The sequence below is a fragment of the Scomber scombrus genome, chromosome 11 (assembly GCF_963691925.1).
Source record: "Scomber scombrus chromosome 11, fScoSco1.1, whole genome shotgun sequence".
NCBI lineage: Eukaryota > Metazoa > Chordata > Actinopteri > Scombriformes > Scombridae > Scomber > Scomber scombrus.
In genome coordinates, this window is record NC_084980.1 from 21,765,862 (window position 1) to 22,054,219 (window position 288,358).

A 288,358-nucleotide genomic window follows, 5' to 3' on the forward strand; every position below is an offset into this window, starting at 1 on the left:
AACAGAAAGAAAAGGGATTGTGGATGATTTACAACAGTGGTTGCCAACCGTATTTGTTATCCCGTAAATTATACGTATGACCCTGTGTCACAGGGGAAAGTCTAGTGTGGATGCGAGTTGTGATCAGGTAACCAAATCATGTTTTTTTTCACGCTTAGATTGTTTTATTTAAAGGTTTTATTTATTTATTTTTAATATAAGGACAAGTACATACCATGGACCAATATCACATACCACAGCCCAAGCTATAATGCCTATCAGCAGGCTTTTATACAAATACACAGCTCAATAGAAACAATACAACCAAAAAAACAATACAATTACTATAAAAACGTTTTAAGCTTGAATTTAAAATGTTTTACTCTTGATCCAAATGTAATTTCTTTGGGTAAAGAGTTGCACGTATTGAACATTTCACCATTAACACACCCACAAGCTTGATGATTCAAAATTTGAATTGTGTGTTTGTATATCATCTTAAGAGGCAAAACATTGTTTGCAGTACTGATCAATGAAACATCTCTAACAAGTCTAAGTGTAAATTTCAAAACTGTACTGTACTTTCACTTTTTCAGCCTTGCTCACTACATGTTTTTTCAAATGTTAGAAGGGAATATTATATAATACCAATACGTTTGTACCTCTGAAACCAGTTCAATACATTGACCACTAACCTTAAATTGAACTTGATAAGACACCTAAATTTCACATTGATTATATTGGAATTGTAAGCACTGCGACAATTGGATGGGAACTGAAATAGTTATACCAGATAGATAAAAGAGGATCATCTGCTTTCATCTGAAACCTGCTTCATGACATAAATCTGGAAAATCATTAATACTGTATATAAACTGAAGTGGACCAAGAATGAAACCGTGTGGAACTACTGTTTCACTTTTTAAGAAAGATCATTTCTCATTGTTTAAGGAGAACTCCATGAATTTTGCACATCAAAGTCTATTTAGATGTCGTGGGGAGCACTACTGCTTATGTAAATGGTTGTAAACAGCCCTTTTGGTCCAAAGGGAGCTTCATGAAGTCTGATAATTACTACAAGTAGAAGGAAGTGAGTTTATGAGCCCACTCCTGATCTGTGCTTGAGGCTTGCTGTTCCAGGATACATTAGCTGCTACTAGTACAACACACCAAAATTAAGTGAATCAAGTCTAGGAGGAAGAATGAATGGACTGAGAAAGATATCTCTGAAACTGCTGCATTGATTTGATCCTCTTTTTTTTTTTAAACCACCCATCATGAGTCCAACAATGTTGAAGGAATTCTATACTGAATACTGTAGCACTAAATGAAGTTAAGAATTTTTTGTTGCAAACCCAATTTATCAAAAAAAATCACATTTTCTTTCTCGTGTTGAGGTTGAGAACCACTGATATACAGTAGCATAAACCATCTACAAGTTGCCTACTGCACCTCAAGCTGGTTGGCTGCTTGAGTAATCTGGGGACAGTGATGCATCACCATGGAGTTGCTTTTGCATTTGGTGAAGTCAGACTGTGAGTGCTGGTCTCGCCTCTAGCAGAGGCACACAACAAAGCTAGACCCTCACAAAGCACCAGGTCTCCCTCTGCACCCGTGGCCCATTCACCCCTGAAACTAGATTCCCTCTTCGATCATGCCTGAGAGAACAATTTAATTAAAGGCCAGCTCATAGCAAAGGACACCTATCACCCTTTTTCTTGATGCGTCTGCAGTCAACAAATATGGAGAGCAAATAAATCCCCCTGGGGACAATGTTGCGGCCTCGCAACACCAACTGTAAATACACACCAAGTGAACAGATTTAGGTGTAATGACAGTAATTTACTGGGCCACACCACAATCTGTTCACTTAGGGGAAGGCTTAAATATTGTTTGGGCCTCAAGTTATTTTCATGGAAATTGTCCTCACGATTGACTTTATTTCATTGAATCCAGCCCTGGAAAACGGTTTTCTAATCACCTGCAGTCCAACCTGAATGGGATTCATTTTTTCATCCCGTCTGGTAATACAATCCATTCATGTCCCACTAATGACCTGTCAGCTGTGGTTATCATGTTAACAATGTGTTCATCACAAAAAAAGCCAACCCAGCATTCCTGCAAAGAGGAAGGAGGTCAAACTTAAACTATATATTTCAGTTTCAATTTCCACAATAGACACTGGGTCCAACCTGATTAAAGGATCAAACCGTGTTTTGTTTTAGCTCATTAATGGAAAATTTTGATTTAATTAAAAAAAAATTGATGATTGATTAACAAATATCTCCATTTTCTCAAATGTGAGGTTTGTATCCTTTTATCTATTTTACATTACTGCAATCAGAATATTTTTGGATTTGGACAAAACGCCCAATCTAAACATGTTGTCTTGGGCTCTGGGACATGTTATGGACATTTTTCAAACATTTTGTAGTCTGGACAATCAATTACATTTCTTTTTTGACCTTGGTGTGTGAAAACAATCTGAACTCAAATGTCTACTTGCTGTTGGGGTCAGCCTCTTTTAAGTTTGGTCCCATTTTTCATGTTGCTATACTTATGTTGTCTTTTATTTTTCTCTTTTTTAAATGTATATTGGTTTCTGTTTCTGTTACCTGTGTTAGCTATTTGTATGTTTGTGTAAGCACACATTTTTTCTGTTTCTTCTTTCATTGTTTTTTTAAAGATTTACTGTAAGATGTGGTCTTGTGTAGCATTATTGTCTATATGTGAATTATTAATAAAATGCATTATATTGGGGTGGAGGCAGGAGGCAGTTATGTCAAAACCGATGTAAATAAAACCAGATTTCTGCATGGCTGGGTTTCACATACAGTACCAAGACTGCAAAATGAGGCTGAAAAAAGCTAGTGAGTAGACCCCTTCAAATTGAGATTATTTTATAGCAAAATCATCAGTGGTTACAGCCATAGAATGCTGTGTTTTACTGTTGATTATTTCTGTTTTTGTTTCTTATGATTTTATTTCATATTTGTAACAATTTGAAAATCAATTTGAAATAAACCTTAGGATTTGCTTTAGTTGAGTATTTTGTTACAGTGAATTATATTGTCTCCATTAACTGTGTTAAAGTTACATTATCAGCTCAGGGAGATATAGACAGACTGCAGATTGCACTGAACAGGGCAGCAAGATTGATCCTATGATGTTGGTTCAAAACAGGAGCGAGGGACTTGCAGAACATGATGAGATGGCCGACAGAAAAATGCAAGACAACATTCAGTGCACAAATTGGAAAAATGAAAATGTTCAAAAGATCAATAAGTATTCAGGACAAACTATTCTCGGTAAGAGATAAACACAAAGTCAATATAAGGAACAGAGATTAAAATTATATTATTGTATTTACAGGACAATCAAACGATATAACTCATTACAATAACATGCTAATATATGACTAATAATTGACGTATTGTGTACTCTGTTGTCAATATGCAGTACTTGTACCATTGCAATCAGAATTTGTGCATATTTTTAGATATATGCAGATATGTTATATATGAACTGTGTGTGTGTGTGTGTGTGTGTGTGTGTGTGTGTGTGTGTGTGTGTGTGTGTGTGTGTGTGTGTGTGTGTGTGTGTGTGTGTGTGTGTGCAAATTGTGTTTGTATGTATGATTAAGCTTAACTGGGTGTGTGAGAATGAGTGAGCGTATTATAATCATGCGTATACAGTATATGATATGAATGTATAAGTGAGCTGTAGTATTCTGAAAAATGTTTCATTGGGATTTTAAGATGGACTCTTGGGAGATTTGTGTTGCACTAAAACTTGATCCAAATACACAACAAGATTTCTGTTATTCATTAAACTTGTAATGACAGTTTGTTGAAGTTTTTTCTCCTTCTTTTGCATGACTTAATCCCCCTGTGCACCTGTCCACCAGGTGTGCATTGGACTATTTTCTGTTTGTTCAATAATAAATTAGCTAAAACATGCCAATTCCCCTCTGTGTGTTCAGCTCTCTGATGAAACATGCTGATATTTTCTAAGCGGATGGGGGAAAAAAGAAATCCCTGTTTGCATTTGTGTGATAATTGAACTACCTTGTGAATGTGTCTCCCATCTCCCATCCTCTTGTATGCACTGTTGCTCATTCACCCTGAATGGGACAGCCAGTGAGGCTGCATTAAAACAGGCCTCCTCGTCATTTGTCTCTGGGCCCAGGGGTAATGAACAGGGTGAATTGGATGTACTCTCTAATTATGGAAAGGACAAAAAGCCAGTCAGACTCTCTTGTCAAGGTCCCCCTCATGCACCACCACAGGGAGCAGCTCTCACTCATAAATCAGAGGCGAGATACAGATCTGCGGTGGATTAGAGAGAGCATAAAAAGGAGAAATATAGGCCTGTGCGGACCCTAGACAATCAACCATGTAACGGCCTACGACAGGCAATAAGGGGGTGCCCGAGCCCCTTGCGTGTTATAGGCATCATAAACACCTGCTGATCAGTTCCCACCACACTCCACGTGCTCAGCAGCAGCAGCAGCAGCAGCAACAGCAGCCATCTTTTACAGTAACCTTCCCATTATTATCATTACCATCGAACTGGCCCTGGCGATCACACATTGCTCTGTGAGAGCCATAACCTTAGTGTTACGAGCACCATTAACATCGATCAACATGCTCCTATAGTGCTGGTGGCATGTTAAGTTGCTTGCATGCTGATTGCATTTTAAATTTGCATCACAGCCTGATGGTGTGGAGAGTGTATAGTGCTGAGCTGCCCACACAGCAGCAACCTTCACTGCTATTTTCTAAAAACTTGTTTTAAAGGTCACTGCAACCAAAGTTATTTTGAGAAATATTCTGTGAACATTTACAGAATGTTTCTTCCTTGAGAATTTGCAGTTGAAAGGCAGCAGCATGAAAAATTGCTCAAGTGGAATTACAAGCACAGACTTTTAATAGGACAAAGAAAAGAAAAAGCAGAGTTACTTTAATTCAAGCAGCTGCTACTAAACCAACATTTCTGTCTCTGGCTTTATAGTAAAAAATAACAACTTTCATTTTAATCCTTTTTTTAAATATTTCATACCACAGTAAACCACATTAAACATTCAGATGTATGCAGTAAATCAGTGTCTGTGTGTGATCAGGTATAACTTCCTGTTCAGATTATACTGCAAATTTGGATTCTTTTCCACTGACTGTGAATCTGCACTTTTTTCCTATACCACTGTCAGGGGACTGCAGATAAAAATCAGCAACTCAGGGGGAGGTAAAGTAAAAGTGTCGCCACGTAGATGTTTTGTTTTCTACTAAGTGCTTGTTGAACTTTTGGTGCACTATGCTTCTGTATCCCAAGAGGAACGGTGAACATAAAAACTGAACTATCCTCTTTGAAGTCCTTTAACTTACACTGAATGCAATCGCAGAACCTATCAGCTCTCGGTCTGACGACAATTTAGCCTCTGGGGGCAATGACCAATATTTTGGGGGTTTCAGTGTCTCCAGATAACAGATATCTGGCCGAGACTTCCTCTTCAATGCACCGGTCATTGTTCACATTCTGGTAAATGTTCTTCTTATCTTATGGGTTGTATTGGATAGGCTACACAAAAAAAAAGATTGTGTGTATTTTATTTTGTGAAATGGATTGGTATAAACATGTACGATGATGTTACATGCCACAAATTGTTAATTTTTGTCCCTTATGATGTATGACTGAAATAAACTATTCATCCATTCATTCTTTCATTCGATTAGCAACTTTTTGAAGGCATTTTAGGTCCACACAACATTTTGCTTAATCTCTATAGACAGATATCTGTATAAACATGCAGATACATTTAAAAAAGCAACTAAAAAGCTTAATTGCCATCAGATAATAGTCGATGGGTTCCCAGATTGTATTTCAGCCAGTATGTTCTGCCTCTTTTGCTCTCTACATGGACTGTTTACCTGCGTGCAACCAAACATTACTCAAACTAAATTGGTCAATATTATTCAGGCTAATGGGAAACCAGATGCTGCAATTATATGCAGATATCTGTTTAGAGAGATTACACTGAATAGTCTGGTCATTGGATAGTTTTATGTTAAAGATATTTTCAGGGTTTTACTCATACATTTAAAATTCAAGACAAGTGCAGCTATAGTTTAAAATAGCCACAAAGTAAATGCATAAAAACATGAAGACTTGAGCAAGCGTTACCTCTGCAAATGCCTGTTATTGCGCATTTACCAAATTGCCCAATATCCTTGTCAAATAGAAAGGCTAGATTGATATTTATTAGTACTTTCAGTAATCGTCAGACAAACAGACGACTACGATGCCAACAAAAAACCACAACAACACACAAAAACCGGGCACCGCCACATAATTAAAGACCTACACACAACATATTACCAAAGTGCTCTACATATTACAAGGTGCAGCATCCTCAGACAAAGAGGTTCAGTTATTTTTGTAGCTCACATGCCTGCTGCCCTTTCACTGCCCTTCAATAACTGCACACTTCAAAGACGGCCTTTCTCTGAAACTGCTTTTCTGATGTGTTGCTGTTGTTGTTGTTATTGTTGTCGTTGAGCCTTCCAACCTTATCGTGTGTTATCTCACATTATTCTCCGGTGACTCCGATGGCGACGCTGGTGTGGATTATTGCTTCTGGGAAGCCTCTCTTGTGTTTCACATGAGTACTTGTTTCTTTTTTTATTCTGTTCTGTTTTTTGCTTTTTTTTTTCATAATCACATTATCAATTGGAGTGACACATGCAGCAGCTCCACTCTGGATTTAAATCATTGTTATATGTGGTTTATCTGCCCATTGTGTGGTGGATTGGTGCATGGACGCTGCAGTCATGGTGACCAGAGGAGAAATGGATGTTTAAAGGATAATCCTGCTGACATTCATATTGTCCTTTTTGTCAACAAATCCTATGAAAACACTAAAACCAACAATGAATTTATCCTAAAAACTAATATCGTCTGTGTATCCAAAGCCTGATATTGTTTATTCCTGTGTGCTATAGACCTCCAATATTGTCCACAACATGTCAACAAGACACCGGGTAACATGATCCTTCAGTACAAAGACAAGGGCTACTATAGTTTATTTTGAGGCACTAATACACCATAATGATACTGTAAATATGTCTCGTACATTTCCTCCCAAGAAAAGGGACAGCACCAGCATATGTTTCAGCATATGCTTAAAAACATCAACATATGTTCACAATCAGGTGACAAAGACCCCTGGCTAGTTTTACAGGATTGATAATATTGTTTACCTAAGACTCCTGAACTCCTGAAGCAGCTATAATCGATATATGTATATAATAATAACGTATCAAATGACACAGTATAATGTCAGAGGCATGGCTCATATTAATGAACCTACAGACAATAATCACTCAGCTCTGCAGCTCTCAGCGTTCAGCTTTAAGTCAGTTTTATCTCATTGTTTAGCTGGCCGACCACAACTTCACTGTGTTGGTTCACTCTCAGCGCTCTTATAGTGTCGTTTTTGACTCCGACAGTCAATTGTTTCCAGAGTTAAAGCTTTAAACGACTGCACTACCTGCACAGCTCTAAGCAGCAAACAGAAACAGTTAGGGACTAGGTCTAACAAGTTCAACATATCATCTTAAAAGGTGATGGTGTACCAACCTGTTTCTGCTGCCAGTGAGTGGCCAAAAAATCTGTTAGCGCAGGAAATGTTATCAACATTTCATTTCAAGTCCCCCTATTTATCATTTATAATAAGTATATGAAATGTTAATCCATTTAATAAGTATATAACACCCTATAGATGTAAGCAGATATTAGTGTTTATTAATGTATTTGTCACTAAACGTGGGTATAACTTCACCTGGACACCTGTATGCTGGTATTTAAACAGATAATGGATATAGTAAAACACAGTTGTAATAATAATTTGCTACAAACTACAGTACCAAGCTGTTTTGGAAAATTACTGGGTTTTTTAAAAGAAATTAAACAATATATCCATGCCCTGTTTTTAAACATTTACATCTTCGGTTGGAACAAATAGGCCTGGGAGCTACAGACAGGGAAGAAAAGTCAGAGAGCATAGAGAGATGGACATAATCGTTTTCTGGTCTTTTAATGTGATTTATTGAAAATGACAAAAAAAAGAACATTACGAGCCTTATCCTTTAATCTGCAATTTCTGCTTTTGGTCTACTCACTGTGTTCCAGCTATCAGCATCAGTGTTATCTTTTTCCTTCCTTTTTTAGTCCATTATTATTTCTTTCTTACTTATTTCTTTGTCTATCATCCTGAAACCATCTCCAAGATGCTGTCTTTTCATCTATTGCTGACCACATGGAGGTTAAACATGCTTTTATATCATCTCTTTAAAGAAAATGTAATTTTGTCTGAGTCAGATTCCCTCTCGTCTCTGCAGTTGTTAAAGCCTGTAGCAACAAAACTTGACTGTTTTCCTTCTGCTTTTAGCTTTACCACTCTGGTAAGTTTTTGATCCATCATTTTAAAACATTTTATTGATCATCTTTCAAGTCTGAACCAGCCAATAGCAAAGGTCTCTGACCTATTGATGACCTAAGATCCCAGCAGGAGATCTTCAGGCAGTAACAGATGCTGCTTTTTAGTTCATCCAGAGCTCAAACGAGGAGTGCTGACCTCCTCTGTGTGGATAAAACTGAGAGACTAGCTTCATCATTGTCTTGTTGTTTTATATCCCTACATTACACACACAGTTTGCTTTATGTTTATGTTACATTTGAATTCTTCTTCTGTCTTCTTATCAAGTAGTGTAACTTGTCTACATGGTTAAACTGTATATTTAAATGAACAACATGTATATATCTGAGTATATACATAGTATTAAAGGATAGTTTCACAATCTTTCAAGTTTGTCTTAAAACATATGAACCATATGTCCATATGAACACTCGGTGTAATCACCTGAACAGTCCACCTGTTCATACAGACTATTAAAAGATCTACTTAAGAACTGCTTTAATATAAGTGACGGGGGCCAAAATGCACAGTGTGTCTACACAGTCATTTTGTGCAAAAATGCATTTAAAGGTTTATCTGAGGCTTATATGAGACTTCAGCAGTCTGAGTGAGTCATATCAAGTGGATAGCTGCCACATTTACAGTCTTTTTAGTATCAAATTCCCTCTTTGTTTCCCTGTTTAGCTGTTGTGGAAGTATAGTAACAACAGAGGGACTAAAATGACTTTAACATTAAAAGCTATTTACTTAATTTGACTCATTTGGATGGCCAACGCTTAATATTAGCTTCAGATAAAATTTTAAATATATTTCTGCACAGGAGAATTGAGGATTTTGTCCCCCATCACTTACATTGTGCATTATGAGGGAATCTTCTAATGGTCATTATGAACAAGAGGAATGATTACGGCAAGAAAAACATGTTTCAGTGTTAATTTGGGCTCCTGACTGTTGTTTTAGGGCAGACTTGAAAGAAAGTCTACAGTACTATGAGCTTCTGTACGCCAAGAGTACCTCTTAATATTGTTTTCAGGGGCTTCACCGCTACACCCTCAATTGTACAAATTTGATTATGTGTTATGAAACCAGTCATCTTCTCAGTCTTGTGTCCACATGTGACCTTAAAAAGCCTCTGCACAGGCCTGTTTCTGATGCATTTTTCTAGTTTGCATGTTTCCTCCTCTCTGCTGCTCTGTGAAGCCCTTTGAACTTTGTTTTGAAAAATGTTCTGTATGAGAAGTTTGTTAATATTTATGCCAAAACGCTGTTGCTGCTGTGCGAAACATAAAATGCATCACTTCCAGGCCTCCACAGAGAGAGTTTAGAGCAGCATATTTAAAAGCTTTTTAAGAAGCGGCCATTTGATGTTTTACTGTGTCAACTCATTGTGCTGATGTGAATCTACCGTGCTATGTGTGCACACACAGACGTCAGGAGTTTATATAAAAAAGACCCAGGTGAACCGACAATGAAATAAGCCCAACACTGACTGACTCAACACCAGAGCTGCACCCTATAATTATTAAGGTACGATATGATACGATACGATACGATGCGATACAATAAAAAGGTCAGAACCTTATCCCAAATTATAGAGTGCATATACTATAAAATTCACAGAGAAACCATTTTAGGGGCATAAGATTAGGATTAATGTGACAGTTCTGCTGTGTTTTGAGATAAGATGCAGTAAGATAAGCTTTGTTTATCCCACTCAGGGAAATTGAAGTGTCACAGTAGCAGAAGTACAAGAACAACAGATGCATAAACTTTAAAAAACTGGAACACAGCTTCATGAATATCTACTAAATACAAGTGAAGCAGAAAAAAAATATATAAAAATATACTAAATACTTTATGCACTAAGATAAGAAAAGTAAAAAGTGTATTGAGACAAAAGAAAGTCAAATACAGTGGAGTGAAAATAAAGCTGGGAACAAAATTTTAAAAAATGGAGTAAAAGCAGCTGTTGTAGTGTATTAACTGTGACTCATTCACTGCATGACTTCTCTTGCATCCATAATCCACCTCATACTTTATGCACCAGACGTCAAAAGATGACGTGGCGTGGATTCAGTGTACTCCAGAGTAATCCTCGTAGAGATTTACATCAGATATTGCTCAGCAAGAAATAACCATTAAACAAAACGGCCTTATCACCCTCTTGCAGGTAGTCTCTTTAATTAACTGCGCTGCGCCTTCACTCTTCAGCCCCTGAAACTCGGGAGGCTTTAAGACCCAGCAGAGGTGTAATAGTGAACATCTGTCGCCTTGGTCTCCACTGTATGAATTGCGCCTGGGCTCTAGACTGGAGACACACCGGCAGAGGCAGGCGGGCAGGCAGGCAGGCACAGTGCGGACGGGCTGAAGTGGATCCGGGATGCGAGCAGATGCCGCTGGACCATGAGAGAAAGTGGAGTCAGACGCACTGAGCCGCAGCGATAAGACAGCGCGCCGCAAAATGAAGACACCTATGGTGAATATTTCTGCCATGTAGTTCATAGAGACAACTGTTTGTGCTCGCTTTTAAATCCAGCATTGTTATGTGAAGTGCGCTCCAATCGCCATAACGCTGCTGTGTGTACACTGTCGGATCAAAAGATTAGGATCTGAACAATGGACACCCAGCTGTGCGCTCCGTTTGGCACTAAGCTCCGGTTTTTCTTATAGGCTACTAGAGGTAGAGCATAACTCAGCGCACTAATGTGTTTTCCCCCTTTCCTGCTTTTAATGCAGATGCATACATAAAAAAAAGAGTGCAAAGAATTTATTGCTTGAATATTTCTTCTATAAATGCGCCAATTTTGTTCCACAGCTGCTCATTGATTCAATAATCCTTGAAAGGTGTGTCAACAAACACATCAGAAGTGTCATGAGCTGCTTATCTGGTGTAATTTAACGTGGATTTATTTATAAACTCAGACTGAGACTCCTCTTACGAGCTCAGGGTTTAAACTTTAAAGTTTTTTTTCTTTTTGTCACCAGCATAAACGTACTGTGCAGATGTGCTCCTGAACGCGCCTGGAACATTAAAATGCATGCAAACTAATTAAAGATGATCATTAACAGGCTGTCAGCTTTTCAATTACATTATTACGCCTGTGGCACTAAATGAAGATAAGGATAAGAGCTGATTTTTTTATGTTTTAGTCGCAGGCGATGTTAATTACAGGAAGTTGGGGGTTTGATTGGCAGGTAGAGCAGCCTGCGCTCTCATCCATGATGAAGCCTATAGGTGAGGAGACTAAACTCAGTCCAGTGCAACAGGACTAATTTGTCAGCATCTGCTTGTGTCTTTGTGTCAGCGCCATGGGGTAGCCGTGCTTCTCGTGCTCCTCCTGTGTGCCAGCTTGTTCCTTGTGTACAACGGCAACTTCAGCAGCGCTTCCAGGGACTCTAACGATACTCACATCCGACAGCATGAACAGCTGCGGCGGCCCACTGAAGCCTCCGTCAGGGTGGCCAAGCCTCACCCCCCGGTCCTCCAGGGATACAGTGGCATCATCGACCATAAGGTAAACAGATGTGGTTGCCAGCGTCTCCCATAACGGGCAGATGAACAGCTTCAAATGCTCAAATGTAAATCTAAATGCAGTGCCAACTAGACCAGAAACGCGTTTGAAGGTGAAGCCAGTTTTATTTTCATCCATTAGGAACCTATTTTTGCACTGCATCTTTACTTTATCCTCCTGAAACACTCACTCACACACACACACACACACACGCACACACACACACACACACACACACGCACACACACACACACACACACACACACACACACACACACACACACACACACACACACACACACACACACACACACACACACACACACACCTTTCTTCCCGTCTAATGACCAGCAGTCATCTATCTGCAGGGCTCTTTAGAGAGAGATAGCCTCCCCTCTGTCATTTATCACAATTTTCTCCAGCACAGTGTTGCGCCATACTCAATACCCACCTGTCGTTACTAATAACAGCTTAGGCAACAAATGAAATCCTTGGCTGCATTTTTGCTCTAATTGATAAGCCCAGTAGACCTGCAGCTAGGTGAACCCTGACGTCACCATAGGGGTGTATCGACTTCTATCTATTTACCAAGCCAGGAGAAAACAATCAATGTGAGTAGCAGGGGAGCAAAGGCCCTGCAAGTAAAGCAGACCTAATCACCTTGTAAAGGCTTTTTTAAGGCAACATACAAAACAGTGTGCTTCTCTGCAGGCAATTTGGTTGATAGACTGTTGCAGTAGCAGTTTTCACCACTGACCCAAACCATGGATGCAAGAGTTCTCCTATCTTTGATTTGAGATGTTGAAGATTAAGAGGAATGGGAAGTCGGGTTAATCAGTGCTGCCATCTCTCTTTCATGGAAAGTATCTGTTGGCTGCTGAAAATAAGCTTGAAGTCATCAGTTTATGTCATAAGTTAATTTGCATCAACCCAGTCTCACATCTAAATGTGTCATAGCTACACAGCGTTGACAGCATAAAACTATTAGTTTCACAGTAACAGCTCTAAAACTCTGAGGTGCTTGTATATACACACGCACACACACACACAAGCACACACACACAAGCACACCGACACATATATAGGCCAATTCTTTTCTATTGGCTTGCTTCCACGTCATGATTGTCAAGTTTCTGTCTTTGAAAACAATGTAGCTGATATTTCATTTATTCCCAGTTGAAAATGTAATATTTGAAGATAGTTTTGGCCAAAATAATGCCCCAAAATATTTTGCTAAAACTATCTATCCTATTGTTGAGTGATCAAGTACACTTTCATGTTTTTGTGTTGAAAATGAAAAGAAAACCTTAACATAGTGACATTGAGGACAATACTTCCGGGAAGGTCCTCCTGTCAGCTGATCCCAAAGCTTCAGATTCTGGATTTCAAATTCAATTAATTCCTGCGGCGCTCTGAAATCTACATTTTTTATTGAAAGAAAATCATCAAACTGTTACATAAAATAACACAACGGCTCAGATGACTACACAACTTAAAACACAATTATTCAAACCACATGTAATACGTGGCTTCAGCAAAGGCAGTGTCCATAGCAACCACCCTAGCGATGAAAGAAAGCCTGAAAAAGTCTTCGTAACAACTAAAAAAAACTAAACATCAAGTCAATACACTGAACAAAGAATAAAATGCACATTACTCGCGAAGAATGTTATCAAAACGCATGTTAATGCTGAAAATGAAAAAAATGTCCAAAGTAACTGTCACGTATTTTGATATAAGACTGGGTTTGTTTGCATATGAGTCATTTGAAAGCCGGTGTGATTGAGACAAATAAGCAGCAAGAACCTGTATAAGCTACCTACTTTTCAAAGTCTGAGACTGTGGGCCTCCCCCTCACCCCCCAGGTTACTTGCTTAGATTCGTTCAATTCCTGGAAGCCTATGAGATCATCATTATGTTATTTGATCCCATAAACACCCAACAACTGAGCCAAGATAGCCTGATATTGATGTTTGACATACTTCAGACTACGCCAAATGCATAAAAGATATCTGTCTGAAGGTATTTATTCGACTCTGATTCTGGAGAAAGTGGGGAAAACAGTAAATTCCCCAAAACTATCGTAAGCTATCTCTTGATTATCTTTTCAACCAAATCATACACATTTAGGCTATTCTATGTGATCTTTTGATGATGTATATGATAAATCACCCCCCTCAGGAAGGCCAGAGTCCCACTTTGAAAACCTCGACTCTAGACAGATTTGTGAGTCAACACATTGTTCCTAAATGTTTAAAAGCCTGGCTGGTGAATTCACTTTTGCCAAAATAAACACCAGAGGTTCTGAAGAGTCACTTAATCTTTTGTCAAAGTAATGCAGGTTTACAACAGAGGGTAAAACCATCATTTATTAAAAGAAATCTCATTGGTGCAGAAACCAACAAGTGTGGAAATCATAAATGTTCTCCACTGATGGCAGAAAAGTTCAGCTGCACCAGATGTTTTCTCAGCAGAAAAGCTGCTTGTCTGCTTGTTTCCCTTTTCAGTTTCTGCATGTTGGTGACCTTTTGTGTGAGAACAGTAAACGCACAACCATTCACACATGACAGGCTGTATTTAGCTGATGTATTCTGCTACATCTGTTAAGAAAAATCTGTCTTTTGCATTTCATGCAGGGCTGCAACAATTACTTGATTAATTGATTGATATTTTGATAATTGATTAATATGTTGAGTAATTTTTCAAACAAAAATCTAATTTTCTGGTTTCAGCATGTCTCGTTCAAGGATTTGCTGCTTATCTGTTTTTTATGTCATTGTAGCCTGAATATTTTGGGGTTTTTGCTGTTAGTTGGACAAAACCAGACATTCGAGGATGTCACCTTGGTCTCGAGGAAACTGTTTTCTGTCACTTTATAAACCAGACAGCTAATCGATTAATCCAGAAAATAATCAGCAGATGAATCAATAATGAAAGTAATTGCTCTAATTTTATATTTATCTTATATTTTACAGTTTGTTGCCCTCTTTTTATTAGTTATGATCATGTATGTATATCATAATGTTGAAGTGGCCATTAAGTGGGGATACAGTGATGACTTAAAAACAAACAAGAAACATTACAATTCTTACTGAAACTATCTGTTACCAACATTTATTCAGTATTCAGTTTTAGACTTTGAGCGTGAGGACATTTTTGAACAGTGGTTGATCGTCACTTCTTCTAAGGGATGTTGGAGGCTAAATACCTGGTTGTAGTAATAATGTTAAATTTAGGTTTACATGAATCAGACTGCAGTCTTTATAGATGATCACTGTGTCAGATTAGGCGATAAATTCTTCCATAGACCAATTATAGTTCTTCGTTTTTCATAAAGTGTATAACAACATACTGTAAGTGTATGTAATTATAGTTTTATGAATGAAAGCGAACCTTGGACTATTCATTGTCAGTCAGAAGGTGAGCTCTGTATTTTTCCTTCTCAGATGGTAGAAAGAGGAAGTTTGTGTGGGTGGGCTGCGAGTGGAGAGGCTGACGTCACACTCACAGGTGTGATTAATGCTCCTGACCTGAAGGTGACGGTCAAACATTTACAGGTTCACTGAAATTTAATAAGCATGAAAGAGCAAAAAACTTGGACATCATGAGGCGTCCTACATGCTGTCATGGTTGTTTTCTACTGTGACACACTACATGGGAAAACATGGCCAGACTCTCAACAACCGAGAGCTGCAAGGCAAAGGTCATGTGACTGACAGACAGGGCCGAAATCATCAGTAGGCTAGTTTTCCGCAGCCATGCTACCTTACTGTATTTGCTCTGTAGGAGAAGGTAAACAGTGAAGAAGAACACAGATTGTCCTGGCAAAATAAGTAAAACTCCTGAATGGGTTCATCAAAAGGAGGTTGTTACCCCCTCCCAATGAGCCCACTCTGTTGTGATTGGCAAGTTTTGGGAAGCTGCCCTTTAGCAGACTTCAGTCAGCTCTGGAGGCTAAATTAACAAACAGTAGTTATAGGATTTCACCTCTTTTTCTCATTCTCTACTGGAATCTGGAAATTTCTCAAATACATCCGTACAAGGCAGCATTTTCCATATGCTGACTTCAAGTTTTAGAACAATGTTTAACAATGTTTGACATCAAAACAGTATTTAAAACAACAACAAAAATCACTGGTTTAGATTTTTCCAGCTTATTTGTCACTCATTTAGTAATGGACTCCAATATAACGGCTGTAATCCCAAGATCTCAGTAATGTGGTATGATGTAGTGAGCAACACTTTTATCTTAACACTGAAACCAATAGCAATGATGCCCCCAAACTATTACAATAAATCCCAGGTTGTAAAACATTCAATTTTGCTTTAAATGTGTTAACCTTTAGTGTTTTGATTTTGTCTAAATCAGTGTGTGATGTGGACTGTGGAGCTGGTTTGCTTCAAAACATTAAAATTCAGTAATATTTGTCCAGAGGTTCGGTCAATATGCCCGAGGCTGTTTAGGTTTTGGTCTCTGAATGAGATTTATTGCACGGCAAAGTCATGCAGTTCGCTGAGATTTCAAGTGGCACACAAATAAATATGAAATATGAGTCTGAGTATTTTAAGACAGCAAGATGGCACACAGCAGCGTCTTTTGCCTCACTGCCTGAAATGCCAATATGCAGTGACCGTGTGCGTCCTGATTTGAAGAGGATTTGTCTGTAATGCGGCAGTAAACCCAACTATGGATTAGAAATGATTTTTTATTTTTTATTTATTTATTTTTTGACGACCAATAGAGCATCATAAGAAAACTACCAATTAATTTTTTTCTCTTGGCAATAAACTTATTGACATTTTGGCTATGAGGAACATCAATTAGGGGCCATGGCTCTACTGAACAGCATTTATGGCTCTTCAAACCTGCTATTGTTGTCACGCTTCACATTCTTCAACCACAAGCTGAAGTCAATGCTTTATGATTAAATGCACTTTGCTACTACAGCATGTGGCAGTGCATAATGCAGTGCAACCTTCAAATTCTTAGTATTCAGTTTTCCAAGCCATTGTGTCCTTCCTGCAGTTTGACAACATGGAGGATCTTTGAGTGTATATATATTGTATGTATTTGTTCTCCTGCGGTTCAGAATGATCTCTGTTTGGAAAAAAATACCCTTGACATGAACATTTGTCTTTTTCATCTTTACTCGCTGACCTCTCTGCCATATTGATCTTTTCGAGATGTCAGCTGACTTGCACACAGGGTGCAGTCCCAGTCAGCCTCTCACCATTTCACTTTATCTTCCCCGTTTTCCAGCGTATTCAACTCATCAGAACCCAGAAAACATTTTGTAGACTATAAGACTGATACAGGCTGTTGGCCAAGATGCTAAAACAGATCGTACCAGAACATTTAAAATGATTTTATCACCATCATCAGGTTATGAACTGAAATATTTTGATATTTTTTCAAATACAGAACGTATTTATGTGTCCTTCACACCAAGTACTTTCTTTGCAACATGTTTGATTTGGGTCAGAGTGAAGGGTAATTTATTTCTAGCTGTGCAGCAGCATTGGTTAGCCTGGACATGTGCTGTGCAGGCGAAGCACGAGATAAGGAAGCAAAGAAAGAAACTTTAGGAACGAGATGAAAAGGCAAAGAAACTCTGGTAGTGTAAGGGCAAAGAGAATGAGAGAAGAGGACAAAACTAGGAAAGGGTAAGGACTGAAAGAATGATAAAAGAGAATATAGGACCCAGGAAAAGTTCAGCCTGAGAGAATGAGATGAGAAAGTGAAGGAGGCAGAAACCGGCACGAGAGCAAAAGATAGAGAACCAAATCCCAGGGGCTTCCTTTCTTCTACTCTCTCCTCCGTTTTATTTTGTCAGTGAGGAGAAGGAGGTGGAGAAGGACAGGAAACTACTCTCGCCTGTTTCCCCTAGGAGATGGAAGGACGAGACAGCGTAACCGTCTCCTTCTGATTGCCTCTCTGACAGCAGAATCATGCAGATTGCTACCTGATATCCTGCAAGTCAGTTGGAGATGAGGCTATAGGGGAGATTTCAGAGCAAACGAGAACGAGGAGTCTTATCAAAGATGAGAGGCATCCAGATGTCATGCTGGAAAGGGATGAACAGAGCTGACTTTTTTCTGTCTAAGAAGACATGATAGATGTTTTTCATATAATTAATGTCCAACTTTTGGATTCTTAACAAAGGAGTATATAGTTATATTTATGAGGTAAATGGGGATGTCAGCACGTTAACATACTGTTATACTGTTTACCATCATTGCAACTTTAGTTTATTTAGTGTTTTAATATACTATCATTTGCTAATTGGCACTAAATTAAGTACAACTAAGGTTGATGGGAATGTTAATAGTTTTGCAGGTATTTGGTTGTACATTAAAACTAAGTATTGGACAAAGTAAAAAATTTGACCTGATGGTGGTGTTAGATGAAAAGTCAGAGGATCACCAAAGTTATTCAAATGCATCCTGAGGGGAACATGAATGTGTGTACCAAACTTAATAACAATCCATCCAGTTGTTGTTGATATTTCATTCAAAACCACAAATGTAAATCTCTTGATTGGAACTGGTTAGATTTAGCTGGAAAGGGAAATGTTTGCTCTAATGCTGCCACTTGATGATAAGTTAGATGATAAGTAGGATTCATCCTTTGGGGATCATGAATGTACCAAATTCAATGTCAATCCATTCAGGTGTTGTTGAGATATTTCAGTAAAGACAAAGCCACACAGCTATCGTGTCAAAACAAAAAGTTACCAGAAATTGTTGTGAAGCTGCAGACAGTCCCACTGAGATAGCACGATAAATTTACAAAGCAGTTTTTTCTTCACAAACTCTGCCCAGAGTCGGTTTTAGACATATATGGGCTGGAAATACTCTCTGACTAGGTACATTTTGCTTGAAGGCATAAACCAAGGAGAACGAAGCCATCTGTGCCAAGGAGACATGACAAGGCATCTCTCTCTCCCAACCACAGCTTTTGTGACAGCTGGAGAAGTGAGATATTTAATATTTCATCTCAGACAGCCACATCTTCTATGGTTTTCTCTGCGCACAAAGCCATTTTTCACCATTCATTAGGATTTTGCTATGCAATCAACCAGCTGGATAGCGAGACAGAAAACTCCCCAATTAGGCCGTTATGGCCAAGGACTCTGTAGTCATTTTATGTGAGCTAGCAGCCTTATGAAATCTGTAGCGCGGTGTGTATGTGCATACAGTTGTGCATGTGTGTGTGTGAGGTCTGTCTTTATGTTTTGTACCATTCAGAGTTTTAAATTACAACATGAACAGCACGAAACATTGGCAACAGATAACCACTATTTTTATGCAGAGACTTCGTTAGAATGCTAAAAATGAATTGTTTCGACTGAGGAGAATAGTGGTTTCGTTATGCCACAGCGGTCCCCATTGGGGCATAGTCTTGGATTTCAACTTATCTCCAGTGCATTCTGCTCCCGCCAAACATAACACAGCTTCAGGCTCTTTCCAATGCAGGCCTGTAAAGCAATTATGGATGAATGAGGGGTGGGGGGTGGGGGGCATGTTGCTTCTCGATAAGCATTCCCTCGACGGAGTAATCTCACACTTGGTACCTTTTGGCATTCTGTGGTGGGGGAATCACTGGAGAAGTCATACATTTTCAACATAAAGGAAGTTGAGGGAAAATTCTTGAGGCATGTGTTAGGAGCTGAATGGTGTTTTCATGCTTCTCCATGTTTTAACCTTTGGTGCTCGGTAAGCTGCAGCCTGTGGGGCGCTCTCCTTATTTGGCTCCTGAGAGACCTGTGAAGGATCTGAAAAGGTTAAACTATGATAAATGGATGATACCTTTTGGCACAACATCAGGAGATAGATGATGAGCTCCCGCTGCCTTTCACATCGTTGAGAGCAGATGCAACGAGACGGCTGGCAGAAAGCTTTTCAATAAAACCCAATTTCTTAGCTTTTCCTTCCTGTGGCTCCGCAGATACACGAGGCTGGCTACATTACTCAGCTCTTTAGGCAAGATTAATGAGTATGTCCTCCACGGTGGGTGAGAGGACTGATCAAACTGCTATTTGTATTTTGGCGTAATCTCTTTCTGTATGCCGTTAGCATTATTCTAACCCCCCAGATTAGAAGCGAATTAGATGCCAAGGTTATTAATTATGGAGACATGGACTGGCATAACAATGGAGTTGTTGGCTAAAATTAAAAACAAAAAATGACAAAGCAAAAGTCATAGAGGAAACCTTGACTGTGAGCATCAGAGAGCGAAGACGACAGAAACTGCCCGTTGTAGCATTCTAGTGTTTTGCTGATGTGACACGAACTCGTTGCCTCCACCACGACGTCAGCCTTCAGTCGAAACTGTCCCAATTACAGAGTGGACTTTGATGCATATCCCATCATCCACCCATTGAGGAGAATGTGTCATGGTTGCTCTTGGAGGGCTCTTTGGTCTCTTACACTCTCTGACAAGCCCACTGATTACAATTTCAGAGGCGTTGAGGAGTAAGCATTTTTCCTGCATGCACACAGAGCTGCTTCCACTTCCTTTGTCCCTCCTCTCCACTGGACGGGCTCCACATTAATTCAGGTTATATCAATAGCAGGGTCTGTTATGGGACGCCAGATCTCTGTAGTGTAAGGCAGATAGACAGTCCTTTCTCTCTCAGAACAATTTCAAATAATGCATCGTCCACTGCGCTGAAAAAGCCATGTTGTATACGGGCGACAAAGTAATGAAAAAACCTAAATAAACAATGCAAGCGCTTCCACACAGGGGGTCAGATTGCTTGTTTTGTCCAAGCAACAATTAAAAAAAAACAGAAACATGAGTTAATATAGTCTAAATTGTTGCCAAATAATTGTTTGTCAATTAACTAATCAATTAATCTTCTGGCTCTTTATGCTAATTTCATTTTAAAATATGGAGTGGAAGTAAATGGAGAGTCTGTCAGTTGGCAAAAATCTTAATGGTCAGAACTTGATGCAGGTGTCTTTTTCATTAATTTCTGCCAACACAAAGATGATGGCCCATTTTATCACCTGTGCTCACCACATCAGTCACTGTGTTGATATGTCTAAAAATTGTAGAAACTTTTGGCACATTCCTTCACATCAAAACTTCACAAAAGAGCATTTAACCACTGCCCTTTGAAATACTTTGGTCTTAAGGTGCAGCACTAGATAAAGTTTAGATAGATTTAACTTAACTGAGATCTTGGACATGCCTCGGCAGTGGCAAGTAGGTCATACTGCCATTAAGGTCATCACAGGAAGTTTCACGATGGTCAGTACGACTAAATTGATTTTCGGCAGGGAGGCACAGAGTGCAGTTGATGTGGTCAAACCCTCACTGGCTCAACACTGTCTCATCAAAATCCTTCTTTCCTCCTTTTATAAAAATACGAAACATTAACGTTCATTTTATATTTGATCAAAGCGTTCATGAAGACAGTGAAGGTCGTGTTAACTGTAGCTAAGTTTCATCAAAGCCAAGAGGAATCTATAATCTTGAAAATGCAGGTTGCATTGACAAAAAACAGTAAAATAAGAAAAATCTTACTTGTGCTTCTTTCCTAATGTGCTAAATAAAGATAATGAGACAAACTTGAACACTTGACACTGTGGCTGCACCGATTAACAGAAAAATAATCATCAACTACTTTGATAATCTTCTTATTGATTTAAGTAATTTCTTCTGTTTTCTTCTTAGACAGTAAACTGAATATCTTTGGGTTGTGGACTGTTGGTTGGGACAAAACAAGACATTTTAGGTTATATATTGGGCTTTGGGAAACAATGATTGACAATTTTCATCATTTTCTAACATTTAATTGAACAAACAACTAATCAATTAATCATGAAAATCATCAACATATTAATCGTCAATTAAAAATAATCATACGTTTCCGCCGTACTTTACACTGTCAGACAATAAGTTTGAGTCGGACCTTCAACAGGTATTTCTGACACAAATAACAGCTCAACTAAATCATAGCTTGAAAGCTTCCTTGTTGAATCAATGGCTGTTTAAGCTTTGAGATAATAAGATCAGAATCAGGTGGGATCCATGTTTAATATGAGCCAGAAGGCAGGTTTCTTTTAAAAGATTGCTCTCTCAGTTTTTGTAATCAAATAAATTAAATGCATTGTTTGCCAGTGAAACAAAAACAGTTCAATAAAAACTGAAATTATTTCCTCAGTAAACATTTGGAACAGCACTTGTGTATCTTTCTGATCATGCCAGCAGGGAATTAAATTCTTATTTATGAACTCAACTTGTTTCAGGATTGTTTGAAACTCCTGTTATTTGCAGTCAAGATAAACAAATGGAGCTTTGAGTGAAATTGGAAAGAAAAGAAAGAAGAAAAAAAAACTAGTTAGCTTTCAGTTGCTCTGCTTTGGTTTATAGAGCCTAGACATGTCCCCAAAATCCCCAAACTTCCCCCAAGATCACTGTTAATTCTCTAAAACTCAATTTAACACAAACAAAACATCATGGAGATCTGAGAAGAAAGTACTGGAAGTTTTTAACTGCAAACATGATTAATTGTAATTTTTACACAAAGAAGAAGAATGATTCAAAGACAGCTGGTTTCAGCAAATAACATTAACAGATGTAGAGGCTCATTTCAGTGACGCAGAAGACTATCTGCCTATTTATGAGCTGAAGATGAGTCAATTTGCAGTGTTAATTCCTCCTTCCATCATCGTCTCATTAATAATGCAAAAAAAGTCTTGATGATGATGATGATGATAGCATCAGACGCTCAGCTATAACTGTGAGGTACAGTATGGACTGCATCGGCATTAACATTAGACATCCATCAAACATTCAAAGTTACAAAGAGTTTGACCATAGAGCAAATAGCTGTGTAAAAAGTAACTAAGCACATTAGTTAAGTAATGTGTATTTTGAGACATATTTTGTGTTGCCTGTTTTATGTCCTTTGTCTATAAATAAAAATTGCTGTTGCTTTCTGTCTTGGCCAGGACTCTTAAAAAGTTACTTTTTTATCTCATTGAGGTTAAAAAACGAGTACTATTCTGAAATGTGACATTAAAAACATTGGATAATATATCCAACCACTGGTTCCTAACTAGTCGGTGTCCCTTACCAAATATTTTACAAGTCCATGAGCTGTTAGCAAAATGACACAATGAGTTGTTAACATGTAATGTTAAATTATTGTTGAGGCTTAAACAGTTCAAATCATCCAGTAATTCACAACAAAGCAAACATTTACAGTAACAAAAGTCTGAATAATTAATACAGATTTGTGTATAAGAACTTTGTTCTTTTCTTCTTTTTTCTTTCTTCTTTCACCGACTATATCAATCATCTGGAGGGGTCCCAACCATATGTTGGGAACCAGTAGATTAAACTACTATATATAGATAGATAGATAGATAGATAGATAGATAGATAGATAGATAGATAGATAGATAGATAGATAGATAGATAGATAGACAGACAGATAGATAGATAGATAGATAGATAGATAGATAGATAGATAGATAGATAGATAGATAGATAGATAGATAGATAGATAGATAGATAGATAGACTTAGAACCAGTACTTTTGCTTTTGATATTCTATGTCAATTTTGCTGATAATACTTATGTATTTTTATATGAGTAAAACTTTGAATGCAGGACTTGTTATGGAGTAAATTAACATTGTTTTATTGGTACTTTTACATAAGTGAATGATTTTAAAACTCTATGAATATTTGCGGCTGAATGATTCTTGCTTTTTCTTGTGTGTGATGTAACGAGAAAATGGCTGATCAGGGCTCATTACTGGATAAAACGGTGTGGGAGCACCTCCCCAACAGAAGGCTGTTAGCGTTCTTGTGCACATTGTTTGTGCCTTTATGAATTCCTGCTAGGCAGAATACACTGAGGATTAGACTAATGACCCCGATGTTTGTGGGGGAGGCTCATCACCTTGGTGAAAAACAGAAAAAAAGGCTCCAAACAGCCATTTACTGATCTGAGTCGGTTCCAGAACTGCTGGCATGAATTATTTCTGTCATTGTGAGGATCAACCTGCGTGAATGTAGCTCTCACTCACATGTTCCTAATCACCATTTTCGCTATTATCGTATCTCAGGTGCGTATCCATTAAGTAAATGAATAGGCATTACCGTGGCAATAAATATGAACGTTGTGATTCATTTCATTAGCATTTTTCCTATTAAAAGTCTGTGTCTCAGGGAATGCAGCTGAAAAAGCATAAACAAGCTTTAATTTCTTTCCTTCCTTTTGAGTTCCACTGGTTTGCACCAATGAATTTGAGTTTTTTCATGAAGAGGGGCTTATTCTTATTATTATAATCATTATAATGATGATGATGATGATGATGATGATGATGATGATGATGATGATGATGATGATGATCACTATTACTAGTAGTAGTACTAATTTCTGCTTTCACACTCACACATAGACCAGTGACGGAAGGGGTAAAAGTATCACAATACCACAGTGTAAAAATACTCCATTACAAGTGAGATTATTAAATTCAAAATATTACTTAAAGTCCCCTTCCACTGAAAAATTGAACAGTTATTTAAATGAAACCGTCGGAGAGTTTTACACAGTCGTTATCTCGTCAGTGAAATGCTACATCACCTCTACTGCAGTACACATGGCTATTTGAAAAAAACCAAAAGCCAAAATATTCAGAAACCACTGTAACATTATATTGTATTTTTTATTTTATTATTATAAAACTGTATATTCTTTTAATGTAAATTCATAGTTTGTAAAGAACTGTTTATAGCTGTATAATAAATATAGCTGCGTAAAAAGTACCATTTTTTCTCTAAACCGTTATGGAGTGGTAGAAGTATAAAGTAGCATTAAATGGAAATACTTAAGGATAGTATTTGAGTATATTTACTTAGTTAACAGCACAGAGAGACTGCGAAACACACTCACGTGTCCTGCTTGCTAATTCGAAATCTGTCACCTCCCAGGAGATTCTTCCTGCTTGACGAGTGTTGTCAATGACAGCTGGTGTTTCATACTCACGCGCTCACACACACACTAATGACACACACTCACACATACCCACGCACATCCTTTTTGGTTACTGTCTCTCATTATCCCCTGTTCCAGCACAAAATGGACACTCTCCAACTAGAATATTTAGCATTGACAATGTTTTCAGATGGAAGCAGAGCTTTTCCACACATTGGGACTGTCGTATTGGCGATGTATTATTGATGTCTCCTTTTTGTTTTTCTTGGGCTTGTTGTTATATTGCAAGAACACAACAGTAATTGCTCCTTTGGGATTTTGCTCGGCGGGATTTATTACACTTGCACTCCAAGATTTAAAAGCCAGGCTCCAGTCTGGAGGAAGAAGTTTTGCGTTGGTGTGAAAATTGCCTGTTTGCCCTTGTTCACAACAAACTTGTCATCTCGAGTTTGATGGTTAACAGTTCGCCTGAGTGCCATATTTAAATGTCCTCCCGCTGTCCCTACCCATGCATATATTCGGCTCCACGCTAGGATTATGCCGCACCTTTTATCTTTCAGTTTCATTTTCAACTCACTGTATTTTGTGTAGAAAAAGGGTCTTTTGCTGTGCAGGGGTGGACGTGATGTGAAAATGAAGCAGTGACATACACCTTGAGCTCAGACGTCTCCTCCAAGTCATTACTCTCACCAGACTTCTCTTAACAAGATCATCTTCTCGTTATCGATTCAGTTCATTGTTTACAACAGGGCGCTGGGAGATAACCATTCCTATCACTCAGAACAGCTGATCTGAGAGGATTATGGGAACATATCAGCTCGCTGCATCAATAAACCGTGTGATGATGAAGGCTGCCGTGAGCTCACTTGCAAATGTGAAATCTCCCCAAAACATGGAGTCATTGACTTCAGGTGTTTGGACACGCTCAGATACAAAGAGGAAACCCTGCAGATATTTTAATGGTGTTTGCGAGGCTGCCGCTTTGTGCTTGCATAATGACCTTATCAGACACTGTATCATTACGTCGGTGCAGCTGTAAAGCCAGTGTGCAAGTCTTTCTCATCAAAGGATGTCCCTGAAATTCTTCCATGTCTCTCTGAAGGCCCTGCCCTACATTTCTTGGTCTCCAAAGTGCTTCTTTCTCTGACAGACACTCCCTTTTCTTGCTCCTCTTTTTCATCTATCAGATTGCCTTTCATTTTCCTCCCCTCCTCAGCCCGCCTCTGTCTGTCACGGCTCCCCCCCTCTCACCCTCTCTCTCCCCCCGTCTTTTTCCCATCTTTTTTGCCTCCCTCTCTCTCTTCCTAATGTCCTTCTGTCATTTCTTCCTGGCTTTTTCCTCCTCTATCTTCTCCGCTCACCACCTCCTGCTGCAATTTCAGAGGAAAGGGGAGAGGGAGAGATTCTTTGACCTGGTAAATTGCACCTCATCTTTTGTATTCATGCCAAGGCAATCATTCCTATGGGGATGTGTCTGTGTGGTCCTCACAGCAGTAGCTTTCCTCTATCTGGGTGGAGGTTATGGGGACAAGCAATAGCTGCATCATTGTACAGTCTGCACCAGCGGCAACCCAGCTGATATGGAGCCAATTAAGGCAAAGGAGTGTGTTGTAACACGGTGCAACCTGATTTTCTCCACACACCAACTGGCTTGACACATTGGGCTGCCTGGATCTACTCCTTCCAGCAGAACATACTAATAGATACTCACAGCAAGAGGGGGCGTTTGTTCTCTTCTCCGGGTCACCCACACTGGATGAGGTGAGGAAGAAGATGGGGAGGAGGTTTGCTTTTTATCTGGGAGAGAAAAGAGACACAGAAACAAGGTGCAGAATTGTTCTTTTCACCTTTTGTGCAGGTGGTGAGGAGAGTTAAGGTTTAATGACAGAGTCCTACCTTCAGGGCAGAGCTGAGCCGCATACAAGTTGCAGAAGAGTTTGCAATACAAGGGCATTTTTGATTGGGGAAGCACTGCAGGGAGTAGAGTGTGAGACAGAATTGAAGCCTTTGGTTTAATGTTGGTGGACACATTAATAGAAACACCTGTATAGTCAAATTCAGTGCAGTGTAGTTATGCACTGTGTTCAGACTTTGTTCACAGAGATGATGCAACAACTTTGTGGTAACTTTTGAGGCCGTTGTTTATAGATGTTCTCGGTTTTTATCACATTCTATGTGTGGTTGTGTCAATCGCCTCTAGATATAATACACCACTGTTTGTTGTTGTTGTTTGTTGGGAATTTCAAGGAGACAAGGATTCTTGTCCTGAGTTGCATGTCTATAAACCTGGAGCAGTTCATTTGAAGAAAGATTTTCACTTCTTTCAATGTTTCGTAGGGGACTGAAGAAGCAAAATGACTATATTTTGCCATAAATAATTGAGAGAAAAGACTGTTTAGATTAATTAGAGAAAAAGACAGAAAAGTACACATAATTTTGTGTATCATAATTGATTTTTTTTCCAATTGCTTACCTAGAACAATCTCCCAAAAAGACTGTGATTCTCTTTAAAACACAGTGACTACAGTGCTTTATGTATAGAGACAGCCATTCCCTCTATGCTGAGATGGTGGTTGCCAATACAATCTCTATGATGGTAAAACAAAACCAATGTGGACTGCTGTTTGGGGACTCCACTCTGAGGATGTGAACCTTGAACATACTTTGTACTCCCCTCCACTCAGGCCTATGAACATTGCACTTTGCATGTTACACTTTACATGTAAATCATATGGCTCATTGGCATGTTTTTAATTGTGAAGATCTACAGCACAGAGGAATCATATATATCAGACTTTGCACAATACTTGTAAGTGGGATCAGTTTATTGTTGGTTTGGCTCTGCACATGAGATTTGTTGACATGAAGACTAATATGGAAAATTGCCAGCCAAATCCTTTTAGTTAGATTCAAAGGATAAAGTAGTTCTTGCTGTAATAACTTTCCAGATTTGTAAAATTTCATCATACTTTAAACTACCGTGATGTGTTTTGGGATTTGATTATCCATCCAACTCACAGATCTGCTCCTTAAATTGGCCCTCCTAAAACATATTTTATCTTCTCATTGGTACCTGAAGGCATGAAGTGTGGACCAGTACAGCCACTTGCATTGTTTTTTGGCATTTTGAACTTCCAAAAAACTTCTAACAACATCATGCTACATACTTATTTGCTAGTGAAGATAAAACATGTCAATCTATCAACCCCCCCCCCCCCCCCCCCCCCAAAAAAAAAGGGTTAGGGTAAAACAAACAAACCCCAAAGCCGTGCCATTTTTGGGAAGATAATCAATATTTGCATGACCATGGGAGGTCCCTCAACCTGGTGAGGACAGCTAACTGACTCTCCAGCTCTTCCTCCATATAATCCATTCTTTTAACTGCATTATAGTGGCATAAATTTCCATTCTGTAAACCAAAGTGATATATAATTAATTGCTCAGTTTTGCTCGCTGTGTCATTGTTTTTTTAAAAGATGAATCTCAAAACAATCAAAACTTTGTTCAGTTAATTTCAGACTTGTTAGCATTAATCAGTAGGAAATCTCCCTAGGTGCAGCTTTAGTCATTAATCAGTATATTAAACTCACTATGTGACCGACCATCATGTTTTTTGAGCCCCTATTGACTGCTATTACATCTAGTTTTTATCTTAATCAGTAGCTTTGTCTCCCACCAGAGCTACAACAGTCCTCTATTATCTGTTCTTTTATAAACAGCATGAAGTTCTGGTTGGCACTTGTCAAACCTCTGAACTGTTGCTTGAATTTGTGAATCAGTGTCTGAATTTTTCTAGTATTGAGTTTGATCATAGGATTCAGTTGTTGCTCAGAAATGAACAGGACTTACAACTCTGTCAGCTTTATTGCACCGTGCTTTGTTTTTGTCCTGTGTGTGTGTGTGTGTGTGTGTGTGTGTGTGTGTGTGTGTGTGTGTGTGTGTGTGTGTGTGTGTGTGTGTGTGTGTGAGAGAGAGAGAGCGAGAGAGAGAGAGAGAGAGAGAGAGACTCATTTTGATGTGCTTTAAACTGTTGCATTCCTCTCCAGTACCCATACTTGTTTACTTTGATCACAAACGTGCACAAAGTCACACATTAAATCTAACTGTCTGTAGCACTGTCTGTGTTGAATCTCTCTCTCTCTTCTCTCTCTCTCTCTCTCTCTCTCTCTCTCTCTCTCTCTCTCTCTCTCTCTCTCTCTCTCTCTCTCTCTCTCTCTCTCTCTCTCTCTCTCTTTATCTATCTCTCTGTCTCTCTCTCTGTGCCACACACACATACACACACAAGAAGTGAAGTTTAAACTCCTGCTTGCTTTGAAGATCACAGCTCCGCCGCCAATCTCTCCTCTTCTTCAAACACTGTGCATGATATCAGTTCTTGTTTCAACCGTGCCCCCCTAACAAGATAATCAGCCATGTCACTTATCCAAAAAACACTCTATCAATGAATTTTCATTAGTCTCTTTTTTTTTTTTTAGGTCAGACGCATTTATTTTTCTGAAGTAGATAATTGCCCTCCATCAAACATGTCTTCTTTTCAAGGTACTCACAGAAAACTCTGCCTTAATTAAGACCAGAGCGTCAGCACAGCATGAGCTGTCAACCTGGAGTATGACTGCTGACCACTGGAATCCCTAATTGCCCCTGTTTCGATATCCACTCTTCCCCCTCTATTCCTCCTCTCGTCAGTCCTCCTCCTCTCCTTGTCTTCATTAGTTCTCAGCAGTGTTTGCTTCCCACCTCAGCTCTCTCTAATGACTGGTCAAACGTGCATGCTGGACAAAACAGCTCCAAATAAGCCCTCCTCCATCAACTCTGGCCTGCAGCACTCAACCTGCCAGACTGTGTCTGTGTGCCAGCATTCATCAGCACAATAGGAGCAGGTTTGATTCTGGTCTAAATAGGACTTATATACAACCACGACTGAATTTTTCTCTCTCTGCCGTTGCCTCCAGCTGCTGGGAGATTTTACTTTAATTGGTAGCTAGACTCATGCCGCCCCTCCCGTCCACTCCTCCTTTGCTGCCATTGACTCTAATTGGTGTTTTGTTTCTCCGTTCGTTAACTCTATTCATTCAGTCGTTCACTCTCACTGTCCCTGTCCATTTCATTCTTTTATCCTTCCATTTCCCCCTCTCTTTCTCTTCTTTTAATCCTCTCATCTCATAAATTGCACACAGTTATTTTTGAGGGCATTTTATCCCTTAATCTGATTTTTTCATGATGTTTTTTTTTCTACTGAATGATGAAATAATACATTAGCATTGCAAATATACAATTCATCCCAGAGAGATTTGTTTTAACTTTACTCAATAGATAAAAAAAAAACAGCTGGCTTTACAGAAGATTGTGATGACATTTTTATTCCTAACCAGTCTGTCCTCCACTCTGCATTATTAATGTTTATTTTGTTTGAGGATATGTTTACAATATTGGTTGTTATTTGTAACTGTGTACATACAAGTGGCATGGCTAAAGGCAATGTCGGTCTGTTGATCCACCACTGGGGTCCAGGCTGAATATATCAACAACTGTTGGATTAATTGTCATAAGATTTGGTACAGACACTCAGAGGATGAATCCTAATGACTATAGTGATCCACAGACTTTACTTCTTTAGTTGAGTTAGAAAATTCAGTTTTTTAGTAAAATTTCTCAACTGTTGCACTGATTTTCATGAAATGTTGCACAGTTGTTCATCCCCCATAGTAATTAAACAGTAATAACTTTGGTGATCCTGACTAGCACCGTCATCAAATCATGTTTTCAACTGGTTCAGTACTTTGGTTTATTACCAAATATCTGCAAAACGAATTGTGTTAAGTGCTAATTGTTTGCAAGTTAACATACTTACCAAAGACTGGGACCATGATAAACATCAGCATTGCATTAATGTCATTGTGAGCATTTTGCTATGCTAGCGTTAGCATTTAGCACAAGGCAAAAGTGTTGCCAACTATTTTCACTGGGAAACAGCTAAAGCCTGCTTGAACAGTCGCTAGATGACGCCACACGCATATATGTGACAACATAATGTAGTATTTAAAAAAAAAAAATCTAAATAAAGAAAATTCACTTCAACTAGATCAATATGTTTCTAAGTCTACCTCTAATATTTACCTAAAATCTACTTCATGCAGGCTGTTGTATAGACTGTAAATGAACTGAATAGAGAAATTATCTAGACACTGAAATAAACTGACCATTTTGACAAAAAGTCAAGTTAATCCATTTAGAATTCAGACAATGGGGATCATCATGATTAGTCGTATGTAGGCACATTCACAAATCATACTCTGTCTGGCTGATGATGGGTCCACATAATGTGTTGCTGCTCTGTGTCCCACCCAATGAACACAGTCAGAGAGTCACAGCCACATTCACTGAGAAACACTGGCAACTCTATCCAAGTAAAGTATAAGGTCTGCCCAAAAAGTTGCTAGACTTGTCACTAAATGGGTCTAAAAGTCACCAAATCTATTGAGAAAGTTGCTTAGGTGTCAACACTGCAAAGCAGTCTTGTGTAAAAGTAGTGCTACAACCTCACAGAGATGCTAACATAACTGTACACTCGTGCTTTTTGGTACAAACTATTTGTACTGCCACAGGCTGAATGTTTGGTCGTTTTCTAATCAAAACCTGCTTTGTTTTACCATATGAAACTGGAAAATATGACCCATCAGTCGCCCACGGACAAACGCTGCATTCACAACCCACATGATCAACACATGAGCAGTGTGACATACAATAAAAGATACTTATATATCGAGGTCATAATTCCCCCCGTTTTTCTTTTTTAAGAACTTTTCAGAGCATTTTTGCTTTAGGCCACCATTAATTTCTGTCTGTGTGTAGAAGCCTTATCTCTGAGGAGACTGTAGAAAACAAAGACATCTTTGATGAGCCTAAAGGTCAGCCTGGAGGAGGTTGAAAATGCTCTGTTCTTTTGTTGCATCTCTAGGCGATACTAGACAGCCAGACAACATCCTGCTGGGCTGGATGATTGCTGCCTCTCAACCCTCACATTTACTGGCTATATCCTCCATTTCGCATCCTTGAAGACGTAGCATCCTCACTAAGCCCTCGCTCGATCCCCCTTCCCACTGCATTCACCCACACAAAATCAATAACAACACTCAAATGCTATTTCTTCGCTCAGAGGGGGTATGGCATACATCAAGCGTAAAGGTTCACTGCAGTGTAAGTATGTCTTTTCCCCAAGGGACTGAGCTACATTGGGGAAGTGAGGGGGGAGTCGGGTGAGGAATTAAATCTGATTTCACACACCCTTAAGACCCATGTGAGTTTTAACCACCAATTATTACCCATGTTACCCATGGGCAGCGAAGGGCTATGAGCGTTAACCACGAAACCAATCAGGCTGGGCTGAACTGCACAAACTACAATCACATAGTAATAATGTGTGATTATATGAGTCCTCTATGGATTTTATTTCTCCCCGTTGTTTAATTTCACACTCTCATACACAGTCTTCAACTGCCACTCAATAATACCAGACTGACACATGAACACTGAAACAGCCTCACTGAGTACAGCTGGAAACACATTTTGAAAACTAAGCTTCATGTTTATTCTGTAGTTGAATCAATACCCGAAAACTATCTAGTAACAAACCATCTGTATTTGGTCCCCAAAGGTCCACACCGTCTCCCTCAGCTCTGAAGCATACTGCCTCCCAAGGTGGTCTGGGACCGAGCTCCTTCTCCCTTTCATCCCCTCTACTATCTTCTCAAGGTTAATCCCTGCAGCTCTGACAGACATGTTTTCCTCCACACAGAGTGGGTCAGGATGTCAGACAGGGTGAGCGATGGGCAGGCAGTGATGGTTCATACAGCCCAGTGCCAGTGAAGGACAGGTGCTCTAGAGGCAGAGGAAGGTTCAGATGCCGACAGAATAAGGAAATAGAGGGGGGGCGGCCTGGGCTGTCTGGGTTGTCGCTCCAGCAGGTGAAGCAGAGTTGTGACAGGCCGTTGTCTGTCTGCATGTTGCTTCTGTACCTTTACTAGGACAGTGTGGATGGAGGAAAAAGCTTAATGAAACCAGGGCAAGCTCCTTCTGTGTGCCACAAGTGGGACAAGGTTACCCTTCATCTCTCTTTGGCTGAATATCCTATAATAAAATGAAGAATTATTTTTTTCATCCTGCGAGAGTACATTTTTAATGTAATATGCCTAATATACATACGCTGTTTAACAATATAGGGCAAAAAAAATCCCATCCACTTACACTAGAAAAAAAGCACATTTGTAGTGGTGTCTTCATGATGTTTTACATAAACAATACAACTATTTAGAGCTGAAATGATTAATCAGTTAATCAGTTGACAGATATAATTTGACACATTTTCAAGAAAAAATGGGGAGAAGCCACTTGGTCCAGTGGGAATTTCTCTGATTGCAAAAATGAATCTGCTGGATTTGGGTTGTTGTTTGGATGAAACAAAACTTCTGGGATACTGTGATTGACATTTTACACCATATTCTAATACTTTATAGAATCAATGAAAAAATGTAACGCCTGCACACTTATTCCAAGCCACAAAAGATGAATATGAAATTTTATAGACCAAATGATTACGGGATTACCAGAGATAATAATCAGCTTCATAAATTATTTGCCACTTTTCAGGCAAATAAAAGAGATAAAACTACCTTTCACTCCCTAAAGAATCACATAATTTGTTGTACTTTATAGACCATCAGTTATTTTTCATCAGTGACTCCTCCCTGCCTCTAAATCCTTTTCCATCTGTCAATTTATTGAAGAAATATAGACTGAGCATGTCGTGTAAGTTTGAAAAATATCCCTGAAATTGTTTTGTATAATGTTGTATAATGTAAGATTATCTCAAAAAATAAGGATGACTTCTGGGAAAAGTCAAAATGTATAAGGTTGTGTTTTTAAGAAAAAAAATCACTATAAGATGTGTTACAGACAGGGTTACCAGATGAATATGGGTGGAACAGGGGGATTTGGAGGTATGGCGGGGCCTTCAGTACATTACATTTAGTGTCAACAAATAGTAAAACACTTAAAAGTCAAAACGCAACACTAAGATATATTATGTTTGTTCATGAAGCCATTAGGAAAAAGAAACAGTGATTGTGTTGTATGTAACAGTGTGTAAATCATTATCCGTTACATCATATTCACTTTGTTAATTTCATCAAGATGGTTTAATTTCCTTTTTTACTATGCCTAGTTCATCAATTTGCGACACTACAGCTATAATTCGACTACGGTTACAGTGCCTGTCTGTGGCAACAACAAAATAAGGTTTCACAGCAATCCGTATTTAATGTTTTATTAGTCAATAACTAATCCAAACTTGGGTTTAGTTTCATTTTCGGGACAAAATTAAGGATTTGTGACAGCTGCTCGTAATTTGGGACTGGTACAGAAGAGAAATTAATGTTTACTTTGTGCAAACCTGAATAACATTACCTGAAGATAAATAACATAACTGGTGTCAAAATACAGTGTTTATTTTGGGTAATCCCTTTGGTTGCATCACTGATTACAACTTTCATCAGGTGATGTAACAAGATATTGGAGGAATACTTTAAAACACTTGCAGTAACTATGATCAAAGGTGTTTTGTTGAAGCGCAAAGAAAGTGATTTCAAATACATAAATGATAGATGTGTCTTGAATTATGAACAATTTATTGCATGAATTATTGAGCAGTAAACATTTTGTTGAGGATAAATTCAACATGAGTGAAATTTTCAGTTTTCAGCAGTCAGGAGACGCTCACGGCCAGCCCTTAATGCCACGGTCAGAAGTAAACTACAGTTTACTTCGACTCCATCACCTCAACCCAAACCACCATATTGGATGGGTCACGTAATTCCGGCTGAAATGTAGAGCCTTGTTCAGACCATCCAGCCTATTTCTCGGTAATAGCCTGACTGGGCTCCCTGAAGAGGCCAATTCTGGCCAGCAAGGCTCACTTAAATTCTCCCTGAGACAGAGGAAGAGAAAATAGGGTCTGTGGAGCCACTTAAAAGCCCCTGGGTGAAAATGGGATTTCTGACCTGCTCCACTGGTGTTGCAGCGCTACAGCCAGATTGGCTGTCAAGGTGCTGCCAGGTGGGAGAAGGAAGGACACGGGGAGATGGGAGGAGTGGATGGATGTTGCTGCTGGTATAGACCGCCAGGACCTCATTAGCTCAGCGTTTCATCAAACACTGGTACCAGTGTGGCTCTCACTGCCTCCATATATCTCTTTCTCTTTTGCCAGCTTTTCTTTTTCCCTTTTTTCTCCATCACTTTCTCACTCAGTTTTTTTCCATTATCCCTGTTTCTTCTCCCCCACCTCTTCTTTTCATCTCTCTTTCTCTCACTATCTTTGCTCCTTAAGGTCTCATTAACCAGATGAGCCAGTTCTGCCGGTAATCTTCCACTAAGTCAAAGTCAGCAGATGAGGATGATAATGACACATCTCCCACCACCCCCACACCCAGCAATAACCATTTGTTCTTGTTAATGCCACGAAAATGTAAATTTGTTATGGCTATAAGCATGTAAATAACTACCATATTTCTGCTGGGGAGATATTTCAGGGCACATTAGAGGGCTCTGCAGGACTGGTTTGCATATCATTGATTTTCATTGCAGGGGTCTGTACAGGGGTCTGTGTGGAAGCAAGAAAAAATCCTGGACACACCCACATGCACACATACTGTACATGTGCAGCAGCCTCACAACATGTAGAGCAGCTTAACATACACAAATAGGTCTGTTAATGATTTATGTGCATGCACATCCTGGAATGAATATGCTGATGACAAAAAGAGGCCACACACACAATCAACCACAGTGTGCATTTACAGATGCTCCCAATGTGGTCTCAAGTAGCGGCTGTGTTTCTAACAATAGCAAAGAAATATTTTTTGATTTTGTGAAGAAACTTATTAGCAGAACAAGCAAAAAGATGCTGAAAAAAATCATAGCAAAATTACCCCAAAATCACATGTTGCTTGTGCTAGAAAGAAGAAGATAAGAAGCACTGACATTCTTTAACAAATGTCTACTGCTTAGATTGCTGTGCCTGCTCCTGTGAAACAATATGTGACAGAGATTTCTTAATTATTAATTTTTGTGGATGTGACAGTCTTTGATTCATGAGTGGATGTTTTCTTTGCAATCATCAGAATGATAAGAATATTTTCTGGTATTGTAGCTTATGTTGCCAGTAGAAAAATCCCTTTTTTCATGAGGTAGTGAACTGATTATGTGTTGATTTCAGTTAAAGCTTTCATTAGTTATCTATATCAAAAATATTTTAGGGAAAATAATTGGAATAAAGTAAAGCTCCCTATTTAATAAGTATGCAATATGAATTGTATGCATCAGGTCTGGTTATGGAGGTAAACACACATTCCCCTGTTGTGTGCAAGTGGGAGAAAGATTTAAGGTGAATCCTTTGTACAACCCCCGGGTTTCTACCAATCACAAAGCAATATGACAAGCTACATATAACCAGGAGGCTCTGTCTCTATCCATTTGTCAACAAAGCATTTTCCACCTCAAACACACAGTGAAGCTTTTTATCAAAGTCCCCCTAGGTGTGCATTTCTGTCCGCTTTGCATCTGTTTAAACCAAGGGCTAAACACAACTCTCAGAACATGAAACACAACTTGAAAATACAGGGTGTGTTGACTTTATAATAAATATGGTGCAACATTAACATGTAAATTCTGCTGGTAGTGCTGTTATTACTTCCACAGTGGACAAGGAGGACACATATTTTGATGCACAAGATATTAGCAGAGACACCTTTTTTTAATGTTTATTTCATTCCTGTTTTTTTATGCTCTGCTTCCATTAATCAGCCTCTCAAGATGCACTGCCAGACCTGCGCCCTGGTGACCAGCTCAGGTCACCTCATTGGAGGCGGTCGGGGTGAAGAGATCGACAAGGCTGAATGTGTCATTCGCATGAACGACGCTCCCACCGCCAGGGGTTACGCCCATGATGTCGGCCGACGCACTTCCCTGCGCGTCATTGCTCACTCCAGCATGCAGCGGGTCCTGCGGAGTCGCCATGAGCTGCTCAATGCCAGCCAGGACACAGTATTCATCTTCTGGGGCCCCAGCAGCTACATGAGGCGTGACGGGAAGGGCCTGGTGTATAACAACCTGAGGCTGATGAACCAGGTGCTACCCAAACTCAAAGTCTACATCATTTCCTGGCAGAAGATGCTGCAGTTTGATGAGCTCTTCAAGAAGGAAACTGGCAAGGACAGGTGAGGGGAAGATGAATGTGCAAGAATACAATAAGGAGGGAGGTAATTTGGATTCTGACCATGAGGTGTATGGAGTACAGAATACGTATCAAATTTAATTACAGTGAAATCATTCTATTGTGATGATACTTTGGGGTTAAAAGAGCATTTCAGTCAGGTGGTTTTGCATTTTTAAGCTATAATTAAATTGGGCCAGTATTCACCAGTGCACAATAACGGCATGTTAAGATTTCTTTACAACGGCGTACCTTTACTTGTTTTTCAGTATCACCATGTTCTTATGATGGTAGATACTCATCTGTGTGAGAGAAGGTGTAAATGTGCAGCTGCATGAGATAGAACCTGGTTCAGTTCAGGCACAAATTGATGGATATGAGCAAAATTCTTTGTACTTAGCCTGGCAGGTATCAAAGGTACATTTTATTATTTGATGAATGAAATACTCCTTAGTGAGTCAAAAATAATTATAGCTTGTGGAAAAAGTCAGAAGATTTTTTTTTTTATCACTATACAGTGTGGCACAGAAGAGAAATAGTTCTTTTATCCTCCCTATATCTAAATACAGTAATTAAAATACATGCAAGTCTTCTAAAGCAAGACAGTAAAACTTGTTCTACATATAAAAAGTAAGAAAAGAGTTAGAACCAGTATATATATATATATTCCACCCACATGTTATAATTTCTACCACAGTTATCAGTATTTTATACTACAAATTAGTAATTTGTATACTAAAATTAATAATGCTTGTGCCCCAGAACAGTATCTGTATGCTATGCAGACTGCTGGGTCCAATTTGAGCTCAGACTAGAACAACAAAACACATATTTTACAATATTTTACCCTGCATTTTAAGATTAATTTCCTGTCCTCCAGGCTTCTGTCTCTATTTCTTCAGTACAATATGAAAATTAACTTGTAGAGAAATTAAATTAGCTTGAAATACAGTAGGTAATCCATCAACTTGAATGTGTGGTTGTAAGTGTATAGTTTATTTTTCTGTCAAGGTCATTACATTTGGTACTATAGTGCATTAAGTGCTTGCAGGAAGCCCCTGGAATCAAAGACATGTTGTTACTGAAAATCAAGTTTGAAAGACAGTTTAATTAACATGGACGTAAGGAAAGTGATAATGGTTTCTTGCCCACTATTTGGCAGCAGATTCTCATGTCATTGATGCTGTGAGTTTCCTGCAATCACCAAGTGAAAGTTGTTAATGCCCAACGTTAAATAGTGATGTCACTTAAAAAACCTCTGCTTTGCTTGTGTGTGATGTACAAATAACTGAGTTTCTCTTTCTGCAACACCTTCTCTCAAGCTGAGCAGTGTTAAAAGGACTCAAATTTAATGAAACCAAGCTGAGTTCTCAGTCCTGTGGCCATTAATGCTTAATGAAAACACTACCGTACACACCAATTTCTCTCTCTCTCTCTCTTTCTATCTCTCTCTCTCTCTCTCTCTCTCTCTCTCTCTCTCTCTCTCTCTCTCTCTCTCTCTCTCTCTCTCTCTCTCTCTCTCTCTCTCTCTCTCTCTCTCTCTCTCTCTCTCTCTCTCTCCTACCCTGTCTTTGTCTGAGCCTTTGTCCGAGTTGTCAGTGGAGACTGAATCTGACTTCAGCTTAAGATAGGTGTCAGGGGATGGAATTGCCAAGTAGAGGATTTAGTGAATAGCTGACACATCCATCCCTCAAAATCTGTGCCTCCAATCATGGTAAATGTTAACAGTGATCAAGCAGCTTCTGTTACTGTTCCTATTACCTGTTTCTCATCCTTTATAGCATTAGGCATTAACTTTTGTGATCTCAATTTCATTTGAGAGAAGTTTAAAAGAAGCCATCTGTATGCAAAATGTGCCATACCTTTATGAAATGACAACATTTTTTACCTCATTTATAAAATGAATGGTCTTTAAGGATTTAGAGCCTGTGCGAGTGGCATTAATAACAGAGTTTCTGGGTAATCAACTGTGCAATCTGCAACCCTGCAGCCTGTAACTGTAATTATGGGCTATGCCATTTAAATAAAGGTAATTAAGATGGTGTGGGATGTTGCCACATCCACCCATTTTAATAACACCACCGGAGGAGCAATGAAAAACAGGTGTCCCTTTGCATCCTCTGTGTTAAATTGGCAGGCCAGAATGAGCTTCAATTGGTGATTTAAGGCAAATTAGCTTTTGAAATAACTTTTTTTTCATTCCTTGTTTTATGTTCCTGTAATGCTTTATTGTAATCACTAAAAGCTTCACTTTGTTGCACTGTTAGGTTTCTACTGGACCCATTTGGGCTGAGTTGAGGTGTAGTTTGCTGAAACAAAATGTGTAGGTGGCAAGCCTAGTGGTGAGAGATCGCTCAATTACCAAAAGATCACAGGTTTGATGTTTTTAAAGGACCATCTACCCACTACTGGAGAGCTGACAAAATGGATGTTGATGTTAAATCTTCAAAAGGTCTACCATGCCAGCTAACGCCTGGCAATCCTGCAAAATCATTCTGTTGTGACTTATGAGAAAAGGTCAAAAACAGGAAAAGAGAAGAGCCTCAGCAGGCCAGCTGTGCAACACAGAATGACGCAACAGCTGCAGCAGCAGAGAATACACAGACCTGAGAGGAATAATTGGTTGCAATAAGAGCTTTACAGGATGAAATGGATCAAGAGCAAAGAGAATCAGACCTCCTCCATGACTATAGGTTTTTTCTGCTTGTTAGTCTTTGCTTTAGCGGGATAATTTTGCCCTCATTGGACAGTGACAGTGTAAGCAACAGGCAGGACTCATGAGGGGGGGACAAAGAGGGATATGCAACTAGAGGTCCCCTGCTGGAATATTTTGTGGTTCTATGCGTCATAACGCCTAGGCATCAGGGACCCCATCTTCAACTATTGTAAGTGCATGTTTCCAACACCTTAATATATATTTACCAAAGTTTTGAGAATAATACTTACACATTCTCTAAAGAATCAACATAGAAGGAAACATGTCTTAAATTAAAGTGAAAAATATGTCACACTGATCATCGACATTATATTGACATCACTTCATTGGGAAGGATCAGCATATCACCTGCATGCAAAATTGGACTTTGGCAGGTGCACTATACGTAATTTGAAAGTGTAAAGTTGTGTTATTTGAATGCAGATTGAAGAGACCCGGCTGGTTATGCTAATAGTGGCTAGTAGCCTCGAGCTCCTAGCCTCAAGAAGAGATCAGGAGTGGGCTACAGAGGTCTGGTAAACTCTCTTCTTTCTATCTCCAACAGTTTGGTCTGATAGAATTGATTCAATTTCACACAGCTCCCTCCCTCCCACAAACGTCCTTATACGACTTTTTCACATATTCATTTTAACAACTAGAAAAGTACAGGAAATTGGACAAAACAAAAACAAACTGAAGCAGAGGGAAGTCTGCTGCTGGTCAAGGAGGTACATCAAAGAAGATATATTTAAAAAGGAGGGGGGGTCTAATCCAAAAAGATGCATGGAAAGAGATAACAAACACAATAAATGCTGGCACAGTTTCCATTTCTCAGAAATGTAAAAACAGTGATGCAACAAAAATGGGAACTTTAATCAGACAGAACGAACCATGAAAGTCAAGTAGATACAGATGGCCTTGGAAAAAATGGTGCCTTTAATTAGTAATCAGCACCAAGCAACATATAATCACTGTAGTCACTGAGGTAGAGAGCATCAGGTACAACATTCATGGTGTATGTGCCTGCTGGTGTTTCTAGTGAGGGAAGCAAACCAGGAACTTCATTAAATAATGAATTATGATAAAAAGGTTTTTTTTAACTAATGTGGTTCATTTACATGTACTCATAAGAGTGTACTGATACTGATTGTTCAACAGGTGTTTCAGCTTTAACTAATTATGCCTAATCATACCTTCAGGTGACCTTACCCTCAGCAGTTGCATAACAACTACTTTAATAAACTCAGTGACAATACAGCTTCTCTTTAGAAATTAATACAATGCAGAAACAAAAAACACAGAGAGAAGCACGAAAAAGTCTCAACTAATTTGATCAAGTATTAAATTATTTTTCCCACATGGAATAAAACTGTGCCTGCAAAATCAACTTGTACTCTGATATCCAGGGTGATCCTCTTTAAACCAGTCATCTCTTTTGTTAGATACAAGTGTCGTTTGTAAGTACTCAGTTTTTACTAATTTTAATAGAAATAAGATTTTAAGACTCAAGGATCAACACACAGTTAAACTACACTTTAATTGCTAGATTTAAAATACCAAACTGTGCAAACATAGGGAGCCATACAGTTCTCCTTCACAGGGATAAATCTGTCTATCCCACTCACAGCTTGCTTCCAGTCCTTTTTAAGACAGCCATCGAGGCTTAGAGCTTGACATTTCACACCACATTATTCATCAGCATGTTCATAAACAAGGAAATGAGGAAGACTTCTTAAGTGAGATTAGCTGCATGCCTTCTGACTAAGACCTTCATGAATCCACCACAGAGTGCTTGATGACAAAATGTTGTGCTTTGAGCTATGAAAGTTTTCTCATTTTCCAAAGATGTGATTGATTCAGGGGGTTTAGGTTGTTTGGCAACAAAGTAAAACAGCAGGCTCTGTAGTAAAGGTCAGACTGTGAAGAAATAATGGAGGAATAAAGGAGGAGCATAACATGATTGTTTGCTTTAATGCATGTAAAAAAGGCCATCACTTTTTATGGGCTGAGCTGACTGTAGTAATATACCCTCTCTTTCTGTCAGTATTATCTTAGTCTACCTCAACTATTAACTTATCAGCATGCAGTAAGGTTATTTTGATATCTTGATAGTGGAGGATGCTATCCCAAAACAGAGGCACTCCTAAAGGTGTCTTCCCTTGATGGATTAAGTTTGTGGACATTACTGTTTGCGTACAAGTCTGAACTCTTGTGGGAATGGGAAGACCAGATGTAGGGCCTAAGATGGTTTGTTACCAGCAGTAATTTATGAGTGTGCTAGGTGACGTGACTTAATATTGTGCATTTATTCATGTACACTGTTAGAGTCAAGTTTTGGATTATTGAGTGCATTGCTTGGTGCAATACCATTATTAATATATTTTAACCCAAGTAATTATTGCGTGTGCAGAGTTATTACTGTTATCACTGATATTCAATATGTTAAAGATATTTATTTCTGTAATGCACTGTTGCAAAGGGCTGATATGCCACAGTAATTCTCTCTCTCTCTATGCCAGCAATTATTAAGGTTATTGATACAGATCATATATATATATACAGAATGCTGTTCATTTCATTTGGTATTTGGTATTTATGGTTTATTTGTAACCTAGTTATATACATAATTTATATACTTAGCGTTTGTTTTTTGTGTGGCAATAAATAGAAGATAACTGAGAAAGAAAGTCACTTTTGGTTTGTTGTCACTAACCATTCATAGCAAATAGTAATAAGGTAGGACCACCTGTTGCCCCCATTTTTACATGATCCTCCAGGCCAGATCCAGGCCAACTGTTGTCAACCATGTCAAATCATCCAGATAAGCTCACAGTGCAGGTGTGGAGGCAGACTATACTCTCCAGCCAACTTACCAACAAAGGGAGGAAGAGGAGTGTGAGAGGAGTAGAAGTCACACTCGCTCATCATCACCAATAAGTCAGGAGCATCAAAGCCCACCGTTATGGGAGATCCTGGACAGCTGGGAAGAGAGGACCATACGCTACAGCAGGAGAGCAGAAAGTATTCCTGGAGTCAATGGTTGTGTAATGAGGTTGGTTGTGTAATTAGGATCTACACCTTCAGTCAAGACAGACTGTGCACAAGCTAGAGCAGCTTAGGCACCACACTACCTTGGAGACTGAGCAGCTTTCTCAACAGATACAGCAACTACGAAATGTTTTCCAGCAGCTACAATCCACACATTTAACTGCAACACCTAAGCATCACAGTGATGAGGCCCGGGAGGGAAATATGGATATTCCTTATAGTCCTACACAGAGCCCCACACCAGGATATAATAAGCCTATGATTGAAGGCCAACACAATAGTGTAAATCCACAACACAATACAAGAGATGAATGTACAGAACACAGGCCCTCTACAGACTAAGAGCAGCTGGACAACAATTCAATGCCGACTCAAATGCACACACCCCCCATCCCAAATGGACCATTACTCCCTTGAGCGTCATAACACAGTGCCTGTTGTGTGATATTCACATTGCAGAATCATGTGTTGGATCACAGCCATGTGGGAGAGGATGTACGTGAGTCAGTCTTTCAGTCTTTTTACATGGACAACTGTGTGCAAAGCATTACAACAAAGGAAGTCCAAACCCTTGTGGATAAACTGTTAACCTTGCCTGCTAATGCGGGTTTTGAACTGTGACAGTGGGCAAACAAAACAGAAACTGTTATCAGCTACCTCTCAGCTGAAACCAGGTCAGATAGTACTGAGCTTTGGATAGCACAAGGCAAAGGTATCAGCACTGGGTCTTCACTGGTACTGACCCCAAAATACCCTATTCTTTAAGTTCCTCTTCTCAGTGTTTCCACAGGTCACCAAGTGAACCGATATAAGGTTCTGGCCAGCCAATATGAGCCTCTTGGGTTTACCATCCTTTACATGACGAGAGCCAAGGATATATTGAAGCACCAAGAAAGCAGCTGATCATCCCCAGACTAAAACTATATAGGGCACTTACAGAGCTATCACTGCCCATCCATCAAGTCATACTACAGACAAACTCCACCACTGTCTTGACTTGGCTGCAATCGATCAACAGAGAGGAAATAAAGCAGCCAATCACCTGTAACCTCACATTTACAAGCCCCATGACCGGACCCGAGCCAGTTCAAGACCATTGTGGATCAGATGGCTCTCTGTCTCTCTCCATGAGTATCTGAAGGCAGAGAACTCTTTGCTGCAACAAGTGTAACAAGACTGCTTCCCTGAAGACCTGTCTCTATTGTGCCAAACAGCAGTCAGCTTCTCACTCCTCATGCTCCTGACTTACATAGCAGCACACAGTTTATTCGGGTAGGTGGACGTCCGTGTCACAACACAGTATTTGGTCAAGCCATTTGTCCACCCTTACACAGCTCATCGTCAAGGACATAGATGGGAAACTACTAGCCTTGGTATACCCATGCTGTCATTCGAGCGAGATTCTATTTCACTCTGAAAGTTAGTATGGCCACCAAGACAAAATCTTTGCATGAGATAGGGAACCAATCACAGAACGGGGAGGCGGGCTCAAGACGATGACGACCGTAAAGCGACTCTGTTTAAATCCAGCATGGCGGCCACGGAGGTGAAGCAACTGTTTGAAGCAGCAGTAGATAGTGTGCTAAATAAATTGGAAGGCAAGTTCACTTTGAACAAAAACTTGCGCTACATGATTTCATTCATAAAAAGGATGTGTTCGCACTGCTCCCTACAGGCTCTGAATACGTCATTGTGTATCGTTGATATGATTGGCTGTAAGTTTGTCCAGTAGCGTACAGAAGCATTTGATCGACATTCGTTGATCCCGCCTCAAATACGAGAAAATGAACGGCTCCTCCCCAGACCCTACCTCAATCTCACATGAGGTTGAGGTAGGGTCTGGTGTTAACCAGGCTAGGAAACTACATCACCAAGGCCCAGAATGGTTCTGACTTCAAAAGGCGGTCCATCATATTTTTTCCATGTAGGAGATCAGAAATGTTCAAGTTCCAAGTTGTCTAGCACGCAGCAAAAGGTCTTGTTCAGGCCAACTGCATTTTTTAGTTCATTCTGAGCTCTAATTCAGTCCTGAAATAACTGAGAGTTTCTTCTTTTAAAAACGATGCACATTGGTTAGAGATTGGTTTTCCCCGGGTCCACTTGACATCAGGTAAAAAGAGAGAAAGAAAAGAAAATTGAACCAGTGACAAACTCTACAAAATTTCATTTGCTATTAGTTTCTGAGATATGTCACTCTGACACCGCACCTGGACACCAGCATGGTGTGGATATAAAGCTTTGGGAACTCAGGACAATAAAGTATATCTTCTTACACTCAAGGATCACATCTATGACATTTCTTTGTTCTTCTACAGCTTCCCAGGAAGTTGTTTTTCTTTCTCGCCATCCCCAACCAGGGGAAATGTTACAAATACAATGCTAAACAGGCCTTTCATTTCACAATTTTTCCCTGATGTGTATCCCCCCTACACTGTTCTCTGTGAGAAAAATAAGAGAAAGAAACACCTTTTCAAACAACCAAGTAAACCCTCCACTCCAAATGTGTCACCTTCATCAACCGGAGGCGAGCAGGGTGTCGAGATGCCTGCCTGGTTGTTCTTGTCAACATTTTTCTTATCAGGCTTTGTTTCTCTCTCTTGTGGAATGAAAAAAACAGCTGCTGTGGATTTGGTGTATATATGTGTGGGAGCAGACAAAAAGCAGCAACAAGCTTTCTGGAAGCAGCAAGGTGACGAAGTGGACGAGAGATCAGGAACGCATCCTGTCAAACTGCTCATAAGCTAGAGGTTAAACTTCTGCATGTGCAAAATCACATCATATAAGATGATAAATATGATGGCTTACCCTTAAAAAATAAATCAATAAAACAAACAGTCATGCATTTAATATCATGTTTGTAATGTTTTTAATGGTGTTGCTAGCAGTGTGGCCAGTCTGTCACTGACCACCACTTTGGTGTGTGCTAAAATTAGGTTGCCGTTTGATACAGATGTCCACAGTCCCCAGAATCGTAATGACTTTGCTGATCCCATTTAATCAAAATATTATTTTAAAATTGCGCACATTTATGTTTTACAGAGGAAATCCTAAGTGGATGTTTTTTGAATAGCCAATAAAAACAACTGCTGCACTGCATTTGGACATGGATAAATTATATTCTAGTATGTTTTATTACCATTTTATTACATTATCACACTACCAGACTACCAGTATACAGGCTACTGTAGCGCTGCTCTCAGAAACTGTTGAGGGTTTGTGATTGCTCTGATCAATATTTATTTATTACACGCATCATAAATGTGACATCACATTCTTTTTCATTGACGAGGGTGGGAACATTTCGTAAATGTAATGTGACTGTACCTATAGACATGGTATGACAAAAGTCTAACTTAACTAACATCAATACTCAATGCCACAGCTCTGATATTATTATTTAACAACATACAGCAAAAAGAACATACATTTATTTCCTGTATTTACAAACTGAAATGCCAATAACTTTCACTTCTTCTAGTTTAGTTTTGTCTGAGTATGAAGGTTTTGGCTCACACTTAACTGGCATTGTGCCATAAAACAATCTGTCTTTGTGTTTTCTGTCAAATTCAACCACGTTTCACTCAAAATAAAATGAAATATGTTGGATATCAATATGTATGATGTACCGATGGCAGAATACTAAAAGGTGGCCGTATTGCATCTCTATTTAATGAGGAAGTTCATGTAGTGTACAGTAATTGCTGTGCTGTGTATTATTGATTTTATGTTATTTCTTTATTGTTAATTTATTTTTTTTCGTAAATCTTCATATTGTGTTGTGCGTAATGCTGACAAACTGCTATTCTACAAGCACACTAGAAAATTACCCTGTTGGAATAATTATAATAAAGCTAGTAAAGGTTATTTCTATCCACCCAGTAACCTTTACATCCTGTTTAATATATCTAAAAGTTTCATCTCAGAATGCCCAATAATAACCGATGCACGAATACATCCACTGGTCACCAGTCACAATTCCAGTCAAGATGAGGTTCAGCTGTGCAGCAAGGGAGGCATGACGAGATGCACAGCTGTGCCTGATTCAGCCGAAGGAATCAAATATATCCTTGCTGAATTTTTCATTGTAAACCTGTTACATCAGCTCATACTTGTATGAATATTTTCATACTTTGTGTGAAAGAACAAGAACAAATATAAAGCAGAAACTAACTTATAAATTGATTTATGCTTCAGACCACATCAGTTAAAACCCCTGCATGACTGTGCTTGGCAGATTACAACCATGGCTACATGACAACAGCCAGGGATCAGCATCATGAAGTTTTCTGTCACTACTGCATAATGAAAACAAGACTATAGGGTCTAAACAGTAGCAGCTCTGTGAGGCTTAACTTAAGCAAAGAAGGTCTTTTAGCTGAATGCTAACATGCTCACATTAACTTGCTGATGTTAAGCAGGTAATATTTATAATTTCCCCATCTTAGTTAGTGTGTTACCGTGCAGATATTTACTAATTCACACCAAACACAATGCACTTATGAGGTTGTTACTCATTATTTTGGCAGGTATTTGGTCACAAACAAAAGTGTTGATGATGGTTAGATGAAAAGATGAAAAGACGATCAGAAAAGTAATTCAGATTTATCCTCCAGGGACCTTGAATATCTCACCGCAATCCATCAAATAGTTGTCAAGATATTTCCTATTTCTAAAACACTAATTGTATTTTAAGTCATTAAAATGTAATTTATTCTTAATCTTAAACATATGAAAGCATTTCAGGAATGTAAATAATTGAAAAAATCCTCTGAAAGGCATTTTGAAAGACATACTGTATTTCATTCTGCAAATTTAAATAATTTATTCTGATAAACATGTTATTATTTTATAATGTTTTCATTACAACATTTTTCATTATAGTGCATGTATTTTCTGTAAAAAAAATATATGCTAAATTATTTTCACTTTAACTACTCCTGCCTATCATGGATCAATTTTTGGGGGGTGACAGAAGATCTTTAGGGGGAGATAGCAGGTCAACAGTACTTGCCACATATAAGAAGTACATGTCATGTCATCTGAAAATTGGGAATCAGAGATTAATTTAATGTACAACTCAGCATTAAGTGGGCTTGTCTGTAAAGGGGAGACTTGTGGTTACCCATAGAACCAATTTTCATACAGATATCTTGAGATGAAGGTCAAGGGACCCCTTTGAAAATGAAATGGCCATGGCAGTTTTATCTATCTTTCCTTGCCTATATTTAGCCTTTTTTTAGCCTATTTCTGTAGCATTATGCAGCCCCCTTCTTTACAAGCTAGCATGACATGATTGTTACCAATTGATGCCTGCTATAGCCTCCGAAAGACAGTAATATCAGCCGAGAACTCCAGTATCCTCAGGGAGTGACGGTTTTCAAGGTCCCTCAGATGTGGTACAAATGTAATGACTAGAGTCCATTAAATCTATTAAAAACCAGCATTGAAGTCTTAAAAAAATGCCTGGTAAGCATTTTTAAACCCTTACATACTGTTCAAGATCAAATTTGACCCATTTTTGTATTAGAGAGCTGTAAAAATACTCAATACTCATTTTTTAAAGTGAACCAGAATATACAAAAATGGAAACAAAAAGTAGGAATTATTCTCTTTTTTTTGCAGCTAATGTACATATTGGTACATACAAATGTGCAAATTTACAAAACTTCACATTCCATAGAATGTTCTCCTAGACTATAAGAATATAATGAGAATGTGAATGTTATATCCCCCATAAATAGATAACAAACACTTTGTCTGCTCTCTGACAGCTTTATTAAGGATTAATCAAACATTTATAAATGACTGATGAGGTATTTATGAATGTAAAATAGATTTGTGTTTCAGAAGTTTGGTTTAGAGACTAATTATGAGTCAGAATATAAACAGTAGGGGTTAAATCTGACAGCGACTCTGAAAAAAGAACATTCTGATGTACATTTAGATTTACTGAGATTTTCTAATGCAAAGTAAAATAAGACTTTCATATTTCTTTCATTATAGCACATTTCAGAACACTGATTAGTGTTCATTTCTTTGTGGACATGACTTCAGAACTGCATACTTAAAAGCACACAGATCTTCCTACAGCTGAAGCTATGTGATTCCAGATATCTGCACTGCATGCAGACCAAGGCTACTTTCTGATTAAATGTTTGATTATTTGACAAGGTTCATTTGTATCAGTCGATATGTAGGATAGATCTGTATTTTAATGAGGCTGTGAAGGAACTTGAATGATCTTGCAGTCAGTGAAATCGACCCCTGGATTTAGATAAATCTATAATCTGCCATAATACACTGACATGAGATTTTCTGATTATCCATCCCAGTTAATCACGTTCAAAAAAAATTCAAATATGGTACAGTTTTCATGCTTGTGGTCTCCCACGCCTGAAATCCATCCAACTGTCTTCTTTCTCTCTCCATCTTCCCTTCACCCCTTCTCTCTCCTGCAGGAGGATATCAAACTCCTGGCTGAGCACCGGCTGGTTCACTATGACCATCGCCCTCGAGCTGTGTGATAGGATCAATGTCTACGGCATGGTTGCCCCCGACTTCTGCAGGTGAGACAGTGAAGCTGAATGTCAAACATCATCATCAGCTCGCTAACAAGTACTATCACTATCTACAAGTACCATCAGAGTTTTAAAGCTGAGCTGTATATGCAGTCGCTTCTAGTGTAAATAAATTCATAGCAGCACACACAGCTGCCTGATAAGAAGATTAAAACTGTAAATATATTCAGGCAGCTTATAAATAAAATGTCAGTATGGCTAGAGATGTTTTCAGAAGGCTGAAATTGCTTGAATATTAGCAAGATGGTGAACTGATTTAAATTTTTTGTGTGATCCAAGAGAGGGAGAAAAAGTTGAGTTCTCACTTTGCCCATTTTTCTGGCCACCATAAACATTATTGAAAGTAGTTGAATGTTTTCACAGTGATTCAGGGTCTGTTAACAGTCCAAAACGTTATAAATATGCTGTTGTATTACAGATATACATGTGTAAGTTTCTATACTGATCACATTATACATGATATTTTCTGTGAGGTCTGAATCTGTGGACAGGCTTCCTCTATAGTGCATATAATTCTCGCAGTGGCCTGGAGGGTTGAGTCAGGTCGTCAGAGAGATTCAGCTCATGTGGACTGATCCGACCCGCTGCTACACTACATAAGCTTGTGGCAGTTGGACAGTCTTCCTTTATTTCCCCCTGGATAGGTCCACTCTTTTCAGTTTGGTTATATTTGTTTTGTTTGCTGCACTGTAAAGAAACCAGACGGCACATTTTTCCTTCATTCTTTCCAGACACCACAAACATCCGGCCGAGAATACATCCGTTATGTCCTCTTAACATCAAGTAAAAGCAGCCTGCTTTTCTTTCTTGGCTGCATTTGAGATAAGACAGGTCTTACTGACCCTTACTTACGTATTCTGGTTCATTCAGTATTGAAATGCTGACTTGCAGATAATCTTTTTGGTCGATACTCCATCACTATATCACACACACTTCGTAGTCATGAAGAACATTTTCAGGGGCTTTAAAAGCTGCATGGGTTGTGGTGTGATTTTCCCTCCCTAGGTGGTACAATTAACACTTTTTTATCTCCAAAATGTCAGCTTTTAATGACAAAACAAACAAGTACTTTTAAACTCATAAAGAAACATTTAATCATTCTGCTTGTCTCAAAGAAATTAAAATCCCCACATTTTAAGGTCCTTGATTTTCACTCTTCATGTCCTCGTTATCAATGGTGATAAGAGTTTTGACATTAAAACCAACATGAAAAAATAATAATTATCACATCAGTGGCAAACGAATCTGTGGGTGCTTTGCCAATCTAGCATTAAACAGATGAATCACTACAGCTGTAACTATGGCACTGAAGTGTAACCACAACAAATATCAGATTGAATCCAGGTCAGAGGGAAAATGGGACTGACTGCAGGCTGCCATGGAGACACACTATTTGGCAAAAAAAGTGAAGACGTTAGGGTTTCTGTGTGTGTTTGTGTGTCTGTGTGTGCGCGTGTTCAGCTGCCTTAGAGCTCAGAACAAAGAAGTGTAGAGAATTATTTCCCTCTATATTCATCATGCTGTGCACACTTCAGGAAAGCACATTTTCCAGGTCAGTAGGATTTAGCCTCTTTTAATCAGAAACACACTGGATGTGTCAGAAAAACACCACAACAATAATGTTAGTCCTGTATAGTGGCCCTCTAATGTGTAAAGAACTACAGGATACATAACTATTGTCTTGCTTCGAGCAACTAACTCATCCAGCCTCATTAACAGTGTTTAATGTTTTGAATTACAGCTCACGTCTCTTCCACCTCAGCCAGCCCTTTAATTGGAGGATTTTATTGGACAAGGAACAAATCTTATTAGATTTCTCAATAAAAAGAACAAACTGTAAAATGTTCAGTATATCTTGGTTACTGGCCGTATTTGATAAGACAATTGTCATTTATTTTAGGTTTAGGCATACATTTAATCATGATGATAAATATATATAATTCTTATAGTTCTTATGACAAGTAAAGTGTACATTTTAGTGGACGTGATCCAAATAAGAATTCAAACCATGTTTTGTAACATCATGTTTAATACACCCTATTGACATGAAACGTTTATTTATGAAGTCAGAGCATTAATAAATAAAAAATAAATATAAACGATGCATCAACTGTAATAAAATTGCAAAAATACCAATAACATTTAATTGTTTTGATACTAATTTCTCATTTTTCTTTTGCCCACTTCCCCCCTGCTCCACTTTTGTTGCTGCAAAAGAATTGTTTTCTAGGTTAAGCTACTGATATTTGTTGATGTTAGTACTTTAAAGTGCTCCCCTTTCATCTATTTTCCTTAAGACCCTCATTAAGGAAATGCTGTTCTTACAGACAACTGAGTCACAATTTTTGACATATATGTCAAGTCTCAATGACAGTATTTGTAAAACTGTTCGAATGCAGATGAGAGATGCTTCTTTTCTTCCCTTTCAAGCTTATGTTTATGGCAGTTTCATTTATTTCACATTTAATTTGTGCAGAGCGAGCGTGGGGTGACATGAAACAAAGGTCTCCTGTCTGATTTGAACAGAGACATCATGTATTTCAATTGATTTGATTGTTCATTTAAGTGTCCTGCATCCTTCTGGTGCCTATATGTCCTTACAAGATAATAATAACCAGGGTGACCACATGACAAATCATGATGTTAAGGTCCACAGATTCAAAAAGGGAACATTTCTGATTCAGTTTATATGGCATAAATGTCCTCTTATGATGGATACAGTGTTGTCTTAGTCTCAGTCTCAACTGCCAAGTGTCTCCTATAAATCTTGCAAAAACAAAGATCTCCATATTAAAAAAACAACTCAAGATATCAGCTTTAGACAGCCAAATAAATCAGCATTTTTCAATTGGATCTTTCCAAACAAATACTTCCTCAAGTCACTGTAAAAAGGACAATGAAATAAAAAGTGAAATTCATCCTCAACAATGCCAAGATCACAAAAAACACAAACATTGCTCTATAGCAATACCTTTATATCTGCCAGTGGTAAAGTAGCATTTCTTAACTGAGCCCACAGGGACCTTTGCCTTCTCTGTAAATGTATTTTAATATATGGCTCTGTCCTCTGTATAGTAAACATATTTGATTTGGTTTTTTACAAATGTTCTCCCTCCATTGTGCCTCATAGATCTTTCATATTTTTTTGTTCATCCGTATTTAAAGTACACTCCAAGTTATTCATGAAGGGAAACATTCTAATCAGAAAGAAAAAATATTGCAGCGACCTCTCTGAACTCAGGATAAATGTGCGCTCGATCCCAGTTAAATATCTTTTTGGTCTGTTGTTCCTTTGGCAACTGAATGAGAAGAAAGCACCTCATGGCTTCATTCTGGATGGCATCACTGGCGGGGGCATTCTTAAAACTCCTGTAGCATTAAATGAAATTGGGCCTACCATTGAATCATAAAGTTTAGTGAAGGTTAAAAAACTAAGGTCAGGACACAGTTTCATTTTATTCATTACAGACCTATAGCACTATTCCTGCTGATTCTGGCAGTACTTTCACTCCCTTTATTAAGGACACATTTTCACTAAAAACTAAACCAAGACATGTACTTTAAAAATATGGTTGCTCTGCTGTTCACGATCCAATTTGTAATCTGTGTTTTGTCACTATTAATTGTCAGTCTCCATTAACTGCACAATAAACTCAAAGTATTTTGTTCTAAATTAATCTCTGTCTCTGCAACCAACACAGTATCATCAACATATAACAAAACACTTAATATTATCAATCACTATACTTAGATTGGCCTGCTTTCTTTCATTATAAATAATAGGAAAGTAAATATTCTTGCTTCACTCCAAATGGAGTAATAAAGCAGCCATTCCTGAAATTAATTAACTACAAAGTGGGACTTTGTGCAAGGCTTTGATGGCATTATACAATTTACCAGTGGTACCAGACCACATCAATTTATTCTCTACAAAGTCTCTATTGATCCAATCAAAGCCTTACTTGAAATCAATGAAACAAGCAAACATATTTTTCTCGCTATTTTTTCTTGCTCTCACCACTGAGGATATAACATTGATAATTGAACATTGAACATTAACAATGATTAAGTCTGTTATATAAAATCATACTATCAAAGAATTTAATACAATTTATGTACTTTACTGATCAAGCTCATTTTAAAGTATAATGGAATTCTGGGGTCAAGTTTTAAAAATGTAGGGATAGGTTTGATTATAGATTTATTTCACACAAATGAATCAGTGCCAATCAGCATGTTTGATACAGTTCATGTATTGGAGTTTTAAAGACCTTGTTCAGGAGTTTTTCTACACCCACAGCTTTATTTGCTTTAGCTTTATCTACCACTTTCGGCACTACTATTACTCATTCCATTTTCAAGCTCACATTTTACAAATTTAATTTAACAATTGACCATTAAATAATGAACTATTACATACATACAAATAGCTATAATCTCTTTTCCACTTCTTCAATATCCGGTCAGCCTCAAAAGAAGATTCAAAATTGTCCATCAAAATCTCTATTGGAATCAACTTGGTCTTTTGTGGCTCCAGCTTTTATATTTCCCTCTAAAATTGCTGTGGATTATTGAGCTGTAAATGTTCTAACTGGAGAGCTTGTCCTCTTTTAAAACGTCTCTTGAAAAAACTTAGCCTTCTATCAAGATGAGATAGAGTCCTTCTTTTACTCTGATCCTTACAGATCAGAACTTATTCCTCTGCTAAGCGCCAGTCAACCCATAACTTATTTAATTTGTCATTCCTGTATGGTTGGTTTAATCTATGATGCTTTTTTACCACAACCTTTTTATCCATTCACTTATTCATAAGGTCACAAAATTGGTTGTTTTTCCAGTTGATCTATGACATTGAGAAGCGCTTTATGGCATCTTTCAGATGTGGGAAAATTATCAGGAAAATTTCTACTTTGTCTTTTCACTTGTTGTTGAGAGCCTACAATATTACGGCTAGTAAATAATCCTAATGTTTGGAATCGTAGACACAGCACTGAATTATCAGGAAGTCTACTACCATCATCTATAATGGTCATAACTTCAGATCCAACCCTTTCTACAAGACATGTTTTAGGTCCAAGTGGTGTCCCAATGTAGTCTACAACAGCTTTGCCCCTTATAGAAATGGATGTAAAATGATCAATTTATATGTTAAGAACTGTTTGTCTAAGCTGGTTTTAAATGGAAACATATGTGAAAAAAGCATGCATGGATAAATAATGAAGTGAATGATGATGAGACGCATCATTATTTTACCAGCATTTGAGTTATTACTTATGGCAGATCAGTGTACTTTGTGAACAGTGTATCTTCTATTCTTCAGAAAAGATCAATTCAATTCAAGGACTTACATTCTTTGAAATACAGGTACAGAAGTTCTAGTTTTATCACCATGAAATGGATTCAAATGAAATATCTGAGCCTTATTATAATTTGCAGAATCATTAGCAGCATTGTTTGCAGCACCTTTCTACCATACAGGGCCTCTTCTGATGATCTTCTGATCATGGTTTACTCACGTCAGCGGCTTTACAAAACTCTATTTCTTTATTTGACTTTTTAAATCAGTGTTCAGCTGCAGGTGGCATTTAAAGGTTAATAAAACAAGTTATATTTAGCTGTGTGAGAAACAAATAAACGCAGATCAAACCATAGTTTCCCTGCCTTGCTATGTAATGAAAAACACTGCATGGTGTCACATGAAACTCAAGTGACTCATTAAAGCGTTTTCAAATGTCATCTGTCTCTCTTCCACTGCAGGGAGCCTCAGCACCACTCCGTGCCCTACCACTATTACGAGCCACGTGGCCCAGACGAGTGCGCCATGTACATATCTCATGAGCGCGGGCGGCGCGGCAGCCACCACCGCTTCATTACAGAGAAGCGGGTCTTCGCCAACTGGGCACGGACATTTGACATCCACTTCTACCAGCCGGACTGGAGCCCTCCACCACTTCCAGCCAACCGGACGCTGGAGGCTACAGTCACTGCAGCGCCCCTGGTACACCATAAGACGTGACTGGTGTTGTGGTGAAGAAAAAAATGCTTGAGAGATTCATCTCAGAAGGACTGAGTATGGAGGGTTACTGGACCCTTAACTGAAGAGGAGAAAAACATGAAGTAGATGAGCAAAATAGTGAACACAGAAGACTGAGTCTCGTTGATCCAGCTGGACATTTGTTACAAACATTTCTCCAGCTCCGCTACTGCAGCTCTAGCAGTGTGTTTTGTTTACGGAGTTCAAAGTTGTACATCCCTTTTGTGAAAACCTTGAGAAGGTACAAAGAGACAACATCATTACACACTCCACTTTCAGTGCATGCATGCAGTATCTTACTGTCAATCCTCCCGGTCTTTGTACATATGTGTGTGTGAGTGTATTTGTATGCATACAGTATGTTTACCAGAGGGATCACAGAGGATACAGACTTGAGTTTGGGCTCCCCACAAAGCTTCTGTTAGGGATCCATGCAGTATTCACTGTTTACAGTTCATCGAAAGAAACACAGCATTACAATACCCATAATCAAATAATGTAGTGCTCGAGACAGTGTAGGCTGAATACTAATAATGTAGGTTGAATTAAGTTTGGCTATTTGAGGAAGTATGAATATCACAGCAAAGAGGTTGAATTCTTTTGCAGTTTTCAAAGATTGAAGAGGCCAAGTTGGATGCAATTCTTCATTGCTGAGATTCTTCTTCCTGTGTCATGCAGCAGAGGCTAGAACTCCATCAAAGCATATTTATAAATCACTTCACAAACTTTCATTTATACCGCCTTTCAACTGTGTGCATCGTAAGCTCACCAGTGTCACCCACGTCAAACTTTCCTGGCTGAATGAAAAGTGTGGCACATTCACACTGAGGTTTTATCTCATGTGTGCACCTCCATGGCCCCGTACGTATGTATCATAAGGCTCTGTCGGCTCCTGTCACCAGTTAATAGTGCGATTTATATAGCTACAAGCTGTATTTCCATGTAAATGCACAGCCATGTCACACAAGACAAGTGGGAGATTAAGATCGAGAGCAGGGATGCAGCAGCAGCATCCATCCTACTATATTCATCTGCTGCCGCTTCTGTGAGCCTGAATAGCCTCGTAGGAGAATAACAGTTTGAAAGAACACTGGGTTTTCTTTTTTTGTTAAACTGATGAGTATGTGATCTGTCACTCTCTCAGTTGTATTTTATATGCACACTCTTCTCATTTGACGGAGTGTATGCTACATGTAGGCTGACCTGTTCTCTCCCCGAGATCCTTTATTTTCCACCTCCTTTCTCTCCTTGTCCATGAATAAGAATCAGGTGTCAGTCAGGAGAAAGTGATGAGACGTGTGGTTATCTTAATGATACATCCCGGTGCTAGGTCCCTATTGATTTTGCCCTCATCTCTGTAATGTGAGTAATGCATGGAGAGATGCTTTGGGTCAGATACATAGGTGCTCACGGCACAAGAACTTACACCACATTTCCTCAGTGGAGATGAGGAAACGATTGCCTCTCATACATCACCAATAGCTGCAGCTGTGCAGGAATGGTGATAATGCATGTCGCCTGGCTGTCCATGATGACTTTATACAGCAGTAAAGACCAAGGTATGTGTTTGTTTTTCAGAGACAGATGTGCAAACAGCTGTGTGCTATGGTACTGTATGCATAAGCAAAGTGATACGCACTTAAACATTTTAGGTTAGTGCCGAATTAAACCTGTACCGAGTCATAGTATGTTTTGTTTTTTAAAGCTATACTTCTGATTATTTTCATCATCAGTTCATTGTTAGGGCTATGAGATGTCAAGAAATTGTGAAAAACATTCATCAGAAGTTTCCAGAGACTATAAAGTGATATTTTCAGATTGTTTTTGTGCAAAAATCAGCCTAAAACCTGTGAAAGTCTTGGTATTCTTGATTAATCAATTATTAAAATCGTTTGCAGATTAATCTTCTGTTGCTTGACTGATACGACATCATCTCAGCACTAATGTTGGTCTGTTTTCTGTCCTTTTTGTTTTGCACATGATGATAATGTCATTACACTTATAAATAAAACTACTTTTTCTTAATGGTGTTGCATTGAACAGTTTCTAAATCAAACAGTAACAGAATGGTAAACATTTTAACAACTAAAATTGAAGAATTATTTCTGTTTTTGTATCTCAAAGCACCACAGAAATGAACCTGAAACATGGAGGTTTTATACAGGATGAGAGACCGGTACAAGTAGGTCTATCTGCTGACTCTCGGTAACTACACAACACACACACTTTACCACATGACCCTTCCACTAGGTTAGGTTTTGGCATGAGCAGTGAGATGGTTCGGGTCAGGGGTCATGGGTCAGGGGATGTGTGGTGTAGCATGTAGTTACGTTGACATCAAGGCATCGGGGGGGTTGTCATTTAGCATAGTGAGTGTGTCACGTGGGTCTGCCGGAGTGCAGATAGACCCTTCTCGGCCTGTGACTCACCTTCACCCTCCACTGACGGCACTTTTCAGTCTCTCTCTTCCTGTGTGGTTGTGACATCAGGCTGTGTCATACTGAAATAATAATGAAAGACAGAAAGAGCTACAAGGCCTTCTCATTACTCCCCAGAGGTACAAACACATCCCTGACTGTCTTCATAACTGAGTGTTGGAGCATTTTTTGGTATTTGAAAATATCACTGCTTATGTCATCTGAAGGTAAGGCACATAGATCAAGGAAACACTACATGATGAAGAAAGGAAACTAAACGTCCTGCAGAGATTTGCTCAGAATATAAACACTTCACTATAAGACAGTCACCATGTCAAAAAATGTACTTTATATGCATTAAAGTTAAGTGATTGCTCATTTTAAAAACAATGAACAGGGCTGATAACTGAATTTTATTTTCTCTTTAACAATCATATTTAAAAAAAAATAGAGTTCTGATACAAAGAGTGCAAACACTAATAACAGTATTTACATTTTCACCTAATCAGTCTATTCAATTGATTGTTTAGTCTATAAAATATGTGACAAAAATGATAGTTGCTTATCACAATTTCCCAGAAGTCATAATGACGTCTCTATACGGCTCATATCTTTATATAATTTCCATTTGCATAAAACAAAGGAAAGCAGCAAACTCTCACATTGAGAAGCTGGAACCAGTTTGCTATAACTGCTACTTTAATACATCGTTTTTTTTATCAATCAATGAATTTATTGTTTTAAACACTACAGGATAGATTTTACTGAATAAAAGCATAACATAATTTAATAGTTAAGAACTGAGCCTGAGAGTTCACTCTTGACCTTTTTAAAACAATCTTTCTAAATTTAAATCTGTCTTTTAGGATCCACTTACTAGCTTTTTCTAGTGCTTTAAACCACATTTCCTGGTCATCTACTGACCAGGAGTTTTTCTCTGTTGTCATGGGGATGGCTCAGTTCTCCTGCCAATATTAGATTATGGCAGTTTGGTTATGTGATAACAGGTGCATGAAGACCAAGAAAGCTCTGGAAAAAACTAGTGGGTCTTGAGTTGATTTTTTGGTTGGTAAAAGTAGGAACTGTGTTACATGATAGCTACATTATATAGGCGTATATTGTCATGCAATTAAATGTAATTAACACAAATTTACATTTTAATAGACAAGAGAAACTCATCATGAAGCCAATTTTAATCACTTTCAATCATCCTTAATAATTGGAGTTTGACCAGATGTCATGAAATTATAATTACATTTTTAACATTTCTCTGCCCACTTGAATTTTACATCTATGTTGGCTTTAAAATTTAGACTGACAGTTTACTGTTGATGTTAAAAGCAGTCTACTCACGCTTCTGACTGTTTCCAATGGCAAGAATGAACTTTCAAGCTCAAATCTATTTAAATATTGATCATGGAATCAAACATTCCAAAAATATTTCTGATTCGTACTATACCAATATTGTATGAAGCTTCATTAAAATTCTCTTTGCTTTCTTAGTTTATACTTTGTGTCAAATCTATTTTGCATAAATGAATGAATTTCAAACAACACAATTTAGACAGAGGAGGGAAAGCTATTCATAATTTTCTTTTTATCCTTGTTCTAAATTTAATAATACAGTAAGCAAGCACGACTGAGCAAGATTTATGCCTTGGCTATTGTCACAATTGAGAATGAAAATTTTGACTGCTCTAAAATTATTATGAAAATTCTGGTGAATGATTGACAATACAAAAGCTCACTGACAAGCAAGCAGTTAGAAATCCCAAGTTTCCATGGAAATTGGACAACCTGTCAGGCTCATACACAGTCTCTAAACTCTATGCATGTGACCGTTTGTGCGTTAATCATTAAATTTAGCAGGCTGTCACATGGGGCTGATGTCGACACTGTTACACTTCGTAAGACATGGAGCATATGTGCGCGCATTCACTGGTGAATACCGACGCAGCTCGTCGTTTGAACAACCTATGTGACATATTCAGAGCATCCTACCTGACTACTCAGCCTGAGATCTCTGTGCCTCTTTGGAGATGGCTTCTCTAATATTGTCCTGTCACTGTTTTTTTTTCACCACGAGTCAGGTGTGAAGGAACACAGACACTGATCTTTATTAGCATAGGGAAACCATTGTGAGAGAGGAGATGGGAGTGCATCACCATGCTGAAAGGCAGAGTATATTCAATTCCATCTGCAGGTGCTGAAGTAGGAATGCGAGGCACAGATGAGATGGAGTCATTTTTGAAGTGGGTTTAAGAACAAACAAATCCATCTGAGATAGGGCAGCTTTAATTTTTTACTGTGTCTGCTACCAGCCTGGTATACAATGATTGCATACGGAGGCTGCTCTGTCTTCTGTCTTTTGAAATACAACACTGGAACAGAAAAGAAAACTGCATTTAAAAAACCTCCCCGGACTGTTTGAAATGTTTCCAGTAAGAAAACAACAGAGCAGGTGTGCAAGTCAACTCAAGCAGCACAGATTTCAAGGATGTCCCAGTGGTATAAAATACGCTTAGACTATCAGCTCTGCCAGGCATAAAGTGCATTCAGAAAGTATTCAGACCCCTTCACTTCTTTTTCACATTTTGTTGTTGCAGCCTTATACTAAAATCATTTAAATTCATCTCTTTCCCCTCAGTCTACACCCAGTACACCACAAGGACAAAGCAAAAACACGATTTTAGACATTTTTGCAAATGTATTAAAAAAGAAAAACTGAAATATCACACTGACATAAGTATTCAGACCCTTAACTCACTGCATAGTTGAAGCACTTTCGGCAGCGATTACAGCCCCAAGTCTTCGTGGGTATGGCGTGACAAGCTGTGCAAACCTGGATTTGGGGATTTTCTGCCATACTTCTCTGTAGATCCTCTCAAGCTCTGTCAGGTTGGATGGGGACCATCATTGGAAAGCCACTTTCAGGTCTCTCCAGAAATGTCTGACAGGGGCTCTGGCTGGGCCACTCAAGAACATCCATAATTGATCCTATAAACCACTCCTGTGTTATCTTAACTGCATGTTTAGGGTCATTGTCCTGTTGGAATATGAATCTTTGGCCCAGTCTGATGTCCTGAGTGCTTTGGACCAGGTTTTCATTAAGGATAACAATTTCATAGTCCTTTTATTTGCAAATTCCAAGCAGACTTTTCTGTGTCTTTCACTGAGGAGAGGCTTCCGTCTGGTCACAATAAGAGTAGAAAAATGCACACCAACCCTTTGTATGGTGCTGGTACTAATACCAGAATGCAGATAGGATTTATAGGAAAAAGTACCACACACTCGGCTCCATTTCTAGTTCTTTTAATCGCCAATGTTTCCTATTTTTCCCTATTTATTCACTCTGCCATAAAGCCCAGATGGTTGCAGTGTTGCAGTCAAGGTTGTCCTTCTGAGAGTTTCTCCCTTCTCACTCAGGATCTCTGGAGCTCAGCCAGACTGACCGCTGGGTTCTTAGTCACCTCTCGTACCAAGGCCCTTCTCCCCTGATTGCTGTTAGGCTGGGCAGCTATCTCGAGGAAAAGTCCTGCAGTTCTAAACTTTGGAGGCCAAAGTGCTTTTACAGTAGGAACCTTTAACGAAGCCCTCGTGGCTTGGTTTTTGCTCCGATATGCATTGTTAGCTGCAAGACCTTACATAAAGAGGTGTGTGCCTTTCCAAATAATTTCCAAACTTACCACAGGTGGACTCCAATCAAGATGTAAAAATCAAGGTCTAGAAACATCCTAAAGATGATCAAGAGAGATCACTTTGTCATTATGGAATATTGAGTGTAGATTGATGAGGGGAAAAAGGAAAATAAGGAGTCCAAGTACTTTCTGAATGCACTGTACCTTCAAGGTTTTGTAACAATAAAACAGATCTGGTGTCTTCAAATAGTATTACAGAGGAATTAAGGAAGTTTAACATCTTCTTAAAAAGGATAAAACAGGCAATTAAAGACATACATTTATTCCTTTGATTCAGTGTTTCATCTTTAATCAGGGCATCAAAATCTCACCAATTGAGGAAATAAAATGTGCTAGCTCACACCGAAAGGGAAGCAGGAGGAATAAGATTACAGGAAATAAGGAGGAATCAGGAGGACGAAATAAGTGTTGCATAAATAATGTAAAAGAAAAGGTACACAGTGGCTGACACAGCAGCTGCTTTCTGATACATATGGTTTCATTTCCAACTCCATCTATTTTCCACATCAGCTGCCAGGCAGAGTGGCACTGGGCACCCCCGATGGGCGGGTCCACACGCCAAGGAGCAAAGATAAACTACCACCGGTTCAATCCATATGCCATGAGCATCAGTCATTCCCCCAACAATGACCCTAATGTAGAGTGGTTACATATGGAGAGAAAGAAAGAAAAAAAAAAGGAGGAAAACATGTCCCAGCAATGAGGAGATTCATTTGGGATTGCTGGCAGCTTACTAAGTTATCACTCACTTATCGCTGCTGTAGCATGAGATGTTGAATGGCCAGGAAATAGCTGTCCATCAGCCAGAATACAATCAGTGGAGTACACAGCTAGAGAGCTACGAGGGCAATTTGGTGAATGGTAAAGTAGATGGGTCCATCATCTGAGATGGTATTATGTAGGGTTGTTATCCTTCGTAAAGCATGATATGACGGTCAAGGGGTGTACTGTATATGGACTGGAGAGACATTAAATAGTAATCTCTCCACAGCTCACTTACAGCCAATCAGCCTGCTCTCGTGGCACAATTTCCTTTCTGACTGAGTAGATGTTCTGAGTAGCACTTAAAAAAAAGAGCTGCTGCTGAAATGTGCAGAGCTCTCAAAAATAAATTAAATTCTTATCGGAAGACTCGAATCAGTGCATTTTAGCCAAATCAGCGCAATCATGGAATGGCTTAACAAAACAGAACTTGACATCTAAAAATAATAATAATAAATATATTGAAGTTCTTGTCAGAGTGAATACATGAAACAGGTAAAAATGGCTGTTTTGCTGAAGGTATACGCATGCTAACGCTCATATCTTACGCATGGACTTTCAAGTATTTAACATTTCTCCTGAAACGTAAAAATTGTGTTAACCTTTCATCAGTATTGGGAGCAATCATAACAAAGTAAAAAAAGGCACCAGTAGCATTACAGCATATCTGGCCAGGCAGCTGTGGGGACATAGATCTTCGTTCCATGGAGGGGAAAAAACAAGCCTGTCACAAACTGCACCTTCCCTCTAATATCCCTTCAGTCCAGGCTCCTGGTCTCCCTCAGCTCCACATCCTCTGATATCCAGCGACGTAAACACGGAGGCCTCAGAAGATGTGTTTGAGGTGCTTGATGCCATAAGTCTTGAAAAACACCAGGAGGATTAGGGTCCACAGTCCCAGGATGAAGCCATCAGGAGGATGCCAGTCTTTCTGTTTGGGTTTCTGAGGGCAGGTGGGGGGCGGGGGGGGGAAGGAAAGTGGAGCAGAGCAAGGAAGGGTGGGGGGGAGATTGCAGGTTAGTAATAGTGTGTATATATCTCCTGTTGAGGCCACCGCTGATTGTTCTGTCATTCACACAGTCAGGCAGGCGCAGAAGCACACACACATACACGCACACACACACTCACTTTATCTCTACACACATTTTATGTACACTATCTGCCGTCTCACACACAAACACAAAGGTTCACACAAAAAGCGGGTGGTAAAGCTCATCAGTACCCCTCCCCTGTCTTGTGTTTGTCCCATTCACTGCCACATCATCACTTTGTGTATGATTATACTTTTAAATCTCCGCCGTATTAAACATGCATCTCACAAGGAGCACATTTATATGCTAATGCGGCGGTGATATTCTGCAGAGAGATCAGATTTAACCTCTAAAAAATCTTCCTAACTCCTCTGCTAGCGACAAAGCTATAGATAGGCTGTGAGGACGCACTTAAAAGATTTCTGTTATCCCTTGCTATACAAGCTGCCATTATTCCATCAGGAATTCACCAGTCAGAAAAGGTATCCCTCAAAGCCAAAACACCCAATACTTGGCAAGGAGGATGAACACACAGTAAGCACCCGGAGTCTGCCTGAGTTGCAAACTGTGCACATAACAGTCGGCCGACATACTGTAAAGTACTCGAGAAATCTGTCTCTCTGTCTCACTTGCTTCCCTGAGTGCCATTAAAGTATCCAGTGTACATTTACTTCGTTTTTTCCTTGCCACCATCGCCAAGTACTTGCTCATGCAGGAATTTTGGGTCTCTGTAAATGAAAGAGTACGGTCTTGACCTGCTCTGAAAAGTGCCATGAGATAACTTTTGTTGTGATTTGGCGATACATAAATAAAATTGACTTGACTCCTTCTGAAGTACATCCATATCTGAAATACACACATTCACGGACACACTGCGGTGGGAGTGGGAGCTGGAGCAAGCCTGACAGCAGCCTGACAAGCCCCGGAGGATTAAATGCTGGTGTGAAAACCCAGTCCAGGGTCGTTACTCCCTACAAAGTCACAATCGCATAAAACTTTCATACAAAAGTTATCTGTAACAGGACATGTGGTTCAAATTAAAGGTATTAATCAATAACTGTGATACTGAAATTGTGTAGAATTAAAATCAAACTCCACAGCTCCTCAGAGCTCTTTACCCACTTTTAGCTCATTGCTTTGCTTTACACATTAATTGTATAATTGACTCTGAGTAGCTTTCATCAACCCCCTGTAGGCAACCATTTTTCGCACAAAAAGCTCCAAAAATTACCTGCTGTATGCCACCTGCCCAGCACTTAAAGTTAGTGATTATCTATCAAATCTTCTCCCAGATTAGTATTTATAACCTCAGCACAATTCACAGTTGCATTTCAGAACAGCAAATAGGAAGAAAATGTTGGGCTTGTGAGGCGCTGATCAAACACCATCTTATAACCAGCGCATATATAATGTGTTAATTGTAATGAAGACAGAATCATATTTCTTCCCATCCTGATGACTGTTCGTACCTGGCTGTTTTGAAATGATCTATTTGCTCTGTAAAATGTTAGTAAATTGATTTGTGCATCCAACTGGTCACTATCAGAGGATGGTTGAATAGGTTTACGTACAGTGGTAAATCTGTCTTCATTTAAATCGGAAATCTTCTACAACACTGGGTGAGAACGTAGCATTTGAAGACCTCAGTTTCATTCAGTTCAACCTGTTCCTGAAACGTTCTCCCTGCTGATGAATGTACAACTCCGTTCATCAGCCATTCAACTCAAAAAAGGTTTATCTAATTGTGACTGAAAGGCTCTTTCTACACAAAGTGGCATTATCTCAGCTCATGAAGACTGGAGTTGATGATGAACATGAACACTGCATAATACAGTGAGTCTTAAAATAAAGCACTGCACCTGACTCTATTCATGAAATAGCATTTAGAGTGGGACTTATTACATGTTTCTTTGAATAATGAATATTAATTGCTTTAGCCAGTATAAATTATTTTAATTTCTTATTAGTTTAACAGCCCTTGGTAAGTGAGGCGAAAAGCTAATTTCAGGAACTGTGTGCGTCTGTGTACTCGTTCCTCCATGCAACTTCTGTGTGCAGGGTACTGTCTTCTCAAGGCTGTCTTTTCAATCCAAACTCCAGGTTACGTGACAACGCTGCCAATTTCCAATGTATAAAGACTGAAGACAGCAGTAAAATTGGATTACGTCTGACTCCAAATTTATTTAACAGCTCAATCAAGTCAAATCAATAGAGCTCCACAGCCATCCAGAATGCTAAAGCAGAGAGTGTGAGGCGTTTGCAACCCACATCAGCCCGAGCTCCAGGCTAAGCATTGTGTTGGACAGTCACGGCTGGAGTTACAAGGCAGGGCTTCTGATTTCAAGTTGCATTCCCACTGCAGATGTTACTTAACGCTATCTGCATAGGTTATTTTTAATGGCCTAACATGTCTGGCAATAACTACAGATGGCAAATGGAATCAAAAGGGGAAAAAAAGAAACAAATTCAAGCTTAGCGAGGAGCTTTGGCACTACAATCCAAACCTCCAGTCGGTTGCAGGCACATCGCCCACCTGCAGTGTATCTACAGTAGATAGTGTCTGACAGCACCCAGCTGCAGGTTATGCAGTAAGAGCTCAAAGCGGTTCAACAGAAAAGCAAGGACTTCAATGAACAACTGAAACAATGAAGCTCAAACTATAAAGAAATATTTTCAGTGTCTGATTCAGTGCTGTTTTTAAAAGAGAGGGAGTGAGAGAGAGAGAAAATAAAGAAAACATCTCTGAGAACACACAGAATTATGATCTTGTTTGTCTGGCGTCAGACGTCAAAGTTGGTGGTTTAAAAAAAAAAAAAAGGCCTGTGATACGTTCTGAGACTAGACAGGACTAACACAACAGACGGGCATATCTAACATTAACATCTGTTGAAACAGACTTCCATCCTGACATGACCGGCAAACTTATTAAATCACTCAAATTATGGTCAAATTCACTATAAAAAAGCACATTATGCAGTCATGGTAGCAGGTTGGCTTTGCAGCTTGATTTTTCGCGACAATGCAAGCAGAATCCACTCACAATTTTGAGTGCGATCCATTTTGACTTGACTGTTCTTGTTAAGCTGAAACCTCTGCAACCCCCCCACCACACACACACACACACACACACACACACACACACACACACACACACACACACACACACACACACACACACACACACACACACACACACACACACACACACACACACACACACACACACACACACACACACACACACACACACACACACACCATTTCCCAATTAAATTTGCCAGCATGCTTGAGTTGTCATCTTCTATGTTTTCTGGTTTAACGGACACAGGGCTATGACAACATCGATCTATCCCGTGGAGACTTGACATAATCACATGAATACTGATCCGACAGGTCAGACAGCCTTTGCACGGCCGCTGATTTCAAACTGCATAAATGTGGTCCAAATCATTAATTCAGAGCGTTTTTTCCCCCTGCTCTGACTACATCACAGGCATCAAATTTGCGTTACATAACAAAATCTGAGTTGGGACACTTTCAGCTTCAATCTTGGTGACAAAGTGGCCAGAGGGAACAGAGGAAGAGGAGCCGAGGGTTAATTACCAAGAGGAAAGCGGAAGAGGACAGCTGGGAATGTTCATAACAGACGACTGGGAGCATGTGGCCATCGGGGGCAGTTGACCTCCGTGACAATGGTTGGCAGAGTTGTGCAGGATTTCAAGAAATGCATTTGTCACATGCGTAATCGCTACAGCAGTGAAATGAAATTGCAACAACTACGATAACTGTGCAAATAACAAATGTAAAGCTATAAATAAATATAGAGCTACATACAGGGAGTAAAAGTAAACCCAATATAATGATAATATAAAGCGGAAGGTAAATATTAGATAGAAAGAAATAAGTGGCAAGTTATAAACAATTTGCAGCGTTAGCGAGAGTGAGTGAAAAGCAAATGCAAGTGTATTAAAGGTGCTGAGCTGTAAAAAGATGCAAAGTGCAAAATAGTTTCAAGATGTGTTGTTTAAGTTTTAGGTGTTCAAGGTCCATATGGCCTGGGGGAATAAACTCCATAGCCTCACAGTCTTTGGCTATGATGGAGCAGAGACTGTCCTTAATGATCCAGTTTGCCCTGGACCTGCACCACCTGGTGTAGATGTCCTGAAAGTAGGTCCTGTGCTGTCCTGGTGTTGCGTTCGGTGCACCGGATCACTCTGTGAAGGGCTTTCCTATCCTGAGAGCTATAACTGCCGTACTAGGCAGTGATGCTTCAAGAGCGTGACTGTGACTCAATGTGTGTGTGCATGAATATGTGTCTGTGTGTGTGTGTGTAAGCGCAAGACCCTTGGGTAAGGAAGAGCAGAGGGAGATGGATCGACTGTGACAGGAAGCCACGTCAGCATAGCCAGCAGAGAGAGGAGCATATGTCAAGAGCGAAGTTAGGGAGAAAAACATTAGAAGAGAAGTAAAGCAGTATGAAGTCAGTGCACAGCGAATGATACCTACACAGTCTCCACAAATGAAACAAAATTAGAGCTGCAACTAAAGATTATGTTCACTATTTGTCTCTTGTTTTCAAGTCATTTATTTAGTGTATAAAATGTAGCCTGATCTATAATCCATTTTTATGGCTGAGAGTTAAAAAAACAAAAAAACAAAAACATATATCTGTCGATAGTCTTTATGTAGAAAATAATAAAAAAAACATCACTGATAAAGACTGACTTACATTTGGTTCTTTAAGATCTGTGACCGAGAATGAATGAACATTTTACGGTTGAAAAACAAACATCTCAGTTTTCTCTAGTGGAATAACTGTGATAGACACTGTTCAAAAGACATCAGACATATCTTTCAAACAATTCTTGTTACCTACCGGCCGACATATACAACCGAAAACCCAAAAGGCTCATGCTGCCTTATGTATCATCTATCACTGAAATGAAGCTTAAATCTTGAAAAACTTGTGGAAAAAACCCCCCAACTAGTTTACATTGTCCAAGGTGCAATTCTTCAATTGGCTTGTTTTTGTTTGCTGAAGATGTGAAAATCCAAAGTTTTTACATTTTGAAAATCTTTACAATTACGGAGCTTGACAACAGATCAATCCTTCATCAAAACAGTTAATACGTTTTCTGTTGGCTGACTAATTGATTCAATGAATATTCGATAAGGTCACAAATTTATGAACTACTTTGAAAGTCAAATTTGAGTTGCCTTCAATAGAAATCAATGCTCTAATCTGCTCTCAGACATGTATGAGTTTTTGCCTTTTCCAAAGAAAAGAAAGCTCAATGAAAATCCTTCAGAAAAAGAAAAACGGACCGGAGGATGGCAGGAAAAAAATGTTAGGGATGGGAATGAGCGAGAGGAAAGAAAAAGCTGACGAAGAGAAACAGAAAAGAGGCGAGTGTTCGCTGACCTTCCATGGTGAAACCATTCACATCCCACAGCCAAGGACAGGGACCTACACTCCAGCAGCCTGCCTCCATTACACGCACTTTGTGTTGCTAGTCAATTCACCGGTAAAATCAATTAACGGCTACCCATCTGATTGATTGGAGCTAATTAACATAGCCATGCAGGATGCTAATGGCCATTGAGGGAGGTCTGAAACACCCTGCCAAACAGTAGCACTCCAAGGTCAAAACTGCAGCAATGTAAGTTATGCAGAGCTGGGAGACAGAGCAGTAGTCACTCTGCGCTGCCAGGACTCTCCACTGTATTGCCTTGACATTTAAGCCCTCCGCAAGTGCTGGACAGTGGAAGTAGAGGGTGTGTTTTTCTCTCATGAAGCATATTTTGCTTTTCTAAAGCACATCATTTGTAATTATTGAGCATGAGGAATGCAGTAACGCAAATTCCAATTGACGTTTGATTAAATCGAGGGAGCTTGTCAGAGTGAGTTTGGCCTGTGATCCACACAATCCCAACATCCACTTTTGAAAAAGCGTCACTGTTGCAGCCTGAGTGAGGATTTGGAGAGGGATGGGAGGGAGGCGAAGCATTAATTTTCACTGTTTTCATTTCCAATTCTCTGGAGCCATATGGTGTGGCGTCAAGCTGGCAAAAGAACAAATAACAATTTGACGCCAGAGACCAGGACTCACAGCAGCGAGAGAGAGAAAAAAAAGTAGAATACACGAGAGAGTGGAGGGGGGGGGGGGGGGGGGGGGGGAGAGTTCCTTCTAGTTATTTCCAGAACTGAACATATTGTGATCAGGCATTGGCAACATGATGAGATGTGTGAGGTTGGGAAGAGGAGGTGGCAGAAGAAGGGGACTCACCCTGTCACCACTAGCGTGACAACGGCCTACGGTGACAGGGCATTAATCAACTCCTCACATGCACACATCAGCATACAAGATTGTATACAGATGCCATATAGCACAGCCTTATACATCCACTGTCAGTCAATCTTATGTCTTTTCTATTTACAAGTTGACTACTGTACTGGCAAGTGGAAAAATAGTTTGTTTATAAGACAAACAGCGAGATTTGTTTTTGTTGGTGGCACAACTGAAATCAGCTACAAACCACTTGGGAATATTTCGGAGATCAAATCTTAGGAGATTCAATCTCATCTAGCTCTTCAGATGAGTGCATCTGATCAGTGACAACAAAGGGCGCTACCACACCTGCATGAAAACAAAGATATCTCCGAGATCGCAGCACACAATATGACAGCAAATCAAAAACAGAGGAGCTGTCAATAGGCTTGATGGACATTGGTCATTCTGCTGCAGTGCAGATGGACTATAGTGAGGAGGAGAGAGATGAGTCAGTCTGTCAGGACTCCCATCTTCAACCCAGCAGGAGTGCTAGCTGATAATCAAAATCTCTGGCAGGGGTCGTCGGGTTGACGAGCGTGTTTGTGTGTTGTACGTGTGGGTGCATTTAAAAAGAGGAGGGGGAGGAAAGAAACACAAAAAAGACAGAAAAAGATGTATGAAGATTAACTGGCAGAAGAGAAAAAAAGAGGCAAAAGAGAGTGTGAGTCAAGATATGAAGCCAAGTAGCAGACAGCAGAGGCTTAATGGGGTACGTTTGTGTGAGCGATCGTGCAATCTTTCAACAGTGTGATTGCCTCTATGTATTGAAAATTACATACACAGTTTACCGGGCACTCTTATGTGAGCAGCGGGAAGCACATCTAAAACCAGCCTGTGTTTGCCAGGCTTTAGAGGCAGTCCTCAGCTAATTTACCAGAGTGCCACTGGGTGTGGAGACCCCTCCAGTTTCCCATCACGACACTCAATAAGTCGTCTGACAGAGCTCAGGCCTGTGGTCAGCCTCATTTCTCTGGGCCAACTGACTGACACCTTTATTCACACCAACAATATTCCCAGCAGTGTAGTGTGTGTGTGTGAGAGGTACACAAGTCATCTGGATCTGACCTCTTCTATCAGCACCAACAGTTTAGTGTCTGCCTCGACAGAGGAGACAAATATCATTGTCAAATCAAACGTCAGCCACTCCAGTTTTACTGTAGTCACTGAATGACCTATGATCATTTCAATCATATGAGACGTCAACACATTACTAACCGTTTTCGACACAAAGTCTTGATGTCTTACAAATCAAAAACAGCTAAACAGTTTCTTTTGAGGGAGGTGGTGACCACTGAAACACAAAGCCAGGTTTGACACTTTTACAGCATTTAACATATGTTTAAGCATATAAAGTAAAAGAAATAGTGGAATATACGTAACTGTCATATTTTCCTCAACAAAAATATCATGTTAAATAGTCTGCCTTGCATTCGTTGGAATTTTTTAAACCCAAGCAGATACTGTAAGATGACCTTCCCTGAGGTTTAGACAGCATCACTATGGCTAATGGTCAGGTTATGCTAAAAAATAACTGATTAATATGATGGTTCAAAGCCAGCCATCATGAAAAGGGGGGTGAAATATTGTGATACTGTTTAAATACGGGGGTAACAGTGCAACTTTTCAGGCAGTCTCTCCTGGTACACTTTCACATTGTTGCACTATGTTGTACATATGAGAAGTGACAGAAATAGACGTGTAAGAATGAAAGAAGAAAGCTTAAGAAAGAAAGTCTAACTCTGACTGCTTTCTCACCTCCACACAGCTGACCAACTGCTGCATTAAGCAGGTGTGTATGTTACAGAAATGGTCTGACGCATACCCCCAACGGTGACGTCTGAAAGGTGTATGGGGAGCAGGTTTCTGAAGGTATTCAACCATCCAACAAACACTTTACTGGCACCTTATAGGAGATCTAACCCTAATTCTAACAAATTGCCTTATCTTTGTTAAAATGTATAACATTTTAATACAAATTTAGATTTTAATATGAACAGTAAATCTGGGGTTTGACACAGCTAATTATTGCATTGGATAATACTGTATAGATATGCCCCTTTTGTATTTTTTAGTATGGGCAGCTCAGTGGCAGCTGAAGCCTAAAAGTAATCACTAATAATGTCTGCTCTTGCCTGTGGCAAGGATTAATGTGATGTCTTTACTTTTCTGAGGCACAAGTTGAAGTGGGAGTATAGAAATAGTATTTTTAATAGGCTGATAATCCTGCAAAGAATGATACAGGACCCACAAGCTGCTATTTGAATGCAGAGCACATGTTCCAGAGGTGGAATGAGGAGAAATAGGTGTTCATTTGTGAAGGTCGGCTCGACTGAAAAGCCACAATCCATTTGGGAATGAGGTGAATGCACAATTCTCCGCCACGATCCTGCCTATCCATTCTGCTGGATTTCACGGTGGCCCCTCCACACCGAGACCAGGAGGCACTTGCATTTCACACTTAGAGCTGTCACCATGGACACGGCACAAAGACATCTGTTGGTGGATGTTGCACATAACTTTGTGTTCTGTGGCCAAATTAGGGACGAGGGTGGACACACTTCAAATAACAAAAACACAGGAGCCTGAACAAATGGCTTCCTACGCTGAAGCAGAAAGGATGACAAACTCAAAAACTCTTGTGTAGGTAATGTTAAAATGCCTTACATGGAGCTGGTGTTTGTGTCGGTGTCTTACCTGATGGATGATCTCAGACACTGGCAGCTGGTCCACGTATGAGTATGTAGCCTCTGTTTGCAGCTCTCCATTCACAGGGCTAAAAGACAAAACACACACAAAACAGCACTATTCTTTAGCATTTACCTTAAGTAAAAAAAATGCACTTTGGAAGCATTAAACTTTTGTTATATGGGCCACCATTGTTCAGTGATGAATAAAAAGCTGTCAGGAACAGGAACAGACTCCAGTGTTTCTGTTGACAGTGTGTCTAGACGAAGTGTGTGTCAGTGATATGCATTGCAAATGGATACAAATGAACTCATTTTTCCTCTCTTGATGAATGAAGAAAGTCATCCTGCGGAACCATAAGAGTGTCAAAATTAGCTTGATAATAATGGATGAGGTAAACATGAGGGGGGGAAACTACAAAATACCAGCAACTCAGTCACCTCCTTGTTAGAGCAGCGATTCTTGAGATGTCAGGAGAGCTCCCAACTTCCCAGGCTCCCTTAACTACCCACATTGCACTCTCCAGTTAGATTTGCTTTCCTAAAACCTGAGTGAACATTGTGGCATTTGAAACTTAAAGGGAGCGTCAGACTCAACTTCAACTCACTGACACAGGGCTGGCATTAGATTTGTTGAACAGGTAAACAACCTGTGATGCAGCTGCTGTTTGTTGATGCCAAACAGCAAACGTCTTTCCGCAGCATTTCATTTGCTAACATGTTACAATCACGCAGCAGTGCTCTCAATGAATGCTGTCCTCCTTGTTCTCTGCAAGTTTATACGTGACAGAAATAGAAATGATTATGGGGTTACATATATACTTTTTACGGAGTGGCATGAGCTCTGTTGCACCAAACAACATAGATCTGGGGGGAAAAGCCTCTCAAGTGGAAGTCAGTAATATCAAAAGAAAAAAGGAGGCAAGCTGTTGAATATAAAATGAATTCAATTGTGAGGATTTAATGTAATCAACAATATGTACTCTGGATTTGTTTCAAACTTAAAGCTCTTCCATAAACTGTCATGATTACCTGAGTCAGTCTATACTACAACGCTGTTATGACATGTAGTTTCTGGTCTCATCTCTTAAGTACTATGTATATCAGTTGGATAACTAAGGATAAGCCTGAAATTTGTAATAGGTTTTGCTAAAAATATAACAACAAAATCTGTAAAGGAAACAAAAATGTTAGGTTGTGAAGGATTTGCATTTGAGTTTTTTCAAATTTAATTTAATTTAATCCTTTATTTAAACAGGTAGTCTCATTGAGATTGAAAGTACAAGTGAAATATGAATCCAGCTTTAGATTTTTCTGAAGCTCATCCCATTTGTGTGCAGTAAAATAAAATAAGTATCTAAGGAGCCATTTCTTACTGATAATATCTGCCAAGGTTTATAACTTTCACTTACACAGATTTTCTAAGCAACACGAGGTAACTAACAGGCTTTCAAAAAGGTTATGAGAGCTCTGAAAAGCATAGGCATCATTTCAGGAAGAGCAATTAACACCTAATTAGAAAACCTTGCATCCTGCCTCCAAGGTTAAGTGTACAATCATGAGTAATTTGTTTTATGGACAGAAATCAATGCTGAAACACTTAGTTTCTAAAGTAAAAGATGGTCTTTCATCCATTTTGGCAACTAAAATACATGGAAATAAAACATTTACATTGCAAGCATTCAATTCTCGTAGCCTCAGCAAATTATATTAATGAAATGAGTTAAGGGTTCAGTGTCTTTGTCAAGGACACTGAAAAAGGTCACAGCATGGCGGTTGATGGATAGACATCCATTAATGTGATCCAAGATTAATAAAACCTGTGACCTTTCAGATATGCAACAGGTTATCCAGTCACGGGGCTTCCCTGCGTTCCAGTTATTTAACACTGCCACTGTTAAATAACACATTAAAAATACAATAATGAGCCACATTGTTGCACTGAGTGACATGTTCTTTATTACAATGAACATGGCCACTGTAATTAATTTCAAATAAAGCCTACATACACTATACTGCTGCTTGAAATGCATGAAATCCTCAGCATAAATGACAAAATAAATGTGCACATAAAAAGTACAATGCAGAAAAATGTCCCATTCTGTCTACTACTTGCAGATTTACTCTACTTGACCACTAAATAGACAATATATATTCAATCTTGAAAATCTTCTTCAACCAAGATGCTTAATTGCCAAGGGCAGTTTTAAATGTTTGTGTACTTCCATGTATTTTTCTGAGCAACCGTTTGACTCCAACATCCCACTCTTATACAGAGTCAAGAAGAAGCGTCTCAGCTAAAGGTCACAATCGAGTGGAGGTTTAACTGAGTGGCTGTCTCTGGCTAATCAAAGAAAGTTCAGGTCAGACAGCTGCTCACAAAGTGGGCCATGTCCCTTAGTGAGTCACTATGGCTCTCCTCCAACCACTTGCTCAGAAAGGCAACCTGCTCTCCTTTTTCTTTTTGTCTTTTTTCTTCCCTTACTTTTGGTGTTGGTCTCAGTCGCTCACTCAACATTTTTCCTCTGTGGTTTCTGCTCCTCTGCATTTCCTTCTGTATTTTCTCAGCCTTTATTCTTTTCTTTTTAACTGCATTTCTCTGCCCCGCTCTCTTCTCGACATGTCTGTGCGGTAGGGCAGAAGTTGCTCTGACAGACGAGAACAGAGACAGAAGAAAACAGGCCGAACTGGCAGGCAGGGAGACAATCTCCTGCTGAACTTTACAGTATATGTGCTCTGAGCTTTTTCTGCCGCTGGAAACATGTCACTAAGAGCACCGATGTCTCACCGCTGCCCGCCCCCCTTTTACTTAGCACAAGAGATGAGCTCTAATTCAATTCAAACCACTTTCCACTTTATTTTCCATAAAGAGATTTTTGGAGAGGATTTTTCAATCCACTTAGCTGATTCTAATGGATGTGGCTGCCCCTCCCCACCTCCAGCTCAGGTATCACTGCTGTCTCCAGCTGTCATCTTTAGGTCAAACAAATTTCCTTTTAACATCTGCTCTTCTAATGGCCCAAGTAGTTTTTGGGGACTCTCTCCGGCGCTCCAGGTCACAAATTACATTACATTTACTTAATAACTCAATGGGATATGAAATTCTGCTTTAATTTGATAGTTATCATTATTCTGGGAGCTGTGTGACCCACAAAAAGACGTGTTTTGGTCAACACCCACCTATGGCTGGAAGTGAGTAACTACACAATGTCATTACACTGTTAAGCCTATGTATAATGAAGAGGATTGAGGGGGTCCATTAAAACGTCCTCTCCATCAAGTGCAATTCACTTAATGAAAGAGCCTGTTCTGAGGAAAAACGGCCGTTTAGAAATGGTTGAGAGGAGAGAAAAATAGAGAGGGAAAGAGAGCTAGAGAATGAGTATGAGACAGGCACACACACTTGCACACACATGTACCCATCAAATATCCTCCTCCACTTGCCTGAGTGGCCGAATGAGCCGACAAAAGTGGATTAAAGCAGCACTATATTCAATAACAGCTTGTTTCAGAGGACATCTGTGATCTTTTCTCTGTGGGAACACAAAGGGTTCACTAAGACCCATTTTCAGGTCTTATGAAACACCATTATTCAACTTTACCAGTGCAGTCCGAACTAAGGTATAACCAAGTCCTTATTCTGTTGACAAAAACTGTGATTTTTTTCAAATGTGCTGGTAAGCAAGGCTGCAAGTACAAATTCATTATTGTTTAATATGCAAATTAGCTTCTAAATTAACCATATTTCAACCAAAAAAATGTCAGAAAATGGTAAAAAAAAATATATATATTTAATTCGCCAGAGCCTGAAGAAACATTCAAATTGCTTGTTCTGTCAAAGTAACAGTCTAAAAATACTGTAAGATAAAAAAAAAAATAACTCCTCAAATTTTAAAAACCTGAAAACAAACTGAGGATTTTTTTTCTTGAAAATTGACTTAAAGGATTAATTGATCCTCAAAACAGTTTTGAAATTAGTTTTTGGTCGACTGACTCATTGATTAAACAACTAATTGTCTTCTCTCTACTGATAAGTAATTTGAATCACTTCCAAAGCAAATATATGTAATGTTATTCACCCACTAGTTACAGCTTCAATGATCTACTATCTTTTGGCACACTCGCTGCTCCTTCCTTAATTTAAAGCCTCTATGATCAAAATAAACGATGAATGTATATGAAAGAGTTTGCTCGAGAATTATCACCCAACTCTACGGTTCCCCTCGGATTTACGAAGCTTTTATGGTGAATTTCAGCTCATTGTTTTGGTTTTGCCGCCGACAACTTTGTTTTGGTTCAGTTATACTGCTCTCATAAAGTAGTTTTCGGCCACGACAGGCAGCTATTTTCAGTGGAAAAAGCTCTAAAAATCCACTTTACTGCAGTGTAGAAACAAAACCTGTCCAAAATGTGAGGAGAGTTGTGGAGTGGTTTGCTTAAGCCACTCTCATTCAAGATTGAATCACACACACAAGTCCTTTGACTCCTTAAAGGTACCGTACAGTACGGCGGCTTTTATCTTTGATTGTACCGAAGAAACAGATCCAGGATTCGTAGTGACGACTACGTCTAAATTAGATTAGCTAATCATGGGAAATACAGGAAACAAGTTCAGACAGCCAGAGGGCCATCTGGTAGAGTACATGATAAGGTTCTATGGAAGAGATAGTGTTAGGTGGTTGTCCGTGTGGTCGAAAAAAAATTTGAATTTCTATGTTTTCACTATTATTGGGTTTCATTTTTATTTCTCAAATTGCATGTTTTTATGTTTTTTATTTCCAATTCTTACTGTTAAATGTTTGTTTTATGTAAAGCACATTGAGTTGCCATTGTGTATGAAATGCGCTATATAAATAAAGCTGCCTTGCCTTGCCTAATGCAGTGGATTAGTTTTAACTTTGTTTTTTTTCTAAAGAGTTTAAACTTTTTTTTTCTTCTAAACTTTAAATGTATTGCTTATTTAATAATGAATATTTAATGTTATAGTGAACTACTTAAGATTTGAAACTAAGATTTCAGGAGCTTTAATCAAATAACTTGATAAGCCCACTAATGATGAAGGCCATGGTTTTTCTGGCTGGAATAATGAACTCATTTACCAGAACAAAGAGCAAATATTTAACTACCCACCTACTCCTTAATCCTTTCCAAATGGGGGTAAAGAAACGCTAATGTGACATCCAAAATGATGGAAAATACCATTAGCTTCCCCAATATCTTCAATACTTTCTCAACAGTACTTTTTTTAATCACTTTTGGAAGTAGCAAGATACTAGTAGACCTCTGGTGCGTCAGTAAACTTAGCTCCATTAAAACATCAAATAAATCAGGGGATTGCTGGTTTCTTACATCAGAATTGGAGATAAAACATCTCTCTAGGACGGAATTAGGGCAACAGCCTGCTCAATAACAGCAGTGGTGTGTTTCTGTGTTGCATGCAGCAGACCTTATGTGTTGGACCTAATCAATAATAAAGTAATAGGGGAAGTTGTGTGCAGTGACTAACTAGCCTGAGGCCAAAACAGCCAATGACTAAAATCGGTATGGCAATTGCCTCTAATTACTAATTAGCAGCCAACTGCATTAGATTATTTGACTATAATACCTCCCAGTGGTTCAATTAAAGCCCCGCTTAATGAAATTAATAGAAGTGGAGGGAGCATGTAATCGCGAATAAAGTTTTAATTTCTATCAAATCTGTTTGCAGAACACATCAAACTGTTCTTCACCTGCAGTCATGAGTCAATATCTGAAGGACTGTTTGGATTTTGGCGTATTAGCTATGTGGTTCCTAAAACTCCTGATCACTGTCCTTATTATAGGATTAGTCTGTGTGGGAACAGGCTAATATGAGAAAGCAAACAATATGTCACCATGCATAGCGGGTGTTAAGCGGATGATGTTAAGGAGTGTGGCAGTTCTCTGCAGCCATCTAGTGGAAAAGCCCATTTATCACAACATGCATCGACCTAATGCAATGGCAGGGTGTTTTGAACGGGACTTGGGTGCATGCTGTCTAGCTCACCACATGGTAGCGCCAAACATTATGTATCAGAAACACTGCTACTCACTCCCCGCCATTTATTAAGAGTGACTGAATTAGAACCTGAGGACAGTCAGGGAAAATGTCCAATTATCACCTTCACTACGCAGTGAAATAGAGCATTAAGTGCTGGTGATGATTATATAAATCAGTAAATGCCATCAAAATGTGCCGTACTATCAGTCCCGACAATAATCCTATTGGACAGCCTGACAATAAAGTCTGCTATCACCTTGAGGGTGCCCATACTAAGATCCACTGTGTGCTTTACTCTCCCAAACACAGGCCACTTGACACTCAACATTAGTAGAGGAATCAATATCAGTAATGAGAGATGTTCTAAGCAGAAATCGAAGCCTAGTTAGTTGGATACGAAAGAAATTGAATTTGGCCAAAGGCGCATCAATTTAAACAAAAGGAGGATGACCTCAATTAAGGTATTACATTCATTTTGTCTCTAATCCTCAAAATCACTACACTATAGGTTTAAAAGTGATGCTTATTTTCCCCAATACTGTATTTTTTCTAATACAATGTAAGTAATATTTAAAAAATAATTATGATATAATATCTGTGACATACATCCATGATGATTTTTGTGCTTCACAGAGTATATTATATTTAGTCAATAAAATAAATTGTAAGATTAGATAGTTTATAAACCAAAGAAACCAGAAAAAAATGACATCACAGTTTCCTACAGCCCAATGTGACGTCATCAAATTTCTGGATTTTGGATCATTTGGTCGCTCAAAACAAAACTATGAATTCATTTTAATGCAAAACAAAGAAAAACAGCAATGTTTCACATTTAACAACCTGCAACTATCAAATGTTTAGCATTTTGCTTAAAAAAACAAACTAAGCAATTAATTAATTACTAAGGTCGATGCATGACAAAATGTATATGTTTTATATATAGTATTTATTTAACTTTCATTTTCTTGTTTTTATTTATTTATGTATGAATGATGCACTGACTGGTGAGCACTTTTAAATTTCGTTGTACAAGTGACAATGACAATAAAGATCTATCTATCTAAAATAGTTACCAATTAATTTTCTGTAGATCTAATAATCGATTAACTGACTAATCAGTGCATCTCTACTCGGCTCAGTGTATTTCCCTGTGACGTGTGCCATTAACTCATCACTACACGACAACAACTTTGTTTTTAAACGGTACGCTCTGAACCTCTAAGACAGCAACCGACAGTATTTGATATTTTTCTAAAGCTGCCTTTCATTTTATAATCACATTATTAAAATCAAGTCATATGAGAAAGTTAAAAATGAGTCAAAACATTTGAGCTTACTTTTCATCCAACGGCTCAATAGGGTTGGTCAAGTTGATGGTTTCCATTGTGATCTCAACTTTGCGGACACTACCAAAGAAATCTGTGATGAGGGCACTTCCTGGGTCTCTCAAGAATAGGTCAGTACGGTGGCCTGGAGTGGACACACACTGGCTTTTGGGACACACTTTGAACTGGGGAAACAAAGACAGAAGACAGAAAGACATTAGGGGCCACATTCACTCATTAAAACTTAAAAAAAAGTATTGTATTTATGTAGATAAATACTGTAAATATCCACTTGTGATGCTTTCAGGAACTTCAGCTGTGCAGTGATAAATAATGAGCATATCTTTCCTCTCATACTATACCACTGATAACTAACTGACCTGTAACTGGCCACATAAAACCTTGATAGAGCTGCAGTGAGAGTGTTAAAATATGTGACAGTGTGTGGAGAAGATTAGAGGCATGGAGCTTGACATTTGCACATGTCATCGTCAATTACAAAATCTTGCGGTTCCTGGTGTGTTACCACTTGTGAGTTAATCCTCTTATGCGTGCGATTCATCCGTGTGTTGTCCAAGTGGGCTCTTCATTTGAAAAGAATAATAAAATCTCGATCAGCCAAACAGGACTTGAAAACTACGACAGAGTATAAGGGCCAGAATAAGAGAAACATTTTATTTGTGGGGGGGAAATTACGAGAATAAAGTCGTAATATTAGGTCTACTAGAATAAAGTCGTAACATTACAAGAAAAAAGTCGTAATATTACGAGAATGAAGTCGTAATATTACGAGAATAAAGTAGTAAATTTATGAGAACTCTTACAAGAAAGAGCAGTCTTCCCCCTGCGTTAAAATGAGGAATGTTGAGCATCTTGTGAAGTTATACTTTGGTATGGGTTTCACAAATAAGGAAATACTTAATCTTTTGGCACATCAGCATCAAATTATTATCAGTATCAGGACTTTGAAACGATTGTGCAAACGACTGTGTCCATTTCAAAGAAAGAACCACACGGACTTGGATGAAATTGCTTCTTTTGTGGAAGAGGAGCTGTCTAGTAGGGGTGGACTGCAAGGCTATCGGTGGTTACATCTGCGTGCCATTCATACGACTTTATTCTCGTAACATTATGACTGTTTTTCTCGTAATATTACGACTTTATTCTCTTATCATTACGACTTTATTCTCGTAATTTCCAAAATTTTATTTATTTATTTTTCCTCTTTGTATGGCCCTAATACTCCGTCGTAGAAAACACATGATTGGTAAAGGATTTTGAAAAAGGAAGGTTGATGCTATTTCTGTGTCATCAAAAGGAAAGCCTTTGCGGTCCATAATATTGATCCTTAATTCTACAAAATTGCACAAGAACAAAGAGCGCATCTTCAGAGAGGGGAAAATTGGAAAGAATAATAAGGATTACTCAGAGCACATTGATTGTGCTTGGAGTCCCTGACTTAGGCTTTGAGATGTTTTGATAGTAACTCCTGGTGAGGTGGGGTAGGTGTTGGGGATGAGAACTCATCACTTGGGCCAGTGGATCTCTGCAGGTGTGGAGAAGATGAAAAGGGAGATGCTGCTAAGATTGAACCAAGCCCCAGAGCAGCATGTACTCACCATCTCCACCACCATGTGTCAAAGGCCGACAACCTTAACACAGTTTCAGACATTCTGTTTCAAGTGCAGAGTTCAGCGAGTCCTGTTTGACTTTCATCTCCTTTAGGATTACAAACCTTATAACACTAGACAGACAGGGAGGTGAACAATTCAAGAGTTACTGTCTACCTATTGTAGGGAACCAAACCCCGAAATTAGCTTTAACATTACTTTATTAACTGATTAGCCTATAAAATGTCAGAAATGTGTGAAATAATAATCACAATTTCTCAAAAGCCAGCAATGTCTGTAAATTATGTGTTTTCTGACCAAAAGCCCAAAGGCCAAAATGATACATGATTTACGATGATATAAAACTGTAAAGCAGCAAATTTTCACATTTCAGAAGTACAAACAAACAAATATGACTTTTTTTCTGAATAAATGACTTAAACAATCAATCTATTTTCAAAATTTCTGTTGGTAATCTTGTGTAAACCAACTAATTGATTAAGCACTACACTAAACTACTACTAGTCAGTTCTGTGCCTTTCTCACCAGAGGCACAGAGCTTTGAGTAAATACTCAAGAGAAAGATACATAAAGACAGACTTCTACTGTACGACTACATAGATGCACGCCTACATGACATATCAATTATCAGATTGCAAACACACATACAACTCATTGGTGTATATGTAGAGCTGACATCTTAAAAGTGTGCATAGCAAACTAGTGCTGAATCGATTAGTCAGTCAGATAATCATATGTCATTTGTCAAGTAAAAATGCCAAACTTGAGTTTTTCTTTGTTTATATCATTATTAAAAATGGGATACTTTTGGTTTAAAAAAAAAAAAGCGTCACTTTTAGTTCTAAGAAACTGTAATGGGTAATTTCACTCATATCTGAGACTTAACAAGTAGTCAAATAATAAATTAGTATATTTGATAACCTAAATGAATGTTAGTTGCAGCCCACATGCTCTCTCATATCCTCACCAGGTCGTTCATGTTGGCTTTGCTTGCAGGGTGGATGTCTTCCAGGAACTCCAGCAGGTAGAAAGTGTAACGGTCCATCAGGTGGACTCCGATGGCCAAATCTGGTTGATGCTAAAATGAGACAGATGGGCAAATAAGATTACCCAGTCTCCTGCATTATCAGTATTTCAGTCAGTATTAATTACAGTGAGTTGAGATGAGGTGTTTGCTGCCATCCAATTTTAGTTTTGTTTCAAAATACCTCTTTCCATGTGTCTTTAGACACTAGTTCAGATGGATGTTTCCTTTAAAATGAAATTGGGACCAACTGGGATAAGCTGCTTATCAAAACAAAAAAATCCCAAACATTGTATCTGCAATTCTTTTTGCTTCAGGAGGAATTAGATTGATGGCAGGTAAGAGCAGGGAGTTGTAATGAGTGGCGGCCAAACTACACAGCAGTTTTAATCTCTAGCATAAAATGTACTTTGCAGACATGGTTTCACAATATTTCTGTATTCCGAGATGGTGTCAGGATTAAATAAATAGAACATACTGAATTAATAAATAGCTGACACTAATAGCTGAGTAATGGCATCAAAAGAAAAAAATATTTGGATAACTTGTCTTTAAAGTATAACATTTTTTATCTCCAGTAATCAGTGAGGCAGAAGGTGTCATGACAATTAACATGGGTATCATTCTGTAATGTGTAGAAAGCAGATATCAAATGCATATCAGGTCTCAGCGTAAATGTGCTACGTGGAACTTGTGGACAGGTGTGCAACAGGTAAATAATTAATATTCAAATAATTAAACACAGGATTTTTAGCTGGCTACCACAGTAACAGTTTTACGGTCAATTGGAGTGATGAAAGCATCAGCTGGAAAGAATACAGTCTGTTCAAAGAAGCAGCTGCTGCCTACATGAAACCTCAGCAGCCGTGAGGAAAATAAATTAGTTTGAGGATTTAGTACTGGATGCAAGAACCAGACCTGTTTTCTAAGTCCATAGACAATATTAAACATAAATGCTACCATGTGATGTTTTGTCTCAGAGTTATCTTAAAGCTCATTTTCATCTGCAGTCGCCATGAAGGTCACAGTTAAAACATACACTCACTGACAACACGCCACTAAAAAAAACTAATTAAACAAGACAGGACACATAATACAAAATGATAACGGTGGCAGAGTTACCACCAGAAATTCTTACAAAAGCAACACATAGGCAGACTTTACATTTTTAGCTGGTGAGAGTAAATTTTGCCAGCTGTCACAGGCAGATATTATCAGCTGTAGCGAGCAGGCTAATTAAACAAATGTTTAGCTCTTTCAGTTGGTTGATAACACCATCTCCAGCCGACTTGTTTTAGGAATCCTTTAAAACGGGTCTTAAATACACACTTAATAGGTCAATGACAACGTGCTAAAAGATAGATGCTAATGCTGCATGTCACAGGCAAAATATCAGGTCAGCATATGACCATGTGGCTGCTTAGTTTGGACTTTTTGAGTTTGTATTTTCCAACAAACATTTTCTCAGGATTTGTTTGTATTTTTCTGTTACGAGTGAAAAGGGTTTTAGGATGAGGATTATCCAATGTACATAATTGGAATATATAATGCTTTTTTTTTAAATGCTTGGGTAATATGGCTGGGCTGCTAGAGTGAATTCCAAAAAAGAGCAGGTTAAGAAAACACTTGGATTATATTTCAGGCTGAATAAACTTGACTGACACTTCATGGAGGAAAACAATTTGTAACATGGGATGAGCAACTGTATATGAACATAGCACTCAAGCTTAACCTTCAGTCAGACTCTGGTATCAAACCTCACCACTCGTTAAAAAAAACTGTTTCATTCATCTCTTCCACACGAGGGATGGTAGCTTACCGACAGAGAGTCCTCTCCAACTTGACTGCTGGCCAGAGCCATGAGGTTTGGAGAGTAGAACCTCTCATACATTGAGGCGCCCTGACAGGTGTCAATGATGAAGAGCAGCTCGTTGTACCTGGAAACACACACACACAGATATACAATCTCAAACAGCAATTGATGTGAGAATACACAGCTGGCATAACAGTCATCCATTTGTTCTAATAACACATGGTATCACACACAACCTTCTAACCAATCTTTCATATTGCAGTTGCCATGGTGACCAAGAAAAACCCACAGCTCCATTCAGTTCCTGCTAACACACCCACGCATAGTTTCTACCCCTTTTCCTCAGTCGCATCCCTAATTGCTCCTTTCCTCATTTAAACGAGAAAAATTCACAACAACTTCTTTTCCATGTTTATACAAACATGATACATATTTTTTATATTGAGTTGACTGAAATAAAGCAGTTTGGGGACGATAACGGGAGGTGGAAAAGTCTCTATGGTGGCTGTAATTTGACAGTTGAAGCCTGCAATTATCACATCAGCATCAAAGCTGGCATCACTAAGCTTTTATCTAGCAGCCTGCGGCTTGACTGTAACCCAGACACTCTATATTGATAGGTTTGGAGGATAATAGAGACACCGGTTGCGGAAAGCCGTTTTAGCTCATTTAGTGTCTCACGATTCACAGATTAAACACCACAGCAGCTTTAAAAGCAGCAAAATTCCACTTATAAAAAGAGATAGTCTGTCACTCTCATATAAAGTTGTGCTAATATATGTATAGTATATGTATCACAGTAATTTCCTTGCTGTTATAGTTATTTATGTATATCATGTGTCGACAACAAAAGGTACATTCAACAAAGAGAATATTATAATATGCTTGAATATTACAATTCATGTTTTAGTTCACCCACCAACAAAGTGGAGCCAATTCATACTTCACTATGAACTTATACTAATGTATGAGAAAAGGGCTATCAGAGGCCTCTGCCACCAAAACAATATATTATCTTATTCCCTAAAGCACTTCATTACATAAGAACAAAGAAAACACAACATGGTCCGCATTTCTCACAGATAAACTCCACCAGAACATGTTACTAAGTTGCTAAGTTTCATGGCATTATATCCTTTCTGACATGCTGCACAGCTAATTGCCCCTCAGGGAAAAGGAAAGTCCAATTGAAGTGAACTTGCAATAGAATAAAGACAATATTTGGTGTTACTTTGCAAATCCCTTTACCATCTTATCTTCCAGTTTATTTACCTTCTTTTCTGCCACATCTGTTCAAAAGCGTCGGCCAGTTCCACATTACTGATCTCCTCTGAGTCCTGGAACTTCAGAAAGCCATTTCCACCATGGCCTGTTAAACAAATATATACACATATTGTCAATAATTAATTTCTTATTCATAATACAAAAATATGATATATAATGGAAAATAACAAGATCCATGAGAAAGGCTGGCAGCAATGTGCACTATCTAGAAGAAAAAAATGTAACTCTTTCACAACTGAGATCGAGGCAACATTCAGACACATAAATGAGATAAAATGAAGAGAAAAGAAAACTGAATCTTTCAAATAAATATCTTTACAATATATCACAGGAGTGTAAAACACACATGACCCTCTGACTAGACTATGATGTGAACTAGTTACTATTAGTGTTAGAAAATAGTCAGGTTTTTAGGTCATCTTAGTTTCCTCGTCAATTTTGCCAAAGTAGTGTGTCAAAAAATGTGCTGTAAAATACCAAAATTACCAACTAAAAACAATGAAATACTGTAATAGTCAACTCATCATTTTAAGTGGAATATTTTTCACTACTGTGCATGACTGCTCAAACAGGCGACCTTAAGTCTGTATTTTAATGCAGTTACAAGCAACAAAAACTGACAACTTTGTACCTTAAAAAAACACTTAAAGCCACAAAATACACATTTGTGTCTTATTTTTTTCTCAGCTGAAAATGTTCTTGCTTACTTCTCTCTTGCTCACTTCACCTAAATGTATAATATAAAACCATAAGAAGTACATTTGAGTCCTTTCTCTGTGAGTTGTTGAAAATAATTTTGTGAAATGCAACAAATTATGGACTAAACCACAGGTAGAGGAGACAGGGAAAGTGCGCACACAAAGAAAATAATTAACAAAGCTTCATCTCCAAATAAGCTCCAACACTGAACATCACACACTAATGAAATGTAGAGTTTAAACAGGATTTTAGAGGGTGGATTTGTCCTTTAATTACCTGTAAGATATATGAGGATGTTGCTTCGGTCATCAGAGAGGAGGCGTTTGGAGCGCGGAGTGCTGGGCGGCAGCCTTCCAGTTAAAACTCGCAGGAAGTTCTCCACCGTCACCTGACACGTGGACAGGATACAATTACAATGACTTTTCTAATCTAGTTTGAATGGGAAGAGATCATTTATGTAATGTGCATCTCCAAATTCAAAGCACATAGCGGTTTAATAACACAGTTAGCAAATTGGGACTATCAGAAAAAAGAATAAAAGAGGACTACAGGATTTTCACCAGTCAAAACATTTTCTCCATCAGTAAGGTCAGTATGAGATAACAGACCAATATGTTTCTCCTGCTCTACTTATCTTTTAATTAAAGTGTGAAAATCGATTACTTTCTGTGTTCTTTTCTCCTTTTTTCCTCTCTTCAATTGTATCAGCTTTTCTTGCACATGATTACAGTGTGACAGCAAACATGTATGGGCAGCGCAATGTCTTTATTCATATTTAAATAACCAACACAAAGCAGGGCATATAATCGAAAACAAACTGAGATAAAGAATGGAAAAGCCAGCAGGACTCTACCTTGGTCCATAACAAAACAAAGCACTTGGGTTCTCCTCTATTTAAGGATTCATATAATATCAAGTCATTTCCTGGTCAACAAACAGAGCAAACACGGGATAATCAGTGTTAACCGTTTTCCTTCGATCCCCTACAGCACCTGTTTATATTTATCTTTGTGAGTGTTGTTATATTAGACAGTCTTTAAAAGCAGGTGAAAGACCTGACATACCACCACCACTGTGCATCTGGCAAAATATTGCCAACTCAACATTTTAGTTTTTTCATTAAAAGTGAAGTGTGGCTTAGAAACTACTGAAGCCAGTGAAAAATGTTCTTAAATGAGGCTTTAAAAACAAATTCTGTTTAAAAAGAATTGAAATGAGTGAAATGTAAACTGACCTCATATCCTCGGTAGTCCACCTCCACATCGTCACCATACACATTCAGCTCCATGTTCTTGTGGCTAAACACTGTGGCCGGCTTCGGGTTTCTGTGGTTACAAGCCATGTCATCAGCTAGCATCAGGACTATGTGGCTGGAAAAAGAGAAAATATTATGAGATTCAAAAGTATAATATCAGAAAATATGATAGCATAAGTTCAGCACCCAGTTATGGAGTTTAATACCACTGGCCTGATAAGTTGTTTTTGTTTTTTTCTGGCATTCAGAGGGACCGTTTCTTGTGAAATATTATAACAATTCATGTGTTTAATGTTTTTTTCTATTTATGTCAAGCATAAAACTTTACATATGTGTAAATGATGTAAATAGGATTAGGTGTATATGCTTTATATGTTTTCTTGTGAACCAGAATGAACAATTAAAATGAAAAACAAAGTTAGATCACATTCATTTAGCAAATGTTTTGATCCAAAGTGACTAGAAGACATAATTTTGTCACGTTATGAATTATATCAAGAACCCAAATGATCATGATCTGTCTTAACATGTTTTAAAAACAGATAATAAGCAAAATATGAGTCCATTGCAATTTGTCACTGCAGAATTGGTGCATGCACTAATAAACAGCGTACACAGACATAAGACATTCTATATTAATTGTGTTTAATTCATAAAATGAACGACCGCTTAATTGAATTTAGCTGCTTCTATAATTAAATGCCAAATATATCACATACAATATATCATTTAAAACAAATATAGATAGATGAACACAGTAGTAAAATAGTAGTCTCAACATTACCTGTCAGGGATGCCCAGTCTCTTAACACTTCTGTAGACAGACAGAGTATTGGCCACATGACGGTAGTTGAACCAGAATCTGGATGTGCACACCTGTAATAAAAATATATATAAAAAGAGGCAGTTAATCAGACCCATACATGTTTCTACTGCTCCTATTATTCTTATGGAGTATTTGATATTAAGTTAATCAGACCCATACATGTTTCTACTGCCCCTATTATTCTTATATTGATATTAGCATGTTTGCAAAGATGAAACATTAATAAATACTCACCAGAACTGCCCAGTTATTGGTGTGACCACTGCTGAAGAATTGTCCTGCGCTATCCTGTGAAACAAATGAAAAACTATAAATAAATATACGTGTTTTTTAGGTTTAGGCTCATCACCAAAACAGCAGGTGACTGGCTAGCACGACAGCACCGGAGGCTAACACGAGAGCGACGTTTCTGGAAAAATGCGATGTAAAATCACACACATTAGTGGAAATGTCAGAGATAAATGCAAAAGCTTTACACTCACCTCGATGTTAACGCTGTTTGCTAATAAATATGTGGAAAATAAGCTCAATAAAGTGAGTATTTCCATTGTGCAGCACTGTCAGCTGTGCGCATCCAGGAAGTGAAAATGACAGGCTCCGCCTAGCAAAAACTTCCGGTTATGGTATTTCAAAATAAAAGCTGTGTCGTGTGGCAAGTAGAGAATAAATGATCAATAATCGAATTCTACTAAAGAAAGGGAGCTTATTAAACATTCAATAAGATATTGCACGTCAGGGTCATAGGCCAAGATATTTTATGGCTGAGCTGATAAATCATAAGTATTTCAAGATGTCACTGACATCAATTCTTTTGACTTTATTTTGTGTAGTTACAGTCTCTTTTCTGTATTGGTGCATCTGTCCATCTGGTTTAAGTGTGCCTGGTTTTATTTTATTATATATGCAAAACCACCATAAATATATGTATATGTTCCAAATAAACTGATTTATATCACACCTTTCAAAAAAATCTAATTTAAAGTGCCTTACACACAAGTGATTGACACAAAATAGGATGTTAAAAATTGATTTCGAGAGTAATGCACACCAAAGTTATTAAAAAAGCAAAAGACGTTATTTAAATAAGACAACAATAAAAGATGGGTAGTTAAGATAAATAAATATAAATGATAAAAGATAATGCAAGCAATACAATAACAAAACATAATAATATTGTGAAATAATACACAAAATAAAAGGATGAGTAACTAATGTTGGATTAGTGGTTCTCAAACTTGTTCATGTCAGAGATCCCAAACTGACACAAATTAGACCACAAACCCCCTTTTGATAAGATTTTTGATTTTAGATGTTTTACTACAGAAAGTGTATGAAACCAGTGACCAACATACTCACATATTCTGTCAGTGTCCCAAAAAACAGCAGGTCTGCAGTAACTCTCAGATCTTTTAAATCAACGCTGTTTGCAGCTGACTTTTATAAGATCAAATCACAGTGTAATGTTTATTTCAGTATTTTAGATGTCTTATTTTAGCTGTTTTTTGCTTTCTATTCTCTTGGCTATTTAATTGTACATGGTCGCCCATAAAGTTGGAATAATTTTGTTTTCAGACACATTCCTCTTTTTATTTTCTATTTATACACATCAGTAATCACCTTTGACCAGGTGCAATGAGATTGATCAATACAATGTTGAGAATATATACACTTATAAAACACTAAATAAATCACATTTTCACAAACATTTCATGGAAAGAGGTAAAAAATATTGTATTCCAACTTTATGGGCAACCATGTATTTAGGTGTCCATTTATTTGTGTTTCTTTTGCACTTGCACTTTCAATGTTTGCAATGTTTTATGTAAAACACCTTGAATTGCCTTGTTGCTGAAATGTTCTTTGCAAATGAACTTTCCTTATCATTGTGTTACTTATGAATTGAATTATAGTGAAATTAAATTAATCCTCTTTTTGCTTGGACCCTCGGAACCTCCTTAAGGACCTCTGGGGGTTCCCGTAGCCCACTTTGATAACCAATGTTTTAGATCATTAAACATTGTTCTGCTGAGAGGTCAATTATTTATTGACTTATAAAATAAAATGTATATTTTATGATATATCTCAATATATAACTTAAAAGGAAACACGGGTCAGTAGAATATTTCCTTTTGCTACACTGTGGTACATGGTCACAACAATAATGTGTCCTCTCCAACATGAACTTCAAATAGCAGCAGGAAATTAGTAAAAACATAAATCACACATACACATAAAAAACAAGTAAAAATACACTGTAGCCTATACATTGCAGTCAACTGTAAGTTAAAGAAAACCCAATCAGTAAATAATAAAAAAAAAAACATTTAACTGTGTTAAGCGCTTAAGAGGATTAAGAGGATTCAACCCTATTGGATTGGGATATGTGGCAGGGATTCCCAGAGCTAATGTCTAGCTGCCAACACCCTACACTAAAAGCCAGAGAGAGAAAGAAGAATGCACATATATCTTAAAGTTACATGAAATCAAGCAGAAACAGTGCTTGTTCTGCAGCAACCTTATATTATGAATATATTATTTGGTCTTCATGAGGCCAAATGGTCCAACTGTGTTGAAAGTATAAACTGAGAAGCCTCTGTGAAGCAGTGGGTTAACTATGCCACGCCTCTATGTAAACGCTCTCAAAACGCAAGAGTGTTTAATAGTGACCATGGGAGGTGCACAGCTGATATTATCTAGACATGGATCACTTCTGAGCATAGGCTGATATTTGAGGATAATTAGCTTTACTTCACCTGCTTATGGAGAATATTCAATGGAGACGGTAATCTTTGTGGACGTGTTTTCTAAAAGAGATTCCCTATCAGTGTGAAGGGCTCTCTAACCAGGAGCCAAAGAAATGCACGCTTGGAGGATTTTCTCTATATGCTGGAAATGTTATCCAATTTCAGCAGCTTAGGACTGAAACTTTATTGCAGTTTATGTGCAAACTTTTGCTGTGGTCACTGTGCACAATATTCAAGCTCTTCAAATATTATACACTTAAAACATCCACAGTGTGATAATAAAATATATAACATAATCTTTCATAAATTGCAGCAGCCCACATGTGGTCTACATACTGAAATGTCCTTGTGGTCTGATGTATATTGGAGAAACAGAAAAGCCTCTGGACATCTGTATTTATGAAAACGGGGTTGAATGAACACCTGACCTTGGTTGACCATATATGTGTATGTCTTTTGCCTTTGTCCGACTTTGGTTCTGATGAAGACAAAGCAATGTTGAAATGTTGGTCTCTTTACACTATTAAAAGCTGCAATTCAATCAGTGTGCTCCAGTCTTTTGCTGTCCTTGACCTGAGCAGCATCTGATTCATCTGCATATAACTAGAAGATGTGCAGAGAAAACTCTGTAGTTGTTTGTCCTTTTTGAAATAAGCCATTTCTGACACCCTCTTTGTACCCAATTTACAAGAATATCAGCTGAAAACAAAACCTCTGGTAGGCTTTTTTAAGACCTGAAATGTTGTTGGGTTGTGGAAAATGTGAGAAACTATGAAAGATTGTGTTTTAATCATTTTCATTTTGGTGAATCAATGCTGATAAGACTGCTGAGAGTGAGTAATAGCATCTGGCTTATCATTGCATTGGCAGATACAGAATTCTTAAAACAATTAAGAAATTGATTTTGAGGCTAAAATCCAGAAAACAAAGAGTATAATTAATTTCAGTATGTGTACATATGGGCTAAAGTAGTGTGTGGAATCAATGCTTCTAATTTGTATTGACAATGTAAAACAAAAACTGATAAGTTCAAAGAGAGTTTTAAAGAGAAACAAGATATTGTTTGTCCTGTACAATCTATTGTGATATTAAAATGTTTAGTTTAGTACTGTGATTTCTTTTAGTATTTTTTTAATGATGTGGTAAAAAAAAAACACACAAAAAAACCCTTAAATACCTCAGGGGTTAGAGCACAGACTTCACTACATGTTTATTTCAGCATACCCTCACATGGTCAGATATGCTCAATCCACTGATGGGAGAATAAAAACAGATTAGACATTAAATGATGCTGACAGCTTCATATTCAAATGTCCTCTCTGGCTAATTGGTAAGGGCATCGATAATGAGAAGTGACATGGATATCACAGCCAGCAGATGTCATAATGCATGTCATGTTAGTGCTAAAGTAGCCCAAGTGTCTAGGAGCCCTGTGGTAAGGCGAAGCGATGAAAACACATACAGTATCCTTCTTGTAATTCTAATATAACATCACAGTACAGACAGCAGACAGTCTGCTGGAAAAGCAGCAATGAAATTATTTTGACACACCACAGGGTGCCTTTACAGTTCTGCCAAGCACTCTAATCCTCTGGACGTCTCCTACTTCTGCTGCTTTTTGACCTGCAGCATCAACTCTCTTTTGCCCGCACAGCTCACCTTTTTCAAAATGCATCACATTAAAAAATTAAAAAGCCAGGACTGTGCTCCAACAAAACAGCTATCAGTCGCATAAATCTTATGATTATACCATTGTTAAACCATAAATTCAAATTTTACTGTCAGGCTTCTTCTTTTTTTTTTAAATCCTCAACTGTGACTGATTCTTGGCCAGACATTAAATTATATTCAGTTGGAGTGAGCCTCACTTTCTAATCTACCTTCTGATCTAATCTAATGTTACCTGTGATAAGAAGACTCAACCTGAGCAGTCCAGTTGTCAAGAGGATTAGTGGCCTATAAGGATCCAAGCCTATGGGATATACTGTACCAGGAAATCAAACGGGCCTATTCCTGGGTTGCCTAAGAAAGACTTGATCTTGTGACCAGTAGAATACAACTTTTGTTGACCTATATATTTTCACATATGACCCAAATTAGAGCATTATTGTGCAAGTTAGATGATGGCCTTCAGCCAATCACATGCAAAAAGCTGCATTTAGCTGAATGGCTTCATTTAACAACATTACTCACTATACAGTGAGCACTTAATCATACTGTATATTTGGAGGGCACTGGGCTGTATTTGTGGTATAAAGTGAATGTGATAAAGTGATTTACTTCGCAATAGTTTGTATCTATGATATACAAATTTACATTCAGTTTGTCTCAAAATATTGAGCTTTATATTTAATTTTGGCATTTGAAATGTGAGGAATAGAAAATACGCAGATATTAGGTTGAAAGCTCTGGGGGTTGTGATTCTTTAAGTGTCAGGGTGGTTAAGGCACCTTTTGAGGGATGTGAGTAAAACCAAAACTAACGTGTTTCTCTTTCCAGTTAACATCTTTTTTAACTGAGTGAGAGAGTGTGTGTGTGTGTGTGTGTGTGTGTGTGTGTGTGTGTGTGTGTGTGTGTGTGTGTGTGTGTGTGTGTGTGTGTGTGTGTGTGTTCATTACAACATACATATTTATCACTCTGTGAACAATGGCCGTCTTGTGTAAACTATTATCAACAAACCCCACAAGTTCCCAGGCGTACTGTGGACTTGTGACAAAACGCTGGACGGAGGCGGTGCGTGCGTTTTTTGGCACACCCAGCGCGCAACCTCTGTGCCAACGTCAAGGCACACACATGGTGCGTGCTGGAGGCAGCGCGCTGTAGGAGGGAAGACTGACGAGCCACGCATCCGCATCACAGAGGAGGGTGGCGCGGTGGCATCGCCTGCAGGAATCCAGTTGTAAAGTCCACACACAAGGCAAAAATGCGCTGAGGATAAATCAGCCTGGAGCTCGGTCGTTAACCAAAGATTATCCTACGGCGCTGAGACAATTCAAGAAAAAACGCTCCGGATAAGTTTTCATTTCAGAATAAATCCGACAGAAGATGAATACCAACGATGCCAAGGAGTATCTTGCACGGCGGGAGATACCTCAACTATTTGAGGTGAGAGATGGTGTGCGCTTTGTGGGAATGACCAGTCAGTACGATGTTATTCATCGATGCATTACAAAATGAATGTCAGAGTCATGGCAAAGACCTTTTTATGATATCCACATCTTGTTATGGTTGATGGAGGATGGAGAAAGTCAATTCTACTTCTTCATTAAAATAGTGGTTTCACACAGCTGATTCTTTACAAAGTGCTTCCTAAAATCATGTTTTGTAATATTATGCAGCTAAATGTATAATTACAGTAACACTGTAATTAAACCCTAAAGACTTTCCTCCCTTTCTTTGTATAATTTGCTTTCAATTGACGTGGGCCAGTCTAACGTTATATAGTCAGGATTCATTGCTGCAAGCTGCTTCATTTTATTACAAAAATATAAATTAAACACTTAAACACGGTGCAAAAAGATGCCTATGATATGTAATAGAAGCAAATATCCAATTGTAGCCTAATTATCACAGCGAAAATGTGATAATATGAAACCCATAAGAGAAGGAATATTAGCGATATATGAGTAGTTCACAGTTCACAGTACAATTAACTATCAATCAAGTTTACAGGAATGCTATGGGAATAATAAAGTGATAGATTATTATAGAAGGTAAACGCTATAAAGCACTATAAACTATTTTATTTAAATGCATAGACACAGTTTGATAACTTTGAAAAATATAGTAATGGAATATCATTCATTTTCCTGTGGGGATAGTAAATGGGCTCATCCACTTAATTAGACTTAATCCCAAGTGAAGAGCAGCTGATGTATGCAAGCAATCACTGCTTGTTTATTCACAGGCAGTTTAAATTACATTGAGCAGTGAAGTGACACATCATAATCATCATAACTGCACTGTAATTTTACAACTGCTGCTCATATAAAAGTGCATTCAGTATCAATCAGCTAAATAAAGCATGTCAAATTGTTTTCAGTGGCGGTGGGAGATGTTAGTGAGGAGAGTGGAGATGAGGTAGGAAGTCCCAGAGGAAGGAATTGTTTTAAAATATTCATGGTCGCACAAACACACACTTGACTTGTGTTTTGGTTTAAAGTTAGCTCTCACATTCATCACAGTTGCTGGCTTTCCTCTCTGACAGTATAATAATAACAGGTCATCGTGGTCCTGTGTTTGTTTACCAGGCTGAGTTCTATTTCATGGACTTCTGACAAAATGAGATGTTGTGTTTCCCTGGTGGAGCCGAGCCAAGGCAACCAGATCTGCACTTCAAAACTTCACCTCATTAAAGCGGGCTGCTCAACGCTGCCACAATGTCACCGAATACATTATAGCAAAGATGCAGCGAGCCAGCTAGAACAAACATCTCCTCCTTGTTTCTTATTCTACCTGCGCATCTCATCATGTCCTCCTGTTTACTACAGAGCCTGCTGACAGGTTTGATGTACTACCGACCCGATGACCCCATCGACTACCTGGAGGGCTGTCTGAAGAAAGTCAGGGACCTCGGAGGAACAGACAAGGTGCGGTGGGATACCTTTGTGGGCCAGGAGAAGAAGCCTCTTCCCCCTCTCAACGGTGGCCAATCACGCAGGTCCCTCTTCAGAAATGGTGAGAAGTGAATGCTGATTGATTGAAGCTGATCTTTTGGTCGAGCAGTTGTGACTATTTCGTTCAGTTGTTTAAGTTGTGTTTTCTGCAAGAAAGTTACAATATTTGCTATTTCCAGACTCTTAAATGTGAATATTTGCTGCTTTAGTTTAAGGTCAAAACAAGACGTTTAAAACATGTCATATTAGGCTCTAGAAACTTGTCATCTATTCTCTGACATTTTATTGACTAAACTATTAAACATGGCACTGTATTTTATCACATCATGTTTTTTTGCACAAATTCTAGGATTAGGGGTGAAATAAAAACTGTCTGCTACTGTGGGAGATAAAATATATATATATATATATATATATATTGGCACTAACCTACTTTCTAAGAATGCTGGCAGCCGTTCATCTTTCTCTCCTACGCAATCAGGCTCAAACAGCGTTTGCACAGGAAAAGGTGTTGACATTTATACTCTACCTCCAGCCCACTGTGGTACATAAATTGTTAAAACTGTTTATGCTACTGATGGAAATACTATAAACACTGTTAGAGCATGATAAGACAGGAAGATCTTTTTATTTAGCTCTACTATGAAGCACAGCTGTGTGTTTATTGACATTCTCAGATAGATTTCGGGTTTTTTTTAAAAGTGCCAGAGGCGATTACTGAGAAACCAAAGAAACACACCACATCTAAAACAAGAGCGAGAAAACTTTCAGGCTAACCCTGCTGCTGTAAAAACAAGTAAAAAACAACTTGTTCAAGGACAGCATTGCATGAGAAATTTACAGCCTTGAACATGCCTTTGCTGCCTTCAGTGAACTATGGATTTTTTTGGTAATCTGGCAATCTGTCACTATACAGCTCAGTAAAAGACAGATGAACATGGGGTGGTAGATTATTGATATAAGTTTGGATACTAAAAGGATCCTTATTCATTAGTTATTGATTCCAGCTGTGGCTTTGAGCACATGTAAACAATTCAGGAAATACCCCAGATGCAAAACTTTGTTACAATTTGCAAAGCAAAGTGGACCTCAAATACAGCTCCCATGTGATTATGACATTTTCCATTTCCATTATTTGATGATGTAAGTAAACATGTAGAGAGGAACTACCATGACATTAAATAACAACAGTTACTGTAGTTGTGTGAGAGTACAAATTTGCATTTTTTATGCCACACAAGCCATAGTAGCAGACATGAAGAGATCATTTTCATAAAAACTGAAGCCTTCACAGAGACATAGTTAAAGAAGCATTTGGAAATTTAGATTGGTGTCACTTCTCTTATTATTGTGGAAACGATATAAACTTTACCAGCTGCGGTGCTGAGCTACTGGGAACTGAAGCTTAATCAGGGATAGAGATTTTTCTGCCCTGTGGTTCAAAGCTGACATGTTTCAAAACATTTGCCAGAAGGAACCGCTGCTCTGGCATCTTGAATTTATTCTCATGTGCGGCCTGATTGACTGATTTATGTATTAGAAATGTTAAAAGAGCAGAAGTAACCCTGTAAATTCAAATGAGGGGCATCATTTGTACTAATTTACAACCTTCTGTGTGTTTTTCGGGCACTTGCTTGCTAAATTGTATAAAATAGCACCTCTTTTCTCCTCAGTTTCAACAAACCCTTCATTTCCATTTCTGGTGTATGTATTGTCATCGCTAAAATTGTATGATCAATACCATCCTCAGTTATATAATTGATAATACAGTGTAAAGGGATTATGTTTGGTTCTACATGTAAATTATAGCAGTTCTGCTCCCTTGGAATAGCATACAGTAATGATTTATATCTTTGGTAAATGTGTTATCATTGTTAAAGTTGCATAATCAATGGTTCCAGTGCCAGAAATGGCAGTACAATCACCAAACTGGATGAAGCAGCTTCATCTCTGTTGTATTCATCACACTAACTTTTTCATCTCTAATTTACTGTCCGATTGTTAAAACAGGCTCAATTTATTTTGGTTTTTGTTATAGGATTGGGGTTGAGATAATGTGACACCTGTGCCTATAAAGTAATTGACAGACAACATTACTGTTGACAACATCATACAACATGAATGATTAAATGATGATTGAGATGTTGAATGATGAATCTCAGGTTGTAATTTTCCCCCTGTATGTTGTAGAAAAAAAGAGCCATTCGTGGATACTTTGCTGAAAAGCAGGCAAATTGGTTCTCATTTGCACTTTGTCTGTGTGTGTCTGTGTTTGTGTGTGTGACAGTGTTGCCCGACAGTCCCAATTTCCCCTACAGACGGTATGACCGCCTCCCTCCCATCAGCCAGTTTTCCATCGAGAGCGACTCGGACCTGTCGGAGACGGCGGAGCTCATAGAGGAGTACGAGGTGTTTGACCCATCCAGACCGCGGCCCAAAGTCATCCTCGTTATCGGTAAAAGATCAGTAAAACAAACAAAAACACAACTAATAAATCTATAAAAATATACACACAACACAAGAATGAGGAAACTATGAGGCAAAAATGAAGGCCCATTTGTTTACTGTTTCCTTGTCTGATCTTTCTGATTTGCACTCATTTAGATTTCTGCTGACTCATGTTTTCCATTAGATAAGAGACAACAGTAAGATCCTTTTATGTATAAAAATAGAAAAACAAGCACTGTGACCAGTGTTCTTTATAGCTTCAAATGAGCACTTTAGCCATTTATATAAAAAGGTCAACACAAATAGAAAGTAGACGTTTATATTTGCCATACTGGTGATCTAAAAATACATGGCCTGGATGGGAATCTACGAGAGCATGTGTACACTACCAGTGTGTTTTCCTGGTATTTTGAACGTGGCCCCGCCTCTCTCTATTAGTATCAGCAGGACAGATCTTGTTGCATGTCACTCACTGTGTTAGACGTGCTCTCCTAATCTGATTTCCTTGATGGGCCTCCATTAACCTGTCACATACATTCATTAACTTTATAAATTAAACATGGCAGCTGTACAATAAGAGTAATTAGACTGAGCTGGGCTTAAAAATAGTGCTCTTTATGAAACCTTTTTAAAATAGTTTTGGGGTTTTGATAAAGCTCACTGTCTGTTAAAAAGCCTCAGCATGTTTTCATTTTTGGTGTGTGTACCTTGGACGTTCACGTCTATAGCGTGGATGATAGTTATTTGTCCTCGCAGCACAAAGCCAGTTCCTATCACGTCTTTGTGAGCACATCATGCCCTATTTTAAAGGGGAAAACAGGATGGCAGCAGCTGTCATCTCTTTGGAGGATTGTGGCAAATGTTTTGTCAGTCAGGTTTGCAGAGAGACAGGCAGACATGAGATGTTTGGTCAAAAAAGGTCAGAGGGGTCAAAAGTTAGAAAATAATCAGATGTGAGAAAGAGTGCACATTAACTAAATATATAATAAATAAACACATATTAGAGCATTTGTCTGATCCTCCCCAGTTCTCTAGCACAAAACTTTCTCTCTGTCGCTACATAAAAATCGCCTCTACATCTATTTCTAATTTACACTCAAGAATATTTTGCTAAATCTTAAGACCTGTTTTCCTGGCTGCTTACCATTTAGGTGTGTCTGTTTTAGGGTAAAACTAGTCACATGCTTACTATGGCACATACATCATTAACATTATTAGTTGCATCTGTGCTTTTTTTGCTATGTCAACTTGTCATGAATGAGTGTGTGCTAATTTGTGGTTACATTTAAATGGAATAGTTCTGCATTTTGGGAAAATATGCGTTTTTACTGTTTTACCCAGCGTTAAAGATTGGTAAGACAATACCACTCATATCAGTCCCTTAAAGTTTAAGATAGGCTTTGGTTAGCTTAGCTGAGCATATAGACTGGGAGCTGGGGGAAACAGCTAGCCTGACTCTTTCCAAAAGTGTAAAAAAAAAAACACTTGCTGCACCAGCATCTCTAAATATCACTGAATATTCAACTTTGGGCCTTTATGCCGAGCTAAGATAGCTGACTAACTCTTGGCCAGACAGCAAAGATGCCTATTGCACATGAGATTGAACTATTCCCTTAAAAGGGAAATATGTTTTCAGTCAGAGACATTCTCAATTCCCTTTTTAACATTTTCAGCAGTGGTACCAAATACAAACAGAAAACAGTTTATTTGGACTTCTTTGCTGATATTTATCAACTGACAGATATTCAACAGAGCGTTGTAATGAAAAAAAGCAAAAGTATCTATATCTGTTAGGAAGTCATGGTTGAAAAGTTTGCCCTCGTAAAGAGGAGCGAGACACAATGTATTGTATAAATGGGGATTATGGTTCCCACTATCAGACAGTCTCTCCTCAGAGGCATGTATGATGTTGCATTCAGGTGTACACACAACAAATGACAGAAATAGTTGAGTGAAAAATGAAGCAAAAAATTGAGAAAGAAGTTCAACCTCCCCATCACCATCCCCACCAACAACATCTTTAAATACTAAACCCAATCCATATATAACCTACTCCGTGTGAGATTAACCCAGACACTAAATACCTGTAGAACAGTGGTTACATGTGTAGTGACAAATTACAACAACTTCACTGAAACTTGACCATCACAAATAGACTATCTAACTTAAATCTGACCAAATGATATATTAGTGATTGTTGATCTGTCATAATTTTCTTCACTTGGGTGCACACTCTTCACCTCATCCCTTTTTAATCATTTCTGACAATGTTACCACGATGTAATAAATTACCAACACAGCTTGTTCTCCATCTAATTTCACTTCACTCCTGCCTGGATATCAGCCGGGAACAATTTTGGAGAGATTTCTATGGTAACGGAAGTACCTCTGCAATCCTGAAAATGAAACATAGTTATTTGACAGCGGAGCAGCACACAGGAACACATATACATAGACCTTTATAAACCCATTGCACATTTTATACATAGCTAATTATACAGATGGGAAATTTACTTTCACATTTTCAAGTGGTTCTAAGTGGTTTTGCAATTCTTACTTTTGGATGAAATATTGATTAGGAATCTATTGAAATGAATGTTACAGATGTTAAAACGTGCAAATAAGACATACCTTTTTGACCATATTAATATTTACCAAACTATGCAGCATCAAGCTGAAAGCTGTCTTCTCTTGTTGTTGCTCCTCTGCAAATCTTTTCATCTGTCAAAATATAAAATTTTAAAAAAGATGATTTTTTTTGCGAATACAGGAGGTTCACACATACCTGTTTCTCTCCCCCCTCCTAAAAGGCCCTTCTTTCCTGCATATACTTGCAAAGCACACATAACCAATTACACACAGTCACAAAAACCCTCTCACACATGTGCAACCACAAGCAGAGTTATACACACACACACACACACACACACACACACACACACACACACACTAAGTCTCACATCTCTCTGGTCTTCTACACATATGCGCCTACACAAATACACCCACACACATAATGTTTCACACTCAGACACATTTCACACATACAGACACACACACACACACACACACACACACGCACACACACACACACACACACACACACAACAAAATCTCTCCAAAAAACATCAACAGCTCTCCCTCTGTGCTTAGGTGGCCCTGGCAGCGGCAAAGGAACACAGAGCCTGAAGATTGCCGAGCGTTACGGCTTCCAGTATGTTTCCGTGGGCGAGCTTCTGAGGAAGAAGATGATCCACAATGCCACCAGCAACAGAAAGTGGAGCCTGATCGCTAAAATCATCACCAACGGAGAGCTGGCACCACAGGTAGCAAAGAAACATAGGAGGTGACGGGGGAAGGTCATGTGTGTTTGAAACAGAGAAGATATGAGAGCAAGAATGAGCACCAAGTGTGTCCAGTCACTCTCAGGTCATCATCACAGTGTGCATGTAACAAGGGGCTAATTAGCAGCATCCATATCGCAAGCATGCTGGTGAGAGGGATGCTTATCCATCTTATTAGCATCCTTCTTTGCAAGATAATGACTCCGTCTTGGAAGAAAATGGGCACAGACCCCCAGTGGTTGTTTGCTAACTCAGATGCTGAATCAAGAAGGTTGTACCCTTATGCTTCATGAAATTAAGATTGTTGCCTTGATTAATATTTAATATATGCAAGTACAGAGGAAGGAACAAACCATAACACAATCATATAAATAACCAAACAGGCTTTCATGTGTCATGTTTAAGCCCTTTAACTACAAACCACATAAAGTATGTATTACCGTCAACTATTTTCAAATCATACAATTTTCCTTTGCGTCCACACGTATATGCTTACAAATGATCCATTGCTTAGACCAGTATTATTATTATGTGACACCAAGATGGTAAACAGCAAGTTATATATCACATAAAAAGTACATGAAAAGTTCTTACTTATACTTTGATCAATCATTTCCATCTTATGCCACAGTACTTTATACTTCTACGCCACTACATTTATGTGACAAATATTCCACTTTTTACTTCTCTTCATTTATTTGACCGCTGTAGTTACTAGTTACTCTGAGGATAAAGGCTTTACAGTCAAAACTCAGGATCAGTTTATAAAATATGACACATGTAAAATAATCTATTAATATATGAAGTAGTTCGACCAGTTATACATTTCTGCATACTTATACTTTGATACAGTACTTTAAGCACATGTTGCTGCTGATACATCTGTGCTCACATAACATTTTGAATGCAGGACTACTGTATTACGTAATTAAGTATTCGGACATGATGTGTTTATTTCAGTTAAGATCTGAATTCTTCTTCCACCAGTGCATGTAACATTTTTAGCATCTGACTCTTAAATACAAATGCAGTGTCAAGTCTAGTCAAAGGAACTTATGTCAGGAAACAGCCATGTAAGATTTGGTAGGAAAGGCTCTGCTCATTTTAGTTGAATAAACAACATTTGAACCTGAGGAGCAGGTTGGGATGAAGAAGAGAGCTGCAGCAGCAAACTGCGTTGGTATGAGTGTGCCAGGTTATAATGGCTGCTGTAAAACTGCATTAATATGATTGGACGTTACTAGTCAGCAGGTAGACAGGCAGCTGAGGAATGAGCCAGTGATTGTGACTTTAGTGCTCTGAGATATCTTTACTGTCATCACTGGCACCATGATGCACTGATGAAGCAGCGAGATCCAAGGCTGTAACATGGACACCAAGGACCCCTCCTGCTTCGTGACCAGCAGTTCTTAGCATGTGTCCCCTCATGTACTATCCTCGAAAACTACCTACCTCATCATTTATCACCCCCTCCTCACATGCCTGGCACTACATCACATCTCCCCTCTAGCCATTTAGCAGTTGTCAATCCAAGAACCAGTGAGATAAAAAGCAAAGTAGGCCAAGCTGCAGATGTATTAGATATGATGTAGAGCCTTGTGGCTGTTAGGCATTTCATTTCCTGCCACGATTAGTTAAACAAAACAGATAAGAATTTGGTTTCATGAAGAGGTTGCAGTGGTTGGAGGAAAAGGGCAAAATACTCTTGGTATATGAGAAGGAGCCCTGGTGGCAGCATTATGTGTTGAGTGTCATATCACTGTATATTGGTATGAGTTGTGTCAGTATTTACTTTCAATAGTACAGTAACATTTAATAATAAGGGGACAGCTAATATAATTAATTAATAAAACTAAGACATGACCCATGATGATTTTAATGCACAAATTAAAGTATGATGTATCATTTCAATTCCTGTTGCTCCCTATTAACAACTAGGTCACTGTGACTTCATGTGATTAGTTTACACTTAATAGTAAATTAATTAATGTTGGTTCACAGTTACTTTATACATTAGGCTAATTATAACACCACCAAATTAGTAGAATTCCAGTCATAGTAAACAGCATTTTTAACCCATTATTCATTTGATCATTCTCTATGAAGCTGCCATTTTTTCTTCTTTTATCAAACTGATAGCTAGATGTAATTTACTGTATTTACTGCTGCATGACCTAATGGTTTTTATTCCACGTTTACAAGCTAGCAACACTAGACAGATTTAATCACAATCATGTTGTATCATGCTTTAATCTTATACACACATTTACTGTGGATAAAAAAATGTATGTTACTATATTAAATAACTGTGAATTAACATGTTTTAATTGAATTTAAGTGTAAACTGATCACATATTGAATTGATCATGATACGTCCTGCATAAATTCATGCATGAAATCATCATGATTCATGCTTTAGTTAAGCATTAGACCTACTTAAGTATAATATTTGCACCCTTATTATAAAGTGTTATTACTGATTCACAGATTTAGTGATGCAGGAAATGTTGCAAGTTATTCTTTTATACCTTATTTTACAAATAGCTTTGTCAATGATCAGTTTTAAAAGTTGCCTACAAAAGTAATTAGTAATCAGATCAGAATTGTTTATTAAGCAGACTAAAGGTTTAGTTGGATGTTTGTTGTTGGATGAGTATATTGATTCTACTCTCATATATGTTTGCTAGATATAAAGCTACAGACAGTAGACAGTTAGCATAGTTTAGCATAAAGGGTGGAAATATAAGGAAACTGCTAACCTGGCCTGAAGCCACTGCACCTGGCCAAGCAACCATCCAGCACCAAACCCCCAATAACACCACAACTTGTTCTCTTTTAAAGTTGCAACAATCCGTTGATTCCATTGACAGGACAAATTAATCAACAGTCATTTTTCAAGCCATAATGTAAAATTTCACTTCCAGGTTGTAGGTACTCAAATGTTAGATTTTGATGCGTCTTCTTCACTGTACACGATAGTAAACTGAATCTCTTTTGGTTTTGGACTATTGATCAGAGACATTTGAAGTCATAATTTTGTCTGAAAATAATTGTTAGTTTTGGCCCTGTATTTTTTGTATAAATGTAATGTGTTGATTAGTGAGCTTTGGAAGTGCTTTAAGGAGCCCTCCTGCCGCTCGTCAAAGGCAGACCCTCGTCCTCCACAATATGGCCTGCATGCTGTAGCCACCAATTATCGCTGTTGAAAGTTTTTTGCTTGTAGAGTTGTTCATGCGTCTCCGTTGCAAACTATCTAGTGTGGTCTGCCTTTGGTGAGCAGGAGGGCTCTCTGTATCAGCTGTATGCTTGGCCAGCAAGTGGTTTGTCATGTTATGCTTTCAGTAGATTGGATTGTTTAAATAATAATAAACATACATTTGCATAGAGCAAGCATATGTGCCCTATCCCATGATGATAAGAGTATTAAAAACTTGAAAAATATCTCTTTAAAATAAATTTAGAACAAATGAAAAATGTGCAAAATTAATTAGCAATTAATCGCTATTGATCGCAATTTAATATCTTAATCAATTGACAGCCCTAGTTACGACAGATCCAGCCTAGCTGCTCCCCCTTTTTCTGGTCTTTGTGCTAAGATAAGCAGCTGCTGACTCTAGCTTCATAATAAGTTAACAGATATCTATCTGTCTCAGCAAGAAAATGAGAAAGCATGTTTCCCAAAATGTGGGAAAAAAAATGCATTTAAATATATACAGTACCAGTCAAAACTTTTGACTTTCTCATTCAAAAGAATGGGAAGGTGTGTCCAAACTTTTGACTGGTACTGTTTTTCTAAAATTTAGATATTTCCGTCTGTAATAAGGGTGGAAAAATGTCACCCCTGGGTTTTTCTAAATAGCCTTGAGTACTGAACTGTGCTCAGCTGTGAAGCACTTTCAGTGCTGCAAATGATTAAAAATGCAGCAAGCATTCAGTATCACTTCACTTCACTGACTCTCAGACAGCCGCAAAGTCAACTTGAAAACTTGCTGTTTGTCTGTAATTCACTGCAAGGTCATGTGACTCAGAATATTTCTGAACCTCTGTTCCCTCGGAAATCCCGCAGGCTTTCTCATAAAAGACTCCTGGATGTCTGACAGTCTGGTCTAAAATTAAAGAGTGATGGCACTTTTGCTTTTATATCCTTAGACTGAGGACAAATCTTCATATAAAAATGGGTTAAGAAAGATCCAGCGGTTTTAAAAAAAAACCCACTAAAGAATGTCTTATACTGTTGTTGAGTTTCAGCACTTACTCACCATTTTTTGTCTACTTTTCTTTTTTTTCTTTAAGGATGAGTGCCATGTAACAGGAGCTGCGTACCAATTCCATACTACATACTTATAGTATATACTGTATTCTCTATACTATCATCATAGCAGTAAGAGTACCAGAAGTTAGTGGTAATGTACTTTACCGTTGCTATCCACACAAATGGGTGGCAATCCAGCAGTGATTTTGGAAATACACTGCCAGTTAGACTTCACATAGAGTTATGTTAAGTTATGTCTCACCCCCATCAGCAGCCAAAACTTTTTTTGCTTCTAGTAGCTCCTCAATTTCCTTTGTAATCACCAGCAGCATACTATAAAGATCACTTAAACCCTGAAACAGTGCATTATTGATCTTGGAAACAAAACAATGCCAACTCAAGGACTACTCACTTGTTCCAGCAATTTTGACTATATCACTCAGTCACTTGGTGTCTATTAACCAGATGGAGGTTTGCTTATTTGCTATCGACCTGCAAACCTGTTCAAACTGCATTATTCAATTAAACATTAAACTTTATTAAACATTATTATGAACAGCTCTAGGACTTTTCATCCATGACTATAGTAATAATTTATTTTATACTGCGTTCTTACTATTTTCCAAGCTCAATCTGGAGCTTTATCACCACCCTCAGTGATAAGGGAAAGTAAACATCAATACACACTGTCGAGAGAGGCTGAGTTTTAGATATTTACGGCAAACATAAACACGATCTTCTTATTTCTGGAACTGAACCCAAAAGTCACTTTGGCTCTTTGTCCACCATGTAATTAAGACTGAGCCACAAATGTGAAAATAGATTAAAAAAGAAATTCCCCCAGTTGAATGAAAAAAGTAAACAGCATACTTTCTGGTGGCAATCACAAAGCGCACCATATTTGATAGATGTGAAAATTACAACTGTGGGACACTAAACCTGTCAGATGTGACGCAAAATGATGATGATTCTTATGTCTGAAACCTCAATATACTGCTAAAAGTATTGCAATCTTTTGAGCATCTATCATGTAAAGAATTGTGAATGAATGAAAGATGGAGTGATTTTGGACCCCAGCTTCAGTGATGACGGTTTATAGATGTTATTGAGTTGTTGGTGGATTTTCTCTATGGGAGTCAGAGATGATTGTTTGAGCTTGGTATTCCTGTGAGAGCTCCGACACTGAGTCATGCGGTGGATCAGGGGGCTTTTCTTAGATTAGCTTTTCTCTCTTTATCTCACATGCATACATTAATCTGTTCGATGGAATTTAGATTAGGTTTAATCTCTGCATAGTCTGCTGGGCCACTGCTCACATTGTGTGGGTGGAGGGAAATGAAACTTCTCTGTTAGTCAATGTTGGGCACGGCAGCGGCTACAGCCACAGATGTTATTTTTAGATCAGAGCATTGCTCATGTATCTCTGCCATATCATATGATGCATTGTGCCTGGAGAAATACATTCGAACATGTTGACCTCTTCCAGCCATGAGGAAGTAAGTGACGCTAAAAGATGCTGGCACTTTCTGGCCGCAAGTACCCTCAAGACAGTCATTTTGCAGCATTCAGAGATATTAAAGTACAATTGGATAAATACATCAGTTGTACTGTGAATCCCCCAGTGTGCTGTCATAGTTTTCCATTGACCATATTTATGGCTCTGTATCATGTTCAAGTGGTTTTAACCAATTTACGTTCATGATGGAGCCATACTGAATTACAATATCATCAAAAGAACTAATCTCCTCCTTCATGCTAATCATGACAGTTATAAATAAATCATGCTGATGTTTGTTTTCCAGGAGACAACAATAACTGAGATCAAGCAGAAGATCATGAAGATCCCAGAGGCTAATGGTATCGTCATAGATGGGTTCCCTCGTGACGTCGGACAGGCCTTGTCCTTTGAAGACCAGGTGAGTTTCTATAAAGATTTGATTCTCCTGCAGAAATCTGTTGAAGATTAATTATGAAGGAAGTTCTACTCTTGATCCAGATGTTGGGAGTCCCTGCTTGAATGTGTATCTTCATTACTTCATGTTTGTTCCCACACATCCCTCTGTGACTAAAAACTAAGTCAACTGCATCACAGAGATGAGTTCTTGAAACATATAGAGCTATTTTCATTTGCCCACTCACATACATGAGTATTTCAGAGTTTTAAAGAGTTTTGACCTTTACTTACACCAAATTTCAAGTAGACAGTCTACAAACCACAACATCATCTCTTACCTGCAATAAGTACTGTGTGACTTGGATGATTATGTTGTTCAACAGCATATGGAGCAGTTGGCTTTCACATTTGGGACAACATGAGAGGTGGCCACCAATTTGTGCTGGAACTGAGTTAGATAACAACTTAAACACTTCATCTCAAATGTACCAAAAACTCATGGGCACCTGCCTCACTTACAGAAAACCTCTCCAATCGATCCAGGAGTGAAGCCGCTCCAAACAGAGGTCAAAGAAAAGACACAGTGATGTGAAAAAACACTCACAGGTCTTGTTTTGGCATCCAAACAAGTTTCAGAGTCACTGTGTTTATCTTATGATGTAGATGCAGCAAAAATTGAGCCAAACACAAAGAGCTTTTAAACTGAATTTGCTACAAGGCAAATATGTAAATGAGATGGGTAAACACCATATATTGGAGCTGATACCTCTTTGGTTTGATCTCCAGTAGCATCAGTGATGAGATCTGAGGATAGGTGGTGCCAGTTGCTTCAGGGTTTTGAGTCAAACCACCAGGGATTGGTATATCTGATATCAGCGTGCCCAACTTCTAGAGGTCACTGTCAGGACATTTGACAAGTTAAAATGTGTTTCTTTTCTTGTTCCTTCAGTTGAATGTTTGAGCTTCACTGTGCAGAATGATGTTAATGGTGAATGGTAAATGGACTGTACTTATATAGTGTGTTTCTAGCCTTCCAACGACTCAAAGCACTTTTACACTACATGTTACATTCACCCATTCACACACACATTCATACACTGGTGGCAGGGGTTACTATGCAGGGTGCCAACCTGCTCATCAGGAGCAATTTGGGGTAAAGTATCTTGGCCAAGGACATATCGACATGCGGACTGGAAAGGCCGGAAATCGAACCACTGATCTTGCGATTATTGGACGACCCGCTGTACGTCCTGAGGCACAGCCATATGTGCAGAATTTGTTTTCACACTCATCTGCTAAAGGTGGAAAGCTTCTCATAGCTTAAATCTCAGTTTCAGTCATTTAACCACAACCAACTAATTTGTTTGGAGCCAAGCCAAGTGTGATGTGGAAACTTGTGAATGAGAATGGACTTTTTAGTGAAGTAGTCAGCAGTTAAACTTTATAAATGAAAAATAATTTGTATTTCTATTTATTATTCTACACAGAGGATTTTAATTTGTGCAAAAACGTGTCTGGAGGGGATCTTTAAATATTAAATCAGATTACAATTTGATAATAAAAAGTGCAAATCATAACTAATTTAAATTTTAACTAATCAAAAAATTATTACATTATTTGCATTTGTGTTGCATCAGCACGTTGCATTTTTAAATAAAAAAAAACACTAAAACACTGGATATAATGAAAGGTTTGTATTAAACTGAAAGTATTCAAAGACAAAAAGGTCTTAAAAATTGCTGTATAAGTTTTTGACCATAACAAATATAATCTCCACACTTATAGACAGATATGTAGTTCAGCAACGTTCAGCAATTTTCTCCATATGGGTCCCTGAAGCAATATCTTTTCGGGTCAGTAACCTAAAGTGGGTCTCTGACATTAAAGTGCTTCCCAGATATTCCATTATATTTTTTCTCATTAATAGACTGTATGGTGTTTTGAACTAGATATTTTATTTGCATCTGAAATATGAGCTATGAACCATCCAGCCGATGTGCTTACAATGGCAGTTTGACTTATCATTTGATCATATATATCGTTCAGTCTTAAATTGCCTTAAATCAGTGTGTTTCAGCTGCTGAACAGCTATTAAACACACACTGACACTTTCAATTTCACTGCCCAGTCAATGCTCAATGTTCCTGAAAATGTGCAGATTGTGATACACTGAGCCAGGAATCTACCCTTTGACTGGCAGATCGATTCACAGGTTGTTGAGCATCTGTCCAAATAAAATGTCCTTGAGCATGACTTACCATGAAATCCCTGGCAGCTGTCGTCCTGGATTCTTTGACCTGTTTCCAAAGAATTACCTGCCAGTGTTGTCAGACAAAAACCTCTGTGGAGAGTTTTTCAATCCAAGAAGTCCACTGAAAACATCAACATCTTTGTAAGTTAGCAATGCATGGAGGATAAATGATAAACCAATAAATCTCCAAATGTTTTTTTTAACTACAGCTGTGACCTTTCACATATAGCAGCGCTTTTATCTAAGCAGGGGCACTCTGATGGAAATTTACTCAGTTGAGCAGCTAACTGTGACACAACGGTCAATTGCTTTTAGAAGAATTAATGCTCTTTAAACTCACTCAAATTTGTCATTTAAATGAGCACTCATTGACTTTTAGAGTGGTTGTGGAACAGGTCGGGATCTTTCTGTGAATAAAGACTAACCTTGTAATCTGGTAGTTTTAGCTGCCTCACAGGGAACAAATGGAAAGACATCAGGATTAATTCTCCAGGAGGTGTTTAGAATTCAAATATTTCCCTTTCTCCACAGTAACTAAACTCATTGTTCCAGATATTATTTAAGCTTTGTCCAAATGACAGGAGGTGGATCACTATAAACAAGAATATTTTGCAGGAAAAATATTATCATAAATAGATTTTTTTTAGTTTGCTTAATACCAAACTGTTTATACAGTACATTTGTGAAAAGCACATTGTCTTTGCAAGTTCAGGTTCAGTTAATCCAGGATTGTTTTTTTATTATTATTGTAGCCCAAAATGACTGAATTGGCAGTGGCATTTCTAAAAAAGTGTTGCTAAAATGTGCAACGTGTTATTTTGTAATAAATGTCTGTACTATTAAAGTAAGCCTAAAAATGTTGGATCATTTATGACATCAGGAAGATCTTGAACTAAGTTCTGAAGCATACAGGAAGCCAATGTAAATGGTTCAGGATGGAGGCAATATGCTCTCTTTGTTTAGTGTTTGTCACAAGTCTGGCTGCCATGTTCTGAACCATGTGAAGTCAAACAATTGCAGACTTGCTTAAACTGGAAAATATGGGTTTACAGAAATCTAGATGGGAGGAGATAAAAGCATGGATGATTTGATCTGTGATGTTCTTAGACAATGCTGAACTGACTGATTTGTAAAAAAAAAACAAGACTGAACCAATTTCTTAAAGTGAAGGTCAAAATTCAGTTTTTGAGCAAACACAACACCAAGATTTTTAGCAGATGGTTTTATATTATCTGCTAAATACCTACTGTATGAACCAATACTCTTTGAAACTTGGTCTGGGCCAATGAGCAAGATTTTAGTTTTGTTTCTAAACTCAGTGACATCTAGTCTTTGATACTAGTAAGCCAACAGTATAGAGTATCCAGATTTTTATGATCTAAATAATAATCAGTAGTCTAAAACTGATGGACATTAAACATTAAACTGATCAACCCAGTCATTTACATCATAAAACTCAGTTAAGCTTCTACACTGAGCAGAGATTGAGGCATCAAGGATGCAAGAGTGAACTGTAGAAGGAGCAGCTTGAAGGGCAGTTTTTAACAGTTTTGTGATCAGAGACAAAATCTTTCACACTGAATGGAGTAACAGATAAACCCACAGTAAGCAATACATCAGGAATGTGGCTTCTTTCATGTGTGGGATGTGATACATGCTGTTTCTGGTTAAAAACACAAATACTTGAATAATTCAGAGGCAAAACTATCAGTGGGGTAGTCTATGTGAATATTAGAATCTTTAACCAGTAATGTTTTATCATAGACACAAACAACAGAGGAAATAAAATCAGATAGATCAGACAAGAAGCTATTATTGGGTTTAGGTGGACCATAAATAACAATAGTGCAGACAGAGGTATGACACATCAACACTTCAAAGCTAAGAGGTTTCTCCACTGATACGGGGCTACAGCTTAAATTATTTTTAAAAAGCCGCAGCAAAGCCCCGTAAACCACCAGTTAGCCTGGGAGAATTAAAACTCATATAATCAGGGGGACATGCTCAGCGACAGCCAGGTCTTGTTGAAAACTGTTAAAAACACATAGGCTGTCATAAAACTGTATCGGATGAATGTCCTCCTCACCTGTTAGCACTTGTTATTTGACTTTGGCTTTTAAAAGTGACTCTAACTTTAATTAGGCGATTTCTAATACATTTTTGGGGGGGAAACTGGGAGGATTTGGAAGATTGTAAAGCTTGCAGACTATGAATTACTGTAGGGCCACATCCATGTATGAGTCCATGGATATGTCTGATGAAGTCTTACTGGGCTGCATCTTGTGCCACTGTGCCAAAGTTGTTTCACAGGGCTTGTTCGAACACCAGCAATGAGTTTATCCACCCACGGTCATGTTTTTTTTGACGTGTAACTTAAGGAAGCACTGAAGCAGAGCATGAATGTAAATTTCAAACAACATTACATTTTACAAACTGTAGCTCTGCGTCGGCCCACAGAGGTGATTAAATGTCTGCTTGTGGGATCCTGCAGAGGGAACCAGATGGGGCTCTTCTAGACGTACCATTTAGTGAAAGATTGTGGGGCGTTTTCTCTCGACATATTCCCAGACATAACATGTAAATGGCTTGTTAATGTGTGCGACCGAGGCCAATCAGCTGGCTGTATACAGTTAGCCTGCTTCAGTCAGTTAAGCTACCAAATAGCACAGCAGGAAGTCTCCCTTTCTAGGACTGTGTTTCTCATTTCTCATTTCACACCAATTAGTGAGAGTATCACGTAAGTCCATGCACATTCATGCAATGTACTTACATGCAGACGAATACACAACGTACACACATGCAGACACACACCAATACTTTAATAATAACATAACAAATTCTTGAAACTTTTCTAGGCTACCTCTCTGGTTTACATTCAATCACATTGATTTTAGTTACGTTCCCTGATATTTTAATAATGTACTTTTGCCACCGTTGATGTTTTGAAAATTTGCTGCTCACCCAATCTGCTCATTTATTTTATATTCACATGGTATTTGTAATGCAGGAGCTGCTTTCCAAAAATAAACATAGAATATATTATATTGAGCAGGGATTCTGTAAGCATACACATGCTGACAAATAAGACAATCACATTAAAATGCATATACATGCATAATAATCTAAAGAATACCTTTGATAATCGCATATATGCATAAACACATCATACACAGAACAAACAGCTGCATAAGTGAAATTCAACATGATCCGGTTTTCATATTTGCTATGGGAATGTTTTTTAATTGTCTTGTTGACTTTGCATATTGCATTTTATAAATATTTGTAGGAATTAATGCATAAAAATAAGTCACAAAGCAGTTTGAGTCTGAGTGCTTTGAACAGTCAGTGTCAAACCGCTCAGACAGACATGATCAAGATTAAAACTCTGTTACTCTTTCTTTGTGTATATTTATTTACTTTTTTCAGATATGTTTTCTGTAAATGTATCATAGAGGTTTCCTGCTATTGAATAGCTGAGGCGGGTTGACTTACATCAAAGGAGAAGGCTGGTCTAGTTATGTATTTTTATAGTGTCAACTAATCACATGACAAGACCAAAACCAACAACATTTGTCAGGGCAGAGGGGCTTAAAATAATTTAAAAAATTACGCCACCTAGTTTGTGGGGTCTGAAATCTCCAAAAGAAATGTATGTTCAGGGCATAACTATAACTTACTACAATAAACTAAAAATGAGATTGCAATACTCAAATGATAAAACCTAAAACAAATAGATACATTTCTGCCCTGTCTGTTTCTTGATACTTAGTAACTTCCCTCCTCTGTCATTCTTACTGAAGACAGAAAGCTTTAAAAACAGGTCACATATAGTTTCATTTTTTAAGAGGCTAAGTCATTTTTTAAAACAGCTGTGCTCTGTATGCTCACCTGTGTGCTCTGAATCTTCATCTGCAGATTCTTACACATTTGATGCTCCATAAGGAACACACTGTCGTAACCTCGAGCTGTAATTATTTGTTCATTAATTGATTAATCAATCAACGGAAAAACTAGAAAGGCATCCATTTTTATAATATAAAATATATGTATATCAGGCTTTGGCTAAACAGGATTTTAAGGAAATTATATTTTCTTGGAGCTTAAAAATGCCAAACCAGATTTTAAAGCTTTAAAACTATAAATTATTCTTTTGTTCCTCTGTTAAAATCACCTTTAGATCATAAATACTGCTCCCTTATTCCATGAACTGTATGTCTGAGTGAATAGAAATAGTCTTTAACCTAATCTTCCACTCATACCTGATCTATTGCACAGCAAATTGTTTCAGGCATCGTGTATAGATTCTTCCATCATAATATCCTGGTGAGGCTTACTCTCTCGCTCATGTCTTCGTTATATTCTCTCGTCTCTCCGGTAATTGTACATTCTCTCCCTCTTTTTGTGAAGAGGCCCAAGTCTCGGCATAATGAGAGCTCGTAATGCGGTTGTGGTTGTCTCCCAGTCCACCTCGTCTGGCAGGAGATTCCACTCAGTACATGTTCCCTGTCTGAAAGCTGCCTGAGGAAACAAAAGAAAGAAACAAAATGATGTATGTGGCTGGCTCATGTACAGAGAGAGGCGTTTCTAACTAGACAGTATCCGCACAAACCCTCCTCCTCCCCCACCTTTGATAGGGCTCACAAGTGAGCTATTACTATGGTTATTATCAACAATTCCAGCTGTTTCAAACATGGAGCTGATTGGATGTGATTAAACTACCTTCCCTCAGCATCTCCACATCAGTTCAGGCTCTAAATAGGGAGAAAAAATACTGTTGCTGAACATTTGAGAATCAACAGGCATTTCCACGTTCAACGAGCCTGGAAGTCTCATCATTAAAATGATGTCCTATCTTTTATCTTATAATTCAGTGAATAACATTCCATAATAGATAATCACAGAAATTTGATTCCGCTGAGAGGATTTTTCTGGTTATTGTTACAATATTAGTTAAATTGTTGCATCAAAGGGTTGCTAAAAGGCTTGATGACAGTGTGCAATGAGGCCTGGGGGTTAGATAAGGACTACAGGAAGTTGACTGGAGGCGAAATTGTGTAGATAACACATGTATACAGATGTGTTTATAACCGTGTCCCAGCAACCGCACAAAAACAGCTCATATAATCATTGGAGATTGGACGGGAGCTGATGACCTCTGAGACAATAATGCAAAGATGCAGCAGCCCTGGGATTTACAATTGAATTAAGTGACAACTGGTTATTAAAGGGCCTTTTGTGCAGCTGAGAGAAAACATCATTGGTATGCTTTCAAATGAGGTGCTGAGACCTTGTGGTCTCGTCAGAGATGAGCCCACTTAGCAAGTGTGAGTCCAGGTTTTGGTCAGCCTCCAGCTCATTGTTGATATAGAATAGTAGGTAATAAAAAAAGACATGAATAAGGCTGGTGATTCTTTATATTTCTCTTATAAATCCCATACAAAAACCAGATCAAACAATGGTTTGATCCTACTAAGACGTTTGGTCTCATATATCTTATTCCTCTGTGCCATTGTTTACCAAAAGCAATTAAAAACACATCAGTGAGTCACACTGTTACACTGGGTGACATATTTTTACATTATAATGAACATGGCACCTTTAGTTATTATTGAGTGAATCCCACATACATTATCCTGCTGCTGTAAATACTCACTAATATGTATTAATCTGCAGCTGAAAATATTCCCCAAGAATTGCACAGTTGAAAAAGGGAAGTGATAGTGTACTGTGTATTATGTACACGCTGATGTATTCGTCCTGTCTAAATGTTGTATAATTGTACATATACAGCAGAGTTGTATTAAACAGAGAAACTGGAAGTGAAGTTTCAGAAGCACAGGTTATATTTGGGTTGAATATTTATACTTGTAATGGTTTAAATAAACAGTTCATTTTTTTCATCATCAGTTAATCAGCCAAATGCTTCGTAGATTAATCAATTATTTAGTCTAAATAAGTCGCAAAAATGTGAAAAATGTTAAGTAATGGAAAATAAATCCACTGCAGTCCAAGATGATGTCTTGATACTCCTTCAGAATCGGAAAATATTAAGTACACTTACTGAAAACAAACAACGAAGGATATATTTACATTTGAGCAACCTTTCGGGCATTTTACATCGAAAAAAATACTTTCCGACAATTAACAGTTATTGTTGTTGTTGCGCTCCATCAACTAATCAACTAATCATTTAATTCTGAACTACAGAGCAAGGGCTGTGACTAATAATTTATTTTCATCATCGATTAATGTGTTGTTTATTTTCCACAACACAAAGATATTCAGTTAACTGTTAAATAAGACTTTAAAAAAACAGAAAATATTAGATGAATATTGGAAGCTGGACAAAAAAACAGTTGGACACTAATCCATTAAGACAGGTATTAATCACCTGGGCCTGAATATACTAAAAAGACTGCAAAGTCCTTTCAAGCACACCTATCTCACTGCCGTCACATGGCCCAGTGGGGTTGCTAAAAACAGGACTCAAAACTCTACTTCATTAGCAGCAGCACCACATGTGAGACTTGAACACGGGCCAAGAGAGCAGCTTTTAACACAGAAGAAGAAGAAGAAAAGTTTGTGTTGGTGATAGGGGGACCGCTGTGATTAAAGATGAAGGGCCGAGACAGATGGAGAGGAACAGAAAGTAACACACTGAGCTACAAAGTCACAGAAAGGCTGGAAACTTTATCCGAGTTCTGGAGGAACTACAATAGTGTGTTCCTGGGAGAAGGATTAGAGCTGAGAGATCCAGACGGTAGGCCAGATACCTGAGATTTAAGTTACTGAACTCTGAACATTTCTGACTATACATCTCTATTCATTTTCTGTTGATACAAAGAAACAACACAGACATCTTACATGACCAGCTAACCAGCAAATACACTAATATCAGTCCAAGAGATGTTTTGTATCAGCTGTGTAATCATATTTCAGGCTGTATTGTGTCATGTTGTTTTTATTGGATTGTATAATAATAACAAACACTTTCCATAATTTGCAAATCAAATTCTTTGGGGACGTTTTATACCTTTATTAGACTGCAATGGTAATAACAGGAAATGAGAGGAGAGACAGATGGGGAACAATGTGCAGCAGTATTGCGGTTATGTTGCATGCATCTTAGATGGTAGTCTACAGGTCGCACCATGCAAATCAGATAAAATAAAACAAAACACTGAGTTGAATCAACAACACTTTCTCAAAAACATTTCAAAATCTTAATTGAATTCTACACGTGTTAGTGTTATTGTGTTTCCACTCCATGGCTAATTTTTGACTTGTGTCATTCATGCGTATTCAACCACTGAACTGCGTGTGTTTATTTGCCCCAAACAGCCAAAGTACTAACTGTTCATTAGCTTTAAGCAAGAAGGTTATTTCCCTTCAGTCTTTCTTCTCTCCACTGAGTCTGTGCATTTATGAAGCACATTCATAAAGCCTTGGCATACACACAAATGCTTCGTGCAACATTTATTTTTATTTTCTTGACTTTTTTATTGGACTTTGCAGGACTATACAACATTTGTATCAAAGACAAATACAATTGTCTTGTTGCGTCAAGAAACAAAGATGTATTTTTGTATTTTTGTAAAGAAGTGGGCACAAAAACGCCGAACCTGGAATAGTAATACATATCAGCAGGGAAACAAGCAGCGGAAAACAACAAAAACACATAATAATGAGGATTTCCAATAGAACATTAATCTCTCTACTCATTAAAACAAAACAAATCAAACAAAAAAGAAAAAAAAAAGAAACCCACATTGCTGCACCTTACACCTCCACAATTCATTTATTAGGTAGGAAATATCTAAAAACGTATTATTCTTGATGTACTTGAGAAAGGCCCCAGATCTTGATAAATACATTGGACCTTCCTTAGAGAGAAAGTCTTATTTTCTCCAACTTAAAAAAGTATAGCATATCCTGAATCCAGTGTGTATGAGACGGCAGTGCAGGAGATTTCCACTTCATCAGGATCAGTCCCATAGCATAGTAAAGAGGTGAAGAACATTACATTGTATGGGATAAAGAGAAAGAGTGTAAAGAGGCTGACAATGACAGACAGCACTGACAGGGTTAAGGTCAAGCTTTCAGCCCAGTATTAAGATAGTAAGTATTAAAAATGATAGTCCACATATTAAACAAGGATGAACAGAGCCAAAGTATTTGTATAAGGCATGCAAAGCTAAGTAAGTAAGTATCTGAAAAAGTGTTCTTTAGGATCGTAAAAGTCCGATAGCTGCTGAAAGGGTCCAAAAACATTGTCAATGCATTAATCTTTTAAGGATTTAACACCTGCATCACACAACACAAAAATGCACCATCTATTAGGGAAGTAGAAAATACACAATAAGAAGCTAGTAGAGACTAAATGTAAACCAAATTAATGTCTAAACTGAAACCAAATCTTAAAGGAATACTTCACAATTGTATTTTTTGTGTATAAAGATACAGAGGAAGTAATTAGATCCTATAATTTCAATGGTACAATTTACATCGATGGTTAGGCAGGTAGGAAAATTATTAAAGCTATCATATTGTAGCCAGTAATTCAGGGATCTAATATTATCATACCAAAAAACAGAAGGTTTGGTAGAGACAGTCCTGCTAGTAACTTAGTTATCCGTATTCCAGTGGTTACTGAATCCAGCCGCCCTCTACGACAGCTGGCTTTTCATCCCACATTCAACATCCTGCTTCAGATTGTTTACAGCCTTACAGATCTGAATACAAACATTCTATTTCTGCCATGTTTTGATACTTTTTTGCATGAAAGTGGTCAAGCTTAGCTATGTTGAATATTTGTAGGAACCCTTCAGCCAAGAGAAAGGTTCATTTAATGGAGTTATCCTCTGACTGCCTAACAGACTTTGTCCTGTTTGTAGTAAATATTGTGGAAAATTCTATACTTTATTTTGGATTCCGTATCGCGCAGCGCAGTTTGAGCTCAGAGCCAACCGAGTGATCCTCTGAGGACAAGCAGCATCTATTTTCATTAGTCTCCCTCACCCCATGCTGCTGCTTTGCCCTTTCAACATCACAGCAGCCATTTATGGGCCTCCACAACAGTCCTGCTCCCCTTTTATAGCTATCCCTTCATCCTCCCCTCAAGCCTTTTTACCTCCACTCCCATCCACCATGGAGGTGTCAATCTTTCTATTCATCTCTGTCAATCTACCTGTGTGGCTGTCTAAATGTGAACCCACAACATGACGCACACATCTATCCAATCCATATCGATCATCGATTGATCTTCCAAAGTGATTTGTAAGGAAAAAATGCTGTTTCCATCTTTTCAAATCTGCTGATTTAGTCTATTTTAAACAATTGTAAGTGAGTTATAATTGTAATATTTGTGTTTTTTTCAGGTAAAAAAGTCTTTCTTTCTTCTTTTTTTTAACTATTACCTAACATTTTAAACACTGAAAGATTAAATAGAAAATGACACAAAAATGAATAGATAACAAATTTGATAATCAAGCCCAGTCTTAATGAACAAAACAACCCAACAGACCAGCAGCTACTTGATTGTATTGCTCTCTTTCAGTATCAAAGTCAAAGTCCACACTACTATACGGTTTCCTGTCAAACAAAAGAGAAAAATTAGCAAATCATTATGCTTTGAGAAGAATTAATTACTGCATACTGCAGCGCAAATGGTCTCATAAACCTCCTGGTGTGAGTGTTCTGGTGAAAGTATTATTTCTGGGAGCTCCAGGGGAAGTTAAATGATGATGGGCTTCAACAGGACACGAGCTTTCCTTCCTCACATTTATTCTTTGAAGTTGCACCTCGACATGTATCTACAGGGAATTAGGAGGAAAAGTGGGAACATTACATTCACAGAATCTATAAAGGTTAACAGTGAGATGCATCTATGAGTGGAGCAGAGATGAAAGTCTTGGTTTTCTGGTTTCTAGTCGCTTTTGGACAACATTCATAGATGTTTAACCACTGTGGTTGACGTAAAATTACTTTAATACAGGTCCTTTACTAATAAAAAAGGCAACTCTTGTTAAAGTATAAAGCAAAAAGGACTAATTGATTAAATAATTGATTAATTAAAAAACCTTATTGTAGCTATTCTACTCGCTCTCATTTTTTACTATTTTAAGACCAAATGATTATTATCATTATTTGAGAAAATGATCAGCAGATTAATTGAAAATGAATGTAATCATCAGCCTTACACTGAACAAAGCTGAGAGTATGTATGGTTAAATTTAGCTGATACATGTACGGCACTGATCTAACTCTATTTGCCTGGACAAGTAAGAACAAAGCCATTTGAACCTTCCTGAGAAGTGCTCAATGACGGATAAAGAGGAAACAATCCCAGGACATTCGGCTTTATGGAGACAGATGGAGACGTCTGATAGTTAGCAGCCCCACATGCTTAGAAAGGCTGAGCAGAACAAAATGAACCAAAGGCAAACAGTAGTCTGGACTGATGCCCATATTCAGACATTTCCTTATGTAGCCGTAATGGGTATAAACACCAGATAAGTTCAATTTCAGGAGGGACTCCATCCCATTAGGTAAAGTCTGACCAGGTGGAATTAAGTATCCCTCACTCAGATGGAAGGTAACTATAGCATTCAAAATCTGTACCTAGGCTTTTGTGTCTTTCACTAGACAAAATGCAAACTCTTCTAAACTCTTCTACTGCTTGTTTTGTGTGTCTGAGACAGTATCAGTATCATCTGGCTTTTTATATTTTGTTTCATAAAGGATGTTGACTTTTCTCTCCACATCACAACAGGAAGTCACATTTCAAATGCTTGATTTGCTGCCATTAGTTTATTTTTCATCTTCTATTTTTTTTTCTTTTCTTTTGATCGAGTGCATTTAGCAGAACATCGCTAAAAGGGTATTAGCTGCTGTGTTTGGCACAGTGGCCAGGTCAACATCTGTGTGCTTATGCACCTTATGTCTGGGTGTGGGTGTCTTTATGTATTTCTGTGTGTGTGTGTGTGTGTGTGTGTGTGTGTGTGTGTGTGTGTGTGTGTGTGTGTGTGTGTGTGTGTGTGTGTGTGTGTGTGTGTGTGTGTGTGTGTGTGTGTGTGTGTGTGTGTGTGTGTGTGTGTGTGTGTGAGGAAGCCTAGAAACCTACCTCATGCTTCCTGCCCTTTAAGCCAGAGATAGTATCGCTGAAGGAACTGACGGCATTAGAACAGTTTCTGAAAATAGATGGCTTTTTACTCTGATGTGATGTGATGATAATACATTTCTGGAGACATTTTAATGATGATAAAACTAATAACTGCTGTCATAAGAAGTGGTGCCTGATTCCTGCTCCACAGTACTGTACAGTATTGTTTTGAGTCCCGTTGCAGGAGTGGCGTGTGCCTCAATAAGTAACACTATTATATCTATTTTTTGACTCTGGCCCTGCACCAGATCAAATGCAGACTCTGGAGTGTTCATCATGTATTTCATCTAACTGAAACACTCACAAACGACAGAGTATGAATAGTATTAAAACACTTTGATGCTTTTTATAGATGAAAGTTCCCAATGGTGAGCAGTTGTCAGGCTCAAGATGAGGAGAGTGTTTAACAATCCGTCCAACACAAGGTGTCTCACCTAACGAGGTCAGAACCATAGAAACCAAGTTATTTTAGTTTGGCGCGTACAGACGGATAAAAGCTCAATTTATATTGTCTGATCTTTAAATACACAGCACACACGTCATCCCCTGTTATTTTACAGAGCCGGTGGTTACTGAGGAATGTCTTTGTGTGGTGGACTTTGTGAAAAGATAAGTGGTCAAGCTCATTGGCCTTTCATAAATGAAATCTCTATTACTCAGGCCTCAGTCAGTGCTATTGCTGTTATCTGACCTTTTCCTTTAAATTAGAGTAGTTAGTGTTCATTTTCCCACCATTATATCTTGGCAACAGGTACTGCATGCCAGTTGTAGTTACAGTTATTACATGAGGTCTTGATTGCAGTAAATTAGCTTCACAACATCACTTTGCTGTGTTTTAAGAGGATATCTTGATTATTTATGCGCTCAAGGCTGCTAAAACCACTTCCCTACAAGTTCCCACGCATACACACATACCAGGTATCATTTGTCACATTTGCTGTTGCTTAAAACATCCCCAAACCTCATGTGGCTTTGACAACACTTTTATATGCAGTTACATCAGATTTTGTCATAACATTTTATCTTGTGTAGTGAGGCATAAAAATGTTGAATTGCATATTATCTTTAGAGGAGAAATAAGTAATAACATTTTAACAAGTCATGGGCCCCAAAAGGTATGAGAACGATCATGCAGTAGCTCAGCTAATTAGAAAAACAAAAATCATTGAAAAACTATAATCAATTAATCTGCAAATATTATTAATTTCAAAAGTTTTACTGCTGGACACAAGATGTCTCCTACTTCACTGTAGAGTCCATTCTCACTGTTTGTGCACTGGAGACTTCAAGTTTCCATATCACTTGTGTAAGTTGCAACTTGGCCCACGATTGGCTCCCAAACTAGTTGTGACTTCACAAATCCTTCTCGTTGACCCGCCCATTGAAATGAGATTTAAATTAAGCTCAGAGAAACTTTGCTCCTTCAGCAGATGAATGTGACAACAGCCTTCTAATGTCAAACTCTGCACATATATCATTCTGTACAGTGACGTTGAAACATCCAATTGAAGAAAAACACATGTTAAAGTGTACTGTAGGGGGACTTTAAGAAAGCAGTGAAGTCAAAATAGATCATTTAAAGTAACGATAAGTGGTTGAAATGCTTCAGCCACAAGACAAAGAGACCAAGTCTGAACATCAACAGTATTATATAATAAAATATTGTAACAATATCCATTTTTATATGATTCAAAATAATTATCATAATAAACTTTTCTTGACAAAGTTACAAAGTCCTTCACAGAACAAGAAGAAAGAACTAAAGCAACAAATACAAACACCAAGAGCTAATAAAAACACTGGGGGATAAAATAGATACAAATAAAAGTGGGAATATAAAAACACAGCAACATATTAAATATTCATGAACACTTTCCTACAAAAGAATGTTTTAAGAGGATATTTAAAAGACTGCAAACACACTGCAGTGGTATGTCAGACCAAAAACCGCTGGACTATATGGTCTGTCTTGAACCACATATTAATTCTGTTAGTTCATAGTTTGACAAAAAATAGATTTTTAAAATCTAAACACTTGATACATTTTCAAAGATGGTATCAGATTAAATTTGCAAAGATAAACTCATAATTGTTTTTTCTTAAATGAACATTTGTAGCAGAACAGGTGAAAAAATGCACAAAAATAAGCAATAATTATGTATTAAGACTAATCATTAACAGGGCAGACAGACAGACAGACAGACAGTATGTGTGTTTTGAGAGTGTTTTCCTATCATTGATCATGAATGTCTTTATACTTCCACTCTTTCCATTAAAAAGGAGCTTCTTCTATTTCACCATTGACTCTGAGTTAAGGAAGAGGATTTAGATTGAACACTACCATATATATCCTCCATGTTTCCTGCGGATGGGATGTGATGGGATGGGATCGATACCGGGGAGACAATTTGGTAGACAAGCAATTCAACAAAGGCAGAGGAGATCACCCACTCCATCTCTGGAGGAGCCCTCTCTTGGAGTCATACCCACTGAGCTAAATGTCTGCTCCTACAGTCATAATGATAAAATAGCAGCTTAGGCAGCCTTACACCCTGTAAGTTCCTGTGAACTGGAAGTTGGAGCCTTCCCGAGTGCATTTCCCATTCCACATAAAATTATTAAATATTCTGTCTTTCTTCAACAGGGGCACCCAGCAGAGTCAATGTAATGACCCTGCTTGGAAGAAGGATTTGAGGCAGTAGGAAGTCAGAGGAAGTGCTTCAGATTTTGAGCAGTTTGCTTCTTATCCAGCAAGCTTCGAGAATAAGATGTTACATCTTGAGCTGTTGAATTAAACTTCATGACTAGTTGGTTCCTTTTCATACTTGATCTCTAAATAGAAAAAGTGCAGAAAAGGCTGAATGTGTGATAGCACCTATAATATAATTTACTGTTACTCATACTGTTCATCACAAGAAAGAAATTGACTTTCGAACACTTTCCTGTGATTGTCTGCGATCTGTTTCTGCTCGGGCAAACACAGCAGGTTGGCCAAAACAAAGAAAGGCCGACTGTGTGGCATGTTATAATGTTCTCATCTCCTGCTGGGAGCATATAGTATCATCCTGTTTGACTCATAATCCCACCTGTATTAAAACTGCATGATCAGTGGAACCATTTCAAGCTATTTTCAAAGTTACAATCTTGTTTCAATCCAGTGCAATTCAGATGGTGGCTGCCAAATTCAAATATCCAATCTATTCAGACCTAACTGAGAATGAAGTCTTTATTCTGTGTGAAAAGCAGTTTTGACATTTTGACCTGAATGGATTGGATTTAAAAAATGAGACTGACCTCACTTTCATTTGTCTGGTTTCTGGGAGCGCACAGCTCTAAGACTGAGCCTCCTCGACGTCATCACACACATAATGAATGAAGTCTTAGCTGAGCGACAGGACTGGCTGTAACGTTTCCACACATGCCTCGTCTCTCTCCTGGTAGATCTGCACTCCTGACCTGGTGGTGTTCCTGGCCTGCACCAACCACCGCTTGAAGGAGAGGCTGCAGAAGCGAGCCGAGCAGCAGGGACGACCAGATGACAACCCCAAGGCCATAGACCGCCGCCTGACCAACTTCAAACAAAACACCATTCCTCTGGTCAAGTATTTCCAGGAGAGGGGCCTCATTGTCACGGTAAGGCTGATTGAAAAGTTGGTTTGTTTGTGTTTATATTAGAAAGAAATACAGGAAAATATTATGTTAACAGGCCATTATCCCTATATGCGATGCTCGTGCTTCGTGCTAACACAAGAAGGAGTATGTAGCAGGAAAGGGTGTTTGTGTGTGTGGCACTTCTGATTTTTATGCCAAAGACAGCAGTTCCCATCCTATGACAGACCAATAAATATCATTCACATTATGTGGAATAGAAAGTAGAGATGGGAAAGACTCTTATGGGTACAATTCATGCTGTTGGTCACAATACCAACAAAAATGAAATGCGAAACACCAACACTAGCCACAATATTTACACAAAAGGAATATATTCTAGTTAACAAATGAGTGTGTAAAACAGACTATTAATGACTACTAATAACAAGTCTATTTTGAGCTGTGAATGAATAACAATAGTCATCAAAGGTTGAGTGATTGTATGATAACAGAGTCTGAGTCATTTGAGAATCAAAAAATACTATACATGGTCAATCGTCGTGCAGTGAGTGCAGAATACTCTCTTTTGCATGGGCGCCGTCTTCACACAGGAGAATAAAAACTGAAGCGTGACTAAGCGCAAAAACAAGGCAAGCAGTGACATTAACATAAGACAAGCAGTAAGATATGACCACAATTCTCTCAAATCTGACCACAGCAAGTACAGGTATAGTTAGTGGTGGACTCAATGAAAACTTAATCTAAAACTATAATCAGCTAAAGAAATCTGTTCCAGTTGCTGTCTGTTTCATTATTTACCAAGCTATGTTTTGTATTTCTAGGACAAGACACTCCTGAGATTTAGTGAAGTGGTGGATTTGCCTGTACCGCAGACGATATGTGAGATATATGGGCTGTTTTTCCAAAAGGGCTTTTATAAATAAATACTAAAGAGTGCAGGTCTCCTCTGACAGAGGGAAGGCCAGCCAACACTCTTATATAAGTCACAATGATGGGTCCTAAAGCTGTCACCTATTATGTATCTCAGAGCGCTGTGATAGAGAACGTCTAAACAGAACAAATGGCGGAGCATGCATATTAATAACACCATAGTGCAGTGAGATGAGAGGGAACAGAGACAGAGAGAAACAGTGTTTATGTCTGTACAGAGAGTTTAGCTCCTGTAAAATTTATTTTCCATGAATAATGAAATGCTGACATGTGGCATGACGGTTTGTTTGCAATTTCAGATGTTTTCACATTATTTAGTGCCAATACAGATGTTGGAAATTGTTATACAAAGTTTGTAAGTTAAAATCGGTTATTTTTTATATCTTTTAACCTGTGAAAGCTTAAAAAAAGCTTTTTAATGAGGTCACTTCTACAATACCTTTGACCAAACAGCACCAATATTAGGTCCACTGACAGTAGCTTTTTCCAGAGATTTCAACCATGGGAGCTTAGTCGCTGTTAAGATTTAATCCCCAGGACGTCTTGTCTAAGTTGGCTTAAAGGATAACATTTAAAGACACCCTGTAGAGTCTATGACCTCTTGTAGCACTATGGAGAAGTTTATTCATGAATGGACGGCTTCTTAGTTTTGTCATTGTTTCCTAATAAGTTATGGTCTAGTTTCAACTCTTCTTCAATACAGCGTGATGTTAATTTTTTTTAATTATTGTCCTATTTAGAGTAAAATAGACAATAAAGCAGGGTATGCTTTAGTGCATGGCTACCTTGTGATTGACAAGTCACTACCACAGCAACAACATTAATTACGTAACCATGGGGTAACCCCAGATTCACAGAGTACAGGCGTAGCGGACGCTTTTTTAGCGTGTTTCTAGTTTGGTTGTACTACAAACCCTCTAAAGGAGTCGGCTGTTCAGTTTTTCTGGTGGACACGTTTTGTTTTAATGGTTTTCAGCCAGTTTTTTACTAGTGAATTAACATTAGCATTATCATACCATAGACTGACTGCACCGTGCTAACCAGATTCGCAGCTAGAGGTCAAAATATTGTCACTTCTGTCTCCAAAAATCAAAGATGAAACTGTCAAATCACCATACAAGACTTCAAAACGGCACTCTAACAGCAACACCAGTGGTTGACGTCACGGTGACTATGTCCATATTTGTCCATATTTGTCTTTTGAACTGCGGGCAAAGGAAGTGCAAGTGTTTTATGAGGAAGGAAATGCATTCGATACAGTTGATAGACCTCAAGGACGAAGATTGTTACAGTGTAATGTTTGATGAGTAACGCTCAATGTTAAGTCATTAATTGGGGTCTAGAAGTCATGAATCTTTTCTAACTTTTTTTTTTAGCTACTGATTGCTTTGCAAAGTGAAAGGCATATTGTAGTTGCTGGAATAGAGGACTCTTTTAATTACAGACTACTGGGATCTTTCATTAGAGTGTGTGGTTTGGTGCAGACAGGCATAAAGTTTCCCTTGGTACATGTGCGCTGGGTGTTAATAGAGCTTTTGACTCCTGCAGTCAACAGGAAACGGCTTCCCACTCTTTTAGCAGGAGTCTTATTGATCTGTCTGAGTCTCAGCACAGCATTGTCCACCACACAGCAGAGGGATTACTGAATAACTATTCTACTGTATTACTGTGGGATTTTCTTTGTATGCTTTTAGGCTGTTGTCTCACGGCATTTTAAAATAAAACACTCAGGATAATCTCTGTTAGATCTTACATTAACATTCAAAAGAATGAAAATTAAACCAGATGCCCTCCAGAAGTCGGTGCCTGCGATTTATGTGTCAGTCAGATCTCTCTCTCTCTCTCTCTCTCTCTCTCTCTCTCTCTCTCTCTCTCTCTCTCTCTCTCTCTCTCTCTCTCTCTCTCTCTCTCTCTCTAGCTTTATGTGCTTAAAGCTTTAAGAGTATAACTGAAAATGCTGGTGAAGTGAACATTACTCTAGATACATTATAATTAAGCCTGTGTCTGTACTGTTATTGCAAAAACATGTTTTTCTGCTGTGTGATATCTTTTCCAATTACTTTATACTCTGCCTCTAATACTGTGCTTACTGCATCCTTGTCTGGCTCGCTCTTGCCTGCTGTCTCTTATTTCCCTACAGTTCCCAGTTTTTGAATCTTGCCTCTTGCAATAATTTTCAGCCATATATTCAATCTTTGGTCCATTTTCTGTCTCTGTGTATCTCTCTACTAAAGAAAGGAATCTCTGTCTGTATGTCCTTCACGTATCTCTTGAATCATTCATCCGAACGAATGGTTGGGGACCCAAGCGGGTCAAATAAAGTGGATACCTTTATATAGGTTATATAAGTTACAGTCTTTGATTTTAAAAAATCCCTCTTTGTGTTTTGATGAACAGTTTTGTCCTGTTCAACTGCAGTGGAAAGATTGTAGCAAAAAGAGAAAATTTGGCACAAAAAGATATTGACTTGAGACTTCAGATAGACTTTTAAGTACATTTTTTGCATGGATTTTGTTCCCATCACTCAAAGCGCATTTCAAAGGGAATTTTAAAATTGTTATTAAAACAGGAGTATTTATAACAGCAAGAAAAAGATGCTAAAGTTGTACAGTTGGGTCAAGGTCATTCATGGTATCTATTCGATGTGTCTTCTGTTGTAATTCAATGAACCCAGAAAGATGTGTCCTTGCAAGGAAAAGTAGGGTTGTCAAAAAAAAATATTGCTTTGGTATTGGTATCACAACGTGTGATTCATATAATATGGCCTTCACAGTTACCAGGTCTCAACCTAGTTGGCAGCACAGTGGTGCGTCTGTTGCCTAAGGCTGGACGGTATGACCAAAATCTCATATCCTGATATAGGTTGTTTCATATAGATCAGTTGTGAATGCATGGACGCTCAAGACTGTTTTTGATTGTTTTTTGCAAAGTGAGGGACATACTTGATAATGTCAGCTCGCACATCGTACCTGATGGAGTTGACGCTCATCGACCAAGACATGGTTCACTATTGTCATAGCAACAAGATTCTGGGTTCAAACCCTACTCTGGCTTCCTCTCACAGACCAAAAACATGCAGGTTAGGTTAATTGGTGACTCTAAATTGCCCGTAGATGTGAATGGTTGCCTGTCTCTATATATGTTTGCCCTGTGATTGACTGGTGTACCCAGCCTCTCACCCAATGTCAGCTGAAATTGGTTCCTGCTCTCCCGCTCCACCTCTAGAGGATAAGCAGTAAAGAAAAATAAATGAATGAATTCACATTGTACGGGCACTTGTATCTAAAAATGTTACCTAAACAACCTATCAAACTGAGAACCAAAGTTGTAAATTTCATACAGATGAGATATATCTTCACTTTTTTCCAGTGATGACTCTGTGAGATAACCATAACACTTCCAAACAATATAATTGGCCAGAAAAAAGTAGGTGATATGTTGGCAGGAATGTGCAAACTTTAAAATTGTTCTTTTCACAGCTTTTTGGTTGTTGGTAGGGCGTGCGTTGCGTCAGACACCTCACAGCCAGAGAAAAGCTGCATGCCTGAACTATCATAATGCTACATTCACACTCTAGTGTGCGGTAATCAATAGAGGTTATAATATTATTTAACTGTCTGTCTGCCTTTTTTTCCCAATAAAGTAATGAAAAATGTTGCTTCAGCTTTAAGCCACAGTAAAGCGCTCTAGATTCAAGATAAGTAAAGGTGGGACAAGACATGATTTTGTCCTCATTTTTTAATCAAAAGCCTGCAGAGTGTCTTCTCTAAGAAACACTCCAGATGGAAAACAATGACTATATATATAAAGCACTTGTATAAACCAGCATTTCAAAGCATTTAAGGTTAGAACAAGAGTGTAAAAAAAGCTTAAGTGCAAATTGCCTCTAAAATGCACAAACAAGTAGATTAAAGGAGGTGTAATGTTATCCCATCTCTTAATTGTACTGTGACGTGCAGCAGCAGCTGACTAAAGCTTTTTGCTTAAGACACAAGATCACTGCAGAAGTGACTAAATAAAAAGCACAGTAGTATCTGTAAAATTAAGGACAGGTCTAATCTCTGCAACCTTCCTGAGGTGCAATTTATGTTTGCTGTTGGCTTTATTGCAGGTTAAAGACTTGGTGCTACCTAATTAGAGAAATGCTGAGAGTTAAACTAGAAAAGGTGCCCATGATCCTCTGCACAGATAGGTCACATCGACAGCCACTGAAAGCAGAGTATGAACTACAAGGGACCCGGGGGGGTTGGTCCCTTTTAATAAGACATGAGCTCCCCTGAAAAATATTGACAATATGCTATTTCTGCCATGCATTTATATCTTTCTATGTCTTTTACATCATGTATCATGTGTAAAATTAGACTATTATTAATGTAAGATTCATGCATGAGGGTGATTTATCACTAATTCACTTTAATAAAGATAGCACCATGCATGCTATTCTAGCCATCACAATTGAAGCCTGACAGCAAAATATCATAAACTCACTTTTACTCAAAAAGTGAAAAACAATATTTTGGCTTCTGCTGCACTGATATTTAACATATTTGAATTGAAACTACAACTTCAAACATTAAGGAGAAACTTCAACACAGTTAAATATACATTAGAGTGTTCCCTTCTTAAAGATTTTGAGCCAACATGTATGTAGATGTTTCAACATGACCAGCTGAATTGTAAATGTAAAACTGGAGCTGAGATGAAATTGAAAAAGAGAAAAGCATCTCCAAGTCCTTCCTGTTGTCCCAGTGGAGCCAACTTAATTAAGACACAGTTACTTAACAAGTCTGAAGTTGTAAGTCTGCATATGCATATGTACGGTGTGAATCTGCAGTGTTTTATGTGGTGTAATTATCTCAAATAAAACCCTCCATGGATCCATGAGATTACTATAAGACTTTTGAAGCTAAATACCTATGGATAAGTGGATTCTGTAACTACATTCATGATCCTTAATACGATGGATGTTCTTCTTTTCATGTTACAGTTACATTTCAGTTCCTGTCCAGGATATTACACAGTAAAGTAACACGGTTCATACATTTCTTAGTGACTCTTGAAGATATGTAGAATATTGTAAACATTTTTGCACAAGTAATTTTATCCCATACAAATTAGTCATCCACAATTCCCTAATGCTCATTTAAAAGTGGATTAAACAGTTTCTGCATTTGTAATCGGAGCATTATATGGCGCTGAGCCAAACTTTTTATTGCTGACTCTAACAGTAAGTAACAGTGATTCAGGAATGATGAAGTTGCTCAGCTAATACCCATAATGTTAATATAATGTGCTTTAAATGTACAATAATGTCCATTTATAGACCTTTTGTTGGTTTAGTAGATATAAATCAACAATAATTAACATAGACATATAACTCATAGCTTAAGCAATTTCCAATTATATCAGTGAAGCAGTAACAACACTGAAAACATTTAAAACTTACAGGTACATTGTCCTTCTGCGATTTTGACATGTATTTTTGTAAAAACACCTGGGGAATAACAAATTTCCTCTCCTCACACTTGTGAATGAAAGAGGTCTGCAGCCGGAAGCCATGTGATTTGAACATTTCAAGAGTTTATTGATGGATTGTCCCTCCTGTGAATTGCTACTTTGAAACTCCACTTCCTTCATGCAGCGTTCTCGGACAAGCAGCATCACTCCCCCTTCACTCTCAGTGTGTCTCTTGCCTGTCAAATTGTCACTGCAATCACACACAAGCCCGACGCCTCGGAAATCAAAGGTTGGCACAGACTGAAGTGCTCTAAAGACAACTTCATGACAAATGATGTCCGTGCTGAACACTTGGGCGTTCTTTGTACTTCAGAAATAAAATCTTGACGAAAGAAGAAAAACAATATTTATATTTATTCATGTGTGGAGGATTGCTGCAAGCTACTGAACAACTACGTGTTGTTATATCCCACGTCACCTAACTGCATGTGTGTTTGTGGGTGTTAGTAAGTATGAAGAGCCCTTTATCTGAACATCCCTATTTATTCCTCCTTGTCTAAGTTTACAAGAGAAAACCTTCCAATCAGAGACCAACATCAGTTCTGAAAACATGAAGCCACAACAGGTGACAAAATATGATCTTTATCTGCATGAAACTGATGTGACCACATTTTTTAGTCTGCCTAATACTGGCACAGAATATTCCAATATGCCTGACATGGAACTGTGTGATTTTCTGAAATGAACGTGAATGTCTCTGCTTAGATTAAGACATAAAGGTCTTCTTGCAGACATTAACTCCTGAAGCAAAAGGAAAGATAAGTGCTGTGCTTGATTATACGATAAAGCCATGACTGTCTCTTATTATTATTACTGCCAATTTTACTGCTATCACTGCTGTGTAATGGATTACAAGTTATGAATCCCCTGTAAGCTCTGATGCCTCAGTTCTTGGCTGTTGGTCTCACATTTAATTAATTTTCTGTCCATTTGTAAACTGCAGCTGATACAGTATCCCTGTCAGTACTGTGTAGTGTTTTAATGTTCATGCCAAACCAAGTTCTCAAAAGGAAAGTATCTACTTTGGCTAAACTGCCCTCTAACAGTAACTATCTAGAACTATAATTAAATGACACTTATTAAACTATATTGCATTTATTGGAAATGTTGAACAAGTAAAAAAAGAAAGCTCAACTATATCATTATAATTAAAAACTCTGATGCTGAAGCCACTTTAAACAGGAAATTCTGAACCAAGTCCTTTATGAATTCATGCATGAGCTGTGATTATTCATACCTCATACTATGGAGGTAACCAAGTAGCCTTAACAGAGAGCTGGGGTTTGTGTGTAGCAGATAGTTAAATATGAAAATAAAAGTGATGTTTGTTTATGTACTATATTATTAGAGATAATTAAAAAGACTTTACTGTGAAAATAGAGTTTAACAAGTGGTAAAGCCATCCAGTCTCAAATACTTGAGGGGGCATGTGCTCATTATGTTGAATTGGCATGACACCTCTTCATGGGTTCATGGGTGGATTTATTAAAATAATCCCACATTTTCCCGTGGTAAATGGGTTTCTGCCTTCTTTCTTGTTTCACTACTGGATTCTCACTGCTTGACATGTAGTTGATTTCCTTACCATTAAAACAATGCTGATTACCTTGAGGGGAATCACCTGTGTGTCCTACTTAAAAGCAGCTGCACTGCATGAATGTGATGAGGGCCAGAAGGCCAAAAACATTTTGTCTTCTGTAATTAAGTAATGTGTCATTATTGAATGTGATCATCCTGTGTCATCATTAGTGAAAATAATAAGGACAACAAACCAATTCTTCTGAGCGCAGTAGAAGCTCTACATGTAGGTCCATTACGATGCCTCTTCATTCAAGCTTTGTCTCTGTTTTCTAAGTTTTTTCAGTATCTTTACATTAAAAGTCAATCTCAACATTTGTAGGTATGAATATTCACCTTTTTCCAACCTGCATCCAGTGGTGAAAGAAGTATTCATATCCTTTACTTAAGTAAAAGTACCAATACAGCAATGTCAAAATACTCCATTAAAGGTAAAAGTCATGCATGAAAAATCCTACTTAAGTAAAAGTACATAAGTATTATGAGCTTGATGTAGTTAAAGTATTGCAGTAAAAGTATTGTTTTCGTCCCTCTGAGTTTTAATGTCCTTAAAAACTGTAAAATGAGTGAAAAGTCTTTAGTTTCCGTCTTATCTGATCACTTCCTGATTGGATAAGTTTCTCCCTCCTCGTCAGTAATTATCCCAGGAGACGGACTCAATAGTTGCTTGACTAATGAATGCAATAACCTCTGGGGCTTAACTGCTTTCACTCAGTGAAAGGCTTCTGTGTGAAAGTAATCCTTTCATTTCAAATGCCACGTCCAATATGGGAAGGCATAGTTCTATAAAAGAACAATCACTGCTCTCCATTGTCAGCGCTGAATTTGAATGACTGAACTGTCAATACTCACGTCTGCGAGTCTATTAATACTCACTGTTTCATTGAATTAACTTCCAATTGCTGTCATATGTTTGGTTTAATTTTAGAGCTGCTGCCTGTTGGAAAAATGTGGGATTTATGACATTTATCCTGAACGTGACATTTGGATTTTCATGTATAAACGTGACAGTGACGAAGACGATATATGAATGACAGCCTCATTCTCGTGTAGGATGACTCAACTCACACGATGTAACCTTACAGGAAATTGAAGCACGGAGAGATAATTGTTTGTTTCGGCCCCGATACGAGCCGTTCGGTCATTCTAGGAAAAATGGGCGATCTAATGAAGTATTCCCTGAGCGAGTTCAGTTATAGCTTCGTTCCCACATGCTGCTACTGTAGATGTCACACAGATATACACAAACAAAAGAGATCTTGCTCCATCTTTCTGGGTCTGTTATCTCTCTGGGGATGGTTACAAGGTATTTGTTTATTATTCCTGAAATATAAATGAGATACCGGTGCTGAAACTTATCAGTACCAGATAAAGTAAAAGTATGAACATCTGTCTTCATGTTAAACAAAACAGAGCTGACTTGAATTTTAAGGTATATCTCGCTTTGATATAGACTGACTGGAATACTTAAAATTGGTATCTGATATTTGTATGAAGCTGCACCGTCTTTTATAACTTAACCACAAGAAGTCTGTTCATTTTTTATCTTTTTTTATAGTTATATTAATTTATATTCTCTTCTATTTTCTCTTCACAAGAAAGAGTGACAACACTGAGCTTTATATAAACATCAAAAATACTGGAGATGGACTTCCATGTGCTGCTAGAATCGATTCAAGGTTTTTGTCAGCTCCAACTCTTGAAAAACTTCATTCAAATGATCAAACAGATTATAATTAATGCACGAAACATCTTCCTGAAAAGAGTAGTGGCTTCTTTTCAAAAGGAGCTGCGGCTTTAAACTGTCTCAAGGCTTTAATACTCCTTCATTGAGTCATCAGCTTCCTTTAATCTGTCTTGATTCGTGCGATAATGGATGATGGCTTTTACCTCAACTCACCTCATACATTTAGTTTATTATAAAGAAATGTCTATTTATACTTTATATGCTGTATGTTCAGTGCATGAAACTAAAATGATATGTTAATGAAATGTTTGACAAAATATATTATGTATAGATAAAAATATTTATGTTCACTGTAGGGTTGTGCATATTAACTAATGTCAATTGACGAGGTGATCACTTATCCTCCTGCCAAGTCTTTTTTTTTTGGTGGTATGTGTCTGGTGGGAATTGTTTAAAAATACATACATTACTACTACTACAATACTACATCTATATCTTCGTACATTTGACAGAGTGCTCCTTTAATGCTTATCATTGTGCACCACTCTGCTTTTTAGATTACATCCAAGCTGTGGCTGCTTGAATTTCAAAACACTTCTTTTTCTCTACATTTTGGCCCTCTGTTCAAACCTAAACAAGTCATTTTCACACCCAAAAACTCAACTTTTCCAAACTATCCCAGAGTGAACAATTCAGAAAATGAACCGAACTGAGATGTGATCTGGAGCCGTGTAACAGAAAAGTAAAGGAGACACTTTTTCGTCACTTATGAAATAGTGATTTGATTCATGCTTCAGTGAAGCTCTGAAGTTACTGGGCAGTGTCAGTCCTGCTCCTCTTCAGATGTTGAACAGTTTTGTCCTTTACCAAACAATTTCCCCACAAGGTCCTTCTGCAGAGCTGTTCTGCAGCTTCAACAGCCGATTAAGTTTGCAGAGAGGTCATGAAATTGTTCTTCTTTGCTTTTTGTGCACTTAAAGGATTTCTTGTTCATGTTGGCTTAAAAATTGAAATTGAAAGTTAAATCTTGTGCTATCTTGCTAAGCACAAGATTTAGCTGTGGTGGAGCTTTTCATTGTATCACACCATCTTCCTCAGCAGAGATTACAAACTCAAAATTTAAGAGACAGATTTTGGTGTCTCAGTGTGAAAGAAAATCTTCACAAAAAAACAAAAAATCTAAGTGTAGACACATTTTATGTCACACATACAGTAAATGGCATTTTCAGATTCGTTGGACTTAATGTTAACAGTTTTATTAATTATTATTATTAACTATTGGAAAAATTGCACTATGCAATCTGTTATAAACACACTTTGTTCTTCCTGCCCACAAAAGCAATTATGTGCACTGTTAGGGAAGCTATGGACATATGGACATCCTCAAATTCACTCTATACATTATACCTTTATATATGTGCATTATGATTCTATTGTTTTTTCGAGTTTTCTGTTCCTTGTATTCTGCCTGTTGTAGAAACACTGTAATTACTTTGAATCAGCCAGACAACGTTTAAGCCTTACCCCAAAGAAGCTGAAGCCATTAATATGACACTTACCCTGAAGAGTCTCCGGCAGCCTCTTCTTATAAGCATAAATGAATTATAACAGAGCCTCTTTGCTGGATTAGGACCAACTTTTGGTTATAAACACACTCAGATCAGTCTATTTAGCTGCTCATGATGCCAAAAATGGAGCGTTCTGATGTGTTTTTCGAATGCCATGCTCTCTGGGGAATCCTCAGTTTGATCTCATCCTCCTCTTCTGCAGGTATAAACTCACAGGGCCCTCTGGGCTCAGGGGACTCTCCCACACAGTAGACATCAGATACTGGTCTCTCTATCTCTCTCTTTTTTTTTTTAGGCTGTTACCATGGAAACCCACAGAGGAAGCTGGGTGTTGGTTATGGACTATTCTTATCTTGCCTGACCTCCAGCAATCATTTATTTGATTTTTTTCTGTTTTCAAGTAAATATCCCTGATGGGATTCACACACTTGAAGTCAGCAGTAAACGCTGAGCGCAATATGCCATGTGTGTTTAAATTTGTACTTTTTTTGTATGCACGGTTGCCTCTCACCCTTCAGCTGTTTGTCATCTGCTCTGACGAGAGCAGAGGGACAGTCAAAAAGCAGATTAGGAAGGAAGAGAAGTCTGCTTCAGTCAGCTCTGAGTTCACTCACAAAGCAGATTTTTCATGGTCCATTTGCAAGCACTGTGCATGCAAAGAAAGGTACTCGGCCGCTAAATAATCCAAAAGAGACCACTTGGCACAGAAGGGGGAAGGAGGGGGGAGTAATTAATCTAGTGTTATTAAAGCTTTCGGTGTGTGTTGCATACAAAATAACCCAAGTGTGAAGCTCTCAGCGTCAGACCTCGTTTCTAATGTTTGATCTTATAATGAGCCTTATTCTGGATGTCACGGCAGTTTAGGAGACTGAGCATGTCCGTTCTGCTAGTGATGTTGTAAGTTCGGGTCATGACTTTTGCGTATGTCAGGCTCTACTAAAAGTTATCTTGACATTAATTCCAACGATAAAGTCACAATAAATTGAGTGTTAATAAATCATGTTTTTCTTCTTGTTTTAGCTGGATGCAGACCGAGATGAAGAGGAGGTCTTCTGTGACATCAGTATGACTTTGGACAACAAGCTGTTTCCCTCCAAAGAGCCTGCTGCAGGTGAGATTAACACTTCTAAATAAATGAGACAAAAACTGCTGAACTAGATCTCAGCTTCAGTAACATAATCTTGGGTAATATTTCAACCCAACAGGGATCCTAATTAAGTAAATTACATTCAATGGCAAAATTATACTAAATTGGTTTAATTACTCTTGTCTAATTAAGAGTGATATAATGGGACTTCACACAAATTTGGCTCACTGGGAGCAAAAGATAGCAGAAATTTTGTGTGCACAAATTGTTTTATTGCTGTATTAACATTTTAGGTGCGCTGTAGAATAACTCATTTATTTAAATTCCCCCTCCACTCAGAAATGTGTTTCTCTTCTTGTGGGTTCGGCTGCATGTTTGAGCTTCACTGTGCAGAATGATGAATGTGCAGACACTTGAAGGCTGTTTTCACATTCATCTGAAGTTTCTCTGAGCTCATTGAAAAGCTGAACTTAAGGCGTGCACCTACAAACATGATTTGTGACATCAAAACTAGTTTAGAGGCTAATCGTGATTCAGCATGCACCATACACAAGTGAGATGTGGAAACTTGAAGCCTCTAATGCATGCCAATTGTATGTAAATAGCTTCAGAAACAACTTGCTGGAGGACAAAGGGGAACCTGGGTTGTAAGGAAAGATCGATTTAGAGAAATCTAAACAACTATTGATGAATACAATGTAACAGATATGTTTAAAATAGACTCGATATTTATTAGAATGAGTAAAAAAAAGGCCATGATGCCAGATCTTTAAGTCAGAGATACTTCTGCCAAGAAATTGACCATTTATAGCCAGATAATTAGATTTGTTGGAAAGGTGTGAGGGAGCTCTAAAAGAATTGTAAGGATTCTGCTGGGAGAACTAATCCCCACTTCATAAACACATACATGACCCACAGACTGTATAAGAAGGATGTGGCGAGATGTGACATCATCCATTGGTTTTTATTGGAGCCAGTTAGAAGCCCAGAGTTGCTGCTTATGGTTGGCGCCATGTTTCCCGTTTGGAGCCAGGACCTTCCAAATGAGTAGGAAACACGCCCCGCTACCTCAGACCAAAGTCAACACTGAGCAGTGCACACTTTACTAACATTAGCTACCTTAGCTAAATTGTACTAACAAGGCAGGTATCACAATCAGGTAACATTATCTAAGGATCTATCTTATCTAAATCTAAAGAGAAAGGCACACACACACAATTTAAAGTAGGCTGTGAGTGGATCTGTTGTCTGCTGCTAATAGACTCAGATAGATGGGCCTGTCTAAATGGCTGAAAGCAACAACGACTAAGAGAAAGTCTCTCTCTTTGTCTCACTATAGAGGCGAGTTAAAATAACATATTAACAAAAGAGACATCTATCACTAAATAAATTATTAAATACAATCGTAAGTGTCTGGTGTTTTACATTCATATTTTTATACTACACATAATGTAAAATAATGGAAACTGTGAACTCTAACACATACCAATCGTAGATGAAAAAAAAAAAGTTAAATTTGACTGAATTATAAAAGCCAGAAGTAGTAATTAATGAAGAGCTGTTTGGGAGCCAAAAGAGCCTGCTCTTCTTGCTGAGCGGAGCCAAATGATCTTGCTCACTCAAAAGAGCCAGAATTCCCAATCACTACTTCCAGTCTAATTAACGGAGCAATAATTTCCAAAATGTCCCTGGACGGGTGCTGAGGGACTGTGCTGACGAGCTGGCTGGAGTCTTCATAAGGATTTTCAACCTGTCTCTGGAACAGTCCACTGTCCCACCCTGCCTAAAGTCCTCCACCATAGTCCCCCTGCCCAAAAAACCACACATTTCCAGCCTCAACGACTACCAGCCAGTAGCACTCACGCCAGTGGTGATGAAGTGTTTTGAAAAACTGGTCCGGAGTCACATCACAGCAACCCTGCCCCGAAGCCTTGACCCCCACCAGTTTGCCTACAGAGTGAACCGATCCACAGAGGACGCTGTGGCCACAGCACTCCATGCTGCACTGTCACACCTGGAGCAGCAGGGGAGCTATGTGCGGATGCTCTACGTGGACTGCAGTTCTGCGTTCAACACCATCCTCCCACACAAACTGGTGGTGAAACTGGGCGACCTGGGGCTTTCACATTCCACCTGCATGTGGATACATAGCTTCCTCTCGGGCCGCAGACAGAGGGTCAGAGTTGGCCATCATACATCCTCAGCCCTGAGCCTCAGTACTGGCTCCCCACAGGGCTGTGTACTGAGCCCCCTGCTCTACTCCCTCTACACACATCACTGTGCCCCGTCCACAATAGCAACACCATTGTGAAGTTCGCTGATGACACCACAGTGGTGGGGCTCATCTCTGGGGGGGGTGAGTCTGCCTACAGGGACAAGGTGGAGCGGCTGACAGCATGGTGCAGGGGCAACAACCTGCTCATTAACACTGCAAAGACCAAGGAGCTCATAATAGACTACAGGAGAAAGAAAACGGACACTCCACCACTAATCATCAGCGGGGACTGTGTGGAGAGGGTGGCAGACTTCCGCTTCTTGGGAGTCCACATTGGGGAGGGCCTGACCTGGAGCGCCAACACCTCTGAGCTGCTGAAAAAGGCCCAGCAGAGACTTTACTTCCTGAGAATACTAAGGAAGAACAACATCACACAGAAACTGCTGGTGTCCTTCTACCGAGCTTACATCGAAAGCAATCGTACATACTGCATCTGTGTGTGGTTCACCAGCTGCACAGTGGCACAGAGGAAAGCGCTCCAGAGGGTCATCAACACGGCCCAAAAGATCACTGGCTGCCCTCTCCCCACACTGGAAGAACTACACAGTTCCACATGTATTTCAATCAGGAGAGACAAGTAAATAGAAAGATATTTATTGTAAATATGTAATGAACAAAATCTTAGTAATGACAAAGTCCTTGGCGCTTGAACTCCATGAGGAATCATCTCTGAACGGCTGCATATATATGTAGATCCCCCATGAAGTCCAGACACTGGTGATGGTGATTGCTAATGAGACTGAAGAGAAGATGGCAGATGGGAATAGACTGCAGATCCTGTAGAGAATGGCGGAGATGGGGAGGTGGTGGGGCGCAGGAACAGCTGTATGACAGGACTGAAGCAAAGGGAGAGAGGCACATTTAAACGGACCGCTACAGGATGATAGGCTAAGGCTGAAGTGTGGCGATTTGCTATTGGTTGCTGAGATTGACAGGTGACTAGCAACAATTGAAATAACGCCCTAGACATAGAAATCTAGGTAATAGATGAGCATGCTTGAAGGAGGCAGAAGTTACCAGTTATGCCTGTATGTTTTAGAGTCTTCTGACTGAACTTTCGCTAAGCTTCATATGTTTTTATACATAGTATTTATTTAACTTTTATTTTCTTGTTTTGTTTTATTTAATTTAATTTATTTTATGAATGATTATGCACTGACTGGCGAGCACTTTTAAATTTCGTTGTACTGGTGACAATGACAATAAAGATCTATCTATCTATCTATCTATCTATTAGTTAAATCAAAACTTACAAAATCTTAGTACATGAGTTTGAGGCAGATGAGGTGAATGGAGCTGAAGCAAATGTGACCCTGGCATGAGTGTATATTGGACATGTTGTGCGCCTGCATGAATATGAATGGACATTACTCGTTAGCTGGTTGCTAGGCAGCTGGTGAATGAGCCAGTGATAGAGAGGCATGAATGAAACAGCTGATGCCAATCAGGTAACATCAGTGCAACTTCAGTGCTCTGCCTAAACTACACCACTATATATGCAGATCTACGTACAGGAGTACAGAGTGTTTGGTGCCTCTCGGGCTGCAAGATGTTCCTCTCACATAGAACACTTTACAGTACATTTTGAACTGTGTAAACATGTGTTTCCTGCACTCAAACTACTGATTTTTACTGTCTCTCGCAAGTTACATTTACAGTATATGGTTGAGATTTATTTTTTAGAAAAGGATTTTTTCTCCTCTGATATTTTTGAAGGGAAATTGAAGGTAATTTGTCACCAAGAAGTGAAATTGCCTGATATCACTAGTGTTAAAAAGAAATGTTCCTTCTTTAACCAAGTGCTCTGAGCTTTTCCGGCATTCGATCAAAGTTTTTTGAAAGCTATTTGCTATCATTGTGTGTGTACATATATAAGACGTAGAAGAGGGAATTCTTTACAGTAGCTGTGTGCCAAATGATGATGAAAAATATCAACAGTGAGAGTAAAGTAGACCCTGAGGAGATAAGGCCTTTTTAAACTGCTGCCAGTGCGTGTGTATGTGAGAAAAGCTCCAAAAAAGGCGAGAGCACAAGGGAAAACCAAAACCATCACCCACTAGCTCCCTAGTTACCACAGGAGTTGGCATAGCAACCAGTGTTGCAGGGTTAGCTACGCTTTGTGAGAAATACAGAATCAACAAGGTTAGGATCAGAGTTTGATCAGAGAGATGATATATAGAGACTGTCTGTGTTACATAAAAACCTGATAATTTACTGTGTTTAAAATGGGTTGAAGAGCCAGACAGATCAGATCCACATTCCTGAGTGCGGACCTGCTAAAAGCGTCTGATGTTGGTTTAAATTATATGATCAGTCAGTTCTCTGAATGTGTTTCTAACAGTCAGTGATTTCATTTGTGATAATTATCATAACTTTTTTATTAAAAGGAAGAGATGTTAACGTTGGCAAAGATAAAAGCTGGGGAAATATTCCTGGTTTTGATTGGAAAGCAGTGATTCATTTCGGTCAGTATAAAGTGAATGTGTAACTGTAACTGTACCCACACAGTACAGAAATCCAACAGCTTTAGTGCAAAAGCAGCTCACAGCAAATACTTTTCTGCTTTACTGTAACACACTGTGTAAAGACATGATGAATTAGAAATATTAATTATTTTCAGGGAGTTAATTAGAAGATTGTCTTTACTTTGTAGTTCTGTTATTTTGTGTGTAGTTCTTTCTGTTTCTCTGCATTGTGATTCAATATGTCTGCTTAATTGATCTGGTGCAGCTGTTCCCAAACATTGTTAAACCACTGTGAGGGTTTTTTCAAGGCATCTCTCTTTCAAATATTGTCTAGCACCTTTCGCACAGGTTAACTTCAAAGTGCTTTACAGATGTCTGGCAAGCCGATAAGACAGAACAAATGTAAACAGTAAAACTATTTGAGACTAATGCAAAAACAATGAAAATGTAAAGAAACTAATAAGTAAAATTAGATGAAGCACATAAAACAATGAAAATGTAGATTAGATGTTGCTGTGTAGATCTGGAGATAAGTAACTTGTTCGCACTTCATAGGTTTCAGTGACAAAAACACACAACATCAGGCTTTATTTTTCTCTCTTAGTTGCTTGAAAGGTTTCACATTATTTCCGGCTAAAGAGGTTTGTGTCAAAATGTCTCAACAGCTTGTTTGACAGTTTGTCCGTGCAGATGACATGCATGACACGCTCGGTGTGGGACAGTCAGCTTTCGCTCTCCAGGAAAGGTGGTTTTCGTTCGGCTTGCTCTGGTTTGGCACACTGTCTCAAGGGCCAAAATGCATCAGCATCTCTTGGAGCTCTACATTATTTGTGACAAACCTTTCCATCACTGCTCTGACAGTCATTATTTCTGACTGCTGTGCACCTGGAAAACTCATGTGCCAGGAAGCATGTTGCATAACTATGACAACAGGCAACCGTCAGTCTTACAGTAGTTGCTGTGTGACTGCATTTTCAACAGATTTTAATAGGGTGAGTTCAATGTTTATCGCTTAATTCTTCAGTTTGAAAACATAATATGAAAAAGTCACGCTGTTCTTGATGAGGTGAAATATTAAAACATTTGAATATATCTTTTCCTTCCACATCTGAATATAAGGACAGAGGTTGTTAAAGGCTTCGCAAAAAAAAAAAAAACTTCATAAATAAACCTGCCTCAAAAGACTTTTTTTTTTTTTTTTATGATTACGATTCATTATGTCGAGCCACACAGCTTGGGCACAGTTGCATCACAGCAGGAAGATGCATAGAAATTAGAGAAATACTTTATCAGCATTGGCTATTAGTGGCAACCAATAAAATGGCCTTTCTTTTAAAAGCAGTGCAATCTATTGCATAGTGCTTTGGTAAATTCATGATGAAGGAAACAGTTTGGAGCACATTTTCCACAACAGATTCACTCAGGAGGAAACTAAAGTTCGTGTCAGGAGGTGCAGAATCACCACGAGGGAACATATGGCACCTCAAAATAGTTCAGGAGGAGTAAACCTGTTTGGATACTGAGATCAGAGGAGTGCTGCCACCCAATCAAAATAATCCGCTCAATGATATAACAGATAATATTCACACTTTCCAGTCTGTATGTCATTGTTCAAGCAGACAGCTGCATCCAGGGTGACAATTATTCTGATTTCATATTAAAGTCAAATTGACCTACAGAACATGCACAAAGACATTTTTGTTTATAATCACACATCATGCGATAAAGGCCAAAGCCATACTGCGGAAAGCCTGAGGCTCACATTTCCAGTGATCCTTGACATCAAAATTGTCATGTACCACTTGACAGCTACCAGACACATTTCAAAAGCACCTCTCCTCTCTCCACACTCGAGAGCAGCCTACTACATGACAAGTCACCAACATACCAAACAGTGGATGAAAAAAAGAGAGGGGCCACTTGAGTAGCATATATCCTGCAAAAATCTTAAAAATAACCCTTGAATAAATGAGAAACATTCAAGCCCTCATGAAACAATAGAGAAACCTCAGTTAATTGTTCTTGAAATAATATATTAGTCTTGTGGAAAGCAAAAACCTTACAGGAAATAGATGTTTTCCTTATTTAGAGCATAATTGACTGACAGACGTTCCAACCGAGAGGCCACTTACACACGGCTTTTGTATAGCTGCACTTTTAGATGCATTTAAAAACAGCACTTCTACTGTACATATGTTGTTCCACATATATTTTCCATAATGGAGCCTCACGATAGGTGTTCCTAGGGATACAAAGGAATGTAGCACCTATTGAATGGACCACTTTGGTGCTGCATAACTCTAAACCGCACTTAAGAAATGTTTGAAATCTGGGTCATATTTATACAACCTCTAGCTTAAATCTTTTCATTGATCACATCTTCAAAATGAAACCTATAAGGAATAGCTGAGGGAAACACAAAGACCAAGTGAAATTTAAAAATAGGCAGCTTTGACGGCAAATCTTTAAGGGAAATTGCCTTTTAGTCCATTTGCTGTTTCTAGTGCCACATTTCCCCCAGGAAGAGAGGAAAAACCACTGCCGTTCTCCTCCAGCCTCCACCCTCCAGCTGTGATTATCGCAGCAGCACATGTGGACTGAAGTGCTGCTGATGGCCACCTGACATCACTGGCCTCAATAGCATTATAAAAATCTCCACATTGTCATCTCCTTTTCAAAGAACAAGATTCAATCTGACATGTTGCCGACGCTAAAGTTTATTTGTTTGTGTGTTTGGGTTTGTGTCGGGTTTCTACACAAATCTGGTGCATTCTGGAGGTGTTTAACATAATGCATCTAGGAAATTCACAGCTGGCATCTCTCAGGAATCTGTCTGGCTGTATGAGGCTGCAGAATCTGCAGAAACTTACCCACTCAAGATGCTCTAGCATGCAGAAAAAATCATCTTCAAAACTCCCCTTCCTACCATAGACCCGTTCTTGTCTTTTTTAGGGTGGGACAGGCAATTTTTATTGGGAGATAGCAGGTCAACAGTATATGCTACATAGAAGATCATCGGAAATCTGGGAAGTTGAAGATAGTTAATAATGAGATGCGGTTTAGCAATGTGTGTCATGTTTTTCTCATCATTAATCTGTAATAAGCACTGTGTTTTGGTAAGGTGCCTATTTCAATTTTGATAGTGTAGAGTGCTATATTTGTTGCAGCAATTTTTGGGTTGATACCATTTGTATCAACCCAACCCACAGATTTGGGGCCAAATGTAACTATATTTTACCACTCCAGAATTGATTGCTTCAAAATATCACATTAAGACATCAAGATCTTGATGAACACCAAAGAAATTTTTATTTTGTGATTTGGTATAAAAAACTTTTGACGTTTGAAAATTTTTGTAAGAATTGCATTGTTTGGCAATCGGATGGGGAGCACTTCTGTTCAGGAAATTACTCTGAAACCTTCTTATTGTCAACATACCCAGGAAATCCATACATCCTTATTTGTGGTTGTAATGTTTTGTGAGATTGTGATTATCCTACAGGCCACAAAAGGTTGTTTTTTTTATGGCTACTGAGGGGACTCCATATGCAAACCCCATATGCAAAAAATGTTTTAATTTGAGGTGAGAAGTCATGGGACACTACAAAATGGCCATGCCTTGCCTAAATTTGGAGCACTATTTAGCTGCCTGCACCATCCTCTGAAAGACAGTAACCTCAGCTGAGGACGCCAGCATCCTTGGTGGGTTTAAGAGGTTAATAATATTACAGCTGGGACAATGAGCCAAGGACTACATTTTGCATTTCATATGTTGGATCTCAAAGGAGACCACAGTCAGTTTTGTTTCTAATTACTTTTTCGATCCTTATCTGGAAGGTCCTGGATCCAAACAGGACCACAAGCAGCACCTCTGGGCTCCAAACCTGCTACAATGCAAACCCACACCTCATTATGTCCATCTTTAAATACAGTCTGTGGGTGTGACTTTTACAAAAATTTGTATCGCAATTAAACATTTGCCATACTGAAACTATGTCAATTTATTAATGTCGGATTTATTTATATAGAAAAATACTATTACTACTATGTCCAGCTTCTCAAATAAATGTAAGAATGTGCCAGGAGGTGATTAATTTAGCTTATCATAATGGCTGTAGGGTGGATGGGGGGGGCAGCTAGCATGACTCTGTCCAAAGTTCAAATATGTGTGTACTAGCAGCTCTAAATATCACAAATAAACACTATATCGTGTTTGTTTAACTTTTACCCAAGAGAAAGGAAAAAAGAACAATGTTTTGGTAAATAGCAGATGGGCGCAGCAGCTTCCTTGAGTCGTGTCCTCATTAAGACACTGCCAGGAAATTAGTGACTCTTGGCAGGCTAATTGCATCCTCAAGCTCCTAACTCCATTTTTAATACCAACATGAATCGTATTGAACTTCTCATCTAACTGTCAGCAGGAAACCGATGTTGAACTATTCTTTTAAGCCAATACCTGCATCAAGTTTTGTGATTGTTGTTGATTTTTTTCCTACAGGCCCCAGTGAGCTGGATCTTAGTCTACTGGGAGAAACCAGCAGCTTGGCAGATGTTGCCTGCAAGTACGATGAGGTAAGATCATGATTCATTAGTATCCGTTAAATGTGGAAGGTTGAGCATGGCGGCTCATTCCTGAATTTGAGAACACATACTGTATATTATGATGAATATCCTAAACCTTGTTTTTGTTTGCCGTTGTATCTTTCTTAATTAGGCAGTGCAATTAACATACTGCACATGATGCAGACTTCCTCCAATTTCTGTTGTTCATCAGGAAAGTCATCGTCTCTGGAAATGTGAATTATTTTGGGCTCAACTTAAACACACTCACCAAGCACATTGTACTACAAGTGCTGAAACAGGTCAACGATGTCTTCCAAAATCTAAAACAAATTGAAAGATACCGTTTGATGCAGAGATTTCTCAAACTGGAACCTTTTACCATCATCAAACACATTTCTAATACAACTGTAAAATCAAATAGTAAATCAAATATACACTCACCAAAAACTATATTAGTTAATTGCCAAAGAGGTATATTGCAGTATGCAGTATATTGAAAGTTATTCCTAATATTTTGCCCCCCTCATGTATGTTAATGAGGTGAACACAAATATTAGGAACACTTTTCAATATGATGCACTCTGGTACACCACCATGTAAAGTAGAATTATCACCTGTCTAACAATATCGGCAAAAACTGAACATGTATAAGCTTAATGAATGCATTAGATCCAAGTGCTCAATGAGTGTATATTGGCTAATATGGCGTTAGGATCTATCTCTTTATGGTGATGTATCCGCTTCAGAGTTATTCATTCAGTTTTGTTTTATATGATATATGCTAATGTATAGATCTTGTCATAGTTCAGTATCATATTTATGTGTACAAATGGATCACAGGAAGACTAGCAAGTGAATCAGCAGATTCTCTTAACAATACACAATAATATTAAATGCCAGAAACATGAGTACTAACAAAGAAATTCAAATTATTCTGACCTACTTGCTTAGAAATACAAAAGACCTGAGTGTACACCAGGAGGAGGAAATATAATTAGTTTTATTCCAGAAACAGGAGTTTCTGACTATAATTGTATTATACTAGAAGTCAGCATAATATACCAGGCTTATAAGTTTACAACAGAAACTATATACATCAAAAGCCTTCAGCAGCCTCGAGATGACAGCGGTGCCCCAAGCAGTAATGCATTTAGGAGAATGAGCTAAATGTCAAAAAGCTAAACTGTGAATCTTTCACCTCAATCATCTCTATTACATCCTTGTTCAAATACTGTGATCTGTAATAAGTTAATATTAATCGTATTGTCCTTTTGCAGCAAAGCAGATATGTTGTTATCCCATAACAGATATCTAATTTTTCCCCAATTCCAAACCTCCACTCTCTTTTTCCTTGCTCTACCTTTTTAGTTGCAAAACATAAATGACAATCTGCAAATTACCTTTCTCAAAAATGGCACACAGTGAACTTGTTCCAAAGGCCGGATGATTCAGCGGTGTGCAGAGAGTTGGAGAAGCTTGTTGCATAATGTTTGGCAAAGGTGCAGACGAGCATCTTTCCTCCACACAGTTCTGCCTCTGCTGTGAAGTACAACCCTGACCTCTGTCTCATCCTCCATCCTACAAAGTGTCTAGAAACAAATTACTCAGCTCTCTTTGCCTCTTTCGCATCAGCTTCTCTCTGCTTCTTCAACTTCATTTTTCTCACTCTAGGCTCCTTTGGTTGTGTTGTGTTGATGGAGTTTGTTGTTGTTTGTTGTGTGCTTTTCAGAGCATATACACTCTTTCTGCACACACTTCACATTAATAGTGAGTGCATAATTCACACTTGAGAGCTGCTTGTGGTAACTCTGTTTATTGTTGGCTGCCACAGTAGAGAAGTGTTGGTTTACTCTGGGGTATAGAGCAAAAAGGATGTTTTCCATTTAGTAATACTGTATTAAACTTGTTTTTCTATTTTTTTGTAAGTGTATATGTCACCTCACTTTACTGAACTGATTAGGATCATAAAATGGTAATGTGCTGCTGTAAATGAGAATATTTTTAGTATAGTGTTTTGAGTCTTTATAAAATTGTGTTGTTACATGTTAGTCTAATTACCTCAATGTGCATTTAATGAGGTCAGATACGGATCAGTTCAGCGTCAGGTGATGTTATTATTATGTTTAGGTGGTGATATGGTCAGAATAAGGGAACAAAATCAGGCTAACCACATATTCCTCTACCAAAATGATCACTATAAAAGATAATCCAACTGTCTTAGGGACTCCAGGAGTATCATGTGGCAAAGGCGAGACAATACCTAAACCAAACATAATAAAATTATTATACATTATACATTCAAATGTGTGCAGGCACTACAAAACTGTCTCAGAGAAGGCTCGTGCTGACAGACAGCACAAAAACTGCCCTAGGATGCAGAAGAATTGTCTCACTTTCAATGACTTTCACATACATAATGTAAAGTATCCATCAGTTTAGATATTAATCTCCCCAAAATTCAATTCCACACAGCCATGCAGCCCAAACTTTGCTTACTCTGAAACTGTCAGCTGGAAACCTCGACAGTAAGTCTGTTTCCATCCACCTGTTTTATTTGCATTTTCAAATTTTGCATGCAAGCATATAAAGTGCAAAGCAGAAAAAGGTGTAATATCACAAAAAACATCTTTACATTTGGCTGATGTGTAAAAGTTGGCTGTATCACTAAAAGAAAGTGAACGATGAGGAGACATTTTAATGTGCCCTTTTTTTCTGCACTTGACCAAATAATCATCACCAAAAACAGTATATCTTGATGAGCCAAGCACATCCAAATACTCACAGAACAACAGTAGTAAATAGAAACATGCATTTGTATCTCTTTTGCTGATTTTATGGACATTTTGTTAAAATGTGCAGTGCATTTGGTTGTAAACTTGGCAGATATGCCAATTTCTGTCATAATTAGTTCAATTTGCTACAGCTGGTGGCGTTCACTCCAAATGCAGGAAATATTGAGCGAGAGAGAGAGCAGCTGATCAATACTAAAGCAACCCAGGAGGATGATTCAAAACCAAACAAAGACATTGCCTGGATGTACCCAATTACAGTCATACAAAATTAAATTTAATACCAGTAGAGTACTCTACTTAACCTATCAAAGACTGCAGCCCTCTCTTTCAGACTCAGCCTATTGTGATAGAGTATGTGCTGTCGGTGTGTAACTGTGCACAGAGCTCAGCACAGTGCACCAGCTCTGCCCACAGAAAGAGTGACTCTCACAGAATTACTCTCACAGCCAGGTGCCTCGTTACTGGTCTGCCATCAGCCTGCTGGGGGTCTCCTGGGCTTCATGGCCCACTGTGATTTCCTAAAAAAAACACTCTTAGTCATATCTGATAAATGTTAACTTTAAACTTCCCCTCCAGAGTATTAAAATACTCTACTTTGAATTATCTGATATGACTTTTCATTAAAAAAAAAAGGTGAAATTATCTTGTTAAAATCCTTTCATTAAACATTTGAGAATCTGTGAATATGTAAAGATTTTTCATTTTGGAAGTTTTGCTCGACACAAGATGTCTCCTACATCACCCTTAAGTCCATTTTCAGTGTTTGTTCACTGGAGGCTTCAGGTTTCCACATCACTTGTGTAAGTTGAATATACTGTGAGCAGCAGATGAATATTGAATATACTGTGAGCAGCAGATGAACATGAAAATAGCCTTCAAGTGTCAAACTCTGAACATACATCATTCTGCAAAGTGAGGCTCAAACATCAAACTGTAGGAAGAAAAACAAAAACAGATTGAGTGGATTCTTGAGAGGCTGATCAATAATTATTGATTAATGTCACCTACTTATCATTATTCAGACACATTTAGACTCAGAATAAAGCCTGACCTATCAATACAGTATGCTGCTAATCCTTGTAGAGGAGATCACAGAATGGATTGTGGACAAGCAGGGTGCAAACTAAAAGCAGCAGCCAGCTCATTGAAGAGCCGGCGTCCCTGTGCTGTCCTTCCTGCGGCGAGCAGTGACACTCTTTTCTGTGATGTGGAACGAAGACGCTGTGCAGCCTTGTCATCCTATATTTGTGGCCTTGGATATGAGACGGAGATGGATTTTCTTGGCATGCTGCTGCACAAAAGGTGGCAGAGTAGGGAGACAGAAGGGCAGAGTAGCTATTTTGAGTCTCGGGTGTCAAATCTCATACACATTTTCCTCTAATTATTTCTTGCCTCCCACCGCTCCTAATTTACTCTTGATGAAAGAGCATCGGCTGTGGATGTGCATGGCATTTCTGGTCATATTTGTAGTTTGATAGCATATTTCTTATTACCATTGATAACTGGCCAAATGCAAATAATGTAAGTACTATTCTCTACATAATCTACTAGATGACATTTACCAGAAAATATCTAAAGGTGAACATGGCGCCAATATTTCAGAACAATTAGTCTTAACAATGGTCAAGGGAGAAATCCCCACAGAGAAAATGTATTCAGTGACATTAAATGAATATTATGGAGCCCCTAAGGGGACAAAGGCAAACAATATACACATACTGAGGCCACGTATAACTACATTGAGTGCTCAAAATGCTATTGCATGTGCAAAGATACAATTTGTTCTCATGTTTTGGGTCATTTGTGCACATGAGTAGTGTATATGCAAAGAACAAATAGTTCAGTGCACCTGCCTCAACTATCAGGTATCAGAGTGTGGCTGCCCACTACTCCTAAACAGTTAGGATGGGTATGAATATAATAGGATGGGTAAGGATAGGATGCAGAGTATAAATTCCTACAATAAACAATGTTCTTAAAAAAATGAAGAGATTTGGCTTATAACAGCATTATTAATGAATTTCTGTCAAGTGTCAATTAGCACTAAACAGTCCACGACTGTCTGACTGTACCGACTCCTCATCAGGTCGGTAAATGTTAACATTGATTTGTTAAAGGGGACATATTATGCACATTTCCAGGACTATATTTAGATTTTTCTACTGGAATATCTTTACATGATTTACAGTTCAAAAAACTCCTTATTTATCTTTTCTCTGTCTCTTTAAGGCCCTCTCCATGAGCCCACTGATTGGTTAGCTAGCGGCTCAGGAGACTACCTAAACAAACAGTATCAGGATTTCACTTATGTTTCTCATTCCTTACTCAAATGGAAACTTCTCAAATACATCTGTATATGTTCGAGCCCAAATCTGAAAAAAAAAACATGACAACATGAATCCAAAATCCATGGAACGATGTTGGCATACAGGAGATATGGAAAAACTGTGCATTCAGAACCAACTGAGGCCCTGACTTTTGTGTTTGAGGGAGCAGTAATGAGGGACATTATAACAGTATAAAAGCTGTAGATTGGTCCATCATGGAAAAACAACAGCTGTATCAGATTGGATTCAAAACAGTCACAATGGATTCCTGAGCTGAACCCTCACCAAGAGTCAGAGCAAAGAAAGGCAAGAAGTTCTTAGTAAAACTTTTTAAACCACTTCTGCATTATAATACACTTTTATTCTACTGATAAAAAAACAACAGTTTCTCCACAACAGAGCTTAATTTCCTGCATGTCATGCAATCACCCCCTCATAGCTCATGACTTGAGTACAGAGTACAATATCATCTGGAAAAAGTACAGAACAAAGTCTCTCAAAGTCAAACTAGATGTTTACCGGACATATAATATAATATCTTAATGGAACAGCTATTCTCTGTCAAAAGGCATTGTGGGGAATGTAGGAGATAAGTGCTGTTCAAAGGTTAATGATTTGTTAGAGGTAAAATGTTTAGAAGTGTATTTACGCTCCAGTGAGCTGAAATAATTTGCTGATTATTTCCTTGATTCATCATTTTGTTGGTAAAATGTCAGAAAATAGTTATAAATTCTAAAAGTCAAAGATGATATCTTTAAATGTCTTGTTTAGTCTGATCCACAGTCCATATCCAAAGATATTGAGTTTCAGATCATGTTTGAAACTGACACCTTTAATTTCTCTCACTTGAGAAACTGCTACCTCAGAATATTTGATTATTTTGCTTAAAACAAATACTAAAATGATTTTTCTCTGATCAAAATCATTGCTGATTAATTTTCTAAAGGGCACACTTTGCTGCAGTGAGTGAAAACCACATAGAAGCAAAGTCCATATCAAACTTTCATCATCACCACATCAGAAATAGACAGGACATTGTGCTGCTGCTCCCTGTGTAGTGATGATGATATCTGGCATTATTCAGCCAACCAGATGGTCTCCAGGCTCATTTTGACAGACATGACAGTTCAATATCAGGATCCTGAGGTTTGAAAGTAATGAGTTCAGGGCGACAGCCACCACACATTTGATTCGATCACAAAGGTGACTCATCAAAAGAGTCTGATGTTGAGGATCATAAGAAATGGACCTTGTGCTGCTGCTCAAAACCTCATCATCCTGCTCCATCAGATATCTGTAGAGGTGAAGCTCCAGACATGGTCCAGACATTCATAGTCATCAGAGGATTAGTCCTAATGGCTTTTTGCAATCCCCTGACTTTTAGTTTCACTAAATCTAGCAAAATTGGATTGCAGCGTGTGCACAAAACTTAAACCCAATAAAAGAAACATACACACTTAGAAGAAAAAAGCAATCCAAAACATCCGCACATAGGAAACATCCTTTATAAGATATATAAAACTACTGCACAGCACCGCCCAGCAGTGCTCATGGAGATATAATGAGAGAGAAAACACGATGCAGCCCAGAAATATAAACAATACAATGCTTTTCACTGTACTAGTATGAGTAATAGGAGTTGTTATGTACAAGGCAAACACACCCGCCCCCCTTGTGCTGTGTGTGTGTATAGATCGCTGTGGATGATGGTATAAAGGAATTTCTCCCTTTTACTGCGAGGGGCCCACAGACGTCGACCTGATAGAGAGGCTGAATCTCACTAAACAGGGGGAGTTGTGGGTGTTTTTTTTAAGATTACTTTAAGATTGACCGTCTTCTAGAAAGTGTGTTTATATATTACAAAAATGTAATATAGCAAATTAATTTGGAAGGAAACTGCACTTTTTCTGTCAACATAGTAAGAAAATGTTAATAAATGTATCTGGCAAGTTGCAAAAATGTTGATATTGAACTTATAAATGAAATGCCAAAATATCTGATCTTGCAGTACAATATCCACCAGTAGAAACGACAGCATCATTAAACTTTTTTTGGTTATGTTTAGGTACTGGCAGCACTTATTTACAGTCAGGGAAAGTCAGGGATGGTCTTACACAGAGAGGTTAGCAGTGGCTTGAAGCACATTTTCATTGACATTTTCAGTGACGTTTAACTGAAACCACCAAGTGCTTTTTTTAAAAACCTAACCACACACAGGACTCAGGATGTGAATCTCTGCTGTCACTGAAATCTCTACTGTGAGCCAGTAGAGATTTGTCAAGTAATGCAGATTTCACCATTTTGTTTTTACTGTGGAGGTAAAGCAGCAAACTCTTTGACGTCTTTGTACTTTTGTGGACAATGTTGCATTTTAATGAGCAGCACCGCTTTATGGCAATATTGGATTTACTTGCAATGATGAATCAATGGATCAGTGTGATTATCCTTGAACTAGCATAGTAATAGTAAGTAGTACATTGTACACATAGATTTTCCATGTTTTCCGCCCCCAATGGCATAACAACCTCTTATTTTAGTACCACAGTCAGGCCACAAAATGAGGAAGACTACCTTGAGAATCCCAGAACACCCCTGTGCTCACTAGAGAATAAACCCATTTGAAATCAATGTTGCCTTTCCCCTGATGCCACCCACCCCACTAGTGGTAAAGATACAAAAAAAACAAAAAACAGCAAAGTTGTCTCTCTAACATCCATCTATTAGATTTTCTGGTCAGTGCAGTGCAGCCTCACTGAGCTGCTAACAGGAATAGAGAGACTTTAGGTGTTATGTTGTTATGTTAGGTGTATGCTTTTGTAGCACTGCATGTTTTATGATTGAGTGTGTTGCTGTGTGTATTACATACAGTCACTCATCACCAATATACAATATCAGCTGCTGGAATAAGATAAGATCAACTTTAATGTCCTGAGGGAAATTTGTCTTGTGCAAAAGTGCTACGCAGAGCTGCAGTCAAGCAATACAATAAATAAACATAGTCAGGAATAGAAGAATAATCTTTACAGATTTGTGTGTGTGTGTGTGTGTGTGTGTGTGTGTGTGTGTTTGTGTGTTTGTGTGTGTGTGTGTGTGTGTGTGTGTGTGTGTGTGTGTGTGTGTGTGTGTGTGTGTGTGTGTGTGTGTGTGTGTGTGTGTGTGTTTGTGTCTCTGTGTGTTTATACATGTCTTGTCTCCGTCACGTGTAAGCAATACATGCTGTGAATGTGTTTCTCTCCCTTTCTCTCTCTGAGTCATCAGACCAGTTGGTGTACCCACATGCCAAGCTGGCTCGTCGTTGCCACCCAGCACTCCCCCACACTGACGGCATTTATTTAACACTAACAGAGCTCTGCTTCACTTCAATCCTCCGTCTCTACTGTTCTGCTACTGTACATGGCTGCAGCTTTGCTTTAATCCCTCTGTTGACAGCTACATGTCTGTATCATAAACCATTAAAAGTCAGCAGCAGAGTAATGTGAGGTCAAGAGCCAGCAATAGATGGAAATGTCAACTGAGGTATTTTTCTGCAGTGATCTGTGCAGCCTGTGACCTAAATTGGCTTTGATGCCGAGCTGTTTTCTGATATGTTTTGGCAGTCGGCTGCATTTCAAACTGCACATTTAAAATACAGCAACTCGGTGTCAATGCTTGGGCACGAGCACAAAGGATTTCTTTAGACCTTTTTTGACATCTCGTCTTTTTCTTCTTGTTCTGTTTCAATAAGGACTGTTCGTCATGTAGCACATTGACTTGACTCCCACTAGTAACCCAGTGTTTGTTGTCGATCCATAGAGGAACACAGACGAGTGAAATGTTCCTCCAGGGCCACAGTGTAACATATATGACAGAGAGCAGAGGCTATCACTAAATGGCTGTACTAAACTGTCAACTGTACTACTGAATCTGCAGACAATTACACAGCTGACAAGCTCTACAACACATCACCGACAACTGTGCACAATAAATACAGAATATGAAATGTATAAATAACAGTAAATAAAAACTTGTTCACATTAGAGGTAGAGTCAGTCAGGAGAAAGATTGTTTATATTTGAACTAAACACCCATACAAATACTCCCTTTATGCTGCTTCAGAAGCTCCACCCCCAAATTCATGGACGCACATTGACAAGGCAACAGCCAAAAAGAAATATGGTGGAGCACAGACTGATCCTCTCACACTTTGTCACAAGCAGAAAAACAAATTTCATCTCCTGAGCACAACAGTCCATCCACACTCGCCGCCTCTCTGCAGTCTCCTTATTTCTCATTCAGCCCCGGTTCAGCGTCTCTGTCCACAGAAGCAGCCGTCTGTCAGCTGCAGGTCCTGAAGAGCCGAGAGGACATCTGCCTCCAACAGGCTGACTGACATCAGAAATTTACTGAACCAATAGTTTGCGTGCCAGCTCCACAGGAAGAAAAAGAGAGTATTTGTATTTATAGATTAATTGAGACAGTTAAAATACATTAAAAACACATATACAGCAGCATATTTGCGTGATTTAAGCAGCTGCCTGCTCAGATTTGCTTCACTAAATGCGACACAAACAGACTCAGAGCATAAAAAACATACATAAGGACTGATACATTTAATAAAATGAAAGTGTATCTGAACAGTGAGAAAATGAATTGGCCTCAGCCTCTCCCACCCATTCAACAGGTGCTGTATATGTGAGACTGTTGTGTATTGTATTGTATTGTATTGTTGTGTAGACAGCAGCTCGGTCCGAACCACTTTGTTTCCCATTCACAGAGCCAAAGCTGTGTATGAACGCTGGGTTTCAGCACACACAGAACAAACAGCTAGCGGACCGTGAAGAGATATTCACTGAATTTGACAAAAAGTGTATTGAGTAATCGTTCTCCAGAATCACTAACTCCACCTTTAAAGCGCTTACCATTTTATGCAAAATAAAATATATAAGTGTAGTTGTAGTTTGGCACTGGATAGCTCTGATTTAAGTAGTTTGTGCATCTGTTGTTGAGTGAGGATATGGGGGTTGTTAGTTTGTGTGTGCAGGGGTGTAGTGCAGCGTTTCTGCACAGTGCAATCAGGATCCTGACAGTCTGGGGGAAGAAGCTGTTGTAAAGAAGAACAACATTTTTTCTTTTGTTTTGCACTTATTGAACATCTTTTTGTCTTAACATGTTTACCATTATTATATCTCGTGTTCAAATGCTAAGTATTTGATTGCATCCTTCTGATTGGTATGTTACTGATATCAGGACTTTAGTATTGTAAACATTGTTAATAATTTTATGTGTACCTGTTGACGTACACATCTACTCACACATTGTATACAAACCCTCTAGGTCTGACTATATCTGATGAAGTAGTGTCAAAACATCATAGTTGCACTCACTAAATCTATTATCTCTTCAGTGTGCAGACGCCCTTTCCTTGATATTGTTTTTGCCAGAACACCTAATATAATTTGTAAATAAACTACTACTTTTTGGCTCCATAAAGTACAAAACAACACAGTTTTCATTACAGTGTGAGAATGAGAATGGCAATGTACATTTCTATCCACTCTAAGCAGTCATCTCACGCTGCATTTATATGCACATTAGATGTTTTTCTCCCAAATGTGAAGTCGGATGCTCAATTTTTACACTTTCTATTGCATTTTGGTGGGAAATTAAATGAAACATAGAGGTAATGAAGCACATAATGTATTGTTCGGATGATAGGTGCATGACTGAGTTCTGGCCAGTAGAGACGATAAATGTTAGTTTTATGTCCAATTTTATGTAAAAGGTTCATATTACCCAATAATTTAACAGCAGCATGGTGTCAGGAAAGGTGCTCAATGCAGCTACATCACAATTTATGTAGCACAAAATTCATCAGTTGTCAGTCCTCAGGGTTTGAGGGATTATCAAGTTGTACATTTAGGTGGAAAACTCAATAAATTCCCTTCATACACACACTGCTGGCTGCTCGCATGACTCATTTTCTGTGTCCCTTTTAAATGATTTATTCACATTTTAATTTTAAATCCTCTCTATGTTAGTAATTATTTGAAGAAGCGAGACATTACTTAACTTCAGAGTGTGTTAAGGAGCCAAATTTTATGAATTATTCCCTCAAATTGTCTCAAAACAAATTGCAAATCTTTCATTCAAATTATGAATTCATGCACTCAACACAATTATTTGGTTTCTCCATTTGGTCGTTTGTATCCTCAAGTCACACATTCTCTCAAATTAATATTGTTAAGTTCTCACTTTCGTTCTATTTGTCTATGTTCCCTCGACACTCTTTTCTCTTTTGATCTTGGATTGAAATACTCAGATATGCTGTACTTTAGGAATTTGACAGAAGTTTAACAACCCTTAAAAATATGCATATTTTATTATACATCAGATTGTTTTCCATAATATCTTTGATGATAGTATTTGTCAGCTTAAAATATCTGTTCAAGGTTTTGAAGCACATCATGGCTACAAAAGAATGAAGGGAGCAAAGAAGTTATTAGGTTAATTAATCCACAAATAAGTTAAAGCTGCATTATAATTTGTATTATAGTATTCACTTATAGTAATGAACCCACAGAGAGTTATTATTTCTGTCTATCCTTGTTTCCTGTTTGCCTCTTCACTGCCCTGCTAGCTAAAAAAAAAAAAAGAATGTGTAACTCAAGCAACAAGAAAGGTGGTAGTCAGGCAGACACAGACTCGTGTTTGAATAAGTAAAAACTGATTTATTCAGTCTGGAGAAACAACGAAAAGAATGTGTGTCCAAAAATGAAAAGAATACAAACAATCAAGAATGAACTGGCTTAACTGAAGATACACAAACTAAGGCATGAACACATGTACACAACTACACCATCATCCTCTGAGTCCCACTAAACCTACATCTCTCCCCTTAAATAGGCCCTCCACTCAATTGGGCTGAACCATTTCTATTGCAGGGATGTCCTCTCCCTTGTACCACTTGGCACTTAACCACACATCATTCCCAACATTATCCTTATAAACCAAAACAAGAATCATAAAGATACCGAACCAAACATTTAACTGAGTAAAATAAATTCATCCATACTTAGTCCAACCCACTAATAACCAGTGTATAAATACAGGAATTAGTTGGGCGGATCTTCCTTTTGTTTGTTGAGCACATGGTGGATAAGTAACAAAGAAAGACAATGCATGACTTATTAAACTCAGAACTAAACCCAATAAACAATAATTAAACTTGACTGTTTTTTACTTTAACCTAAAGTTTGCTGAATGAGAACTGTAACCAAACAGAAACAGAAACAAACCCGGGATAGTGTGCATCAGCATATGATTACTGGTAAACTAATGGTTTAACAAACAATTAACAAGTATAGTCAAAATAAAAAGATAGCTGGTGTTGATGGTAAAAAAAATATGACAATTGATGGGTTTCACCCACTTTGTCACAAATTGTTTGTTGTAGTGCTAGTTTAATTTAAAATAGCAATAACTGATACATAAGGCGGAGAGTAACTGCAGGATTGGGAGAGTCAATAAGAGCAACTCCTTACATTTCACACATAGTAATTGGATCTATTGTCAATATAAGAATATTTATTATAAGAGCTTTAAATTAGGTAAATTAAAATACTTAAAGACTGATTGAGCCTCCTTAATTGAGTAATTTTAAAAATAATTATAGTTAATACTGACTAAATGAATGCGTGGCTGAGCAAGACTAAACGGATCAAAAAAAAATCCACACGAACATATCAGGAAATTTACTGTAATCATTCATTTCTTGATCCATGCAAGCTTCTAAATGTTTGTGTGCCTTGTAACAATTCTTTTTTAACGCTAACAGTCGAGTCATTAGCAGGTCATTTGTGCCAGAATGATGCAAATGGCCAAAGCTAAGGAGGATAACCATGGAAACCTGCTGAAATGAGACTCGAAAAATGCATCATCAGATAGTTGATGGGCACTTAAATTGAATGAATCAGATTTCCTTTTAAAACCAAAGAAAATGTCTTTTCAGCCATATTTTTCCACCCTGGTTGGACTCTGACATGTGTTTGTAACTCTGACTCATTGAATGAGGCTGCTGACAGTTTCAGTCCCCCTCCAGGCTCGGACCACATGTTTGCCGCAGGGACACTGAGGGTTTACACAGCAGTCAGAAAAGAAAACATATTTGAGAAAGAGAGAATAGTCTTGGTCTCAAAGTATTTTCTGTGTTTTTCTGGCAAACTTTAATGCCACTGCGTACAATAAAATTCTAGAGAAGACCTTCTCCTGTTTTAACCTGACAGTGCTGCTGTAAACAAACCCAGGTCCATAGAGAAATTATTTCCCAATGTTTGTTGTTGAAGGACTTGACTGGCCTGCACAGAGCACTAACCTCAACTCCATCTAACACGTTTTGGGATGAACTGAAACAGCAATTGTGAGCCTAAGCTTATTTAATTCTTGTGTGGCTAAATAGACGAAAAAACTCCTAGAGTCAGCCTGATGTGTCCTTAGAAGAGTCCCAGAGGTCCGTTAAACCGGCAGATTAATCAACAGTCAGGTGTCTACATACTTTTAGTTGCAAAAAAAAAGGAAATAAGTGTGTTAATCTGTCTCTCTCTAGGTTGAAGAGGAGGAAGAACTCTGTTATGCTGAAGGAGCCGCAGAAAGTGAGTTGATGGGGTGGCTGATGGTGTGTAGGTGTAAACTGAATGACTTTTATTGACTACAGCTGGCTACACAATATCTGCTGATTTCAGGGGAAGCAACCAGCGTTTCTATCCTCCTCTGCCTTCACTCACAAACTCCATTCAACATTTCATCTCACACACACACACACACACACACAAACACACACACACACACACACACACACACACAGACACATAGTTGCATCTCAGTAAATGCCATGCATGTCATGTAACTGTTATTCACCAGATGCCTGAATGAACCCCTCCCTGCAGTCCTGTGTGTTTGTGTGTGTGTGTGCCTGTGTGTGTTTACATCAGCACTGCTCCGCGCATCAACAGTATTGATTGTGTAATGGAGGGGGGCGAGGCCTCATCTGTTGATTCACTGTCGCCAGTGAGACCCGATGTTTATCTTGTCAGCTATCTGTCGCTGCACTAACGCCGCCGTGCAGCAGGCAGACAGAGAGGAGGACGCCTGTCTCATCAAAAGGAGAACAAACACTGGCCTGCGAATTTGCATCAGCCACATTTACAAGATGGAATACATTCTCTATCCTGCAAAAGTCCCCTACGAAACGTGGGTGTGGTCAGAGGCCACCAAACGCTACACTTAATACACTATCAATGTGTCAGTGTATTAAAATGCGATAGAATCTCTTTAAATACTGTATGTTCATGCAAAAAGTATGAACTGTTCACATATTTCATGTTCCATTACATACAGCTTACTTAAATATTCCCCTCCAGATATTTTAAGACATATAAAAATACTCTGCCTTGAAAAATGATTTGTCTCTTTTCCTCCAAAAAAGGTCAATTATGTAATTCAAATTTATAATATCATCTTCTCCCTCATAAAAAAACAGAATATATGAACATACAAATAATGTTCATTTCCAGTTTTGAATCTACAGACACAAGATGTCTACTACTTTGCTAAAAAAAAAAGGTGCATTGTAAGAGATCATGAGCTCTGGAGGCTAGTTGTGATGTCACAATTTAAGTTTATAGGTCAACATGTCAAACTGAGTTTTATGACGAGCACAGAAAAATGTTTCCTCAGCAGATGTGAAAACAATTTTCTAGTGTCAAAATCATTGACTTTATATAAAGATGGATGACAGCTCCCCAAAAATTAAACCAAAACATCTTCTTCACCCCCTGGTGTCTGTGGCTATAAATCCCACTCCCCTCCATGTTAGCAGATGGGACATGAGACAAACTAAAGAATCAAAGTACACAACAAAAAAGTTTTTTCCAAAGACTGTTTCTTTTACTTTAGGTCAATTATATCACACTGATGTTTGTCCCAGTGCTCATTTTTCTCATAAGTTTGCTTTTAATTAGTCATTTGAGAATATAAAAAAGGGGATGTGACATTATGACTGACAGCTTTGACAGCCGCTCTCAAAACATCAGGGGGTGCGACAGCTGAGGAGGCGTGACCCATGAGCCGTCATCCCGCTGCCCGACTCTACTACACAGACCCTGGCTCCAAATGACCTCATACAAGCAAGATGGCAGCTCCCAGAAAGGAAATGGTTCAGCTTCACTTTTGCATAGCTGTAGGAAATGGAGACAAAATGTCTCGTGCAAACACTATTTAACATGAAAAATTAAACTGGGTCACAGCTTCTGTTTCTTTCAAACATTATCTAAACATAAGGAGTCAGCCACAGGACACACTGTTGAGTCAGGCTCTGTTTCAGTTGCATTACTATAGACGTCAGTAGGTTGGTGTGGGTTTGAATGCTGTTCTACAATACAACCCAGAAGTTGTGGTTTATTATCAATCAATTAATCATTTAGACTACACCCTGTAAACAGAGCTGAGATACGAATATAAATTATTTATGTGTGTGTGTGTGTGTGTGTGTGTGTGTGTGTGTGTGTGTGTGTGTGTGTGTGTGTGTGTGTGTGTGTGTGTGTGTGTGTGTGTGTGTGTGTGTGTGTGTGTGTGTGTGTGTGTGTGTGTGTGTTTATATCATGCTGCATGTATGTTGTTCTGCATCACAAATCAAACTCTGATTTATTTCTTACAGGTTATTGTACAGAGCAGAAGAAACCAAAGGTTATCTTCATGATGGGTATGTACATGAAGTAGAGCTCAAACACACACACACACACACACACACACACACATCGCAACATTGGTGGAGCCTACTGCATTAGGTCGAGCTGAAACCAGCCACAGATGATAATAACGAGCAGCTGCTGACTGCTCAGCTGGCTGTTAAACTGGCCTCATTCTCTCACACACACACACACACACACACACACACACACACACACACACACACACGCTGAAAGGAAAGCTATGCAGAAACACAGAATAGTACCAATCAGTGGATCAGACATGTTTCTCCATGTTTAAAAGAGAACTACACACTGTAGCTCAGATGAAAAAGCGTTGGAGGGGAAACGACAGATGTCTGTTCTCAAAGGGTCCCACTCATTTCACACGACAGAATGAAACTTAATTAAACCATCTTTTAAAAGTTTCAGCTGAAAACTTTGCTCCTGTTGAGTTTCATGGCTTGTTTCAGCACTATTCAAACAAGATGTTGATTATTATGTGCACAGGGTTCAATTCCTTAAGTAAAATGAGTAATTACTGAAATCCCAGTTTGACTATTAAGTTGCATGAAAACTCACTTGTGTCAATACTAGAATTAGTTATAGTATAGAATTAGATATGACAGCTTCTTTTCATAAATAAAGCATCTAACATAATCATGTCTACCTACTGTTTGTAGTTCATAATGTTCTATTAATCTTGTACCAGTCAATTTATAGCTATTGCACACATCAATTTATTTAGGTGCACTTAGCTAATATTAATGCAGTTTAGTATGTCATTTTTGCAATAAATCATCCCTTCATCAAGGTTTTAATGTTCAGTTTTTGTTGACCCTGTTTTAGAGGTGATAAGTTTCCATTGAAACAAACCCCCCACGTTGAATTAAACTAAAGTTTTTCTCAGCAAGAGATGTAGATAATTGGTGGAAAATGCCACATAACAACTGCCACCTGGACACTAATCTGATTGTCTCTGAAACATTTGATTGTATCTGATGTATTGAGCGATTATTTTCATGCTCCAATCATCAACATCAGCTCCCTCTGATCTCTCTAACTTTTTAACCACCCACTGCTCTACCTGCAGGACATTAGTGGGACTAATAGTAGTCTGCCCTCAGACACAGTTACTGATATTGGTGCTTGACAGGTAGCGAAAAGTGGGTTTTCTGTTTTTCACTGAAATCAGCTGCCTGCCACTACTGGAGAGCGATGAGGGTTATTCAAAACAGTTAAAGGTGCAGTGTGTAGAATTTAGTTGCATCTACCAGAACAGACTTGACAGATATGGAATATATCATTCATGAGTGTGTTTTAATAGTCTGTTTTTATATTACATTAGAATGAGTAACAATCAGAAGTAGTCTATTTGTTTTAATTTAGGTTGAACACCCACAAAAACGATGTTGAATCAATGAGACTATTTTGACACAGCTCTGCACTCATCTGGGAAACCAGGCACAATAATGTATAAAAATCACATAAAAAGGTGTCTGAGATGCTTCATTCTCAGAATCTTTATAATTTCATTTCATACCCAAGTTACAAAGTGTTTCTCAACAAGAAACAGTTATAAAAACTAAATTATGGAGTAGAAGTGAAACTAAAATTGACTGCTTAACTATGTGATACATTCAGCAAGAGTACAGTTAGTGTCTTAACCATTTACACATAATATGTTTGTGTGAACAGGGAGGTCCACATAACAAAGTAAAGCCTGCCTGTATGAGCAGTTTTATCACCACAGAGGACAAGTCCTCTTTCTCGCCATCATGCTGACTTTGGAAAACACTGGCTGAAGACTCCCTGACTCAGCATAATGACTCTGCACTTCTGCTGTAAATAAAATGTTCTTGTCCCCTTGCCAACCCTGTGTCCCTCTGATGCTCTTTCCTAAGCCTCTCTTTCAGCTTTAACTGATATTGTCCAGCACCTCAGGCCTTCTCACTGTCCTCTTGACAGCATCCCACCCCGTCTTTTTAAGGACGTTTTCCATATTATTGGGCCCTGTGTTATGGATCTGATAAATTCATCTTTGATGTCTGGATGTGTCCCAGCTGCCTTTAAACATGCTGTGGTCCAGCCCCTCATCAAAAAACATAATCTTGACCCCACAGTTTTATCCAACTTTAGGCCTATCTCCAAGCTTCCTTTTCTTTCCAAGGTCTTGGAGAAGGTGGTTAACGAACAACTGCAGTCTTTTATTGATCTAAATGGCATTTCAGAGAAGTTCCAGTCTGGTTTTAAGTCACGCCATAGCACTGAAACAGCACTTTTAAGAATTTTAAATGACCTTCTTTTAACAGTTGACTCTGGTAAATCTGCTGTCCTGGTCCTTCTGGATCTGACAGCTGCCTTTGACACAGTGGATCACAACATCCTCCTGTCTCGCTTAAACACCTGTGTGGGCATTAAGGGTACTGTTCTTAAGTGGTTTCAGTCATATCTCTCAGATAGGAGCTTCTCTGTCCAGCTGGGCCAGTATTCTTCGGCCACTTCGCCGCTGAGCTGTGGGGTGCCTCAGGGCTCTATTTTGGGCCCCCTCCTCTTTTCAATATATATGTTGCCATTGGGATCCATATTCAGAAAGCACAATGTCTCATTTCATTGCTTTGCTGACGATGTACAAATCTATATACCCTTAAAAACAAATGAGCAAGCCTCTGTCCAGGTCTTATTAGACTGCCTCAATGACATTAGATCTTGGATGGAAGTGAACTTTCTCTCCATGAACAAAAATAAAACTGAGATTATTTTATTCGGCCAACAAAATCTCCTAGATGGTTATAACAGCGCCATTGGCACCCTGAAGTCTCACTGTCACCCTTTTGCAAGGAACCTTGGTGTTATCTTGGACAGTGACTTTAGGTTCGATAAACAGATAAGCTCTATTGTTAAAACGAGCTTCTTCCAGCTAAGACTAGTAGCTAAAGTAAAGGCTTATCTCCCTAGAAAGGATCTTGAGAAAGTTATCCACACCTTCATTACATCACGCCTAGACTACTGTAACTCTTTACTTGTTGGTCTCGACCAGTCAGCACTGCGCCGGTTACAGGTTGTCCAGAATGCAGCTGCCCGCCTGCTGACTGGAAAGAAACGGCGTGATCATATCAGTCCCGTCCTTGCATCATTGCACTGGTTGCCTGTTCATTTTAGGATCCAGTTCAAGGTTTTATTAATTGTTTTTAAGTGTTTAAATGGTCTGGCACCATCTTATTTAGCAGAGCTTGTGCAGCCTCACAGTACGTCCAGAGCACTTAGGTCGGCAAACCAGCTGCTCCTGGCAGTACCTCGGTCCAGACTCTGTACCCGTGGGGATAGAGCCTTCTCAGTGGCGGCCCCAAAGCTGTGGAACAGCCTACCTATCCAGGTCAGAGCTGCACAGTCTATTGAGCACTTTAAAACACTGCTGAAAACCCATCTTTTCTCCTTGGCGTTCAGCCACAGCTAGGCGAGAATCCTTGGCTCTTATTTTATTTTATTGTATTTTTATCTTTACTTTTACTCTTTTTAAATTGAGCTCTTATTATTCCTTTACTGTTTTATTTATTATTATATTTGTGTCTGATTATATTGTATTTTAATAACTGTACAGCACTTTGGTTCAACTGAGGTTGTTTTTAAATGTGCTTTATAAATAAAGTTTGACTTGACTTGACTTGACTAAGCCAGCTCTGCCGCTGCTGATATGTGGCTTTAGGAGAGACACACGTTATCTACCAGTTATTTGTAAATCCATTACTAAATTTGTGCAAGACTGTCCTTCCATGAAAAGCACAACACAATAGGTTGAAATATCAGTTGCCCGGTAATGACGTAAAAAGTTACGTTTGCGAGAAAGACACCACCTAGCGGTCGTAGTAATTATGACCCGGAGCAGTGGAGCAGTTCAAATGGTGCAAATATTTGAATTAAACAGTGGACTTGTACCTTGTGTGTCTCTATACAGATGCCAAAGGGTCAACATCAACAACTAAGTAACATCTGTTCAAAATAAATATATGCTTTTCTGTTTCTAATTTAAAAAGGTGTAACAGAGAAGTTTTAAAACTATGGGGAAAAGTTGAAGCATTTTGCAGTGGTTTCTTGGTGATAAGCTCGAGGGAAATGCTAATGTGAGCCTTTCGCTGGTGCCTTTTTTTCCTTTTCTCTTTGTCACCCTTGTCTCCCCTTCATGTTCTTATCCCAGACCTTTTCACTTCCATCTTCCTCATTTCTATTTCTCTCCTCTCTGCAGAAAAATTATCATTTCTATTCTCATAATCCCATTAATGTTTGAATAGTGAACAGTCTGCTGCTGTTTTGTTAAGGTAATGCAGTTGTTTCTTAATGTGTAATGTAATAATGAAATGGAAATTTTTCTCTTTAGTGTAAACCAAAATTTTAAAAGTATGAAGAATGTTGTTAACAAGCAGAAACCACCACAGCTGAGCATTAAAAGATAAGGCTGGTGGTTCTATATTTTTGTCAAATCCTATGTAAAGACAAAAACCTACAATGGTTTAAATCCATCTCTCATTACTTTCTGATCCTAGTCTGTCTGTGCCTTTCAGCCCCAAGCGTGTTGCCCCCCATTGGAGGCATAAATCTTTAAAAATATGTGGTTTAATTTTTAAAAAGGCTCAGCAATTTCCTAAAAATGCTGGGCTGAGCTGCAGTCTGAATTATTGTTGTAGTTAGGCAGAATTCCATCCAGTGCAAATGTGTGCCTCACTGATTTGTTTTTAATAGTTTTTAGATAACAATTGAGCTCTATGGCACAGAGAAACTCTTAACTTTCAGTTTATTCAGAGGATCATTCAGGGAATTTGTGGACAACAGTAAAAGAAAAGAAAAGTAAATGAATAAGTTGATAGTCGCTAACCTTAAAGGATAAAGCTAAAGATTTTCTATATTTTTCTTACTGTCAACAAATCTTGTGTGTAGAATCAAACAAACAATGAACTCATCCTACTTACAGATATTGTGTGTGTCTTAATCCTCTGTGCTGTAGAGCTCTGTTGTGGCAGTCCTTTGAGAAATGTACAATGAAGGTAAAAAGTCAAAGTCGTCCATTATGGACTAAATCAAATTAATCAGCTCCACTCCACTGCCCAAAGTCAGAATTTCTGATTCAAAACAACGGATAAGATGGCAGTGAGCACAGTGGTTTGAGGACTCCTGTTTTGAAGGGTTGAGTTTGGCATTTTGACACTTGTTTTGACATTAATATTCGCTGGCGAAAAACAGGCTTAAAACGTTTTCAAACAAAATGCGCTTACCAGAAAAACTGAACATCCGACTTCAACTTCAAGGGTCATTTAGTACAACCAAATGCTGAACAAGACTTTTAAGGTGACCAAAATGTTACAATTGATTTTCATGAACTGAAAACGCACCAAAATAGTGACGGCTGCAGCAACGACTACACTCTTTGAATCTGGGTTTACGCCATGTTTACATTACCTAACCAACGTTGTTGCCGTAGTAGCAACTCAACTCAATCACAATGTAGCCACGCCCACGGGCAAATTTACCCATGGATATCATGCTGTATTTACAAAGACTTGAAACTAGTGATTGAGACCATAAACTCATTAGGAAACTGTTTACTGAGGTAATAAATCAAGTGAGAAGTAGGATCATTTTCTCATAGACTTTGATACAACCAGACTGATTTTTGGAGCCACTGGAGTCACCCCCTGCTGGCCATTAGAGATAATTCAGGTTTAAGGCAGTTCCACATTGGCTTCACTTTTGAGACCTGGAGCTACCTGCTTGATCCAGACATTAAGTCCACGTTACTACAATGTGTTATCCATTAATTTGACAGTATAAAAAAAAACAAGCCTCAAGTCTCTTGTTTTTTGCAGACACTGACTGTGAAAAAGAAAAATCCTTCATAGATTTAACCACCATTTGGGAATCCAGCACTCATGTAATGCAGCCTTCACTCATTGCTCTTTGGAAAAACATTTAGTATTTTGCTTTTAGTTTCGCCAACATCTGAAAGTAGCCTGGATAACTGGGACATCTGAATTAGTGGAGGCGGAAAGCTTGTCCGCTGCAGCCCATTTGTGGTTTAGACTGATTTATTTTTATATTAAAGTATTACCTGCCGAGGCTTGTAGAAAAATTGAATTATGTAACATGGCTGGATGCAAAATTAAATTAATAGAGAGATGTTTTGTCCATATACTCCTCTGCCCTCTTTTCTGTGTTTCATGTCTCTCATCTCCATCTCTGTCTGCTTGCTACATCTCTCTCTGATATATCCCATCTGTCACTTTGGCGCTTTCAGAGGATAACGCTGTGACAGAACTGTTCACGCGTGTGGGATGGTCTGAACTCCTCAAATCTAAGCCTACACCTACCTGAGCATCAAAAGAGAAACTAGAAGGTGCTCAGCAGTGTGCAAACGCCTGCTGATGCTGAACAGTTTGTGTTGAAGATCTGACGTATTTGTTCATTAACCAAAGCAGTACATGAATACAAATGTACAACTGTCAGATATTAAATCACAATAGTTCTGGCTAAAACATAATCTGATGGGATTAGTCTCATCAAATCATTGAACAAGACAATTTCTAGTTAACTTTTCTAGTAACAAAGTGCTTTAAATCACAAATAAAGCAAAAAAGAGAAAAGGTGAGTTAAATGAATGCCTTGAAATTTGGTACATATGACAATCATGACCTATACAGATTATTTGAAATAACTTTAATGATCCTTTCACTTTTCATCTAATGCCATCATCAGGTCAGAGTTTTAATTTGTCATGAATAAAAAAGGAGAGCTACAGAGAAGATGAAACCCTGACTCCTCTCTCACCTCAGCATAGCCGGCCAATCACTACGTGAAGTGGGTGTCAATGTTTGCTAGAAAGTTACAGAAATGGCCATGAACAGCCGACCCTTATCCGCCACCGGAAAGATACGTTTAATGGGCTTTTCCACCCTCCAGCGAACATGTCTGAGGGGGTATACGTCCTCCTTTAGTTTTGTTTGCCTAAGAAGAAGACATTTTTAACTAACTCAACATGTAATGATCCAGCTTTCCCAGAGCTCCAAACCTTTATTCAGTTTCATGGTAAATAAGGCATTTAACCTTGGTGGAGACCTTAAAAAAACGTGCAAAATATTTCCAGTACAATATTACAGCACTAAGGAATTGCAAATATGCTTCAGGTCTTGGTTTGTGGTTTTACTTCCAAGGCCACTTAATCTAAATTTCAGACTGAAACCAGAGGAGTCACTAACAAGCTTCACGGGGGTTTTGCTTCATCTCTGGTGGGTCATTATTTTACTTCTTTCCAGAGGTGTCAACTAGCAGAGGAATACTTCCAGAGAGTGGGCATAGGGGGTTTGTGCAGCACTTTGTGGCAGATGAAATAAATTAAGTCAGTGAATATATGTGCTGAATGCACACGTAATGAATATATAAACAGCCCTACTCGATTTCTTATGGACCTCCTCAGACTCCACAATCATTCCTGGGTGGGGAGCAGCTAGGCAAATCAAGCCCAGCTCATATCTGTCTGCGCTCTCTGAGGAAATTGTGATGAGGATGTTTGTTTTTGGATGCTGGCTGAGGGCAGAGGCACTCACACTCAAGGAGAATACTTATTATTACTGAGCTCAAGGTCTGTAATAATAAATCACTGCTTTCCTGTGATGCCTCACACAGCTTCATGGCAGTGTAATACAGTTAAACTGTGATAAAACACCTGCAGACACACAGCACAGCAGTGCAACAGACTGCTGAGTTTGCAGCAATGTTCTGAATTATTTAAAAGATAATTACTACATTTAATTACTGATGGTGAAATAGTATGTTTATCTTTTTGCCTTATGTTCTTGTGTGCAAACATGCTGACTGTGTGTGTGCTCTTCTATCTTTGTGAGGACCAGGTTGAGTTTTAGACATGAAAGTTAGAGTCAAAGGCCTTGACTTTGAGGATAAGACCTGGTTTTAAGGTTCAGGTCAGGCTTAGGCTTAGGTTAAGTTTAGGGTTAGGTTATTGTACATTTTAGAGCTGCAACTAATTATTATTTTCATTGTTGAAAAGTAATTGATTGACAGTAAAAGTACCCCAGAGTCCAAGGTTGCACCTACAAGTTGCTCATTTTGTCCAAATAGTCCAAAACATTGGAATTTATATTAAGTTTAATATCACATAAGCTATGTGAGAACTCCCCCTTCTGTCTGTCTCCCCTCTTCATGTCTCCCCCTTTGGCAGTGAGAATAATTACAAAAACACTGTTGACGTTATGACATATGCCAACCAGCTACTCTCACCCAGCCAGCTGCTCCTCACAGTTTGAAAAACATTAGAGCAAATTTCCAAATAGGCAGTTTTTGGACAAGCTGACAACATATTCTGAATCTAAATAGTTTATATCTCACCTGAACAAATTAATGTTGTTGCTGTTGTACAGCAATAATTACAACAGCTTTTGCCATGCATACCCAGTATGCCTTGTGGTCCAACGAAGAGGACGAGTGCCCATCAGGATGGGTCAGAATGCTGCACATGACATTAATTCCCTGGCAAATCTGAGGGGAAACCAATCATTACTGGTTGACATAAAATGCATCACTACTGGTGTGCCAGCACAGGAACGTCATACCAGACACCAGCTTTAAAAACTCTGTATACTGTGAAAAGACAGATTGTGAAAAGAGAGAGATTTGTGATAGGCTTAATCAGCATTGTGTGAACTTGTTTGGCAGAGGCTTGACTGTAACGATTGTTTATCTGTATGTTCTTGCACTGCAGCTTTAAGCAAAAAAAGAAAAGGTTATAATAAAAAGGTCAAAATAGTTGCCAATTAATTGGCTAATGCTTTCAGCTCTATGTGTATTTTTACACCTTTTACATGTTTGCTTAAAAAAACTATGTGGTCACCCCTGTCCACATCCTTCCAGTTTGGGGCTATTTTTGATGGTTTGATCCCCTTAGTTCCAGTTAGGGGAAATCTTAATGCTTCAGCAAACAATGATACTTAAGACAGTGCTTCCAACTTTATGACAAGGCTTTCCTGATTTAACATGACAATGCCCCCATGCAGAAAGTCAACAATTTTTGGGATTAACTTGAACAGCGACTGTGAGTCAGTGTTTATGCTGTGCTTACGCCCATATCCAGTACATGTAGGTTTAATCTCCTTGACAGACAGACTTTGGCTGATATGAGATGTCCCAATTTGCTTGACTTTCCAGTCAATTCGGATCTACTGGACCTTTTAGAAACATCAGTTTCTTAGTCGTAATTACAACTTGGACAAGTCGTAATCTTACAGTTACAATAATTCCGATATGACACGAAGGCTGAATTATCGCTAAACACCAGTGGCTGACCTCACTGATGCTTTTGGACCTGAATGGGAGAAAATCCCTGCAGCCAGCCTCCAAAATCTGGTGAAGAGCCAGAAGAGGAGGAGGAGGATGCTGTTATCGCAGCAGATTAATGCTTGTGGGTTTGGAGCGAAATGTTCAACAATCACAAGTGGGGGGTTGTTGTTGTTGTTGTATGCTTACTTTGGCAATGTTATTTATTTTAGTCAGATGGTTTCTGGCTTTTTATGAAGGTAATATGTGCTGACGTGCTGATTCATAGAACGACAGCAAAAAGGCTGCATTGAAGATATGAGCGTGCAACTTTCCCCTTATTACTTTGAACTTCAGGATTAGGCAATATTGTGAGTATTAAGATGTAAAAATGCATTTTGACAATGATGTTCCTCATTAGTATAGAAGTATGTGTGTGTGTGTGTGTGTGTGTGTGTGTGTGTGTGTGTGTGTGTGTGTGTGTGTGTGTGTGTGTGTGTGTGTGTGTGTGTGTGTGTGTGTGTGTGTGTGTGTGTGTGTGTGTGTGTGTGTGTGTGTGTGTGTGTGGTGTTAAATCGTGGTTTTAGGGCAGGTTGATTCAGTTAGAGGAGAGAAGATGATAATCGTCTGTGATAACCTGGCTCTGAGCCCCTGGCAATGAATCAGATCTGCAGTGTGCACGACTTACACACACAGAGTTCACCAACCCTCCTGCTATCTGTTTCTTCTTTCCTATCTTCCCCTCTTTAAGTCTTCCCCCTCCCCCACATCACATACCTTTTTCATCAATACTCACATCTCTCTCACATCAACACACATACACACACACATCATCCATTTCCTATTGTTTCCCTCTTTCATGTTCTTCTCTCACCTCTCAATTTCCTCCACGTCATCCTTGTGTCACTCAATGTGCTGTTTCAGTGATTACTTCTCTGTGAGGATTAAGATTTTTGTGTGTATGTGTGTGTGGTCTGTGCTCTCAGGCGGTCCAGGCTCAGGGAAGACTCTGCAGTGTGAGCGGATGGAGGAGAGGTTCGGTCTGCGTTGTGTTACCCTGGGTGACCTGCTGTGTAACGAGCTGCAGTCCCACAGTGACAGGGGGCGCCACCTGCGGGACGTCCTGGAGAGAGGAGAGCCTCTGCCTGAGGTCAGTGTGTTGTTGTAGCTACAACGGCAAAAATGATGTATAGAGAGATAAACTCATTTATTCTCATTTATATACTCATTCATCTTTATAATAGCTAACAGAGCCCAGGAGGACCTTTCACTAAAGATGAAAGTAATCCTTAATAAAAGATTGCACTGAGTTACAAAAGCTACTGGAAGAGAAGCTATCCATCAGGTTGTGTCAAGACTTTCTGTTATGGGAACTGGATAACACTTTACAAAGTGTTTACAAGATAGTGCTCTGATCATCCAGCACAACAGTTTAATATTTTTTCTCTGAAGCTGTCAGCTCATCATCTACAAACAGGCAATGCCCAAAAAAAGATTTTCTAGGTTCTGAAAACAGTCATTCATTCATTTGTCCATGGGAAAACATTTCCCAAGCTGATGAGTGAAAATAATGAGTAAAAAGGAACAAATGCAGGAACTAAACCACAAGAGGAACAAAGAAAAGCTTGGCGCTCTTTCTCAGGCAGCGTCAAGAGGTTTATTTGGATGTCTCTCTAGAAAAACATCATACTGAGAAACCATGTACAAAGCAATAGAGCTGCAATTAATTAATTAGTGGATTGACTGAAAATTATCATTTCAGTCATTTTTTTAAGCAAAGAAAACGCCAAAAATTCTCTGACTCAAGCTTCTTAAATATGAGGATTTGTGTTTTTTCTTTGACAGAGAACAGTCGGTTGAACATCTTACGACTGTTGGTTGGACAAAGCAAACTGAAGGCATTACTGTAGACTCTAAGAAACTGGCATTTTTTCCCACCATTTTTTAAATATTTCACAGACCAAACGACTAATTGATTAAGAAAATAATCACAAGACTAATCAATGATGAAAACAGTTGTTAGTTGCAGCCATGCAAACAGTAATGGGATGCATGCTTTGTGGAAAAAGAGTAATCAATATGTTGCTCAGTACTATATGCTTTTTGTAGTATGGAGGTATCACTAAACCAACAATATGTCATGTCATGACTAGGCACAATATACATAACTATAAGCATATATTACAAGAGGGGTTCAGATTAAACAAGAAACCAACTAATCCAAAGCTGCGTTCTTTACGCCATTTAGTGCCTGTATCCATGCACTCATTGAGCATATTAAATTCTCACTTTTTTGTATCTTCAAATCTTTACAGTAAAATATTAATCAAGAATTAAGTACAAGCAGAAAATCTGAAGACATAGATGTCACAGAACCACCCACACTGTGTGATTGACAGGTGAACTCTGAACAGAGCAATGAGCTGTGGGCAGAACACAGATTGATAATAATTAAAAAATAATCTTACAGCTTACTGTTTCACAAAGACCTGCAGCTGAAGATGAAGTTTATTTAGAAACACATCATTACATACTGTCACAGAAAGATAAAACACACAACAGCTCTCAGGCTTATAGAATACTGATAGACCATCAAACATGTTTTCCTGCCTGGAGCCCAGTGAAATAAATAAAAGAGGAGCTGAAATATTCAACAGTCAAGACTGCTCAAAATGGCTTTCTCAGAGACTGCACATACTGTACATACCAGACAGTGCTGGCATGGCCGCCTGAGCCTGGAAAGGGCTGCAGTAATTCACTGACAGACTGAGTAAACCAGATAAATTATCTATAACTCCAAACGCTCCCAGAGGAAAAGACATTTTCGGAGAAGACGTAAACATGTTCATCATGACAGGAAGTCAACTCCACAGCCAGGAGCTGAAGTAAACTCCAGTCCAGACAGTGAGTGAGTTTTCAGATTATGAAAGATTTCAGCTCATCGGAATTCACAGTGTTTATATTAACAAGCTCTCAATATGATGAAAACTGCCGCTACAGTCATAATGGCTGTAATCTCTTCAAACGACTAATGTGATTCAATAAATGTAACTTTTAAACATTAAGTATTGATGAGACACTTAAATGTTCCACAAAGGACTGAGGGAGTCATTCATTTTTTAAAATCCTAAACAGGGCAAGCAGCTCTAAATAATACAGTTACTTATTAATGCGATGGGACTCAGCACCAAGCATTTATTCATTATCATAATTGCACATTTCAGCCACGCAGATAGAGATAAAGTGATTCTAGGGATGGCTTTTTTTGTCTGTTGTCAGCTCAACACTTCAATAGTTACTGAATAGACTCTTGTGACATTTTGTACAGATGTTCATTGTACCCAGAGGATTAATCCAGATGTCTTTGGGGATCTGCTCACTTGTCTTCTAGTGCCAGAGTCAGGATTGTAGAAATACAGTCATGAGTCCAAAGTCAACTGGCACAACCCCAGCCCCTCTAAATTACATTTTTATTTGACAAGGAACAAAAACATTTGTACATTTTTCAAAATGTTCTGTGGTTGAAGAAAAAAAAACATTGCATTAACCAAGGACAAAAAAATGAGTGCTTTGGTGAAGTCACAATACAGAAATGAATAAAAGGCTAGTGCACCCAAAGCATTCATATTGTTCCTTTTATTCAGTTTCCAATGTCTATAATTCAGAATATTTCCTCTCACCATTGATGCAGGATTGAAACTTTTTTTAAACATTTTTTTTCATTCATTAAACTGTTCAATAATATTTTCTGTGTATTCGATCACTAAAAATGCTGTTTATCCGTTTCAACACTGCAAGGAAATGGTAGAAAAAACGCAAATCATTCAATTTGATTTGATTGTATTTACTTATTGTTCCCTGGGTAACAGTAAGATAATTATATTGAGTCTAAAAATTATCAGTCAATTTAAACCAACTACAATGTGTTATGTGTGGAAAAATGTTCAGGCTAATAAACACAACATTTATTATCAAATCAACGCAGAGGAAATTAACGTGGTTGTCTTCCTCATTGGTAGCTAAAGTCTGCAACAAAAATGTACACTTAACCAACAAATATCATATTACTGTGCAGCTATACATTGATCTTAATGTTAACATACTGTACATCTTTATTATTACACTTACTCTATATAGTTTAGTGACCTCATGTAATCCCAGCAAAGCTCAATTTCTACCTGAGTACAAGTTTCATTAGTCAGAGTAACTGAAACCACCTGTGTGACGATGACAAACCCTAACTCTAACTATGGAGACCCTTCCTCTGTTCACTCGTTCATTATTTCCTATATAATGTGCAGTCAGTAGTTTTCTCTACAGTGAGCAGTAAATTTTGATTTTGGACACTTCTCCTCAGTTTGCTCGCATCACTGAGAGACATTGAGCTGTAATATTTGCATCTGCTGTTTTTACTTTAAATCAAATAATCCTTTATCATATTTTTAAGCAGCGGTGCCAAATAATAGCTAATTAGGGCTTCCCAAATTTGAGGATTTTAAGCTTTTCTTTCTGATACATGATAAAAAACTCAATGTCTTTGTATTTTGGGCTGTTGATCACACTAAACATAAGGACATTTGAAGATGTTACAATGGGCTCTAAAAAATTATAGCAGGCATTTTTCACTATTTTCAGATACTTCATAGACAAAACAATAGATTCACAAAATGAAATTCATTAGTTGCAGACCCAGTAAATAAAACTGCTTCAATTTCACTCAAACTTCTGACACTTGAAAAATTCTGGACAGTAAATATAATGCACTATACTTTATAGTAAATAGGGTCATGCAAATGTCAAAATACTATGCTACTGTAAAACCTTGTGCCCGAGAGTTTTCCATCAACCACAGTCTGTACAGGTCCACACAGTCCCAAGAAGAGGCTTATGATGGGTAATGATGAGGAGCTTAATTATTAATAATGTTAAATTAAATCATTTGATGAGACAGCTAAAACAAAGGTCACATCATATTTGCAAGCAGCACATCCTTGTCTGTTCCATTCACTCCTGTAAATAACCCACCTCCCCCTGAAATATTTATATCATCCCAAAGGGACTTAGATCACGTTATGACATGACACGCAGCAGGTGAAGGTGACAAATTGTTATTTTCTTGTCCCCATTTTCAGAATTCACATTTATCATTACAGCCGCAGAGATTATGAGCCCTGATGCATTTTGCTGCCGGTGATTAATAATCCTCGGCGTCACACCTGCGGTTGTCAAGGTGCTTTTTAATTGAACTGCTCAGTTATAGAGACTGTGACATTTCACATCAAAATACACCCTGCCTATCACTCACACACACACATCCTGCTTCACACATACAGAGGTGTGTTTGTTTGTGTGCATGCGTGTGTGTTTGTACATTACGCTCATAAATGACCGTCAGCCTGAATGAGTCACAAATATTGATTCAACTCTACACACAACAAATCTGAGAAGACATTTAGTCTGGCAGCGTGTTCATTCACTCTGCCTAGCAAACTGGTATCTGCTCACAATTTATCAATTTTTTTTTTTTTTTTTTAACCTTTATCCGTCCACAGAGGATTTAGTGATTGTTGATGTTTTTCATGTTCATAAAGTCACCGCAGCTTTTACACACAGCCTGTTTGGTTACTGAGAAACACAAATATCAACTAGCTCTGTGACGATTAGACTATTAATGGATAATAAATGATAGATTAATTGTTTAAAGAGCAAGACTGGCAATATTTTTCTTATCTACAACAAATCCCAACAAAAGACCAAAACCAATAATGTATTGATCCTTCTAACAAGTATTATCTCTAAAACCTGATACATCTTATTACTGTGAGTTGTAGAGCTCCATTGTTGTCCAAAAACAATTAAAAATACATCAATGTTACATGGCTGACATGTTCTTTCATTATTTTGAGCCCTGCTGCCGTAAACACTCATCAGAGCAATACATGTGTATTAATCCACAGCTGAAAATAGTCCCTAATGACAAAAAGATGAGCTATTTGTGACCAGTTTTTAAAGATGTACATCTTTCAGTAAGAACAAATGGGCTTTGGACTGACAGGATGTTTGAAAAGATCGTAAAGTTTAGTTAGACAAACTAAAGCTGAGTTGGTTTTTGCATTTTCATGGAATTTTCTAGTCACCACAAAAACAAAAATAAAATTAAATGCCAGTCTTATCCTTTGAGGGACTTACTTTTTTAAATTTTCTGTCATGTGAAGTTAATATATGTAAAAATGCTCCCTGAAAGTCAAAAGCTACGGCTTCAACCTGCTCTGTTTGTAATGTTACCCCATACTTCCTCCTCGTGATGACATCAGATTGTTTGTGCGTGCCCACAAATGGCTGTTTGTTTAATAGTCTTTCTCATAGTCACAGACTTCCACCTGCTAACGTAAATCGGGATAAAATAATTTAATCATGTGACTCTTCTGGACTTTTCCAAATGGATCAAATACTCACAGTGAAACGAGTCATTTCACAGGGCCTGTGTGACGCTCAAAAACAATTTATACACACTTTACAACAATAGCAACACGGTAGGCTACAGTGGAGGCTATGACATAAGCACATGTTGACAGTGTTTTTGTAATTACTGTCATTCCCAGAAGGGGGAGACAAAAGTCCCAAACTCCAGCAAAATCCAATTAATTGATCAAGCAACAAAAAGCCAAACATTCACTGGTTCCAGCTTCTAAAGTGTATATCTGCTGTGGATGGATGGATGAGGTTGTTAATCAACAGTGAGATTTATAGCCTCAGAACTCAGATCCGAAATCGGATATGAAAAACTTTCCATGTACAATAAAGTGTAAAACACTCCCACCCCTCTCATCCCTCCACCCAAACCTGCTGATGTCAACACATTTCTGCTCAAAGAATAAATGAAACTTCATTCAGGAACCATAAAAGAAACTGACATGACAGGATTTGTGTTATATTATAGATGCTTCTGTTGGATTTTGTACTGTGAAAATATGAAAACTGTCAGACTCTGTCGATATTACACTTCCTTAGTCTGCAGCACGAGCAGATAAAAGTCACACATGAATTACCGCCTCTGTAAGGAGACTTCAGCGCTGGTTGTTACTCATGTACGTTTCTCTGCCCACGTTTTTCTCGAGCTGATCTGTAGACTGGTACAGACAAATCACAAGCCTTGCTTCTCTAACCAACAACTTCTATCAGTTGAAATCTTGAAAGAAAAGCACATAAAAACACCACAACAGAAGTTCAGTGGATGAATTTGCCTCGCTTCACTCTGACCTGCAGCAAAAATAGACCTTCAGTCAGGGCAGCCGCCTCCGAGAGAAAGAAAAGATGAGATGAGAGTTGAAAACCATTGACTGGAAAATGTATTGTTGAGCAGCGCGGAGTTGAAATACTTGTTCAGAATATCTGCCACCAGGAGCTGTTTGCAAGTCAGTGTTATTGATGTAGCATTCAGCTGAAGTTCAGCATAAATTGACAGTGGTGGATTTATTTCCAATCGTTTTTGACACATTTCTCTCAAAAGCACAAGTCAAGCTGATATTGGCGCTGGATTAAAAGTAAGGGGTCCACCAAAGTCATCGGTGTTCATCCTCTCGGTCCCATGAATGTCAGTAAAAAATATAAAATGTTACATCCAGTACATTAATTTAGCCTGGGACAAAGTGGTGGACCACCAGACTAACATTGCCATTCTTAGACCCAACACCAGTAAAATGGCTAAAAACATGGTCAATATATATTATAAGCAATAATATCAATAAATATGTATTATAAATATTTAAGTAGACTTGTTTTTATGTAATGTCGTCTTATTATTTGCTCTCTGCTCTATTTTTGCATTTTGTGTCTTGTCTTTATCTTAATTTATCTTTTTTTGTTTTGTTCTGGCCTCACTGTTTGACTTTCTCTTGTTATATTTCTTACTCCTGTTTTTGCTTTGTCTGTCAAAGCACTTTGTAAACGTACATGAAGTCCTTATTTCAATACAGCTAATCAAATCTTGAATAAAGCCGTCATGTCACCAGCAAGTCACTCCACAAAAAATAATCAGTCCATATCTCTCATAAACATCAAGAGTACCAATATAAGCAGCAGCAGCAAGGAAGTATTGCAAATACTTCATGACCCGTAGCTTAATTAGCATCTAGCACATGCGAAGAGAACAACCTCAAGCTCTCTTTGAAGACCAGAGACAAGACAAACACTTACTTTGTCTCAGTGAGATGAACCAGTGTTTCCAGTTAAGCCGTGGTCCCAAACACTCACAAGTTGAAGTGCAGACGGATGAAATGACACATGATAAGAACTTATTTTTGAGCAGAGGGGAACTTTAAATATATACTTCCTCCTCTTTTTCGTCCTTTTACCAGTAGTTGATTCGGATTTTTCAGATTCACACAAATATGAAACTTATTTCAAATGAACTATGTGTGGTTCTCACCATCAAGTTTGTTGTGTATTAGATATAAAAACAACTCACTGCTGCTTACCTTTATACTGTACTGATCAGTCATTTAGAGTGGCAAACAAACACCTGCAGCATAGTGTACTGTTGATAGAAATGAATCCTCAGTGGCCATGATATACAGTTTGTCTTTTTTACTTTTATTTTTTTGTTTATCCAGGGAAAGTCACCTTAGCATGCTCCCTATTTTTCATCAGTGTCTTGGGTTCAGTTAAGACAGTTCATGCTGCAATAGGACAAAATAACAGGAACACCTGTACTATAATACATGACCTAATACCATCCAGTGAAATAACCTTCCAATAAATCTGACTTTTTATGCAGCTTTTCCTCTTTGGTAACTGCCATCATTATGTCGGAGAGTTGGTAAAAATCTTTTATTTTTGAGGTTGTAGTTTTACAAGTTACATTAGATTTTATAATGAGGTGTTGTGTTATTCGTCCACCGCCTGCACTGATACCAGTTCAGTACAATCACCTCTGCTGGTGGCCACTTACTTTATTTCTAATTAATAATCTCCACACGCACTTTTGTAATCAGGTCTGCATTCAAACTAGCAACCCTGCAATCACACACCCTACATAAAGCATATAAATACATATCTACCTGTCACCACATGTACTTGAATACGGTATATAAGGCTGTTTATATACACTAAATGCATATGTGTGAATGCATATATTCATGACTGATTAACACACAAGAGGGCCTGCAAGAGAAAAAATCACCCAAGAGTCTCTTGATTTTACCCTCCACTGTTTTAATCTCAGATCATGCTGCTTTGCACACTACATGTAACATGTAGCTTTGTTATATTTTACTAGACTTGTGCCAGAGAACTACCATGGCCCACATTTTTCAGTATCAAGTAGAATGTGCCTGATTGATCAAATACAAGTTTATATCTGTTAGCAAAATATTAATATATGATACAAAATTTTAACTGGATTAAAGATTAGGTGATAGTAAAAAAAAACCTGAAGTAATATAAAAACATGTTTTCAGTTTATTCATGTGTGTGTTTACATGTTAAGTAATGTGTGTGTGTGTGTGTGTGTGTGTGTGTGTGTGTGTGTGTGTGTGTGTGTGTGTGTGTGTGTGTGTGTGTGTGCGTGCGTGCGTGCGTGCGTGTGTGTGCGTGCGTGTGTGTGTGTGTGTGTGTGTGTGTGTGTGTGTGTGTGTGTGTGTGATCTCCAGGACACACTAATGGAGCTGCTGTGTGATGCGGTGGCGTCGTCGGTACAGCAGGGGAAAGGTCTTGTGATCAGCGGTTTCCCCCGAGACCTGAGACAGGCGGAGGAGTACGAGGCCAAGGTCAGAGCACAGAGAGCTGAGTGACAAGACATGAATAAAACAAGGAAAAAAGTGATCAAGCAGTAGACACAAGACCTTTAAAAGAGTGTAAAATGGGGAGAAAAGACACAAGGAGAAAATACACTCATGCAGCACTGACACTGATCAGTGTGAAAACGTTAATTAAACGTGACTCATAGTGTTAATGCAGGAGTTTAACCAGAACAACCAAAAATACTGGAAATAATGAAAGTAAATTGGGATGCAAGACAAAGAGAAATCACATGCTCAGAATGACAATGATTTGCTCCTGCTAGTTTAACAAAATCGGCAGAAAATACCTTTTACAGATGTAGAGTGACAGTATACAGATACACAAGTGGCTCACAAGTCACTGTATATTAAAAGGACTTTACTGGAGCAGAGAAAACCTACAATCACATCTCTGAACTGGGAAGATGTTTCATTGTTAACTGGACTTTGTTGCAAACTTTCTCTCCCTGTATCCTGTGTGTGTGTCAGATGGGGGATCCAAGCACAGTCCTCCTGCTGAAGTGCTCAACTGACACTATGTGCAGTCGTCTGCAGTGCCGCGGGAGATCCAGCTCCGGCTTCCATCCCACATCAGATAGAGACCAGAACCAGAGGGCTGAGAGCTTTCGCAGTAACAACCAGCCGGTGGCAGTTTACTATGAACACCGGAGGCTTCTGCACACAGTAAGATTGTCTGATAAAAAGAGACTGTGTGTGTGTGTGTGTGTGTGTGTGTGTGTGTGTGTGTGTGTGTGTGTGTGTGTGTGTGTGTGTGTGTGTGTGTGTGTGTGTGTGTGTGTGTGTGTGTGTGAATACTTTTCCTGTGCTAATCGATGATGTGGGGCATCAGATTTAAATGCCTGGGTCAGGACTTTAATTCCCACTTAGGCTTACTCCCAGAGGAACAATTCTCCACTCAAATGAGAATTAACTTATTATTTATGTCCAATTAATCTCATTCAAATCTCCATTTAAAGTCCCCCCACTCTCAAAGTATTTAACAGGATAATTTTCTAACACCCAGAAATACATTTAGGGTATTCATCATTTGTGGCCAAACAATTGCATTCTGGGTCCAAAAGTCACCCAATATTTACCTAATTGATTTAAGCCTTAATCTTTAATAAGATTTATGTGAAGTACCTGGAGCTGCATTTTAAGTATGAAAGGAGCTATATAAATAAAATGATCATGATCCAGATGTTGATTTTTTTTTTTTTTTTAAATGTCAATGTCATACTGACACTTGAAGAAAACTGTCTATACAGATTTAATTTATCCAGTAGTTGTCCAGATATTTCACTCTGAGCCACAAATGTCAACCTCACGGTGGCGCCAGAGGAACAGTCAGGGCGTTTCCAATGTCAGTAGGATTAATTTTCTGGAAATCATAGATGAGTTTTCAACATTTCATGGAAATCCAGCCAACACCTGTTGAGATATTTCAGTCTGGACCAAAGTGGTGAACCAACAAACCACTGACCCTTGAGCTATGCTGCTGGCATGTCTAAAAATGAATATATCAGTATGTATGTAATCAATCTGCCCTCTTTTCCAAGCTTTTGCACAAAACCAACCAGTGGTAATCTATATCTCAGAGACAGATATTTTACAATATAGTTGGAACTGTTGACTATGTTGTTTTTAACTTCAGTAGTGAAGGAAGGAAGAGATATAAACACGTTCACTCTGACATGAGGGGGAGTAGATAATCATCAACTCTTTTCTTAAGGTGAACTGTTCCTTTAAAATGAGCTGTTTGAACATTTAAATGCCACATCAGGTGTCAGTGTGTGTGTGTGTGTGTGTGTGTGTGTGTGTGTCTGTGTGTGTGTGTGTGTGTGTGTGCATGCTTAAATGTCACTGCAGGTATTGAGGTCATCAGTCTGCTGTGAGCTCGCTGAGGTTGCAGCGCAGCAGACTGACACGTTAAGATTCTGACGGCTTTCGAAAGGCCTCGTCTCAGCCAGTTTGTCTCCGCCTGCAGATTGACGCAGAGAGGCCGCCGGATAAAGTGTTCGCCCAGATCTGCCAGGCGACGGATTCCTGTTTGACCTTCTGATTACTACAACCTCTGCACCGCCCCCACCCCGCCGCCCAAAAAAAACCTCCAAAACTCTGCTATCCTGGAGGTCCCACCTGTAAAGACCCTCCCTCCGCCTCCTCTCTGCTGTATCACTCTGAGGAGACTCTCCCTCATAACCTACACGTGACATACAGTACGCTCATTGAACTCCAGTGGTATGCATGTCCCACCTCATGTTTTTCAAACACACAGCAATCAGTGAAACCTCTTTCTGCTTTTGACAATGACGGAAGCGCCTGGTTGTCATACTCTGCTTCATCAACATGCATCACCTCTCTTTCTTTTTCTCTCTCTCTCTCTCTCTTTCTCTCTCTCTCTCTCTCTCTTTCTCTCACATTGACCTCAATATATGCTGCCAACTGCCGGACCGAGGCAGATAACTGTACTGAGAAAATAGCATCCCCTGCTGTGATTGAGAGCATGTTTCTAGCTAAATGTGGGGAGTATCTCCATTTCCCAGAGGAACCGACAGAGAGAGAGTTCTCACCTCGCTGGAAAGTGAAAATGTCAGTGTGTGAGTGTGTGTGTGTGTTCATGCTCTCAAGCACAGCATCGTGCTTTATATTGTAACAAGCATGCAAGAATTACAATCAAGCTTAACTGCCTTTTGAGCATTAAATAAAAAGCAGAAGAGTATTTACGAATATTGCATTTGTATGTTTGTTTCAGAGCTCATCGTACAGGTGCTTGTTTTGAGTCTGGTATTTAACATTCAATAAAGCCGGTGCATTTGCTAAATGGAGTATTTCTGTGTGTGTTTTGGTGTTTTATGTGTGTTTGTGTGTGTGTGTGTGTGTGTGCGCGAGGACGGGAAATGAGCACAGCTGATCTGATAGCTCCATCTGCTGGTGAGAAGCTCTTAACAGAAAGGTACAGAAAATATATGAAAGGTGACAGAAGGAGAAGCGATTCAGCTCCTCATTTAAAATACACAAAGAGATTGTTCTCATGTCCAGTTGATGGATCCGACACCAGAAAACGACCTTTAACTGCAGCGCTCGGCGGTGCAGAGGAAACTCAGGTCTGTCAGGGAGTGTCTGAAGTAATCACTGATGGTCACAAGTTACACAAAAATTAAAAAAATTAAAACTACATATTACATTTTCCAGATATCCCACTGCTTCATTTTTGATTGCTTTCATTCTATTCTAAAAAAATCCTCATTAACAGCACGATTCCTTTCAAAGAAACAAAAGGAGCACAACAATTCTGTATTTCTCTTGTTTCAGGAGGCAGAAGAGTCTTTCATTGTTTCTCTTAAACACAGTCTGATGTTATTCTGGCAAAGTACAAATTTCAGGGTTTGTAATTAATGGGAACAATCACTACAAAGTTCCATCACATCTTGACGGGTGTGTCACATTAAAAAACGTATGTCAATACCTGATTTCTCAGTGATATTAAAGATGCAGAAATATTAAAGATTTTGTAACTTTTCCTTTAGATTCTTGAATGATCATCATTGTTGAAGCTGCCCAGTTATAATGACCAATATTAAAACTACAGTAAACCACAAAGTGATCCTATTATATTATAATCTTGATTTGGGAAATTAAAAATTTTACTGCACTTTTAATTTATTTAACTGTCAGGAGTGTGTAAATTCAGTTTCTTTGGATTTTGGACTGTTTGTTGGACATAAGAAAACTGAAGCACAACTTTCAGACATTTTTGTGAGTGAAATAATCATTACTAGAGTAGTTACGGAGGACCACACGTGTCACAGAAGTTAATAAAAAAATCAATGATTTACCTTATAATGTAGTCTTTGTATTTATTGAATATTTTGTTTGTAAATGAATGATTAATTAGTTTCTATTGTTCTATTGACACTTGTGATCCCTCCATACAAGTCCATTCAACTTCAGTTATTCTAAATGAAAATCATTCAGTACTGACACGTCTACAACTTTAAATATTTCAAGCTACAACTGATTCAGTGTTGCAGTTACCAATAATTATTGATCAATGTATTTTTTTTGATGAACCACCTTATAATTTGAGCTATAAACTGACTGAAAACGGTTTCATAGAGTCCAAGGTGAGTTTCAAGTGTTGTTTTTTTCCTCACACTGGAAAAAAAAAAAAAACTAGAGAATTTTTACTGCATTTGCTCAGCTGATGTAATTGTTTTACTGCTGTTCCACATTGAGCTTGGAGTGACCATGAGGTATATTAACAATAATAAAACTAGTAATAATAATAATAATACAGGAATCACAGGTATAGAAACACTATTTGCACATATTTTTATTTCCACGGTTCTCCTCTAGCATTTTTTTTTTTTACATTATCTTTTTTTTCTTTTTTTTTCTTTTTTTTTTTTACATAAGAACAGACTGTTATACACAGATATTGAAGCAGGGAAAAGGGGGTGAGGGAAGGAGACGAAAACCATACAAAATGGTGTCTACTCAAGCACAACAAAATCTATGTGTATAAAATTGTGTGGGTTGTTCCACTGTGGAGGCACCAACCACTACCTCAATTCACTTTTTAAATAGATTAATAAAAATACAATCTTTTAAATGGACCTTTAAAGTGGACTGCAAAATTAAAGAAGATCTAGAGGCATGATGACTGATCAGTAATGTAGGACAATGTGGGTCGATGGTGCCACGCAGGAAAGGAGAAGTTGTGGCCGTTCAGAGGAGGAATCATCACCCCCCCCCCCCCCCCCCCCCAAAAAAAAAAAAAAACATATTTCATTTTTTGTTTTTTTTAAATGGCACACAGCAACTAGCGCTGGCTACTTTTCACCATATACTTGTACACTCAACATGATCAATAACGGCACACATTGGGGGGAGGAGAAAAAACAACCCAAAAACACAGTATTGTGTATTTTTCCATTCGTTCTCATTCGCCTGCCTTCAAAAACATTTGCTCTCCATGCTGTAGTGCTTGTTAGACATGTTTTAGTGGAGAGAGCAAAAAGGGAAAGGAAAAAAACATGAAAGTGTGTGTCTATGTGTGTGTGTGTGTGTGTGTGTGTGTGTTTGTGTGTGTGTGTGTTTGGAAGGTGAGGGGTTGAGAGCAGCGTTATGTGACAGTGGTGGGGATGGCTCCATGCTGAAACATGGCGCACAATCCATTGAACACATACAGGTCTGTCTGAAAAATGTCATCTGGATCAGCAGAACTTCCTACAGTCTGCAACCGGAGGAGAAAAAAAAAAAAAAAAACACACCGGCCTCAGCATCAAGTTCCACACCGCCTATCTTCTCTCGCAGCAGCCCCAGCTCCCGCTGAGGATGTGCGACTCATAAATACTCAATCTACAGATACCTAGCTAGAACATTTTTTCACTCTTGCATAACACGGAGAGACCACATACACACATACAAACCACCTATGTGTATCTCAGTTGATGACTTCACAGTCCACTATGACACACTGGTCAACCACATTATCTCCATTAGGTGGCGCTTCACCAGACTGATCATCAGTTCTCCAGTTTCAAAGCAGCACAGGGAGGTAACTGGAGGTTGATGGGGGGTAAGAGGGGAACAGGGACAGCCCTCCTGGAGTCACAGAGCTTGGGAATGTCGGTGTGCCTTCTGGTTTGTTTGTTTGTTTTTCTTTGTTTTTAAAAATAGTGTATCGTTTCAAATCACAGATCCGTTGATTAACCTGGCTGAGGTGGAGCGGGGGCCACCTTGTTCTGAGGAACCAACATGGCCGCCCTTTTTGCTCAAGTCAGGGAGGCCAGTTTACCAACAGCCCCCCCCCACCAGCAGCACTGTGGTCTGCTCTGAGGCCCCCGGCTGTCTGCCTGCCTGCTGGCCTTCCTGCCTGGCGGCGGGTTAAGCGGTTATCTTGGACTTGGAGGATGGAGCCATGCACAGAGTGGCCTGTGGGATATGTGGAGAGAGCCTGGAGCTAGGGGCGCTTGGGACCCTGTCATCTGTTGGCTGGGAAGTAGTTCGGGTCCAGGTAGTTGTAGCCTGCGGTCTGTGGAAGGCAGTAGTCCCTGTCCAGGAAGGTTTCTGGCTGGTACACCGGTTCCAGGTGGTGGTTAGGCTTGTGGGTCTCTGTCTTGAACAAGCTGGTAGAAAACAAAACAAAAGAAGCTGTCACTTAGTGTAAGCCAAAAAAAAGACATTGTTTTGGCAGTGTGATGATTCTTTAGTAAAGAAGGATTGAATCATAAATCTCAGAACGGAGCCGCTGATCGATGTGATAATTCAATGTTAATAACTAAAGAATTTTAAAAGAATTTTAGGGCGGCACGTGGTGCAGTGTTTAGCACTGTCACCTCACAGGGCTGGGGCCCTTCTGTGCTTCCTCCCACAGACCAAAAACATGCATGTGCGGTTAATTGGAGACTCTTAATTGCCTTTAGGTGTGAATGATTGTCTGTCTAATCTATGTGAGCCCTGTGATGGACTAGCGACCTGTCCAGGGTGTACCCCGCCTCTCGCCTAATGACAGCTGGGATTGGCTCCAGCCCCCCGCAACCCTCTAGAGTCTAGTCTAGAGGATAGGTGGTTTGGAAAATTAATAAAGAATTTTTCCTTTTCTTTATGTTGTCACTTGTTCTGTTTATCAGTTTATCGATCAACTATGAAGCACTTTGACCTACATAAACCTGTATGAGAGGTGATATATGAATAAAGTTTGACTGATTTGATTGATTGATGTTCCAAATAAAAATCATTAAATGTGCGAAGAAACACATTTACATTTCACAACTAGAGACAGCTATGACTCTTTTGACTCTTAAGTCAGTTTGAGTGCTGATAGATAAATGTCACTTTAAATTATTTTTTCTTTCTTTTTAAAAAGCCAAACCTTTTAACAGCTCATTGATACGTAAACTGAACAAAGGCTAAAAGCTAAATACTCTTAAAGTAAACCAAAAAAAGCCCAAAACTATATCATAATATTGATACATTTTGTTAGGATTTTTTATATCTTTTCTGGAAAAGATGTTAAAAAACAGTTTATGCGCAAATTATTCAGACAGGAATGTCAGTTTTTGGTTAATCAAGTCAATGAAACACATTAAATAAAATGTCCATTAACACATTAATGCAAAACTCAAGAATCCATATTACCATACCACGCCATGCCTTTCATTTACCACAGTGCTCATAGATATTAAAGGGCAGCTACCACAGTACAAATGCTACAGAAAAATCTCAAATAAATAAAGTCACATATATATATATATATATATATAATTATCATTTTGTTCATCCCTAAGCAGCTGAATGAAGCAGTTTAACTCTCGTGACAGAGGCGGAGCTTCTCACCAGTCGGAACAGTTGGAGCAGAAATCAACGGAGCTGTCCTGCGGACAATCCTGACAGTGCCAACGCACTCCCTGGATAGGCTCCATGCCGCAGACGTCACACTGTGTACAAAACATGGAAACACAAAATAAACCACAGAATACACTAATACAAAATCAACATCCAACAACTATTAAAAACCCTGATAAAAGTTGTTGTTCCTGAATGGATTAACACACTCGGATGTGTTTTGAATAACACAAAGAGCCTCAACTCCACACTGTTTACCAACACTATAAAACAAATATGAAATGCTACACTGTTTATCAACACTATAAAACAAATATGAAATGCTACACTGTTTACTATGCTGATATTACAAATCTCAAATCAACAACTTCAGTAATATGTTGTTCCCAATTTATAATCTTAAAGAACATGAAAGGAACACAATCATCAGTTATTTTGTTTTCTTCGTCAAGCTTAAACACAGGAGGAAATACACTGAAAAAGGCAGAGCTGAAATGTTCGTGCATTTTCCCCTGTGATCAAATTAGATGAAGGAAACTAAATAAAAGGAAAAATATATAAACAGATTTGATATGAAAAAACTTTTTTGTGCTTTGAGCTTTGACCCCAGTCCCCCCTTTTTATTTTTGGTTGGGCATGATGTTCTTTACTTTTTCTTTGCCAATTTAAAATCTGAATATTTCACAAATAAGAAAATGTTTCCCATTTTCTTTGTTGTTAAAATCAAGACATAGCATGCAATTAGGTTTGTACCTGGTGATCAGTGTACAATCTATCACTCTCCTCATAATGTAGTTTTAATATCCCACAAGCAGATAAATGAGAGTATAAGCCAACGCAGACGCTTCACCTTGTATCCTAAATGCCGCACCCCGACCTTATCCTCCTGGATCTCCTGGAGCTTCTGTTTTTTCAGCCGCTTCAGCTCCAAAAGCTCTTTGTACTCTGGCAAATTTCTAAACTCTACAGGTATACCCTCGTCATCCTGAGTGTGCAGGAAGACACACACACACACACACACACACACACACACACACACACACACACACACACACACACACACACACACACACACACACACACACACACACACACACACACACACACACACACACACACACACACACACACACACACACACACACACACACACACACACACACACACACACACACACAGAGAGAAAAAGACAAAGAGGAGATGAGTGATAGGCATCAGGACACCTGCAGAGACAATATATCGACACGACTCCAAGGATCCAATCTGGCAGGAATATTCTTTCTTTTTTATCGCGTACAGACAACTTTGCATTCATTATTGATCAGGTTAATTTTAGATGAACAAGAGAAAATTATCAATAAACACCATTCTCGGTTTTCTTCTGTTTGGACAGCAGTGTTGTTGTAAGCAGATTGTCTTTCAGCTTAAAGTACAAGTGCAAACCACTGTGTCCTTCAAAAAAGCTCAATGCTGCTGTGGTGAGAGAAATTTATAATGTGAAAAAAGCGTAAAAGTGCAGCTTAATTTTCAGAAAAATAAATCAGACTTCTGGGGTTTTGAATGGGAAATGGCTTTGTGAGAATCTTGCTTAGCTGCAGACGCATTTGGTCTCAGCGGAATTGAATTCCATCCTGCAAATGCGACCAAAGTTAAAGGACAACCTGATGAAGTGCTGAATTATGGTGGCTCATGCTGGCGACACCGTTATGACTTTACTTTATACCGGCGGTGTCAGAGGTTTTGTTAACGTGCTGGTGGAGCCGGGAGCCTGTGTTCTCAGCAGGGCACGGCGACCCGGTTTTACTTAAAGGTTACTGTCATCAAAGAGAGAGAGAAAGAAAATGTCAGCGCCTGGATAACAGCGAGCGTCTGCTCTGATTTAACTGCTCTCAACAGTACACAGTGCCCTGATTGGAGTGGGGGGGGAAAAGTAGACACACATGATCAAGGAGCAAAAGCTTCATTTCATCCAAAGGTGTTAAAGTGGAGTTAAGAAAGAGAAAGAGGGAGAGAGAGAGAGAGACAGCCTGTCACAGGAAAGGAGACGTAAGTGATAAAGCAGGGAGCACAGACGCAGTTTGTTTCGCCTTGTCTGAGACATATTCAAATGAACCAGTTGGGTATAAAAAATTTTAAAAATCTTCCAAATGCACAAAACATTCAGCCTTCACCAGTTTACATCTTACAGGTCACTGATTACAGGAGGAGGAAGAGAATTTAAAAATGTGGACGGTGAGAAAGAAGGAAGAGATTGTGATTTGTGATTAGCTTAATTCAGCTGCAAAGTGCCACAGTCTGGTTGATGATCAGTGACACGAAAAAGTAAAAGGGGGAAAAGATCAGTAATAATCTCCCAGGCCATATAAATGGGAGCTTAATTGTGCAAAAATAAGTGAAAATTATTTTTGAAAAATGCACTGTGGCTTTCAGTAATTACTCCACAGAGAGAAACCGAGAAATACACAAAGAGAGAACTGACCGAATCATCAGCAGAAGGGTCCTGCATGCTGCCGTAATACGTTGACCGTTCGTCATCTTCGTCCATGTAGACCGGAGGCTCATAGGAGGTCAGGAAAGTGGACGGCCGGTACAGGTGCTTGTTAAGGTGATGCTGCCTCTTACTGGATGCCTGAGGAACAAACAGGTATGGTTACAAGAGCATTTCATGAAAGTTGAATCGCTTTTTCTCATAAAAATCAATGCAATGACAACTATAACTACATTCAAATTAGTAATTCGGTGCAATTACAGGCTTTAGTAAACAAGATGAGCATTACCTTTTTAGTGTACATGCAGAGGTTGGGTGTTCTTCCAGGCACAGGGATACCAGCTTTTGTCAGTTTGATGAAGTACTTTTGAACCCTACTGGCAACCTGGAATATTTTAACAGGAAAATGTCTCTGTTAATGATTTCTGCAAATGAGGAACAGCCGCTTTAAGTAATTGAGGTGACACACATGTATCATCCAGGTTCTTGCAGTGGGTTTAGTGAGTCAGTGTGTACAGTGGGCCATTTTACAGTCTGTTTCCTTAGTGAAGACAGTTAGATTCATCAAACACACGACAGTTGTTCAACTGGTTCAGAGACAACTAAAAAATATGTTGTTTGACAGGAAACAGTCAATGTTAGCCGAGTCAGTTGTCAGCTGCAATTTCTCGTTGTGATTTTTTATTTTTTATTGATATATGCATCACACGAGAATAAGGTTTTCTAGTTAGCTTGGATTTTTTCTTTGTCACCTGTTTGGCTGTTCTATTGCCCAACTCATCAGCAATCTTCTGCCATCGTCTGGTCTCCACTTCCTCCGGAGGGAACTTCACAAGAAGCTGCTCCAGTTTTTTCTAAAGAAAAAAAACTTGGTACATTAGTGTTTAATATATCGACTACGCTTTTATTACAAACCTAATATCCACCACACAAAAAAAGCCTGTAGAGCTGGTTGGTAACACTGATTATTATACATTTTAATGCATGCAAAAAATATATGTAAAATGAATCTGAGTATGTAGTATGTCTACTGAATACATTTAATAATAGATTTTCCCCAAAAAATCCAAGTGAGAAATTGTGCCATGAAATTTAACTTTTTATCTACAATAAACTTGAAACAATTAAAATGTATTTATACCGATTAGACCTCAAATATTTAGTTTATTAATTGATTTGTCAATTGGTATTTTCATAATCAATCATTTCTTTCTTTCTTTTCTTTTACTTAATGTTTTGTGTGTTGTTGTGTTGCTATTGATGTTTCTTGGCAGCATTATAAATGAGGATTCCTCCTCAATGGTCTTTCGAGGTAAAATAAAAAGGTTAATAAATACATAAATAAATTTAAGTCATTTTTCAGCAAAAATGCAGAAAATGCACTTGTTCCAGCTCCTCAGATGTGACTGTTTTCTTAGTCTAGGATGGTAAATTGAATATTTTTGGGGTTTTGGACGGCTCATCAGACAAAGCAGGCAAATCAAACACATCAGCTTGGAATCTGGCAAATTGCAATGCAGCTTTTTACTGCTATCCACCATATTTTAGACCAATCAATCAATCCCTTTATTGTAAAAAATGTGCAGATTACTCGATAGTGAAAGTATTATCAGTGTTCCTGCACATTCTTGGTTAATCGTCTGGCTGATTTCAAATGCAACATCTTACTGACCTGTTCCTCCACAGTCCACAGCTGGTTAAATGTGTCAGGCTTATTTGGGTGACAAATCCTCCCCCTGATCATCTGTCAAGAAAACACCAGTGACAGGCATGTTAAAAAGGCAAAAAGACTGACATGGCAAAAAATAATGGGTGCTCGATCATTTTGTAAAGATCTGTACAGATGAACTGGTTGGCACACTGAATCCGTCAATTTGACAGAGAAAGCCCGGCTGTCAAATGTGACTAAAGATGTGTCACTGTGAAGACGCAGGAAATAAGCGACTCTTTGACTCAGTTTAGTCAGAAAATGCAAATGGGCTTTGTACAATATAAACAGAGAGCAACATAAATAATCAAGGAGTTGTTGGCTTGGTGTTAAATGCACAGACACGTACATATAAACAGGCAGAATGAGACATAATCAGAGGTGTGAGAGAGGCAGCTCCTCATGTTTCCATAGATACGGTCTTTAGCTCTCAGATGTGCTGCATTCTTAACTATGTCAAGAAGTGAGAATGGGGGAGGTGAGGAGGGCAGGCTGAGGAAAATGGTAATAACCTGATGATTTGTAGGGTAACCTGCAGGAAAGCGGTGACTCACCCGCTACAGTTAGGAGTGGATGTAGCTGCCTCTGAACTAATGATATCCTGGGAGACGATCACAGCTGTGATGACAGCACCGGCTTGTGTGTGCTGTACAGATTATTTTAGAGAGGAAGCTGAGGCGTACCTGCGTTTGCCTGCTGTTCTCTGGGCCATCACTAGTGGGCAGAGAAGAGTACATGGTGGAGGATTCGCCTTCCTTCTTGGGCTCCACAGGACTTTTTGGTCGAAGTGGTAAACCTGAAGCAGAATTAGTATTTTTAAGACTGTAAAATGCCTTAAGAGTCTTTTTATGTTCTACAAGATAATACATAATAAATCTTTGAATTTATACATGCCTTGGTCAAAAATCAGCTTAAGCCGCCTGGTTTTGCGTTTTTTGTCGCAGAACTCTCTCTCAAAATCACCGAGGCCTGAGGTGTACTGCTCCCACGCAATGTCAGGGACCTGGACGACTCGCTGAGGACACGGCAAGCCCAGATTCGCCTGAGGACGAGCAGAATAAGCGATCAATCGTTTCTTAATCTGCAAGTGAATTTATGAACTATTAATTTAACTTCAACAAGGCCAGAGAAGAGACGTTAGATGAGAAACCAACAGACAAAGTCAGACATGCTTTGACATTTTGGGGACATCGTCTACTTTTGTAATGCTGATACTGAATGATGTGATCACTTTGTAATCTGTGCTTTCATAACCCTGCTTTTAAGTCCAGTCTTGAATAATTCAATCGAGCAAAAATTGTGAAGATTTTTTACAGCTTTGTCCCTCTTAACCTTTAAAAAAGAGGGGCTTTTTAGTGATTCCAATTCAAGAGGTGAGATTGACAGTTATGTGCTCTTAATACTGAGCGAAGACAAATGTTTCCCCACATAATTTCACAACAGTTTCAGTTTTGCATGCATAACTTAATTCTCCATGCAAATAAAATAGGATACGCCCATAAGTAAACATTACCAATTTTACATGGGTGCTTGATTCAGGCTTCTTCAACAGATATTCTGATTTTATTTGGTGGCCACAATTACCTGATTGCATTTATTTGCAAGTAGAAAAGGCGGATATTGTGCACATCCAACCCTAGACGTGTGCAGGTGCAGGGCAAAGAGTTGCAGCGTCATACAGTGGAAAAGGAATAGCAGTCTGCCAATTGAATTTTACAGGCTCCCAAATATTTATTAAAGCAACATCTAAACCAGCAAAGTAACCCTCAGGCAAAAACAAAAAGTCAGATCTAAAGCAGCATGTCTCAGAGAGGACTTGATGCACAGTTAACTTTAAAATCTGCACATTGTATTCGCACAGTTTCAAGCAACTCATTCAATTAAAGGGTTTGTTGTAGACATTAAAACTTCCATAAAATAAATTTTTCTGCCGTGCAATGTTGGACTTTGAGCATGTCAGTCTATCAAAGACATGGTTCTGTATTCTTTTGTTTTACCCTTTTCTGCAGCTGCTCCACAAAGTTGATGGGATCGCCGAGTGCCTCTCTCTGGTGACACCCCAGAGTCTCCAAGTCCAGTATGGCCTGTGTGCGCTGGGCCTCCAGGACTCCGATGGTCTGCAGCAGCCTCTGATAACTGAGGGGAGCAAAGTTAGACATGAGTTGAAGGAAGGGACCGCTTACATTATTTAACCTCACGCTTGCAATGCTGCAGTGCATCAAACTTTTAGACCCCAGACCATGAATAATTCATCCATGGTGCTGAGAAACTAAATACAAGGCATTCTCCTGTATTTGTATCAAAATCTGCAAATAATGTGTAATGAAGTATAATAAAAGTTGTGTGATGTTAGTAATTCTTGACAAGGAAAATTGGAAATTATGCCTATATCATCTTGTCCAACAGCCACTTTGGCAGATACCTTGTATATTTAAAGTTTCCTAGTTTGGCCATCGAGAACAAATTAAGTTGATAAGGGGAAAATACATTAAAACACTGATCTGATTTATAGATGTGCACATTACTGAGATTTCACAGCAAACAACAAAACCTTTGTATGTCAAAAAATTGGGTTTTGCTGTGCTTGAGGAGCCTTCAGAGCTGGAGACATCTGACCTTTCTACTCAGAGCCTCTGGGGCAACAAGGGAGCTGCAAACTGAGCTGTCAATGACTAAGTGTGGTACTGACTCAGAGGCTTTGCAGTGTGAGTGGAGTTGGAGGAATCCACAGGAATGTGACAGCATCCTACATGACTATAAACCTAATGCAGGTGCTCAATGAAGCAGAGTGGATCAATCTCCCCTAACAGGACATGAATGAAAATCAATACGCAGGACACAATTTATTCACACCAGCTGCCGGTGGTTTGAAAATCCTACAAGCAAAACATTCAGACTAGTCGACTGTGTTTAACCTCATATACTTCCATTTGTTACAGAATAAAAGCTGCATATATTTCTCTGCAACAGTGACACCCAAAAAACATACTACATCATAATTTCCTGTACTGCCGATTGGAGTGTGAGATCTCTGAAAAAGAAAGCAAGCAAACATGTTGACTTCCTCAGATGAACAGATGATCTGTGCATTAATCTGTTTTGGGGGATGAGGAGGACTTGGCTCTGCTTCTCAACACTTTGGACTCGCTCCAGGTGTCCAGGGACAAGCTGGGTGTACCATTACAAAAAACGATGCCAAAGGAAAAGCTGTCCAGGACAATAGTGTTGTGAACTCAGTGCCTTATAATCAAGGATTGGGGCTTGAAAACATAAAGAGATATGGGCAGAGGCGACAGTCTCAAAATCCATAAAGCTGTAAGATGCATATACAAGATATTCTATATAAACATCAATTATGTCAGTGTCAATTTTCCATATTAAACATCCCTAAAACGCCTAGTCATGCTTCCCAAAAACTGACTCCTCGCCACATTGATCTGAGCCTTCAAAGATTCCTCCGACTCAGCACAACCGAACCTTGGCATGTCACTGAAACTTGATTGAATTACCGTGCAAAACTAGAGCGGTGAAATTTTATTCTGAAAGCCATTAGTCAAATTTGAAACATTCACCAATACTAGTGACAAAGACAAAAGGAGGCTCGGCTGATGATGTCTCTAAGCCCCTGAAGTCCTGCACCCCCCTCCTCCTTATGAAGACACATCGAGAAACAGCTGACCTGCCACAGTGCGGTTAGCAGAGCCTGACTGAGCGCAGCGTGGGACCTGTCCAACAACATGTACATCCCCTCCTGCACAACGACTGAAACCAAAACTCACGCAGCTCAACACTGAGAAATAATTTTCCTCTAAAAAAGAACCAATCCCCCCCCCCCCCCCCTTACTTAGCAGACACAATCAGCTTTGTACGTTTTTTAACATCCAATCTCCCTTTGGAAATCTGACAATTGGCAGCTAATTCACACAATCACAGAAGTGGGTTGAAGATGGAAATTAAATGCTGGAAAAACACATAAAAACGTACAGATTAAGACAGGAGCTGTACTGAGATGCTGACCAATATATTCACATAATAACTGACAAATGACTCTGAAAATAACTAAGATAATTAAACACAGTGAAAAAACCCCACAGATAAGCTTACATGCCAATTCAATGTCTCCTACCATCTGTTCTTGGAATTTAGGGGTGGGAGGGTCTGCTGACTAAAAAAGCTACTTACGATTATTCATAATGGTTTCCCGCCATACATTACACAGAAACTCCTGTCGCTCTGTGGTGCTATGACTACAACTTATTACTAAGTAGACACAAAACATTTAAATATAAGAAAATGCAGGTCATAACCAGGATTAAGTTATTTTTCATTCATTAGCAGGATCTCAAGATAAATCTGAGGGGCAGTGAGATATTTAAGGATGACAGAAAATAAGGTTTTTTTACATATACATTTCCTGTGAAATACTGAGAGGTTTCACCTCTTCACGCTTTAACAGTTATTCAAATTAAACAATCTAAGGTTTAGAGGAGAAAATGACTCTTCAGTTAAACTACTCACACTACTTATTCAGCCAATGAGGAGAGGGCACCACCAGAGAACCACTGATGTTTATGAACACAATAAAACTAATTCTCTTGTGGACTTAACCTCGAATGAGACTAAACTGAAAGATTCTTGAGGTTATTACCACACACACACACACACACACACACACACACACACACACACACACACACACACACACACACACACACACACACACACACACACACACACACACACACACACACACACACACACACACACACACACACACACACACACACACACACACACACACACACACACACACACGTTAAATCTCTAGGTGACAAATCCATCAACTCAAGTGCGTCTCTGGTTTATTCCAAACCACGGACCAGAAGTAACGCAGTGATCACAGAATATATTGAACGACATGTGTGAGAGCAACTTTCAACAAAAGATGAGGAGAGATCTGAATCCCCGGGGAGTTCCCACATACTCTTTGTTGTGTTTAAGAGCCAGGTGGTCGGACTCAAAGTAATACACGTCTGGCTCCTCCTCTTCCTCCTCCTCCTCAGCCGCCTGGCTGCGTGTCAGCTCCTTGCTGCTCTCGGCCTCTTTGCCCTCCACAGGCCCACCGTCCTCACCACCTGCCCTGTCTCCAGGATCCATAGACGCCGGCTCCTCATTGGAGGGGCCCGAAGAGTCTGAGGGAGCAGGTTCCTCCATCATGGGACAGTCCTCCTCCAGCCCTGTCACCACCTCCCCCTCCTCCCTCAAGGGACCATTGTCTCTAGGAGGAGAACTGGGCTTGGAGGAGGAAGCTTTGCCACCAGTGGCAGCCCTCCTGGGTGAAGTCCGCAGGGTGTATCTGTGTTCATAGAGCTCTGTGAAAGAAGGGGGCGTGCTGGATATTGAGGGGTTACACCCTGGCTCTGTGGGGGAGGGGGTTGGTGCTAGTGGGGGTGTAGTTTCTCCTGAGTTGCTGTTGTTGATTGGACTACTGTTCGTGTTGTTGTTGTTGTTGGTGGTGGTGGAGGAGGTGGAGGCAGCAGCTTCCTTTACCGGTGTCACTGGCCAGCCGTTGGTGTCACTCTCGCTCTCCGTCACCTGCTCCTCGTGGGCTAGACACAAGGGGTCCCCCACCACATCAACCTCCACCTCCTCCACCTCCTGCTCCTTGGCCACGACCAACTCGGGGACAGGATCCTCCGGAGCAGCCTCTAATGTCGGAGCAGGTGAGGCCGACGGTTCCCCTGAGCCAGGCACCTCCATCTGCACAAGGCCAGAGTTTCTACAAGGCACGGCGGGGTCAGGGGAAGAGGGAGCCCCCGTCTGACTACCGTTGAGCAGCGACGGGCAGTTGGTGGCAGAGGTGGGATTTGCACTAGGCTCTTCAGTAAGTGTGCTAGCTTCCTCTGCTTTATTCTCTCTGAGTCCATTCGAGGCCTTGTGGGCATTCGGGGGCTGAGCTGCCCCGTCACACTCCGCATGACCATCCTCTGCCTCGCCCCCCGTCGGCTCACCTTCCTCTTTACTGAGGACGGTTGAGGCGGGAGCCGCATTAGCAGAGTTTTGGCTGGAAAGTTCTTCACAACTGTTGTCCTTGCTAGGCTCCGGGACAGAGACTGGACTTTCAGATTTCAGGAGCTCGGGGTTCTCCTCGTGTCCCTGAGACTCTCCAGAGCGGGAGCATCGCTTGGCCCTTTTAATTTGAGGGGAGGCATCCTGCGCCCCCTTCCCTCTATCACAGTTCTCGGACTTCTCAGGACTATTGTCTTTTTCCAAACAGGACACGCCCCGCTTCCTGGAGCTGGTCCATTGCTCTGCCTCAGTCGGAGAAGCATTCGAGTCAGTTAGCTTTCCCTGCAGCGAGGCCTGCTGCTGGCCGTCCTGCTGAGTGTCCTGCTTCGTATCACGCTTGGCGTCCTGTTTAGCATCTTGCTTCGACTCCTGTTTGGCATCCTGCCTCGACTCCTGCTTGGCGTCCTGTTTAGCGTCTTGCTTCGACTCCTGCTTGTCGTCCTGCTTTGAATCCTGCTTGGCGTCCTGTTTAGCGTCCTGCTTCGACTCCTGCTTGGCGTCCTGCTTCTTCTTGGGAGAGCGGGCCCTGGGTAGCGGAGACACAGCGGTCTCCTCTGGCTGGGCGATGCTGCGGTTCCTGAGGGTTCGACCACAAAACTTCTCATCCAATCCATTGAGCCCCACTGATGACCTTGTGACGCGCGAGGAACGGGACGCGGCCATACTACGGCGGGTGCCTACAGTCTCTTCATCATGGTGCTCTCTCCTCTGCAGCAGAACGTGGGCACCTGAAAAACACACACAAACACACACATTCACTTCAATAAGGCGGCATAATCAGTGAACACTGTAAACCTTTACAGCTCAATGAATGCACCACTGCACTGATGTTATAACAGTTACAGGTTTGATTGGTTTCACTGGCCAGCCAAGCTAAAAAAAATAAATGCAGGAACAAAAGCGTCCACCGGCAGGCCTTTGTTAAACACTGCTCGGGCCATTTCTCAGCTCACGGCCAGAGGGGTATTGATTTCTCCTGTCATTGTAGCTAAGCAACACCTTCTGTCCACAGGCTAAACCAGATGTCTTATATGTAATAGGTGTGAGATCTTACACTGGGCAGACGATGAAACAGGAAATAATAAAAAAGGTCAGATAATCCACCTCGTTGAAAATGACCAGTCAGTAAATCTCTTCAGACGCCTCACAAATGTAACAGCGTTGGAGCTCATCTGTGTGTGCTTTGTAAGTCTAACAAAGATAAAAGGTGACTCCATAACGAAAATCCAAAAAGCTGGCATGCAGTAGATTTTTTATTTTCTTTATTTAAATTGAACTAATTGCCATTAAAATAAAACAACTCATCATATAGAAATATTAAAATAGGATGTGCAGATCTCTTTAATTATGCTCCAAAATGATGGAAAACTCTACCTAAAGCTGTAATAGTCACCTGAAAACATATTTATTTAATCTGAATATTAATTAGAGTCATTTCAACTTATTTTTACGGATTGTCTGTATTGTCTTTTTTTGTTGTCGTTTTATTGTATTGTACGTTTATTTTTCTCTGTAAAGCACTTTGAGCTACATCCCTTGTATGAAAGATGCCCTATAAGTAAAGTTTACTATAATTATATAATGTGTATGTATGTTAGTAAGGGCACATTTATTCTGTTTTTATAATTATCATTTATTTGAACATATATTTTAATCACATTCTCACTCATATAAGGATAAATATAGTTTTTGCGGCTGACTGGTTGCTGACAGAGAAGCTACCTTATATTTCTTACTTCCAGTTCAGCAGAGATAAAACTGCGGACACAGGTTTGTCATCACGCACTGCCTGCTGTTTATCTCTTTTTTTATGACAGGTGTGCTGGAGCACCGAGAGGCTGTGATCCTTTTGAAACTAGTCAGAAGGTACAGAAAATGAAATATTCCCGACAACAACAACAACAAGAATAATCCTACATAAAGCAGAATTAGAGTGAGGACAACCATTGAGGCTTCAGACGTGACGATTAACTTCCTGACACAATTTACACAACAACAACAACAACAACAAAGCTTTCCCAAACTCGCTCTGCATGTTTCTTTGGTATCCTGCACATGAACTACAAACAACAAAAAAGAAAGAGTACAAACTGTAAAATGCCAGCCACTAATAACATGTCAATATTGGATGTCTTATTCAATATAAAATTAAATTTCACGACAAAAAAAGATAAATTTCATGCACGAACAATTCAGCTGCAGTCTAGGTCAGACAATGCATGATTATTTAAGTATGTCAAACACTTTAACAAGCTTCTTTAGGGTAAATTAAGTTATTATCATTAAAGGTCAGGTTATGCTAGAGAAGAACTAGTTCATAATCAGTGCTCATAGAGAGTGATGAGGCACAATATCCTTTTAAAAATGGGGAATAGCAGCACACGCTTGTCTCACCTGGAAGACATTCATAGTATTCTTGCACTTTGCATTACCACATGAAAGAGTGACAAAAATAGTTTGAGAGAGAAAAGTTCAAACCCTGGCTCCTTTCTCACCATCGCACACCTGGCCGAGCACAGTATGTGAAATGGGTGTGAATGATGTCAGATTGTCTATTTTAGAAAGTAACAAACTGTCGGATGAAGCCGCCCCACTCCTCAATCAGAGAGGTGTGGGTGTGTGTGTGTGTGTGTGTGTGTGTGTGTGTGTGTGTGTGTGTGTGTGTGTGTGTGTGTGTGTGTGTGTGTGTGTGTGTGTGTGTGTGTGAGTGTGTGTGTGTGTGTGGTTTCTGAAGACACGCAGGTCTGGCCAGTATTTTAGCACTATAAGGTTGTAAATGGGGCAAACATAACTTCATTAAAAGAGCTGAGTTGCTCATCTACCTCATTAATACACTGAGCATAAGCAGATATGTACAGTTGTGGTTTCTCTCAGTGTTTCTGATTCCACTACAGCTACAGCATAAAGGTCAGGGAGTGAAGTGGACGTAAAACAATATGTTTGAAAAAAAAGAAACACCATTGTGGCTGGCGGTCATGGACGACTAAAAATGGAATAGCGAAGCAGCTTTCACATTACAAACAACAGACCTTAACATTAAGGCTGCTTTGAAAATGCATCAATGTGAATAAACGCATACAGAGTTCCTCAATTTTCTACACATTCATCCCACAATCAATCAAATTTTAGTGGGTAAATTGGATGATTATAAACCATGTACATATATTATTCTTAATCTAAGTATTCATGATGATTAAATTGTGTGTTTAAAAAAGTAGGGGCAACAATCTGAGAGATGTTTCCTGCCCAAGTCAGAAAAATCCCCCCATTCCCAATTAACACACACACACACACACAAACTTGCCACTGAAGTCTCCTCTAGACGACAAGAAATCACAGCTTCAACTAATAAATCTAACAGAGGACAATAAAATATGTGACGTGGTTAAGGTCACATATTTAGGTCGTTTTAAAAGTGACACGCAGTGGATAAATGATCTCAGCTGTGTCCTACACAGAAAAGACGACACGCCGCAGTCTGTTGTAAAAAAAGGAGGGAAATAATCGCATCAATTAACATTTTGGTCGTGTTGTTCATTTACATGAATTCCCAGGGCATCAGTCTGTGGGCCGACCTCTGTCAAAACTCATTTAAAAGCTCCTTGTTGCCTTTCCTGGAACGATCCCACCCTTTCCTGTACCGTGCCAACACAGCAACATCAAATCCAAAAAAGGCTTTACCTTTAGCCACAGCTACATTTTGATAAAACCCTCCTTCAGGGGGGATCTTACAGTATGGTCACCTGGAACAATATGCGCTGCGACCACGTGCACATTATTACTCACACTCCACCAAAGACTCCAGCTGAGAAAGCTAATGTGATTTGTCCATGCATAAAATAAGAGAGAGAAAGAAAGAAAAACAGAGGGGGCAGGTTATTCAGACTGAGCACTCATCCTTAGACTCAACACGACAAACCTAATTAAGCCCGCCTGCTCATCTGACCTGCTCTCAACACACACAAGAAAAAAGAAAGAAGGAAAAAAAAAGATAGAAAACTTATCACTACTTCACAATGATCAGGGTTACAGTTTCACTAAATAACTGAAAAATGTTTGCTCACATTTCACACGTCGTCCTAATTATTAACATGTAGTTGGTATGGATGGAAAAGGCCTCAATTAATAATTAATAAAGAAAAAAAGAAAAACTACAGCTGCTTGCAGGTGCTTTTAGGAAATAAAAGAGTTAGTTTGGTGCACATGAAATATAAAGCAAGTTGTGATTACTTTGCTGATGTGACTACCCTTTCTAAGAATAAGCTTGTGCTCATGTAAAGTACACCTGATGGAGGAGTTATGACTGGAATGTAAAACAAAAAGGAGTACACGTAGTAAAGATGGTGCGTGGGATTGCTGCTTTTTTTTATAGTCCACATTGTTACAGAGTAGTTATGCAATGACTTTCTTTTTGAGGGTATATTACTTTACAAATATTTTAATAATGACAGGGCTTGAACATACATGCTATAAACTCTTAAAGCAGATATATTTTAGGCCAGTAGCTACAAGCACTGAAAAAATAAATCTGAAGGAAAGACTAATTTAATCAAAGGGTTACAAGAGGGTAGTGTACATCTCTGTTACACAAAATCATGATTATTTTTTCTGGTTTTCTTTTATTTCTGTGTTTTTTCCCGCCTCCTTCATTAAATAATGTATGCTTTCAAATCTTTAGGCCTCTAGAAATCCTCCAAAATAAACTGTCTAATATTGGGGGAAAAAGGAGCACTCTCTGCTTGAAGTGCTTATAACTCATGTCAACAGTAGGGGCCATAACCTCAGAACGAGGGGGTCGCGAGTACACATTGCTTCATTTAAAAAAAAAAAAAAGCGCAACAAGCCACAAAGGTTGGGAAGCGTTCCATTAGAGCCAAACATCTGACTGAAGGGCTCGACCCGGAGATGCCCTGCTAATATTTTACATGTTCTTTGTCAGTTGTTAGTGGGGGTATTAATCACAGTAAGCACAGATGATTTATGGATTAGGAGAACAGTTGCACATATTTCTGGGGTTATTTTTAAGCCACTTATAAACATTTAATTATAGTAACTTGTCATGAATTAAATACTAGAGAGATTAAAGTAAAGTAGTTCCTTTTTCGAGGAAAATCTCAAACACACCTACTTATTTACCATTTGCAAGTTTTAACTACTGGAGTATATAAAATCTGACTATAAGATAAGACAAGATAAAATAAGATAAGATATTCCTTTATTATTTTCTACAATGGGTGAAATTTACATTATTGCAGCAGTGGATAGTAAAAATAGAAGAGCGTCAATAAAAAGAATAAAGAACAATAAATAATAAGTAAGTACAAAAGTAATAAAAACAATAGTACCAAAAAAATGTATAGGAAACAATAGTAATAGTAACATTATGTACAAAAGTAATATTGGTGTTAAGTTATATTGTTGTTGCACACATTTAAAGTGATATATATATATATATATATATATATATATATATATATATATATATATATATATATATATATATATATATATATATATATTGCACAGTTGAACTGGAAGTAGCAGTATATCTAAAATAGTGATGTGTTGTTTTTTATTTTAAATGTGTTTTTTTTTTTTAATCTAAATATTTTTCACTTGCCATCTTCTATTTTTATTGCATTATATGCATTGAGAAGCTGGTGAGAAACAACATTTCGTTTCAGCCTGTGTATTTTTTGTAAATACCATGCTAAATGACAATAAAGAAATTACGAATGATATGACTTGTACATATACAGAGCTATCATTAGACACTGAGGCTACATTAGACAATAACTTGTGCTCACGGGCAGGGCAGTTTAACAGTTCTGTGTCAATGTCATTATCAGCGTCAGTGCAGCGACGAAGACCCAAAACCCATGTGTGCCCTGTTAAAACAAACAAAAATCTCAATCAACCCACACTTCCTGTTCTTGTGTAAAAGGCGCATGTTTGGTTGTGAAGTTATGTTAAACACGTGCTGATTACATTACTATAAGCATGACAGATCAGGAGGACCTACAAAAAATGGGTTGCACACAAGCTGTTAACTCCAACTCTGCATATATATACTAACAATAACAACACATGCACACACACATGCATACGTATATAAAACAAGCAATAAGTGTGCAAGCTTATTATTGGTAAACCAGCTAAGCTAAAACACATCTCTACCTGAGCTTGTGTTGTGAAATGTGTTTAAAATAGATAAAATAGACCAAGCAACTCTCATTTTTTTTGCTTTACCGTTCATGTGGCGTTGCTGACCTGTAGTTCAACACTTCCACAAGGCCTACTGGCAACAACAACATCCACGGAGCCAAGTGTTGGTGCACACACCGAGGAGCAGACTCACTCAAATCCTGCAAACATCGCTGCTGCTGCTAATAATAATCATCATAATAGTCATCTACTGCGAGTTTACAAAAAAAAGGCTGCAGACTAAAAAAAAAAGTTGAGTTAAGTTGGGTTTTAGTTTGCATGTGGGTTACATGCACACACACAAAGTTCACAATTAAAAACTTAACATTTAGAAACCTCTCTCTCTCTCTTAGAGCCGGCTACACATGTTGACCTAGCCTTGCAAACTAACTTACTGCTAGCTACATCCAACACATTAAACCACTTCACACACACTACAACTACTGACATATTGTCAACCTCACAAGCTTCCTCGTGCACACAGTGTTTAACTACACCTCTAATCTAACCTGGGGTAGTTGTGTGTTGTGTTTTTACCCCTCATCTAAGCGACTAACTAGTTGAACCAAGTTACCTTCTTCTCGGCTAATATTTGCGTGTTAGCTTCATGTTAGCTCCCCCTTTTTTAATGCTACACAAGCTACCTCCACCAACAAAACACAATGCACACATATAGAATAAACAGCAGCTTACATTATGTTTTGCAGAGGCTAATACGTACAGATAATAGTAGCATAGTTTGCAGCCAAAGAGATATATAACATTTGTCACCATTAGCAGCTAACCGGGCTAGCTGCTCGAAATGCTAGCTGATTGTTCCCTGCACAACTTTGCCCGATGTATTTCATGTACACCAACAAATAACAGGCTCCAGAGATTTTTTTAGTGGGTTAACAAACTCGTTTTTTAGCTAAGTGCATTTGCTAAAAGCGCCGAATTGGAGTCTTACTTCTAAAAAAAATCTGCTTTTTTTGTAAGCTAAAAGATTTTTACACATACCTCACTTCCGTAAATCTGCTGCACGCTCGGCCGCAGCCATGTTTTTCAACCCCAGTCAACTATAGTCGGGGTGTGTGTGAGTGTGAGTGTGTGTGTGTGTGTGTGTGTGTGTGTGTGTGTGTGTGAGAGAGAGAGAGACGATTCAACCGCGCTCGTCTAAAATGCAACACTATACTGTACATTTTTTGGACCCTGCCAAGAGTAGCAAGCGGTCACAGACTATATCTGGAGGTATCACATTTAAGTGTGGTGGATGTTTCTTGACACTTTACAAAATGGAAAACATTACAATTTATTTCCCACCCCTTGTTTCTTTTACACCCCCACCACCACCTTGTTCATCACACTCAACAAGCATTAAATCAGCAATGGGTGATAAAAATCAAAGTGACCACAATGTTCAACAAGTTTCCATCAAGTTTTAATAGTGCCAGCCAGCAAAAATCAGAACAGTTCTTACTCAAGGGACATCCATATGCAAAAAACATACAGTACAGCATCCTGTTTATCCCCGTTATCAGCCAACACATGAAGCAACACCATGCCCATACACAAAAATAATGCCTTTAATTAGATTGCTGATGATAATGCTGATTACATATACTGCAATGTGCTTTCTGTAGCTGTACAATTTAGTGAAGATTGATCCGGATTGTGATTGGCGCGCACATTTTATGAGCAGCTTTGCATTTACATGCAGTTACATGTGATGTTAAACTGGGATTTAGTGTTAAAGCATGCATTCTTAACTGACTCTGCCTGCCACATATTTTTTACAAAAAATCTATTAACATCATATTAAAACACTCCCTTCTGTCATAAATAACCAAGTGCTGAATCTTGACCAACATACTATCAGTACTGGTACATTCAAATGCAAACCAGACATCTGCGTGAGCATGCCAAATTTGTAAGTCTACAGAACAGTGCAAAACACAAAATTCATTCCTGAGACTAGCCGGTAATTAGTCCCTTCATAACCTTATAATTTTAATCACTTGAAGTGTCACAATTTGCTCCTCTTTACTATTCATTGGACAATATTATCTTACAACAGAAAAAGTGAGTCATATCTACAGCAAGATGTATTGTGATTCATCGGTATCAGCAACACAAGACACATGGACATACAATATGTGCTCATTTGGTCAAGAGAGAAAAAAATAATATGGCATTCAGTGGATTTTTTTTTTTTTTTTTTTAGCTGCACACAATTTAAATGCTTGGTTCTGAAAACAACCTGAAACATGAATACTACAGTGCTAATAGAAATTCAGGAGCTCTTTATACATATTTGTACAACATGACAAACCTTTTTAGAGACATGTTAATTCCCTCTGTCAGCTGTCAAAGGCTGTCATGTAGCGGTAAAGATGAGGTCCTTTGCTTTGAATGCTTTTTTTAAATAAAAGTCAAGTGCAAAATAAAAAGGCTTTTTTGTTTCTTAAATGTTTTTTTCTTTTCGCTGTTTGCTGTCGAGTGCTTTGATTAAACAGAGCGCGTCTCCACCTCTATCTTCTCCTCCGACTGTGATGGTTCTGCTTCCTGGTGGCTAATGTTTGGCCGAACTGTCACCAGGGGACCGCCGCCGTAGATAGAGTGGAGGAAGTTCCACGTCTCCTCAGAGATCTGCCCCGAGTCAGCTCCTGTAGCGTAATTGAAAGCGCACACACACAGACACACACATAAAGATCACCAATATATGCATAGTTCAAAGATATTACTACAATCCACAGAGGCACTGCAAGACCTGTTCTGACATCGAGAATAAAATGCATATTCTGATTATTCAGTTTATATACTTCTAACATACTTATTTCATGCTTCTCACTTTTCTTTTATGCTACTTCTCGAGCATTAAAGCAGATAAACAATACAAATATAACAGTTTGTACCTTGTTTGAGTGTTAAATGGCCGTTCTTGTTTACTGTTATCTTGGAATTATCAATTGGTCCCGGTGGATCTTTAAAAAGGAAGGAAGTCAATTAGTTGTCATGATTACACACAGCAGTAATATGCATGCACCCCCCCCCCCCCCCCCCCCCCCAGAGATTTAAAGCTCTCTGTTAAATGCTTCAAAGAGCAACAATGTTAAAATGTCAAATGTTTTTGTCACACTTTAAAAAGGACAATTCTTCTCTCTGCTTACTACAAGAGAGAAAATAAATATTCGAGGAACAGAAGTCAGAGGAAAAAAGAAAAAGACGTCTGGAATCACACCAGCTGTTATAAGCTGTTATAAATAGATATGACAATACAAAGGAATGGGAGCAAAAAATGAGAACAAGTGGAATAAAAATGCACTGTATCTTGGCGATTCATTTTGCTGTAGCAGGAGGGAAAACTTGACTCGGGGGACTAAAGCGAGCTCTTTGAAGATAAATAAAGACAAGAATTGGGACTTCACAGTTTCTTTTGAACATGAGACGTTTCTTGTAACTCAAGAATTTGGACCTTGTATAGGAAAACTATTTATTGGCCTTTTTTTCCCTCCTCCATAAAAAATGTGTAGACCTGACAAGTGCTTGTTTTAAAAGAGAAATGTGCATAAAAACAAAACTCAAGCAGCTTTTTCCATGATAAATCATCATAATTCAGCAGATATCAGGTAGAAGTGAGTGACTTAGCCTTTTAATAAGACATTTAAGCAGGATTGTCGATGGATAGGCAAGCCTTCTGTCCAATTACCATTGTCTTTTCCTTTGACAAAGCCCTCCCAGTCACGAAACCACTGCATGCTGATGCAGTATATGACCACTGGAGACTCCTCCTCCTGGAACGCCTTGTTCAGCTACAGAGACAGAGGGGGAGAGCAGAGGGAGGAGAGGGAGAGAGGAAATGGGGGAGGAGTGAGTGGTACAGACACAGAGGGAGGAGAAAGGACGCAAAAGGGATGGGGAGGGGGAGGAGGAAGAGTGAAACAGGAGTGGTGGGGTGTGAGAGAAGGGGAAAAAAATTAAGTGAGGATGAAAGGATTGAGAGGAGAGGAGATGGAAAAACCTAATCGATTCTCTCTGGTGGTTATTCCAATTAGATGACAGCCTTAACACCACACTGCACCAATTTCATCTTTCTTGGAAATGACACAATTCCTGTTCCTCTTGTTAAGACTGCTGAAGCTCTTTCTCTCTCTCTCTCTCACTCAGTCTCTTTCACACACACACACACACACACACACACACACACACACACACACACACACACACGCACGCACGCACGCACGCACGCACGCACGCACGCACGCACGCACGCACGCACGCAAACAACATCAATCTCTCTGGAGCAGCCATTGTGTGAGTGGGCAGACTGAGTAGACTATAACAGCTGCATCTGTCCCAATGCATTAATGATAAGGCTTTCATCAGGCTCACACCTCTCATCTCCTGCCGGGGTGAAGAGCACCAGCACATGCAGCCTATCAACTGGTTAAATAGACAGGAGGAATAGGCCTACACACACACATATATGAGTACTGGCTGCACACTGGCTCACTGACACATTATCGCTGCATTATCGCTCACTTCAGTTTTTATTGCATCTGGCTAAAGCTATGTCTTCCTTGCTCTCTATTACAGCCTTACAGAGAACATACAGAGAATAAAGGCTCACCCTGACAAACATGTCCAGCTCCGACTTGCGCCGTTTCTCCAGTTTTTCTATCTCAATCTGGCACGTGTGGCAAACATACAGGTGGTTGACAGCTGGTCCTCCTCCGTACCTGCAGAAGAGAAGCCCAGGGCCATTTACTCGAATATTACATTTACACTACTAAAGAAAAATGAGTGGTGGGAGATCTGAAAAGCGTCAGACATTTAGTTTACCTGCTGTACAGGTGATCCCAAACGTTCTGTGGCAGCATTACTACCAGGTCGTCAATAAACGTTGCTTTGTTGGGGGGCACGCCTGATAAAACAAGAGCACAACATCCATCAGACATGAGAAATGTAATATTTTAAAAGGTAATGGTAATGTGGTAATGTGGTAATATGTAGAATATTTTTTGTCCCATCAGTGTCGGAAGCATTACTATTATTATGTGTCGCAGGCCAAGAAGCTGAATTATGCAGAAATATGTCAAAGTCACTGCTCAAAATTGTCTTATTTTTCCTATCTAATATCAATTTTTTTCCCTCTCCTCCTTCTCCACCCTATCATTAGAGCAGTGGTGTTTTAAAGATATATGTAAAGCATCACAAGATAATTACAAGGTATAAAAATAAGAAAAAATCTGCTCTGAAATGTTTCTTTTTCCTGACTTTTCTCTCATTTCTTTTGCTTTTCTTTTATCAAACGTTTTAGATATCTTCTCCTCTTTAGAGCTCTAGAAATCCTTCCAATGAAACAAACTGAGAAGAAACAATCACTCTCCACCATAAGGCCATGAACTGTGATAAGGGGTGACAGTACATACTGCATCATTTCAAGGGGTCACTAGCCAAAAAAAGTTGGAAACCGCTGCATTAGATGACAAATAGTCCTATTCTGTCAGGATTACAAACAACAAACTGGTGCTGTTATAGTGATAAAATCATTTTAAAGAGGAAACCTTTCTGCCTTTCATGGGCGTGGTGTGGCAATAAAAACATCTAACTAAAAAACTTCAAATGGATGGTTGGAAATAAAAAGCTTGTAATAAATACTGGCTAAATTAAGTATAAATACTGAATATAGGCTTTTTTCTTTATTACAGTTCTCCTTTCGTTCTCCTTTTACCTAGACGACTGTAATCCTACTGACTTCAAAAATGATTTACACAACATAGTTAAATCGAGCAAATTAAAAAACACTAATTTACTTCTCTACAAAGATGAGAAGGATAATAATCCTTTATAGTGCCAAAACAACAGAACCCACTGTCTGCTTTTTAAATTAACCGTCCTTTGAACAGCAACATAATAAGAAGAATTTATAAGTTTGTATAATATGAAAAGTAACATTTACACCAACCCCCCTTAAATAATAACTCTGCCTTTTCTTATCACTTAATTAACCTCTGAAATCACAACAAACAAAAAGATGAGCTTGTACTCGGACCTAGCAGAGACAAATGCAACGCTACAAAATGTGTGCATGCTGAAAACCAGAGACACTAGATGATGACGGATAATGAAAAGTGATGCTTAAAAAACTAAATAAATATACAATATAATCATCTGTATTAGTCGTCCCATGTAGAGGGTCCATACATTTAAATAATTTGTATTATATTAAATGCTTAAATTGCACTGCAGCACATATATGAATATGTAACTCAAAGCTAAGTTATTTTTTGTTTGTTGGTGTATTTCCTCTTTAAGTGCCATTATGGTATATGGCTGTTTATTTTAAAAATCTCTCCTGAGGAAACATGCTGCCAGAGCTCCTAATAAACACTATGTATGTCTTAATATAGATATCTGATGCCACTCTTTGATATGTGGAGGAAAGTGAAAATAAACTACTGTAGTCAGATTCCAATAAATAAATAAAGTAAACTGGCCACACAGCTGGCAAACAATCATGGTTTCACTGCACTGATATGATTTCCTTATGTATATGTATATGATATGATATGATTTGTTTATGTACCTCACTAGCCATTTATCATGTGCGTGTAGCTGTACAGAAGGAGGTAAACAACCTGAAGGTGCTTATCTGCACTATGAGGCACATTCTTCACAGCTACTGTAGTCTAACAGCTTCATCAAAAATGTACATTTCTTCCAACTTAGTTTTCCATTCCATAATTTCAATTGCTCTCTGAATGGAGGCTTGAAAAGAGCCGATTCGGATTGGCACAAACCCTGTTGGAATCCTTCCTTCTTTTCAACTAAAAGGACAAGAAAGGATCATCTGCTCAAAGAGAAGTAAAAGCCCCTTTTGAAGTCGGCTGTGTTGCGAAGGGAATACTCAGTAGTCTTTGTCAAAGTCAAAAATCCTTGGCGAGGATCAAAAGCAAAAGCTGTGTTAAGAGAGGTCATAGCGCTGTTTCTGTGCTAACCGTAGAACAAGAACAACAATCCCTGGTCAGAGAAGCTTTGACTTCTGGGATGTTTTCGGTAAGAAAACGACGTGTTCATACGAACCTCCATGCGAACACAGGAAGTCATCGTTGGAAATTGGTCCCGGCTCTGCAAAGGTCTTGAACTTGTTAAGCCACTGTCGGGAGACGTAGAACTGCAGGAGGCTGGGCTCCATCATGTTGAGTAAACCTGACACCCTCCGACGTTCTTTCAGTGCGTCCTCGTTGCTTTTTCTGTGACAGGAGCAGACACAGTATCGAAACTCAGTTATCAAATGTAAGATTTATGCAGGAAGCTAAAATCAACTCACTGAATCTTAAAATGTTAATGATTAATATTCAAGTGTGGCGTAGCTTACTTATAGAAGAGCACATAAGCTTCAGCATTCTGGACGCAGGACTCCGAGACCTCTGTCACACTTTGGTCGTCAAATTCATACCACAGATTGTTCGCATCGTTCCTGCAGTAGGCTATGTAGTGTCCACCTGGGATCAGACAGGAGAATGAATTAGACTAGCACTCGTAAACCTAACAAGCATATGTGAAATCTTTCTAGAGGCTGGTGAATGTAGCCTCTTATGTGCCAGCTTTATGTGCCCACTCACTGCTGGCAGTGCCGTGGTGACAGATGACAGACAGCAGGTCATAGTTGGTGGTCTGGGCAGTGCTGTCTTTGGCAAGGAAAGGCTGCAGGTCCAGACCCTCAAGCGGGAAGGAGACATGGGTGCTTATCTTGGTCGAGAACATCAGTTCATGTCTAAAGCGCTTCAAGTGGATACACAGGATCTGGAACAAAGAAACGCAATTTTTAAAATTTTAGACAGCTGGGGTTTGAAGGCTTTAGGAGAAAGATTTGAGTTTCTTCATGATGTGAAGGATTAGAGTTGTGTGTTTACCTCCGGCAAACTTTGCATTTTACAAAATTTGACTCCGTTTCGTAATCTAAGAAGAAACAAAATGAAGAAGTTGGGTTATGTCATTTTTAATTTTTCCTGTTAAATTATGTGAAAAATCAATTAATAATCCAGTTCAATATTCTGGAAAAAGCATTCAAAATAAAGTGCTCACTTCTTGCATTTCTCACAGCTGTACATGTTGTCTCCTAGAAAAACAAAACAAAGTTACAAGTTAAAATCTCAGAGGTCCTCTCAATATTTGTGTTGGAAGAACAAACTGGCAAATGTAAGATTGCACTTTCTCACCTTTTAGTTCATCTCTGGCAAAGAAAGCTGCAAGACAATCTTGTAGCGTCACCACTGGACCCCAGAACCAACTGAAAACAGAAACAGACATGAGAAGAAATGTTTGTTTTTTTAAATATTTGTTTTGGGCTTTTATGCTATTTGTTTATACAGTAACTGGCAGAGAGGCTGACAGGAAACAGGGAGACCTGCAGCATAGGTCCCTGGCTGGATTCGAACCAGGGACGCTGCGATTACATGGCATGCGCTCTAACCACTCGACCGCCAGGGTGCTCCATGTGAAGAAATGTTTAACAAAAAGAGGAAAGTACATTTCAAGATTTTTCAAACTGAGCAGCCAGACACTCTGGGAGTTAAAATGATTGTCGAAAACAGACACGGACAGCGTCACTACCAGCATCAGATTATTGTAAATACCAAAATCTGCTACTAATGCTTGAAATGTAAAAAGCATAATTTTGTGAACATATAATAAACACACCTCTTAATGTACTCCATGACAAAGGCGATCCAACCCTGCGGTGCATAAGCTTCCCCACAGGAGCCAGCTTTTACCAGGGAGGTCTGGTGGGTGGCCGAGTGGAGCTTGGCCAGGTCCTCCTTGCCCGGAATGGGCAACGAGATATCCTGGAAGTTCTCCAGGGTCACAGAAACCTGACGGCCACAGAACACACAGACAGTTAAGCTTCATCTGTTGACAGCCTCAACTGAAAAATCACATTTCAATTATAATTCCTTTACATGGTTTAGGTTTTATCTGTCAGTAAATGTCACTCTGTAGCTGAATAGTATTATCACTACAGCACAAATATCACAATATTTGACATGACAGCGGGTCGACAACTACAATAACAGTGTATAACAAAAAACATTTTCCCATTACATTCCATTTTTAGAAACTTGAAATGACTTATAACACAATGCCCCGTTCCCTAGTGTGTACTCCTCTGCTGCCAGCTCTCTCAGCAATCCCATTATCCCAAAAAAGATGAATTCCACACTAACCCGATCACAGGTGAGGCACTGAACTGAGCTGACAATGGTGCCATCGAACACATCTGAGATGACACTGCGGTATTTCTTCTGACGTTTGCTCTTTGGTGGCGAGAATGTGGTCACTGCTGTGGAAAGGCAGAGCAATAGTGAGAGAGAGATGGAGAAATGTGAGAATCAGGCTTTTTTTATCTCACATGTTCAAGAGTCAGCAAAGATAGACGCAGGTTAAACTACACTGCTATCATGACTTTTTAAGCTTTCGAATCTGTGCATAGCTGCTTGTGATTATACAGATCAACCAAAGCTTCGTACCTTTCTTGTGTGCAGGGTTAAGATTGGGCCAGCCGGAGGCAGCTTTGGGTGGGCTGCTGGACATTTTGGAAATGTGTCCCTCCATGGGGACTGGACTCTGCGGTCTTATGTTGTTGGAGATTTGAATGTCTGGGAAGGAATCTGGTGGACCACAGGCCAAATATTTATGTTTCAACACCATAAGTGTAATATGCTGAATATCAAAAGTTAGGCATGTATTTCAAGTAATAATTGTGAAAATAAATATTGCAGGGAATGTGAGCTGGCATGTCTCTTCTTCTTTTTAATTACCTGATGTTCTGCCCTGAACCTTGATGGCTCCCTGGCTGCTGATAATGGGTGTGGTCTCAGTGGTGGTGTCAACATCTTTGTCTATGTCCGCTCCATTGCTTCCACCCATAACGCCATTTACCCCGCAGCGGTACAGGTCATTAATCATGTTCTTCTCCTTCTGCCACTCCCTGTTGGCCTGGATCTCATCTTGCTCAGGAATCAGCATCTCTGCCTCGTTGGTGACGTCCATCAGCACGTTCCCACCCAGCACTTCGTTATCGGCTCGCTCGCTGCTGCCGCAGGACTCGCATGACTGGAAGTCGGTGTCTGACTGGCTGCGGTTGTCCTCTTCCGGGCCGTCGTCCACCGTGACGCCGTTGGACTGGTCGTAAGGCTCGAGCAGCGGCTCCTTCAGCTCTTCGTGGAGCTGATCCATCAAGCAGCGCAGAAACTCCTGGGAGTCCTGGACGCCGTGCCGGGATAAACACAACATGATTCACTTTTTATCATCTAAATCTTAGCTGTAATAGCGAATTAGTTCTAGCTGGTGAAATCTGACAGTTTTTCTACTCCAACAGTTATTTTTGATCACTGTAGTTTGTGGAAAAAAGCTAATTTCCTCTCCCTGAGAGGAACATTAAAACATAAAAAAGCATACATTTTTCCAAAGTTTAATTGTGTTTGACAGACATGGCAAAGATTATCCCAAAGCTAATTCTTCCTAAATTACAAACAACAACCACTTCACCTTCTTGTTTATACCGATTCTGCATCACAAAATCCGAAACCAAATGCTCATGAATGTGTAATCAAACTTAATGAACCTCAGATATCCAATCTCCCTCTCAAGCCTCCCTCTCCGACTTCATTCATAGCGATGCTAATTCTGAGGCTGCGCAGCCAACATGGCATGACAAATGAATATTCCTCAGCTAACTCCCCTGAACAAACATTGGCAAACCAAGAGGAAACGAGCCTTTTACCATTTCACCATTCAGGCTTATAAATCCCTTATTCACAGACGCTGGACAAAGACGAGATGTACTTCAGTAACACATCCTTTGAAATGTGCAATGCCTACAACAAATAAAAATCTGCTTTGAAGCTCCACCTGGAATCAACTCAAACAATATACCTAATGTGTGCATTTGTTTGAATGAAAGTCTGTAGCTACGAATTAGTAATTACCAAGCGAGGGATTTTCGTTTATCTGACTGAGTGATTTGAGCTGGAGCTAATGTAATTTCTGTAAATGAATGAGCAAAGAGGAATAAGGAGTGGAAGAGAAAAGGGGAGTGTATAAGATCTGGGGCAACTGAACAGTCTGGGTGTCAGACTCGCACATTAATGAACACATTTTAAAACACCCAAACATCACTGCAAATCCTTCTGACTATGTAATCAATTTAAACCTAATTTAATTTTTTTATGCCAAATGCACAGAGAAAATAAGAAAAAAAAGAACAAAGAAAATGTATTACTTTTTCAATAATCACAGACTCCTCAATATGTCTCCAACTGTGAAGTGTCTCCATGTTCTATTTTCTTGATAAATATGCACACGTGCACATTTTTATTTTTTTTCTCACCATCTGCAAAGCACCAACCTGCTGAGAATATCCTCTGAACATGGGGTTTATGGCTTTGATCCCCTGGAACAAGTTGGTCGGGACCACATAGGAGGGTCTGCAATGTGACAAAACAAAACACAGTCTGCTGAACAAAGTCTTCTGAATAAAGCCGCAGATAATGCTGAGTAAGGACATTAACAACATGTTTGGCTGTGAAGGCGTAAGAGGAGTTTAAGTGTAAAGTATCACTCTAGACTCATTTTTAAAGTTATATTTGGTTTAAAAAGAATAAAAACAGTGACCTCTGAAAGCAACCTTGGCTTGCAGGTGAATGTGTATTTTCTAACCATTAACCATTAAAGGTGACAAATGCCTACCTGTTCTTGTGCCACAGGTCAGACACTAGTTTCTGGTAGCTTTTGCAGAGTGCAGGCTTCTTGTCCGTTCTCACCAGGCCACCGCATTCAAGAAAGAACTGTGTCAAGGGCGGACTGCAGTGGGAAAAAAAAAAAGGATAAATATATCATATGTGGGGACCAAACAGGCCAAGTTTTATTCTTTGATTACTACAACCAAAAAGCTTGTGATGCAATGACCAATTCTAAAAAAGTCCATGAGAACCAGATATTTAAAATGTAAGATAATTAAATGAAGATTATAATGTCTAACTGAATGTTTGAAAATGGGATAAGACCTCCAAATGATATTGATATAGTTCACACAAAGCAAAAAAATGACATGATGAAAAATAGGGAAGGAGATCTGGAGAGGTTCAACTTCTGCATTTCTACACAACACTGTCTCCTGCCTGTACTTTTGATTTATTATATTTCATTCAAACCCATTTATCACTCGTACAGTACTATCTTTAATTCCCAGAGGAACTGGCTCATGAAAGGAAACTCCACACGCAGCTTGAAGTTGAGTTGAAGGACATCGGAAAGAGCTGACAAGAAAAACAGCTGGGGGGGGGGGGGGGGGGGTTCTATTGATGGATTTGGAGTGAACAGGAATTCTGTGAGAAAAAGACAAACTACAGAATGAATAAGGCACGGAGTGTTTCCCCTTCCATTGGCAGGAGAAAGTCCTTCGAACTAAATAATGACCCGACGGTAAGTGAAAGAAGCAGCACTCGCACAAACAGACATCAAAGGAAAGTTTCAGAAAAAGTTCCCTCCTTCCGCAGCTGCGTGACTCAGTTTCCCCTATTTTTGGAACGTGATTTAGATTGCAAATTTTGACCCACATCTTTTCCCATTTTGACTTCTATCCAGACTCAGCATCATCAGTTTAATTTAGAAAAAAAAGAAAAACAGCTTCTGGGTGTATAGCAGTATTAAGGAGAGTTTGCTGTGCTTTGCTGTGCCATCGTGAAAGATCAAATAAAAAGTAAGTAATAACAGCCTTAGGCTCTGCAGTGGAGCCCTAATTTAAGTGACCACACCAACAATCCAATCATAAGGAATAAATCAGACAGACTGGCAATTCAGTAAACAATAAAATGTGGCAGACTAAGAGAGAAACAGTAAAGGGAGACACATAAAAAGGCACGGTAGGGAAGGAAGAGAAGAGGAGGAAGAGGAGGGACCGGAGAGATGGGGAAATAGTTGGTGTTCATTTGTAACTGAGGACCCTACGGGGAACTACAAAAGGCCGTTTCTGCCTTCTCGAATGGTGCACTGCAGCAATTTTCACTCAGTCGTTACTCTCCGAAATGAGCAACGTCCACGGCTGTTTCTCACAGTCAACAAGACGCAGGCAGGTAGTCATAAAACAGCAAAAGACTACTGAAAGTGTGAGTGGTGGGTGGGAAGTGAGATAAAGGAAAAAAAAAAAACACACTGAGTAGAGGTTTCGGAGATGAGGTGGATGTGGGGAGAGGGTTAAGTCTCACCAGTTGGACAGGGCTTGGAGGGCAGCGTTCATGTAGCAGGTGTTGCCGATGTTCTTCAGACCTGTGAGGCCTGCGGGGAGGCCGAACACACCGGGGAAATTACAACAAGCCACACATCACATGCTTTTAAATTTTGACAGCAGCCAGAAAACGTCTAAATGCATTTCTAAACGAATATTTTACAGCTACAGAGGAAAAAAGTAGCAATCGAGTAAGAAGTTTTAGATCAGCATTTGTGAGGCAGTGGACACAGATTTTGTTTTACTGGTTGTTGCAGGAGTAGCTCATTCATCTTAAATGACCAACCCTATTCTGCAGGGAGACATTACTAAGCCTATTTACTCCTGAGTCCTGATCATGTGATCTGTATTTGTGACAAAACTAGCCAAGGCGGTGACTGCTGCCAACTCCTGAGCTACGCCACATGAGGTTTAACATAACATATGTTATGAGGTGGAGCTTTTTCACCAGTGAGTCTCACAGCACTGAGTGGAAACATTATATATACGTTGGTGGCTCCAGCAGCACTGAAGAACTCAGTACTGAAAGTGTTACTGCTTGGCTCAAACCACTGAGCTACAAAGGAGTGGCCTGTAGTCCTGCTTAGAGGCCATGTGTATAACTGTCTGCCTTTAGTTTTTACAGTTTGTCTGGCACAGTTGTGTCTAGTCAGCTCTTATCAACGACTGCATATGACAAGACTGTTAGAGAGTCACAATCATGTAAAAAATAGTTGGTTCATTTGTTGTGTTTGTTGTGTTTGTTGTGTGTTTAAGATGTTGGCTTTAGTCAACATCTGAAACAAGGCTCTCATTCTCATGGGTGGTGTGTTTAAGTCTTGAGGCAAAATGAGGCAATGCATCCACTAGTGTTAGTCAGGCCAAGTACTTTCAGTCAGCATGATGCGCGTTTAAAAAACTCTCATGGCGATGCACTCATTTAGTGCTTTCATTAATTCCAATCATAACCCGCACTTTAAACTAAACTAACTGCTGATTACTGAGTTTTTGTATTTGAAGTATTACCTCTCAAGCATAAGAGCAATTTCTCACTTTTTTAATTTTGTCATACTCGGAATAAGAGGTGATTAAATGTAATTACATTTTCTCACCTCACTGACTTTAAAAGTATTATGATTGCAATTATTATAATTAAATGATAACACCGTCGAGAAATGATTGGCTACTGTATGCAGCAGCTGTGTAACTGTAGATTAGGAAGTATGAAATAACTGCATGTAGGTCACCTTCTTTTGCAACATTTATACATTTCTTAGCTTATTTGTTGTTGATATTTATGGATTGAAGAGTGTCTCCTGTGATAGATGGAGCATTTTCTGATGTCCAATATGTGTCAATATAATGAGTGAGACTGCTTGTTATACCATAATTCTTCAATTGACATAATTTCTTAAAATCAACTCATTATTTGTGTCATTCATGTTACAGACAGATAAACACTGCACACGTCCCAGTGCTGCTGCTGACCTCGGGCACGCAGTTCGTCTTCCTCTTCTGTCTCCATGTCCAGGTCTTCACAGCCACCATTAGGGGGCACTCTCAAAGAGGTCGGGCTCCCAGGGGCCCTGCTGTTATCCTACAATACAGCAAACACACACACACAACTCATCATAAAAATCTTATCTAGTAAATGAATGACCACACATAATTTAACAATTTATTATCGTATTGAAAGAACACAGTTATTATGTAACTAAGCGATTATCATGTGAACATGTATTGTAAAGTAGGACAACTCTACTTGCATTGTGTGAAGCACCTTGTAACTTCGGTTTTGAAAGATGCAATAGAAATAAAGTTTATAAATATTATTATTATTATTTTATTTTAAAATAAGACGTAGCTGTTGACCGTGATTATAACATGATGACGGAGGGGAACCCGGCTCTTACCTGAGCAGCATTCTGTGAGGAGGGAAGGGGTTTACTGTTGGCGTGGGGTGAGTGAGGGCCGAGTTTACGCTCCAAGAACACTTCCTTCCCACAGGCGTAACACCACACTCGAAGCGTGGTCAGGTTCACTGTCAGGTTGTGTCGTGTCTCCTGCGAACACAGTGAAACAAGAAGAGATTGTTAATATTTACCTGATAACAGAGCACATGTGCGCTTTCTTATCAACAGGAAGCTTCATAATACAATCTATTAATCAAGCTTACTAGTTAGAAATAAACTAGGTGTGCTTGTTGGCAGCTGCACCTGATGATGAGAATTCTGCTGCAGCTTATAGTCAAGTTAAAAAATACTTTTCTCTAAAGCATAATGGAAGTTTTCAGATCAGAAAGGGGAATTGCAGACCAGATCCCACATTTTCCCCTCCTATGATGACATCCTAGTACTGAAACATGTTTTATATCACTGACAAAAAGGCAATTTTTGTTACAATACACCTTATTCATGGCTTATGTTTTGAGTTCTCATAGCACAAAAGACACAGGTGGAACTAATAATACAAACAATAGGGTATCTGTAAGCCCAATCAGTGAGCTATCATGCACAACAGCAGCGCTCTGGAGCTGGCCAAGCCAAAAGGGATTCAGTTATAATTATTGTAATTAATTCCACCTGTGTGTTTCCTGCTATGACATGTCAAAATGTTAGCTGTGAATGAAGTCTATATTGATATTGTAGTTTAGTAGAAGCTATAAAGACAAATAAAATAACTTCTAAACATCCAGATGTTCTAAAGACAGGTGCATGAGACTGAAACACAAACGTCCATCCCCAAAATGATCACACTAACAACAGAAGCTGGTCAGGAAGTAAAATTATACTCAGGGCTTTTTTGTTAATATCGGAGCTCATTTTGGAGTCACTTTAGGTACTTTTTGCCATCTGTCATCATGAAAAATTACATTTCTAGGTCCAAATTTTAAAAATGGAGTTTCCATGTAACCCATTTCCAAAAAGAAACCTACTCAAAATGCATAAATATTTTATGTGACCTTAAAAAAGAAGCTGACATCCAACACTAGGCCTTACTCTCCTTCTGTAAAATACTATCACACACATACAAACTAAATACAGTACATTACAGTGTGGACACTTCAGGAACACATCAGTCTCACTATTTTCTTTTCTTTTCTTCTTGACTCTGTACAAACAACAATCTTTTGGTCCATTAAAGATTGTTTTTTGAGGAGTTTTATTCATCCAAATTGAGGATCTCAGGATAAAGGGGTAAAGCCCTTTGAGCCATGCGTGTAATTTGTGTGGTCCACAGATAACATTGACTTGACTAGTTCAGAGTTAGATGTCTCAGGTTACAGGTGGAGGCGGGAGGAGGGCAGACTGGCGCTGCTGTAGAAACATGGCCGAGTTCTGCTGACCCACTGCTGCCTCCTGACAAACACCAGCGGCCTGGCAGGCAAACGTGAGCAGCAGCCGACCAGCCGACCCTGCATTATTCATCAGGGCTGCATTAGCCATCGCACACAGCGGACAAGAGCAGAGGTGCGGAGCTGGCAGACGGGACACACCAGGCTGAGCACGGCCACAAAACTCACCCGTTAAATCATTTATGAAGGGATGTATACTGTATCAGGTAGAGCATTCATAACAAGCTGGATTTATAGGGTTTAGAGAATATTCTCAACTCCGCTGCAAAACAAACACTTTGCACTCCTAACACAAACCTGTCTTATCATGTCAGAGCTCATATCGTGTGCTTTCGCCAAACGAAATAAAACACTGCAAAGCATTTATATCATCTCTGTACGCTCTTAGATCCAACATCTGCTTCTGTGTATGATCTCTTGATTAAAAAGCAGGTCGGGTCTGGTTGCGGTTTGCAAAAAAAAAAACAACAAAAAAAACAACTCCGCTGTAAGGTTTTCCTTTCTGACTCTCAGCAGCCAAGACATTACTAAGAAAAGTCTAGAGAGAGAAGACGGATGAGAAAACACCTTTCACACATTTCTTCTCTGGGCGAATCTGACAATGAGTTTGCTTTATTTGCACAAAAAGCCAGAAAAACTGCAGAGGAAGTGATGAACTAATTGTGTATTCTAGGAAAAGGTCTGCTTCTACTGCTAAGTCTAAGAGTAAACACTCATTTTAAGAAGTACATACAGAACTGGAGCTTCTACTTCTGCAACGAGCGTGACTTTTTTTGCTCAAGACTTTGAAACAGTCACTCATACTTACTCATAACGGTCTTAGCAGAGGCAGTCATTCTCGCACACTACCTCTCCTCTGATCTGATCCAGCAGCAGTCCCTCTCTCATTGCCTCGTCGAGAGATTAAAATGTTTCCCTCCCTTCAGGGCCTCCAGAACACTAATTAAGCATGGCCTTCATTCTTACAAGATTTAAAGAAGGCTTCAGCTAGAACACACACAAACGGCAAGGGGGTTGTGGGCTTGTGATATCAGTTAAAACTGATCAGCTAATATTAAACTTCCTCACTGGCACACTTTTAATTTGGCTTTGATTTAGGGGACGAGAGCTACAACTCACTTGCTCACTCACTAAGCAGAAAGAGCTGGGTGGGAGAGCAAATTACATGTTAGCGTTCATATATTCCTCCATCTCTCCCCCCGCTTGGTCCTCATGTGCTGGAGGAAAAAAAAGCCTGAGTCAACGTTGAGAGCGCCGGAGGCACAAAGTGAAGCTTCAGAGCATCCAGGAGGTGCAGATACTGTAACCATGGAACTGACAGTACGAGTGAATCTCCCCCACTTTCCCCCGAGGAGTGGCAATTAATAATGGATGATCCACTGCTGAAGCTGCACTGAATATGGAGATGTAGGCAGCAAAAGCAGGGTGGGTGGTTTTTATAACAATACGTGCACAAATACGTGCACAAAAAAAGAAGCAAAAAGATGCACGTGCAGGTTCTTTGATCGAAAGAAAAGGCAGCGCTGGAGGCAGTTTTATTCCGAGTCACTGCTCCTGGGACTCTGAAGTGGTTTTCCTGTCCTGTCCTGCCATCTGTGCCTCCTCCGCTTCTCCTTTGACACCTCCACTCCTCTTCTAGTTAGATCTTTTTTAATTCAAGATCACATTCAAAAGTTGTTAAGTCACATTTCTTCCTGTCTCATCTTTATGCATTAATTATCATCTCCAAACTGGAAGAGGCATTAGAAGGTCTTAAAAGGGATAGTTCAGAGTTTTTTGAAGTGGGGTTATATGAGGTAGTCTTTCACAGTTAGATTTGGGTCAACACCCCCGCCTCCCCGCCAGCAGTTTGGAGAACCAGACATGAGAATTTGCACGGAAGTTAAATAATGTACTGCTGTGGACGGACCTACCAAAAAAAAGGCCCAGTTTAAATGTTCATTATATTTAGAATATTTTTCTTCCACTTAACGTTGTTGTATGACAGCTCTTTGCTTTTTCTCAATATATTTTCTCAACCCTACTTCCCTATTCTTAGGCATGTTGCACACTGAACACCACAGAACAGCTGTTTGGGTCAGAAAGTGCTGCTGCAGCATAATATGGTGTGTGGCACACATAAGGAAGTTCAACAGCTGAGGAAAATGTAGTGCCAAAGAAATGGGCTGTCTGATGGCAGGGGAAAGCAGTGAAAATACTCTAAATGTACTTGTTACACTTGTAAAACCTTAGTCTTTTATGTTTTTGTTTAGTATTTTTCTGAATGTCTCTACTCTTAAGTTTTTATGTTGCATGTCTCGACATAGGAGCGCCACCCAACACGCTTTTATGGGTTTTGTTGGCTCCTCCTGCACATTTATCTTTAGTTAGTTATTGTTGTCGTTTCCAAATCTCAATGTTCTGCATGTATTATGTAGATTTCTTGTATTATGTGTGTATTTTATGTGCAATAAAATAAAATAAATAAATATTGCGTATACTTAAACTGACAGGTGGGCCTTTTATTTATGTAGCTGAAATACATTTTACTGTTGGCTCCATCCACAGCAATACATTATTTAGCTTCCATGCCGGTACTCCCGTTTGCTTCTCCATACTCTGGGGGCGCTGACCCAAATCTACTGCAGGTAAATACACTGACTATGGAAACCTCATATGATCCCACATCAAAAAATCTGAACGGTCACTTTAAGATTTCTCACCTGTGAGTGGACAGTGCTGTGGTCAGTGTGAGATTCTCCGCAGCCTACGTACGCGCAGCCATTCTGGAGAAAAACAAACACAGGGTGCCGACACCAAGGTGTTAAAAAAAACAAGCACATGTTTCTAGTGGGAAAGAGTTAGAAGCGCCCGATGATAAAGTTTATTTGTCTTACCTCCAAACACGCCCACAAATTTGGTCCTCCGACTTTACAGTCTTGGCACTGGCCCTAGAAAAGTATGAAGACACTCCTGTTAGAGTCACATGTTTTAAAAGGAAATCAGTGAAACAACAGCAAAGTTCAAGAACAGACTGATAAGGACGATAACACCCACAATCACATATTTCTGTCAAGGAAGAAAAACACATTTAGACTAGGTGAAGTTTAATTAAAGAGTTATTAAACCATTATTAAAGCAAAGGTTCACATTTTTATGATTATCCTTCCTCTTGTTCATACTGACTGACCAAAAAAAAAATCCCTCCATATTCACATGATTATAAGTTTTTCAATATCTTCCATCAAGAGAGAAAGCGTTCTCTAAGAATGGAGGGAGTGACATTAAGGAGAGAGGACTGAAAAAAAAGCAAACCTTATCTTTGTTTTACTCTGTTTTATGGATGACTATAAGACTATGCCTGTTTATGGTTTGCATCTCCTGTAGTTCTTGTACTGTTTTGGATGTCTAGAAAACATTACACAGGATGTAATTTGTGGAAGGAATTATGTATTTGATATCAATGGAAAGTTAATTACAAAAAAAGAAAAAACCCCTCCATAATGTGCTTACAGTGTGAACTAAAATGAAGCTTCAGTTGTCAAAATGAATCAAGTCAAGTCAGTATCTCAGTAAGTTTTTGTCATTTTAGTGCCAGATTCCCCATTTTTTGTTGTGATACTGCTACTGCAGCTGGACAGGAAAACACCGTCCACTGAGACACCAAGAGGGGATTTTTTTTATTACAATAATATTTGACCAACTGAGACTATTAAACCTCATAGTCAAACACATTTTTGCACAAAACAAGGACTTCGGATTTCACCCCCACTTCACTTAGACTGTAGGCACAATTGGAGTGGATCTTCTAACAGCGAGTGAAACCTGCTTCAATCTTCATAAGAGCACTTGACTTGTTTTATCACTTGAAAAATTGCAAATCTATCCTTTAGCAGTAAAACAGGGGGTCATCATGACAGGGACGGGCACTTACGTGAGATTTCTGAATAAGTTCCTCCTTGGTGATCTCCCCCACACAATCCAGGTGAGGGCAGTCGCAGCTGGACGCCGGCGGCATCGCTCACCGAAAAAAAAGATCTACGAGAGACAGGCGGAGCAAGAGGAAGAAAACATTCAGTATGCAACTTTCATTTTTGGGTCAGGTGACTTCACGAGTTTGTTTTCTTTAAAACGACAGGTCAGGACTTCCTGTTATTTTATGGAGTGTTTATTATAGTGAGTGTTAAATGTGTGACGACTTGATTATAGTGCATCACCTCAGAGAGACAAGCACAACAGTCCAGCTACTGTAACTTGAGTCAGCACCACATGAGAGAAGTTTGCTCATGCCTGCGTGACTGACGAGCTCTTCTTATTATCAGCCACTTAAATACCGAGCAGCATGTCATTCAGCAGCTGTTCACAGCTCGTGAGGAAGCAGCCGTGTCTGCATAGCGCTGAACTGCCATAAATAATGATTTTTATTTTTTTTTGTGCTGACAGGGCAGAAAAAAAACGTAGCGACACACAATATCGGATGTAGGAAACGTGTCTTAACAAATCTTCTGCACACACACAGCAGGAACAGTTTCATTCTGCACGCCACCGAAGCTTGAATCAACAAATCTAGAAACGTCTATCTTAACTTTAACTGTGATTTTAATCTATTTGACAGCAAAGATGTTAAAAAAAAGGACAGGCTGAACTGAGACGAGCTCGACGAATGGGCACAAGTCGGTCGTGTGCCGTTGGTGACAGCGTCGTTCAGACGAATAAATGGGGTGCCCTGAAATGACGTAACAACGTGGAGGAAGTACTTTATGTCAGAGGGATAAAGGAGAAAGAGGAGGAGTGATACTGAGGGTGTTTACATGCATAGTAGTTTCCTGATTGAGTGTGGGAGGGGTTTTTTTTGTGAACTTTAGTGGTTGCATGCTGTGGAGAAATCAGACTATGTGCACGTGTCCCATTAACTTAAGTTATACAGCAGCTACTCAGTAAAACAAACAACTGATGTTAAACACTCTGAAAGGTGTTTAGACTTCAGATTTATGCTTATCAATAACTTAAAGTGTACCCTCAGCACCCTAAAAAGACAAACCTCAGCTGTTTAAAGTTAGTCTGAAGAGAAAATGAGCAGCAGAGATGTCGAGGAATCAAACTCATACCTGCTGCACACAGATGATGTGAAATCTACGACAAGACTTGAAACTGGGATACTAATCTCTGACCTGTTTTATATTCTCAGAAAGAAAGTAGAGCAGAATCGTTTCTTTTAGCGCATAAAATCTTGTCACTGGGGCAGCGCCTTTTTAACATTTTCACCTTTTAAGATACAATTATGTGCCCTCACTGGCAAAGAGCTTTTATCGCCCTTCTCTGTAGGGATGTTCAATTCATTTAGCTTCTTAAACAGGCTGTAACTATTATTGATTGTTCAGAGGAAGCAATTAAAAGTCTGATAATATATTTAAAAGTGTTGTAACCGAGCTGACGATGAATGTTACTCCAAATAAGACTTTTCAAGATCTAGTCTAATTTTATACACAAGTTAATCTACTGTATGAGAAACTACTGCTGTACTTCTATATTTAAATGTATAAAGAAAAAGACCCGTACAGTTGGATGGCAGAAACCCACTGGAGCTTTTCTTTTATCAGTCTTCTTGACGAGGCCGCGGTCCCGTCTCCTCCACAAAAGGGGAACGAAGCTCGTGCACTGCTTCAGATTTCCCCGAGGGGAGCTGGGGACAGAAGACAGTGGTCCCTTTGGCGGCTGTCTATCAGGGGGTCATGAATTAGAAGAACTGCTGCGTCACGAACAACTTAAGTCACAAGTTTGAAGCTTTATATGGTCAGTACATTTAAGACACGCCCTCTCAGGGGGAAAAAGCACATCTGATAAAAAATATAAAAGCACCTTTTGAGTAATGTAAGGAATGAAAACAGGAAATAAGAAACTGAAAGCATTTAGTCCGCTGCATAAAACATGTGATTACATATTGATAAATAATTAAAGACGCATTTAAGAACCTGCTAATTAACTGTAAGCTTATTTGTTCAAGTTTCTCTGGCTAAAATCTTCAGAGCTAAAACTTTTAGCGTTAATGAGTCTGTCGTCTGCATGACTTGACAGATTTTTGGATGTGTGAACGCATCGGGGTGAGGGTTGCGAAGCGTGATCCGTGTGAGAGTCTGAAATCAGCCCCAAATGTGAACATTTTTAAATCCAGGTTAAAAAATGTTTCTCTGTCCATGTGCTTATGACTGAACTCTTTTAAAGCACTTTAAATTTTAATCTTTCATTTGCACTATGTATGTCATTTTAATGATTTTAATGCAAATCATTGTTTTATGCTGCACTCTCATATTTTATGCTCTATTTTAGTCTAGCTTTTTATGTCCTTATTCTCTTTCTATTTTTCTGTACTTTGTTTTATTTTTGTTAAAATTGGGTTCTTTTGTTTCCATTTCTTATTGTTAAATGTTTGTTTTTATGTAAAGCACATTGAGTTTCCCCTCGGTATGAAATGCACTATATAAATAAAGCTGCCTTGCCCTAGAGGTTGCATGTTAACGTTTTGACTGTCGAGGAGCGTTCAGGTGTCAGTGGGCATGATGGCAGCAAGAGAGTCTGCTCACAACTCCTCCCTGAAGCTGCCTGAGATTCAGAGATTTAAACATACACTAACACAACCCGGACTGATCACAGCAAACCAACAAATCTACTTCCAACAAATGTACAACACATCACAGCAGCTGATACTTTCACGTTCACGGCTGATGAAGTGATCATTTGTTAAGATTTTAAAGATCGAGAGATGCTGTTTGTTTGCAGACAAGACACGCTGATATTACACTGTCATGCAAAGAAGAGGATGCAAAACATAATGTGGTTACATCATGTTTCCAAACAACAGGTCAGTGGGGAGCTCAGCGGGAACGCAGGAAGAAGCTGCTCCTCAGTTAAAGGGCAGGTTCACAGTTTTTAACAAAAGTCAGGTGTAAATATTTCCTCGCTGTAATTATTCCTCCTGTTCATCATGCTGGCTGTTAAAATACGCTTCAAATGTGCTTTCAATGTAAGTGATGAGGGCCAGAAAATGCATTCTAATAGTTTATCTGAAGCTTATATGAGGCTATAGTCATATGAGGCTATAGTCATTTAAAGTGGATCTCTGCCACATTTAATCAAATCAAATTCCCTCTTTGTGTTTCCCTGTTGAGCTGTGGTGGAAGTATAGTAACAAAAGAGGGAGTTTGGCACTAAAAAGACTGTAACATTGAAAGAAATCTACCAATTTGGACGGCTGAAGCTTCACATTAGCTTCAAATAAACTTTTAAATTATCTTTGCGCTGGAGCAGGACTGTGGATTTTGGTTTAATCCTTGTAAGTGCATTATGAAGACATCTTCTAATGGCTGGTATTAACATGAAGGATGATTACAGCAAGAAAAACATGTTTCAAGTGTTCAATTTGGGCTCCTGGCAGACTTAAACCAATCCTTTTAAGTTCAAGTTCAGTCTTGTACGAGTAATTACTACTATGAGGTGTTTCCTCACCTCAGAGCATCTATCTCTAGAGTCTATTTAACTATCAAACTTTCTTATCAGTCTGGTTTTTACACACTATTTGTTTAACATGCATGGAGTAAACCCAAATATATCTATAAAAAAAAACACAAGGTCAACAACATTTCAATTTCTCTTACAAGACTGCTATAACAACCCTGAACTTTGGAGGCCTCTGCTCGAAAGGTCAAAATGAACAAACTCACTGTGTGTGTGAACAGTGAACACTAGTACAGTCTACTACTATTACAACTAGTGTGCTACAAAGAAGGAAGAAAATCGAGTTAGCAAGGGTGGATTCACTGGTGAGCCTGCAGCGATTGTGCAAAAGGCTTTTTTTAAAGAAAGAAGAAGAAAAATAAACATCTTTCATCATCTCAAACCATCCTCACCTTTATTTAAGTGTCTTCCCACAGCAGACAGACATAATAATGATGCAGGGAGATTTACCTCTGCACAAAGAAGGTGATGAGGAGGAGGAGTACAGTCAGGGCGGGGCGTTGACCCAAAGCAAAACCAGGCTGATAATGACTCAGATTTTCATGCCTTTGCCTTTTATTTAACAAGTTAAGCAACTTAATGATTGCAAGTTAGATTATAATAACATAATGCATTATAAGACGGCAGCATTATAGTTAAACACCCTTTTTTCTTAATAGCACATTACCATTTAACATTAGCCAAGTAGCAGTGCAGGAATATTAAACATAACAACCCCTCCACTGTATTTCAGCTAAGAGGGGATACATGTGGTCTGCGTGAGATAAAAAGACAGCGTGCATTACAGAGGTGTGTGTGCCTCTTTTTTTTTGGCCTTGTCCACTGCTCAAAATTGAGCTGTCAAACCCAGGCGAGGCTTTGACAGCGTCACATTAGCTGACTAGCAACCTTCCGCTGTTAACATTAGCATTACCCTGCTGGTGATAATGACTCATCTCGTCAATATCTCCCTATGAGAGCAAGCTATCATTGATGTCACGGTGTCAAAAAAAAGCAGGGAATAGCTGGTTTTAGCCATATAGGGTTATACAGGAGTGAGATGTTAAGGTATTGATAAGCATCTCGCTTGTGACATGCTAGCTACATGTTAGCCTGCTAACTCTCCCCCCGCTGTATTACATGATCACACCGGAGACAGCAGCCTGCCAGCGGGCGTCGAAGTACCGTCAGCTTCGGGCTTCTTACCTTCACCGGATGAGAAGAAGAGATGGTTCACAGGTAGATCCGATTATCTTTGATGTGCCAGGATATAAAAATCAGTCAGTATTTACAGGCATGTTTCAGAGAGAGAGCAGTCCTTCACGATAAACCGCTCCTGTCGCTCAGCGTGGTTGCTAACGTTACAGCTGGCTCCGCCCCCTTCCGGTTAGAAGGAAACACACCATGAACAGCAGAGAGGTCACACTCATTTACATTAGTTTATTTAGATAAACTCATTTTAGTTTATAGTCATTTAGTTCAACTCATTTTGGTTTATTCGTTTTAGTTAACTCATTTTTTTTTTTAAATATCTTTTTTTCCCCCCCTTATATAACACAGAACATAAACAGCTCAGACAACACATGGCAGATACAAAAACTAGATGGTAATGACAGAGAAAATAAATATGCAAATAGATACCTACAATAAATTACAATAGTGGGTATCAAATCCAGCTCCAGCGACACATTTAGACACACATAAAAAAAGGTTACAAAACTTGGGGGGCCAACATTCAACAAAGAAGGAGCGAGTTCAGTCTAAGACAATTTTGGAAATCCTTGTAGCAAGGAAGATGACAGTGTAGATCCAATATATTTTAGGTAAGGGTCCCAGACTTTTTAAAATCAAAAATGGGGAAGGCTGGGCGATTGTCCCAAACCTTGCTAAAAGGGGCCAGGGAGGCGGGCTGAGTGAGAAATGAGCAAAATCAAGCACAGTTGGGGCGATATGTGAAAATTGTGAAGGATTTTCCAAAGTGGGCAAAAATTGAAAAAAACCACAGGGCCACGTCTCCCCAGACTCAATTCATTAAAGTGCTTGCTGCAGCCTTATATCTTTGTTGCACTCTTTTATCAGGAATAAAGATAACGTATTCATTCATTTGTGTACAAGGGAAACTCAGTGTGCTTCTCAGCTCTACAGATAACCCCTCATTAGTAATATTACAGGCCCCTTACACTCATTGTTACCATGTGGAGGCTGGGAGACTTGTTGGATGACACACTCGCCTGTTAAATGCGAACAAAAAGGTGCAACGTAATGCTGGTGATGAATTTGGGCTTTATTACCTGCCAAGATAAGCAGGAGATGTTTGTGAGCACACTGTTTAAACTGATTGCACCATTTAAACAATAGTGTCAGTGTTAAATAGAGAGCCAACCTGGACAAACACAACATGAGTGTTGTTTTGTGAAAAATACACACAGAAGGATGTTTTTGTGTGTGTGTGTGTGTGTGTGTTTATTTTGTGTTCATTCATTCTGCAATCACAAAACATGTTTTACATCGTCCTTTTCAACTGATCTCACCATTTACACACATTGTCATTGATGGTAAACGTGTGTTGCAGGCTACTCTTTGATTTTATTGTAGACTCTATTAACAGCAAATCAGCTGCAAAGATGAATGCAACACACACCCTAAACACTCACTTATTTGTTACAGTATATCATTTATTTCCCACCCATTTTGCTTAAATTTTCCATGCAGCTCTATGAATAATGCATCTGTTGGTGCTTTCATGGCACATAATAGTAATTAGAGGTGTGTCACTTTCAGCCTTCTCTCTTGAGCCTCAATATTTTACAAAAAGTTTCAGTGTCATATTTTCAGCACATTAGGATAATAAGCTCTTTACTATAAGTATGCCCTGTGTGGGAAGCCCCCCTTCTCTTATACACATCAAATATGATAATAACAGCTGATTTCAGGCTCACTGGGTGGATCAAACTGTCTCAGGTACTGGGCGTAATCACTGCTCCTCCTTGTGTATGGAGAAAGCATTGCAACTGGTTGCCACACATGGTGAAGGCTGCATTCACTAAGTGCATCCTTCCTCTCTCTCCTCTCTACCCCAACCGGTCAAGGCAGATGGCCGCCCACTTTGAGCTTGGTTCTGCCTGAGGTTTCTTCCCTTTAAAAGGGAGTTTTTTCTTGCCACTGTCACCAAGTGCTTGCTCGTGTGGGAATGTTCGGTCTCTTTAAAGTTGAACCTGAAGAGTACAGTTTAGACCTGCTCTATGTGTAAAGTGCCTTGAGATTACTTGAGATTACTTGGTTGTGATTTGGCGCTATACAAATAAAGATTGATTGATTGATTGATTGATTGATTGATTGATTGATTGATTGATAAGTCTTGCAGCAGGGATCTAATTACAGCCAGGGACCCAGTGGGGATCTGCCACAGATCTGTATGGGCCGTGTCATGGACCAGCTGGATCTGTACGGTCATTGATCTTTAATGACATCTAAAAAACCTGCTACTGTCACAGCCCCAGCTGTGACCTCCTGAGTTTCTTGTTTGTCTGTCTTGTCTGCTCCCCTTGTGCTCATCCCCTGTTTGTCTGTGTTTCCATTGGCAGAGGCAGGGCTCAGTGGTGGAGGTTTGGCACACCTGAAATTCATCTCAATCAACAGCTGCAGCATAAATACCTGGTTCACCCTTCCATCCCTTGCCCGATAGTTCTGCTACTCATGTGGTAACGCTTGGCCGAACCTCTAGTGTGTTCTTGTCTTTTGCTTGGTGAAGATTATTGCTTTTGTAACTGCTCTCTCCTGTTCCCTATACAGTTTTTGCCTACCCTACCCGCTGGTGCCCTGCCTCTGTCCCCTGGATCCCTCTCCCCGTGCACTGCTTTCCCATCTTGGACCTTACCTCACCAACCTTCCCTGGAACCCTACCCCAGACCCAGCCACTGCTCCCTCACTGCCCCACTCACCCTGTCCTTAAACCCTGCTTTTGAGTTACCTCCTGTGTGTTCGCTCGTCTTTGGTCTGCTCTGGGGTCCTATTATTTCTGGTTGTGACAGCTACTTCACCAAAAAACCCTCCACTCTTCAGTGAACTTCAAGCCAACGTCTTTGGGCCCCAAGTTGTGAAAGTAACAAAGTTCGATCAGCAGCACAAAGTTGTGCATGTCTTGCACATAAACACTCCTGATACTCACAGTACTATAGTCAGCTTTAGTGCCCTGGACATCTCACAAGCTAAGATTGTTTGCAGAATTGTTGATATGTTAGTTTGTATTATTAATTAGTGACCCCACCAAAACTCACCTGATTTCAGTTTAAATTTGCTTAGCTATACTACTTTTTGCCAGTAGGTGACAGTAGCAGCTTTTTTTATATGAATGACTGACGCTGTAATCCTTCGTTAAAGGAAGTCGGCTTAGTCATACTAGAGACCATAGACATATCGAAACTACATACTACATACTTCTATACTACATACTTCCATCCTACACACTACACACTAAACAACCAGATAGTAAGCAGACCGTTTACACTGTAGTAAACTACACGATAACCCACAATGCATTTCGTTCCTACCCGAGCTGAAATCAGCAGGCTGAAGCTGATTTCATTTTAGCTCTAACTCTGTAAATATACCACTTTATCGACATTTCTAACATTTTTAGGCGAGAAAGTAGCCGTTTAGATCCACAATGTGACGCTAATTTGTCTAAATAACACCTGCTTAAAGTTTTGTTCCTGCGAATTCGGAGCCACTCAAGTTAGCCGTAGCGAGTAAGGCACTTCCTGTCATTTTCACAAAATAAAACACCCGTTACCTTTTATTATTAAGAAAACCATAACGATAGAATTGGTGATTTTTTGAAAACAGGAAGCAAACATACCCTCGCTGTAGCTAACTTGAAACTACCGAGGTGATGATCTGTGACGTTTGTATTTTGGGTTTTTTTCAGAAGTTACGTTGCATCTTGGGTAATTTGAGTGTGAGTAGTCAGCTCTTGATGCATACTCCGCATTTCTGGTGAATCTAGTATAGTATACCATGCGGGAACTTCTCACATACTATAAATCGCATACTACGCAGTTGAAACACACTACATACTTCAAATGACGTCAGAGTTAGTACGAGTAGTAGGCAATTATGCGGTTTCGAACAGACCCATATATACGTAGACGCCTCATCGAGCGGGTTGCCCTGTTGCTGCGATACGTCAGCGCATCCGCCATGAACTAATACAAGTTAATGGAGTGAACTTTATAAAGCGCCTTTCTATAAAGTACTATAAGTTAATGCCTCTAATTTATCCATTCACACACGCAGTAATATATTTGGGTAACAGATAGATACCAAAAACAACGTATGTAACGTTTTCTGATGATTATAAACGTTAATTACTCCTAGGATTCACGTAGGCATCAAACCGACGTATGTATTTTTCTAATGTTTTTATGAGTGTTTACAGTATGTATGTAACGTTGCTGTGATGATAAATGACAGTTAAATATTGAATCTGTGTCTATAATAATCAGATCCTGACATGTTAATGTCACATCTGGAGGGATGCAAGGAAGCAAATTGAAGAACATATATACATATATCTATACAGCTGTATGGGCAAGGAAGCAAATTGAAGAACTTATATACATACAAACAACTATACAGCTGTATGGGCAAGGAAGCAAATTGAAGAACTTATATACATACATCTATACAGCTGTATGGACAAGGAAGCAAATTGAAGAACTTATATACATATATCTTTACAGCTGTGTGTGTGTGTGTGTGTGTGTGTGTGTGTGTGTGTGTGTGTGTGTGTGTGTGTGTGTGTGTGTGTGTGTGTGTGTAAGCTAAAACCCTTTGAAAAGGATTGTTTTGCACAGTTTTTTCCGTGTGTTGCCACTCTGTAACTGAAGAGTGTTCAGTTTGGCAATGTGGTGAAGCCTCAGCACAAAATGGTGGTTGTCAATTCCAAACTGTGTTTCCTGAATGTGCCCCCCAAGAAAAAACACATCCTCGGAACCAATGTCAGCTCGGACAAACTGACTGATCACTTTGACAACTTGCCCTGACGGTGACTGGCAAATGAAATGCTCAGCTGATCTGATCACCTTTACTGTGCCCTCAGAAGGAATCATCAGCCCTCCTTTGTTTTTTAGTGTTAGCAAGTGATAGCTCTGATCAAATGATGCGGGTACAGCATCAGTCACCAAACTACCACGGCATACATCACTAGACAGCTTAAGCAAAACTTGGCGAACGACAAACCCTGAGATATAAACAAGGGCATTGTCCACAAGGCCACCAAAGCGGGTTGGTAGATAACTATGGTTGCATACAATGGCAGGAATGTTGGCAAAAGGGGATGGAAGCACTTCAGTTTCTTCTGCGGCTGGAGAAGAGGACATCTCAATTGCAGACAGGGACACAGTCTCATCCTGTGCTGCCACATTTCCTGATGTGCTTGGAGACACACCACACCGCACCATCAGACGGCAGAAGATGGCCTGAAACTGGCCTGCTGAAGGGTTGTTATTCCATCCCCCTAAAACACACACACCACTTTTACATATGTAGTTTTAGGAAGCGAATCATGTTTTTAGGTCATATTTATGTAGAAATAGATAAAATTGTAAAGTGTTCACAAACTGGACACCACTGTCAATCTGATTATGTCATAATGACAACACAGTTACCATGGTAACATGCATACATAGAGACAGACCACATGGTAAAAAAAATTAAATCTGAAATCCCTACCTTATGCCCTGATCGAATTGAAGAGGAGCTCCAAGTGATCCTGGCTAAAGCGGTAGGTGCAGATTTACCGCTGACGCTGAAGCTGTTCTGGAATCATCAACATCAGGGTGTCAATGTTGATGATGAATCCCATGACAGATAGGTACCTTCACAAGGAAATGTTTTGTCAATATTATCATGGCAAACCAAGATACCTCAAGAGAGCACTATGTGATTTTGTTCATTTGTAGATGTTAAAGCAACAAGAAACAATATTATAACAGAAATGGGAAAGCTTGAAAACATCAACACTGCCATACATACCATTATGACACCTCTAAGGAATGAAAAACACTGAAGACAGAAGTCCAACAGAAACAAAACAGGAGACTGCAAAATCATTGGAACCAGAGAACAAAGCATCATATGAACTTATGATGCGGAATAAGGAACAAGAGAACAGAATAGGACTATAGCAACATATCCATAATATATCAATATTGTGTAAAATCACCAATAGTCATCCCTACAATATTATCTATAGCAATAAAGGTATTTGATCAAAATTACATTTAGTTTTATCCATATTGCCCAGCCTAGAACAGAACATCATATGAACTTGATGTTATAAACTTATGAACTCTTATGAAGCTTTTGTTCTCTATGAACAAAAGCTTCACTATTTCCTAAAACCTCTTTGATCGGTGAAGGGGCGTGCCATCTTTCATCCTCAAGCTCAACAAGTAGTCCCTGCCTCTCAACAGGAACTATACGCTCTCTGCCCAATTCAAAGTACCCAGGGGAGCTTTGAACCCTTTGGCATGGGGATTGCGGCTGTTCATCATGTCGAAGAGCCTGTCAATTATCTAAAAGCAATTGTCTGCATTAACAGAAAGCATCTGAATCGTCACAATAAACAATAATAATCATGAGCTCAATTCTTAGGGAGAAATATTGTGATACACATTTTAACAACAATCTTGCAGCCCTGGTATGTGTGTATGTTACTGTTAGTATTATGTTAGTATTACTTCAATGAATTCCGCTGTTGCTTCACAGTGTTGAAACTGTGAATAACCAAGGTCCCTCAGTGTGCGCAGAGCCACTATCACAGAGCGACTCAGTGTCTGTGCAGCCAGGGACATCTGCATTTTCTGTGAGTCAAAATTCACATGCTTGTCCGCGACCTTGTTGGCAGCGTGTAATCCATCTTTGGCTTGGACAGTATTAAGATGAACAATGTACCTCCAGTTGATCTGGCCAGTGGTGCTCGTTATTGGGCTGTAAGCCTGCAGCATAGTCCGTGCCAACTTTAACATGTGACAAGCATCCATCAGCACAAATACCCTCTCACCAGTCACTGGATGTGGGAAGTGTGTTTTTAAGGGCTCAACAGCGTTTCCCTTTAGCTGGCACCCAAGCTGGTTGCACATGCGGACATTGGAGGCATGCCCATCCATAGTGACACATACCACTCTTATGCCACGCTCATGCAGTTCCTCCAACGCATGAACAAGGAGAACGACAGGGACTTGTTCAGGTAGTAGGCAATTGGAGCCTTCCAATGGCCTTGTAGGCCAACCACCATAAAAACCAGAGCGGTCTAAAAAAATAAAATCTGTCTCATTAATACCATCCCCCATATCCACAAATCCAGACATTTTCTGGGTATGAGTATTATACTGGACATGTTGTCTAATAGCCATGGAATCCAACATAAGACACACACACCCATATTTAGCTGGGTCTTCCTCTTGTCTTCTTTTCAACATGTCCAACATCATCATGTTGAGGCTAGGCTTGGCAACCACAGAACTCATCCACCTTGATAAGAAGAAAAAGCAGGTATTTAAGTAAACGCCAGCAAGACAAGTGAGATTGTGGTTGACTTCCACCGAAAACTGCTGAGAACCTTCTTTGACTCTGTGGTGGCATCTGTGGTCTCATATGCAGTGGTGTGTTGGGTAGGAGAATGTTCTGAGCGGGACAAGAACAGACTCAACAGACCATCTAGAGCTAGCAGCTCCTTCAGTGACAGACTCATATACCCCAAGCACGCCCGCTGATAGGGGGGGATAAACGGGTCTGTTGTCCCGGGCCCAGGATAGGGGGGGGGGCAGAACTGGGCCCACATTAAATTATGGAATAATTTTTCAAAATAGGCCTATCTGTGGAAAAGATGTGTAATATTTGAGTTACATAAAAGCTTTTAATTGTTTTCTTCCTAATCGCTCTTGAAATAGTGGTCAAGAACCACCCCACCCCCAACACAAAAATGGTTTGGCCACTGATCAAAATTTGATGTTGTCATTTGAAGTTCAGTACGCTAAAAATGTCCGGTCAGCCCAAGTCCGGTGCTCAGAAAAGTAAAGAAAAGATAAGAGGAAAATAGAGGCCTTCTAAACAAATATTTTTAAAAAAGGTGGTGACGGTGAAGCTGGAACTAGTAAAGTCAACGTAGAGCAAGGTAAGAAACAGCGCAGCCAACGTTTACCGGCAGCCTTGTAACGTAACCTAACAGGTCAGCTGTTAACGTCCATTAGCTTGTATAAAAGCCTGACACACAACACGTTATCTTTGACAGAAACAAGTTGAGTTTGGTAGCTCCGTCAGAGAGGAGAGAGATCCAGCTGCAGTCAGGTGACCGAGAGAGTGATGCGGGAGAGCTGCCCCGCGCAGAGAGTCTGAGCAGGATGGATCAGAGACTGATCAGACATTTAATTTCAGCAACTTAGGTAAAGTTAGAAAGAGATTGGCAGATTCGAACTTCAGCGATCAATAGCTCACAAACGAAACATTGTTAAAACATAAAACATGTCTCTTTCCTATCGTAGTAAGGTAGACTATTGACTACAAACTCATTTCCGCCAAAACGAGTCGTCCTCCAGGCTGCAGGAAATATATTGCTCTCTATGCAGTGCGGGCGGAGAGGCGAGCGCTTAGGGACCGTTTACAAATTGCAGTACCAACGCAAAAAATATTCAATATCTCCACTTTTATTCACTGTAGTCTCATCAAATGACTCCACACATCAACGGTCACCTGATAATCACACTACAACAGTTATTTCATAAAAAATATTTTTGGGGAATTTTATTGTGAAAAATATTCAATATCGTCAATATTATACACTGTATACTCACCAAAATCATGCTACACAACAATGGTCACCTGATAATCATACACTGTATACTCACCAAAATCATGCTACACAACAATGGTCACCTGATAATCATACTACAACAGTGATTTCAGGGGGAAAAAAAGGTTTGCATATTTTTGGGGAATTTTATTGTGAAAAATCGTCAATAGCGTTAATATTATACACTGTAGGATGACCAAAATCATGATACACAACAAGGGTCACCTGATAATCATACTACAACAGTCATTTCAGAAAAAAAACTTTTTGCATATTTTTGGGGAATTTTATTGTGAAAAATCGTCAATAGCGTTAATATTATACACTGTATACTCACCAAAATCATGCTACACAACAATGGTCACCTGATAATCATACTACAACAGTCATTTCAGAAAAAAAAATCTTTTTGCATATTTTTGGGGAATTTTATTGTGAAAAATCGTCAATAGCGTTAATATTATACACTGTATACTCACCAAAAATCATGCTACACAACAAGGGTCACCTGATAATCATACTACAACAGTCATTTCAGAAAAAACAACTTTTTGCATATTTTTGGGGAATTGTATTGTGAAAAATCTTCAATAGCGTTAATATTATACAATGTAGGATGACCAAAATCATGATACACAACAAGGGTCACCTGATAATCATACTACAACAGTCATTTCAGAAAAAAAACGTTTTGCATATTTTTGGGGAATTTTATTGTGAAAAATGGTCAATAGTGTTAATATTATACACTGTATACTCACCAAAATCATGCTACACAACAATGGTCACCTGATAATCATACTACAACAGTGATTTCAGGGGGAAAAAAAGTTTGCATATTTTTGGGGAATTTTATTGTGAAAAATCGTCAATAGCGTTAATATTATACACTGTAGGATGACCAAAATCATGCTACACAACAATGGTCACCTGATAATCATACTACAACAGTCATTTCATTAAAAAAATAAATCTTTTTGCATATTTTTGGGGAATATTATTGTGAAAAATCGTCAATAGCGTTAATATTATACACTGTATACTCACCAAAATCATGTTACACAACAATGGTCACCTGATAATCATACTACAACAGTCATTTCATTAAAAAAATAAATCTTTTTTCATATTTTTGGGGAATATTATTGTGAAAAATCGTCAATAGCGTTAATATTATACACTTATACTCACCAAAATCATGCTACACAACAATGGTCACCTGATAATCATACTACAACAGTTATTTCAGGGGGAAAAAAGGTTTGCATATTTTTGGGGAATTTTATTGTGAAAAATCGTCAATAGCGTTAATATTATACACTGTAGGATGACCAAAATCATGATACACAACAAGGGTCACCTGATAATCATACTACAACAGTCATTTCAGAAAAAAAACTTTTTGCATATTTTTGGGGAATTTTATTGTGAAAAATCATCAATAGCATTAATATTATACACTGTATACTCACCAAAATCATGCTACACAACAAGGGTCACCTGATAATCATACTACAACAGTTATGTCAGGAAAAAAAAAATTGTATATTTTTGGGGAATATTATTTTGAAATATCGTCAATAGCGTTAATATTATACACTGTAGGATGACCAAAATCATGATACACTACAAGGGTCACCTGATAATCATACTACAACAGTCATTTCAGAAAAAAAAACTTTTTACATATTTTTGGGGAATTTTATTGTGAAAAATCGTCAATAGCGTTAATATTATAGACTGTAGGATGACCAAAATTATGATACACAACAAGGGTCACCTGATAATCATACTACAACAGTCATTTCAGAAAAAAAACGTTTTGCATATTTTTGGGGAATTTTATTGTGAAAAATCATCAATAGCGTTAATATTATACACTGTATACTCACCAAAATCATGCTACACAACAATGGTCACCTGATAATCATACTACAACAGTCATTTCATTAAAAAAATAAATCTTTTTTCATATTTTTGGGGAATATTATTGTGAAAAATCGTCAATAGCGTTAATATTATAGACTGTATACTCACCAAAATCATGCTACACAACAATGGTCACCTGATAATCATAAAAAAAAAAATCTTTTTGCATATTTTTGGGGAATATTATTGTGAAAAATCGTCAATAGCGTAAATATTATACACTGTATACTCACCAAAATCATGCTACACAACAATGGTCACCTGATAATCATACTACAACAGTCATTTCAGAAAAAAAACGTTTTGCATATTTTTGGGGAATTTTATTGTGAAAAATCGTCAATAGCGTTAATATTATACACTGTATACTCACCAAAATCATGCTACACAACAATGGTCACCTGATAATCATACTACAACAGTGATTTCAGGGGGAAAAAAAGTTTGCATATTTTTGGGGAATATTATTGTGAAAAATCGTCAATAGCGTTAATAATAAACACTGTAGGATGACCAAAATCATGATACACAACAAGGGTCACCTGATAATCATACTACAAAAGTCATTTCAGAAAAAAAAATCTTTTTGCATATTTTTGGGGAATTTTATTGTGAAAAATCGTCAATAACGTTAATATTATACACTGTATACTCACCAAAATCATGCTACACAACAATGGTCACCTGATAATCATACCACAACAGTTATTTCAGGAAAAAAAAAAATTGTATATTTTTGGGGAATTTTATTTTGAAATATCATCAATAGCGTTAATATTATAGACTGTAGGATGACCAAAATTATGATACACAACAAGGGTCACCTGATAATCATACTACAACAGTCATTTCAGAAAAAAAACTTTTTGCATATTTTTGGGGAATTTTATTGTGAAAAATCGTCAATAGCGTTAATATTATACACTGTAGGATGACCAAAATCATGATACACAAGAAGGGTCACCTGATAATCATACTACAACAGTCATTTCAGAAAAAAAAAACTTTTTGCATATTTTTGGGGAATTTTATTGTGAAAAATCGTCAATAGCGTTAATATTATACAATGTAGGATGACCAAAATCATGATACACAACAAGGGTCACCTGATAATCATACTACAAAAGTCATTTCATTAAAAAAATAAATCTTTTTTCATGTGTTTGGGGAATATTATTGTGAAAAATCGTCAATAGCGTTAATATTATACACTGTATACTCACCAAAATCATGCTACACAACAATGGTCACCTGATAATCATACTACAACAGTCATTTCAGAAAAAAAATAAATCTTTTTGCATATTTTTGGGGAATATTATTGTGAAAAATCGTCAATAGCGTTAATATTATACACTGTATACTCACCAAAATCATGCTGCACAACAATGGTCACCTGATAATCATACTACAACAGTGATTTCAGGGAGAAAAAAAGTTTGCATATTTTTGGGCAATTTTATTGTGAAAAATCGTCAATAGCGTTAATATTATACTCTGTAGGATGACCAAAATCATGCAACACAACAATGGTCACCTGATAATCATACTACAACAGTCATTTCATTAAAAAAATAAATCTTTTTTCATATTTTTGGGGAATATTATTGTGAAAAATCGTCAATAGCGTTAATATTATACACTGTATACTTACCAAAATCATGCTACACAACAATGGTCACCTGATAATCATACTACAACAGTGATTTCAGGGGGAAAAAAGGTTTGCATATTTTTGGGGAATTTTATTGTGAAAAATCGTCAATAGCGTTAATATTATACACTGTAGGATGACCAAAATCATGATACACAACAAGGGTCACCTGATAATCATACTACAACAGTGATTTCAGGGGGAAAAACTTTTTGCATATTTTTGGGGAATTTTATTGTGAAAAATCGTCAATAGCGTTAATATTATACACTGTATACTCACCAAAATCATGCTACACAACAATGTTCACATGATAATCATACTACAACAGTTATTTCTGGAAAAAAAAAAATGTATATTTTTGGGGAATTTTATTTTGAAATATCGTCAATAGCGTTAATATTATACACTGTATACTCACCAAAATTATGATACACAACAATGGTCACCTGATAATCATACTACAACAGTCATTTCAGAAAAAAAACTTTTTGCATTTTTTTGGGGAATTTTATTGTGAAAAATCGTCAATAGCGTTAATATTATACACTGTATACTCACCAAAATCATACTACACAACAAGGGTCACCTGATAATCATACTACAACAGTGATTTCAGGAAAAAAAAAAAATTGTATATTTTTGGGGAATATTATTTTGAAATATCGTCAATAGCGTTAATATTATACACTGTAGGATGACCAAAATTATGATACACAACAAGGGTCACCTGATAATCATACTACAACAGTCATTTCATTAAAAAAATAAATCTTTTTTCATATTTTTGGGGAACATTATTGTGAAATATCGTCAATAGCGTTAATATTATACACTGTATACTCACCAAAATAATGTTACACAACAATGGTCACCTGATAATCATACTACAACAGTGATTTCAGGGGAAAAAAAAGTTTGTATATTTTTGGGGAATTTTATTTTGAAATATCGTCAATAGCGTTAATATTATACACTGTAGGATGACCAAAATTATGATACACAACAAGGGTCACCTGATAATCATACTACAACAGTCATTTCAGAAAAATAACTTTTTCCATATTTTTGGGGAATTTTATTGTGAAAAATCATCAATAGCGTTAATATTATACAATGTAGGATGACCAAAATCATGATACACAACAAGGGTCACCTGAATATCATACTACAACAGTCATTTCATTAAAAAAATTAATCTTTTTTCATATTTTTGGGGAATTTTATTGTGAAAAATCGTCAATAGCGTTAATATTATACACTGTATACTCACCAAAATCATGTTACACAACAATGGTCACCTGACAATCATACTACAACAGTGATTTCAGGGGGAAAAAAGGTTTGCATATTTTTGGGGAATTTTATTGTGAAAAATCGTCAATACCGTTAATATTATGCACTGTAGGATGACCAAAATCATGATACACAACAAGGGTCACCTGATAATCATACTACAACAGTCATTTCAGAAAAAAAAATATTTTTGCATATTTTTGGGGAATTTTATTGTGAAAAATCGTCAATAGCCTTAATATTATACACTGTATACTCACCAAAATAATGATACACAACAATGGTCACCTGATAATCATACTACAACAGTGATTTCAGGGGGAAAAAAAGTTTGTATATTTTTGGGGAATTTTATTTTGAAATATCATCAATAGCGTTAATATTATACACTGTAGGATGACCAACATTATGATACACAACAAGGGTCACCTGATAATCATACTACAACAGTCGTTTCAGAAAAAAATATTTTTGCATATTTTTGGGGAATTTTATTGTGAAAAATCATCAATAGCGTTAATATTATACAATGTAGTATGACCAAAATCATGATACACAACAAGGGTCACCTGATAATCATACTACAACAGTCATATCAGAAAAAAAAATACTTTTGCATATTTTTGGGGAATTTTATTGTGAAAAATCGTCAATAGCGTTAATATTATACACTGTATACTCACCAAAATCATGCTACACAACAATGGTCACCTGATAATCATACTACAACAGTCATTTCATTAAAAAATAAATCTTTTTTCATATTTTTGGGGAATATTATTGTGAAAAATCGTCAATAGCGTTAATATTATACACTGTATACTCACCAAAATCGTGGTACACAACAATGGTCACCTGATAATCATACTATAACAGTGATTTCAGGGGGAAAAAAGGTTTGCATATTTTTGGGGAATTTTATTGTGAAAAATCGTCAATAGCGTTAATATTATGCACTGTAGGATGACCAAAATCATGATACACAACAAGGGTCACCTGATAATCATACTACAACAGTCATTTCAGAAAAAAAAATATTTTGCATATTTTTGGGGAATTTTATTGTGAAAAATCGTCAATAGCCTTAATATTATACACTGTATACTCACCAAAATCATGCTACACAACAATGGTCACCTGATAATCATACTATAACAGTGATTTCAGGGGGAAAAAAGGTTTGCATATTTTTGGGGAATTTTATTGTGAAAAATCGTCAATAGCGTTAATATTATGCACTGTAGGATGACCAAAATCATGATACACAACAAGGGTCACCTGATAATCATACTACAACAGTCATTTCAGAAAAAAAAAATATTTTGCATATTTTTGGGGAATTTTATTGTGAAAAATCGTCAATAGCCTTAATATTATACACTGTATACTCACCAAAATCATGCTACACAACAATGGTCACCTGATAATCATACTACAACAGTCATTTCATAAAAAAAATAAATCTTTTTTCATATTTTTGGGGAATATTATTGTGAAAAATCGTCAATAGCGTTAATATTATACACTGTATACTCACCAAAATCATGATACACAACAATGGTCACCTGATAATCATACTACAACAGTGATTTCAGGGGGAAAAAAAGTTTGTATATTTTTGGGGAATTTTATTTTGAAATATCATCAATAGCGTTAATATTATACACTGTAGGATGACCAACATTGTGATACACAACAAGGTTTACCTGATAATCATACTACAACAGTCATTTCAGAAAAAAATATTTTTGCATATTTTTGGGGAATTTTATTGTGAAAAATCATCAATAGCGTTAATATTATACAATGTAGTATGACCAAAATCATGATACACAACAAGGGTCACCTGATAATCATACTACAACAGTCATATCAGAAAAAAAAATATTTTTGCATATTTTTGGGGAATTTTATTGTGAAAAATCGTCAATAGCGTTAATATTATACACTGTATACTCACCAAAATCATGCTACACAACAATGGTCACCTGATAATCATACTACAACAGTCATTTCATTAAAAAATAAATCTTTTTTCATATTTTTGGGGAATATTATTGTGAAAAATCGTCAATAGCGTTAATATTATACACTGTATACTCACCAAAATCGTGGTACACAACAATGGTCACCTGATAATCATACTATAACAGTGATTTCAGGGGGAAAAAAGGTTTGCATATTTTTGGGGAATTTTATTGTGAAAAATCGTCAATAGCGTTAATATTATGCACTGTAGGATGACCAAAATCATGATACACAACAAGGGTCACCTGATAATCATACTACAACAGTCATTTCAGAAAAAAAAAATATTTTGCATATTTTTGGGGAATTTTATTGTGAAAAATCGTCAATAGCCTTAATATTATACACTGTATACTCACCAAAATCATGCTACACAACAATGGTCACCTGATAATCATACTACAACAGTTATTTCAGGAAAAAAAAAAATTGTATATTTTTGGGGAATATTATTTTGAAATATCGTCAATAGCGTTAATATTATACACTGTATACTCACCAAAATTATGATACACAACAAGGGTCACCTGATAATCATACTACAACAGTGATTTCAGGGGGGAAAAAAGTTTGCATATTTTTGGGAAATTTTATTGTGAAAAGTCGTCAATAGCGTTAATATTATAGACTGTATACTCACCAAAATCATGCTACACAACAATGGTAACCTGATAATCATACTACAACAGTCATTTCATAAAAAAAATAAATCTTTTTGCATATTTTTGGGGAATATTATTGTGAAAAATCGTCAATAGCGTTAATATTATACACTGTATACTCACCAAAATTATGATACACAACAAGGATCACCTGATAATCATACTACAAAAGTGATTTCAGGGGGGAGGAAAAGTTTGCATTTTTTTGGGGAATTTTATTGTGAAAAATCGTCAATAGCGTTAATATTATAGACTGTATACCCACCAAAATCATGCTACACAACAATGGTCACCTGATAATCATACTACAACAGTCATTTCATAAAAAAAATAAATCTTATTGCATATTTTTGGGGAATATTATTGTGAAAAATCGTCAATAGCGTTAATATTATACACTGTATACTCACCAAAATAATGTTACACAACAATGGTCACCTGATAATCATACTACAACAGTGATTTCAGGGGGAAAAAGGTTTGCATATTTTTGGGGAATTTTATTGTGAAAAATCGTCAATAGCGTTAATATTATGCACTGTAGGATGACCAAAATCATGATACACAACAAGGGTCACCTGATAATCATACTACAACAGTCATTTCAGAAAAAAAAATCTTTTTGCATATGTTTGGGGAATTTTATTGTGAAAAATCGTCAATAGCCTTAATATTATACACTGTATACTCACCAAAATCATGCTACACAACAATGGTCACCTGATAATCATACTACAACAGTGATTTCAGGGGGGAAAAAAATTGTATATTTTTGGGGAATATTATTTTGAAATATCGTCAATAGCGTTAATATTATACACTATATACTCACCAAAATTATGATACACAACAAGGGTCACCTGATAATCATACTACAACAGTCATTTCAGAAAAAAAACTTTTTGCATATTTTTGGGGAATTTTATTGTGAAAAATCGTCAATAGCGTTAATATTATACAATGTAGGATGACCAAAATCATGATACACAACAAGGGTCACCTGATAATCATACTACAACAGTCATTTCAGAAAAAAAAATATTTTTGCATATTTTTGGGGAATTTTATTGTGAAAAATCGTCAATAGCGTTAATATTATACACTGTAGGATGACCAAAATTATAATACACAACAAGGGTCACCTGATAATCATACTACAACAGTCATTTCAGAAAAAAAACGTTTTGCATATTTTTGGGGAATTTTATTGCAAAAAATCGTCAATAGCGTTAATATTATACACTGTATACTCACCAAAATCATGTTACACAACAATGGTCACCTGACAATCATACTACAACAGTGATTTCAGGGGGAAAAAAGGTTTGCATATTTTTGGGGAATTTTATTGTGAAAAATCGTCAATAGCATTAATATTATGCACTGTAGGATGACCAAAATCATGATACACAACAAGGGTCACCTGATAATCATACTACAACAGTCATTTCAGAAAAAAACTTTTTGCATATTTTTGGGGAATTTCATTATGAAAAATCGTCAATAGCGTTAATATTATACACTGTATACTCACCAAAATCATGATACACAACAATGGTCACCTGATAATCATACTACAACAGTGATTTCAGGGGGAAAAAAAGTTTGTATATTTTTGGGGAATTTTATTTTGAAATATCATCAATAGCGTTAATATTATGCACTGTAGGATGACCAACATTATGATACACAACAAGGGTCACCTGATAATCATACTACAACAGTCATTTCAGAAAAAAATATTTTTGCATATTTTTGGGGAATTTTATTGTGAAAAATCATCAATAGCGTTAATATTATACAATGTAGTATGACCAAAATCATGATACACAACAAGGGTCACCTGATAATCATACTACAACAGTCATATCAGAAAAAAAAATATTTTTGCATATTTTTGGGGAATTTTATTGTGAAAAATCGTCAATAGCGTTAATATTATACACTGTATACTCACCAAAATCATGCTACACAACAATGGTCACCTGATAATCATACTACAACAGTCATTTCATTAAAAAATAAATCTTTTTTCATATTTTTGGGGAATATTATTGTGAAAAATCGTCAATAGCGTTAATATTATACACTGTATACTCACCAAAATCGTGGTACACAACAATGGTCACCTGATAATCATACTATAACAGTGATTTCAGGGGGAGAAAAGGTTTGCATATTTTTGGGGAATTTTATTGTGAAAAATCGTCAATAGCGTTAATATTATGCACTGTAGGATGACCAAAATCATGATACACAACAAGGGTCACCTGATAATCATACTACAACAGTCATTTCAGAAAAAAAAAATATTTTGCATATTTTTGGGGAATTTTATTGTGAAAAATCGTCAATAGCCTTAATATTATACACTGTATACTCACCAAAATCATGCTACACAACAAGGGTCACCTGATAATCATACTACAACAGTTATTTCAGGAAAAAAAAAAATTGTATATTTTTGGGGAATATTGTTTTGAAATATCGTCAATAGCGTTAATATTATACACTGTATACTCACCAAAATTATGATACACAACAAGGGTCACCTGATAATCATACTACAACAGTCATTTCAGAAAAAAAAACTTTTTGCATATTTTTGGGGAATTTTATTGTGAAATATCGTCAATAGCGTTAATATTATACACTGTATACTCACCAAAATCATGATACACAACAAGGGTCACCTGATAATCATACTACAACAGTCATTTCAGAAAAAAAAACTTTTTGCATATTTTTGGGGAATTTTATTGTGAAATATCGTCAATAGCGTTAATATTATACACTGTATACTCACCAAAATCATGATACACAACAAGGGTCACCTGATAATCATACTACAACAGTCATTTCATAAAAAAAAAATGTTTTGCATATTTTTTGGGAATTTTATTGTGAAAAATCGTCAATAGCGTTAATATTATGCACTGTAGGATGACCAAAATCATGATACACAACAAGGGTCACCTGATAATCATACTACAACAGTCATTTCAGAAAAAAAAATCTTTTTGCATATGTTTGGGGAATTTTATTGTGAAAAATCGTCAATAGCCTTAATATTATACACTGTATACTCACCAAAATCATGCTACACAACAATGGTCACCTGATAATCATACTACAACAGTGATTTCAGGGGGGAAAAAAATTGTATATTTTTGGGGAATATTATTTTGAAATATCGTCAATAGCGTTAATATTATACACTATATACTCACCAAAATTATGATACACAACAAGGGTCACCTGATAATCATACTACAACAGTCATTTCAGAAAAAAAAACTTTTTGCATATTTTTGGGGAATTTTATTGTGAAAAATCGTCAATAGCGTTAATATTATACACTGTATACTCACCAAAATCATGCTACACAACAATGGTCACCTGATAATCATACCACAACAGTTATTTCAGGAAAAAAAAAAATTGTATATTTTTGGGGAATTTTATTTTGAAATATCATCAATAGCGTTAATATTATAGACTGTAGGATGACCAAAATTATGATACACAACAAGGGTCACCTGATAATCATACTACAACAGTCATTTCAGAAAAAAAACTTTTTGCATATTTTTGGGGAATTTTATTGTGAAAAATCGTCAATAGCGTTAATATTATACACTGTAGGATGACCAAAATCATGATACACAACAAGGGTCACCTGATAATCATACTACAACAGTCATTTCAGAAAAAAAAAACGTTTTGCATATTTTTGGGGAATTTTATTGTGAAAAATCGTCAATAGCGTTAATATTATACAATGTAGGATGACCAAAATCATGATACACAACAAGGGTCACCTGATAATCATACTACAAAAGTCATTTCATTAAAAAAATAAATCTTTTTTCATATGTTTGGGGAATATTATTGTGAAAAATCGTCAATAGCGTTAATATTATACACTGTATACTCACCAAAATCATGCTACACAACAATGGTCACCTGATAATCATACTACAACAGTGATTTCAGAAAAAAAATAAATCTTTTTGCATATTTTTGGGGAATATTATTGTGAAAAATCGTCAATAGCGTTAATATTATACACTGTATACTCACCAAAATCATGCTGCACAACAATGGTCACCTGATAATCATACTACAACAGTGATTTCAGGGGGAAAAAAAGTTTGCATATTTTTGGGCAATTTTATTGTGAAAAATCGTCAATAGCGTTAATATTATACTCTGTAGGATGACCAAAATCATGCAACACAACAATGGTCACCTGATAATCATACTACAACAGTCATTTCATTAAAAAAATAAATCTTTTTTCATATTTTTGGGGAATATTATTGTGAAAAATCGTCAATAGCGTTAATATTATACACTGTATACTTACCAAAATCATGCTACACAACAATGGTCACCTGATAATCATACTACAACAGTGATTTCAGGGGGAAAAAAGGTTTGCATATTTTTGGGGAATTTTATTGTGAAAAATCGTCAATAGCGTTAATATTATACACTGTAGGATGACCAAAATCATGATACACAACAAGGGTCACCTGATAATCATACTACAACAGTGATTTCAGGGGGAAAAACTTTTTGCATATTTTTGGGGAATTTTATTGTGAAAAATCGTCAATAGCGTTAATATTATACACTGTATACTCACCAAAATCATGCTACACAACAATGTTCACATGATAATCATACTACAACAGTTATTTCTGGAAAAAAAAAATGTATATTTTTGGGGAATTTTATTTTGAAATATCGTCAATAGCGTTAATATTATACACTGTATACTCACCAAAATTATGATACACAACAAGGGTCACCTGATAATCATACTACAACAGTCATTTCAGAAAAAAAACTTTTTGCATATTTTTGGGGAATTTTATTGTGAAAAATCGTCAATAGCGTTAATATTATACACTGTATACTCACCAAAATCATACTACACAACAAGGGTCACCTGATAATCATACTACAACAGTGATTTCAGGAAAAAAAAAAAAATTTGCATATTTTTGGGTAATATTATTTTGAAATATCGTCAATAGCGTTAATATTATACACTGTAGGATGACCAAAATTATGATACACAACAAGGGTCACCTGATAATCATACTACAACAGTCATTTCATTAAAAAAATAAATCTTTTTTCATATTTTTGGGGAATATTATTGTGAAAAATCGTCAATAGCGTTAATATTATACACTGTATACTCACCAAAATAATGTTACACAACAATGGTCACCTGATAATCATACTACAACAGTGATTTCAGGGGGAAAAAAAGTTTGTATATTTTTGGGGAATTTTATTTTGAAATATCATCAATAGCGTTAATATTATACACTGTAGGATGACCAAAATTATGATACACAACAAGGGTCACCTGATAATCATACTACAACAGTCATTTCAGAAAAATAACTTTTTCCATATTTTTGGGGAATTTTATTGTGAAAAATCATCAATAGCGTTAATATTATACAATGTAGGATGACCAAAATCATGATACACAACAAGGGTCACCTGAATATCATACTACAACAGTCATTTCAGAAAAAAAACGTTTTGCATATTTTTGGGGAATTTTATTGCAAAAAATCGTCAATAGCGTTAATATTATACACTGTATACTCACCAAAATCATGCTACACAACAATGGTCACCTGATAATCATACTACAACAGTCATTTCATAAAAAAAATAAATCTTTTTTCATATTTTTGGGGAATATTATTGTGAAAAATCGTCAATAGCGTTAATATTATACACTGTATACTCACCAAAATCATGTTACACAACAATGGTCACCTGACAATCATACTACAACAGTGATTTCAGGGGGAAAAAAGGTTTGCATATTTTTGGGGAATTTTATTGTGAAAAATCATCAATAGCGTTAATATTATGCACTGTAGGATGACCAAAATCATGATACACAACAAGGGTCACCTGATAATCATACTACAACAGTCATTTCAGAAAAAAAAATATTTTTGCATATTTTTGGGGAATTTTATTGTGAAAAATCGTCAATAGCCTTAATATTATACACTGTATACTCACCAAAATCATGATACACAACAATGGTCACCTGATAATCATACTACAACAGTGATTTCAGGGGGGGGGAAAAGTTTGCATATTTTTGGGGAATTTTATTTTGAAATATCGTCAATAGCGTTAATATTATACACTGTAGGATGACCAACATATGATACACAACAAGGGTCACCTGATAATCATACTACAACAGTCATTTCAGAAAAAAATATTTTTGCATATTTTTGTGGAATTTTATTGTGAAAAATCATCAATAGCGTTAATATTATACAATGTAGGATGACCAAAATCATGCTACACAACAAGGGTCACCTGATAATCATAGTACAACAGTCATTTCAGAAAAAAATATCTTTTTGCATATTTTTGGGGAATTTTATTGTAAAAAATCGTCAATAGCGTTAATATTATAGACTGTATACCCACCAAAATCATGCTACACAACAATGGTCACCTGATAATCATACTACAACAGTCATTTCATAAAAAAAATAAATCTTATTGCATATTTTTGGGGAATATTATTGTGAAAAATCGTCAATAGCGTTAATATTATACACTGTAGGATGACCAACATTATGATACACAACAAGGGCCACCTGATAATCATACTACAACAGTCATTTCAGAAAAAAATATTTTTGCATATTTTTGGGGAATTTTATTGTGAAAAATCATCAATAGCGTTAATATTATACAATGTAGGATGACCAAAATCATGATACACAACAAGGGTCACCTGATAATCATACTACAACAGTCATATCAGAAAAAAAAATATTTTTGCATATTTTTGGGGAATTTTATTGTCAAAAATCGTCAATAGCGTTAATATTATACACTGTATACTCACCAAAATCATGATACACAACAATGGTCACCTGATAATCATACTACAACAGTGATTTCAGGGGGAAAAAAGGTTTGCATATTTTTGGGGAATTTTATTGTGAAAAATCGTCAATAGCGTTAATATTATGCACTGTAGGATGACCAAAATCATGATACGCAACAAGGGTCACCTGATAATCATACTACAACAGTGATTTCAGGGGGAAAAAGGTTTGCATATTTTTGGGGAATTTTATTGTGAAAAATCGTCAATAGCGTTAATATTATGCACTGTAGGATGACCAAAATCATGATACACAACAAGGGTCACCTGATAATCATACTACAACAGTCATTTCAGAAAAAAAAATCTTTTTGCATATGTTTGGGGAATTTTATTGTGAAAAATCGTCAATAGCCTTAATATTATACACTGTATACTCACCAAAATCATGCTACACAACAATGGTCACCTGATAATCATACTACAACAGTGATTTCAGGGGGGAAAAAAATTGTATATTTTTGGGGAATATTATTTTGAAATATCGTCAATAGCGTTAATATTATACACTATATACTCACCAAAATTATGATACACAACAAGGGTCACCTGATAATCATACTACAACAGTCATTTCAGAAAAAAAAACTTTTTGCATATTTTTGGGGAATTTTATTGTGAAAAATCGTCAATAGCGTTAATATTATACAATGTAGGATGACCAAAATCATGATACACAACAAGGGTCACCTGATAATCATACTACAACAGTCATTTCAGAAAAAAAAATATTTTTGCATATTTTTGGGGAATTTTATTGTGAAAAATCGTCAATAGCGTTAATATTATACACTGTAGGATGACCAAAATTATAATACACAACAAGGGTCACCTGATAATCATACTACAACAGTCATTTCAGAAAAAAAACGTTTTGCATATTTTTGGGGAATTTTATTGCAAAAAATCGTCAATAGCGTTAATATTATACACTGTATACTCACCAAAATCATGTTACACAACAATGGTCACCTGACAATCATACTACAACAGTGATTTCAGGGGGAAAAAAGGTTTGCATATTTTTGGGGAATTTTATTGTGAAAAATCGTCAATAGCATTAATATTATGCACTGTAGGATGACCAAAATCATGATACACAACAAGGGTCACCTGATAATCATACTACAACAGTCATTTCAGAAAAAAACTTTTTGCATATTTTTGGGGAATTTCATTATGAAAAATCGTCAATAGCGTTAATATTATACACTGTATACTCACCAAAATCATGATACACAACAATGGTCACCTGATAATCATACTACAACAGTGATTTCAGGGGGAAAAAAAGTTTGTATATTTTTGGGGAATTTTATTTTGAAATATCATCAATAGCGTTAATATTATGCACTGTAGGATGACCAACATTATGATACACAACAAGGGTCACCTGATAATCATACTACAACAGTCATTTCAGAAAAAAATATTTTTGCATATTTTTGGGGAATTTTATTGTGAAAAATCATCAATAGCGTTAATATTATACAATGTAGTATGACCAAAATCATGATACACAACAAGGGTCACCTGATAATCATACTACAACAGTCATATCAGAAAAAAAAAAATTTTTGCATATTTTTGGGGAATTTTATTGTGAAAAATCGTCAATAGCGTTAATATTATACACTGTATACTCACCAAAATCATGCTACACAACAATGGTCACCTGATAATCATACTACAACAGTCATTTCATTAAAAAATAAATCTTTTTTCATATTTTTGGGGAATATTATTGTGAAAAATCGTCAATAGCGTTAATATTATACACTGTATACTCACCAAAATCGTGGTACACAACAATGGTCACCTGATAATCATACTATAACAGTGATTTCAGGGGGAAAAAAGGTTTGCATATTTTTGGGGAATTTTATTGTGAAAAATCGTCAATAGCCTTAATATTATACACTGTATACTCACCAAAATCATGCTACACAACAAGGGTCACCTGATAATCATACTACAACAGTTATTTCAGGAAAAAAAAAATTGTATATTTTTGGGGAATATTGTTTTGAAATATCGTCAATAGCGTTAATATTATACACTGTATACTCACCAAAATTATGATACACAACAAGGGTCACCTGATAATCATACTACAACAGTCATTTCAGAAAAAAAGAACTTTTTGCATATTTTTGGGGAATTTTATTGTGAAATATCGTCAATAGCGTTAATATTATACACTGTATACTCACCAAAATCATGATACACAACAAGGGTCACCTGATAATCATACTACAACAGTCATTTCAGAAAAAAAAACTTTTTGCATATTTTTGGGGAATTTTATTGTGAAATATCGTCAATAGCGTTAATATTATACACTGTATACTCACCAAAATCATGATACACAACAAGGGTCACCTGATAATCATACTACAACAGTCATTTCATAAAAAAATTTTTTTTTGCATATTTTTTGGGAATTTTATTGTGAAAAATCGTCAATAGCGTTAATATTATGCACTGTAGGATGACCAAAATCATGATACACAACAAGGGTCACCTGATAATCATACTACAACAGTCATTTCAGAAAAAAAAATCTTTTTGCATATGTTTGGGGAATTTTATTGTGAAAAATCGTCAATAGCCTTAATATTATACACTGTATACTCACCAAAATCATGCTACACAACAATGGTCACCTGATAATCATACTACAACAGTGATTTCAGGGGGGAAAAAAATTGTATATTTTTGGGGAATATTATTTTGAAATATCGTCAATAGCGTTAATATTATACACTATATACTCACCAAAATTATGATACACAACAAGGGTCACCTGATAATCATACTACAACAGTCATTTCAGAAAAAAAAACTTTTTGCATATTTTTGGGGAATTTTATTGTGAAAAATCGTCAATAGCGTTAATATTATACACTGTAGGATGACCAAAATTATAATACACAACAAGGGTCACCTGATAATCATACTACAACAGTCATTTCAGAAAAAAAACGTTTTGCATATTTTTGGGGAATTTTATTGCAAAAAATCGTCAATAGCGTTAATATTATACACTGTATACTCACCAAAATCATGCTACACAACAATGGTCACCTGATAATCATACTACAACAGTCATTTCATTAAAAAAATAAATCTTTTTTCATATTTTTGGGGAATTTTATTGTGAAAAATCGTCAATAGCGTTAATATTATACACTGTATACTCACCAAAATCATGTTACACAACAATGGTCACCTGACAATCATAATACAACAGTGATTTCAGGGGGAAAAAAGGTTTGCATATTTTTGGGGAATTTTATTGTGAAAAATCGTCAATAGCGTTAATATTATGCACTGTAGGATGATCAAAATCATGATTCACAACAAGGGTCACCTGATAATCATACTACAACAGTCATTTCAGAAAAAAAAATATTTTTGCATATTTTTGGGGAATTTCATTGTGAAAAATCGTCAATAGCGTTAATATTATACACTGTATACTCACCAAAATGATGCTACACAACAATGGTCACCTGATAATCATACTACAACAGTCATTTCAGAAAAAAAAATCTTTTTGCATATTTTTGGGGAATTTTATTGTGAAAAATCGTCAATAGCGTTAATATTATACACTGTAGGATGACCAGAATTATGATACACAACAAGGGTCACCTGATAATCATACTACAACAGTCATTTCAGAAAAAAATATTTTTTCATATTTTTGGGGAATATTATTCTGAAAAATCGTCAATAGCGTCAATATTATACACTGTATACTCACCAAAATCATGCTACACAACAAGGGTCACCTGATAATCATACTACAACAGTCATATCAGAAAAAAAAATATTTTATATTTTTGGGGAATATTATTTTGAAATATCGTCAATAGCGTTAATATTATACACTGTATACTCACCAAAATTATGATACACAACAAGGGTCACCTGATAATCATACTACAACAGTGATTTCAGGGGGGGAAAAAGTTTGCATATTTTTGGGAAATTTTATTGTGAAAAGTCGTCAATAGCGTTAATATTATAGACTGTATACTCACCAAAATCATGCTACACAACAATGGTAACCTGATAATCATACTACAACAGTCATTTCATAAAAAAAATAAATCTTTTTCCATATTTTTGGGGAATATTATTGTGAAAAATCGTCAATAGCGTTAATATTATACACTGTATACTCACCAAAATTATGATACACAACAAGGATCACCTGATAATCATACTACAAAAGTGATTTCAGGGGGGGGGAAAGTTTGCATATTTTTGGGGAATTTTATTTTGAAATATCGTCAATAGCGTTAATATTATACACTGTAGGATGACCAACATTATGATACACAACAAGGGTCACCTGATAATCATACTACAACAGTCATTTCAGAAACAAATATTTTTGCATATTTTTGGGGAATTTTATTGTGAAAAATCATCAATAGCGTTAATATTATACAATGTAGGATGACCAAAATCATGCTACACAACAAGGGTCACCTGATAATCATAGTACAACAGTCATTTCAGAAAAAAATATCTTTTTGCATATTTTTGGGGAATTTTATTGTGAAAAATCGTCAATAGCGTTAATATTATAGACTGTATACCCACCAAAATCATGCTACACAACAATGGTCACCTGATAATCATACTACAACAGTCATTTCATAAAAAAAATAAATCTTTTTGCATATTTTTGGGGAATATTATTGTGAAAAATCGTCAATAGCGTTAATATTATACACTGTATACTCACCAAAATTATGATACACAACAAGGATCACCTGATAATCATACTACAAAAGTAATTTCAGGGGGGGAAAAAGTTTGCATATTTTTGGGGAATTTTATTGTGAAAAATCGTCAATAGCGTTAATATTATAAACTGTAGGATGACCAAAATTATGATACACAACAAGGGTCACCTGATAATCATACTACAACAGTCATTTCAGAAAAAACTTTTTGCATATTTTTGGGGAATTTCATTGTGAAAAATCGTCAATAGCGTTAATATTATACACTGTAGGATCACCAAAATCATGCTACACAACAATGGTCACCTGATAATCATACTACAACAGTGATTTCAGGGGGAAAAAAAGTTTGCATATTTTTAGGGAATTTTATTGTGAAATATCGTCAATAGCGTTAATATTATAGACTGTAGGATGACCAAAATTATGATACACAACAAGGGTCACCTGATAATCATACTACAACAGTCATTTCAGAAAAAAAACTTTTTGCATATTTTTGGGGAATTTTATTGTGAAAAATCGTCAATAGCGGTGATATTATACACTGTATACTCACCAAAATCATGCTACACAACAATGGTCACCTGATAATCATACTACAACAGTGATTTCAGGGGGAAAAAAAGTTTGCATATTTTTGGGGAATTTTATTGTGAAAAATCGTCAATAGCGTTAATAATATACACTGTAGGATGACCAAAATCATGCTACACAACAATGGTCACCTGATAATCATACTACAACAGTGATTTCAGGGGGAAAAAAAGTTTGCATATTTTTGGGGAATATTATTGTGAAAAATCGTCAATAGCGTTAATAATAAACACTGTAGGATGACCAAAATCATGATACACAACAAGGGTCACCTGATAATCATACTACAACAGTCATTTCAGAAAAAAAAATCTTTTTTCATATTTTTGGGGAATTTTATTATGAAAAATCGTCAATAGCGTTAATATTATACACTGTAGAATGACCAAAATCATGATACACAACAAGGGTCACCTGATAATCATACTACAACAGTCATTTTAGAAAAAAAAATCTTTTTGCATATTTTTTGGGAATTTTATTGTGAAAAATCGTCAATAGCGTTAATATTATACACTGTATACTCACCAAAATCATGCTACACAACAATGGTCACCTGATAATCATACTACAACAGTTATTTCAGGAAAAAAAAAATTGTATATTTTTGGGGAATATTATTTTGAAATATCATCAATAGCGTTAATATTATAGACTGTAGGATGACCAAAATTATGATACACAACAAGGGTCACCTGATAATCATACTACAACAGTCATTTCAGAAAAAAAACTTTTTGCATATTTTTGGGGAATTTTATTGTGAAAAATCGTCAATAGCGTTAATATTATACACTATATACTCACCAAAATCATGCTACACAACAATGGTCACCTGATAATCATACTACAACAGTCATTTCATAAAAAAAATAAATCTTTTTTCATATTTTTGGGGAATATTATTCTGAAAAATCGTCAATAGCGTTAATATTATACACTGTATACTCACCAAAATCATGCTAAACAACAAGGGTCACCTGATAATCATACTACAACAGTTATTTCAGGAAAAAAAAAATTGTATATTTTTGGGGAATATTATTTTGAAATATCGTCAATAGCGTTAATATTATACACTGTATACTCACCAAAATTATGATACACAACAAGGGTCACCTGATAATCATACTACAACAGTGATTTCAGGGGGGAAAAAAGTTTGCATATTTTTGGGAAATTTAATGTGAAAAGTCGTCAATAGCGTTAATATTATAGACTGCATACTCACCAAAATCATGCTACACAACAATGGTCACCTGATAATCATACTACAACAGTCATTTCATAAAAAAAATTAATCTTTTTGCATATTTTTGGGGAATATTATTGTGAAAGATCGTCAATAGCGTTAATATTATACACTGTATACTCACCAAAATTATGATACACAACAAGGATCACCTGATAATCATACTACAAAAGTGATTTCAGGGGGGGGAAAAGTTTGCATATTTTTGGGGAATTTTATTTTGAAATATCGTCAATAGCGTTAATATTATACACTGTAGGATGACCAACATTATGATACACAACAAGGGTCACCTGATAATCATACTACAACAGTCATTTCAGAAAAAAATATTTTTGCATATTTTTGGGGAATTTTATTGTGAAAAATCATCAATAGCGTTAATATTATACAATGTAGGATGACCAAAATCATGCTACACAACAAGGGTCACCTGATAATCATACTACAACAGTCATTTCAGAAAAAAATATCTTTTTGCATATTTTTGGGGAATTTTATTGTGAAAAATCGTCAATAGCGTTAATATTATAGACTGTATACCCACCAAAATCATGCTACACAACAATGGTCACCTGATAATCATACTACAACAGTCATTTCATAAAAAAAATAAATCTTATTGCATATTTTTGGGGAATATTATTGTGAAAAATCGTCAATAGCGTTAATATTATACACTGTATACTCACCAAAATCATGCTACACAACAATGGTCACCTGATAATCATACTACAACAGTCATTTCATAAAAAAAATTAATCTTTTTGCATATTTTTGGGGAATATTATTGTGAAAAATCGTCAATAGCGTTAATATTATACACTGTATACTCACCAAAATTATGATACACAACAAGGATCACCTGATAATCATACTACAAAAGTGATTTCAGGGGGGGGAAAAGTTTGCATATTTTTGGGGAATTTTATTTTGAAATATCGTCAATAGCGTTAATATTATACACTGTAGGATGACCAACATTATGATACACAACAAGGGTCACCTGATAATCATACTACAACAGTCATTTCAGAAAAAAATATTTTTGCATATTTTTGGGGAATTTTATTGTGAAAAATCATCAATAGCGTTAATATTATACAATGTAGGATGACCAAAATCATGCTACACAACAAGGGTCACCTGATAATCATAGTACAACAGTCATTTCAGAAAAAAATATCTTTTTGCATATTTTTGGGGAATTTTATTGTGAAAAATCGTCAATAGCGTTAATATTATAGACTGTATACCCACCAAAATCATGCTACACAACAATGGTCACCTGATAATCATACTACAACAGTCATTTCATAAAAAAAATAAATCTTATTGCATATTTTTGGGGAATATTATTGTGAAAAATCGTCAATAGCGTTAATATTATACACTGTAGGATGACCAAAATCATGCTACACAACAATGGTCACCTGATAATCATACTACAACAGTGATTTCAGGTGGAAAAAAGTTTGCATATTTTTGGGGAATATTATTGTGAAAAATCGTCAATAGCGTTAATAATAAAAACTGTAGGATGACCAAAATCATGATACACAACAAGGGTCACCTGATAATCATACTACAACAGTCATTTCAGAAAAAAAAATCTTTTTTCATATTTTTGGGGAATTTTATTATGAAAAATCGTCAATAGCGTTAATACTATACACTGTAGGATGACCAAAATCATGATACACAACAAGGGTCACCTGATAATCATACTACAACAGTCATTTTAGAAAAAAAAATCTTTTTGCATATTTTTTGGGAATTTTATTGTGAAAAATCGTCAATAGCGTTAATATTATACACTGTATACTCACCAAAATCATGCTACACAACAATGGTCACCTGATAATCATACTACAACAGTGATTTCAGGGGGAAAAAAAGTTTGCATATTTTTGGGGAATATTATTGTGAAAAATCGTCAATAGCGTTAATATTATACACTGTAGGATGACCAAAATCATGATACACAACAAGGGTCACCTGATAATCATACTACAACAGTCATTTCAGAAAAAAAAATCTTTTTGCATATTTTTGGGGAATTTTATTGTGAAAAATCGTCAATAGCGTTAATATTATACACTGTAGGATGACCAAAATTATGATATACAACAAGGGTCACCTGATAATCATACTACAACAGTCATTTCAGAAAAAAAAGTTTGCATATTGTTGGGGAATTTCATTGTGAAAAATCGTCAATAGCGTTAATATTATACACTGTATACTCACCAAAATGATGCTACACAACAATGGTCACCTGATAATCATACTACAACAGTCATTTCAGAAAAAAAAATCTTTTTGCATATTTTTGGGGAATTTTATTGTGAAAAATCGTCAATAGCGTTAATATTATACACTGTAGGATGACCAGAATTATGATACACAACAAGGGTCACCTGATAATCATACTACAACAGTCATTTCAGAAAAAACTTTTTGCATATTTTTGGGGAATTTTATTGTGAAAAATCGTCAATAGCGTTAATATTATACACTGTATACTCACCAAAATCATGCTACACAACAATGGTCACCTGATAATCATACTACAACAGTGATTTCAGGGGGAAAAAAAGTTTGCATATTTTTAGGGAATATTATTGTGAAAAATCGTCAATAGCGTTAATATTATACACTGTAGGATGACCAAAATCATGATACACAACAAGGGTCACCTGATAATCATACTACAACAGTCATTTCAGAAAAAAAAATCTTTTTGCATATTTTTGGGGAATTTTATTGTGAAAAATCGTCAATAGCGTTAATATTATACACTGTACGATGACCAAAATCATGATACACAACAAGGGTCAACTGATAATCATACTACAACAGTCATTTCAGAAAAAAAAATCTTTTTGCATATTTTTGGGGAATTTTATTGTGAAAGATCGTCGATAGCGTTAATATTATACACTGTAGGATGACCAAAATTATGATACACAACAAGGGTCACCTGATAATCATACTACAACAGTCATTTCAGAAAAAAAAGTTTGCATATTTTTGGGGAATTTCATTGTGAAAAATCGTCAATAGCGTTAATATTATACACTGTATACTCACCAAAATGATGCTACACAACAATGGTCACCTGATAATCATACTACAACAGTTATTTTAGGAAAATTTTTTTTTTTATATTTTTGGGGAATTTTATTTTGAAATATCGTCAATAGCGTTAATAATATACACTGTATACTCACCAAAATCATGATACACAACAATGGTCACCTGATAATCATACTACAACAGTCATTTCATTAAAAAAATAAATCTTTTTGCATATTTTTAGGGAATATTATTTTGAAAAATCGTCAATAGCGTTAATATTATACACTGTATACTCACCAAAATAATGCTACACAACAAAGGTCACCTGATAATCATACTACAACAGTGATTTCAGGGGGAAAAAAAGTTTGCATATTTTTGGGGAATTTTATTGTGAAAAATCGTCAATAGCGTTAATATTATACACTGTATACTCACCAAAATAATGCTACACAACAAAGGTCACCTGATAATCATACTACAACAGTGATTTCAGGGGGAAAAAAAGTTTGCATATTTTTGGGGAATTTTATTGTGAAAAATCGTCAATAGCGTTAATATTATACACTGTAGGATGACCAAAATCATGATACACAACAAGGGTCACCTGATAATCATACTACAACAGTCATTTCAGAAAAAAAAATCTTTTTGCATATTTTTGGGGAATTTTATTGTGAAAAATCGTCAATAGCGTTAATATTATACACTGTACGATGACCAAAATCATGATACACAACAAGGGTCAACTGATAATCATACTACAACAGTCATTTCAGAAAAAAAAATCTTTTTGCATATTTTTGGGGAATTTTATTGTGAAAGATCGTCGATAGCGTTAATATTATACACTGTAGGATGACCAAAATTATGATACACAACAAGGGTCACCTGATAATCATACTACAACAGTCATTTCAGAAAAAAAAGTTTGCATATTTTTGGGGAATTTCATTGTGAAAAATCGTCAATAGCGTTAATATTATACACTGTATACTCACCAAAATGATGCTACACAACAATGGTCACCTGATAATCATACTACAACAGTTATTTTAGGAAAAAAATTTTTTTTATATTTTTGGGGAATTTTATTTTGAAATATCGTCAATAGCGTTAATAATATACACTGTATACTCACCAAAATCATGATACACAACAATGGTCACCTGATAATCATACTACAACAGTCATTTCATTAAAAAAATAAATCTTTTTGCATATTTTTAGGGAATATTATTTTGAAAAATCGTCAATAGCGTTAATATTATACACTGTATACTCACCAAAATAATGCTACACAACAAAGGTCACCTGATAATCATACTACAACAGTGATTTCAGGGGGAAAAAAAGTTTGCATATTTTTGGGGAATTTTATTGTGAAAAATCGTCAATAGCGTTAATATTATACACTGTAGGATGACCAAAATCATGCTACACAACAATGGTCACCTGATAATCATACTACAACAGTCATTTCAGGGGGAAAACAAGTTTGCATATTTTTGGGGAATTTTATTGTGAAAAATCGTCAATAGCGTTAATATTATACACTGTATACTCACCAAAATCATGCTACACAACGATGGTCACCTGATATACATACTACAACAGTCATTTCATAAGAAAAAATCTTTTTGCATATTTTTGGGGAATTTTATTGTGAAAAATCGTCAATAGCGTTAATAATATACACTGTATACTCACCAAAATCATGGTACACAACAATGGTCACCTGATAATCATACTACAACAGTCATTTCATTAAAAAATAAATCTTTTTGCATATTTTTAGGGAATATTATTTTGAAAAATCGTCAATAGCGTTAATATTATACACTGTATACTCACCAAAATAATGCTACACAACAATGGTCACCTGATAATCATACTACAACAGTCATTTCAGAAAAAAAACTTTTTGCATATTTTTGGGGAATTTTATTGTGAAAAATCGTCAATAGCGTTAATATTATACACTGTAGGATGACCAAAATCATGATACACAACAATGGTCACCTGATAATCATACTACAATAGTGATTTCAGGGGGAAAACAAGTTTGCATATTTTTGGGGAATTTTATTGTGAAAAATCGTCAATAGCGTTAATATTATACACTGTATACTCACCAAAATCATGCTACACAACAATGGTCACCTGATAATCATACTACAACAGTCATTTCAGGGGAAAAAAAAGTTTGCATATTTTTGGGGAATTTTATTGTGAAAAATCGTCAATAGCGTTAATATTATGCACTGTAGGATGACCAAAATCATGATTCACAACAATGGTCACCTGATAATCATACTACAACAGTCATTTCAGAAAAAAACTTTTTGCATATTTTTGGGGAATTTTATTGTGAAAAATCGTCAATAGCGTTAATATTATACACTGTATACTCACCAAAATCATGCTACACAACAATGGTCACCTGATAATCATACTACAACAGTGATTTCAGGGGGAAAAAAAGTTTGCATATTTTTGGGGAATATTATTGTGAAAAATCGTCAATAGCGTTAATATTATACACTGTAGGATGACCAAAATCATGATACACAACAAGGGTCACCTGATAATCATACTACAACAGTCATTTCATAAAAAAAAATCTTTTTGCATATTTTTGGGTAATTTTATTGTGAAAGATCGTCAATAGCGTTAATATTATACACTGTACGATGACCAAAATCATGATACACAACAAGGGTCAACTGATAATCATACTACAACAGTCATTTCAGAAAAAAAAATCTTTTTGCATATTTTTGGGGAATTTTATTGTGAAAGATCGTCGATAGCGTTAATATTATACACTGTAGGATGACCAAAATTATGATATACAACAAGGGTCACCTGATAATCATACTACAACAGTCATTTCAGAAAAAAAAGTTTGCATATTGTTGGGGAATTTCATTGTGAAAAATCGTCAATAGCGTTAATATTATACACTGTATACTCACCAAAATGATGCTACACAACAATGGTCACCTGATAATCATACTACAACAGTCATTTCAGAAAAAAAAATCTTTTTGCATATTTTTGGGGAATTTTATTGTGAAAAATCGTCAATAGCGTTAATATTATACACTGTAGGATGACCAGAATTATGATACACAACAAGGGTCACCTGATAATCATACTACAACAGTCATTTCAGAAAAAACTTTTTGCATATTTTTGGGGAAGTTTATTGTGAAAAATCGTCAATAGCGTTAATATTATACACTGTATACTCACCAAAATCATGCTACACAACAATGGTCACCTGATAATCATACTACAACAGTGATTTCAGGGGGAAAAAAAGTTTGCATATTTTTAGGGAATATTATTGTGAAAAATCGTCAATAGCGTTAATATTATACACTGTAGGATGACCAAAATCATGATACACAACAAGGGTCACCTGATAATCATACTACAACAGTCATTTCAGAAAAAAAAATCTTTTTGCATATTTTTGGGGAATTTTATTGTGAAAAATCGTCAATAGCGTTAATATTATACACTGTACGATGACCAAAATCATGATACACAACAAGGGTCAACTGATAATCATACTACAACAGTCATTTCAGAAAAAAAAATCTTTTTGCATATTTTTGGGGAATTTTATTGTGAAAGATCGTCGATAGCGTTAATATTATACACTGTAGGATGACCAAAATTATGATACACAACAAGGGTCACCTGATAATCATACTACAACAGTCATTTCAGAAAAAAAAGTTTGCATATTTTTGGGGAATTTCATTGTGAAAAATCGTCAATAGCGTTAATATTATACACTGTATACTCACCAAAATGATGCTACACAACAATGGTCACCTGATAATCATACTACAACAGTCATTTCAGAAAAAAAAATCTTTTTGCATATTTTTGGGGAATTTTATTGTGAAAAATCGTCAATAGCGTTAATATTATACACTGTAGGATGACCAGAATTATGATACACAACAAGGGTCACCTGATAATCATACTACAACAGTCATTTCAGAAAAAACTTTTTGCATATTTTTGGGGAATTTCATTGTGAAAAATCGTCAATAGCGTTAATATTATACACTGTATACTCACCAAAATCATGCTACACAACAATGGTCACCTGATAATCATACTACAACAGTTATTTTAGGAAAAATTTTTTTTTTATATTTTTGGGGAATTTTATTTTGAAATATCGTCAATAGCGTTAATAATATACACTGTATACTCACCAAAATCATGATACACAACAATGGTCACCTGATAATCATACTACAACAGTCATTTCATTAAAAAAATAAATCTTTTTGCATATTTTTAGGGAATATTATTTTGAAAAATCGTCAATAGCGTTAATATTATACACTGTATACTCACCAAAATAATGCTACACAACAAAGGTCACCTGATAATCATACTACAACAGTGATTTCAGGGGGAAAAAAAGTTTGCATATTTTTGGGGAATTTTATTGTGAAAAATCGTCAATAGCGTTAATATTATACACTGTAGGATGACCAAAATCATGCTACACAACAATGGTCACCTGATAATCATACTACAACAGTCATTTCAGGGGGAAAACAAGTTTGCATATTTTTGGGGAATTTTATTGTGAAAAATCGTCAATAGCGTTAATATTATACACTGTATACTCACCAAAATCATGCTACACAACGATGGTCACCTGATATACATACTACAACAGTCATTTCATAAGAAAAAATCTTTTTGCATATTTTTGGGGAATTTTATTGTGAAAAATCGTCAATAGCGTTAATAATATACACTGTATACTCACCAAAATCATGGTACACAACAATGGTCACCTGATAATCATACTACAACAGTCATTTCATTAAAAAATAAATCTTTTTGCATATTTTTAGGGAATATTATTTTGAAAAATCGTCAATAGCGTTAATATTATACACTGTATACTCACCAAAATAATGCTACACAACAATGGTCACCTGATAATCATACTACAACAGTCATTTCAGAAAAAAAACTTTTTGCATATTTTTGGGGAATTTTATTGTGAAAAATCGTCAATAGCGTTAATATTATACACTGTAGGATGACCAAAATCATGATACACAACAATGGTCACCTGATAATCATACTACAATAGTGATTTCAGGGGGAAAACAAGTTTGCATATTTTTGGGGAATTTTATTGTGAAAAATCGTCAATAGCGTTAATATTATACACTGTATACTCACCAAAATCATGCTACACAACAATGGTCACCTGATAATCATACTACAACAGTCATTTCAGGGGAAAAAAAAGTTTGCATATTTTTGGGGAATTTTATTGTGAAAAATCGTCAATAGCGTTAATATTATGCACTGTAGGATGACCAAAATCATGATTCACAACAATGGTCACCTGATAATCATACTACAACAGTCATTTCAGAAAAAAACTTTTTGCATATTTTTGGGGAATTTTATTGTGAAAAATCGTCAATAGCGTTAATATTATACACTGTATACTCACCAAAATCATGCTACACAACAATGGTCACCTGATAATCATACTATAACAGTGATTTCAGGGGGAAAAAAAGTTTGCATATTTTTGGGGAATATTATTGTGAAAGATCGTCAATAGCGTTAATATTATACACTGTACGATGACCAAAATCATGATACACAACAAGGGTCAACTGATAATCATACTACAACAGTCATTTCAGAAAAAAAAATCTTTTTGCATATTTTTGGGGAATTTTATTGTGAAAGATCGTCGATAGCGTTAATATTATACACTGTAGGATGACCAAAATTATGATATACAACAAGGGTCACCTGATAATCATACTACAACAGTCATTTCAGAAAAAAAAGTTTGCATATTGTTGGGGAATTTCATTGTGAAAAATCGTCAATAGCGTTAATATTATACACTGTATACTCACCAAAATGATGCTACACAACAATGGTCACCTGATAATCATACTACAACAGTCATTTCAGAAAAAAAAATCTTTTTGCATATTTTTGGGGAATTTTATTGTGAAAAATCGTCAATAGCGTTAATATTATACACTGTAGGATGACCAGAATTATGATACACAACAAGGGTCACCTGATAATCATACTACAACAGTCATTTCAGAAAAAACTTTTTGCATATTTTTGGGGAATTTTATTGTGAAAAATCGTCAATAGCGTTAATATTATACACTGTATACTCACCAAAATCATGCTACACAACAATGGTCACCTGATAATCATACTACAACAGTGATTTCAGGGGGAAAAAAAGTTTGCATATTTTTGGGGAATTTTATTGTGAAAAATCGTCAATAGCGTTAATATTATACACTGTAGGATGACCAAAATCATGCTACACAACAATGGTCACCTGATAATCATACTACAACAGTCATTTCAGGGGGAAAACAAGTTTGCATATTTTTGGGGAATTTTATTGTGAAAAATCGTCAATAGCGTTAATATTATACACTGTATACTCACCAAAATCATGCTACACAACGATGGTCACCTGATATACATACTACAACAGTCATTTCATAAGAAAAAATCTTTTTGCATATTTTTGGGGAATTTTATTGTGAAAAATCGTCAATAGCGTTAATAATATACACTGTATACTCACCAAAATCATGGTACACAACAATGGTCACCTGATAATCATACTACAACAGTCATTTCATTAAAAAATAAATCTTTTTGCATATTTTTAGGGAATATTATTTTGAAAAATCGTCAATAGCGTTAATATTATACACTGTATACTCACCAAAATAATGCTACACAACAATGGTCACCTGATAATCATACTACAACAGTCATTTCAGAAAAAAAACTTTTTGCATATTTTTGGGGAATTTTATTGTGAAAAATCGTCAATAGCGTTAATATTATACACTGTAGGATGACCAAAATCATGATACACAACAATGGTCACCTGATAATCATACTACAATAGTGATTTCAGGGGGAAAACAAGTTTGCATATTTTTGGGGAATTTTATTGTGAAAAATCGTCAATAGCGTTAATATTATACACTGTATACTCACCAAAATCATGCTACACAACAATGGTCACCTGATAATCATACTACAACAGTCATTTCAGGGGAAAAAAAAGTTTGCATATTTTTGGGGAATTTTATTGTGAAAAATCGTCAATAGCGTTAATATTATGCACTGTAGGATGACCAAAATCATGATTCACAACAATGGTCACCTGATAATCATACTACAACAGTCATTTCAGAAAAAAACTTTTTGCATATTTTTGGGGAATTTTATTGTGAAAAATCGTCAATAGCGTTAATATTATACACTGTATACTCACCAAAATCATGCTACACAACAATGGTCACCTGATAATCATACTACAACAGTGATTTCAGGGGGAAAAAAAGTTTGCATATTTTTGGGGAATATTATTGTGAAAAATCGTCAATAGCGTTAATATTATACACTGTAGGATGACCAAAATCATGATACACAACAAGGGTCACCTGATAATCATACTACAACAGTCATTTCATAAAAAAAAATCTTTTTGCATATTTTTGGGGAATTTTATTGTGAAAGATCGTCGATAGCGTTAATATTATACACTGTAGGATGACCAAAATTATGATACACAATAAGGGTCACCTGATAATCATACTACAACAGTCATTTCAGAAAAAAAAGTTTGCATATTTTTGGGGAATTTCATTGTGAAAAATCGTCAATAGCGTTAATATTATACACTGTATACTCACCAAAATGATGCTACACAACAATGGTCACCTGATAATCATACTACAACAGTCATTTCAGAAAAAAAAATCTTTTTGCATATTTTTGGGGAATTTTATTGTGAAAAATCGTCAATAGCGTTAATATTATACACTGTAGGATGACCACAATTATGATACACAACAAGGGTCACCTGATAATCATACTACAACAGTCATTTCAGAAAAAAACTTTTTGCATATTTTTGGGGAATTTCATTATGAAAAATCGTCAATAGCGTTAATATTATACACTGTATACTCACCAAAATCATGCTACACAACAATGGTCACCTGATAATCATACTACAACAGTTATTTTAGGAAAAAAAAAATTGTATATTTTTGGGGAATTTTATTTTGAAATATCGTCAATAGCGTTAATATTATAGACTGTAGGATGACCAAAATTATGATACACAACAAGGGTCACCTGATAATCATACTACAAGAGTCATTTCAGAAAAAAAAATCTTTTTGCATATTTTTGGGGAATTTTATTGTGAAAGATCGTCAATAGCGTTAATATTATACACTGTAGGATGACCAAAATTATGATACACAACAATGGTCACCTGATAATCATACTACGACAGTGATATAACGGGGAAAAAAAGTTTGCATATTTTTGGGGAATTTTATTGTGAAAAATCGTCAATAGCGTTAATATTATACACTGTATACTCACCAAAATCATGCTACACAACAATGGTCACCTGATAATCATACTACAACAGTCATTTCAGAAAAAACTTTTTGCATATTTTTGGGGAATTTTATTGTGAAAAATCGTCAATAGCGTTAATATTATACACTGTATACTCACCAAAATCATGCTACACAACGATGGTCACCTGATATACATACTACAACAGTAATTTCATAAGAAAATATCTTTTTGCATATTTTTGGGGAATTTTATTGTGAAAAATCGTCAATAGCGTTAATAATATACACTGTATACTCACCAAAATCATGCTACACAACAATGGTCACCTGATAATCATACTACAACAGTCATTTCATTAAAAAATAAATCTTTTTGCATATTTTTAGGGAATATTATTTTGAAAAATCGTCAATAGCGTTAATATTATACACTGTATACTCACCAAAATAATGCTACACAACAATGGTCACCTGATAATCATACTACAACAGTCATTTCAGAAAAAAAACTTTTTGCATATTTTTGGGGAATTTTATTGTGAAAAATTGTCAATAGCGTTAATATTATACACTGTAGGATGACCAAAATCATGATACACAACAATGGTCACCTGATAATCATACTACAATAGTGATTTCAGGGGGAAAACAAGTTTGCATATTTTTGGGGAATTTTATTGTGAAAAATCGTCAATAGCGTTAATATTATACACTGTATACTCACCAAAATCATGCTACACAACAATGGTCACCTGATAATCATACTACAACAGTGATTTCAGGGGAAAAAAAAGTTTGCATATTTTTGGGGAATTTTATTGTGAAAAATCGTCAATAGCGTTAATATTATGCACTGTAGGATGATCAAAATCATGATTCACAACAAGGGTCACCTGATAATCATACTACAACAGTCATTTCAGAAAAAAACTTTTTGCATATTTTTGGGGAATTTTATTGTGAAAAATCGTCAATAGCGTTAATAATATACACTGTATACTCACCAAAATCATGATACACAACAATGGTCACCTGATAATCATACTACAACAGTCATTTCATTAAAAAAATAAATCTTTTTGCATATTTTTAGGGAATATTATTTTGAAAAATCGTCAATAGCGTTAATATTATACACTGTATACTCACCAAAATAATGCTACACAACAATGGTCACCTGATAATCATACTACAACAGTGATTTCAGGGGGAAAAAAAGTTTGCATATTTTTGGGGAATTTTATTGTGAAAAATCGTCAATAGCGTTAATATTATACACTGTAGGATGACCAAAATCATGCTACACAACAATGGTCACCTGATAATCATACTACAACAGTGATTTCAGGGGGAAAAAAAGTTTGTATATTTTTGGGGAATTTTATTTTGAAATATCGTCAATAGCGTTAATATTATAGACTGTAGGATGACCAAAATTATGATACACAACAAGGGTCACCTGATAATCATACTACAACAGTCATTTCAGAAAAAAAACTTTTTGCATATTTTTGGGGAATTTTATTGTGAAAAATCGTCAATAGCGTTAATATTATACACTGTAGGATGACCAAAATTATGATACACAACAATGGTCACCTGATAATCATACTACAACAGTGATTTCAGTGGGAAAAAAAGTTTGCATATTTTTGGGGAATTTTATTGTGAAAAATCGTCAATAGCGTTAATATTATACACTGTATACTCACCAAAATCATGCTACACAACAATGGTCACTTGATAATCATAATACAACAGTGATTTCAGGGGGGAAAAAAGTTTGCATATTTTTGGGGAATTTTATTGTGAAAAATCATCAATAGCGTTAATATTATACACTGTATACTCACCAAAATCATGCTACACAACAATGGTCACCTGATAATCATACTACAACAGTCATTTCATAAAAAAAATAAATCTTTTTTCATATTTTTGGGGAATATTATTCTGAAAAATCGTCAATAGCGTTAATATTATACACTGTATACTCACCAAAATCATGCTACACAACAATGGTCACTTGATAATCATAATACAACAGTGATTTCAGGGGGGAAAAAAGTTTGCATATTTTTGGGGAATTTTATTGTGAAAAATCATCAATAGCGTTAATATTATACACTGTATACTCACCAAAATCATGCTACACAACAATGGTCACCTGATAATCATACTACAACAGTCATTTCATTAAAAAAAAATATATTTTTGCATATTTGTGGGGAATATTATTGTGAAAAATCGTCAATAGCATTAATATTATACACTGTAGGATGACCAAAATCATGATACACAACAAGGGTCACCTGATAATCATACTACAACAGTCATTTCAGAAAAAAAAATCTTTTTGCATATTTTTGGGAAATTTTATTGTGAAAAATCGTCAATAGCGTTAATATTATACACTGTAGGATGACCAAAACTATGATACACAACAAGGGTCACCTGATAATCATACTACAACAGTCATTTCAGAAAAAAAACTTTTTGCATATTTTAGGGGAATTTTATTGTGAAAAATCATCAATAGCGTTAATATTATACACTGTATACTCACCAAAATCATGCTACATTTGCACAACTGAAACATCTGTACATAGTTTTTCATTATTATTGATAGGTGATGGCAATCTAACCATTTATTAAGCTTTTCAAATGACTCTGACTCAGGTGTGAGCTCCTTTTACAGTATTGACAGTAATGTCTGAAACAATAAACTTTTTTTTTTCAGAACTGGAGTGATTTAAATATTTGCAACATGGGCATTGGTGTTCTCCTTAGGTCTATTACATTTTCTTATTGGTGGATAACATTTGACTTTGAATATAAAAAAATAGCTTGAGGAAAAATTATTAATATATATTCTAACACATGTTTTATATCGTGTCAAGACTATCTCTCCATTCTACATATTCCATATGTGGGGGGGGGGTTTAGACGGCTTGTGTGCACAATATCCACTTACTTTGAGTTTGGGAGAGCTGGTCTATGGGCCCCTTTCTGGATTGCTGCGACTGTCTTTGCTACCCGGGCTGGTGAAAGCGTGGCGGCTTGTGACACCGGTTTGCCGGTCACACAAGAGATGTCTGGTATGATCCGGCGGAGCCGGGACCAGCCCCACAGCCAAGACCACCTCAATTAGGTTCTGCTGCTTCCAGTGATCTACGGGTCCTTTTGGAGGCCAGCCAACATGTGTGCTCGCTCGGAGGGGCAGTGCCGCAGAGATGTGGCTCGTCTCCAGCAGCACTTAGAGAACCTAGGCCTGCACCTCAACAGGAAGAAGAGCAGGCTCCAGCCCTCACAGTCCACGGAGTTCCTAGGCATGTGTTTGGATGCCAGGGCAGGGACTCTTTACTTGACTCCTGTGAGACAGGCCGCCCTCAGGGCTTGCTTGTCCCAGTTCCGGCTTGGGGCCAGGGTGACCTGGCTATGTCTCCGCCTCTTGGGGTTAATGGCAGCCACAGTGCATGTCATACCCCTGGCTCTTCTGAACATTCGCCCAGTGCAGCGCTGCCTCCTAGACCTTGGATTTTGCCCACAGAGGAATCTGCAGGCCAGCGTATTGGTGATGTGCAGACTGTGTGTGGCTCTCCGTTGGTGGCGGCGGCCGACCAACTTGGCACGTGGGACGGTACTGGGGCGTGTGTTGCGTCGCCAGTGGTGTCATCAGATGCATCCCTGGTAGGCTGGGGGGCTGTCCACGAAGGCAAGGGCATCAGCGGCCTTTGGCACGGACCCTGGTTAGCGCAGCACATAAATGTTTTGGAGCTGCAGGCTATCCATTTGGCTCTTCTGCACTTCCTGCCAGAGCTACAGGACCGCCATGTGCTGGTGAGAACAGACAGTACAGTAGCGGCGGCATATATCAACAGGCAAGGGGGACTAGGTTCCCCTCGCCTGTACAGATTGGCTCGGGCAATATGGGAGTTGGCTCATCCCCAGTTCAAGTCCCTGAGGGCCACATACGTGCCGGGTCGGGAGAACCTTGCTGTAGATCGGCTCTCCAGGGGGGGACCCCTTCCCGGAGAGTGGCAGCTGCATCCGGAGGTTGTGAGTGGAATATGGGATCGCTACGGCACAGCCGTGGCAGATCTTTTTGCATCCAGGAAGAACACTCATTGTCCCCTCTTTTTCTCCATGGGGAGGGACAATCCTCCCTTAGGGACGGATGCGATGGCACATCAGTGGCCACTGGGCCTCCTGTATGCCTTCCCTCCGTTCCTCCTCCTGCACCAACTCCTACAGAGAGTCCAGCCTCATCCTGGTGGCCCCCAATTGGCCCCAGATGATTTGGTTTGCCGAGATTCCGCCCCTTCTTCAGGGACAACCGTGGGAGCTACCCATTCGCCGGGACCTCCCGTCCCAGGCCGAGGGAACTCTTTTTCATCCTTTTCCCCAGGGCCTCAGGCTTTGGGCATGGCCCCTGAGAGGGCCGAAATTCTAGCCTTGGGATTCCCCCAGTCTGTAGTGGGTACTTTGCAGGGGGCCCGGGCTCCCTCGACCAGGGTTGCTTATTCCTATCGTTGGGGGGTGTTTCAATCATGGTGTGCCTCACGACACGTGGATCCCCTCTCCTGTATGGCCCCTGGTATCCTTCAGTTCCTTCAGGAGCTGTTAGAGGCAGGCAAGTCTCCCTCGACGTTGAGGGGGACGGTGGCAGCCATAAAGGCGGCCCATGTTGGGCCTCGTAAACTGGCACAGGGTTGTTGTGACCTTATTGCTCAGTTCTTTAGGGGGGCTTGTAGGGTTGCTCCCTCTCCCAGGAGGCCGGGTGTCACCCCATGGGATTTGGAGATGGTTTTGTCAGCCTTGCGGCATGGGCCGTTCGAGCCTCTGGAAACGGTTGAGCTGAAATGGCTTTCGCTCAAGACTACATTCTTGTTGGCTATTGTGTCGACAAAAAGGGTGGGTGAGCTACATGCCCTTTCCGTGCATGAAGAGTGCTGCCGCTTCTTGCCTGGGAATGCTGGAGTGCTGCTGCGCCCTAATCCTGCATTCCATCCTAAGGTCTGGTCTGAGTCCCAAGCCAACCAATGTCTTGAGCTGCGCCCTTTCCGCCCTCCTCAGGATGGGGTATACAGTGTATAATATTAACGCTATTGACGATTTTTCACAATAAAATTACCCAAAAATAAACAAAAACAAAATTTTCTGAAATAACTGTTGTAGTATGATTATCAGGTGACCCTTGTTGTGTAGCATGATTTTGGTGAGTATACAGTGTATAATATTAATGCTATTGACGATTTTTCACAATAAAATTCCCCAAAAATATGCAAAACGATTTTTTTTCTGAAATAACTGTTGTAGTTTGATTATCAGGTGACCCTTGTTGTGTGGAGTGGATATAGTGAAGACTACTGTGTATAATATTGAAGCTATTGAAGGGAAATCAATGGAACGACAGCACATGACGTGATGATATTGAAGTATTATACACAAGCACATTTTGTAAAAATAACTGTTGTAGTGTGATTATCAGGTGACCGTTGGTGTGTGGAGTGAATTTGGTGAGACTACAGTGAATAAAAGTGGAGATATTGAATATTTTTCGCTTTGGTACTGCACTTTGTAGACGGTCCCTAAGCGCTGCCTCTCCGCCCGCAACGCATAGAGAGCAATATATTTCCTGCAGCCTGGAGGACGACTCGTTTTGGCGAAAATGAGTTTGTAGTCAATAGTCTACCTTACTACGATAGGAAAGAGACATTTTTTATGTTTTAACAATGTTTCGTTTGTGAGCTATTGATCGCTGAAGTTCGAATCTGCCAATCTCTTTCTAACTTTACCCAAGTATTTCAGCGATCCTGCACTATGGCCCACTAAAATGACCGAGTCTGATAGAGTAGGAGTAGGAAGAGCAGAGGAGAGGCAGTGTTGGTTAGACTTAAACTACACGTAGTTGAACTACATAGCTTAACTACAATTTGCTGTAACTTGCTGGTAGTTAAACTACATTCATATGTTGTGCTGCGTCAAGTATTTCAACTACTTTTTGGGTTATTTTTTGTAGTTTAACTACTCAATTTACAAACTACAATTTTGGTCAATAACATGAAATATTTTTGTTGGCATGGACGCCTTTATTTAGCAGCGTATATGGCATGTGCTCTAACCACTCGACCACCTGCACATGAAATATTTTTTATAAAAAAAAGACCTATATAATATAAATGTTATTTTAAATAAAAAAAATAAAAAAAGGCATGAATCATTTCATGACATGCCAACATTGTTGTTCAAGACACACCGATCTAGAATATGTCTGCCTCTTTGGGTTTTTTATTACATTTTTTGTTGACTGATTTACATTTCTGATTTACATGTGGGTATTGGGGTAGGATTTTCATTTTCTCTTTATATTACCCAACATGTCTATGGTGAACCTACAGTATGTTGACCAACATGTCAGCTTTTTTTCTTTAAAAAAATAAAACTGAGTTGAGAGGCATATTTCTGCTAATTTTTTGTAGGCTATTATATTTAGTTTCATATAGACCACATGTTGATTTATTTAACGCTGAGTTAAATGAGTATAATGAGTATAAGTAGTTGCTAAAGCTACTTTTTTTAGCTGTAGTTTTACAAACTACATTTCTCCAGGGGTAGTTTGTTCAAACTACTGTCAGGCTGAACTACATGTAGTTTTACAAGGTATGCTTGCAAAGTAGCTTCCCCAACACTGAGGAGAGGAGAGGAAGAGCAAGGGAAAATGAGAAATCCGGGTGCGTGGGGGCCCATCTAAGATTATCTCTTCCCGGGCCCAGGCAAGACTGTCAGCTGGCCTGACCCCAAGTGTAAAAAAGGAGCGCTTCCACTGGTCCTTCATTCCCACTGCAGTCAAACTGTACAATGCTGCACTATAATTTGCACTTTAAGGTCCTTTTTTAGTTTTTAATTTAAATTTAAATGTTATTATTGTTGTATACATATGTTTTTTAAATAGTTTTTTTTGTCATATCCCTATCTGTTTGAGCTGCTGTAACAATTAATTTTCCCCACTGTGGGATCAATAAATGTATCTTTATCAGGATTTTTTTTTGGCTGATCACTGGAAGCAGTATTGGCTGATACCCAGCGGCAAACAATTAACCTCAGAGAGTGGGATCTATTTAAGGCCCTTTATTTATTGTTTTATCATTATTTATTCATGGTAATGTTAATAATGATAAGTGTAGCTATCGCCACCTTTCACTCTGTTCAGTCATAACAGGATAAAAAAGAGGAAAAAATGGCTTCAACTAACATGAACAATACCTTTGCAATGTATGTGGATGTGGGAGATTAATATGGAGAGACTCTCTCAGATAGTTGTATGCTTTCGGACCATGTAAGTGGAGAGTAACAGCAAACTCCCTCTGGTCCTTGGTGTACTGTATTCATGGCTCTGTTTTGACAGGAGGTGTATTGGAAGATCTGATATTGAATTAGCACAGGCTAATTAGTAAGTACCCTTAAAACAACTATGAAGTCTTAACAAAGATAGGAAAGTATTATACACTTAAGTTCAAATTGTCTCCAAATGTATATTAACATTTTACCTGAGAATAAATCAAGCCGCTCTTTCAACTCTTCATTTATAACTTTCTTCGCCCTGAGATACTCCACAAAGTAGGCAAATTCTGTGTCAAAATAATGTTATAATGACCAAATACAATCAAAAGTAATTGTCCAGTCTTACCCGTGAAAGGTAATCCTGTGGGATCTGGTTTCGACCGTAAAACGGTTAGTACATCTCCAAGGTGAACATGAATGGAGCATCTTCTCGATCTGTCAAGTTTGCCACATCCAATATGGCGGTGACGTCGACGTATGACTCAGCGCGCGATGAGGCGTCTACGTATATATGTCTATGCTTCTCACAGGTGAGACAGGCCACGCCCCCTTCACCTGGAGACCATACAGGTGTAAAAGAAGAAGAAGAAGAGGGTGGAGGAGGGAAACTGGATCTGCTGGTTTCAATTATGTCCGCATTATAAACAGAAGTCAGAGAGATCTGAGTGAAGTCTCTGCTCTCCAGTCAGTCTGCCTTTTTTTTCTTTTTTTCTCTCCTTCTTTCTATTTTTTTCACCAAACTGGGAGGATCTTTACATTCACAGCCGGGAGAGCAGTGAGTGAAAAACAGCCGACAGTAGACTATAAACACGGAGGACACAAACTTAATTATTTCTACGTCGTCAGAGGATACGTGAACGCCTCACTCGATCAATGGTGAGATTATTTGTTGGAAATGTATTTTATCTTTTTTAAGTTTGTAAATCGCTTTTTAAAAAACATCGTTTAATATCATGATGAATGTGTGTCTGACAGGATCGGTACGACAAAATAGATTTGGATTTGGAGTGTGATGGAGGAGGAGGAGTTGCTGTGAGTATTCTTTGTTGATGTTTTTTTAACTACACAAATGTTCGCTTTAACAAACCGGTTTTTCTTTTATCAGAGCTCAGTTTACAGACCTGACCTCAATCTGTGTCACTGAAACTCCCCAAAGACATTATAATGTTACAACATGTAGGAAAGTAACTAAGTACATTTACTCAAGTACTGCACTGAAGTATAATTTTGAGTTACTTCCATTTAATGCTACTTTATACTTTCCACTCCACTACATTTATTTGACAGCTTTAGTTACTTTGCACATGAAGATTTGACACACTGGATAATATAACAAGCTTTTACAAAATAACGGGCTCACATTTCAGATGTTTATGAGTTGTTAACAGCTCCACCAAATAGTGATTTTTCCCTCTAAACTTCTCACATGGTTTAATTTCAATAAATAATGATCCAATATTTCAGCAAAAATCAAAGATTAGAGAAAAAGTCCAAAAACTTTGTTTTCTCTTCTTTCCTCTCTCATTAATAATCTCACGACCTCTCAGATTTATCTGATGACCCTTTGGAGGGGCCCCACCCCTAGGTTGGGAACCACTAAATATAAAGTTGTCCTATACATAAACTAGCTAACTGTATATAAAGTAGTGTAAACTAGCTCCACCTCAGCAGCTACAACAGTAACATGCTGCTCTAACACTGATGCTTCACTATTAATAATCTAATGATGTCATATATAATAATATATCAGTCAGAGGGACCAAACCACTACTTTTACTGTAATACTGCATACTACATCACTCATAATACTGCAGTTCTTTTACTGTAATACTGCATACCACATCACTCATAATACTGCAGTACCTTTACTGTAATACTTTTTTTAAAGAAGGATTTTGCCTTCTGGACTTTTCGTTGTAATGGAATATTGAATATTTTGTGAACAGTGATTTTTTTAATCGTGTTGGCTAAACCATGTTTATGAGGTTGAAAGCTGACTTTCTGCTCTAATTATAAAATAAAATGTATAAACCGATGCTCTGTAGTTAAGGCTGGATTAACCTGCTATGTGGCCATGGGGCAAACATGTGCTGTTGGGCCCATATTAAGTCAACCACTACAGATGCTGTGTTAGACATACAGTAATAAAACACATTAATATGGGAATATGCGACATAAAAATCACACAACAGAAATAATTAAGTTCTTAAAACTTATTATTTTAATGTCTTTAGATACTGTAGCTACAGTGCTGGTCTCAATTAATGACTCTAGAGTAACTATTAATCATTTAGTCCATAAAATCACAAAAAAAGTGAAATAATGACAAACAGTCCAAAAACCAAATATATTCTGTTTATTATCATGTATAACAAAGACAAACATCAGCACATAACATTAACCCACCTCCTTTTTTCTCTTTGAACTGATATTTAAATGTTGTCTTTTTAATCTTTGGTCTATTTGGTCCTTTTAAAGGTTATTTTAAGATTTTTGCAAAATGTTTACACTTTGTATTGTATAAACTTTGCAACATATTTAGCCTTCTTTCATAACTTTTATTTAAATGTTCTTCAGGCTTTGATAAAAAGCTGATCTTGTTCAGGTGTTGATTGTTGCCAGATGTTGTGTCTGTGATGACAATGGCATGATGTAATTAACTCAGCACCGTCTTGTCCTTTGGCATGTTGGCCTTTTGCCTGATGAACACCTGGTAGGATTGTAACATAACGCCTTTTAGTCAATAATAAAACTGCTTTGGGAGTTATTCTGTAGTGTGCGGATATTACACTGTTTTCAAAAGAAAAAGAAAGAAAAAAGGTCAGTGAAAAGGGCGTGACTGACTGTCCAAATGCTTAAAATATTGCACTTACTGGCTACAAATCAGGAATATAATATATCAGTTTTTCACAGAGCTAGAAGCAAAACAATCACTCTAAATTTAGTCTCATTGAGAATTCAAGTCCAGACACGAAACTAGCTTCAAGTTCAGAATTGAAATGTGGACAAGAAGCCAGACTGTGAGACCTGAACTAGAAAATAAAACACCAGACAGTCACGTTAAATGATCAGTGAGACAGATTTATCCTGCTGACTCATGGCAGGTCATGACAGTCAACTAACAGCTTTCACCCATTGTTATCACTCATAAGAGGGAAGTATGCCAGCGCTAAAAAAACCCCCAGTGGAGTTTATTGTTTCAGACGCACCAAAATGTTTGTTTTTATATATATAAATATTCTGTTTTTGTACTCCTGATTTAGCAAAAAGCTGCTTTGTTTGGTGGCATGTTCAAGAAATCCTCCAAATCTGCAGAACCACCAGTCCAAGCACAGGTAACATACAGATCTTTGTTTAATTTGAATCAAGAACTTAATGAATTAGCTTCAATACTCGTCTTATCTGTCACGAAAAGCCCATTATTATATAAGAATTTGGGTGTTCATTATCTTTAAAACTTTGATAAACTCTATTTTTTTTATTACTTTATAAAAACTATTTTTGAAGTGAGGAACAATTAAAAAAAAAACTAAATTTGATACTACACCTGCTCTCATAAGCTGTTTGTTGACATTACAGGACAACATATCAACCAGCAGTGAACTTTCAAAGAGCAACGACAGCCTGACTGACATCAACAGCACAAAGGTGAGCGTCAGGAGACGGGACAGCGGTTTGGTTCCTGTTTCACCTTACCTGTCATATCTCATGATATCAGTGAAAGTGATGTTGATTTCTTAATGTTTCAGGACATTGGAGGTGTAATTAAAGGAATGTTCAAGAAGCCAGCCAAATCTGCCAAAGAGGGCCAACAACAGGTTTGTAGTGACCTTAAGTGAACTCATTGTGTGGTACATGTGGCTCCTTATTGTTAAAAAGCTGAAACGATAGGCTGATTGACAGAAAATTAAACATTTATTTTGACCATTTTGATTGGTTGTCGATGTCATTTATCAAAGAAAAATGCAAAACTGGTTCCTGCTTCTCAAATGCGAGGACCTGCTGCTTTTCTTTACATTTTTAATCAGAGAATTGTAAAAATTTCTGACATTATATATAGGATAAATGAAATGAATAGGTTTTGATTTAAGATTCCTTTTATTGTCATTTTCAATATGCACCCCCATACATAACAAAACAAATGATTCTTTCTCTTAAAAGACAAGAAAAAAGTACTGTAATAAATAGCAATCTAAAAATGAATGGGCCTGGATTATTAAAATAGTCATAATTAAAAAGACGTTCATATTCATAAAGTGCAAGAGTGTCCATTATCTATGAAGTTTGTTTATTTTAAATGGGCAGAAGAATCAATAATGAAAATAGTAATGTATTGCATTCCTTTTTGTAACATTGTGCTGTATTAGCATCAATAAGGTGAAGGGTAATTTATCAAAATATGTACAAAAACTTGATATTAGAGCAACATAAAGGTGTGAGAAGGAGAAACAAAAGGAGAAAACTTGTTAATATTGTCAATTGGTGCATTTATTGTTTGTTTGCTTTTACATTGTTTGTTATTCTGATTTCCGCAATATTAAAGTTCAACCTGCAATATGTGTCGGGCCTGTTCACAACATTAAATGTAAGTGTCTCCAATCTTAATGATTTTAATAATAATTACTGATCTGATCTTAGGCCACCATCTCAATTCAGAGTCCAGATGTGTCTGCCAGTAGTGACAACTTAACCGAAAACAACAAATCATCAAAGGTGAGCTCACTTTGTGCTCGGTAATATTTTACACAGAAGTTAGAAGTTAGAAACTAAACCTTCATCTCCACTTTTCCTCTTCAGGACAAATCAGGTGTGCTGGGCGGGATACTGAAACGATCTCCCAAACCTCGACATGCTCGGAGGCCTTCACAGGTGAGACACAGTCTGCCATCACATGTCCTCATCTGGGCAATACAGTTATCAGCTGAAATGCCTGATATGAACAGTGTAGTGTTGTGTTATTTCATTAAGAGGCTGACAGATAATCGTGTGTGTTTCAGGATCTTCTGGAGAACGAGCTCACAGCCAGTAATGACAGTCTGTCTGAGAACGCCAACACTAAGGTGAGTCTCATCGGCCAAAACTTAAAATGTAAAAGCTTTCAAAACACACACACACACACACAGACACACACACACACAGACACACACAGCTTTTTAAAGACATCTTAATCAATAAAACCAGTCATTAGTCAGATATCACAGCTTGAACAAAAAGTAGAATAATTACAATCCAATCCAGATTAATCCTGAGAATGAGTACAGTAGATTCCCCAAAACCAGCGTAGCACAAACTTAGAATAGTAGAAAAACATAAAGAAGGTAGCAATAAAGAAAGAACAAATGGATAAAATGCTGCAGAGACATTTGGCAGTATGATTTAAATGTTTTTCAGACTCTTGTTACTAGCTATAAAATGACATAATTGGGGAATGATTGAAAAATGATTTATGTGGGTAGAGTTTGCCCCAAAAAACTCAAATTAGAAATCCCTTTTAGAAATAAAAAGTAAGACATTATATATTGTTTTAATTACATAAATATTCCTCTTAATACTGGTGTTTTTAAATTGTGATATGAAGTTAACATTTAGAGCTGGAGTGTAGAAACATTTTATTTAGAGAATATGATGTATATCATTTTAAAGAGGAACTTTGAGTGCTTCCTTAATGTTAGCCAACAACATCAACTGGGTGAATCTGGTGTTATATAAGCGCTTGATGTGTAGACCTCTGCTGTGTTGTGTTTTGTTTTTGTGTGTTTTTGGAGGGGCGAGCTACAACCTGCACTCATCAGCAGTTTATAGATGGCTGTGTGACACACTAAATCCCTGCCTGTCTGCCTAACAGCTGCATCAGCTCAGAAAATACCACAGCAGTGATTTTATTTTATTCTTCATTGGTACAAACAAGAAGTAAAAAAGAAGGGGTGCCTTACTAAAATCCTCCCCTGTGTGCAAATGTTGTCAAACTGTAGTTTTAATTTGACTTTTTGTTGTTTTTTTTTACAGGAAAAAGGAGGGATTACTGGTTTATTTAAAAAATCCCCAAAGCCCTTCGGATCGAGGTCACAGTCTCAGGTGAGATTTGTGCACATTTTTACTTATCTCACCTTTAATTTTGTGTTAATATACAAAATTAATTAGTAGGACGTTTGTTTCTTTTTGTTCAGGATGATTTGTCTGCACCCAACGAGAAGTCAGGCAGCACCGACAATCTGTCTGTGAATCACAACACTAAGGTGAGCTTTGTCAAAGTCAGACTCCTCCGTCTGCACCAACTAAATACGCAAATATAAAGAAAATATCAAAATATAAACCGATGGAAACAAATACAAACAAAATACATTGTTTTATTCTTCACTGTTGTCTATAAAGGTGCAGATCAACCTCATTACGCTTTGTTCTATGTGAATTCACTTAATCTCCCTTTTACTTCCATTGACACTACAACTGAACACTTTAAGCATGTATTTGTTCAGCTTGTTCAATCCTGTGAATTCACACAATCAGCCAATAGAAACACTGATGCACCGTGTGGTTATTCAAGCAAAGAGCCATCGTCTTGTCTAATATAATGAATTAAGTCTTGATGTATGGGGTTTTTTAAAACACCCAGCTTCACTCTCACCCCTCTCCCCTTTAAAACAACGACAGGTTGGAGCTAAAATGACCCCGAGGCTAAGGGAGCATGAACATTACACATAAACATATTGATAGTGCTGTAAATGTTAATGAAATAATAGATGCCTAACTAATATTAATAAAACTTATTTCTGCAACAGCTCACAATAAAATAGTGTAATTATTCCTATAAATATATATAATTTATGGTTATATATTATACAGCCTGATTACACAATATAAAAATGTGAGTTAAACTTTCTAAAGCAATATTTGTTCAGTAACTAAAATTACATAAGCTTGATTTATATGCTTTACTTTTTACCTCCGTCTGAACTTGATATCACATCCTTCCTCCGGGCTGAATATGGGTGCAGCAGCTTTGTACCTTGTTTTTATGCTGTTTGTGTAGAACTTAACTCATTGAAAGGAAAGTTTGAGAAGAGTTTGTTCTCGTTTTCATGTGTGTTGGGTTTGGCGAGGTAAACATGCATGCATCAGCAATTTAGAAGAGGAGTATCGGCTGCTGTGTGAAGCACTAAATCACAGCCTGTTCATCTGACATCAAACACCAGAGGAATGTTTTTAAACTTTCTGGAAATTTTCTCAAAAAGGAAAATATTTTTCTCTTTTGCAGGAGACAGGTGGGATATTCAGTGGGATGTTTAGAAAATCCCCAAAGCCTTTCGGAGCGAGGGCGCAGTCTCAGGTGAGTAATGGAGAGTAGCTGCATTTAAACCATGTTATTAGAAAATTATTGATAATAATTTGCTTCTCTCATTCAGGATGATTTGTCTGAACCCAGTGAACTTTCAGGCAGCACTGATAATTTATCTGAGAGCAGCAACACTAAGGTGAGATTTGTTAAAGCTGACTGATCATCATCAACCACACCAGTCAGTCTGTATAGTAATATTTAAATGTTGGTTTTATTATATTTTCTCAGGAGAAAGGAGGAATCTTCAGCGGTGTGTTCAAAAAATCAAAGCTCTTAGGTGCCAAATCTCAGGTAAGATTCAAGATCATGAATGACAAATTTCAGTCTGAAAAACTTAAGAATCCTGTTTGAGGGATAATTTCTGGAAACGTGAATGAAGCATGATTTAATGAAGAAGACTTAAGTGACTTATTTTAATTTTAATAGACATGTATTGAAGCTCATACCAGTGATGGAGAGGGAGAGGGTGCTTGATTGAAAATGTTTTTCCATTATTTGAGATTTGGTAGATAATTTCAGGTGGATTTTGGCATTTTTTGGTAAGTTTAATATTGGTTGTTTTGTTGTCTCCCTGGTATTTTGGTTCCAGTATTTCCTAGCTGCTTCCACTGGTTTCTCTCATCCAAAAATGAAAAAAGGAATAATAAAGTTGAACTTTAAAGTATTAAAGTATTCATTATTGCAGACTTTAACCTGTAATCTCTTTCTCCCCATGTCTGCAGGCCTGGAGGATATTTTAATATGAAATTAAACATTAAACTCTTTTGTATTGGTTTTTACATTCTGGTGTTTCTCTGTTTTTAGGATGATTTGAATGTGGACAGTGAACTCTCTGCCAGCAGTGACAGTCTTGCAGAGAAATCTTCAAAGGTGAAAGATTGAGCTCACTGCCAGCCTGTTTTTAAACCCTCTTCTTATGTATTGGGTTCACATAGATCTGCACTGGATTAACATTAGAAGACAAAATATCTGTTTGTCAGTTCATAACTTCAACTTCTTGAAATTCTCTGTCAGGGCGGAGTGGCATCAAAGACCTGGAAGAATCCTTTCTCCTCCTCATCTCAGGTCATTTTCTCTCACAGTGAATCCTTCATCCTACAGTAAATATAAAGTTTCAATACTCTGTTTACATGCTCATAATTTTCTTTGTGCTCTATCAGGATAAAGAAAAGCTCGAACACTCAGGAGACTCAAATGAGAGTCTCTCTTCCACAGAGAAGCCCAAATCAAAGCAGGTGAGTTTAAAATGTTTAGACATAACGTTTAATGCACTGTTATGGTGACAATCAGCTCAATGATCATTTTATTAAGTGGACAGGAGGCTGGGATGGTTGATATGTATTTATATTATTTGAATATTTTTGTCCATCAGTAGATTTATAATCACTAAATGGCAAAAAATACACAATCTTACTCAAATTAATCAAATTGATGACTGTGAAGGTTGTTCTTGTCATTGGAAACAATAGTTTGACAAAAAGATCTCTAATGCTAGCTGACTCATGTAAAATCAAGCTTTACTAATTCATTTTGTCAGGTCTTGAATTGGTTAGAATCATAAATTGCAAAAGTTCGTCTTAAAGTCAGTAACAGTCCCGTCTTTGTCTGATTTCAGAACGGTTTCAGTGCGATGATGAAGAGCACGTTTTACACTGACAAACAGGTAAGATGTTGTTTTTCCCCCTCAGCACACTCCTCCTAATTCTAATAATATCACCTGTAGGAAAGTCTCCAAATATTAAAATATGACGACAATGACTACAGCTTTTTATTTTACAATAAATATTGACTTGACTCCTTCTGCAGGAGAAGAGCTCGGACCCTGACGTTGAGGAAACATCGGACAATGGAGAACCTGGTCACAAACAAGTTTGTTAAGTTTTTGTAGTTCGAGGTTTAACTTCTGTATTTGGTCTTTATTTGTTATTTATTATATAATAATTTTTTCTTTTATCATGTCATATTCAGAATAAACTGGCCGGGGCAATGAC

At 37.9% G+C, this 288,358-nt stretch overlaps 5 protein-coding genes and 1 long non-coding RNA gene across 8 annotated transcripts; 3 read left to right on the top strand and 3 right to left on the bottom strand.

Moving 5' to 3' along the window:
- Positions 1–10,913: 10,913 nt before the first annotated feature.
- st6galnac5a (ST6 (alpha-N-acetyl-neuraminyl-2,3-beta-galactosyl-1,3)-N-acetylgalactosaminide alpha-2,6-sialyltransferase 5a) lies at positions 10,914–55,524 on the top strand. The gene is made up of 5 exons (XM_062428240.1): positions 10,914–10,928; positions 11,758–11,967; positions 36,779–37,191; positions 49,389–49,496; positions 55,266–55,524. The coding sequence occupies exons 1-5, from the start codon at positions 10,914–10,916 to the stop codon at positions 55,522–55,524; spliced, it is 1,005 nt and encodes a 334-aa protein (XP_062284224.1).
- A 6,052-nt stretch (positions 55,525–61,576) lies between these two features.
- Positions 61,577–88,944, bottom strand: pigk (phosphatidylinositol glycan anchor biosynthesis, class K). The gene is made up of 11 exons (XM_062429487.1): positions 88,828–88,944; positions 88,580–88,633; positions 88,304–88,395; positions 87,499–87,634; positions 86,541–86,652; positions 85,554–85,650; positions 84,288–84,405; positions 82,412–82,522; positions 79,826–79,998; positions 72,477–72,555; positions 61,577–63,362 (listed from the first exon to the last, which is right to left on the bottom strand). The coding sequence occupies exons 1-11, from the start codon at positions 88,891–88,893 to the stop codon at positions 63,246–63,248; spliced, it is 1,155 nt and encodes a 384-aa protein (XP_062285471.1). The 5' UTR covers positions 88,894–88,944; the 3' UTR covers positions 61,577–63,245.
- A 5,037-nt stretch (positions 88,945–93,981) lies between these two features.
- Positions 93,982–183,824, top strand: ak5 (adenylate kinase 5). The gene is made up of 14 exons (XM_062428773.1): positions 93,982–94,194; positions 95,580–95,766; positions 97,993–98,160; positions 101,304–101,476; positions 107,549–107,662; positions 124,494–124,685; positions 136,965–137,055; positions 146,270–146,343; positions 160,035–160,080; positions 162,144–162,188; positions 172,476–172,639; positions 181,140–181,256; positions 181,758–181,952; positions 183,256–183,824. Exons 1-14 carry the CDS (start codon positions 94,135–94,137, stop codon positions 183,328–183,330), a joined length of 1,701 nt encoding a protein of 566 aa, XP_062284757.1. The 5' UTR covers positions 93,982–94,134; the 3' UTR covers positions 183,331–183,824.
- A 1,690-nt stretch (positions 183,825–185,514) lies between these two features.
- Positions 185,515–206,127, bottom strand: zzz3 (zinc finger, ZZ-type containing 3). The gene is made up of 12 exons (XM_062428775.1): positions 206,090–206,127; positions 197,802–199,614; positions 194,815–194,953; positions 193,712–193,859; positions 193,501–193,613; positions 192,782–192,853; positions 191,862–191,963; positions 191,399–191,494; positions 191,101–191,250; positions 189,472–189,606; positions 188,613–188,713; positions 185,515–187,402 (listed from the first exon to the last, which is right to left on the bottom strand). Exons 2-12 carry the CDS (start codon positions 199,547–199,549, stop codon positions 187,258–187,260), a joined length of 2,949 nt encoding a protein of 982 aa, XP_062284759.1. The 5' UTR covers positions 199,550–199,614; positions 206,090–206,127; the 3' UTR covers positions 185,515–187,257.
- Positions 206,128–206,488: 361 nt separating this feature from the next.
- Positions 206,489–230,515, bottom strand: usp33 (ubiquitin specific peptidase 33). 3 transcript variants are annotated; one of them, XM_062428779.1, is made up of 24 exons: positions 230,371–230,515; positions 225,608–225,711; positions 224,571–224,624; positions 224,397–224,459; positions 220,253–220,402; positions 219,828–219,936; positions 218,341–218,410; positions 216,824–216,937; positions 216,483–216,561; positions 214,894–215,338; positions 214,603–214,743; positions 214,300–214,415; positions 213,776–213,948; positions 213,295–213,365; positions 213,161–213,194; positions 212,989–213,034; positions 212,698–212,878; positions 212,451–212,577; positions 212,156–212,325; positions 209,912–209,993; positions 209,700–209,808; positions 208,779–208,881; positions 207,985–208,053; positions 206,489–207,735 (listed from the first exon to the last, which is right to left on the bottom strand). In XM_062428779.1, exons 2-24 carry the CDS (start codon positions 225,689–225,691, stop codon positions 207,578–207,580), a joined length of 2,748 nt encoding a protein of 915 aa, XP_062284763.1. In that variant the 5' UTR covers positions 225,692–225,711; positions 230,371–230,515; the 3' UTR covers positions 206,489–207,577. The 3 variants fall into 3 exon arrangements, with proteins under 3 accessions (XP_062284763.1, XP_062284761.1, XP_062284762.1); XM_062428777.1 differs by having other exon boundaries at positions 216,465–216,561; XM_062428778.1 differs by lacking the exon at positions 230,371–230,515 and adding an exon at positions 227,233–227,324 and having other exon boundaries at positions 216,465–216,561.
- A 56,131-nt stretch (positions 230,516–286,646) lies between these two features.
- Positions 286,647–287,403, top strand: LOC133990325 (uncharacterized). The gene is made up of 3 exons (XR_009926959.1): positions 286,647–286,658; positions 287,172–287,237; positions 287,382–287,403. It is a non-coding gene; the product is annotated as an uncharacterized LOC133990325 (long non-coding RNA).
- Positions 287,404–288,358: the final 955 nt, after the last annotated feature.

Bases quoted from the DNA above. Each gene is read 5' to 3' on its own strand.
- st6galnac5a (XM_062428240.1), top strand. The intron at 11,968-36,778 runs GTAAACAGATGT...TCCATTAATCAG, and splicing joins GTGGCATCATCGACCATAAG to CCTCTCAAGATGCACTGCCA. The intron at 37,192-49,388 runs GTGAGGGGAAGA...TCTCTCCTGCAG, and splicing joins AAGGAAACTGGCAAGGACAG to GAGGATATCAAACTCCTGGC.
- pigk (XM_062429487.1), bottom strand. From the start codon at position 88,893: ATGGAAATACTCACTTTATTGAGCTTATTTTCCACATATTTATTAGCA. The intron at 84,406-85,553 runs GTAAATAAACTG...GTGTGTTTCCAG, and splicing joins CAGATGTGGCAGAAAAGAAG to GTACAACGAGCTGCTCTTCA. The intron at 82,523-84,287 runs GTAAGCTACCAT...GTCTCATTTTAG, and splicing joins TTGGAGAGGACTCTCTGTCG to CATCAACCAGATTTGGCCAT.
- ak5 (XM_062428773.1), top strand. From the start codon at position 94,135: ATGAATACCAACGATGCCAAGGAGTATCTTGCACGGCGGGAGATACCT. The intron at 107,663-124,493 runs GTGAGTTTCTAT...CTCTCCTGGTAG, and splicing joins CCTTGTCCTTTGAAGACCAG to ATCTGCACTCCTGACCTGGT. The intron at 137,056-146,269 runs GTGAGATTAACA...TTTTTCCTACAG, and splicing joins CTCCAAAGAGCCTGCTGCAG to GCCCCAGTGAGCTGGATCTT.
- zzz3 (XM_062428775.1), bottom strand. From the start codon at position 199,549: ATGGCCGCGTCCCGTTCCTCGCGCGTCACAAGGTCATCAGTGGGGCTC. The intron at 193,860-194,814 runs GTAAAACAAAAG...GCTCGTCCTCAG, and splicing joins TGGAGCAGCTGCAGAAAAGG to GCGAATCTGGGCTTGCCGTG. The intron at 191,964-192,781 runs GTCAGTAAGATG...TTTTTTCTTTAG, and splicing joins TGTGGACTGTGGAGGAACAG to AAAAAACTGGAGCAGCTTCT.
- usp33 (XM_062428777.1), bottom strand. From the start codon at position 225,691: ATGCCGCCGGCGTCCAGCTGCGACTGCCCTCACCTGGATTGTGTGGGG. The intron at 220,403-224,396 runs GTGAGAAATCTT...CTGTGTTCGCAG, and splicing joins ACAGCACTGTCCACTCACAG to GAGACACGACACAACCTGAC. The intron at 219,937-220,252 runs GTAAGAGCCGGG...GCTGTATTGTAG, and splicing joins CCTCACAGAATGCTGCTCAG to GATAACAGCAGGGCCCCTGG.